The 208,057-nt window shown below is 35.6% G+C and overlaps 5 protein-coding genes across 18 annotated transcripts in view; 2 read left to right on the top strand and 3 right to left on the bottom strand.

Moving 5' to 3' along the window:
- Nucleotides 1-33,705: 33,705 nt before the first annotated feature.
- Nucleotides 33,706-57,747, bottom strand: LOC141557461 (uncharacterized). 7 transcript variants are annotated; one of them, XM_074293173.1, is made up of 6 exons: nt 57,659-57,747; nt 47,700-47,781; nt 46,925-47,013; nt 37,569-37,695; nt 37,129-37,227; nt 33,706-35,177 (listed from the first exon to the last, which is right to left on the bottom strand). In XM_074293173.1, the coding sequence occupies exons 2-6, from the start codon at nt 47,737-47,739 to the stop codon at nt 33,868-33,870; spliced, it is 1,665 nt and encodes a 554-aa protein (XP_074149274.1). In that variant the 5' UTR covers nt 47,740-47,781; nt 57,659-57,747; the 3' UTR covers nt 33,706-33,867. The 7 variants fall into 7 exon arrangements, with proteins under 7 accessions (XP_074149274.1, XP_074149277.1, XP_074149275.1 ...); XM_074293176.1 differs by having other exon boundaries at nt 33,706-35,054; XM_074293174.1 differs by having other exon boundaries at nt 37,129-37,224.
- A 7,899-nt stretch (nt 57,748-65,646) lies between these two features.
- On the bottom strand, nt 65,647-87,215 carry LOC141557457 (uncharacterized). Of its 5 annotated transcripts, none has more exons than XM_074293146.1 (6): nt 87,166-87,215; nt 86,390-86,699; nt 85,440-85,527; nt 80,844-80,970; nt 80,384-80,479; nt 65,647-71,923 (listed from the first exon to the last, which is right to left on the bottom strand). In XM_074293146.1, exons 2-6 carry the CDS (start codon nt 86,521-86,523, stop codon nt 70,029-70,031), a joined length of 2,340 nt encoding a protein of 779 aa, XP_074149247.1. In that variant the 5' UTR covers nt 86,524-86,699; nt 87,166-87,215; the 3' UTR covers nt 65,647-70,028. The 5 variants fall into 5 exon arrangements, with proteins under 5 accessions (XP_074149247.1, XP_074149245.1, XP_074149248.1 ...); XM_074293144.1 differs by having other exon boundaries at nt 87,149-87,206; XM_074293147.1 differs by lacking the exon at nt 87,166-87,215 and adding an exon at nt 86,927-87,138.
- Nucleotides 87,216-106,812: 19,597 nt separating this feature from the next.
- LOC141552915 (uncharacterized) lies at nt 106,813-170,957 on the top strand. The gene is made up of 12 exons (XM_074284830.1): nt 106,813-107,626; nt 109,651-109,739; nt 120,007-120,133; nt 120,463-120,558; nt 125,672-127,002; nt 145,406-146,053; nt 146,104-146,210; nt 146,355-146,423; nt 157,239-157,479; nt 160,835-160,961; nt 161,260-161,340; nt 169,537-170,957. Exons 1-12 carry the CDS (start codon nt 107,593-107,595, stop codon nt 170,745-170,747), a joined length of 4,161 nt encoding a protein of 1,386 aa, XP_074140931.1. The 5' UTR covers nt 106,813-107,592; the 3' UTR covers nt 170,748-170,957.
- Nucleotides 170,958-175,143: 4,186 nt separating this feature from the next.
- On the top strand, nt 175,144-182,830 carry LOC141557470 (EKC/KEOPS complex subunit LAGE3-like). Its single transcript, XM_074293196.1, has 3 exons — nt 175,144-175,406; nt 176,139-176,342; nt 181,403-182,830. Exon 3 carries the CDS (start codon nt 181,440-181,442, stop codon nt 181,773-181,775), a length of 336 nt encoding a protein of 111 aa, XP_074149297.1. The 5' UTR covers nt 175,144-175,406; nt 176,139-176,342; nt 181,403-181,439; the 3' UTR covers nt 181,776-182,830.
- A 15,354-nt stretch (nt 182,831-198,184) lies between these two features.
- The window catches only part of ZNF79 (zinc finger protein 79), a 66,199-nt gene continuing 56,326 nt past the window's right edge, over nt 198,185-208,057 (bottom strand). For 3 of the 4 annotated variants that reach the window (XM_074293162.1, XM_074293164.1, XM_074293163.1), the window contains one exon: nt 198,185-202,910. In XM_074293162.1, the coding sequence (XP_074149263.1) occupies nt 201,469-202,910 (1,442 nt within the window). In that variant the 3' untranslated portion in view covers nt 198,185-201,468. The remainder of the gene's footprint in view (nt 202,911-208,057) is intronic. The other variant, XM_074293171.1, reaches the window with a different exon arrangement.

The raw sequence follows: 208,057 nt of genomic DNA, 5'->3' as shown, positions 1-208,057 counted from the left end.
GTTCTTTTGCTGGGTGTAACTGGTTCAGTTCATCACTGCTTTATTGGAACTGATTTGGTTCATCTCATTGTTGAAGATGGCCACATCCATCAGAATTGATCATCATATAGTATTGTTGTTGAAATATATAATGATCTCCTGGTCCTGCTCACTTCACTCAGCATCAGTTCATGTAAGTCTCTCCAGGCCTTTCTGAAGCCATCCTGTTGGTCATTTCTTACAGAACAATAGTATTCCATAATATTCATATACCACAATTTATTCAGCCATTCTCTAATTGATGGTCATCCACTCAGTTTCCAGTTTCTGGCCGCTACAAAAAGGGCTGCCACAAACATTCTTGCACATACAGGTCCCTTTCCCTTCTTTAAGATCTCTCTGGGATATAAGCCCAGTAGTAACACTGCTGGATCAAAGGGTATGTACAGTTTGATAACTTTTTGAGTATAGTTCCAAATTGCTCCCCAGAATGGCTGGATGTATTCACAATTCCACCAACAATGTATCAGTGTCCCTGTTTTCCCACATCCCCTCCAACATTCTGCATTATCTTTCCCTGTCATTCTAGCCAATCTGACAGGTGTGTAGTGGTATCTCAGAGTTGTCTTAATTTGCATTTCTCTGATTAGTAATGACTTGGAGCATCTTTTCATATGGCTAGAAATAGTTTCAATTTCTTCATCTGAGAATTGTCTTCATATCCTTTGATCATTTATCAATTGGAGAATGGCTTGATTTCTTATAAATTAGAGTCAATTCTCTATATATTTTGGAAACGTAGCCTCAGACATTTAACACTTCCTAGCTCTGGGGCTCCAGGCAAGTTATTTAACCCCAAGTGCCCTGCCAAAAGAAATTTCTTAATATCTGAACATTAATTTATGAAGACAAACAGGCTTAAATGATAAAACTACTCATGATTGGGTCAATCTGATAACAAAAATGGCAATATTCCCCAAGTTGACTTAGATGTTTTATGCATTATCGAAAAACCAGAAAAATAATCAAATAGGAAAATCATTTTTAAAAGGGGTAATTCAAAAAGTAAACTAGTACCCAAGAGAGGTCCTAGATTTCAAATGGAATAAACCTATCTCCTTTAGAAAGGTGGAAAACCATGGGTTTGGAATAGTGCATGTACTATCAGAATTTGTTGATTAGTTTTGCTGATCTTTTTTTATTCTAACAAGTGATCCCTTGATGATGTATTGATAGAGGAAGGATGAATTCATAAATGAAAAACAATTTTTTCAGCAGTGAAAGTACATGAGCACTACCAATTATACATGTTACTACATAAATAATAGTTGTAAAAACTAGTTGATACTAGTGGGAGCAAAAATAATAGTGATAGAAAAAAGGGGGGCAGCAATTTGGTGCAGTATATAGAATGCCAAGCCTGGACTCAGGAAAACTTTCTGAGATCTAATCTGGCCTCAGACTCTTACTGATCTTAGGCAAATCACTTAACCCTGTTTGCTTCAGTTCCTTTATCTGTAAAATAAGCTAATCACTCTAGTGTCTTTGCCAAGAAAAGCTCAAATGGAGTTACAAAAAGTTGGATATGAACAAGAGTGACAGATCAACAGGACAAAAAACTTAGAAAGTTCAAAGACTAAAAACAATTAGTTTGGTTAAGTACACAGAGACAATGGTCGGAAATGAAATAACTTTAATAAAGTCTTGTGGGAAAAAATAGATGGCTACATGGTCCCTAAATAGCTTAGCTCCACATAACACTATATAGGAAAACATTTTCCTAATTGCAAAAAAATATTCATCAAATTATAAAAACATTGGAGATAATTCAGATTTGATAAAGGATTCTGCACAAGAAAATATCTAAAAATACAGAATGGATTGGGGATCATTTTAAAAATGAATGTAGCTATATATCCAGAATTTGTAAAGTACTGATAACTTATGGAGCAATAAAAAAAAAGTTCCCACTGAAGCAAAATTTGAAAATAACTTGTGAAGAAATGTAATTTATTAATTATAACAAAATGTTCAACCTTGCTATTAAAAATAGCCAAGGCAACTTTACAATATCAATTTATATTCCACTAGAATAGCAAAATACTAAAATTGGTAAACATCCAATATTGGATTGTAGGAAAACACTATTAGAATTGTAGAGTATTACATTTTTGAGGATATGTAAATAAGTCACAAAAACACCTTTCAATCCAGAAATTCCATCACTAGGATTCTTTCTGACGAGCTGCAGCAAGAGGAAAAAAAAAAAAAAAAAGGACTTAGAAAAACAACTGGAAACAAACCAAATGTCTAACAAATACAAAATGGCTTCATAAGTTAATACATTAACATGTAAAGAAATAGGGTGGTGCTGTAATAATCAAATGCATAGATGATGATCTAAGAGTTTCTTGCAGTGACATAGCTCACAATGCTTCCATGACCACCCATTCTCTGTGACTCATCCATGTATTTTCTTAGTTTGCCATCATGATTTTACCCAACATTCTGTAGACTTCTCCTTGCTTTGAAGAGCCCTCTTATTTAAAGTTGTAAGCTTCACCAGCAATGTAACCAATCCATCTTCATTTCCTGTCATTTTTCCTTGATGACATCTTTTACTAGTTCAAAGTTCTTAATTTCCTAAAAGCTGCAGCCTGTTCACACATACTGTGTGTTTCCCTGTTTTAATTCTTTGGAGACTTACTGTATTTCATCACTTGCTATCCTACTAGAACAGAAAGGAGGATGGAGTTTTTGAAGGCCTATTGTTTCCATGGTAAAGTGAGGGCCATTAGAAGAGCTCTACAAATTTCTGAAGGCAATCCAACCTATTTTGCTTGACTTTCCTGTCTTAGTAATGATAAATAAGGATTATGCAAGGAAATACCTATGTGAAATATGAAAATAGTCAATGGTTGTACAATGTCAAACATGTCAAAATAAGAAAGGATCACAAAAATGAAAGTATTTGTATGTTCTTTGTTAGTTTGGTTTTGCTGTGTAGTAGGCTGGAAGTTTCAGGTAAGCTTTTGTCCCTTTTTTTGTTGTTGTTCGTTTTGTTTTTTTGAGACAGTCCCTAATAAAAGTAAAAATTTTTAAATTGTTATTATTCACAGCTGTTTATGAAATGGTTGTGGCATATACTGTGTTCATTGTGGAAGAAAGGTCTTTTAAAATCTTAATATGCTATATTAATATAACAACCTTTGATATTTGATATTAATAAACAACCTTTGAGAATAAAGTAAGTAAAATACAAGTTGCACTCAGTTATCTCAGGTTATGGAGGATAGGGGAAGTGCTTTAAGTTCCGGTTCAATTTTCCTATGGGAACAATGATAGTAAGATTCACATTCTAGCCCAGGGGCCTAGTGCCTACTTTTTATACAAATAACAACAAACATTTAATCAACTTTCAATAATCCCTTCAATATCAAGCTTTTATATGTGTGTGTGTATGTGTGTGTATAATATGTATGTATGTACATATATACATACATATACATATACACAAGAGTAGGAAATTGTAAAAAAATATTTTTGATACCTTGTAATAATTTATGCTTAAGTTCATATATTTTTAGAATTCCTGATTTCCATTTTAAATTTTATAAAATGTGTATTAGAGATTTAATGAAAATCATTGCAAACAACTTGCTTAGCAACTATTTACATTTAAATTAGTTTTTAACACAAAGTATCAACATTATTTTAGTCACTACTAAATCCCCAGTCAGGAGTTTTTGGCCTTCTTTCTTATTTACTTTTTCATATTATTTTAGTGTGCACTCCTATTCTTATAACTATTTTTTCATTTGCATTATTTCATAAAGGACTTTCAAGTTACTGTCCATACTTGTTGGTCTTAATTCCATTATTATATTCTGTTGCATTAATATGTCATTTTTTCTAACAAATTCCATGTTGTTGGATATTGAGATTGCTTCCAAAATTGGATAATTAACATGCAGTGATGCCATGAAACTACTTGAATAGATATATTTTTGTGGTTTTTATAAGACTTTCAGAGTATATTGCTTTCAGTGAATTCATTAGATTAAAGTGTATGACTAATTTGTAACTTTACTGAATATATTCCAATTACAGTACAACAAAAGAGCCTACAGGTTTTTAATTCTCCCAGCAAAGTATCCATTTTCCCACAACCACACTAGTTCTGAGGTTCTCTGACTTATTAATTTTTTTTTTTTGGCAATTTGATGTGTACAAGGTGGATATCTCAAAGTTAAATGATTATCTTTTCTTTATGAAAGTGAAAACATGTGCTTTAATCTTTAGTGAGATCTCATCATTTCTTTTTCTGGAAGTGGATAGCATTTTTTCATCATGGGACCTTTGGAATATCTTGGATCATTGTCTTCATCAGAGTAGCTAAATCATCATTATAATATTGCGCTTATTATATACAATATTTTCCTTCACTTTGTTTCAGTTCATATAAGATTTCCCAGGCATTTTTAAAAATTTTTTTTGGGGGGAGGCTAAGAGACAATTGGGGTTAAAATGTTTTGCCCAGGATTACACAGCTAGTAAGTTTTAAGTATCTGAGGTCACATTTGAACTCAGGTTCTCAACTCTAGTGTTTTATCCATTGTACCATCTAGCTACCCCCAATTCCCAGGTTTTTCTGAAACCATTATTGTTGTTATCCTTTTATTCATGTCTGATCCTATTTGGGGTTTTCTTGGCAAAAATACTAGAATAATTTGCTATTTCCCTCTTCATTTTATTTTACAGATAAGGAACTGAGAACAGGTTTAAGTGATTTGCCCATAGTTACACAGTAAGTATCTGAGGTCAAATTTGAATTTCAGAAGATGAGAACTCCCTGACGCTAGGCTCAGCACTCTGTTTATAGGGCCACCTAACTGTACCTCTGACTTGCTTATCAGTTTTTATAACAGTATTCTATCACAATCATATACCACCACTTGTTCAGCCATTCCCCAATTGATAGGAATCACCTCAATTTCCAATTCTTTGCCACCACAAAAGTGGGATACTAATTAGAACTAAGTACTAATTTCTTTAGAAGTGATCTTTAGTGCAAGTACTTTTCTCTTTTATCTCTTTGAGATACAGACTCAAAGTTGTATAGTGGTATTGGTACTTCATAACCCATAGTTTCTAATTCTCCAGAATGGTTGGATTAGTTCACCACACCACCAAGCAATGCATTAGTATTCCTATTTTTACACATCTCCTCTATCAATACCTATTGTATTAACCTTATCTCATAAATTTCTCTCTGTTACCAACCATTATAATTAAGATTATTGTGTTGGATAAGATTGTGATTCTGCTTTATTGAACTATCTCATCATTAATAGTTTTACTTCTTGCTTTAATGGATCAGGTCTTCCTGCGAAAAATATAGTGACCAGTCTTTGCTGTTAAACCAAATTTTTCTTTTTTTGACCCATTGCCATGATGTGAAATCAAATATCAAAAAAAAAAAAATCTAAAAAATTTGGCTTTAATAGTAGTTAAACTAAAAAGATACAATCATGAGCTTGATTCTGAACCTACAAATTTAAAAGTTCTCCCTTATCCATGATATTTTGTTATCTTAGAATAATTATGATTGGAGCTTTTACCCCTCAGCTATTTTTAAGAATTCCATAGGAGGTGTGATAGATACTCAACTGCTTAGTTAAGAAAGGAAGAGTACATATTGAAATAATCACTTTTCTAAAGTGATTGCATATTTTGGTCTACAATCTTACCTGATTATTGGATATAAAAATATTGATATCATAATTCTTAAGTATTTTTGTAAGGAAAGATTTCCAGTGCCCACTGGTTTTATGCCTATTAATTTGGTTCCATCATGAATGTGGATATGTGGCAGTGCCACAAGGATTTGCAGGGTCAGGAAAAGATCCTGTAACCTATAAAGCTAAATATATGGCCAAAAAAAGTCTTTTGGCCAAGTCATTGGTACAATTCAGCCAGTAAAATGTATTTTAGAAGGCACATGGCCTAAAATCAGAGGAAATGTGACAACTTAGGGAATTCAAACAAAGAAAGCCTATTTGGGGACCAAAGAAGAAAAAGGAAGAGCTCTTACTGCTTTGTTCTAGATCATTGATTTAGGCTGAAATATCTTACAATTAACCCAACTGAAAAGTCTTTAGGAGAGAGATGTATATAGGAAATCCCTAATTAATCAAGATAGGTTGAACCATTATTCTTTCTACTATATGATGGCTGTCATTGCATCTTAAAGTTTCCTTGTTTTGGAAGGTTTTTTCTCTCTGAAAGGACAATTTCATACCTCCTCTCCTATTTAAAAAGGTATACCTAGTATAGCTAGATAAATCAAAATTGAAATTACAGATGATTTACAAAAAGACCTCCAATGAAGAGGAGCTTTATTTTTTTATGATTTAGTTTTCCCCAAATACATGTAAAAAAAAAATATTGCAATTGTTTTTAAAACTTGTTAAGTTCCAAATTTTAGATTCTTTCCCTCCCCACCTCTTTCCCCTCTGAGGCCTATGTGAAGTTAAGCAAAACATTTCCATAACAATTATGTTGCAAAAGAAAACATGGATCTCTCCCCTCAAAAAAAAAAAAAAAGCCCTCAAGGAAAATAATTTTTTAAAATACTTTTCAAATTGTATTCAAACATGATCAATTCTTTGGGTATGGATATCATTTTTCATCATAAGTCCTTCAGAGTAGTCTTGGATCATTGTATTGCTGAGAATAGCAAAGTCATCCATAACTGATCATCTGACAATAATTGATATTACTTTATACATAGTCTATTTCATTTTGCATGAGTTCATGGAAGACTTTCCAAGTTTTTCTGAGAGCATCCTGCCCATTATTTCTTATAGAATAAGGCCAATCCATTATAATCACATACTACAATTTATTCAGCCATTCCCCAATTGATGGGCATCCCCTCAATTTCTAGTTCTTTGCCCTGCACATAGAGAGGTCCTTTTCCATTTATTTAACATCTCCTTTAAAGCTCCTTCTTGAAACAAACCACTCCAAATTAGAATAAATATAATTGCTAGGAAGTTTTGCCTTGCATTACCCCAAATTAGATTTTCTTTATCTACCTAACAGTATTCGTAGTTCTGCTGTTTGGGATCTCTAATATTCTATCTATATTCTATATTTTATTCTATCTATATAGAATAAAGCTCTCAAATAATTTGAAAACTATGATGTCCCTTTCATCCTCCAAAACATGTCTTTTTCATGCTAGAAATACTAGTTTATTCAGTCCTTGTATCATTTCTAGTTCTCTCTATAACCAGCGCTCTCTTCCCTCTGAGTATACTCTAGCTCCTCAATATTGTAGAGAACAACAAAATGCTAAATCATTCAGTCAATAAGTGATTAAGTGCTTCCTATGTGGCAGGCACTATGTTCAATAAAATGGATAACTCAGCTCTTGCCTGAAATAATCATCTGAAATAATACAATACTGTGCCCATGAGTTGGGAATATTGAGACCCTGGAGTTGCTCCTGATTTTATGTATCCTTATAATAAACCATGCATGAAACTATAGTCTCTTGAGTACCTTGCATGATCACTTTCTGCAACTCTTACTAATAAGTACAAATGTATAAATAGGTTCATGAGCACAGAACTAATAATAAGAGTAAGACGCAGAAGCTGAACCCAGAAGTAAGGGCAAACAGGAATAAACACAAAAAGATGAAGTCTCCATTCTGGATTGGATGGATGGGCCCAGGTCAGATTTTTTCAGCTGAGCTTGACTGGTGACACCAAGGTTTTTCATAGGGAAATTAAGAAGGAAGCAGTAAGTGAAAGCTGAGGTCAGAAACATCTGGGGAAGAAGAGGACAGAGCAGCATGAGGCTATGGTTTTGAAAAGAAAAATGGAAAGAGAAATACCACTGCCCATGACTACTTAACTATGAACAGAGTGAAAAGTACTAAGGAAAAGGCATTTAAAGCCAGGGTAAGTTAGTAACGCATGATATAAATTCAGAGAGGTTGGTTGACTTTTTTCTTACCTTGTATGGTGCCTGATGACCATCTCTAGAAGGAAAACTGTGCTTTTGTTTTTTCAGTGTTAAATCTATATTTGTGTGCTGGATGACTATATGTGTGTACATGTGTTCTAGTAGTAAATATGATTGGGGAAGTACTATTTCTTTCCCTATTACTTTTAGGATAATATAATTTTCTATACTTATATATTTATACGTATTTACATAGATTGTATATTCATAAATATATTTTACGTATTTATATTTATAAATTATAATTTATAGTAATGTAAATTCCTCTGGCTTTTAAAATCTTTCAATTTTGGCCCCTAACTACTATCTCTCTAGCCTTATTGCTCATTATCCCCCTTCACACTCCCTAGAATTCTGTCAAATTGACTTTTTTATTCTTTGTCATAGAGAGCACTCTATTTTCCTTTGTCTCCCGCATCTGTAATGCATTCTCACTTTATCTTACCTTCCACTTCTATCTCCTTCAAGGCTCTGGTGTTGCTCTTCTTCCCCCACCCCACCTCCACCACCACTTTGTACATACCTTCCTATTAAGAGAATGCAGAGACAATTCCCTTGAAAGTCAGGGACGGTTTCGCTTCTTTCTGTGCTCGATAACACACACAACACTTGTCAAATTTCATGGTAAATGGTGACATTTACAAGGAAACCAGTTTCCTGTCCTAGGTGGGCAAGAAAAGGATTCTAGATGTTTTGTGGGAAGACGAACTAGGAAGAGAAAGGAGATCAACTGGCGATCTTTGATTGGTGGAGAGATCCTCGCCAACTGGCATCTTCCCTACTCCCATAAATATTACAAACCAGTTGAGTTTTGTTTTGTTTTGTTTTTTATCAAAATTCACTGGATTTTGTCCTTCACTGCCTCTCTACCTCACAGAACAATTTTTTAAATCCTTCCTAAATAAATGCGCTTAGTACAGCAGAACGTACTTTCAAATTGGCCACTTTAAACTTGCATGTTCATCTCCTTTGCGTGGCAAGAAGGACTTGCCAAGTTTCTTTTTCAACGTCGGTTGCTAAAATTCGAAACTTATAAAGTCCTCCAGGTCCGGGAAGTAAAGGAAAGCCGTGACGGGGGACAGGTAGGAGGAAAACATCCAATAACTAGTCTCTACAAGAAAGAAGCTCTGTGTGTGTTGTGGGATTCTGGGAATTGCAGATCTGACGATCCTTGGCGCAGGCGCAATCCTGAGCCTGGCCCAAGTATGAGCTAGTAGTTCCCCATAGCATCTATGGTTAAAACCCTCTGGAGATCATACCAGATCTAGTCTCCGGTAATTTAATGACTTGACCCCCCACTCACCGCACCTCCCTTGTTTTAAGACACCCTCATTGCAATCACATAGATCCAGAATGTTGGACATACAATTGGACAATTTCTTTTTCTTGTGTGTGCTCACACTCAGATATTTATATCTGCCCCAAATGAAAGACCTCATATTTTTGTATCTACACAGCTGATATTTCTGGGCTTTGGGTGCAGTAGATGCGTATTAACTCCTTTGAAATGCCTGTTAATATTCTCTTCATCTTCACTTCATCTTGTATTAATTCATCATATTGTATTTAATTATCACTCTATATGTATACTGCCCGCCCACTCACCCACCCCATCCCTAGCAATGTCAGCTCCTTGAGGGCAGGAAATTTTGATTTTTGCTTTTGTATCTCTAGGGACCAGCCTACTGCCTTGAACATTAATAGCTGCTTACTGTTTGTTGAATTGAACTATATATTTGTTGGATGAATGAAATTCATTTTTGCCCTTTTGTATATATGTCTATCTATCTCTGCCTTGCGCCTCGAGACCCAATCTAAGACTGGGGCTGCTAAATCCTGTCTGTATCGATTGCATCTTTTTTGTGCTTACATCATTCCCCTTAGAGTCCACAGGTGCACAGGTGGAACACTAAAAGGAGGATTCTACAAAGGCAGCAAACATCTCAGTTCTAGTCAAGTTTCCCCAAAAATTGGCCTTGCCTCAAACTTCCAGGAAAGTTGGAAAGCAGAAATCCATCCTAAAAGGAGAAACACTTGGTTTAAGGCCTTTAGCCAGAACTTACAGCAAGGTCTGTAAGAGACTGATACTGGAGCTTGTTGAGAGCTCCCAACAACTGGATCTTGCTAAAATTAGTGACATCACAACATTCAGATGCTAATGAGAGTGGGTGACTTTAAAGAATCTGACCTACATGCTCCAGTAGAAATTTGAAAATTCCAGAAATTAAGAACAAGGTTTAGCCATAAAGGAGATTACAACCTACACTTAATGTAAGAGCCTAATTCATACAAAAGAGAGCATTCTTTCACTTAGAATCAATTTTCTCCATAGAAAGCTTGCTTAGTAAGGGAAATATGTTTCCTGGTGGGGTTTAAGTATAACCTGCACTACACCTTACTCTATTCTCATTAAGGGATGGTTCTGGGAAGACATCAAAGGCAGGATATTCTAATATATTTTAATGAGTCCTAAATCAAGACTTGGAGTGGAGAGAAATCCAGAAAGACAGACATAGAGCAGAAAGTGCTTTGTAAACAGATAGGTAACACATTAAAAACTTTCTGAATTGTAGTTTGATGGCTTGATGATTTGGGACATAGGTTTTGCTTAGTACTATGTAGACTATGGTCTTATTTGGAATGCACTAAGACCATGATGATAGAATCTTTACTCTCTAGACCTTCCCTCTGATTCAGGATTGAGAGTGGGGCTATTCCTGGGTGCCCTTTGACTTTCAGTTTCCTTCTTAAGGTAAGGAGGGTGTATCTAATAACACCAAGTGATGAGAGCTTCTAGCTTGGTGGGTCTGGGAAGCATAAAGCCAAGAGATTTCCCTCATGGCTTCTTTCCCTTTCACAGCTCTGCCTTGTCAGGAATCTACCCTTCCACCAAGTAGAAAAAAAGGGTTCTTTATGATCTGATCACCAGTAAGTTGGAATTCTTTGGTCTCTTTCCCCTCAAATGTTTTCTCCTGCCAGAGTTAAAAACATTTTCTTCTCTCATTCTGGACCTTATAAATCACCTGCCTAAAAAAAGTCCTATCTAGGAAACTTGAGCAGTTATTTGACTTTAGAGGACTGGGATTGCTCTTGTGATCCCAGTTTATCTCCTGCTCTTTCACAGTATCTTCTGTTTTCTACCAAGATTCAGTCAATCAGGATTTGCAATTGTGAACTATGTTTAGGCATATTAGTGATGGTGTTCTAGTGGCAGAGAATTGTGGGAATCCCCTTTTGATCAGAGACGCAGGTCCTTTGTGAAAGAATTCATGAAACTGAAAAGTTTTAAGTGGCAAAAAGGGAAATTTATTGTTGGATGAGAAGTCAGCTTTGCTAGGAGGCTGACTTCCTCAGTGGCAAGGTCCTAGTGGGGAAATGGGATTTAGCACTGAGAAGAGAATGTCTTCACAGTGGGCAGGAGTCCTGACAGATAGCTATGCCAAGGAGAAGTCCCTTGGCAAGACATAGTCCTGCTTTGGACATTCTGCAAAGAAATGAGTTTAAAATTGCCCTTTAATAGGAAATCTGAGGCTCAGGTTTCAAATTGAAAAGAAAGCCAAAGTCCCCAGGCCTAGATGCTTATCAATATCAGGCCCAGATCTCCAATTGAATGGAAATCACTTTGAAGGCTTCCTGAATGAGGATCCAGCTACCAATGGCAAGGGGATGATTTGCCTTAGAAAAGCCCAGTGAATGATGCCACTTAACTTATCTGGGAAGATATGCTTCGCAAGAGGTCCTGAGACTTGAATCTCCCTTCTTTACAGATCAAAGGGTACTCAATTTCAGAGTATTAATTTTACAGATCAAAAGGGGACAGTTTTTAACAGAGTTCATCCATATCATTTGCAATGCATAAGAAATAGGAGACATAGTCCTTGTCCTCAAGAACCTTGGAGTTTCATTGGGGAGACAAAACACAACATTAAAATTACAATTTTAATTGTTTTTCATATGAAATTTCATGCAAGATGAGTCAAGATCAAAATGCATGGCATGGACAATAAATATGAGTTCAAGGCAGGTAAAGTGTGAGCTGTGAAGGTCTTTAAAAGAAATGATATGGAAGGAAGGATTCTGGCAAATGGTGGAGTAAATTGGTAAATTTCAAGCTCTCCTGATTTCCCCCATATACAGAACAAATTTGGCCTCAGGGCAAATATAGACTGGTGAAAAATTAAGAAGAGTTAGAGTAAAACAGGGGTCCTCCAGTTATAACTTGAGAAGATCTGAAGCTCCTTTGAAACAGATGGTGAGGATCCCTTGAACCAACTAGAGGTGGCTGGAGCCTCACCAGGAACCCCAGAGACTTTCACCTCCCCATTGTTTATAAAGCTGGGGTCTGAGTGAACTTCAGCTGATGAGAACTCTACACCCACCTATGCTGCTGAGATGGGGAGGGGGCACCCTGGACAAGAAGAAATTAACACTCAGTGAGTACAGAAGCAGGAGGCTTTGCTGGTTGGGGCACTTGCAAGAGAGTCAAGCTCTTAGTTTAGGGTTCCTGGTCAGAGGGGAGACCTGAAGGGAATCATGAGGCACTATGTCCCCAAACCATGATTATAACGAAGTAGTTACACTAATACCTCTTATTTAAAAAAATGAACGGATAAAGAAGGGAAGACCAGGGTTCATCTACAGAGGAGGATACTTTAGTTAAAAAGCTTCTACCCAAAGAGTAAAGGGAAATGGCTCACCCCCAAAAAAAGAATTAAAAAAGCCATCCAAGAAAACAAGAAGATTATGAAAAAAAGTTAGAAAAGGAAGTACTGAGTCTCAAAAATGAAAAATAATTCTTTGAATTAGAACTTGGCAAGGGAGAAGCCAGAGAAATGATGAGAGATGAAGAAATAACAAAACATTATAAAGAATGAGAAAACAGAACAGAATATGAAACATAAGAAAAACGACAGATCTGGAAAGCAGATCAAGAAGAGAAAATATAAGAATAATTGAACTTACCAGAAAATTGTAACCATAAAAAGAACCTTGTAGGAATGTAGGAAATAATCCAAAAATTTCTCCTGGAGTGGACATGAGGAAAAAGTAGAATCAGGAAAAACCCATCAATCACCACCTCAAAGAGATCCTTTGTGTAAACCACATTGGAATATTATTGCCAAATTTCAAAATCCCTAGGTCAAAGAGAAAATTGTGCAAGAAACAAGGGGAAAAAATTCACATATGCTGGAGCTACAATTAGAATTGTGCAAGACTTATCAGCTGCAGGTTTTAGAATCATATCCACCACCAACCAAAAGAAGTAGGCCTGCTGCCAAAAATACCATATCCAACAAAATTATAATTTTGAATAAGAAAAAATGGACATTCAATGAACATGAAGATTTTCAGGATTTTCTATCAACTAAACCTGAATTTAACAGAAAATTTAACATATAAGAGCCAATATCAAAGATCGATTTTTAAGAAACTCAACATGAACAAACTGTTTAAAGATGGACAAATTGTTTGTTTGTTTGTTTTTACATAGAAAATGTATACTATGTGTTTAGGATTCACATCAAATAGAATAGCTCAAAAGAAAAACTGGCAGAGTTAAGATAAAATTAGTAATCATGTTATACAAATGAGGTGCAGAGGAAGAATAGAAACAGAGGCATTAGAGCGGGGAGGAGGCTCATAGTTCTGAAAACCTAGTCATATTGAGAATGTCTTCTATAGGTAACACGATATATATGCCATGAAAGTATAGCATCCTTCAAAATCTAAAGAAATAACGGTGGAGGGATGAGCAGATGAAGAAGCAAGGGTAAGGGAAGAAGACAGGGATCCTTGAGTAGGAGAAGGTTAATTATGGAGTAGAATTTAATTAAAGAGTCGGCAGGGATAAGAAAGACGTGTGTGTATATATGTGGAGGGTGTGTATGAGTATATGTATGTATATATCTACATATGTATATATAAATATATCACTTCTTAACTGTAGCTTGCTTGTGGGGGGGGATGAAAGGAGGAAAAAAAGAGTAAAGTAAGTAAGATGCAAAGGTAGAGAAACGAACAATTTACAAGGAAGTAAAGAAAAAATGGACATTTACAAATATAATTTCTTCTAATATATATACTTTTTAATCTGGTAATTTGTTATATATTTTTAATCTTCTCTGTGATCTTCTGCACATATGACAATGTTCTCTTTTGTCTGGTTTTGTTTTGTAATCCTTTTCTGTTTTTCGTTTTTTTTACTATTTTTTCAAATAAAAAAAAAAGAAAAGGGATGGTATGTATAGAAAATAAAATACTATAATGATGAACTTTTCTGGGCAACCAAATTTCAACATAATTTTCTACAAGTCGTCACGACTGACAATATCAAAGACCTTGGTAAGATCTATAAATGTTGTATATAGACCTCTGTTCTGTTATTGGCAGTAAATACTATATGGACTGTTCTTCCACCCCTTCTCCTTTTTTTTTTTTTTTTTTTTTTTTTTTTGTTTTGCTGAGGCAATTAGGGTTAAGTGATTTGTCCAGGGTCACATGGTTAGGAAGTGTTAAGTGTCTGAGACCAGATTTGGAACTCAGTCCTTCTGACTTCAGGACTGGTGCTCTATACACTGCCCCACCTAGCTATCCCTCCTCTACCCCTTCTCAAGTCAAACTGGCTCTCACATAGATGACCTTTTTTCTAGGTGTAGGGTCAGCTTGCTTGCCTGGATTCTGGACAATAAACAACGCTCTCAAAATTTCTCAGTCAACAATGGAGTGAAACAAGGCTGTGTGCTTTCTCCCATGCTTTTGAGCTTGATGTTTTCAGTCAGATTGTCAAACAGCTTCAATGAAGACAAATATGGAATCAAAGTCAACTACCATCCTGAGGGTAAATTCTTCTTCAACTTGAAAAGGCTACAAGCCAAAGCTAAAGTGGAGGGAATGTTGGTGCATGATTTTTTGTTTGTTTGTTTGTTTGCAGATGATTGCAGCCTCCAAAGCTGAGGTACAACCACGTATGGATCAATTCTCTGCTGCTTCTGCTAATTTTGGCTTAACACCACCAAGAAAACACTGGTCCTCCAAAATCCAGCATCATATCCTCCATATGTGGAACCATCAGTCATAGTACATGGTGAAGTTTGGAATGTTGTAGAGAAGTTCTCTTGCAGGACATTTTCCAGGAATGCTCACATTGATAATGAGACTGACACACACATTACCAGAGATAACTCAGTGTTTGGGAGACTCCAAAGGAAAGTATGGGAGAGTAGGTCTACAGGGCTGTTGTGCTGATCTCATTGTTGTATGCCTGTGAAATCTGGACTGTCTACCATGCCAGGAAATTGAATTGCTTCCATTTGAATTGTCTTAGGAAGATTCTAACGATCACCTGGCAGGATAAGCTACCAGATACTGAGGTCCTTTCTTGAACTCAACTACCAAGCATTCCAATTCTAGTGCAGAGAGCACAACTTCATTGAGCTGACCACATTGTTCAAATGCCAAATGTGTCGTTGCCAAAAAATATATTTTATGAGAATCCACACAGGGCAAGTGCTCACAAGATGGTCAGAAAAAGTGATATAAAGACACTTTTAAGAACTTTAGAATCAATTGTGTGACATGAGAGACAGACACATGACCATCCAACATGGCATGTCCTCATCAGAGAAATTACTATGCTCTATGCGCAAATTAGAATTGAATTAGGCCAGAAGAAACGTGTGATGCTCAAAGTTAGAGAAACCACCCCAAATGTTCATATGGATTATGTCCAACCTGTAGCAAAGCATTCTGAGCTTGTATTGGTCTGATCCGCAGTCAAGATACACTGTAACAGGTTCTGACATAGTGATGTCATTTTGGTCTTCTTTGAGAATGAAGGACAACCGATCTGTAATGTTCTCTTCTCTAAAATATAATGTTCTCTGGGAGCAGGTTTCTTGGGGGCTTCTGGAGGCAGCCTTAGTTTCAGTTCTGTTCAATAATCACCTCAACTTCAGCCAGGAGTTAAAGTCCAAATCTTTTATTGTCACCTTTAAAATAGCCCAGTTAACTTTAATAGAGGCCTATCTCTCTCATTGGTTCCAAGAGCTCCCTCCCAATGTCTCCAAATCCAAAGGTTTGTCCTTCAGCCTCCAGCTAGCACAAAGGTGGAAAATGGAATGAATCTGACTCTGCTTCTGAGAGAGTGGGCTTGTGGGCTTCTGTCCTCTGACTTGTGAATCTCAACTAGTGAATCTCCTTGACTGAATCCTGACTCTGAATCTCCTGAAGTACTCGTGGGCTTGTAGGATTCTTCTTATATATGCTCTTTTAAAGCTATGAACTCTAAAGGTGTGAACTAAGTACATAAGCATTGTATTTATCAATTCCAGTGACTTAGCGCCTTGTTTCAAGTTCAGGCCCATAACACTAACCAACCAACAGCCAATAAACCATTCATAGAACTGGCCTTGAGGATAGATAGGATCCAAATAGCTATAAAATATGGCTGAGGGAAAGCCAAAGGACAAAGACAATCCTATCCTTGATGCTCTCTATATATTTGTATGATCTTGAGCAAATTATTCAACCACTTTGGGTCTAAATTTTGTAAACTGGAAAAACAAAGAAGTTGGATGAGGTGATTTCTAAGGCTCCTTCCAGCTCTAAAGCTGTCATCCTATGAACACCATGAGTAGACTTGAAGCTGGAATGGACATATCCTTTATAGGAATCAGAGAGAGGACTGACCTGGCTTGAGTTGAGGTTGCATTTTAGGAAGCAGTGGGGAAATAGGGCACAGCTTAGTAGGGTGAAGCTGTATTGTACATGGCCTGAATGTTAGATTAAGGAATTTTGAATAGGTCCTGTGGATAGTAAGGGAACACTTTCTGTTCTTGGAGTTTTCATGATACTGCTCTCCCTTGGTTATCATACTGGTCTGATCTCTTTTCTATTTCATTTATTATGCTCCTTATCTACATGTGTACTCCAAGGGTCCTGGATCTCTTCTCTTTCTACATGTGGTGACTTCATCAGCTTCCATAGATTTATCATATCCTTGTTATTTGTTCTTTGTTTTCAAAGAGGACCATGACATCAGGGAGATTATATCATACTATGCAAGTCAATTGATTTAAATGAGGAAGGGCTGTGCAAAGTCACCAGCCTTACTTTCTCCTCTGGAGGCATCTAGATCCAAGGGGCAAGATATAGATTAGGATGAGTGGAACATCATGTCTACACCGATAACTCCTCAATTCCTTCTTGTCTTCAATCTCTTCTGAGCTTCAGTCTTTTTTTAAAATTAATTTTATAATCATAATTTTTGACAGTACATATGCATGGGTAATTTTTTACAACATTATCCCTTGCACTCACATCTATTCCGAATTTTCTCTCCTTCCCTCCACCCCCTCCCCTAGATGGCAGGCAGTCCCATACATGTTAAATGTGTTATAGTATATCCTAGATACAATATATGTTGCACAGGAAGAATTGGATTCAGAAGGCAAAAATAACCTGGGAAGAAAAACAAAAATGCCAACAGTTTACACTCATCTCCTAGTGTTCCTTCTCTGGGTGTAGCTGATTCCGTCCATCAATTGGAACTGAATTAGATTCTCTCTATGTTGAAGATATCCATTTCCATCAGAATACATCCTCATACAGTATCATTGTTGAAGTGTACAACGAACTCCTGGTTCTGCTGAGCTTCAGTCTTGCACCACTAACTACTAATTAGACATTTGGAACAAAATATCCTATAGATAGCTCAAACTTGAGGTGTCTTGCATAGAACTCATTTCACTGTCACCTGCCACCCCTACCTTGGACCCACTCCAAGTGTGGGTCATGCTTTTTGTGGAATGAGAATGACAATGAATAAGTAGTATGGGAATGGATCATAAAATCCTTTGACTGTCAGGTTAAGGGTACTGATCCTTAAGTTGTAGACAATAGAGAGATTCCTTAGACTCTTCAATAAGAATAATTATTACTTGGAGCTATTATAGTAAGAAAATATAATAATAAGGAGGATCAGGGAAAACCTAGATAGAGGAGTCTAAGAGCAGGCAGCCAGGTTTTATGCCTCCAGAGATCTGAAGATGGAAATCAGGAAATCAATTTAGAACAGAGTTAGTCTGGCATTAAATGTCAGATAAAATGAGTTTCAATAATGAGGGCAGATGATTGCCCACAACTCAGTAACTTCAGGAGAATAAAACATGACAGCAATGATCAAAATGGGGCAGTGCTACTGTTAATGGGGAGCCGATGGTTTTTCCTCTGGTTCTTTATAATTCCTATAAAATGTCAGCCTGTAAGTGTGTGTGCAAAAAGTGATTGTGATTTAGGGAAGACAACAGTGACTCTAAAGCCCTTTTGACCTAAGAGTGATCTTGTCTGTCAATGATTGTAAAAGTCCTCTGGCCTAGGAATGTAAGTGCTCTTGTCTATCAATAATTGTAAAATGTAATAATATTTCTTCCCTTAGATTTTAGTGAAGCCATATTAGTGATCCTGAAGCCCTTGGATCTTGTTCTAACAATCTATCTGTCAATGATTTCAAAGCCTTCTGGCCTTAGAATAGTCTTACAAACTTTATTGACTATCAGATAATTTGTTAGTCTGTAATGATCAAGTTCCTGAGTCCACCCCTTAAACTTACCTGAAAGCCATAAAATTAGCAAACATAATGTGTTTGGCATTAACGACCAAGTTCCTGAGAGACCATCCCTAAAACTTGAAAACCATAAAATTAGCAAATAAATAACATGAAGCTCTGATCCAATTTTGTATAAATCTATCATCTCCTTCTCTGATCCCTTGCTAATTTCTTTTGTAATTTAGCCTGCTTGTAATGGCCTTACAATTACAAATAACCTTTGTTATTTGACTAGGAAATGAATTCAAGCCTGTAAATTCTTTTGAGACACCTATTGACACTGGTCTCCTTCCCAATCTCAACAATTGCATTTAGATAAAGATTATATCATTGTGATTACAGAAAGCTCCAACAATAGTTAGGGAAGATGTAGGAGAACTAGTACTACAGGGATCTTATAGACATGAGGATTTTCAAAGTGTTTTGGTATACTTATACAGGGTCATTTGATCCTACTACAATAATGGGAATGGTTAAGCCCTCTGTTCTGACCAGACCCTTCTTTCCACAATACTGACATTTGTGGACACATCCTCACCACTTATCTTATTCTACTCCTTTGCCTCTTCTAATCCTCTTTGAAGGATGACTTCATTCAGAATTTACTTCTAAATCCATCTGATTTTAGTATTTCCTTCTCTGAAAGTTCATTTATAATTTCTTCAATTATTATTTTCATATTGTATTGTTTAAACAATCTATTTTTGTTCTATTAATTTAGGTAGTTTATATCTTCATAAATATTCATTTCATCTTAGTTATAAGTTTTGTTGGTATATAATTTGGCAAAATAATTTTTGATAGTTTCTTTTACTTTATATTCAGTTGTCATGAATTCAGTTTTTTTCAGTTTTATATTATTCACTTTTTCTTTTTTCTTAAAACTACTTTTAATCTATTTTATTAGTTTTTCTCCTCCCCAAAAACTAGCTCTTAGCTTTCTTTATCAATTCAATTATGGCCTTTAATTTTGCTATTTTCTTTGGTTGCCAGAATTTCTATTTTGTTGTGTCATTGACATTTCTTAATTTGTTATGCTTTTAGTTTATTTCATTGAAGCTTAATTCACTGATTTATTCTACTTTTTTTTTTAATTTTTATTTTATTTTATAATTATAACTTTTTTTTGACAGTACATATGCATGGGTAATTTTTTACAACATTATCCCTTGCACTTAATTCTATTCAGATTTTTTCCCTTCCTCCCCCAACCCCCTCCCCCAGATGGCAGGCAGTCTTATACATGTTAAATATATTACAGTATATTCTAGATACAATATATGTGTGTAGAACCGAATTTCTTGTTGCACAGGAAGAATTGGATTCAGAAGGTAAAAATAACAGTTTACACTCATTTCCCAGTGTTCCTTTTCTGGATGTAGCTGATTCTGTCCATCATTAATCAATTGGAATTGGATTAGCTCTTCTCTATGTTGAAGATATCCACTTACATCAGAATACATCCTCGTACAGTATCATTGTTGAAGTGTATAATGATCTTCTGGTTCTGCTCGTTTCACTTAGCATCAGTTGATGTAAGTCTCTCCAAGCCTCTCTGTATTTCTCCTGTTAGTCATTTCTTACAGAACAATAATATTCCATAACCTTCATATACCATAATTTACCCAACCATTCTCCAATTTATGGACATCCATTCATCTTCCAGCTTCTAGCCACTATGAAAAGGGCTGCCACAAACATTTTGGCACATACAGTTCCCTTTCCCTTCTTTAGTATTTCCTTGGGATATAAGCCCAGTAGTAGTATGGCTGGGTCAAAGGGTATGCACATTTTGATAACTTTTGGGGCATAATTCCAGATTGCTCTCCAGAATGGTTGGATTCTTTCACAACTCCACCAACAATGCATCAGTGTCCCAGTTTTCCCACAGCCCCTCTAACATTCATCGTTATTTGTTCCTGTCATCTTAGCCAATCTGACAGGTGTGTAATGATATCTCAGAGTTGTCTTAATTTGCATTTCTCTGATCAATAGTGATTTGGAACACTCTTTCATATGAGTGGAAATAGTTTTAATTTCATCATCTGAAAATTGTCTGTTCATATCCTTTGACCATTTATCAATTGGAGAATGGCTTGATTTCTTATAAATTAAAGTCAATTCTCTGTATATTTTGGAGATGAGGCCCTTATCAGAACCTTTAACTGTAAAAATGTTTTCCCAATTTGTTACTTCCCTTCTAATCTTGTTTGCATTAGTTTTGTTTGTGCAGAAACCTTTTAATTTGGTGTAATCAAAATGTTCTATTTTGTGATCAATAATGGTCTCTAGTTCTCCCTTGGACACAAACTCCTTCCTCCTCCACAAGTCTGAGAGGTAAACCATCCCATGTTCCTCCAATTTATTTATGATTTCGTTCTTTATGCCTAAATCTTGGACCCATTTTGATCTAATCTTAGTATGTGGTGTTAAATGTGGGTCCATGCCTAGTTTCTACCATACTAATTTCCAGTTTTCCCAGCAGTTTTTGTCAAATAATGAATTCTTATCCCAAAATTTGGGATCTTTGGGTTTGTCAAACTCTAGATTGCTATTTTTATTCACTATCTTGCCCTGTGAACCTAACCTATGCCACTGATCAACTAGTCTATTTCTTAGCCAATACCAAATGGTTTTGGTGACTGTTGCTTTATAATATAGTTCTAGATCAGGTACAGCTAGACCACCTTCACTTAATTTTTTTTTCATTACTTCCCTTGAAATTCTCGACCTTTTGTTGTTCCATACGAATTCTGTTGTTATTTTTTCTAGGTTATTTAAATAGTTTTTTGGAAGTCTGATTGGTATAGCACTAAATAAATAGATTAGTTTAGGGAGTATTGTCATCTTAATTATATTCGCTCGGCCTATCCAAGAGCACTGAATGTCTTTCCAATTATTTAAATCTGACTTTATTTTTGTGGCAAGTGTTTTGTAATTTTGCTCACATAATTCCTGACTCTCCTTTGGTAGATATATTCCCAAATATTTTATGCTATCGACCGTTATTTTGAATGGAATTTCTCTTTGTATCTCTTGCTGTTGGATTGTGTTGTTAATGTATAAAAATGCTGAGGATTTATGTGGATTTATTTTGTATCCTGCGACTTTGCTAAAATTCTGAATTATTTCTAATAGCTTTTTAGCAGAGTCTTTGGGGTTCTCTAAGTATACCATCATGTCATCTGCAAAAAGTGATAATTTGACTTCCTCATTTCCTACTCTAATTCCTTGAATCTCTTTCTCGGCTCTTATTGCCGAGGCTAGAGTTTCTAGTACTATATTGAAAAGTAATGGTGATAGTGGGCAACCTTGTTTCACTCCTGATTTTATAGGGAAAGGTTCTAGTTTATCGCCATTACATATGTTGTTTACTGAAGGTTTTAAATATATGCTCCTTATTATTTTAAGGAATAGTCCATTTATTCCTATACTCTCAAGCGTTTTTAGTAGGAACGGATGTTGGATTTTATCAAATGCTTTTTCTGCATCTATTGAGATGATCATATGGTTTTTATTAATTTGATTATTAATATGGTCAATTATACTAATAGTTTTCCTAATATTAAACCAGCCCTGCATTCCTGGTATAAATCCCACTTGGTCATAGTGTATTATCCTGGGGATGATTTTCTGAAGTCTATTTGCTAATATCTTATTTAAGATTTTAGCATCAATATTCATTAAGGAAATTGGTCTATAGTTTTCTTTCTCAGTTTTCAATCTACCTGGTTTAGGTATCAGTACCATGTCTGTGTCATAGAAGGAATTTGGTAGGACTCCTTCAATCCCTATTTTTTCAAATAGTTTACATAGCATTGGAGTTAGTTGTTCTTTAAATGTTTGATAGAATTCACCTGTAAATCTATCTGGTCCTGGGGACTTTTTCTTAGGAAGTTGGTTAATAGCTTGGTCTATTTCTTTTTCTGAGATGGGACTATTTAGACTACTTACTTCTTCCTCTATTAATCTGGGCAAGCTATATTTTTGAAGGTATTCTTCCATTTCATTTAAATTATCGAATTTATCGGCATAAAGTTGGGCAAAGTAGCTCCTAACTATTGTTCTAATTTCCTCTTCATTAGTGGTGAGTTCACCCTTTTTATTTTCAAGACTAACAATTTGCTTTTTCTCTTTCCTTTTTTTAATCAGGTTTACTAAGGGTTTGTCTATTTTGTTGGTTTTTTCATAGAACCAACTCTTAGTTTTATTAATTAATTCAATAGCTTTTTATTTTCAATTTTATTCATCTCACCTTTTATTTTTTGAATTTCAAGTTTTGTGTTTGTCTGAGGGTTTTTAATTTGTTCCTTTTCTAGCAATTTTAGTTGTAAGCCCAATTCATTGGCCCTCTCTTTCTCTATTTTATGTAAGTAGGCCTGTAGAGATATAAAACTTCCCCTTATTACTGCTTTGGCTGTATCCCACACATTTTGGTATGATGTCTCATTATTGTCATTTTCTTGGGTGAAGTTATTAATTATGTCTATGATTTGCTATTTTACCCAATCATTCTTTAGTATAAGATTATTTAGTTTCCAATTATTTTTTGGTCTATTTTCCCCTGGCTTTTTATTAAATGTAATTTTGATTGCATTATGGTCTGAAAAGGATGCATTTACTATTTCTGCCTTACTGCATTTGATTTTGAGGTTTTTATGCCCTAGTATATGATCAATTTTTGTATAGGTTCCATGAACTGCTGAGAAGAAAGTATATTCCTTTCTGTCTCCATTTAGCTTTCGCCAAAGATCTATCATATCAAACTTTTCTAGTATTCTATTTACCTCTTTGACTTCTTTCTTATTTATTTTGTGGTTTGATTTATCTAATTCTGAGAGTGCAAGGTTGAGATCTCCCACTATTATAGTTTTGCTATCTATTTCCTCTTGCAGCTCTCTTAATTTCTCTTTTAAGAATTTAGATGCTGCACCACTTGGTGCGTATATGTTTAATATTGATACTGCTTCATTATTGATGCTGCCCTTTAGCAGGATATAATGCCCTTCCTTATCTCTTTTAATTAGATCAATTTTTGTTTTTGCTTGATCTGAGATGAGGATGGCTACTCCTGCTTTTTTGGTTTTGCCTGAAGCATAATAGATTCTGCTCCACCCTTTTACTTTTAGTTTGAATGTCTCACCCTGTTTCAGGTGTGTTTCCTGTAAACAACATATAGTAGGACTTTTAATCCAGTCTGCTAACTGCTTCCTCTTTATGAGGCAGTTTGCCCCATTCACATTTATGGTTAGAAGGACTAATTCTATATTGCTTGCCATCCTATTAACCCCTGCTTATGCTTTTCCCCTTTCCTTCCCTTTTACCCCCCTACCCAGTATTAAACTGGTGAACACCACTTGCTTTTCACAGCCCTCCCTTTTTAGGATCCCTCCCCCACCTTAAAGATCCTCCCCTTATTTTACCCCTTTTCCTTGAAATTTCTGTATTCCCTTCCCCTTAGCTTACTCCTTCCCTTTCACTTTTCAATGAAGTGGAAGAAGTTTCACCATAAATCGAATATGTCTATTGATACACACTATGTTCATCTCCCTCCTTTCTTTCTCTCAGATATAATAGGTTACCTTTGCCTCTTCATGAGATGTAGTACCACCACTTTACACATTTTTATGATATAATTTCCTTTCCACCTCTAGTTTCTAAGACAGATTATACATATGTTCTTTACATATTTTTTTGGCAGAAGTATAGTTCTCAAGATTTCTTTTTACCTTTTTAGAAATCTCTTTAGTTCTGTATTTGAAGATCAAACCTTTTATGTAGTCTGGTTTTTTCATCAAAAATAGATGGAATTCATTTATTTCGTTAAATGTCCATCTTCTTCCCTGGAAAACGATGCTCATTTTTGCTGGGTAAGTTATTCTTGGCTGCATACCAAGGTCCTTAGCCTTTTGGAATATCATGTTCCAGGCCCTTTGTTCTTTTAATGTGGACGCTGCTAGATCCTGGGTTATCCTTATTGTGGATCCTCCATATTTGAATTGCTTTTTTCTAGCAGCTTCCAATATCTTTTCCTTTGTCTGATGGTTCTTGAACTTGGCCACTATATTTCTTGGCGTTTTGATTTTAGGGTCCCTTTCAGTAGGTGATCGATGAATATTTTTAATGTCTATTTTACCCTCTGTTTCCAGAATGTCTGGGCAGTTCTCTTTGATAATTTCCTCTAAAATGGTGTCCAAGCTCTTTTTTTCCTCATATTTTTCAGGGAGTCCAATTATTCTCAAATTGTCTCTCCTGGATCTGTTTTCCAGGTCTGTTGTCTTTCTGGTAAGGTACTTGACATTCTTTTCAATTGTTTCATTTCTCTGGTTTTGCTTGACTACCTCTTGGTTTCTCCTTGAGTCATTCATTTCTATTTGTTCCAGTCTAATTTTCAATGATGTATTTTCTTCACTCACTTTTTTTATATCTCTTTGTAATTGTCCAATTGAGTTTTTATCTTCTATGGAATTTTTTTCCATTTTATCCATTTTATTTTTTAGAGAGCTGTTTTCTTTTTCCAGCTCACTAATCCTGTTTTCCTTGGAGTTGTTTACCTTTTCCAGCTCACTAATCTTGTTTCTCAATGATTTGATTTCTTTATCCACTCTGTCTTTGAATGCATGGGATGACTTCTCCAGGCTCTCTTGCCAAGCTTCCCTTTCCTTTTCCCATTTCTCTTCCAGCTCTCTTGTGAGAGCCTTTTTGATTTCCTCTATGAGATTCTTTTGTATTGAGGAGCAGCTCTTATCCCTCTTAGGGGATTCATCTGGGGACAGTCTGTTTTTAGTCTCCTCAGTGTTTGAAGTCTGCTCTCTCTCCATACAAAAGCTGTCAATGGTTAGAGCCCTTTTGAATTTTTTGTTCATTTTGTCAGAGTAGGAATCGAAGAAAACAAACTGACAAGAGAAACAATTGGTCTGTTTTGTGGGGGATGGGGCTGGATGGTATTAATGGGCTTCCTCCACAGACTGGGGTTAGGGCAGCAGAGAGCCACTAACAGAACAGCAATGACTGTACTGAGTCTGCACTCTGAGGCTCCGAGAACGCACCGAGTCACTCCTGGTGGGGGTTGGGGGTGGCCGGGTTCTGACAGACGCTGGCTTTCTGGGGTTTTAATCTTCACCTCCGGTGTTTACACTCTCTCCACTGCTCCTGGCTTGCTGACAAGACTGAGTATCCACACTGGGGAAAAAGTCTTTTCGCAGAAACGGCAGAGATCGTACCCCTCCCCCTCTGGTCTGAGCTGTGTTAGCTGCCTGTCTCGCTCTGGCTTGCCTGCCCTCAGTCTGCGCCCAGTCTGATTGACCCTCCCCCGAGCAAACACAGACCTTTTCTGGCGACTTTCAAGGATGTCTTCTCTTGGTGATTATTTGTGGATTTCTTTCTGGGTCAAGCATTAAGTCTGAGGCTTGTCATGAAGTAAGTTCTGAGAGAAAACGAGGAGCTCAAGCAGCTGTCTGCCTCTACTGCCGCCTGCCTCTACGCCGCCACCTTGGACGGAAGTCCTCACTGATTTATTCTTTATCTTTTTTGTTTATGAAAGTATTCAAAGATAAAAATTTCTTCTCAAAATTTTATAGGTATGTTGTTTCATCATTGGAAGTTTCATAAAATCATTTATTGTTTCCATAATTTATTCATTGATCTCCCCTCCAATTCTTTAAAATTCAATTATTTATCCTCCAGTTAATGTGAATTCTTTCTATAAAGATGCTTTATTGAATGATACTTTTATTGTATGGTCAGCAATAAAGGATTAGAGTTAATATTTTGTTTTTCTGTATTGATTTATGAAATTTTATGCTCCAATAGAGGGCCAGTTTTATAAAGGTGCTAGTTATTTCTGGGGATATGTAAACTCTTTTCTGTTCCCATTTAGTATTGTGAGATATCTATCATATCTAACTTTTACAAAGTACTAATCAATTCTTATTTTTATTTTTTTTTTTTGTTAGATTTATCTGAGTCTTAAAGGAATATACTGAGGATTCTCCCTGTTTATGTTTTATTTCTCACTGTAATTTAACAATTTTTCTTGTACTTAAACACTGTTATTCATTGCATATATCTGTGTATCTATTTATATGTACACATACATACATTATAATATTTGTGTTAACTTGTCATCAGTGGAATCTTTAAACATGTTGAGGTTTTTATGTCTATTTTTATTTTTGCCTTGTCTGGAATCATCATTGCTACTCCTGATTTTTAGGCAGCAGGGTGGCTTATTAGATAGAGTACTGAGCCTAGAATCAGAAAACCTGTGTTCAAATTCACTTTCAAACATTTACTATCTATGTGTCTAGGCAAATAATTTAACCTTTGCTTTTCTTAACCCATTGAAAACGAAGATTACAAACCACTCCAATGTCTTTAAGCAAGAAAATCCCATAGATATTATTCATGTGATATAATCCACAGAGCCACAAAAAGTTGGACATGAATGAATGACTGAATAATACCCCTGATTTTTTAGTTCATTTGAAGTAAAAGATATTTTTCTCTAACCTTTATTTCATTTGTTTTAATTTTATATTTCAAGGATATTTCTTGTTTCAACCTCTCAAAACCTGCATGGGTTCTTTCATATTAAAATATCAGCTTCTTCAAAACAGATTGTATTAGGTTCTCTATTTGTATTTCTAATCCTTACCACAGTACTTTGCCCCATAGAAAACATAAAATAAATGTCTTAATTTATATACTTTGGTATATTTGTAGATATCTTCCCCTATCCCCTCGTAGAATATAAACTCCTCCAGAGAAGGAACTGTTAAAATTTTTTTTTTCTCACTTTGAATGTCTAGTATATAACACTGTGGCTAGCCCATAATAAATGATTATCAATTGATTTTTTTTTTTTGTGGTATCACATGATCCTTATTATTGCCTCACAGCCTGTCTTCTTGGTTACTTTTATTCAGATTGTTTTACTGAAGTGATCAATGTTCATAGTTTCACCAGCATTGCCTTAACATGCCCATTCTATTACAGCTCTTTTAACAATTATTTTAATCTTTTGTTACTTTTGCTAATTTGATAGGTTGGGATATCAAGAATTGTGCTAATTTGCAATTCTATTCTTAGAAGTTTGGGGCACTCCTCCATATAGCTGCTAATTACTTTCATTTTTCCATTTGAAAATTAGTTGCATCCTTTACTTAACTATCGTGGAATATTCTTGTTCTTATATATGTGCATAAATCCTTATCTATCTTATGTAATAGACCCGTATCAAAGATATTTGCCAAACAGGTTTTTCTCTCTCTTGTCCCAGTTAACTGTTTCATTTGCAATTTAACTGCATTCATTTTTGTTTGTGAAAAACTTTTAAGATTTATAGGATTTAAACTGTCAATTTTATCATCTATCACGTCTATCCCCAATCTACTCTTTCTACCTTTTTTAATATTAGCTGCCCTCCCCCATCTTTTAAAAATAAACTAATTTTTAAAGTTTTCTCTTTAGAACAAATCTGGAGTTTTATGCTTTGTGTCTTGGAGGAATCTATAGGATTTTCTTTTTCGTAGGATAATTTTGTCCCATTTTTTTCTATGTTATATTGTGTTATATTTGAGGTTTAATATTTTTTGTGTTTTTAATCTTTCTGTTTATTTATCTGCTTATGAACTAAGTCTTATTTTTGCTTTCTCTCTTGAACTTTATATTGCCAGTATTTTCCTCTGGCTTCCTTTGTATCTTCTTCCTCTTCTACAGTTGCACAAATGTCCAAAGTTAGACATATCAATTGTACCAGATTAGGAGGAGTTTTTGCTTTGTTTTAGTTTGGATGAGCAGGGTTGGAGAGAAGGAGAAATTATCCCTTTTCACATTTGGCTGATTAGAATCATTGTATGCTACTTCATGTGAACTCACACTAAGTAATAACATAGAGTAAGTTGGTAGGATTGCCTATGGACAGAACCTGTCACAAATTTTTCAGTTTGCTTGTTCCTTCTGGGACATATATGTGGAATGGATTTGAGGGTGGGGCTACTGAGAATTCTAATTGATGTTATTTAATGGTTTTGTCCCTGTGAAGTATTTTTGTCCTCATTCATTGGATTTAGCATTAGTTACTGTGTGTTTGGTGCATAATTCCTTTTCTTGAAATTTTTCAGTTATGTTAACAGAATACAATTATTCCACCATCTTTGATGACATGAGTCACCATTTGTTTTATATTAGCCATTTCCCAGTATATATTCCCTTACCATTGAATCCTTTGTAAATAGTTAAGCAACAGTGACAAGGCTCTTGGAAATGAAAATGACGTGTAAACCAAATAAATCAATACAACTATTCTTAAAGGGGGATTTACTTTAAAAATAGAGAGGAAACATAAAAGCTGGAGCCATAATAACAGGTAAAAAGGGATAACATAACTAAAATGTGACAGCATGTTTAATATTTCTCTCTTTAATGAGAAGCAGTGAGTGATACACTAGCCTCAGAGACAGGAAGTCCTGGGTTTAATTTCTGCTTCTGTAATTTACTTGCTCTTTCCCTGGCAATTAAATTGATCTCTGCAAGTTGCAGAGAAAGTGATCTGCATTGGTACTAATGAGGGAAAGGAAAGGGGAAACCCCATTCTCGGTGGGCGCATAGATAGTAAAATAATCCCATGAGACGCAGTATCCCCTGTAAATGAATTTACAGGCCGGAAAACCTAGATTGATAAATAAAAGGTTTATTGTAGAAATTTGGAAGTAAAGCTCAATTAGAAAGACGCCAGGGCCAGAGGTGGCCACTGGGCGGGCAGGAACCCTTACATGGCTGGAAGGATTCCATGTGTTGTCTGGGAGAGCTTCTGCCAAGAGAGTGCTCCGGCTCATTTCTTTTATACCTAGAAGATGATGGGCAGTACCCCCCAAGTTCTTGGCGGGCTTTTTAGTTAGCTCAGATCAGGTAAGGGCTGGGGGAAGCTGAGCAGATAGGGGGCTGGGCCCAGATATTCAAAGGGGCCTTTGACCAGGATTTGTGAATCAAGGTCAGCCATGGGTTGGGCAATCAGAAAGGAATCTTAAAGGGACCTCAACCCCTATCAGTACAAGTTAGAAGACTTGTTCTGGTCCAGTTGAGATTAATTGGTGTGAGAAATGGAATTTGACATGGAACCAGACCAAATAGACCTTCCAGTATTAGTGGGGGTGAACTAGGTGCACTAGAAATTTATTTCTCTGATATCTAATCCCCCTCATCTATTGGGTCCATCATCCTTTCCTACTCAAATCCTCTGGCTCATCCTTGATTGAGCTTGACTCTCTTTGTGAGGAATGTTTCAGGATCTTTTTTCTTGACCAGATCACTTTGGTAAGGCTGGTGAACTTGTGACCTTTATGTATAAATACCTAAAATAGGAGAGATAATGGGACTGGGAAGAGGTCCTTTAATAGAGAAAAGGTGAGAAACCTCTAATCGTCAAGGGATATCAGTGATAGTCATTATATAACTCAATTCTCAATTCAACTGTTTTTGAATGATGTGATCTAGGAAGTCTACTATGAAATGGAAATGAAAATGGTTATCTTCTTCATAAAGTATGAAGATTGAATGTAATAGATATAAAATATTATGTATGTATATATGAGATTAATTGAAAGAGCATAGTATGCTTCAAGAACATGGAATTAGAGAACCTTATTATTTATAATGATTATGAGCAAATCACATCACTTTTGAAACCTATCATTAGACAAGGACTGACCAGTTCATGAGACCACCAGACCTGAAAATTGTTCCAACTGCTAAAAATTCCAGCCAATTAGTAATTTTAGGTACTATACAGAAATAAAAAAGACACACTGTATCCTTAACTTCCCATACAATTGGATGTTATAACATTCTAGCTGTAACTCCAGAAAGACCAGATTTAGAGATTACAAAGGGCTATCCATTTCTATCTCTGCCAATGGAACCCTCCCTTAAAATATAGGTACAGTTAAACACATCTAACTACATATGCCTCATTCTACATAACAGCATACCGTCTCTTTACTGAAATGAGTGGATTAACTAAGTTTTGATGTTTTTCACTGTTATTTTCCTTTACAGTATTGTTGAAATTGTGTATACTATCCTTTTTTTTGTGCTTTGCTCTTCATTAGGTCATCTAAGTAGTTCCATATTTCTTGATATCTCATATTCATCACTACTGCACAATAATACTCCATTACCTTAAGGTAGCACAATTTGTTCAGCCATTCTCTGATGAGTATCTACTTTGTTGCTAGTTTCTTGCTTCACAAATACATATACTAGTCACTCTCATCATGCCTAAGATATTTTGGGATCTTGGTCATCACTCCTGAAGGAAGTACATGACTTCTATACCTTCTTGCTTCCCCAAACATATTATTCCTTTGCTGTAAAGAATAATAATCCAAAACTGAACTCTGACAAAGTTTAGCCTGAAAATAAGAGAAAATGAAGCATTCTTCCTTCTTTGCAAAGGTAGGAGATTAGGTTTGGAACACTGAATATGCTGCAAACTTGTTTTAATTACTATTGCTGAAATGCTTATTTCCATTTCTTTTATTCTTTGTAACAAGAAAGGATGCAATTCATGGGGGAATGAAACTAAAAGTAATATATAAACCAAATATATCAAAATTATTTTAAAAGGGAATTGATTTTAAAAATAGGAAGGTAACATAAAAGGTAGGGCCATGATAATAGATAAAAAGTAAAGTAAAATATGTTGCAAGCTGTGAAGTTTAATCCTAAACTTATGTCCCAACTGTGGAGTGGTCTTAGGTAATTGCTTTTCAAATGCTCATTATTATTATATAGGAGATATCTAAATTCTTGTTCTTTCATAATTGCACCTAAGGGCAATAGTAAACCTTCCTAATTGTATTAGGTGTAACCTATATTGGGCATCAACACTGTTGTTTAATTAACAAAAATGATTTGGAAATAATTAACAGAAGCTAAAAATTATCCTGGTAAAATAGGTTATTTTTTTAAAAATCAAAACTAAAATGTTTATGATTTTTAGAAAATTGGTATGAGATGAATTAATCATTAAACAAAATTATCAGATGAATTTCTTTGGTGTAAACTGATTTAACCTCACTTTGTAAGTATTGGCTTTTATTGTAGTAGAGAAAGAAACAAAGAAGCATATTTCTTATTTTAAATACCCCAAGTAAGGTAATTGATAACTTATATGATATTGTGATCATAGAATATTTGGATATGACTTTTCCTGAACTTACCTCAATCTTGTTACAGGAATGAAAAATGAGAGTCTAAGAACAGTATTCCCCTTAGAGAGCCTCCAATTTGACTCTTCACAGAATATTTCAAACTAGATTATGAATCTAGCAACAACTTGACCTTGCTCTTCTGTTTACCAAGTAATACTATTCTCCTATTTGAACCTTAGGCTATAGCATCTCATCAGATTTAGGAGCTTGTCCTTCACCCTTTATCTGAAGAGAGAAACACTCAGGCTTCATGAACATTCATTCTATTGCTCAATTTATTTCTTCCAGTTAGATTGGTCCCCACCAGACATTATGGGGTTTGGGTTCTCATGTTCTTCAGGGTATGGAGTTGGCTTGGTATGGAGTTACTTCTTTTCCTGACTCTGTAGCCATTTGTATTTCTTCTGTCTTAGCTTCCTGTTCACTGGCAGTATTGAATTGACAGAAACATAGAATTAACTGGCATTGGAAACTATCTTATTAAAAATACATGAGTATTACAACTGCATCAAAGAATTATAAATTTTTACCTTTCCAGTAATCAGTCAAAAATTTTTATAATTATTACAGGCTTAAATATAAATACAAACACAATTACCTAAGACATTCATCAACTTTTTCAACATATATTCTGGAAACTGAGTATCAAACTCACAACTTTGGTTGGAGTTTGAGCACCATTAAAGACAAAACTTTGAGGTTTTTCATTCTTAAGAATCCATAACATAGTGATGAATCATAAAATGAACAGTGACAATAAAAGCTGATTCATGCATTTTCAAGGTAAGTCTGCTCTGCAAAATATCAGCCTATAGAGTGAAACTGTTAGTGCTTAGATGACAGTTCAAAAAGAATAAAGATATTCTGTCATAAAACATAAGAAAAACTAACAAATTTACATTTCTATGGTTAATATTACAAGAAAATTTGAAATGAGACAAGAGCAAAAGTTACAAAACATGACAGATAACAAAGAGCATTTTCTAATTTCATGATCATGATAAAGTTTTGCCTTTATTTTTGATTTCCCAAAGTACAAAATAAGGCAGTAATTATTATGAAGAAAATAAGAATTTGGTAGAGCACATTATGAATTTTTCTCTTTGCTATCTGTTACTGTGTTGTTCTGTTAAGTTAACTTTCATATACTTTAGAAAGTTTGATATCATATGATAAATCATTTAAAGTTAGTTTAGAAAAAAGTATTTGCTAATATTTTTTTAAAGTTGGGCAGGAATATGACCCCTATTATAAAACTGCTTCCACATAAAAATTAGTTGGGATTTATATTACTTCACTTTACCTTTTCCAGTAACATAAATAGCAATAACTGGGAGACTATCTGTAGTCCTTTCTTTTGTTCTAAAGCTTTTCTTAAGAATTTATTTATTGCAAAAAGTGTGTTTTTTAAGTAAATATTTCAATGATGTGAGTAGTCATAAAAGAATAAAGTGTATGTATTCTCTTTCCCAATGCCCCTTAAAACTTCACCATATTGCAGTAGATGCTTTCATGAACTACTATGACTTAAAAATTATTTTTATTATTAAAATTATTCTATTATTTTGAAGACACTGTGGAATTTAGTCATTATTACCTGATAATCCACACAAGTAAACTCTCCAATGACATTTCTTTGCACTTAAGGGCAATAATAAACTTTCCTGACCGTATTAGATATAACCTATACTGGCCATCACACTGTTGTTTCTTTAACAAAAATAATTTGGAAATAATGGAAGCTAAAAATAGGTAATTTTTAAAAAATCAAAATTAAAATGTTTATGATTTTTAGAAAATTGGTATGAGGTGAATTAATCATTAAACAAAATTTTTAGATGAATTGCTTTGGTGTGAATTTAACCTCACTTTTTAAATACCAGCTTTTATTGTAGTAGAGAAAGAAACAAGCATATTTCTTATTTTAAATATCTTAAGTAAGGTTATTGATAACTTATGTGATATTGTGACCATAAAATGTTTGGACAAGGGATGTTGAAAGGTCTTACATTATTCACTAAATACTCAGGTTTACTCTCCACTATGAAGTCTCTGATGTCTGACTAGGGCTGAACTATGCCTAAAGGCATTTCCACAATGAATACATTTATAGGGTTTCTCTCCAGTATGAATTCTCTGATGTCGAGTAAGGTGTACATGCAGGCTGAAGGCTTTCCCACATGCATTACATTCATAGGGCTTCTCTCCTGTATGAGTTCTGTGATGCTGAATAAGGTCTGAACTTCTAATGAAGGCTTTCCCACATTCAGTACATTCATAGGGTTTCTCTCCAGTGTGAATCCTCTGGTGTTTAGTAAAGGATGACCTATCACAAAATGCTTTCCCACATTCAGTACATTCATAGGGTTTTTCTCCAGTATGAATCCTCTGATGCTGAGTTAAATGTGTACTTTGAATGAATGTTTTTCCACATTCAGTACATTTATAGGGCTTCTCTCCAGTATGAATTCTCTCATGTTGAGTACGGTCTGTACTCTGGCTGAAGGTTTTCCCACATTCCTTACATTTATAGGGTTTCTCTCCAGTATGAATTCTCTGATGTTGAGTAAGATGCCCACGCAATCTAAATGTCTTTCCACATTCATTACATTCATAGGGCTTCTCTCCAGTGTGAATTCTCTTATGGCGAGTAAGGCAAATGCTCTGACTAAATGCCTTCCCACATTCATTACACAAATAGGGTTTTTCTCCAGTATGGACTCTTTGATGTTGCATGAGGAGTGCAGCCTTACTGAAAGCTTTTTCACAGTCATTACATTTATAGGGTTTTTCTCCAGTATGGATTCTCTGATGCTGAATAAGAAGTGCACCTTTACTGAAAGCTTTCTCACATTCATTGCACTTATAGGGTTTCTCTCCAGTATGTACTACTTGATGTTGCCGAAGAAGTGCACTTTTACTAAAAGATTTACCACATTCATTACACTCAAAGAGTTTCTTTGTTGCACAGATTTTCTGATGCTTAATTAAATGTGGATTACATTTGGAGTTTTTTTCAGATATGTTACATTCAGAATATCTCTCTTTTCTAGGGACATTTTCTTCTGTAACAAAGACTGAATTTAGACTATACATATTGTACTGATGGTCCCTCTTCACAAGCAGCATTTTCTTCTGGGGAATTGTCATTGGTCTCAAATGTCTCTCTTGAATTTTTTGCAGTCTCCCATACTGGACATCTGATTCCCAGACTTGTCCTAGATTAGAGTAACAGAAAAAATTTCTTGTGAATCTCTCCATTATCACCTCCTGGGATGATTGCTTTTCAGAAATAACTTCCTTTAGAGTTGATGCACTGATTTCAGGCATTGTCTCCCAATCTGAAAGATGGAAAAAAATGCAATTGTGCCATTGTGCTTACAAGAATGGAAATTATAAAGTGAAAAAAGGAGAGTACATAGGTGGGTTTTTTTTTTTTGACAATTTTCAAACTCCAGAGAGTAGAAGGGAAGTCAAGGTACAGTGAACAGATAACAAAGAACTGATTCAGTGTGAACAATAAGCATGGAATGGACACAAACCCACCAAGGAAGATTAAAAGGTAAGGAAAGCTAGAGTAAGCCAAATAGGAGGTATTTGTCTAAGATCAAATATCAGTATTATGAGAAGCAGTTTAGATTATTGTAATGTAATCCTGACTGGTTTCCTAGGTCCTCTTTTATTATCTATTCTAGTTGATACTACTGCTACTAAAAAATATCATTCACAAGCAACATTGCCATTGATTATAAGCAAGGACTTTTCTGGATTCCCAGCTTCCCTTCAACCTCCCTAACTCAATTAGAGCCCATCTGTAATCATAAACATCTAATGTCCATTTCTCTTTCTCCACAATCATTTCCTACACAGATCTAGAGAGATTTAGGATTGCCTGTACTCATTAGGAACCATAAAAAAGTCTGAAGCCAAACTGCTTCATTTTCTCCCTATCCACTGGTTCCTTCCCAACCACATCCACATCTACTAACCCTAGCTATTATCCTAAGGACATTTCATTTCCTTCTCAACTAAATTCTAGAATATGTTATGTTCAGTGCCTCTAATTTTTTCTCGCTTTCTTCTGAAATCTGGCTTATACCTCATCCAACCTGCTTTTTAAAAAATTATCAATGATTTTTTGATGGCCAAATCTTTCTCAGACTACATTATTATAGATCCCTAGCAGTATCTGACACTTTACTATTTTCTTCTCCTGGAGACTTTTCCTTCTTTTGATTCTTAAAACATTATTCTCTCTTGATTTTCTTTTTTACTTTTGTGGCTGCTCCTTCTTAGTCTCCTTTGCTGTTCTGTGTCCATGTCACCCTCACTAACTGTTGTTGTTACTCAAGCTCTATCCTAAGCCTTCTCTTTTCTATCTATGTTCTCTCATTTGGTAACTTCTAGAATTATTATGAATTCTTTTAACATAATCATGCAAATGATTCCCAGATCTATCTATCCACCTCATTTTATCTCCTTAGTTCTAATCCATCATTGCCAATTACCTGCTGGATATTTCCAATTGGATGTCAAATAAGGATATCAAATTCAACATGTTCAAAACAGAATTAAGTATCTTCTCTCAAAAGTCTAACTTGCTTTTCTCCCAAACTTTCCTATAACAAGGTTCTATCATTCTTCCAGTTCTTTGGGTTTAACTTTGGTGTCTTTCTCATCTTCTCACTTTCACTCATCCCACATATCTATTCAGTTCCCAAATCTTGTTTCTGTCTCTATAACACATCTTTAATTCTTTCCCTTTTCTGCACACACAGCCACCATCCTATTTCAGGACCTAATCAATTCTTTCCTAGACTATTTGCAATAGTCTACTATTCAGTCTCCCTGCCTTAAGTCTCTTCCCAATTCTAATCTATCCTTAACACTAGTACTAGAGTGTTTTGAATAAAGCATAGGTTTGACTGTGACATAGGACTGAATCCTGCTGGGGTTCCCTATTGCCTGTAAAATTATATAAAAATTCCTTTGTCTTGGTATTTAAAGTTCTACACAATCTTAAAATCACTATTTTTTCAAGATTCTTATATATTACTTCTTGACATAGTAAGAACTTAACAATGTCTGTTTATTCATTGACTGATTGATAAGTCTGAAATATTCATGTAATATATTCAAGATATTTGAGGGAGCTTATGCCAAGTGGCCCTAGTCTTCTCCACAGAACTGTAGGACTTTTAGGAGAATTATGAAACCAATAGTTCCAAGATAACAATCTTTCACGACTTTGTTATAATCACTGTCTTCTGTGCCTGGTTCTCTTTCATTTACCTTGGAAGGTATCTCTTGGAATTTCTCTCTTAATCAACCAAGGTTCTTCTCCTTGCTCCAATTGGGAGATCACATCAGGTTTGGAAATTTGATGCCCTGCTTATATGGAAAAACAAAAGATTTAGATATTTATGCTCAGAAAAAAGACATCCCATAAAATTCCAATTCATTATTTAGTATCTCTTAAGAATAAAAATAGTTGTAGCATCAAAGGCAGCACAAAGAAAGCATCTATTTAATCCTCTACAAAGTATGACCTTTCATTCAGGAAGGGAAAGTGGGAACATTCTGTTTCTGTGACCAAAAGGCTAGGGATCTCTAATAATTGAGCCAAAGCCTCAACCCAAAGCAATATAGTAGCACACCCACTCTTATCTTGAAATAATTAAGAAAATAAAGATATTACAATGGACAATATGACACAGGAAAAGTTTATTTACCTAATGAGACCAGGTTCCTATAGTTCTCCAGCATAACATCCCTATATAAGTATCTCTGACCAGGATCCAGTTGTCCCCACTCCTCCTGAGTAAAGTTCACAGCTATGTCCTTGAATGTTAATGATTCCTGAAAAGGCAAACAAATGCTGGCTCAAATTAAAAGTCATTGACCTCCCTTAAAGACCATGTTAATGGCCTTGAAACAGAAGCTAAAACATTAAAGTATATGTTCCAATAAGGATCAGAAAATCTGACTGTTTGAACTTAAATTATTTAATTTACTTCCTAACTCTATCTATAAAAAAGGATATGCAAAAAAGTACGAGACAGTCAGTATATAAGTTGGGGGGGTTGCATTTAATAGGATCTTTTTTCCCAATTACATGTAAAAATAGTTTTCAACATTAATTTTTGTAAGATTTTCATTTCCAAATTTTTCTCCCTCCTTTCTTCCTTCTTTCTCCACAAGATAGCATATAAATCCAATATAGGCTATACATGTACAATCATGCTAAACATTTTTTCCATATTAGTCATGTTGTGAAAGAAGAATCAGAACAAAAGAGAAAGAAAAAACAAATTTTAAAAAGTGAAAATAGTATGTTTCAATTTACATTCAAGACTCCATGTTTCTTTCTTTGGATGTGGATGGTAGTTTTCATCCCATGTATATTGGAATTGTTTTGGATTATTGTATTGCTGAGAAGAGCTAAATCTATCATAATTTATCATCACAAAATATTATTGTTAAGTGTACAATATTCTAGTTCTATTCACTTCATTCAGGCTCAGTTCATATAGAATGTTTCTGAAATCTGCCTGCTCATCATTTTTTAAGTAACACAATAGAATGCCATTACATTCATATATCATAGTTTGCTCAGTCATTCCTCTATTGATGGGCATCCCTTCAATTGCCAGTTCTTTGCCAATACAAAAAAGAGTAATATAAACACTGTTGTACACATGGCTCTTTTCTCCCTTTTTATGATCTTTTTAGTATTGCTATATCAAAGGATATGCATAGTAGAGCATACAGTTTTGACTGGAAGAAAAACATACACATAATCTAGTAAAGAACATCTAAGAAAACGCTAATCTGTATGGTACAGATAATAAGCAAACAATAGTTCAGAAAAAAGTACTATTCTTGAATTCTGAAAGCAAAGGAAAACTTCACAAAAAGTTACAGAACCTTAAAGTTGGAAGAAATCTTAAAAATTATGTAGTAAAACTGGGTCTTGTAAGTCACTCTCTAAATACATTCTTCTCCAGCTGACCATATTTAGTCATCCAAACAATACTTTAATCCTAAAGAAGACACTTTCTCATAAGGCAGCTCAATCCCAATTTTTTTCTCTTAAAAGATTATTGTGAGGTCATACAATTTCTCCCAGTAATGAAAGAGTTGAAATTGCCCAAGAGAAACTCAAGGTTTCCAGACAGACAAATGTCTGTTTCTTTCTTAGGTGGAGACAGTTCTTCCCTAATGTAAAACAGGACTTTGTGTGATATAAACTAACTTAGTAGTGTCTTTCCTAATAATATACACATTATGTAATCACTTTTTGCTTTTAATGCCTGCATTCTAAATGCTTTCTCTTTTGGCAATTTGCCACTTTTGTGTGATTTTAATAAAAAGATGTCAACAGCCTAAGGAAGGCAGAAGAAGAAAGAATGAACGCAGAGATGACAGATTGCAGAGATATCATACGACAGAAGATCATAATAAGTGGCAAACAGAAGTTCAGTTAGAGAAAAATGCCATTGAGTGTCTCAAGTTACAGACATTGAGTTATAGAGCAATAAACCTGTCAGCTCCTGCACAGAAGCTGTTAGCTGAGAGCTGAGAGCACTCAGCTGCTGATAAAGGGCAGAGTTAGGATTCCAGCTGCTCTTAGGTAGTTAGTTAGAGACCCACCTTCCCAGATCTTAATGCTGTTTGGTTATGAAAAAATCTAAGCTCTCTTCTCATTGTTATATGGTCTGGGCAATAAAAGGAACCAAAGGGAGGAAAAGGTAATATCTCCAGGGAAATACAAAGCCAATTAGAAAGTTTTTCCTTCTACTGAACTGCATCCTGCCTTCTGGGCAAAAATAGAAAGAATCCCCCAAACAATTCCTAAAAGAAACCCCAAAGTGAAAATTCCCAAGACTATTATAGCTCATATTGTATATAAATACGATGCAATACTGTTGTGCTGATTTTGTAGCTTAACAACCAATCAGGGTTCCAAAATAATTTTTTCACTAATTTTCAAAATATTTTCTCTTGTATTTATTTTGGGTTTGTTAATTTGATGGTTTTCTAGTTTTTAACACTTCATTCTCAATCTTCTCTTTTTCTATTTTGAAATATGTGCTTTCAGAAATATATTTTCTCAGAGGCCTGCTTTAGCTGCATCCCCTAAATTTGGGGGCTTCTAAAAATGATTTGCTTTTATATAGTTTATTGTTTGCATGATTTGTTATTTGATGCTTAACTGTTTTACCTCCACTGTCATCCTATATCTCTTCTGTCCTTTGTGGCTAAAATCCTTGAAATGGCTGTCTATAATAGGAAATCTCACAATATCCTTCATTTTTGTAGGACTAAATTGCAGGATGATAAAGTATATGAAAGGAAAAGAGAGGAAGAAAAAAGGGGATAACACTTGCTGTACCCTAATCAAGCCAATGATAGACCATGAAAAGAAAAAAAAACTCCTATAGTCTCTCAACTGGGGGCCATAAGAAAATAGCCAAGGCTGTAAAGGGAGAGATTGAAATAGGAAAAGAGGAAAATGTTAATTCAGTAATGTGAGGGAGTTCCTCCCGAAAAACTTTTCCATAGGGAGAGATATATTCTGTGAAGATCATAAATAGTCATAATTTAGAAGGATCCAATGCTTAGAAACAACCCTCCCACATCATAGAAAACATTCTGCCTCAGGAGGAGGAGAATCTGAGGTCCTGAAGACTACTGATATTAAAAAAGATAAGAGGGCATGGATTCTGAGAGGAGATTTTATGGCAATTGGAGAAAATTATTGTGGGAAGGGTGTGGTAGAGGTATAGTGATGAACTGCATAATCAGAAACAAAAGGTGATTTCTATCATGGAGCAATACTTGTAGCTTCTATATCCTGTCAAGAATTGATACTTTTAAGAGTGAGGCATAACAGAAAAAAAAAAACAAAACAGGGAAAAGATCTAAAAGTAACAACTTACTTAACTACTTGATATCAGGTATCTCAGAAGCTTTTATCCAGTGATGGATAGAAACTAAAGAAGGAATACTAAGTGTAAGGATCATGCATATTAATAATAAAATCTAGGATAGAAAGGGAAGAGAATTAATGGACAGAATGGACAGAATTGTAAAATATATAAAAACCTTACAAAACAAATTGGAGATAAAAGAAAAGGGGAAATTAGACAAAAAGAAAGAAGAGAGAATAGATCAAACAAAACTCCAAAACTAGGAAAAAGAATAATGTGGGGAAAAGAGCCCATGGGAATAAGGTTTGCTCAAACTTTTTCTTTAAAAAATAATGTTTGGGGGCAGCTACCTGGTGCAGTGGATAGAGCATTGGTCCTAAAGTCAGGGAAACTTGAGTTCAAATCCTGCCTCAGACACTTAACACTTCAAAAACCACTTAATCCCAATTGCCTCATCAAAAAAAAATTAATGTTTTATATAGTCATAGGCTGATTGCTTACCATCTTAGAGAGGAGGGAGGAAAAAAAGGGTAAGATGGAATTTGGAACTCAAAATTTTAAATAAAATGTTTTTTAAAATAATGTTTTTCATGATTTCTTATATATAATGGATTATCATATTCCTTGCCTCCTTAAATGGATGAAGAAGGGAATAGAGGGAAAGAAAAGATTTGAAACTAAATATTTGGGAATCTATCTACCAAAGGAAAGTCAGGAATTATATGAGCAAAATTACAAAACACTTTCTACACAAATAAAGTCAGATTTAAATAATTGGAAAAATATTAAGTGCTCTTAGGCTGAGCGAATATAATAAAGCAATATTCCCTAAACTAATCTATTTATTTAGTGCTATACCAATCAGACTCCCAAGAAACTATTTTAATGACCTAGAAAAAATAACAAAATTCATATGGAAGAACAAAAGGTCGAGAATTTCAAGGGAATTAATGAAAAAAAAAAATCAAATGAAGGTGGCCCAGCTGTACCTGATCTAAAACTATATTATAAAGCAATGGTCACCAAAACCATTTGGTATTGGCTAAGAAATAGATTAGTTGATCAGTGGAATAGGTTAGGTTCACAGAACAAAATAGTCAATAACTATAGCAATCTAGTGTTTGACAAACCCAAAAATCCCAACTTTTGTGATAAGAATTCACTATTTGACAAAAACAGCTGGGAAAATTAGAAATTACTATGGCAGAAATTAGGCATGGACCCATACTTAACACCATACACCAAGATAAGATCAAATTGGGTACAGGATTTAGGCATAAAGAACAAGATAAATTAATTATAGGAACATAATAAATTAGAGGAACGTAGGATAGTTTACCTCTTAGACTTGTGGAGGAGGAAGGAATTTGTGACCAATGAAGAACTAGAGATCATCATTGATCACAAAATAGAAAATTTTGATTATATCAAATTTAAAAACTTTTGTATAAACAGAACTAATGCAAATAAGATTAGAAGGAACAACAAACTGGGAAAATATTTTTACAGTTATAGGTTCTGATAAAGGCCTCATTTCCAAAATATATAGAGAATTGACTCTTAATTTATAAGAAATCAAGCCATTCTCCAATTACTAAATGATCAAAGGATATGAATAGAAAATTTTCAGATGATGAAATTGAAACTATTTCTACTCATATGAAAGGGTGTTCCAAATCACTATTGATCAGAGAAATGCAAATTAAGACAACTCTGAAATACCACTACACACCTGTCAGATTGGCTAAGATAATAGGAAAAAAATAATGATGAATGTTGGAGGGGATGTGGAAAAACTGGGATACAATGCATTATTGGTGGAGTTGTGAATGAATCCAACCATTCTGGAGAGCAATCTGGAATTATGCCCAAAAAGTTATCAAAGTGTGCATACTCTTTGATCCAGCAGTGCTACTACTGGGCTTATATCCCAAAGAGATACTAAAGAAGGAAAAGGGACCTGTATGTTCCAAAATGTGTGTGGCAACCCTTTTTGTAGTGGCTAGAAACTGGAAAATGAATGGATGTCCATCAATTGGAGAATGGTTAGGTAAATTGTGGTATATGAATGTTATGGAATATTATTGTTCTGTAAGAAATTACCAGAAGGATGAATACAGAGAGGCTTGGAGAGATTTACATGAACTGATGTTGAGTGAAGTGAGCAGAACCAGAAGATTGCTGTACACTTCAACAACAATACTGTATGAGGATCTATTCTGATGGAAGTGGATATCTTCGACAAAGAGAAGATCTAATTCAGTTCCATTTGATCAATGATAGACAGAATCAGTTACATCCAGAAAAAGAACACTGGGAAATGAGTGTAAACTGTCTGCATTTTCATTTTTCTTTCCAGGTTATTTTTTTATCTTCTGAATCCAATTCTCCCTGTGCAATAAGAGAACTATACAGTCCTACACACATATATTGTATCTAGCTAGGATATTCTATAACATATTTAACATGTATAACACTGCCTACCATCTAGGGGAAGGGATGAGGGAAGGGAAAAGTCGGAACAGAAGTGATGTTGTAAAAAATTACCCAGGCATATGTTTTGTCAATAAAAAGTTATAATAAAAAGTTTTGAAACTGAAAATAATATTTTAAAATTTAATGTAATGGGGAAATGTTTAAAAGTTAGATAAAAATACCATAAAACATTTAAAAATATTATTTGTTATATGACATAGACATTTATCTCTGAGAGGGGAAAGAGGAAGCAAATACTGGAACAAATCCTGGTAATGAAAGAAAAACTCAAAATAAAAAAAATGTAAATTTATTTTTAACATTTCTCTGCTGTTTCCATCCATCATTTGATTATTTGTAAGCACTTTGCAAACTTTAAAGCTCTAAGTGATGATGATGATGATGCCAGAGGTAGGACTTAAACCCAAGCATTCCTAGCCCCAACGCTAGATCTCTATCCACTCTGTCATCTTGCATCTCTTCACAGCAAAACTCATAGAATAAGATGCCTGCATTTACTGCCTCAACTCTTTTACCACATATTCATTTCTCATTATTTATTCAACTGCAATTCAATAAAAGTATTCTTTCCAATATCACCACCAATTTTTTCTAAAATTTTTTGTTGCTACATTTTGCTTTTTTACATCAAAATATTTTTCTCCTCCAAGAGAGTCATTCAGTAAAACAAAGAGTATTTTTAAGGACAAAAAAATAAATATAAGGAAAAAAATAGGCACAACTCTCAAATCAATGAAAGAAATCTGAAAATATATGTAATATGTGCAAGACCTTTAATCTTCACAAAGGGGTGAGTTGAAAGTGGCCTCTCATATTTCTTCTCTTGAGTCATACTTGGTCTTTATAATTTTGCTACATTCACTTCTGATATGTGTGTGATTATTCTTTCCATTTACAATGTTATAATCCTGGTGAATTTTGGTTTTTTGGCCCTGCTTACTTCACTCTGTATCTGATACAGACTGCTTCATGTAGATATTTCCACGCTTCACTCATTATATTCATCATGGTTAATTGTTTTGCAATTCTTTCAAGAATTGTTGGTCATTCTCTGACTATCTGTTGTGTAATACCAGTGATCATTTTATTGCTAAATCCAATAGCCTTCTCATAGTTTTTATTCCTCTTGAAATCTCTATAGAATATTACATTGTTGATCATTTCCTATTTTGGAGCCTCTCTTTTTTTCAGTCCATTTCTTGTAACGTTGTTCTCTCTTGGTTCTGCTATCAATTTATTCATTTATAATAGAAACAAAACTTTCAAATAAATTGAGTATTTTTGTCATCTATTTTGTACTTTATCCACTTAGTTAGTAAAATAATTTGAAAACTCAAAAGTTAGAATATATATATAGCTCAGTAAATAAGAATCAAAACAAAAAGAACCAGATAGATTAATGATACATTTTTATTATATGTTTTTAGACACTTAATTAGAAAAAAGAACTTTTTTAGCTAGTTATTGTATTTACTAGAATACTTTGATCACTTTGTTGTGTTCAAGGACAATACAGAAATGTTTTTTAATTCAATTATCTAAATTACAGGATTTAGTCTTTAAAGGCTTACTTAAGTCAGATGTCCACAAGGAATCTAAAATACTTTATTATACTTTTATTTATATATTTCTTTTTATCCCCCACTCCCTTAAAATGCAAGTTCTTTAAAGGCAGGAACTGTTACTTCTTTGTATTCCAAATGCCCAGTCATGTAGGAGGCAATTTTTAAAAGTTTATTGAATGGAATTAAATATGGGTATAAAACATACATATGAAAAACTCTAATAAAAGTCAGAAAATGTATACCTAGAAGATTTCAAGGAGGAAAGTCTCATAGGATCAATAAGAAAGGGATCAGAGGAAGGATAATGGAGGAAGTAGCACATGAATTGAACATAGAAAGAGAAATATATTAATGAATGGGGATGAGAAGAGCCTGTAAGAAATGACTATGGACAATCCTTGAGGAGGACACATATTAATTCCCACAGGCATCAGATAAATTAAGAATCAGCAGAAAGCCTAAGCTGATGTTTACAGACTGGCCCATCATAGCCTTGTTGTATAACTATTTATTGAGTAAAAAAGAAAAACTGTTTAACTGGATGAGACGTCTTCATGGAAAAGCAATGTAGCTCTAAGTGTTTCTTGGATATATTTGTTCATGTGTCTCTATGGTTCCTTTCTTCTCCCTTTACCTGCAGATGTTGGAGAGATCAGAAAGAGTAGACAACTCTTTCTAGAAATTTAGTAGTGAAAGGGAGCACTTTGGCTTAAGAATATAAAAAGTCAAAGGAGGGACAGCTAGATGGCTCAGTGGATAGAGCACCAGCCCTGAAGTCAGGAGGACCAGAATTCAAATGTGACCTCTGATACTTAACACTTCCTAGCTGTGTGACCTTGGGCAAGTCACTTAACCCCAATTGCCTCAGCGGAAAAAAAAAGTCAGAGGAAAAAATTTAGAATAAGAGACCTGAGACTGTGTGCAGACCAAAGATAACAAGAAAAAAGGAGGGGAGGTGAATCAATGAAGACAAGGGCACAAAGAGAAGAGTCTATCAAGGTCGAAAGCCTCCTCATCTTCCAAGGTTATATGGAAAAAATATGGGAATAGCCCCCGAGAAATTAAAAAAGAATTTTTATTAAATTATTGTTTTAATATTAATTGATTTTATTATTAAATTAGATTTAATTTATTTTATTAATTAATTATTTAAAAAGATATAAGGGAACTCAGGTTGAATAACTTCATTCTCAGTAAAGTAATAGTTGACATTACCTCCTGAGCTTAAGGTAGAGTTAGAGGCTTCCAAAGAAAGAAGGCAGCTTTTCATGGCCACTATGGGGAAGGTAATGGGAAATCAACACTGGTAGGGTACAGTAAGGACTAACTTGAGATTAGATAGTACTCTGTGTGTGTGTGTGTGTGTGTGTGTGTGTGTGATCTCCCAGCAGTACATAACACATTTCAAACTCTTTAGTCTAATAATTAAGACCCTAAATAACTTAGCAATGATTAAATCTTTCAAGGCAACACAGTGTAGTAGAAAAAGTGCTAAACTTAGAGTAAAAGAATATGAGTTAAAATTCTGCCTCTGAAATTTACTAGCTATATGACTATTTAAAATTTCTCTCTGTATCAGTTTCTTCATATACAAACTAAGGATAAGAATTCCCATAGAGCCTACTCAGAGTTGTGATGAACTTCAAATAAGAATGTGTGGAATGGCAGGGAATCATCCTAGACAATTATCCTACCTTACTTTAAGTGTTAGAGGAGCTATAGGAAGACAAACTAAGACAATGTTGAACTTACCACTAGTGCTGTATTTGTGTAAGGTTCTGTGTGAAGAACCTCCTAGGGGGTTTAAAGAACCCACAGAGCATATGTTTATGTACATATGCATAGGCAAAAAAAAATCTGAAATGTAAAATTATGTAAAGAGGCCCCCAGTGTCTCTGAGTGATCAAAGAGGTACCATGGGATGTTACTAGATGAAAGATGAAATTATCCTAGTCTTTTGGACGAACATTCAGGGATCAGGTTCCTTGATGAAACTTAATTGGATAGAGAAACTCCAGGACATAAGAACAGCATGTTTTCACCCTCTTTCTAGAAAAGGAATTTAAGGGCAAAGAAAAGAAACTCCCAACTCACCTGGGATCTGGCTGTCAGAAGCTCAGAAGTCATATTTAGCTCATCAGTGCTCACCAGTTGAGCAACAATAGATTCTTGAAAAGAAAGAGCTGTGGAAGAGAAAGGAGCTTCCTGAGGGTGAGATGCTTGCTTGTGGTTTCCAGACTCACCACTCTACAAATGTTCACAGGACAGGCAGGTCTTAATATCTCTACCCCTCCTGGGTCTCACAGAAGAAACTATGCCCATGAACAGCACCTCATTCATTCCAATAAAAGCAAGGGGGCAAAAATACTTCTGTCTGGAATTCAGGCTCTATGCCTATGGTCCTTGCAGGTCATAGGGTTTTTAAGCTAAGTATTTAGCCACTGCCTACAATCTCAACTAAAAATCATCTCCAAAGGCTACCATTTCTGAGTTTTCACTAATGTCACCCTCACACTCATTTTTAGCGCATCTATGAAAGTCAAAATATTGACTTATCCATGCTCCTTGCACAAAATCCAAAATTTTATAAAGCCCCATTTCTTCTTCCCAACCCAAACTCCAAGGAGAAGATCAATACATTGAAATATTCTGCTTTTGACTCAATCTATCCTCTGGTGAGAAAAAAAAAAAAAGTAGGGATAGTACCAGAGTGCATAGTAACTTCCTAATGAAACAATCATTTTAAAGGAAAGGCAATTTCAGGTCAAGTAATGGAAAGCAGAGTAAACTACTAATATTTTAGTTTACTCTGACAACTAGAAGGGAATGCAACTCCTCTCCCCAACCTCCTTCCCATTTTCTTTCTCACCTCTTTCCCCAAGCTTTTGAGTCAAATCCACCAAGGTCATCCACTCCTCAAGAATATCTGGATATCTGATATCACCCCAGTCCTATTTAGACACAAACATAATGATCAGGAAATATTCAGGCATCAGCACTTTCAGGACCTCCTCCTCCTCTTGCTTGTATCTACTTGTGGAACAGATTCCATAGGTATGGAGCCTTAGAAGGAAAATCACTTTATCTAGAAATTTCACTCTGAAGTGGAGATTTCTGAGTTCCTCAGTAGAGAATCTTCCTGCTGGTGTTCCAGGTCAGATTTGCAGGGCTACTGTGAGTGAGAAGATGCAGTCTTTGGACAGAATTCAGCAGTTGAAGTCAGTCTGAGAACTGAAGGGCACTGAAAATTTAGCCAGAGGACAAGACATGCAAATGATCATATGATGAACTGAATCCATTACACAAATATCCAATTATTCAGTAAGTATTTAAGAACATGTAAGACTTTATGCTGCTGATGAAAATACAAAAACAAAACAAAAAATATTCTTGTCCCTCAAGGAACCTCTATTCAATTGAGACAAATAAGTAAAAGGTATTATTTCAAGAGAGAAGGATGAACCTGGTATATTAGGGAATCTAATGGGTATCCACTGTATTCAAATAAACTTATGGCAGCAGCTGTGGAGGATACAAGAATAAAAAAAAAATAAAAAATAAAAAATAAAAAAAAAACAGATATCTAACCTCAAGAGGCATAAAATGTCAGGCAGCACATGACATTATAGTCACTTACTCTAAACAGAACTTATTCAATGGACCCTCACAGATGGACACATGCTACAGTCAGACACATATTAGGGGTTTCCACAGTCAGATACATATTAGGGGTTCCTCACATATAGTTACAGATACATGAGGAAGCTTTCTACACAAACACACTTTTAAGTTTCTTTACACACACAGAAATAAAGACACACTTCAGGTTCTTCAATTCTTAAACACAATATAGCTTCTTCATTCACACAAATCCTCTATGGGCTCATGTCATAGACATATACACCATGAGTTACACACATACACATATACACATACACACATAATAAATTGGGTTCTCCATATACTATGGATTCATTTCACAGACATACACTAAGTCCTTCACACGTACACACATATAATTCTGTAGGCTGTTCCCACACACAACACACAAAATGCAGATTCTCCATGTGCACCAAGAACACACATAGCTAAGTTTTGGAGTCCTTCAACATAGACTCACAAACTATGGGTTTTTCACACAAACATTCTAGATTTTTTCCTTTTTTTGTTTATTTTTAATATACATTGTTTTATGAATTATATTAGGAGAGATTTTTAAAAACAGAAAAAAGAAGTGAACATAGCATGTATGATTTATATTCAGTCTCCTTAATTCTTTTTCTGGAGCTGATGGCATTTTCTGTCCAAAGTATTGATATTCCTTTGGTATCACTGGTATTTGGTATTTCTTTGGATCACTGAACTATTGAGAAAGAGTCAAACCTTTCATAGTTGTTCATTGCATATTCTTGCTATTATTATGTACAATGTATTCTGCTTGTTTAACTCAGCACCTGTTCATGTAAATCTTTCCAGGCCTTTCTATAATCAGTTTGTTCATTATTTTTTATAGAACAATAATATTCTATTATCTAATTATATATCAGTCATTCCCCAATTGACGGGCATTCAATTCCTTTTTTAATTCTTTGTCACCACAAAAAGAGCTGCTAAAAACATTTTGGCATATATGGGTCCTTTTCCCTCATTTATGATTTCCTTGGGATATAGACCCAATAATGGCACTACTGGGTCAAAGGGGTATGCACAGTTTGATAGCTCTTTGAGTATAGTTCCAGATTGCTCTCTAGAATGGTTGGATCATTTTACAACTCCACCAACAATGTATCAGTGTCCCAGTTTTCCCACATCCTCTCCAGCATTTATCATTATCCTTTCCTATCATCTTAGGTAATCTGAGAAGTGTGAGGTGGTACTTCAGAGTTGTTTTAATTTGCATTTCTCTAATCAATAGTGATTTAGAGCATTTTTTTCATAGAACTATAAATGGTTTTAATTTTATCATCTGAAAATTGTCTGTTCAATTTGTCAATTTGTCAATTAGGGAATGGCATGTAATCTTATAAATTTGACAGTTTTTTATGTATTTTAGAAATGAGACCTTTATCAGAAATATTGGCTATAAAGATTTTCCCCCAGTTTTGAACTTCCCTTTAAATATTTTTTCAGTTGTTTTTGTTTGTGCGAAATTTTTTTAATTTAATGTAATCAAAGTTGTCCATTTTGCCAACAAAAAGTTATATTTTTTTCACAAAACCAACTCTTAGTTTTATTAGTTCAAGAGTTTTCTTATTTTCTATTTTATTAATCCTTCCTTTGAGTTTCAGAAATTTTAACTTAGTATTTAATTTTTAATTTGTTCTTTTTCTACCTTTTTTATTTGCATGCCCAATTCATAAATATCTTCTTTATTTTATCCATGTAGCTATTTAAGAGATATAAAATTTCCCCTAAGAACTGCTTTGGCTGCATCCCCTAAGTTTTGATATGTTGTTTCATTATTGTCACTCTTTTGAATGAAATTATGGATTGTTTTTGTGATTGTTTGACCCACTCATTCTTTAGAATTAGATAATTTAATTTTCAATTGGTTTTTAGTCTATCTTTTCATGGCTCTTTATTGAATATAATTTTTATTGCATTGTGGTCTGAAAAAGAAGCATTTCCTATTTCTGCTTTTCTGCAATTGATTGTGAAATTTTTATGCCTTAATACATAGTCAATTTTTGTGTAGGTGCCATTCCTTTTGCTCCCTATTCAATTTTCTCCAGCGTACTCTCATATCTACGTTTTCTAAAGATCCTATTAACCTTCATAATTAATTGTTTATTTTGTGGTTAGATTTGTCTGATTCTGAGAGGGCAAGATTGAAGTCCCCTACTAGTACAATTTTGCTGTCTATTTCTTCCTGTGTAACTGGCTTAAAATCTTCTCTAGGAATTTGCCTGCTCTACAAGTTGGTGTATACATGTTTAATATTGTTACCACTTCATTATTTACTATACCCTTTATTAAGACATATTTCCTCTCATCTCTTTCAATAAGATCTATTTTTACTTTCGCTTTATCTAAGATCAGAATTGCTACCCCTGCTTTTTTTTTTTTACATCAGCTAAAGCATAATAAATTCTGTTCCAGCCTTTTACCTTTACTTTGTATGTATCTTTGTCAAGTGTGTTTCTTGTAAACATATTGTAGGATTTTGTTTTTTAATCCACTCTATTTACTTCCGTTTTTGGGGAGAGTTCATCCACTTCACATTCACAATTATGATTACCAGCTCTATATTTCCCTCCATCCTATTTTCTTCCCTTTATATACTTTTGTTTTCTTTTTTCCACCCTGTCCTTAGTCCTGTGTGTTTTTCTTAACCCACTCCACCCAATACCTTATTTCCTATCACTCCCCACCCCTTCTTTACATTTTTTCTTAGTGTTTCTGCCCTCCCTTTTATCTTGCTCCTCTCTTTTCTTTCCTCTTTCTCCTCCTACTTCTTTATAGATTTAAATAAATTTCTGTATCTAAATGAATGATGATGAGATCAAGCTTCAGTCAATACTCATCCCCTCCCTTTTTTTCCTCCACTGTAATAGGTCTTTTACACCTCTTCATATATTAAATTGTCCCATTATACCTCCCCTTTCCTCTTTTTCCAGTATAGCCTTTTCCACCCCTTAATATGTTTTTTTTTTTTTTAATGTCATCATGTCAAGGATCATCAAAGAGGAAATAACACACACACTCAATATAGGCATAGAAATCTTAACCTCCAGGAAAATAGGAAGGGAAGGGGATATGAGAAGAAGGAGGCTGGGAGAAGAGAGAGAATATTGGGCAAAAAGATTGTCAGAAGCAAAACACTTGAGAAGGGAGAGGATGAAAGGAGAGAGAAAACAGAATAAATGGAGAAAACACAGTTAGCAATACTAATTGTGAAAAGAATTTTGAATCAAGTTTGTCTGACAAAGCCACATTTTTCAAATGTATAGGGAACTGAGTCAAATTTATTAAAAAAATAAGAGCCATTCCCCAATTGATAAATGATCAAAAGATATGAACTATGCCCAAAGGGCTATAAAATCATGCATACCCTTTGACCTAACAATACCATTATTAAGTATAAATCCCCAAAGAGATTTTTTTTAAATGAAAAGGATCTATATGTATAAAAATATTTATAGCAGCTCTTTTCTCAGGGCAAAGAACTGGAAATTGAAAGAATGCCCATCAATTGGGAATAGCTGAATAAATTGTGGTATGTGATTATGATAGAATACTGAGTGCTTCAGAATTCAAAGATATGGTAGGGTTCTTGACATGCACAGATACAAAACAATCAAAAAGCATTTATTAAGTCCTCATTCTGCAAACTGAGAATTCAAAGAAAGATTAAAAAATGGTCCCTGCCCTTAAGAAGCTCAAATTCTAATGAAAAAGACAACATGTAAATAGCAAGTCAACAGGAAATAAATATAAAGTATATGGGATATAATTTTAGAGCAAAAAGTACCATCATCTGGGGGAAGCAGGAAGACATCTTGTGGGGCAGAAGATGGGAGTTGAGTTTCGACTTACCAAAAGCCAGAGAAAACAAGGAAGAAGAGAAGACATTTGAAGAATGAAGAACTGTCTGTTCAAAGGTACTGAGGACATGGCAGAGACTGCAAGGAACACTGAACAGGCCAGGGTAGGTGGATCATATAGTCTAGGAAAACTATAAAGATGTGAAGGGACAAGATTAGGAAGAGTTACAAATACAAATTGATTTTACATTTGATGCCAGAGTTAACAGGAACTCACTGGAATTTGGTGAGAGATGACATAATCAGGCCTATATTTTAGAATAATCACTTTGATATTTGAGTAAAGGATAGAACTGGAGTGAGGAAAAGATATGAGGCAGAGAGATATGAAAAGTTACTTCAATAATCCAAGCCAGAGGTGATAAAATGCCTGGACTAAGGTAGTCGTAGCTGCGTAAGTGAAGAGATGTCGATACATATGAAAAATAGTGTGAAAGTAAAAATGACAAAATTTGATAATTAACTGGATGTATGAGGTAAACAAGAATGAGGGGTAAAGAAGGACCCCAAAGTTGTGAGCCTGGATAACTAGGAAGATGGTAGAGTCCTTTTCCTTGATAGTAACATGGGAAGTAGCAAGAGGGAAGTCATGTTCAGTTTGAGATGCCTATAGGATATCCCATTTGAAATGTCTAAAAGCAGCTGGTAATATGGGGGTTTAGCTCAGAGGGGAGATCAGGGTTAGACATACATATTTAGGAATCATCTAGGAGATATCGAACCCATGAAATTGATGAGACCAGCATGATAGATAATATATAGAGAAAAGAGAAGAGAGCCCAGGTCAGAAAAATGAGGAATATCCTCAAGACACAGATAAAGAATCATCAAGGAAATAGAGAAGATGCAACTTGCCTGAGAGGTAAGAGGAAAACCAGGAAAGGGCAATGTCACAAAAACCCTGAAAGAAAGCAGAACAGAGGAGGAGATGGTGATCAACAGTATCAAACACTACAAAGTTTTCAAAGGATAAGGACTGAAAAGAAAAACCATTAGATTTGGCAATTAGGAAATCAATGGTAACTTTGGAGAAAGCAATTTCAGTTGAATTAGATTAGGAAACAGACTATAAAGCATTTAGACAAGACTGAAAAAAGAGGAAGTGGAGGAATCTGGTATAAACAGCTTTCTTAAGAAATTTAGCCTAGCAGCCTTTTTGTAGTAAGAAGAAACAGGAAACTGAGTGAATGCCCATCAGATGAAGACTGGCTGAATAAATTGTGGTATATAAATGTTACGGAATATTATTGTTCCATAAGAAACATTCAGCAGGATGATTTCAGAGAGGCCTGGAGAGACTTAAATAAACTGATGCTAAGTGAAATGAGCAGAACTAGGAGATCATTGTACACAACAACTTAATATTATATGAAGATCAATTCTGATGGATGTGGCTCTTTTCAAAAATGAGATGATTCAGATCAGTTCCAATGATCTTGTGATGAAGAGAGCCATGTATACCCAGAAAGAGGGCTATGGGAACTGAGTGTGGATTACAACATAGCATTGTCATTCTTTTTGTTGTTGTTTGCTTGCACTTTGTTTTCTTTATCATTTTTTCCTTTTTGATCTATTTTTTCTTCTGCAGAACAATAATCATATAAATATATAATACATATGTTGGATATAATGTATTTTAACATGTTTATTATCTATTGGATTACTTGCCATGTACGGGAAATAGTGGGGGGAAGGAGGGAAAATTTTGAAACACAAGGTTTTGCAAGAGTCAATGTTGAAAAATTATCCTTGCATAATGCTTTGAAAATAAAAAGCCTTAATTTAAAAAAAAAAGTCTAGCCTAGGGAAAGAGAAAGATAAAAGCTAGAAGGGATGAAAGGATCAAGGGAAGCTTTTTATGTTTGAGAGATATGTACATCTGTAAACATCCAGAAAAGATTCAGTAGGTAGGGAGAAGTTGAAGCTAAAAGAAAGAATAGAGATGATAGTGGAGACAATTTGCTGAAAAAGATGGGAAGGGAAGGAATCAAGGTACATGTACATGTGTTGGTAAGAAGGTACACTTTTCATCAGAGATTTCATCAGAATGAAAGAGTAGATTCTAGTAAGGTAAGATTTCTGCATATTTTGAGATGAGGAAGAGAGGGAAAAAGGAATATTAGTAAATGGCCTCAGTTTTTTCAGTGAAGTATAAGAAGTGCTATGGGAAACTTCATGAGGAGCAGCATAAGGTTTGCAAAAACTGCACTGACACATGGTGTATTCTTAGAACACACACATGGTGGATTCTTAGAACACACACGTACACACTCACACACACATAACAAATTCTTCACAACACAGTATTCAGAGCACATTCCTTAATATTCTTCCCATACCAACACAGTATGAGTTTTTCAGAACACATTCATAACTACAGAATCCTCACAAATACACATAAATTCAGATGCATTGTAGGTGTTTTGTAAACAAAGATATAGAGTAGATGTTTCAGGACACATACAAATTAAGACAGACACATTGGTCACTTTTTACAAGCAAACACCCAGGTGGTTTCACAGAACACAAAAACACAGTGCAGATTCTTTAGAAAAGTATGTATTTTAGACATATTACAGATTTATAATATATATATATATGAAACCTATATTCATACATATTCTATGATTTATGTGTTTTTTCTTCAGAATACTCACAATGCATGTCCTTCACATACAGACACACAAAAGGTTCTTCAAAAAGCAATGACCTAAATTTTTCACAGCACACATTCACAATGCAAGTTCTTCAAAGATATGATATGAGTTCTTCATAACATAGCCTAATGTAGGTTCTTCACAAATGCAAGTATACAGTCGATTTTATAGAACACATAGTTTTAGATTCTACACATACACACAACACAAAAGTGCAGTGAAGATTCTTTGCAAACATTCACTGAAGTTCTTTAGAACACAAAGACTCAGTATGAGTTCTTAACACAGAGACATTCTTCTTGGACATCCTGAGGGCAGTTTCTTCACACACACACACACACACACACACACACACACACACACACACTGGATTCTTCAATACAGGTATACACTATATGTTCTTCACAGACACAGTCAATGTAAATATTCATAGGCAAGAACAAAAAGAGGCACATTGCAAATACCTCACATAAACACACAGATTGCAAATTCTTCAGCCACTCAGTGACAGCTGTATGGATTCTTCAAAGAGCTCACAGCAGGGACATTGCAGGTTATTCAACAATAAAGACATACTGTGGGTTTTGGGGTTCTTCACAAACAAAGCCACATTATGGGTTCTTGGGTTACTCACAATACAGGGGGCATAATCACACATATCTGGATCTTCTCAGACATACATACAGACAAAAAGAAGGTTCTTCATAAACTGAGAAAAAGTGCAGATTATTCATTTGTACACACACACACACACACACACACACACCAGTGAGTTCTTCATATACACCCATAGGCATATGGAAGGTTCTTGACTCAGACATGTTGAGAATTCTTTACCTCATATAGATTGTGAATGCACAGACATGTGAGTTCTTTACACATAGGCACACAATGGGTTCTTCACACAGATACTATGCACTATCTTCTTTACATCCTTACAGATACACTACAGCTCCTCACTTAGATGCATATGTATGCATATACACACCCAAGTGAATTTTTCACTCACATAAAGCAGATAGATACTTCTAGCTCTTCAAACAAACACACCTAAAGGATTCTACATGTGGATAAAAGTCACAATGGCTGCTTTAGAAGACAAGTTCTTCACACATGCACATATATAAGGTGAGTTCTTCAGAATAGAGGGACACAACAGATTTTTCACAACAGACATTCACTGCAAATTCTTCACAGACACAAAAAGAGACATGCATACAATCACACTCTGGGGTTTTTCACCTCATACATTGTGAACTTTCCATATATACATACACACAAACCCTTATAAAGTTCTTCACAGACACAATACACACACACACACACACACACACACACACACGCCCTTTGGGTGTTTTTTTCAGAGGCACACAATACACTGTGTATTCTTCATAACAAAAATACATACTGACACATACAGATACACAAAACATACTGTGGATTCTTCCACAACACATACACATCAATTGTGGAGATCTTCACAAATTGGTGGAAGTTTTTCAAATATACAGTTCTTCACTCATGGATAGGCACTTGTTTTGTACAGACACATACACTGTGGGTCTCACATACAAAGACACCTAGCCACGCAGGTTCTTCCCACATACACCCGTGCACATACACCCGTGCACACCAGGGGAAGACAGAGGAGATACACTGCCGACGCTTCACACACTCTCTGGATTCTCTGCACAGTTTCTTAAGATAATACAACCGCAGGCTGTCTCCCAACTACATAGGAGCACGCGCGCACACACACACACACACAAGTGAGAATTCTTCACTCACATATGCCAGATTCTTGGAGCTCCTCAAACACATACTCACAGAGTTCTTCACATGGAGAAAGACAGAGATGCCTGCTTTAGAAGACGGGTTCTGTATACATTCATCCATACAAAGTGGGCTTTTGGAACACAGGGACACAACAGATTTTAAAAACATTCAAGGCAGGTTCTTCACACAGACTCACAAGCACAGATACTCTCACCCTGTGAGGCTGTTCACCCTCTAGATATACAGACGTGTCAGTTCTTCTCACACACACACTCCTCTACAGCTTCTTCACAAACAGATGCACACGGCTTCAGAACGCAAGACTATTACAGTTCTTCACACAGAGGTACGCATACACACGCACACTAACGTACACAGACACAGCCACACATTCTCCTCTCTCTGTCTCTGTCTCTGTCTCTGTCTCTGTCTCTGTCTCTGTCTCTCTCTCACACACACACACACACACACACACACACACACACACACACACACACACGCCACGTTATGAGCAGGCTCTTCACACAGAAAAAACACGTTGCAGATGCTTTATACATCCCGCAGACGCCTCTCAGTCATCTTCGAGATTAGGCGCAACCATAGGGCGTCTAACTACACACCTTCCCACATCCCCTCCACAGACGCACACCGGCACGCTCACACACACTCGCCCGCCCACAGAAGGAACCTCCTCCCCCGAGTCCTCCACTGGCTTTGCTAAGAATAAGCCCGCCCCTCGTCCCGCCCCTGACAGGAGTGCTAATAGCCCTTCTCAAAGCCCGGCCCCCGACCCCTCCCGGATCCGCCCAGCTCGGGTTTGGCATCTGGGAATGGGCTTGATCATTAAATACCTGGAACCAGGTCCCGGGCTTGGCCTGACCTCCGATAGGTATCTGGTTCAGGGCCAAAAAATCAATGATGGCGATGATACTGCGCGCGCATCTTCAGGTCCGGCTCGGAAGTGCGCCTGCGCCCAGGCAGTCTCGTCACTACCACTCCCAGAAAGAGGCGGAGCGCGCCGCTTTTGTTTTCCTGGAGTTCAGTACCTGCAGGCGCTAGGGCGCGCTCGCCAGCTGCACCACGTCGGATTCCTCCCCAGCCCTAGGAAGTTTATCCTCTTTACCCAGAGCATGGTTTGACTAGAGCTAAGCTGTCAGCAATAAAAGGAGGGAGACTATTCTCCACTATCACCCGATCACATCCCCTCTCCTTCCCCCAGGGTTGACAACTCCTCAATTTGATTTGCGGAACTGCGCTTCTCATACTCACCGTATTAGGAATACAATACTGACTCCGGTACTCGCCAGTCTTTCCTTTGGAATGCAGACCCCTTGAAGGCAGGAGCTGGTTTCTTTGTATCTCAGTACTTTGCTTAAGTGCTTACTAAAAGTTTGCGGAATTGGATTAAATGATTGGTTTGCACTTTCAAAACACTGGCCAAAGTTTCTGGGTCAGAAATTAGTCTTTGAAAAGATTTGAGGTCATAGTTGGGGAGGAGGGGGAGAGAAATAGAATACATTAGGGTGGAGGGGAGCTAGTTTAAAGACCGAAGGGGAAAAGCTGAAATTCAGAGACCACTTTGAAAGGAAAAGTGTTCATGCAGCGATACCCAGGGCTAGGGTTTAATTTTTAACTTCGTTAGAAGTGACCGGAAAGAACAAAATTGTAAATACTGAAAAATTACCCATACACATACAAAAAAAAAAAAGAAAAAAAGAAAAAGAAAAAGTGACAGGAAAGGGGAAAGTGGAATACATAATAAAATGTCCAAACTGGCCGCATTCACTGAGCTCCTCTGGGCACCTAGATGCCAACTCCACTGGGGATAAACTGCAGGAGAATCTTTGGACGTTCTGTGAGTACACAAAAGAAGCGACAAATGAATTTCATTGTCGGTAAATACAGGGTAATTCAGCCAGAGGAAAATTACCACTCCACCATAGTGATGAGGAGTAAACTGAGGGTCTAAACCGAGATGGGTCAGTTCCTTTCAGGAGGTCTAATAATCTCTTTCTCCTTCCCAAAGTCCCAACAAGCTGGTCCGTTAGCGAATGAATTTCGCTACTCAAGGCTGTGTAGAAACAAAATCTTTATTGATTAGAATAGAAACACCGGAGAGTCGATGGGCAAAATGGCTGCAAGGTACAAGGCCAGTTTGCAAAGAATAGATTTTTGGGTTCCCTATTTTATACAAAGCATAATTATTCAAATGCATTGATCTAAGGAGGTTCGGGAGAGTGATGTCGATAAGGATTCTCTTGTAATCTTTCGAGTAGAGACAGAAGTCTCTTCCCCTGCTGTGACATTTGGTCTGTTTGAGCAGATTAGAATGGGGGTTGTAAAACTCCAACCAGCTCAGATAGCCCAAACTGGTTTGACCACATCAAAGTCCAAGTCCCAAATGGAGTTGGAGATCAAACAAGGAATATCAAGGGGCTACAGCCCCCATCAATAGGATGATGCGAACCTTGCTCTCCCACCAAAAGAACCAAAGTATTTGTAAATTGCTCTCTGAAGTCCTGTACCCAATGTTACCACAAATCCCCGGGCGTCTTTGAGTTTAAAAAAAAAAAAAAAAATGGAAGTAAAACAAAATATTTCTCTACCTTTGCAAAAATCCATGGTTCATCTGCACCCAGACAACCATATGTAGTTCTGGTCAAAATATATCATGATTTACATGTCAGAGCTGGAGAAGTCTCAGAAAATGGGAACTACAGTAATCAAGAGGATGAGGAAGCAGCTATACATAACAATAAAAACCTTCCCCTGGAAAGACACCGGGCAGAGAAGGGATCATACTAACACCTACAAAATCAAAGACAGGAAGAGATCTCTACTTTCAGCACCACACAAAGCTATTCATTTGAGAAACAAAGAGATTTTAAAATACTAAAAAAAAAAAAAAAAAAAAAAAAACAATTTTTGAAAGCTAACTTGATCACGAGGAAGAAAGCCAAATTTCACACGCACACACGCACACACACGATGAATCCAAGTAAAGATGGGGTACAGAGAGTAAAAAGGCGTGAATAGAAAGGATATAAAGAGAATAAGAAACAAATTATACAAAATTTGTGACAGCAAAATGATAATTTAAAAGACAATGATAAGTAACACAAAAATATAAATTACCTAAGTTAATTAAAAAGGAAATAGAAATCTTAACCTAGTCTTAGGAAGAGAAGTCAAGCAAGTCATAATTATCAAAGGAAAAAAAAAATAGTCCAATAGACATTGGATGCTTGTCACTGTATCCAGTTGCTGGTATCTTCCCTTTTCATTTACTTTGTATACAGTTTATATGTAATTAGTTATTTTCATTTTTTCTCCCATTAGAATGTATGTTTCTTTTTTATTTTTTTTTTAATTAATTATAGTTTTTATTTATCAGATATATGCATGGGTAATTTTACAGCATTGACAATTGCCAAGCCTTTTATTCCAATTTTTCCCCTCCTTTCCCCCACCCTCTCCCCCCATGGCAGGTTGACCAATACATGTTAAATATGTTAAAGTATAAATTAAATACAATATATGTATACATGTCCATTCAGTTATTTTGCTGTACAAAAAGAATCAGACCTTGAAATAGTGTACAATTAGCCTGTGAAGGAAATCCAAAATGCAGGAGGATAAAAATAAAGGGATTGGGAATTCTATGTAGTGGCTCCTAGTCATCTCCCAGAGTTGTTTCACTGGGTGTAGCTGGTTCTGTTCATTACTGCTCTATTGCAATTGATTTTGTTGGGGACGGTAGCTCCGTTTGATATTTCTTGTTTAATCTCCAACTTCATTTGGGCTAGTTTCGTGTTCAGCCCCCATTCTAATGATCTGAAATTCCTTTCTGGCGAGAGACTAAAGGAGATAACAATAGAGAATTTTTATCTTATTTACAATAATAAAAAAATTCCTGTCTTGTATTTACAACAACAGAGAATTCTTGTATTATTGACAAATATCTCCAGAACCTCTTGATAACATCTCTGTGCAAACATTGTTATGATGACTAGAGTCATCATGTATGTATATTAGGAAGGCTGTAAAATGAAATCTTTGCATTTGGTGTATACCAGCCAAATGCCCGTCAACTGACGTCCCCCTTTTCAGGCAGTTTGGATCTTCCTGAAGGCCAAATGCCTGTCTATCCCTTTACTATCAATACAGACTTTGTTTCCATACAGCAGTAAGTAGCAAATTTCTTTGCTGCTGAACCCCGCCCTTGGTTACTTTGAGGAAGGAAGGAGAGAGAAAAGGAACTAACCCATCTCGGTTTAGAACCTCAGTTTACTCCTCATCAATTTGGTTCATCTCATTGTTGAAGAAGGCCACATCCATCAGAATTGATCACCATATAGTATTGTAGTTGAAGTATACAACGATCTCCTGGTCCTGCTCATTTCACTCAGCATCAGTTCATGTAAGTCTCTCCAGGCCTTTCTGAAATCATCCTGTTTCTTACATTTCTTACAGAATAATAAAATGTATGTTTCTTAAGAGCAGAAACTGTTTTTATCTTTCTTTGTGTCCTTAGCACTTAGCACTATATCTGGCACATAGTAAGCTTCAATAAATGCAGTCAACAAGCATGACTGACTGAATACTCATTCTAGATATTTAGTTTTCTTTACTACACAAGACTTTGTGTGGAATGATCATGACATAACCTCTATCCAACTCGATCCCACCATACCAATGTGGTACAGGAAAGCCCAAATTTGGCCAATATTGCCATTGCCAAAGTTCACTATCATGAAAGTTTTCCCTTTGTAAGCCCGGGAATTAGTAAACCCAGGAATCAACTACTGGGTACTCTTCTCTGCTAGGTTCAAGTTGCTACCATCTTGCCTTCTATTCTTGAGTTTCTAGTTTCCAGGTAATCATGAGAAAGGGACTGGATGGATGCTTTTTGCAAACTCAACATATACCTCTCCTTCCTGTTACTTGCTTCCCCAAACAGCCCATTGTATCCTTGGGGGTTTAAAAAAAAAAGAGATTTACATCAAACTACTGGAGAGTATGTAAGAAGGCACAATAAAGCATAAAAAGGGGGAGAGGTGGCTTATAAATTGCAAGTTCTTAATGATTTAATCCTAGTTTGATGTCACAAGTATACAAATATGGTCTACTCTTAAGTCTCCTTTTCTCCCCTGCATAATCTCCTTCCATAAGGTTCTTTTTTTTTTTTTTAATTCTTTTTTAATAGTTTTTTATTTACAAGATATATGCATGGGTAATTTTTCAGCAATGACCCTTGTAAAACCTTCTGTTCCAACTTTTCCCCTTGTTACCCCCATTCCCTCCCCCAGATGACAGATAGACCAATACATGTTAAATATGTTAAAGCATATGTTAAATACAATATATGTATACATATCCAAACAGTTATTTTGCACACAAAAAAAGTCAGACTTAGAAATAAGGTAAAATTAACCTGAGAAGGAAATCAAAAATGCAAGCAGACAAAAACAAAGGGAGTGGAAATGCTATGTTGTGGTTCACACTCATTTCCCAGAGTTCTTTCACTGGGTGTAGCTAGTTCTCTTCATTATTGAACAAATGGAACTGATTTGGTTCATATCTTTGTTGAAGAGAGCCACGTCCATCAGAATTGATTATTATATAGTATTGTTATTGAAGTATCAGCATCAGTTCATGTAAGTCTCTCCAGGCCTTTCTGAAATCATCCTGCTGGTCCATTTCTTACAAAACAATAATATTCCATAATATTCATATACCACAAGCATCCACTTAGTTTGCAGTTTCTGGCCACTACAAAGAGGGCTGCCATAAACATTCTTGAACATACAAGTCCCTTTTCCTTCTTTAAGATCTCTTTGGGATATAAGCCCAGTAGTAACACTGCTGGATCAAAGGGTATGCACAGTTTGATCACTTTTTGAGCAAAGTTCCAAATCGTTCTCCAGAATGGCTGGATGTATTCACAATTCCATCAACAATGTATCAGTTTTCCCACATCCCTTCTAACATTCTGCATTATCTTTTCCCATTCTAGCCAACCTGACAGGTGTGTAGTGGTATCTCAGAGTTGTCTTAATTTGCATTTCTCGGATTAATAATGACTTGGAGCATCTTTTCATATGGCTAGAAATAGTTTCAATTTCTTCATCTCAGAATTGTCCACATCCTTTGACCATTTATCAATTGGAGAATGGCTTGATTTCTTATAGAGTCAATTCTCTAAATATTTTCTTCTATAAGGTTCTATGCTTGACCTTAGCTTATTTCTAGCTCCTTTGTTATCAAACTGGTTGACCAAGATCAGCATTAATCTTCCTAAATCTGCTCATCTCAACTGTTATGGAGATAGAAATCTTTTTTTTTTTTTTTTTCCCCTTTCCCCTGAGGCTGGGGTTAAGTGACTTGACCAAGGTCACACAGCTAGGAAGTGTTAAGTATCTGAGACCAGATTTGAACTCAGGTCCTCCTGAATTCAGGGCTGGTGCTCTATCCACTGCACCACCTAGCTGCCCTGGGAGATAAAAATCTAAGATCTGAAAAATTCAGCTTTCTTCAAGAAGCTCTCATTTCATCAATTACAAGGTACTTCACTCTAGACTATTAACTATGAACACAGAAAGCTCCTCCACTTGATCCCTCTGGTTCTCAAACAAGAAAGTATTTTTTAAGTCTTCAAGTCATTTTAGTCCCTCAGATTTCAGGCCTTGTCCTTTTCCCATAATCTGGAAGATTCCTGTGATTAATATGCTGAAAATTCACTCATTTACTTGTCTTCTCTCAGGTCAATTTTTGACTGAACCAGATTCTGTTACCTGAATTTTCCATGCTGAATTAATCACCAATGCTTGGTTCATGAGAAATCTTTGGGTTTATCTTCCCATGCTGCTTAAAGCATGAATTCAGCTTCCAGATAAAACTCCAGTTTCTTCAGATTTGTCCTAGCTCCATATTCATTAGCGGAACTAGCAAAGTAGATTGATATTACTTTAAGCCAAAGTGTAATAAAAATCTTTCTATAATCAGGAAAGATTTTTCAACAATATTTTTAATAGCAATAACAGCCACAAATATAAATACAAATACAAATACCTATACCTGGCATATACAGAGATAATGCCAACACATACTCTTCCCCCTTACTCCCAATTTAGTCTCATCACCCACCACCCTTCAAACAGTTGATAAAAAGGATTGAGGAAAAACTGTTCTAATCATAGTCCAGTGTTTTCAGATAAAATCCTGTAACATGATAATGAATCAAAAAGTGAAAAATAAATGTCAGCAAGGGTGGATCCATGTATTTTCAAAGCAGGTCTGTACTGACTAATATAAGAGTAAAAGATGAAGTTGTCTTTGGTGGTGTTGAAACAGAAATTCAAAAAAATAGAAAAATATTCTGTTTTCAAAAGCAACAGAATGGCCAACAAAAAGATCACTTAATTCCTGTGCTTGTTACTCCAAAGAAATCTGCAATGTGATTAGGGCAACAAAATTCATCCCCAAATCAGTTTTCTCCAAAAGCAATTAAATAAAGCTTTATTTTTTTGATTTACTGCAGTATAAAATAAGGAATTTAAAAGAGGGCAGATAGAAAACAGATATATAATTAGCACTGGATTATACTGAGTGAGATTTGAATGGTATTGTGTTGTCTGTTGAATTAAGTACTTTAAAATGTGCACTGATATCCCATTTAAACTAATTGTAGTTTCTACTCTCGTTTCTACAAAAAGTTAGTTATCAAGAACTTGGTCATAATGTGACTTATAGTTATTATGTGAAAATTAAATGGGACTAAAGAGTATTTCAATTTAAAGTGCTTCTCACCAATATGAAGCCTGGTTGTAGTTTCTTAGTTTAATTCCTTTCCTCCTAAATATAATTTTTTAAAATTACATTCTTTTATTACAAATGGCTTAGTTTGGCATTTTGCTTGTGTGATTTAAAAGTCTGGGTACTTCTTTCATTCAACACACATTTCTTAGATTATTTCAACTGGGACACTAATACATAGTGGAGTTGTGAACTGATCCAAGCATTCTGGAGAGCAATTTGGAATTATGCTCAAAGGGTTATTAAACTGTGCCTATCCTTGATCCAATAGTGTAAGTCAGTATCTCAAAGAGATCATAAAGAAAGGAAAAGGACTCACATGTGCAAAAATGTTTTTAGTAACCCTTTTTGTAGTGGTAAGAAACTGAGTGGTTGCCTATCAGTTGGGAAATGGCTGGATAAGTTATAGTATATGAATGTTATGGAATGTTATTGTTTTATAAGAAAGAATCTGCAGAATGATTTAAGAAAGGCCTGGAGAGACTTACGTGAACTGATGGTAAGTGAAATGAGCAGAATCAAGAGATCACTGTACAGAGCAAGAGGATTATGTGATCAACTTTGACTGATGTAGCTCTTTTCAACAATAAGGTGATTCAGTAAATCCCAATAGACTTGTGATGGAGAGAGCCATCTGTATCCAGAGAAAGAACTATGAGGACTGAATGTGGAGCACAACATAGTACTTTCACCTTTTTTTTTTTTTTGCTTGCTTTTTTTCTTATTTTTTTCCTTTTTGTTGAACCAATTTTTCTTGCGCAGCATGATAAATGTGGAAATATGTTTAGAAGAACTGCACATGTTTAACATTTATTATATTACCTATTGTCTAGAGAAAGAATTGAAGGGAAGGAAAGGAGAAAAATTTGAAACAGAAGATTTTGGAAGGGTAATCTTAAAAATTGTCTTTTCATATATTCTGAAAATAAAAAGCTATTTAAAAAGATTATTTCATCACTTAGTGTAACTGAAAAAGATTTGTTTTTTATTATAAACTTAATTAAAAAAAAAAAAACTTAAACATACAAGGTAGCAAAATATTGTCCTAAAAAGTTTAACAAGGCAGAAACAAATTAACAAACCACAGACCAGAAAAATACTTTTGTTCTGTTTCTTTCTAGGATTATTTAGAGTCTGCTATCTTTAACTTTATTTTATTTCTTTTTTTATTTAGTAGTTTTATTCACTGTGTTTACAATTCTACTTCTGATTTTACCTAATATTTTTCACATTTTTTTTTGTATGCTTCAGTTAAAGCACCACAATACTGCTTTATAGTAATAAGAATTTATCTAGCCATTCTCTAATTGTTGAACATTTAGGTTGTTTCAAATTTTTCTCATTGCACAGAGAACAGCTACTAATAATTTTATACCAATAAATTTATTTTCATTTCTATATTGTTTTTAGAGACACTGATGAAGTCACTAGTTAGGAACAAGTTTAGTAACTCTTACTGTATGCTGCCAAAATGTTCTCTAAATTATCCTAAGTCTGTGTTCTCGGCTTTTAAAATATAGATTCAACTATTTTTTTCTTAATCTATATTTTTAGAATATGAATCTTTTTGAGCACCATTTTTGCCTGCATAGCAAAAATATATATATATATATATATACATATATATATGTAATTATTTTTGTGTTAATATGTCTGGTTTCTATAATTTATTCTTTTCCTCGGTCTTTCTAGATTATTTTTAATTTCCATAGGGACTTAAATCCTTCATTTATAGAATCTATATTAATATTGCATTATGATAGATTAAACAATTACATAGTTTCTGCTTTCCTATATTTGCTTAGCCCATGATCCACTTTTAGAGTTCAGTGAACACTGAAAAAAAAAAAAACAGGAATTTTTTGAATTTGGAATTTTTAACCTATAGAATTATCTCCCTATATCTATCTATCTACTTAAATATGCTTTAGCTCCATGATTTATGATATATCATTAAAGAAGTTTTGAAATCTCTAAGTATAATCATTTAAATCTTATAAGACTACTGAGTTTTTCCTTATGAATTGTCCAGAATTAAATGAATATATGCACGTATACTTACAAATATTTGTTATATCCCAATTCATTTATAAGAATTTTTAGGAAAATATACATTATTACTTTCCAGTTTGAATTTAATCAGTCAATGTCATTATTGCCACTTGTACTTCTCCTGACTTGACAGCAATGTGATGAATTTTAGAGTAGCCTTCTATTTCAAATCTATTGATATTTCTGAATTAAATGTGTCCCATAAGCAACATGTTGTAGTTTAATGAAACTATAAGTCTTTTGCACTTTAATTGGAGAGTTTAGCCAATTTGTGTTCTGCTGTAGTCCTTAGTGGTTTTTTGTTTTATTTTGTTTTTTAGCAGAGAGGAAGTACAAAGTAATAGAGTTAGTCTTGGGAGTCAGGAAGTCCTGAATTTAAATCCTGTCTGACATATATTAATTCTACCTAAGTGACTATGAATAAAGTACTTAATTCAGAAAACATTTACTTCATAGTAAGCATTTAATATTTATTGAATTAAGTTCCTTGCAGTTTGCTGAATTATTAAATTTAATTATAGTAGGTACTTAAATTCTAAGACTATTTTCTAAGTTAAATATAAGTTATGGGGGTTGATGAACTCACAAATAGTTGATATGTTCTCTTGACCCATTCAGAATAAAGTATAAAGTATAAAACCTTTTAATTTCATTTCTATTAATCCAAACTAAATAGAGCAACTCCAAATGTTGTTGCTATTATTGTTGGATTTAATAAGAGCCTTACTCCCCTTCATTTTAATAATGAGGCCTTTTGTCTTTATCTGACATATTCTTCTAAAACCTTTAATGAATCAATATGTTCTAAGAGTCTTACCTTGTTTGTTTGTATGTACCTTAAGGGTGACCTGTTGGCTTTTTGAAGAACTGGTTAAAGATCCAGCTCTGTAAATTTTTTGAAGCATATTTGCCATTTCAAATACAGCACTACAATGATAGGGAAAAATAATACCCAATATTATGAATAGCGAAGAAATCACTTTCAGGGATTTATATTTTCTTCATATAAAACCTTTAATTTACCTGGATCAGTAACATTGGATCCATGGTTTATGTGCTTTAATTTTTTAAATACTGGGTTCCATTTTCTTAACTTTTCTTCCCTAAAAGATCTGCTCTGATGCCAATTAAGATTTCTGGGTCAGTGATTTCTTCACTATTCATAACATTGGGTAGTATTTTTCCCTAACATGTAATGCTGTAGGTTAAATATAATCTAAATTAAATTTTGTTTTTGGAGTGTCTTTAATTATATTTTAATTTAGTTAGTTGTGTTCACCAATTCTGAAAATAGTCTTTGACAATTTCAGTCAAATAACAAGCATTCATTCAATGACCACTATGTGCCAGGCAAAGTGGTATTGATGGAGATACAAAAAAAAAAAAAAAGTCCCTGCCTTCATAAGAGTTTACATTCTATTGAAGTCACATACACATAGAAATAAATATAAAATGCACACAAAATCAATACAAGGTAATTTTAAGGGGAGGCACTAATAGCTGAGAACATAAAGTCCTTACAGAAGTAGTACTCTTCAAGCTGAGCTTGGAAAGAGTTTAGGGATTCTGAGAGACATGAGAAGGGAAGTGCATTTTAAGCATAAGGGGCTGTGTATGAAAAGGCACAGAAATAGGAGGGGAGTTGTACATATACACACATATACCTTTATGCATACATATACACACACACATACATAAGGAACAGTGTGAAGGTCTATTTAATCATAGAGTATGTATAGGATAGTAATATATAAGAAAGATAATTTACAAAATGAATTGTGAAGGACTTTAAATGTCAAACAGGACTTTTATATGTGATCATACAAATAACAGAAACCTTTGTACTTTACTGAACAGGGGACTAATATTACACTTATGCTTCAAATATATCACTTTTTAGTAGCTGAGTAAAGGATGTACTAGAGGGAGACCAGTTAGTGTCTAACAGACACTAATAAGAGTATAGTGTACTCCTAAAATGGTGGCTCTGTGAGTGAAGAGGACATGGATGTGGGAGATGTTGTACAGGGAGAAACAAAAGTCATTTGACAACTGTTTAGATGTGAAAAATAAGGAGAATGAATCTAAAATGTTGAACCTGGCTGATCAGGAGGATAAAGGTGCTTTTTGGCAGAAATACGGATGTTAGAGATATTAATTTGGGATGGGGAGGGAATGGGGAATAATAAATTGTTTTGGATATGTTGTGTTTGATATGCCTACATTATTCAATTAATAGAAAACTTTCTGAAATGTAGTCTCCAGAGTCTTTTTTCCCCCCTAAGTTCTCTGGATTGTCATACTCAAATTACAGCATTGTGATATAACATTCAGGTCTGTTACTTGAAACTGTTTTCCAGTAGCCTAGATAATTGTATGAGACTGGGGTTTGAGCTGCTGTACTATAATTCCATTTTTCACTGAATTAAGTCTGGATTTAACTGCCACAGATTTCTGAATTTTTTTAAATTGTATTTTCCATTTACTTATTTTTTATATCTTAATTTCACATAATTTCTTCTTTCAAATTCTTTTATTGCCAGTTTTTACTCAATTTCTTTGAAATTTTATTTATTCACCTCAGGACATCTAATAAAACAACAATGAATAGATTTTTTTCTCCTATCTCCATTCCAGTTGATTCATAGCATCTTAAAATTGTATTAATAGTCTTCATTTTGCTCACTTTAAAGTTTAGTTACTTTCAAATTTTTTGTATGAACTTTTAGTCAATTTTCATGTCATTTTTGTACAACATTCTGGATCAACATCCCAAATTTCTATCTTTAAAATAAAAATCATTTTTGTCCCTTTAGAGAAAACTAGAAGTTCAATGGTCTTCATTAAACAATTTCCATAAGCATACTTCTCACTGACTCATATAATGTTAATTCTAAGAAAAATTGTCCAATTTATTTAAAGTAAAAAAAAAACCTAACTTCTTTTGTTATCAACTCTTGTATGGTATTCACATGTCACTAGTGTTTCATCATGAAAATGATGCAAAAATAATTAGTAAGAACTTTATGAAAAAAATTTGTAATTTAGCAAAACTCAAAATATAAAAATGATTAATAATTTTAAATTTTGTTTAATTATTGGCAAATTGTTCCTGAATTTTTTTAATATTATAAACTCCTTTATAGACAGCAGGGTGTGTGTGTGTATAGGGTGTGTGTGTGTGTATAGATATATGAATATGAGGAAAGAAAGTACACAGGGGAGAGAGAAATGTGAATAGAAGCATATCACTTTAACACACCAAAAACAATTACAATGATAAACTGTGATATCATGACCAGAGAGAATGAAAGCCCCATCTAAAAGGTGGCTACATTTACTAAATTCCCAAGATTACTTTCCACTGTGAACTTTTTGATGTCTAATCAGGGCTGAACTATGCCTAAATGCATTTCCACAATGAATACATTTATATGGTTTCTCTCCTGTATGAATTCTTTGATGTCGAGTAAGATTTGCATGCAGGCTGAAGGCTTTCCCACATTCATTACATTCAAAAGGCTTTTCTCCAGTATGAGTTATATGATGTTGAATAAGATATGAACTTCGAATAAAAGCTTTTCCACATTCATTACATTCATAAGGTTTTTCTCCAGTGTGAATCTTCTGATGTTTAGTCAAAGATGATCTGTCACAAAATGCTTTCCCACATTCACTACATGCATAAGGTCTCTCTCCAGTATGGATTCTCTGATGTTGAGTACAGTCTGTACTTTGACGGAAGGTTTTCCCACATTCACTACATTCATAAGGCTTCTCTCCTGTATGAATTCTCTTATGTTGAGTAAGATGTCCACGAAGTCTGAAGGCTTTTCCACATTCATTACACTTATATGGTTTTTCTCCAGTATGGACTCTCTGATGTTGTCTAAGTAGTGCACCCTTACTAAAGGCTTTCCCACAATCATTACATTTATAAGGTTTCTCACCAGTATGGACTCTCTGATGTTGAGTAAGGAGTGCTCCCCTACTAAAAGCTTTCCCACATTCATTACATTCATAAGGTTTCTCTCCAGTATGAATCCTCTGATGTTTGGTCAAGGATGATCTATCACAAAATGCCTTCCCACATTCATTACATTCATAGGGCTTCTCTCCAGTATGAATCCTCTGATGCTGTGTCAGGTGTTTACTCTGGCTGAAGGTTTTCCCACAATTATTACATTTATAGGGTTTCTCTCCAGTATGAATTCTTTTATGTTGTGTAAGATTTCCACGAAGTCTGAAAGCTTTTCCACACTCATGACATTTATAGGGTTTTTCTCCAGTATGGACTCTCTGATGCTGCATAAGTAGTGTACCCTTACTGAAAGCTTTTCCACAATTAGTACATTTATAAGGTTTTTCTCCAGTATGGATTCTTTTATGTTGAGTAAGATTTCCTCTAAGTCTGAAGGCTTTCCCACATTCATTACATTCATAGGGTTTTTCTCCAGTATGAATTCTCTGATGCTGCATGAGGAGGGCACTGTTACTAAAAACTTTTCCACATTCATTACATTTATAGGGCTTCTCTCCAGTATGGATTCTTTTATGTTGCAATAGAAGTGTAGTCCTATGGAAAGCTTTTCCACATTCATTACACTCATAAAATTTTTCTCCAGGATGAATTCTCTTATGTTGAGTAAGGTGACCATGCAATCTGAAGGCTTTTCCACACTCATTACACTTATAAGGTTTCTCTCCAGTATGAATCCTTCTGTGTTGAGTAAGGTTTCCACGAAGTCTGAAAGCTTTCCCACAATCATTACATTTATAAGGTTTCTCTCCTGTATGGATTCTCTGATGCTGTCTAAGTAGGGCACCTTTATTAAAAACTTTTCCACATTCATTACATTCATATGATTTCTTTCCTACACAGATTTTCTGATGTCCAATTAGATGTAAATTACACTTGAAAGTGTTTTCAAATACATCACATTCAAGGTCAATCTCTCTTGAAGGAACTTTTTGTTCAGTAACAAGGATTGAGTTCAGACTAAATTTATAACACTCAGGGTCTATGTTTCCAATGAAAGTTTTCTTTGGGGAAACTGTAACTTGTCTCAGATATTTTTCTTTGTTATTTGGCTGCTTTTCAAACTGATCATCAGACTTGCAGACTTCTATTTTAGAGTACCATACACCATCCTTTGTGAATCTTTCCACTGCCACCTCCTGAGGTATTTCTTCTTCAAAAATGCCTTGTATGGGAATTGGATCCTTGATGTCAGATCTAGTCTCCCAGTCTGAAAGAAAGAAAGAAAAAATGTGACTATGCCCTAATGCTTTATGCTGGAAGATATGAAACTACCATGCTTAAAGAAATGAATTTATTAACATAAGAATAGGAAAGGGAAATAATAAGTATAAAATGCTTTGAATACTTTCAAATAAGACCTTGCAGTTGGAGAGAGAATGAGAAGAGAACATTGGTGGTTAGATACATATTTAGTGTGCAAGGAAAGTAAAGTCAATTAAGTCAATAAAGTTGGAATAGCCTACATAGATGGATTATAGGCAAAAGTGAAGAGCAGGATACTAGCAGACAGGCAATCCGGAAGTACACAGCTTTATTGTTCCATGACGTTATTATAATAGCAACTTTCCAGCAAATCTTAAGAGACTGTCACCAAAAAAATTCTTTAAAACAACTATTTTCATGTCTGTGACAACACTCCTGCAGTACAAAACCCTCCAACTCTTCCTAATCATAACTGGGTATCATCTACAGCCACAGTGATACCATCTTTATGCAGTTCTACCTTTATTATCACTTTCTACACACTCATCTAGTTCTCATCTAGCAAGAAGTTAAAAAGTTTAGAGGCAAAATATTGATACTTCAATATGTGAATCACTTCTATAGTCTTGTCTCCAGTTTTATTCTCCTGAAATTAGTAGATTTTATGTATTTATCTATTCTGACTGCTAAGAACTATTTTAACCATTCATACTTGACTTCCTCTATGTTACTTCTAATTCCCAAATTCCCAGGCCTTTAGTCATTCTTGAATTTTTGACAAGTGAGGAACTACATAAGTGGTTTCCTTTTAAAGGATAATGAGGAAGTATGGATGGGATTCTATTGACAAATTCTACAGGGGAGGTCACTCCCATATAAATATAAGAAGCTCTGAAAAATGAAATTCTGACAGACATGAAGGAAGCAATGACAATATAGAATTCCAATAAAGAGAAAAAAACATTATTTGAAGAGATGTAGATACACAAAGAGTTTTTTTTAAAGCTATGAACAGAAGAACATGGAAAGAAGAACAGGTAAGTACAAAAGTGAAGCAAAGTATTGTAAAAGGTCATAAATTCTAAAGCCAAAAATTAATTCAAACTGGTGAAGAAAACTAAGGGCAATAAAAAAAAGATTTAATTTATTTTGTTTTAAGCTATATTGTGTCAAAGATAAGAGGATCTTGAAATAGAATGGATGATAATGTGCAATTCTTATTTTGCTTCTATTTTTTTTTTCCTGTCAAAGAGAATGACCTTGGAATTGGAAAAAAAAATGGAAATGGCTAATGCTAAATGATAAAGAATATAAATTAAGGATAAAGAGTATATAGTTTTCCTTGATAAATTCAAGTTACCTGGGCTAAGATGAACTACATCCTTAAGTACTGAAAGAACAGGAAAAAGTAATTGCTGAGCTACTGTCATGGAAAACAAGAAAGTATATCCAAACTAGAGACCTAATTTTCCAAAAAAAAGTTTAAAGAATGTAATCTGCAAAACACAGTGTCTCAAAAATCTTAGTGCAGTTTTAAAATATCAAAACTTAAAAGAAATTACTTTTGTGATTGAATTGGCCTTGATTTCTTGAAAAAAATTCTAGAATTGTTATTAAAGATCTGCCATATGAACATCTATAAATAAAAGTATTTTGGAACAAATAACTAGCATAACTTAATCAAGAATAAATCATACAATCCAATCTTATTTCCTTTCTTGACAGATTCACTGAACAACTAGGTTATGGAAATACTGTAGACAGGAGTTACAGAGAACATGACAAAGCATTTAATAAAATCTTTCATGTCTCTTGTGGAAAATAGGGAGAGATATAGGTGAAATAATACCATTAGGAATATTTGGAACTGGTGAACTGGCTGGAAGCCAAAAATGGTCATTAATGTCTGCAAGGCAATATCCATTGGAGCACCTCATAAATCTATGGTTGATTTTATGTTGGTTAAAATATGCTTATAATTCACATTTATTTAATAAAAATTTTTTAAAAGATAAAATCAAGCATAAACTCAAGGGACCCCTCTAATTAAATAACTGAGATTGATATGAAATTGTACTAAGAGTAAATCTAGCTTGAGCCACTTACATACTAGGAGTATGACTCCTAGCAAATCACATTACCTCAGTTTGCTTATCTGTAAAATGAAGATAACAGTACCTACCTTGCTGGGTTCTCGTGAGATCAGATAATTGTACAGCATCAAACACAATGCATGGATCATAGTAAGTGCTATATAAATGTTAGTTATTATTTCCTGTGAATAAAGATCAATGACCCAACACTATTATTATTATGATAAGTTCTCAGCACTAATATTTCTATTAATATTATGATGAATAATTCTGAAAGATGCCACAAAACCATATTTGAGAACTGCATATTCTGTCCAAATTTCTTGTACTTAGTAATAGCTTTTGTTTCTTATATTTAGTAATAACTTGTGTTCTAATCTAATTGCCTTTGATTTCACTTTTTTATTGTCTGCTATGTGTACCAATTGAAAAATGTAATCAGAATTCTTTGGCAAAAACATTAAACTCTGTCATTCTAATAGATCTCCCCCAAATTAAAGTATCTCTGGATAATAAAAATAAAGTATCTCTGGAAGATGTAAAAGTTAAAGGAGAGAATAAAGTTTGTTTCTTTCAAATGCCCAACAGACATACTAATTTTGTATTCATTATATTCAAATGTGTAAAACTCTTCAAAGACCAAATTATGTGTTATTCTCATCTTCAAAATAAAAGTTTTCTTTGACTTCTTGACTTATACTTCATGCTTCCGTGTTATAAGTATCTATTTATATTTTTGATTTCTCCATTTACTAGTTACTATCATCTCTACCCCAAACTAGAGTCCTTTCCCTTCTGTGATCTTCTTCTTTTCTCTCAATATAGTTAAATGTATATTTTATTATCCTGATTTCTTCACCTCTTCTCAGCTTATTTATGAGTTATAACACACCTGACAACATTCTTTCGGGATCATGCCATGCTTCTGTATTCATCCTTCCATTAATTCTTTGTTTCCATCTTCTACACAACTTTAAAATATCCAAGTTAATTGATGAGTGCCCTGTGTATCCACATTAGTTTCTATAAATGACTCCCATCTTTTTTCCTCATTGAATTGTCTATCTTTATGTCCTTCAGGTGGAGTTGGTCTTTCAATACACATTATCTTGGACAGAAACAGCACATGGACAATGAGCTGGATGCAGAATTGAACAGGAGGAAGACAGCATGCTGGATTGCATTTGGAAAAACTGCGCTTCAATAATTCCAAGTTGTTCTTAACACCAAAACATATAAATTAACATTAATATTCATCCAATGAGACTATATGGCTGAAAATAACAAAATACCACAATCTCTAAAGAATTTAAATTTTGATCGACAGTCAAGGCAACAGGTATGTGAAAACAGGTATGTGAAAGCATAATGCCAATGAGGAATTATATATAAGAAGCATATACAAGATTTCCAGAGATACAAGTTAGAAAATCAGGTAGGTCAGTCACATTTCAAAAATAATTGATAGGAAGAGTGCTGCACTGATATTCACATAATAGAAAAAAATCTGGAGACCTAGTTTGTTGAATAGTTCTTCTGTGAAGGAATCTGTAGGTTCAAAGTCATTGAAGTACTGAACTAAATAAATAAAAAGTAGGAGAATATTGGCATAAAATATAGGACCCAAGGGAGTGTGTTGTATTTGGTTATATTATGTTAGGTACATTTATTCATTCAATAAGCATATAGCAAGTATCATACTTTGTGTAGAACATTGTGGTGGGCGTTTGGGAAGAAAGATAGTTTAGGTAATAGCAAATCTCTACCCTCATGAAGCTTACACTATACTAAAGGAATAAGAATTAAAATCTATTTCAAAAAAAGGTACATCAGAATCATAAATCGTAAGTGCTACACAAGGTCAGAAGAAGAAAATTATCAACTAAGAAAATCTGTGAATTCTTCAAAGAGGTGACAAAAAAAAATAAAGATTCAAGTGATATTCTGAAATCTAAATTTGTAGTAGGTTATGTTGTGATGTTATGCAATATGATGCATCAGCAAAATCAGTTGGCTATGGAAAGAAAGTCCTAGAAAATTCTAAAACATATAGAATATAGACAGTCAGTGATGGAGATAAGAGAGAAAACTTGGTGTTCATGGAGTTTGAAGCTTATGTACACAAAAGCTTTTAAGGCTGAGATTATTCCTGAACACATTAGTCAGTCCCCTTTGCCCTATCTGTCAACAGGATGAAAAAGGCTGTTAACTTTTTAAAAATTTCCTTAGAGTCCAAATTATTCTACAACTTTGGTACAACTGGAGATAGAGAAATTGGTTATATCTTCTCCTTGAGTGAAGTTTGAAAGATGGTATAATGAAGGCAAGAGATGGGGAAAGGATTCTATAGGCAGGGCAAACCCTTTCCGATATTTTGAATTTTATGCCTTAATAAATTCCAAGAGGAGGAAAAAAGCCCATAAATATGAAATCACACCTTTAAAAATTAGAGAACTAAATGTTATATATTTATTAGTTATAGTTGAAGGGAATTTATAACAATACATGTTAGGTGGTATAACAGTAGTTAAAGAGCTAAACTTGGAATCGGGATGACTTAGGTTCAAAAACCTGTGAATCCTATTAGCTATGTAACTATAAGCATATCACTTACCCTCTCTCAACCTCAGAGGTAAAATGGGGATAAAATCTAGAGCACTTGTTTTACTGAGTTGTTGTGTAGTTCAAAGTTTGTGCACAAATAAAATCAATGCAGCCTGAATTAGAAAAATAAAAAGATATAGATTGGGAAATATTTTTATTAAGCAATTCATTCAAGTTGTACATATTTGTAGTTTCATGTATACATAATTAAATTTTAAAAGTAATTATGATAAAAATCTAATAATTAAAATCTATAGAGAACTAACACAAATATACAAAGTTAAGAATCACTGGACAAAAACATATCATGTCAAATGACATGAGTAAATATTTTGGTGGTAAGGAGAAAAGAAAAAAATACAAACTATCAGTCATAACCTGAAAATATCTTCTAAATTACTATTAAAAATAATCAAAGAAATGAAAATTAAAGCCTACCTGCTATGAAACATTACTTATATTAGCCTCAATCTGAAGTATAGGTTGGTTTTGCTGAATTGTTTTTCTCTTTTTTTATTCTTTGTTACAAGGGATGGCTCACTGCATAAGGGAGGAGGACATATCTATTTCAGAAATGAAGTTAATATAAAATAGATTTATCAGTAAAAGTTTTTAAGCAGTAGAAAAATGAAAACTACACTAAATTATCATTTCACATTTATCAAATTAACAAAAATATTAAAAACAGGAAAATCAATATTTGAAAAGACTGCAGAAAAACAACATTTCCAATTCCTGGGCTGTAGAATTATAAACTAGTTTGTTAATTCTAGAAATCAATTTTTAATTTTTTCAAAAAGAAAAACTATTCATAGACCAAAAATTACAGACTTAAAACTGGAGGGGACCTCACCAGTCATATTGCACCCATACTCCAACAAGCATGAAAATGTTCATAGCAGCATTATTTGTGACTAAAAGATATAAACAAAATTTGCATTCAATGAATAAATGACAAATGTGAAGGATTCAGAGAAACATGGAAAGAATTATATGAAGTGATGAGGAGTAAAGAAATCAAAGTAAAAAAAATATACACAATGATTACAACCATTGTAAATAAAGGCAACATGAAGAAGGGACAAAATTCTGGTCAATTATCACAATCAATGTTTAGTACCATACTATGAAATTTAAAGGACACATTCTCTTCCTTGTTTGCTCCCATTCCCTACCCTATTTGATAATTATCCACAAACTGTTTTTTTTTTTTGTTTGTTTGTTTTTTAGCAAATATACTTTGTAAAAGAAGTTGTTTAGGAGTACATTAATAAGCATATGCTGTGTCAAAACAGGATGTATCAATAATTTAATTTTTTTGAAAGATGAGTAGGAATTCAACAAGTAAATGGGGGAAGGTAGACATTCTAAACACAGGGAGTAGTCTGAGTAAAAGTATGGAGGGAGGAGAGTATTATAGCATATTTGGGAAGTAGAGAACAAACTAGTTTGCTTTGAACAGAGTACTAGTAATAATTTGAGTTTAGGCAAAACAATCAGGGTAGTATCTAAATGTGGAAGATCTTAAATACCAGACAAAGGAATTTAAATTTTTTTCAGAAGGCACAAATGAGTGCCACTAAATACTTTTGAGTAAAGGAGTGAAATGATCAAAAAGTTATTCTGAAAGGCATAGGAAGGATTAATTGGAGAGGTAAAGGGTGAAAGAAGACCTGGTGAAGATTACTGAAATAATTCAGGTGAAAATGAGGACCTTTATAAACGTGATACTATTGGGAATGGGGAGGGGGGAGTGAAAGCAAAAAATATTGTGAAGACTGTAATTATAGCATCTAATAATTAAATGAATATTAGAAGTGAGAAGAAAAATGCAATGGTACAACAAACAAGAGTGAAATCAGAAAGAAAAACAGATTTGGGAAAGAGCCAGTAAGCCTAGTTTTTTGAAATAATAATAGAATACCTACAAAATGCAAAAGATTCTAAGGGGTGTTAGTAGAGGAAGAAATGAATTCAGGCTCACTCAATATCAGATATTCAAGTAGAAAGGGCTGGTGGATAGGTGTAAAGTAAACTTGGCATGCTTGTAAAACAAAACCTAGAAATGAAAATGTTATTACTATACAAAGCAACACTGAAACCATCAGAAGGAATTAGTTTTTGGGAGGAGGGTTGTATTAAAAAACAAAAAAACAAAAAAAAAAAAAAAAAAAAAAAAAACTGACTATTCCAGGAAGAAGGCAATAAAGCAGAAAAACTGTGTAAAAGGTTAAAAAAAAAAAAAAAAAGCTTAGGATACTATACATCATCACCTAAGGAAGGGAAAGTTGAGGATCAAGAAGGGAAAGTTGAGGATCAAGAAAGGAAGATCAATATTCTCAAAGAATAAAGGAGGATGAAAAGGGGAAAAGTCATAAAATTCATTCAGAAAGAAATCAGAGGTCACATTCAAAGAACTATTTTTGAAAAGTTTTGAGGGGCAAGGTTAGGGGAGGGAGAAATAGCTGAAACTGAATTGCAGTGAAAAAAATTTTAGCAGAGAAGAATGTACAAGTTTGAGAAATTTGTGAATGAAAGGAAAAAAAAAGGAAGGGTTTATGAACATGTAAAGATAAAAACTACAGTCACTATTTATTGTTTAATAAATGTTTATTAAATTGAATTGAATGCTAGCAATGAAGAATAATCAAAAGATTCAGGCTCAGGAAAAGGATAATGGGAATTGGATCCAAAGAATGATTAAGTAAATAGCTTTCAGGAGCACAAAAATCAATAAATCTCAATGTATTCACTGATGTTTTTATAGACATGGCCTTTGAAGAAAAATATCCCCTCACACCAAACTATTGGTTGTAAAACCTTTACTTGATGACTTCCTGTAAAATGAAACCTACACCATCTGTTGAATCTATCCATTCTACTTTAGGACAATTATTAAGAAGTTTCCTCCTTACAATAAAGCATTACATTTACATTTTCCTGCACCCTCTAATCACTACTCTATTTTGCCCTCATGGTCTACCAAAACAAGTCTAATCCTCTTTCTACAGATAACCCCATTCACTGCTCAAAAATAGCTACCATGTACTGTCTAACTTCTCAAAAGTTCTGAGCTAAACACCCAGTTTTTTGTTTTTTAATTACTGGTACACTGGAAAGAGCACTGACTTTGGAGTTGCAGGACCCAAAGTTTCAAATCCCAAACCTGTTCATTCTATCTTTGTAGCTTTGAGCAAATCATTTAATCTACCTGAACCTCATTCCTCATTTATAAACTGGAGGGGAGGGTGATTAGATATCATTTATATCCCCCACTCCAGCTTTATGATCTAAATCTTTGATTTATAATTCTTTATGATCTATATTCCAGGTTACCTCAGAAAGGCAAGAAATTCCCGTCCTTGGAAATGTTCAAGTAGAGGTTTCATATTTATTAAGAAGATAATACATCATCACTTCTCCCCAAATACCAGAGCCTAAAATAACCAAAATTATAACTCAAACAGGAAATAGGTTTAGAAATTTGTTTGAATTTTTGCAGATTCAAGTAAGTACCATATTTTCTATTTGATTGGGATGTTTTTTGGTTTTTTAGGATTTCTGAGTTTGGTGAGAGTTTGGATTAAATTACATTTATGTCTAATTCAACTCTTAAGACTATAAAAATTTTTGACATATTGAGGTGAAATAATGATATTTAAAGGAGTTCAAGTCAAATGACCTCAGTTTTCTTTATAGGCCAGTTTGAAGATTACAAATCCTAAATTACTTACAGTGACTCCAATGTGGTTTGTTCCCTTACTCACCTTTGCAGTTACTTCTTGAGATTTTTCTCTCTACTATCCAAGGCTCTTGTCCTTGTTCCAACTGGGAAATCACAAATGGTTTTGAACCTTGATGCCCTGTTCACACGGAAATATGAAGCATTTGGATATTTATGCAAGGGACAAAAAACCGACCTATAAAAATCCAAATTATTCTTCAGGATCTCAGAAGGATGAGATCATGGCAACATAAAGGACAAGTATCCATTTCAGAATTTACAAAAAGCATAGACCTCTCAAATAGAAAGGAGAAGAAACACCCTGTTCCTGTACCCAAAAGGGATTTGGATTGTTTGATCACTTAATTCCAAAGTCAAATACAAATAAACACCTCAGAGTGCTTTCCCCCACTCCTACATAAACACGCATTTTAAAATCTGAGAAAACAAAGATAGTCTAATAGGAAGACTGACCCGGAGTCACAAAGGAAACCTACTCTTACCCAATGAGATCAGGTTCCTGTAGTTCTCTAGCATTACATCCTTGTATAGATATTTCTGACTAGAGTCCAGTTTCCCCCACTCCTCCTGGGTGAAGTCCACAGCTACATCTTTGAATGTCAATGATTCCTAAAATACCAAACACATTTCAGTTTAATGTAGGACCATCCATTAACAATATGAAGAAGAGTAAGAGTATAGAACTGACAGGATTATATGTTCTGATAAAATTAAAGAATCAGAGAGTTCTAAAGCAACCAAATTATTTTCTATTGTATCCTTATGCTGGTCAATACATGTACAAGACATTAAAACATGTACAAGACATGGTCAAAGTCCTTGAAAACATAAAGAATTTTGTTTAGTAGAAAAATATACAAAGGACAAAACTGGAGAAGACAATACTGTACACAGAGTAAACCACTAAATTGTGTGAAGTAGATGGTAAGTCATATAAGTCCAGAGAAGAAAGAGACTCACCTGGCTTCAGGGACAAAGGAAGACCTCACAGAACAAGAGAACCTTAAAGGTAAAAGAGATTTTGGAGGTATGTAGTACAACCTCTTAGCTAACAAATGACATTCTCTGGAATATTCCACAAATGACCATTTGTAATATCCAGGATATACCTGAATGCTTCCAATGAATTCCAATGCTTCCCTCTTAAGGCAAGCTGGTGCATTTTTGAATCTCTAAATGTTAGGAAATTTTTCAGTCGTATCAAGTTAGAAACTGCTTCCCTTTATCTTCACCTAGTTTTCCTGTTTTCCCCAATGTAACCACAAAGAGTAAGTCAAATCTGTATCTTATCTAAAAATCATTCAAAAATTTGGAGGAAACCATATGGCTATTAGATCTTCTTTTCTAAGGCTAAGCATTCAAGTTCCTTCAACCATTTCCAAACATCCCTTTCATGCTGCTGGCCATCCTCTTCTAGAGGAACACCAATTTCTCATCTCCATTAAAATATGACAGGAGGCACTCAACATAAGACTTCAAAATTAGCATGATGAACCACGATACAGTATATATTTCATCTACTTACTATGGTCATTACAGTTATGCTAATATTAAGCAAAGACAACATTAATGAAATTTTTGTCAGCCATATTATATTATTATATTATATTATATGATAAGCTCAAAGTCAAAGAATACAGCAAATATAATGAGTATTCAGGTCAACTAATCTTTGAAGCAGTCAACAACACTACTTGGAGTGCCATATTAAAGATTAAAATGCCACTTAAAGATTACCAATATCTCCCAAAATTCCTCAGTTTGAATTCATTTCATCTGAAACCAAATATGACTTTTCCAAACATTCTGACACCTATGCATTAAATGAGTAGGCATAACAAGTTTTAGAGAATTTGTAGAAGAGCTTTTTTCTGGACCTTGTGATCACTACTCCACATCCAATTTTTAATGTCAAGAAAGCTGGGGTAAGAAGATGCTTGTACTGATCACAGCCTGATTACCAGGCTGAAATCATTGCCTGAAACTGCTATTCACTCTGACAATACTAGCTTTCATCTCCCAAATTCATAAGGAACTAAACCTAATAGGATCTGGACCTTACAGATCATAAAACAAGTTTCATCTACTATTTATTGGATGACCAATTAAGGGACTATGTCATTCAAGGACTATTCTCAAGGGACTGGATTAGACCACCAAACAAACCATATCTCTTCTGTGTGTCCTAGCCCTGAAGGAAACCATCCACAGTGAAGAGATGTTCTAGGGGTGATGAGTATGCCTGTATGAGACACTGATTATATACTAAAAAGAGGCAAGAAAGATAAATTATTTTTCTTTGCTTAAGTTGTACAGAGTTGTTTAATTATGTTACAGTCATATCAAATATATATTCATAAGTTGTCAACTAGGTCAATATTTCTGGTAGATTTACTTGTCTTTATTAACTTTTTATTCCTTATCTAATATCCTTTCTTCACAGACAAATTCTATGCTACCTCCTCATGAAGTCATTTCCTGCCCCTCTTTCTCTTAGTTGTTTTATTCTCCTTTCTTTTTTTCTTTTTTTTTTTTTTTTTTGAGGCTGGGGTTAAGTGACTTGTCCAGGGTCACATAGCTAGGAAGTGTTAAGTATCTGAGATTAAATTTGAACTAGGGTCCTCCTGAATTCAGGGCTGGTGCTCTATCCACTGCGCCACCTAGCTGCCCCCTTATTCTCCTTTCTTATGCAATTTCTAATGTTAAGAGCTAGAGATTAGAATGCCTCAGGGTGGTCTAATGTGCAGAATAATCATCTTCCTAAATTCAAATTTGTTCATAATTTTTTGGTATACACATTACTACTTTTTCCAGGGGCAGCCTGCCCCTAAATGGTATGGCAGAACAGGTGCCCAGTTCAGCCTTTTGCTGCAGCCTCAAATATATAACCTTGAAAAATGTGACCAGTGACCAGTGACAGTTCAGTAGAATGCAATTATTTGTCTATAGCTATTAACTTAAGTGAAGAAACTGCTATGACTTTTCATTTAAGTTAATCCATACAAATTCCAATTATCTGTAAGACAAATGCCAACTCTTAATGTTTTTTAACCAGTAATGCTATACTGGAATCTAGTTACTTTAAAATAAATCAATTATCCATTATTGGTGTTAAAATTAGTGAGTCTGGTCAGCACTCTGAAAATGGCAAAGAAATTAGAATATATAAAAATCAAAGTGTTAAATGAATATATAAATGTAATCTATGATGGATAAAATAAAGCAAATAGATTTTAAATAATCAACTGAGTTGCATACTTTGAGAATATTCCTAAGTATTGGAATAATCATTCTGAAAAGCAATTTGGAATCCTGCTTAAAAGACTTACTTAACTATGCCTTTAACTAACAGACCTTACTAATTTTTTTGGCTTATATATGAAGATACTAACACATGTTGAGTTTACAATTCACTAAAATCCCAAAATCTTTTAAAAATGGATTGTTGTCCTCCTTTTTGTCTTTGTGAAGTCAATTTCTTAAACACAAGTATACTTTATATGTATCCCTCATAGAATTGATCTTAGATTCAGGATCCTTTTAAGTCCTATTATCTAATGTGTTAGTTATTCCTCCTAGCTTTGTATATCTGTAAATTGTATTAGGATAATATTTTTTTTATCCAAATTATTAATAAAAATGTTAAATAGCACAGAGCCAAGCACAGATTCCTGTGCCAGATCCCTGGCATATATCATTGAAAACATAAGTCACATAAAAAATGTGGAACCATTCATGTTTATTCTTTTTAGTATAGTCATTCAACCAGTTCATATTCATTTAAAAGTAGTATACTGTAAACCCTTCCACATCAAGAGGATTAGTTCCTCCCACTCTCTCCTCACCCCCCCACAATTTGGAAAATCCATGTAAAATTTTTTGACCCTCCCTTGGTATCAAGGAAAAAACTGAATATCTATGGCATTTAAAAAATACATATGTTCATATTATACAATATTATACCTGTATTTTATGCATTTCTGAGTTTCTAAACTTGTTCTGTATTGTCTGTTGGCCTTCATGTGCCATCTATGGCTTCCACAAAACTCACCCAAAATTCATATTTAATTTCTTATGCTAATCTGCAATACATAAAAACTGCAATGGGAGAAGTTGTGATGTAAAAGGGACAATTGTAGTCTAACTTATCTCTCTCCAGATTTTCCAAAATAACAACTTAATGAGACATTTCATGAATAGTTATATTCATCCTAACTACCTAGGTCATTCATTCTGCCTATGCAGAAACCCTGAAATCATCTCCAATTCTCTTGTCCTTTATACTGAAGCAATCATTGTTTTTTCAAACACTGCTTCCCTATCTCAACTCCTCACCCAAAACCACTCATTATCTCAGTCAATCCTAAAATAAATTTCATATGTCTTTAAATTGCCATTCAAAGTCCTCTACTATATGGCCATGCTATAGATTTGTTCTATACTTATAGAACAAATCTATTTCCCATTGCTTCCTAAAACACACCCTTTGTTTTGGTCAGATGTCTCTTCACTAGTTTTTTGTGAAGGAAATGTTCAACCCAGTTTCACACTCTGAATCATGTTCTCTCTGTCTGGAATGCCTTCCACCATTTCTAACAATATAAATTCTATCTATCTTCAAGTCCAATTGAAACCTCATCTCTTTCAGAAAGCTTTGTTTGCCCATTCTAGTTACACTGACCCTTCTCTTCTCTTCAACTTTTATGACATCATCTACACTATTTGCTTTGACCTGGCACTCATGTACTTTCTTAAATTAGTTAATTTTTATCTATGTTAAAATAATAGTCATCATTTTATGTGCATATTTTGTCTCTTTGAGGAAAATGTATGATTCTTGAAAACAAAGATGATGTTTCCTACTTTTTTTGTCTTGTTCACTACCCCAAACTCATTATATTAAAACATCCTGTGCTAAATGGAAAGGAAGGAGAAGACAGTCCCGATGAACACTCCTTGTCTTCTGGGTGAAAACATTTGGGGGCTCAGTCTTTGGACTGGACTTTTTGGACAAAGAATCTCTAAGAAGACGAAACTGGAGAGATGAACTTTTTCTTTGTCCTGAAATGTCAACCTACCTGGGATCTGGTTGTCAAGAGCCCTGAAGTCATTCCTTCCCTCTTAGAACTACCCTCTTGTGAAGTACAGATTCCTAAGAAGGCCAAGCTGCAAAAGAGAAAAGAATCATTTTTCTTACGTTCACTGGGTAGCAAACGACAGAGGGGTTTGTCCCCTACCCCAATGTTATGAAGCAGGAAGAAAGTCAAAAGGAACCTAGAAATAACCTTATCCCAATCATCCCAAATATTACTAATAATATCTAACATTTATATAGCACTTACTATATCTCAATAATTGTGTTAAGTCATTTATAATTACCTCATATGCTATTCATAACAACCTAAGTAGAAAGATACTATTTTTATCCCAATTTTACAGATAAGAAAACTGAGACAAACAAGTTATAACTTGTCCAGCATCACTAGCTAGTGTCTTAGGCAAGATTTGAACTGGTGTCTTCCTATTTCCAGGGCCAGACCTCTGTCCAAAAGAACACATGGCTGTTCCAGTTCAAAGTGAAGTATACAAGTACTCTTCTGGGTTTTCATGTTAACATTCCCAGTTTCTAGTCCCAACCAAAAAACCACCTCTCAAGAAAGCCAGACTAGCTGAGATGTCCCTTGGATGGGTTTTTCTTTTTTATGCTACTTGCAAAGCGCCAACTAAATCCAAGTATTTTACTGCATGCCTCGGTTTTCAAATCCACAATCTCAGGAATGTCGTAAGCACTGCTCAATGCTGTGCTTGAGAATACTCCCTGCTCCTCTTTCTCAAAAGCATCCTTTGTGTGGCTTGGAGAACGGGGATACAGTTAGCCTCATCGGGGGGCACAGTACCCACGTTACTAAGCAAATTTTCTAGGAGAAAGGTCATTCCGGATCAAAGAAGGCAGTTTTCTATAAGCAACTGGTCTAACTCAAACTCCTCTCTGGACAACAGATCTTTGCCCCACGGTCAGTGTTCTCACCTGTCTCCTGAAGCCCCTGGAGATTTTCCGAGGCTAGTGTCTGGATATTCTACTTTCACCCCAATCCTGTTTACCCCAGCAGATTGGTCAGGAGTCCGTTCAGCACCAGTCCCTTTCATGACCTTCCTCGGCATTTTCGGAAGCTTGGGTATGCATGCTCCTGCATGCACATTTATATCTGATTCCCAAAACCTGCGAACTCAGTAGCTCTCCCGGACCTTCATTGTGGGGCTGCCAGCTCTGCTGCTTCATTAGGAAACCTTTCCTCTGGTGCTCAGAGCTGGAAACCTGGAGACTCTATGCATCGCTACTGTGAACAGAGAGAAAATGACAGTCACACGGAGAACCTAGCAGCCTCAGCCACAGGGGGAATCCTGCAAAGCACTCGGGAGACAGCCGGAAAGTCGGGCATCGGAGGGGCACTGGATGAATTTCATTCATTCAACAAACACTTGGATTCAATTCAATAAATATTTAATAAGCATCTACTAAATGTAGAGCATTGAGCTAAGAGCTAGAGGGACAAAGAAACCTTACCCCGACGGTATTATTCTGCGGGACCAAACACAGAGTGCCTGGGAGAGTATCGTGGTGTCCGCACACGCACACACGCACACACACAGCCCTCTCGCCGGACACGCGCACATGATCTCTTTCTCTGGCGTACGGCACGGAAAGGACAACATAGCCTCTCTCTGCCCCATGAGCCCCGCTCCTCTCCAAAGCTAGGCGGGAATTGGTGGCCGGCTCGTTAAGTACCTGGGTATTGGACTGACCTCCAATGAGGGATGGTTCGGCCGAAAAACCAATTATGGCGTCAAGCCTGCGCGCGCATTACCAGACAAAGCTTGAAAGTGCGCTTGCGCCTAGAGAATCTCTTGGGACTACAACTCCCAGAATAACAAGGGCTGAGCTACTGCGGAGTCTCTTATTCCCCTCCCTTTGCTGCGCCCCAATCTCCACGGCAGTCACAAACTCGGTCTCCCGCATCTGAGCTCCGCCGCGCCAGGAGCGGTTACTCGGCCGGTCACAGGCGCAGATTAGGTTCGCGCTCCTGCCCCCACCCCAAACAATCCTGGGTTTGCTCCGTGACTACCCCGTCTCTTCGCGTCCTTTGGCGTTTCCTATTTTAGAGCCACATGCTTGTCGGGTTTCAAAGAGCGAAGGGAACCCACAGGGCTGACTGCGAGCGAGGCCGTCGTGGGAGAAACCTTCCGGGGACCGGGCCTGCGAGGGGAGAGAGGGGAGCTTTAATACTAGAACAAGTTCCTGTAGAGCCTTGTCTGTGAGGAGAAATTAACTAACCAATCAACCGGAGACCTTTAGGTTAAGAAGAACCGCCTAATGTAAAAACTCTAAATAGCAAACCGCCTTTCTAAGCACAAGTCTAACTGCCACTGTCCTCATAAAACATCCCTCAGCAATCCAGTCCGTCAAATGGCATGAAGCACCAGCCGGGGACCAGGCACCATGCCAGAGTGCTGAGGATACCAAGAAGACCAAAAGCATCCCTCTTTCCTGAGTTTTTGTTTTTTTCTTACATTATCTTTCAAATATTCTTCATTCCAACCACTTTTTTTTTCTGCTCAACCTCCCAGAATTCTCCATTTCCTCTGTGAAATCTTCCCTCATCGTTGCCCCCATTCCCGCAGAGCTCTCCCCTACTTAACTTATAGTATATTTGATTCTGTAATATGTTGAAATGTACAAAAAATATTGGCATCTGAGATGAAATTTTCAAGTCTAAAGTAGCCATAGCATAGAGCCATTCTCCATGCCAAGTTCATGGAGAATAAAATTCAGGAGAATAAATAGTCTATTAGTGGACAGAAAGTCGGAAATTGAGTTTTAAAGCGGATAATGGAAGGAACAAAATGCAAATGATATACAAAAAAAAAAAAAAAAAAGTATATGTATAATAAATTGGAGCTAATCCCAGAGGGAAGACACTAAAATTGAAAACTGGGAAATATTCTCAGGGAAAGCACTAAAACTGAAAACTTGGAAAGGCTTAGTTTTTTTAAGTTTTTTTTTTTAATTTTCAAAATATATCCATAAGTAATTTTCAACATTCACCTTTGCAAAACCTAGTGTTCCAAATTTTTTCCTCCCTTTTTTTCTCCCATTCCTTCCCTCTGATAACAAGTAATCCAATATATGTTAAACATGTGAAATTCTTCAATACATATTTCCACAATTATGCTGCACAAGAAAAATCATATCAAAAAGGGGGAAAAAAGGAGAAAGAAAACAAAAAGCAAGCAAACAACAAAAAAGGTGAAAATATCTTGTGATCCCCACTCAATCCCCACAGTCCTTTCTCTGGGTGCTTTTCATCACAAGTCCATAGGAACTGGCCTGAATCACCTTGCTGTTGAAAAGAGCCATGTCCATCAGAACTGATCATCTCATAATCTTCTTATTGCTGTGCACAATGTTCTCTTGGTTCTATTCACTTTACTTAGCATCAGTTCACATTAGTCTCTCCAGGCCTTTCTGAAATCAACCTGTTGATCATTTCTTATAGAACAATAATATTCCATAATATTCATATAATTTATTCTCCAAAACTGATGAACATCCACTCAATTTTTAATTCCTTGTCACTACAAAAAGGGCTGCCATTTTTGCACATGTAGGTCCTTTTCTCTTTTTTATAATCTCTTTGGGAAACAGGCCTAGTAGGGACATTACTAGATCAAAGGGTTGTACAGTTTGATAGTCCTTTGGGCATAGTTCCATATTGCTTTCCAGAATGGTTGGATCAGTTCATAACTCCACCAACAATGCATCAGTATACCAGTTTTCCCACATCCCTTCCAACATTCATCATTATCTTTTCCTGTCATCTTAGGCAACCTGAGAGGTGTGTAGTGGTACCTCAAGAGTTTTCTTAATTTACATTTCTCTTACCCAGCAAGAATGAGCATCGTTTTCCAGGGAAGAAGATGGACATTTAACGAAATAAATGAATTCCATCTATTTTTGATGAAAAAACCAGACCTACATAAGAGGTTTGATCTTCAAATACAGAACTCAAGAGACTTCTAAAAAAGGTAAAAAGAAATCTTGAGAACTATACTTCTGTCAAAAAAATATGTAAAGAACATATGTACAATTTGTCTTAGAAACTAGAGGTGGAAAGGAGATTATATCATAAAAAAGTATAAAGTGGTGGTACTACATCTCATGAAGAGGCAAAGGTAACCTATTATATCTGAGAGAAAGAAAGGAGGGAGATGAACATAGCGTGTATCAATAGACATATTCGATTTATGGTGAAACTTCTTCCACTTCATTGAAAAGTGAAAGGGAAGGAGTAAGCTAAGGGGAAGGGAATACAGTAATTTCGAGGAAAAGGGGTAAAATAAGGGGAGGATCTTTAAGGTGGGGGAGGGATCCTAAAAAGGGAGGGCTGTGAAAAGCAAGTGGTGTTTACCAGTTTAATACTGGATAGGAGGGTAAAAGGGAAGGAAAGGGGAAAAGCATAAGCAGGGGTTAATAGGATGGCAAGCAAAATAGAATTAGTCCTTCTAACCATAAATGTGAATGGGGCAAACTGCCTCATAAAGAGGAAGCAGTTAGCAGACTGGATTAAAAGTCAGAATCCTACTATATGTTGTTTACAGGAAACACACCTGAAACAGGATGAGACATTCAAACTAAAAGTAAAAGGGTGGAGCAGAATCTATTATGCTTCAGGCAAAACCAAAAAAGCAGGAGTAGCCATCCTCATCTCAGATCAAGCAAAAACAAAAATTGATCTAATTAAAAGAGATAAGGAAGGGCATTATATCCTGCTAAAGGGAAGCATCAATAGTGAAGCAGTATCAATATTAAACATGTATGCACCAAGTGGTGCAGCATCTAAATTCTTAAAAGAGAAATTAAGAGAGCTGCAAGAGGAAATAGATAGCAAAACTATAATAGCGGGAGATCTCAACCTTGCACTCTCAGAATTAGATAAATCAAACCACAAAATAAATAAGAAAGAAGTCAAAGAGGTAAATAGAATACTAGAAAAGTTTGATATGATAGATCTTTGGCGAAAGCTAAATGGAGACAGAAAGGAATATACTTTCTTCTCAGCAGTTCATGGAACCTATACAAAAATTGATCATATACTAGGGCATAAAAATCTCAAAATCAAATGCAGTAAGGCAGAAATAGTAAATGCATCCTTTTCAGACCATAATGCAATCAAAATAACATTTAATAAAAAGCCAGGGGAAAATAGACCAAAAAATAATTGGAAACTAAATAATCTTATACTAAAGAATGATTGGGTAAAACAGCAAATCATAGACATAATTAATAACTTCACCCAAGAAAATGACAATAATGAGACATCATACCAAAATGTGTGGGATACAGCCAAAGCAGTAATTAGGGGAAGTTTTATATCTCTACAGGCCTACCTGCATAAAATAGAGAAAGAGAGGGCCAACGAATTGGGTTTACAACTAAAATTGCTAGAAAAGGAACAAATTAAAAACCCCCAGACAAACACAAAACTTGAAATTCAAAAAATAAAAGGTGAGATTAATAAAATTGAAAGTAAAAAAACTATTGAATTAATTAATAAAACTAAGAGTTGGTTTTATGAAAAAACCAACAAAATAGACAAACCCTTAGTAAACCTGATTAAAAAAAGGAAAGAGAAAAAGCAAATTGATAGTCTTGAAAATGAAAAGGGTGAACTCACCACTAATGAAGAGGAAATTAGAACAATAGTTAGGAGCCACTTTGCTCAACTTTATGCCAATAAATTCGATAACTTAAATGAAATGGAAGAATACCTTCAAAAATATAGCTTGCCCAGATTAACAGAGGAAGAAGTAAGTAGTTTAAATAGTCCCATCTCAGAAAAAGAAATAGACCAAGCTATTAACCAACTTCCTAAGAAAAAATCCCCAGGACCAGATGGATTTACAGGTGAATTCTACCAAACATTTAAAGAACAACTAACTCCAATGCTATGTAAACTATTTGAAAAAATAGGGATTGAAGGAGTCCTACCAAATTCCTTCTATGACACAGACATGGTACTGATACCTAAACCAGGTAGACTGAAAACTGAGAAAGAAAACTATAGACCAATTTCCTTAATGAATATTGATGCTAAAATCTTAAATAAGATATTAGCAAATAGACTTCAGAAAATCATCCCCAGGATAATACACTATGACCAAGTGGGATTTATACCAGGAATGCAGGGCTGGTTTAATATTAGGAAAACTATTAGTATAATTGACCATATTAATAATCAAATTAATAAAAACCATATGATCATCTCAATAGATGCAGAAAAGGCATTTGATAAAATCCAACATCCATTCCTACTAAAAACGCTTGAGAGTATAGGAATAAATGGACTATTCCTTAAAATAATAATGAGCATATATTTAAAACCTTCAGTAAACATCATATGTAATGGTGATAAACTAGAACCTTTCCCTGTAAGATCAGGAGTGAAACAAGGTTGCCCACTATCACCATTACTATTCAATATAGTACTAGAAACTCTAGCCTTGGCAATAAGAGCCGAGAAAGAGATCCAAGGAATTAGAGTAGGAAATGAAGAAATCAAATTGTCACTTTTCGCAGATGACATGATGGTATACTTAGAGAACCCCAAAGACTCTGCTAAAAAGCTATTAGAAATAATTCAGAATTTTAGCAAAGTCGCAGGATACAAAATAAATCCACATAAATCCTCAGCATTTTTATACATTAACAACACAATCCAACAGCAAGAGATACAAAGAGAAATTCCATTCAAAATAACGGTCGATAGCATAAAATATTTGGGAATATATCTACCAAAGGAGAGTCAGGAATTATGTGAGCAAAATTACAAAACACTTGCCACAAAAATAAAGTCAGATTTAAATAATTGGAAAGACATTCAGTGCTCTTGGATAGGCCGAGCGAATATAATTAAGATGACAATACTCCCTAAACTAATCTATTTATTTAGTGCTATACCAATCAGACTTCCAAAAAACTATTTAAATAACCTAGAAAAAATAACAACAGAATTCGTATGGAACAACAAAAGGTCGAGAATTTCAAGGGAAGTAATGAAAAAAAAGTCAGAGGAAGGTGGTCTAAGTGTACCTGATTTAAAGCTATATTATAAAGCAACAGTCACCAAAACCATTTGGTATTGGCTAAGAAATAGACTAGTTGATCAGTGGCATAGGTTAGGTTCACAGGACAAGATAGTGAATAAAAATAGCAATCTAATCTTTGACAAACCCAAAGATCCCAAATTTTGGGATAAGAATTCATTATTTGACAAAAACTGCTGGGAAAACTGGAAATTAATATGGCAGAAACTAGGCATGGACCCACATTTAACACCACATACTAAGATTAGATCAAAATGGGTCCAAGATTTAGACATAAAGAACGAAATCATAAATAAATTGGAGGAACAGGGGATGGTTTACCTCTCAGACTTGTGGAGGAGGAAGGAGTTTGTGTCCAAGGGAGAACTAGAGACCATTATTGATCACAAAATAGAACATTTTGATTACACCAAATTAAAAAGTTTCTGCACAAACAAAACTAATGCAAACAAGATTAGAAGGGAAGTAACAAATTGGGAAAAAATTTTTACAGTTAAAGGTTCTGATAAAGGCCTCATCTCCAAAATATACAGAGAATTGACTTTAATTTATAAGAAATCAAGCCATTCTCCAATTGATAAATGGTCAAAGGATATGAACAGACAATTTTCAGATGATGAAATTAAAACTATTTCCGCTCATATGAAAGAGTGTTCCAAATCACTATTGATCAGAGAAATGCAAATTAAGACAACTCTGAGGTATCATTACACACCTGTCAGATTGGCTAAGATGACAGGAACAAATAACGATGAATGTTGGAGGGGCTGTGGGAAAACTGGGACACTGATGCATTGTTGGTGGAGTTGTGAAAGAATCCAACCATTCTGGAGAGCAATCTGGAATTATGCCCAAAAAGTTATCAAAATGTGCATACCCTTTGACCCAGCCATACTACTACTGGGCTTATACCCCAAGGAACTACTAGAGAAGGGAAAGGGTCCTGTATGTGCCAAAATGTTTGTGGCAGCCCTTTTCATAGTGGCTAGAAGCTGGAAGATGAATGGATGTCCATCAATTGGAGAATGGTTGGGTAAACTATGGTATATGAATGTTATGGAATATTATTGTTCTATAAGAAATGACCAACAGGAGAAATACAGAGAGGCTTGGAGAGACTTACATCAACTGATGCTGAGTGAAACGAGCAGAACCAGAAGATCATTATACACTTCAACAATGATACTGTACGAGGATGTATGCTGATGGAAGTGGATTTCTTCAACATAGAGAAGAGCTAATCCAATTCCAATTGATTAATGATGGACAGAATCAGCTACATCCAGAAAAGGAACACAGGGAAATGAGTGTAAACTGTTATTTTTACCTTCTGAATCCAATTCTTCCTGTGCAACAAAAAATTCGGTTCTACACACATATATTGTATCTAAATTATACTGTAATATATTCAACATATATAAGACTGCTTGCCATCAGGGGGAGGGGGTTGGGGGAGGAAGGGAAAAAATCTGAATAGAAGTAAGTGCAAGGGATAATGTTGTAAAAAATTACCCATGCATATGTACTGTCAAAAAATGTTATAATTATAAAATAAAATAAAAAATTTAAAAAAAAAAATAATAATTATAAAATAAAATTAAAAATTAAAAAAAAAAAGAAAGAAAAAAAAAAAGATATAGAGACAAAGAATAAAATATTCCTAACTCCCAAAAAAAAAAAAAAAAAAATTTACATTTCTCTGATCAATTGTGATTTAGAGCATTTTTTCATATAACTAGAAATGGTGTTAATGAGGAGTAAATTGTGTCTCTAAGCCAAGATGGATCAGCTCTTCTCCTCCAGAGTCTGATTAACCTCTCTCTCCTTCCCCAAAATAACCAAGGGCAGGTTCGGTAGTGAATGAATTCACTACTCAATGCTGATCAAAACAAAGTCTTTATTTTTTTTCCCCTGAGGCTAGGGTTAAGTGATTTGCCCAGGATCACACAGCTAAGAAGTGTTAAGTGTCAGAGACCAAATTTGAACTCGGGTCCTCCTGAATTCAAGGCTGGTGCTCTATCCACTGTGCCACCTAGCTGCCCCCAAAACAAAGTCTTTATTGATAATAAAGGGATAGACAGGTATTTGGCCTCCAGGACTGCCAAATTGCCTGGCAAGGGGACGCCAGTTGGCGGGCACAAGGCTGGTGTAGACGGAGTGTGAGGATTCCATTTTTTTTAGACCTTCCTTTTATACATAACTAGGGTCATAAAAACATTTGCACAGAGATGTTATCCAAGAGGTTCTGGAGATATTTGTAAATAAAACAGGAATTTCTCTTAATCATTTGTATCTCAAATTATCTCCTTTTACCCCTCCTCAGACAAGAATTTCCTGTTAATTATTTTTATCTTGAACTATCTCTTTTTTTGACTTTATTAAATTAAAGTGTTAATTTCTTTATCTGAAAATTACCTGTTCATAGCCTTTGACCATTTATCAATTGGAAAATGTCTTGTTTTCTTATAATTTGAGTCAATTCTATATTTTAGAAATAAGACTTTTATCAAAATCCTTGGATGTAAAATTCTTTCCCAGTTTTCTGTTTCCCTTCTATTCTTGTCTCCACGATCTTGTTTGCACAAAAACTTTTAAACTTAATATAATCAAAATTATCTATTTTGCATTTCACAATGTTCTCTAGTTAATGTTCTCTAGTTCTTCTTTGGCCATAAATTCCTTCCTTGTCCACGTGCTGACAATGAAGGATAACAGCAACAATGAGACAAGTTTGATTCATAGCAGGGCTTCATGACTGGAGCATAGACACTTGTCTATGCTTTTCTGATGCTTAGACATTGTTATAAATATTGAGATCTCCCCATACTGCGTTGGGTCCCCCCACTAAAAGCAGAGCCCTGGCACATGTATCTAATATGCCTTCTTGCTTGCAAGCTTTTTCCCTCACTCTGAAATTAAACTTCTGTTTGATTTGGGACTCTCCTGCATCTATCCTGCTCTGTTTGGCTCTGGCCATCCATAGATTAGAGGCCAGTTCAGGATCTGATTGATAACAAGAGTATAAAACCACGAACAACAAAAGTCCTTCATCTTGGAAAGATGTAAGTTGAGAAAGATATGTATATTAATATCTATAAATGTAGAGGGCTGAAACTCCAAAAGGTATGCTTGAATCTGACAACCAGAGCACTTAAGGCTAATTACCTATTTGATGTGAGACAATGACTCTATTAGCATATATTTGGATAAATGGCTCTTCTCACCATTGGTGCTAGATGAATGTTTGGTGTTAAGATAATCATAGGCAAGGATTGGAGGGTAGAGGGAGAGAGGCCAGAGGCACTTGACTGCAGGATGAGGAGAAACGCTGCTGACTCTGGACGCCAGAATCTAGAATTTTGCTTGTCTGCTACCTTCACTTCTCCCCCTAAAGACCAAGGACTTTATTTTATCCTGACTCTGGCTGACCCCAAGGCCCTCCAGAGAGCTAACCCATAATGTACATATAAATTCTTGTGATAGATTGTGAACACATTTAAGATGAACTTGTTCATATTATAAGATAACATTGTAAAGAAATATAATATTGAAAGATTTGAGGATTGTGATTGTTAACAGAATATTGCTGTCTTAGACTCTAAACTGTGACTAATTGGAAATGAACAAAACAGGCCTACAAATAGGTTTTAGGGATAAATCAGTTGTTTAATTAGTCATTTTCAGAGTGAGGAATACAGTTTGCAAGCTGGAAGTTCTCCTGGGTAGGAGACCTCCTCCTGTTGCACTAAATCATACACAAATCATATGTGGGAAGGCAGGGGAAAGGTGGATTATACTACAATCATTTTCAAGGTTTGAGTGGTTTCTCATGACAAGCTCAACAATGCACCAGGTGTTCTTTAAGCTCAAATAAGCATAATAAAATTTCCATATGATTAATGAAATGAATAGCCACAATTTCAGATAGTAATTATGACATACAAGTCATGGAAGTTCAGAATCATCTGAAAAAAAATTTACAAATTCAAACTGTCTTTAAATATCTTCTATTCAAGAGACAAAGCTTTATTATTATGCTTAACAAGCTGGCTAAGTTCCCTAAAGGAACTAGCAAATGACAAGAGGTGAGGTGTTACCTTTTTTGGGGAAGAACCCCGAGGAAGATTGCTACCTATGCCAATTGTGTGCATCAGTAAATCAACTGGTGGTCATGGGTGACCTGTTTATACAAGATAGTCTTGGGAGTTGACATCTGTAGCTTAACTTCCAGATTGTATAAGGTAACTGGGCATCAGTACAGGATAGCTCTGTCTGAACAAGATAATTCTGTCAGTACAAGATAATTCTCTACAGAATCACATTGTTCTTTCCTAGGACCCACTCAGATACTGGATTGCTGCCAAGGACATGATCTTTTGCTAGAGTCTATTTATCCTATAATTTCCCCCTTCAAATAAATGGGGCCCAAAATCTTTTGGGGGTATGAAGAAAAGGTCTCATCTACTTAAGCTGCTTCCAGCTGTGATTAGACGTAGAGGTATTCATGCTGTATAGATCCCACTTAAAGAAGTTACAAGCTCAAGGGTCTTGAAGCTGATTGAAGCAGCATCTAGTAGGTACTAAGTCTCAGGATCAGAAATAGGATAGTATTCAGTGTTGACCATCATTGGAAGGTGAATCAGCTGTAACCTAAAGGAAACAAATCTAGTAAGAAATGGGGTAATGGGGTGGCATTGTAAACAGTAAAGGGAGAGTTTAGGTGGCCAAGGGTACATGTGAAAAAGTGTTTAAAGAGGTTAGACACTGGGGTGGACACAATGACAAATTGAGAGGTTTTCAGTTGGCATAGAAACATGATGCAATCTTTCAGATAGAGACTTCCCACCCCTAGGTTCAATAGTGGCACAAATGAATCTGTCTTATAAGAGGCTGACTTACTCCAATTATAATAAAGAGGTTTGGTTTTCTTAAGTACTTAATTATAGAATAGTACATATCAAAATGTTGGTAGCACAGGACATGCAGTACAAACAAATGTTGTTTCCATATTAGTAATAAACTTGAATAAAATGGACTCTTTCATTGATGTAATAAAAATATATCCTCTTACAATGTATTGTAAATTACAATTACAATTGTATTACATCCTCTAAGAAAACTGAAATAAGATTCTCTTCTCCAACTGAAGATATTTCTGATTTAATTTCAATAATCAATAGAATAACAGGTCCCACAGACAGTTGTATCAATACCCAGTTATTTTTACATTTTGAAACAAGGATCTTATTTCACACACACACACACACACACACAGATACATAATATCAGTATTAGGCAGATAATTAGGCCAAATACTCATTTACCTCATCATTTAGGATATAATGACCATATATTTTCAGACTGAAAAATAGCAAGATCTAATACTGTGTTTGTGTTTATATCTCCTACTCACCACGTACTGAGATTATAATGATTTGCTTTAAGAGGAAAAAACGGGGATACAATTACAATATCATCAAATGGTCCTTCAGGCTCAAGCCTAAAAGTACATTTATGGCAGGATAAAGCATCTTTTATCTCTGTTTGCCTTCAGGTAAGAGTCACAACTGACAACCAAACAAGCACTAATAGTTCCACCTCTTAGTCAGATTCAGGAATAATCAGGTGGGAAACATAACTCAAAGGACCACAATAGGGAAACTGAGCCAGAATATTCAGTTTAAGCTTAAGCCAAAGGTTGTCCTCCCAACTTTTGTCCAGATATAGATCTCCAATGGGATCACATTCCTCTGAATAGCTTGTGCCATTTCTCTTCACTGGAAAATCACTGATTTAATAATCCATCAAACAATTATACCTGAATTCAAAATGTGTGAGCTGGTGCTAGACCTGTTTCCCAAATTAACTAATCAGAGACAACTTCAGGTACAAAGTGTAACGTGCTCTCCTGGCAGTTACAATTACTAGCTTAATAACCAGTAGCGCACTCAAGAACAACCACGTGTAATCTTAAAAGCCTTTATTATACCTACTCACATAATGCCCTAACTTGTTGGTTCCTGAGTGAACACCTGGTCAGAAGACCCATGTGTTCACTACCAAAACCCTTACCTTTTTTGGCTACCCATCTTGGCTTGGCCACCCAGGCTGGGAAGCCAAGGTGAAGAACGCCAGGTTAAAGAGGGCGATTGCTGCCTGCAGTGGGCTTACATAGGGCCTGTGAGGTCACACACACAGCCAATCAGCGAGAGAGTCACCCATTACGAAGCTATCTCATCATGGACAGGATCCCACCCAAGGGCAGTCCTAATATCCACAGAAATTACTTCCGGGTCTCAATGATGCGCTGTGGTGCAGCCCATTTAAAGGCTCCTTACAACAAAGAGAAAGTATTTATTTAATCCTTGCAGGGAGAGGTCCATTCACACCTGGGAGCCATCCCAACTCCCACCATGTAGAAGTAGGACCTGGCCAGTAGAAATAGAACAGGCACTTAAATAGGAAAAGACCCAAGCCTTTTCATTGAATAGACTAAGAGAGTGTAGCCAACCTTGACCAATGGTCACCAATGTTGAATGCTTCCTATGGGTCAAGTCATTTCCTGTAACTTCACTAACTTCCTCCATCCCAAGATTCAAGATTCATCCCTCTAGAGATCATGTGACTTCTCCCCCCTAGGATTCCTCCTGGACCCAGAGTCCAAAGCCCAATCTCCCAACTCTCAGAACAGGAATTATGTGACTGAATACTGAGAAAACTCATCCCATTGGTCCCACACAAACATAATATCCATTATAGTCCCAAGAGATTTTATCTCAAATAGCAAGTTTCACTGATCACAGTTTAGCAATAGATAGGTTTTTTTTTTTTATTACTCTCATGAAGTTGCAATAAACAATATGCCCTATGCAATATGCCCTAAAAGCAGATCTCAACCTTTTTTTTTTTTTTTATTAAGCAAAAAAACCCAAAATACAGGGGAGAAGGGAAAAGGAGAAAGGAAAGGGAAAAGCACAACTTAAGGAAACTAAGATGGCAGGAAATACAGAATTAGTCATTTTAATTTTGAATGTGAATGGAATGAACTCTCCCATAAAACAGAAGCGGATAGCAGACTGGATTAAAAGCCAGAATCCTACAATATGTTGTTTACAAGAAACACAGAATGATACATATAGAGTAAAGGTAAAAGGCTGGAGCGGAACCAATTATGCTTCAAGTGAAGTAAAAAAAGCAGGGGTAGTAATCCTGATCTAAGATCAAGCAAAAGCAAAAATAGATCTAATTAAAAGAGATAATGAAGAAAACTATATTTTAAACTAATAACTAATTTAAACTAATGGGTACCACAAATAAAGGAGTAATATCAGTACTAAACATATATGCACCAAGTGGTATAGCATCTAAATTCCTAAAGAAGTTAAGAGAGCTGCAAGAAGAAATACACAGCAAAACTATAGTAGTGAGGGATCTCAACCTTGCTCTGTCAGAATTAGATAAATCTAATCTTAAAATAAATAAAGAAGTTAAGGAGGTAGATTGAATTTTAGAAAAGTTAGGTATGATAGATCTTTGGAAAAAACTGAATGGAGACAGAAAGGAGTATACTTTTTTTCTCAGCAGTTCATGGAACCAACACAAAAATTGACCATATATTAGGGCACAAAAACCTCAAAGTCAAATGCAAAAAGACAGAAATAGTAAATGCATCTTTTTCAGATAGATCATGATGCAACAAAAATCACATGTAATAAAGTCAGGGAAAAATTGACCAAAAATTCATTGGAAACTAAATAATCTGATCCTAAAGAACAACAAATTATAGACACAATTGATAATTTTATTATCAATGACAAAAGAATGACAATAATGAGACAACATACTATGGGATGCAGCCAAAGTAGTTCTTAAGGGAATTTTTTTATTTCTAGATGCTTATTTGCATTAAATAGAGAAAGAGATCAATGAACTGAGCATGCAACTAAAAAAACTAGAAAAAGAACAAATTAAAAATCCCCAATTCAAAACCAAAATTGAAATTCTGAAAATAAAAAAGGAGATTAATAAAGTTGAAAGTTAAAAAAAACTATTGAACTATTAAACAAAACTAAGCTGGTTTTATGAAAAAAAATAGATAAATATTTAGTTGATTTGATCAGAAAAAGGAAAGAAGAAAATGAAATTGTTTGTATCAAAAATGAAAATGGTGAACTTTTCACCAATGACAAGGAAATTGGAGCAATAATTAAGAGCTATTTTGCCCAACTGTATGCCAATGAATATACTAATCTAAGTGAAATGGATAAATATTTACAAAAATATAGACTTCCCAGATTAACAGAGGGGAAAATAAATTGTTTAAATAGTCCCATTTTAGAAAAAGAAATTGAACAAGCTATTAATCAACTCCTTAAGAAAAAATCTCCAGAACCACATGGATTTACATGTGAATTCTACCAAATATTTAAAGAACAATTAATTCCAATATTATGCAAACTATTTGGAAAAATAGGGAAAGAAGGATTCCTACGAAATTCTTTTTTATGAACTAGACATGGTGATGATATTTAAACTAGGTAAGGTCAAAATAGAGAAAGAAAATTATAGACCAATTTCCCTAATAAATATTGATGCAAACATTTTAAATAAAACATTAGCAAAGAGACTACAGCAATTATCCCCAGGATGATACACCATGACAAAGTAAGATTTATACCAGGAATGTAGGACTGGTTCAATACTAGGAAAACTATTAGCATAATCGATATATCAATAACCAAACTAACAAAAATCATGTGATTATCTCAATAGATGCAGAAAAAAGCATTTGTCAAAATTCAACACCCATTCCTATTAAGGCACTAAAGAGTATAGGAATGAATGTAGTTTTCCTTAAAATGATCAAGAGCATCTATTTAAGGTTATAAGCAAGTATCAGATATAAAAGAGTTAAACTAGAACCATTCCCAATAAAATCAAGGGTGAAGCAATGTTGCTCATTTTCACCATTACTACTCAATATTGTATTAGAAATGTTAGATTTGGCAATAAGAGAAGAAAAAGAGATTAAAGGAATTAGAGTAGGTAATGAGGAAACCAAATTATCCTTGTTTGCAGATGATATGATGATATACTTGAAAATCAACTAAAAAGTTACTAGAAACAGTTCACAATTTTAGCAAATCCACATAAATCATCAGCATTTTTATATATTACCACAATGTTCAGCAGCAAGAAATACAAAGAGAAATTCCATTTAAAATAACTGTCCATAGTTTAAAATATTTGGGAATCTATCTGCCAAGAGAAAGTCAAGAACTATATGAGCAAAACTACAAAACACTTTTCATCACACAAATAAAGGCAGATCTAATTTTTTTTTTTTTTTGAGGCTGGGGTTACGGGACTTGCCCAGGGTCACACAGCTAGGAAGTGTTAAGTGTCAGAGATCAGATTTGAACTGGGGTCCTCCTGAATTCAGGGCTGGTGCTCTATCCACTGCGCCACCTAGCTGCCCTAGATTTAATTTCTTAGAAAAATATTACTGCTCATGGGCTAAAATGAGCTAAAATAATAAAAAATGACAATACTACCAAAATTAATCTACTTAATCAGTGTCATACTAATCAAACTCCCAAGAAATTACTTCACAGAGCTAGAAAGAAATAACAAAATTCTTCTGGAAGAACAAAAGATCAAGAATTTCAAGGAATTAATGAAAAAATGCAAATGAAAGTAGCCTAGCTGCACCATACCTTAAACTATATTATCTCAAAGCAGTGGTCATCAAAACCATTTAGTACTGGCTAAGAAACAGAATAGTTAATCAATGGAATAGATTAGGTTCACAGGACAAAATAATCAATGTAATCTAGTGTTTGACAAACCCACAAACCCCAGTTTTTGATATAAGAACTCACTATTTGACAAAAACTACTAGGAAAATTGGAAATTAGTAGAAATTAGGCATTGACCCACATCACCCTATACCAAGATAAGATTGAAATGGGTTAACAATTTAGACATAAAGAGTGATATTATAAGCAAATTAGAAGAACAAAGGATAATTAACTCTCAGATCTGTGGAGAAGGAAGGAATTTGTGGCCAAAGAAGAACTTGAGTACATTGTTGAATACAAAATGGATAATTTTGATTATGTTAAATTGAAAAGTTTTTGTACAAACAAAACTAATGCAGATAAGATTAGAATGGAAGAAGTAAACTGGGAAAACATTTTTATAGTTAAAGCTTCTGATAAAGGCCTCATTTCTAAAATACATAGAAAATGGACTCAAATTTTTAAGAATTCAAGCCATTCTCCAAATGATAAATGGTCAAAGGATATGAACAATTTTCACTTGAAGAAATTAAACCATTTCCATGCTTATGAAAAAGTGCTCTACATCACTATTGATCAAAGAAATGCAAATTAAGACAACTCTGAGGCACCACTACATACCTCTCAGATTGACTAAGATGATAGGAAATAATAATGATGAATGTAAGAGGGGATGTGGGAAAACTGGGACACTAATACATTGTTGGTAGAGTTGTGAATTGATTCAACCATTCTGGAGCGCACTTTGTAATTATGTCCAAATGTTGAGGGTGGTTGCCCCTTGATGTTCTTTGTTTGATCTCCAACTTACATGATACTTACATGAACGGATACTATCTGAAATGAGCAGAACCAGGAGAACATTCATGGAAACAGCAAGATTATATAATGATTAATTCTGATGGAAATGGCTCTTGTCAACAATGAGATGATTCAGGCCAGTTCCAATGGCCTTATGATGAAGAAAGCCATCTGCATCCTGAAAACTGAATGTGGACTACAACATAGTATTTTCACTCTTTTTTGGTTGTTGTTTGCTTGCATTTTGTTTTCTTTCTTATTTTTTCCCTTTTTGGTCTGAATTTTCTTGATATTTGTGGAAATACATATAGAAGAATTGCATGTTTAACATATATTAGATCATTTGCCATCTAGGGGAGGGTGTGGGGAAAGGGAGGAAAACAATCAGAAGACAAGGTTTTGTAAGGGTGTATGTTGAAAAATATCCATGTATAAATTTTGAAAATAAAAAGCTTTAATAAAAATAAAATAAACGGACAGAACCAATCCAGATAAGGCTATCACTTTATCTCCTCCTTTCCATAAGTAGTAATTACCAGTTTTGGTTTTTAACATTATGACAATAACTCCATATAACTAAATTAACAACCTTACAATTTTCATAAGTGATAATCACATTGTGTTAGCTGTAAGTTTCTCATAAGTTGAAAACTTAAGTGGAAACATTTGCAAAATATTATAAAAAAAGGATTAGCAAGGCTAATAAAATAAGTTTGGAACAAGCTTTCACCTTCTTTAGTTGTTCAGTTCATACTTTAAAAACATTCAAGGTACTGGATGACAAATCAAATCTAGGTTCTATAATCTCAGAAAGAACCCATTACTTGTGAAGTAGTATCAACTGGTAGGATTTTCTTTTCTCAAGCAGTAACACATACTACCACTCACTTCCTGAGAATGAGATGTAAATTTCTGGACAACGCCAATGTAGGAATTTTCATTGCTTTTACTATGCATATTTGTTATAAGAGTTTTGGTTTTTTCCCACTTTTTTTTTAGAATAGATAGAGGGAGAATATCAATAAATTGGGCCAAAAAAACAAAAGAACGAAAGAAAAAAGTGAATTATGTGTTTAATTTGTTACATACTTGAAAAGAAAAGCAAACTGTATATAAAAGAATTTGGCAGTTTTGTGCATGAACTTCTTGTTCTATTTTACTTTGCATTTTATTTATGGTTGGTTAAATTCTGAATAAAAAATAAAATTTAAGATATAATGGAGGGAAGAAATAGAACTTGTTCATTAAACCTCAGTGGGCTAAGGACTCTTTGAAAGAGAAAAAAAAATATTTGAGCAAATAAAAAGCCCTAATTCACAAAACATTTATTATTCTTAAAACATTGAAGACAGCTGTAGAGTCAAGACAGATTTGGATAAGAGCTACAATTTTACATGCCCACATATACCTAATTTTTGTATTCTTGTAATCTCAAATCCCTTAAAAATCATTAGGAAAAAAGAAAGCATACTCTTATCAGATTGTGTTTGTGGTCTTAATAAAGTTTGGCTAAATTCTGATAGCAGAAACAGGATTAATGCATGTTTTCTTTGTAGAAAAACATTTTTTAATGTTTTAAAGCCACCTCTTTGTGTTTATTGTTCCACAGTTTCAGAAGATTTCAAATTATATGGAGAAATGAAGATAGCTACTTCTACTTCATTTATTAAAAAAGCAATCAGCACCATGGCCAGGGGTAACAGCACCACAAAATAGCAACTGGCTAAGAGAAACCCTGTTAGAAAAGCAAAGAAACTATCACAACTGAGTTTAATTGAAAGGTCAGTTCTCCAATACAGAAGAGACATTATCACTGATATTTACAAGGTGTAAACTAGTAACTAGTTGTGAGTATATTAATCAGTTTCACTCAATATGATGATTTTAAGTCATTTTGGATTACTTGCAGAGTGAAATTCAAAATCAAATAAGACTATGGAACTCACAGGGGTCCTATCATTTGGGTTACTGAGAAGAAAATTCCCACATGCAGTCATTTTTCTTTTTGACTCTTCTGGTGTATTAATTGACAAGGAAGCAACAGGAAGAGGAGGAATATATATATAACGTATATATCTTCCCTAGTTGCCTGGTATTCTATGTTAATGTCACTTTCCTTTTCCTTGAATGGCAAGGGTTTGATTTTTATGTAAGATTTGATTCTGTGATGAAACAGTCTTTCAGAGACAGATTCAAGTACATTTTTGATATGCTATTTTCTGATTCATCATCTCAGATTCTGCTTCATCATCCTATAATTGTGTTTGTTAGCCAAGGTAAAATACAAGTGTAAGATATAATGATAGAGTGGATCAAGGGATGTCATGCCATAGCAAGCAACAGACTCAACCAAGAAAATGTCAACATAAACTCAGAATAGAAATCCAAAGATATCTAATTAATTGGAGAGGTAGGACCAGAACCCAAGGTTTTTGAATCATACACAGTCATTTAAAAAACACATACACAATAACAACATGTTAAGCATCCTAGTCTCCAAAATATCATACCATGTGTACACTTTGACTCCATTTAGTCCTAGTTCCATGTTCAATGATGCCATGTAATCTACTTTGTCCAACCCCTTCCATCTCAAAACCAACAAACACAATGTATAAGAATAGATATAGCGTCTAGGATTATGTATCCTGAACTTTACATTGTTCTGCTTTACCTCTGAGATTCTATCACAGAGTCTTTATGCTTGCTGAATACCTGTATTTTGCTAGTTATGGAATTTAATGTGTAGCTCATATAATCTCATCTTCCTAATCTACATTTGTCTTCACACAGAAGCACTTAATTTTCTTTTTCAGTCATCAAAAATACTGATGATTAGCCATAATATTAAATTATAATAGTTATGTAATGATTTAAGGAAGCAGTTCTCAAACTTTTTTTTTCTAAATCTCTTTACATCCTTTAAATTAAATTAAAATATCTAAAAACTTGTGTTTGTGTGGCTTATATCTACAAAATTATTTATTGTTTCTTTGACTCACCAAAGCTTCCTTAGCTTAAAAGTTAGCTTTTCACTGTTTCTGACTTCCTGAACTCTGTTGTACTCACATCCCCACTCCCATTGCCGCCCCCTCCCCCCCCATACCCCAGGACTACTTCGTGCGTGTTTCTTTCCTCCTCCCCCGCTTCCAGCCCTGCTTAGTATCCCAGGGGGCTGTGCAGGACCCAAAAAAATAAATAATAGTTAACAAGCCATGCTCCTCCAAAGTCCATGGCACTAGCCCCATCTTCACTGACTCCTCCCCCTTAAGTGTCTCTTTAGGATTAATCTAGGTGGAAGTTTCTCGGGTTGAAAGGGACTCCTCAGCTTTGAGGGAGCATGAAAAGAAAACGCTTTTCAGGTCCGTCGTGAGAAAAAAAAAATGGGGCAATTTCTATTGAAATAGACTGTGATAGTGGACTTTTGAACGATAGAGAAGTTGATACCCTCTTCTCTAACATAGCCAATGAAGAGACCGAGTCTACTTGCTGGGCAGGGATTAAATGTCAATTCAAGAACCATCAGGAACTTTAGTTGAGGAGACCCTCTATAGAGATAGAGAGCTGGAAGATGAGGAAATGTGGGAAGGAACGGGAAAGCACACAGTCCTAGCATTCTGGGAATTGTAGTCCACCTCTGGCAGTAGTGTCGTGGGCTTGCGCCTAGAGATGTATGCGCATGCTCGCCGCCATGGCCGGACGAGATGATTGTGAGTTGCAGCCGTGTCAGTTCAGGCCCCGCGTCCGGTGACCAGGTATTTAGTGACCGAGCGTCCGGCCCCGATGCCCACGCGCACTCTCGCCCTTATGGGGGCAGGTCCGGGAGGGGAAGAGTACCGGTTGCGCTCTCTGGGCGTGGTCACTGGGGCCTTCCCACCGCGCCCTGGATGTGCGGGGCGGGACCTGCCCGGGGGGTGCCGGGGACTGTGGCCGCTTCCTGCAGCTTTGCTTATCCTGCCTGACCGCCACACCACGTGCTGCCTACTGAGTGTAAGCTCCGTGAGGGCTGGGACTGTTTTCGGATTTTGCCGTAGGCACTTAATAAATGCTCTTTGATCTAATGAATGAGTGACTGAAACTCACCTGTGTCCATTTTGTACATCCAGGGTTTCTGGCCATCTCCGCAGGTCTCTGAGGGCCTACTCTGACGGAGGCTGCTGGGCCCCCCTGCTGACTCCTTCCCGACTCTGCCTAATCGGCCCCGGGTAGCTACAGGGGCAACAGAGGGAGGACTCATTCCTGGGGCGACAGATCAGAGCCCCGGAGTGAAGGAAGGCCCAGGCTCTGCAAGAAGGTGAATGTGGGGGAAGATACCACATCCGACTTGAGACCTTTGGCTAGAGCTTTGGGGCAGAAAGGAGCAGGCCCTGGAACTGCTGGTGCTTTAGCAATTTTCTGATCCACTGCCTGGTTAGATAGCAATTGGGTGACAGCAGAACATCCAGAAGCCATTGAGAAGTGGGTGACCATGGAAGATCTGACCCAGAGGCTTGGGGAGAGAGGTGAGATTTACAGAAGGGGAGGGAAGGTGACAAGGACCCCAGGAGGGGAAGAGGAGAATATATCTCAAAAGAAGGTGTGTGAGTGAAGGAAGTAAGCCTTACATTTAAGGAGTATGCCAACTTTGCTTCCCCTCCCCCCTCTTTTGACCCTTTCTCCCTTCCTACTACACACATGAAGATTCTTATCTTTCCAGGTCCAAAGATTCTGAACCTGTTTGGTCCCGCAGCTATCGATCACCTTGATCACCTTCCTTTTCTGTTCCAAATAGGGAATAATTCTGTTTCCTCTTAGATCAATTTGAATTTTTCCCTAAAAGACCTTTTACTGAGAACTTAAGAGGAAACACTAGATAGCAAGTTTCTAACATGCAGTTATCTGAATAATATTCAAGTCTTTCCTAGATTAGAGTCTTTGGCCAGCAGAAGCTTATGTTTAGCCATCTCTTGTGGGACATCTGATCCTGGTTCCTCTTTATGTTATACCCTCTATGGGGAACCTTTGCTGCATATCCCCTCTTTGTAAACCTTAAGTGTTCCTTCTCCGTTCCCTCTTGTGTTTCTTCCTTCACTCCAGTGAGAGACTGAATTTGGAGTTTGGATCCCAGGTGATGGGAATTATACATACATAAAACACATGTATACACACATATAAATTGTTTTTCCATCACCTACGTTTCCCAATATATTCTTTCCTCTTCCTATACCCAGCCATAAAAAAGAAGAAAAAAAAAGTTCAGGAAAACTGACTATCATATTGAAAAAGTTTGATGGACACAGTGTTCTATATCCTTAGGCCTCCACTTTTGCAAAGTAGAGAAAAGGTACGTTCTTTTACTTCTGGATCTAGGCTTGGTTATTAGGGATAATATAATTTTAATTAATAAATGGGTCAGGTTTCACTAGAGGAGAAACCTTTTATATATCAATAAGATATACATCATATTAAAGTCATGACCAATATTGTCAGGTTGATAGTACCATAATATTGTATATACTTTGTTTTTTAAAGACTACAGAGATCGTTTTCCTTCATTTTTTTTTCTTTATGAACTAACCAACAACCACCATGAATATTTCAGTACCTCCAAGATCAGTTTCCTATTGGGTATTATTCTTGGATTAAAGAGTAGGGGAGAGGTAGATCTCTCTGGCCTTGTAGTCTGGTGAGCTCAGTGAATGAAAATGTTTGGAATCTCAATGTTTCTCCTATGTTGTCTTCCAGCCTTATCTTTTTTCTGCTTTGTAACATATCCTCTCAAGCCAAGGTTCTTTCCAACATTCACTATTAACTGTTCTTGGTGGCATCTGGTGGGTTGATTAGAAGGGAGAGAGAAGAACTATCCAATTATACCTTCTTTTAAGCCATTTTCTCCAGAAGCTTCTCCCATTTTAGCCATGTATCAAATCGTCAGTACATTTAGCTCTACTTCTCAGAAATCCTTCTCATCAATTATCTCATTTGACCCTCCCAAAGACCCTATGAGTCAAGTAAGGAAGATATTATTTTTCCTGTTGTACAAGTATGGAAACTGAAATTTAGATAGGTCAGGTAAATTACAAACTATTTCATAGAGGGAGAACCAGGACTTGAATCCAGGTCTTCTGACTTTAGTCCTGTTTATATTTCATTGAGTGATATTTCTCCCTGCTTGAAAATCTCGTGTTTTATATCTAAGAAGCTGAAGATTGTGAATTGGGGGAAAGACACAGCAGAATGTTTTGATGAGCTTTACACTAATAAAAAGCTTTCAGAACTACACCTTTATTCGTCTGGATGTCTTTGAACTGGGGCTATAAGTATTAGATCATTACATCTTGTGCTTATTAGAAACATAAGGATAGACTCTAGGTTCTAAATGACCATATTTATCGTTCTCTCATTAGGAATGGGTTTCCCTTGGTCCTCCTTCCTTCATAAGGAATGTGGGGAATCACACCTAACTGGCAAGTCTAGCATGTGGTCTAATGAGTCTGGGAACCACAAAGTAGGAGGGTTTCCCTCATGGCTCCTTTCTCTTCCCCAGCTCTGCTTTCTCAGGATTCTACCCTTCCCCAAGAAGGGAGCATGAAAGAAGAGAAAATTAACTCTGGGCTCCTGACAGCCAAATCCCAGGTGAGTTGGGGTTGCTTCTCTCTTTTGAAATGCCATCTCAGGTATCAGAGGGTAAAAACATTTCCTTTCTCATCCATTTGCTTTTCTGCCCAATGACACGAGCTCTAGTTCTTTCTTAGAGGAGTTTTGGGTATTTGAATGACCAGTAAGTAATGTTTTCAACTTGCCTATCTTATTCTCAGTATTCTTATTCTCTTTGCCCAGCATCCACTCAACCATTAAATAAGTGATTCAGAGCTACCTGTATATTAAATACTATATTCAAGAATTTACAGATGGGACATAAATGACAACCTTCATTCTCAAGCAGTTTACTTTCTCTTAGACTCATAGTTTCCTTATTTGTAAAAATAAAGGAATTATACTAGATGATCTTTAAGGCCCCTACTACCTTTGAGAGATTAAAGGTTTACCCAATACTAGACTGAGAGATAATTATTGGACTTCATCTAGAACTTGGGACTTTGACTCCTTATTTAGTATTCTTTCAACTGATGGTAACTCTCTAGGGAAAAAAAGATACATATACAAAATGAATTCTTTTTATTATAAAGAAAAATACAAGTATATTAGTAAATATTAAAATAAATGGCACAGACAATAGATAAAGGAATTGAGATCAATATGGATCACAGTAGCAAAAGAAGGCTTTCTTTCAGAGTGGGATGTGAACTGGCCCTGAGATTGGATAGATGATTGGAAAGAATTGGAGAGGATATTTCATGAACAAAGTCTCAGAAGGAACCTTTTATACTGACCTGCCCAGAGTGAAAGAATCATGTTAGAAAGCAGTGGAAAATGGATTAAATATATAGGGTAGAGTTGGATTGTAGAGGGGCTTGAATTTTAGCAATCTGAGGAATTCATGGTTGACTGGAATAAAGAAAGGAGATAATATAAAGGTTTATATGATGGAAGACTGTTGATAGTAAATATGGATATGGCTTTCTAGCAGTTTTTAGTCATTTCCCTGAAAATTTCCCATGGGAAAACATTTTCACTCCAACAAGTTCAAATATCATAACTCTTACAGATTTTTCTCTGAGGAGTACTCCATTTGTTATGAGTGTGGCAGCAAAGCAGCCTTTCCTAGCCATTTTCTTAGAAGCTAGATATTTATATATTCTAAACAAGAAAACAAAAGAATTGGATTGACCACCAGAGGAAATAATATAATACCTAATATAAGCTTTGTTGTCCACAATAAAGTAGATAAGAATTTGCCCAGATTAAAATTCCATAGGTCAACATTTACATATATGTGATACTACTTTAATTAGTTTTTTTAGATATCCAGTTTATGGACAGTGGGAGAAAAAAGGTTATAAACCTCATATTTTTCTGAAGTAATATAGTGAATCTTAACTGTTGTGTTATGGTGATTAGTTTGTATTAAGCTCAAGAAATAGCTGTGTGATCTAGTGAAAAGCACTGGACTTCAAGAGTCAGAAGACCAGCAGTTTAGTCTCAACCTTGACCCAAACTGTGGGGCCATGGGCAAGTCATATAACTTCAAAATTTTAAATTTCTTCTCTTATTAAATGGTACATATACTTTTTACCTCAAGAGGAATTTTGAAAGGAAAGTATCATATAAGCCTTTGTAAAGCACAATGTAGATGTGAAACTATTAATATAGTTATTACATTCATCAACAATGAATTCAGTCCAACAGATACTAAGGTGTCTTCAAGACATTTTGTTAGATCTATAGACATATAAAATGACACTCAGACTTAAATAATTCCAGTGTTTTATCTGGGGAAAGTAAAGAATGATGTACATAGCTAATTATTAATACAAGATAAAGTGAAATGAGTGCCAAAGAGAGATCCAAAATAATCTAAGAAAATTTAAGGGGATAGAGAACACTTTTATTTGACTGGATCAAGAGGCTTGCCTCATGAAGGAGGAGGAAACTATAGACTAATGCCTTTGAATTAAGATCAGGATCTTGAAATACAATTGAGGAGAGAGTTCCTTCCAAGCTTGGGGAGCAGCCTAGACTGATGCATGGAAATCAAGTGAAGTCTTAGTAGTGAAAAAGTGAGATTGGGAAAGCTACAGTCTAGTATTGAATATAAAAAGGAAAATAAAGTATAATAAGGCTGGAAAAGTAAATCAGACCCAGATTGTGGAGGGCTTTAAATGGTAGATTAAGAACTTGATTTTTTTATCTAAAAGCCAATAGGGAACAACTGATAATTTTTGAGCAGGGGAATAACACCATTTCCACCACTATCACCATCACCATCATCACCATCATCATCATCATCATTAGAATAAGTGCCAAAAGTAAGAATATCATTGTCATTTATCTAGATTTCTTGTTTGGATCATATAACTCAAAAGCCAAGTTACCAAGTATTATAATATGACACATTATTATAAATCTATATCTGATTTACAATTAGAGTTCTTTGCAAGCATTAACATCAGTATAGCACTTTCATGTTTGCAAAGCATTTTATATAAATTATCCCATTTGAGCTTCAAAACCTTGTGAAATAGGTAAGAGTATTATTCTCCTCCCCCCACCTCTTTATAGATGAGGAAACAGAGACTCAATCAACTTATGATTTGTCCATGACTTCTAACACAACTGGAAAGTATTAGTGGTGAGATGTGAATCTTAAGTCTTCCTGACTACAGAAGCAGAACTTTTTTCTTTTTTTTTTTTCTGAGGCTGGGGTTAAGTGACTTGCCCAGGGTCACGCAGCTAGGAAGTGTTAAGTGTCTGAGACCAGATTTGAACTCGGGTCCTCCTGAATTCAGGGCTGGTGCTCTATCCCCTGTGCCACCTAGCTGCCCTGAAGCAGAACTTTTTTAAAGCATGTTGCCCATTCCACTATGTGAAGTTGACATGCTCATATGCCTTAGTATGACTCACTGCTTTGTAAAATGTGGTTTGGAGAAGGGAAAAACTTAAGCAGAGAGATCAGTTATGGTACTTTAAAAATCATTTGGGCAAGAGAAGCTGAAGATCTGAGCTAGAATATTGGCTGTGTGAGTGAAAGGAAATGGATATTGTAGCATTAAGATTCCCAGGATTTGGTAAAGAATTGGGTATAGGGGCTTAAACGTAGAGAAGAGGCAAAGATGGCATTTTTATATAAATGCACATATAGGTAGATACACACACACTCAACTGTGTCTAGACCTAGCTTATCATTTGAGGCAACAAAAGGAAAAGACAGTTTGTAAGACACATGTATGTTGTATGCATACAACACAAATATGTGTATGTAAAATAGTGTATATTGTACATACACAGGCATATGTATGATTATGTGTTTATGTGTATACACAGGCAATCTCTACTTCCCCTACTTTTCATTAAGTTGTTCTTTTGGACATGACTTTGTAAACTGATCACTATAAAATACAGTATAATATTCCTATTAGTGTAGTGTTATAATTAGGGATTCTGTTGCTAACCCATAACTCAGAATCATAGAACATTAGAATTGGAAAGGATGCCAGATATCTAGTCCAAAGCTTCTTAAATTGTGGGTCACAGTCCTATATGATGTTGTATAACTGAATGTAGGGGTCACAAATAATTTGACAATAGTAAAAGGCTGCTGAATACAATGACCAAAAATTAATTCAAAATTAAATGCATAATGAATTCGAGGTGTTTCTGGCAGCACTCGCCTGGGTTGCATTGGATGACTTCACTGAAGCCTTGGTTAAACACACAGAGCTCATACTTTGCACTCACTGTACATGCACGAATGCTGCCAGAAACACATCGGCTCCAATTCAAGACGATCGAATCAAAATTTCTTGGGTGAAAAGGGGTTGCAAAGGGAAAAAATTTAAGAAACCCTGATTTAGTCCATAACCTTTACTTTATAGATAAGGAAACTGAATCCATAAAGAAATGAAGTCATAAGACCATGTGTTAATGGCAGAGCTCAGAAAAGAACTCTAAAGTTTACAAAACATAATCTTTACAACCCTGTAAAATAGTGTAAGTATTATTATTCTCATTTTATAAATGAGGAAACAGGCTTAGAGAAGGAACTTGTTCTTAGGCAGAATATGTCAATTAGAATTTGAATCCAGGTCTTCTGACTCCAGGAGCTCTTTTTGTTGTTGGGTGAGATAAATTACTATATTAATAAAGTTAAGTTACAATCCCATTTGTGCTTTTCTTAATTGCCATGTCTTTTATATTCCACATACACTGAGTTATACTGATACTTAAGTGTCAACTTAGCAATCTTCATCCCTGTCTTTACAGCTTGCCCCTCTTTCCCCCTTTCCTATTCAAATAATTACCAAGTCTTCACTTCTTCCTGCACGTCTCTCATGTCCATCCCCATATCTCCCCTCATATACTTACTATCATAATTAAGACCTTTATCACCTCTTGCATGGACTATTGCAGTAGCCTCTTAATATTGTAGATCACAGAGTTGATTTCATCTTTCTCTTGGCTTCTTATTGACTGGAGAGTAGAACACAACCAGTACCATCCAGCTCCTCTCCAGGGGCCGGCATTGACCCTCCACAGTCTGTCTCTAGATCACCTCTCCACACTTAGGTAATTCTCTGCATTATTTTGTGTTCCTGACAAATTAGCCAAGAGCTGTTCCGAGAAGCATCCTATCTCCTTTCTTTACCTTTGCAAAGCTGTCTTTCATTTCAAATGTACTCCTTTCTCACCTCTGCCTTTTAACATTGTTAGCCTCAGTCCCCAGTTCAGGTACCACCTCTTCTGCATCCTATATCTCCTTTTTTACTAACTGCATCCCTTTCCCCTTTACCATGTACTCCTTTCCCCCGGTTAATGGTCTTCTCCTCATTACTTTGACCTATATTTACTTAATTGTGTAAAGTTGGATTCCATAGGTAGAATTTAAGCTGCTTGAGAGCAAAGATATATGTGTGTTTATATGTATGTATGTATGTGTATCCGTCCTCCATGGGACAGATAATGCTTTGCCCTAGTGAGTGCTTAATAAATATTAATTATGTGGTCAAACGATTTTAAAAACCCATGATGTCAATCCAAATCTTTTGACCATTTTCATAAATTGCATTGAATTTTAACTTTTTTTTTGTTACTTTGGCTTAGAATTTGGAACTAGAACAGATATTAGATCATTTAGTTCAAACCACTTATTTTTCAAAGAAAATGAAGGAAAAAATTTTCAAAATGGAGAAAAAGTGACTTGTTCTGTGTTACATGGCTAATTTATGATAGAATCAAAGTTAAAAACTAAGATCATCTGACTACTATTGTAACATTCTTATGCTACAGCCCCTGATTGTTAAAAAGAACTATCCTTTCTTTGCTTCAATTCAAATGATAAAATTAAGTGTGAATGATAATTAACCTTGAGTTGTAGTTGTCCATATCCATAAACCATGGGAACTTAATCACAAGTTTGTGAGCTAGAATAGTGTCTGGGATTTTTAAAAAATTAGTTCGGAAATTATGATACAATGTTAGGTTCTTACTAAGTGCTAATGAAATTATGAGATGGTAAGTTCTTACTAAGTGCTAAATCGGTACTTAACAATTCTCTAGTTCCGGCCTTTAGGGGAGTTTTACCCCTGTGAACTCCTGGGGAGGAGCTTGCATGCTTAGGAGGAACAAGTTCATTGGTTGAAGTCTTTCCTCCCTCCCCCCAAGCCCTTGCGTTATCCCACACCCATTCCCTGGGAGGATAAAAGAGGGCGGCACTCAAGAGATAGAGAAAGAATCTCTACTTGAGGTCAGAGTTGGTGGCAGTTGAGACAGCAGATCTCCTCCCAGAACTCTCTTTCTGCCGTAGTAAGAACCTAACAACACAACTTTCCTGAATTATAGGAAAATTCTCTTTTAAAAAATCATCTAGATTACAATAAGGAAGACTCATCTTCCTGACTTCAAATCCAGCTCTAGACACTTACAGTTTGTGATCTTAGGCATAACATTTAGTCTATTTGCCTCAGTTTCCTCATCTGAAAAATGAGCTGAAGAAGGAAATAGAAACCATTCTAGAATCTTTACCAAGAAAATTCCAAATAGGGTCACAAAAAGTCAGATGTTACTGACCATGACTGTATTAACAATAGAAACAACAATAGATTGTAAACTCTTGGAAGCCATGCTTTTTGTGTCACCCTTGTCAGCTAACATATTTTCCACTGACTAGATGATTAACAATAAGATTTTAAAGCTGTTAGAGACCTAAAAATCTAATATAGTACTTGTTGAATAAATGAAATCATGGGGTTCCAGTTAAAAACAAAACCAAAAACAAACTAAATGAAATTGTGTACCTCATAATGATGTTTCAAGCATGAATTTTCAAAAAGGTATATATTTCAGCCTACATATAATAAAAATCTGAATTTTCAACCTTCTTGATTTTATTCTTAAAGCAAGACTAAAAGTTTTGAGACAAAAGACAGAGACTCACATTTCATGCATTATAATAATAATATTTTTGCTTGAAAATTTTCCAACTTTTTTATCTTTTAAGTATTGGAGATTTCCCAAATATAATTATTAATGTTTAAGTCCATTTTTTTATTTTAGCTTTTAAAACTATTCTTCTCTTTCTTACAAGTTTATTGAAAGCATGACTTTATCTGAGTAGAGATGAACATCCATATATATGGATTTAGAATCATAATTCATTTTTTGTTGTATTTTTAAAACTTATAAAATGCATAACTGTTACAAGTAGATTGTTTGGTTAAGTACTCTTTTTTGTGGATAACATGCTTATTGTTGCAAGCTCTGAAGCACTTCAGGCTGTCTTCAGAGAAATACTTGTCTACTCATTAGATCTTAACTGATAATGATGAAGAATGCATATTTCTCAGATCATTACATGGATGGACAGCCCATTCATTTATTTATAAATGTTTTCACAAGTACTGTAAATAGACATGAAGTAGGCCCAGAATTGGACATGAATCAGAATTGGATAAGTTGCACTTAGCAAATTAAACATTGTTTTCAAAAACTTTAAGATGCTCTCCAGCATATCTTTTCAATGCCAGTATTTTTCCAATGATGTTACGTGACTATGAATCGTTAAATACCATTATTTCAAAGAGTCAAATTTGTGAGTGATTTAAAGGAAAATAGAAAAATGAAGGCTTACCTTCATTTCTTAAGTAACTTAAATGACTGTGGTACTTTGCTAATGACTTGCATGCAAGAGATTGCATAAAAGATAAAATATTTGTGACAGAAGGCTGGTCATGTAGCCAGAGCAAGGGAAAATAGATGGATGGCCCAAATGTACTGCAATCTGTGAAATGACAACTCAAAGGAAGTTCTCCAGCACCCACTTCTTAAACTGTCTGTTGGGTCCCATATGGAGTCTTGTAAGTGAATGTGGGGGGGGGTCACAAAATGATGACTTATTATCATTAAGTGTTTGATTTATTTATCTAATTTATATACTTATATACCTGGAGTCATGCAAACATTTCTCAGGCCAAAAATGATTGTGAATGAGAAAAGTTTAAGAAATCCTGCTCTGGCACATTGAGTAGATCTTTCATGGAAAACTTATGACAGGACATAGACTTATATGGTAAAGATGAGGGAGGTGTATTTAGGTTGCATATTGCACCAAAAGAAGGGGCATTTACATCAACACTTATGTAATTACAAATCCATCAAGTTTTAAACATTAGATTAAATATAACAAGTTATGTTCAGTAAAACATTTGGAATAGCTTTTAATGTTCTCTTTATAGACAAGATGGAGGGATGTAGGCTCTTAGATTTAGGCAAGATAGTAGCTCAGATAGATCTAAGTTTGGTGGAGTGATCCAAATTAGTTATTATCATCTTGGAAACAGGTGTTGAATTGAGTGTCCCAAGGATCTGTTCTTGACTCTATGCTGTTCAACGTTTTTATCAATTGCTTATCTAATGGCATAGAAGGTATATCTGTAATAAACAATTGAAAAGTTGAATAAAAACTGATTTCTCTCATGTCATGTGTGTGTTTACATTCTGAACAAAAAAACTGTATGATCCTTAAAGGCAAAGACCATGTTTTGGACTTTTTTTTAAATACTAGTTACATAGTAAAAAAAAAAAAAAATTGATTTGTTTTGGAATTCTTAGTGTCCTTTATGTTGATTGAGTCTCCGAGTTTGACATGTCATCTAAGACAAACTTCCCTGAAACATTAAACTTCTACTCAACATCTCCACCACATTGATGAGGGACCCAGTTCTCTTCATAAGCCTAATCTACTTTTCAACAGCTCCAATTTTTAGGAATATTTTCCTTATATTGAAAAGAAATCCATTCACTAATCCTACTTAGGACCTTCTAGGACAAGCAAAATCGAATACATCTTCCACATGAAAACCCTTCAGATATTTCCATGCTACCCATCAACAAGCATCTACTAAAAGCTTGCCATTCCAGGCACTATACTAGAGCTAGGAATATAGTTGCAAAAATGAGTCCCTGTTCTCAGGGAGCTCATACTCTAACAGGAGAATACAACATTCATAAATAAGTAAATACAGACTATATAGAAAACAAATATATAAAGATAAGAAGTACTAACAAGGGAATTAGGAAAGACCTCTTCTGTGATGACCGTGTTAGCACCCTGGATACCTTAGAATCAGCCGAAGTCAGGATAAGCAAAAGACGCTGATCTTTATTCTTGGTCTTTTGGGGTCACTGTCAGGGGAATAGATATAGAGGAATCTCCACACCTTCCTTCTCTCTCTCCACCACCAAAAAGTAACTCTGGCTTGTTTTACTCCACCCTCCAATGCCTCTTATAATTCTCTGTATACACCAACAGATCCAGCCAGCATAGAATAGTAGGCAGGGCCATTCTCCAAGCATATGCTAATAGAGTATTGTCCAATTGGTAATTAGCCTTAAGTGCTCAAACTACCTCAGTGCATCAACTCAGTTTCAGCTCTTTACACTCTTCAATGAGATGACACTTGAACTGATCCTTGAAATGAGCTGGAGTTTCCAAGGAGTTGAGTAGACAGCATCATAGGCATGTGGGGACTGCTTGTACACAGCCACAGAGGTGGGATATAGAGCATCATGTAAGAACAGAGCAAATAGGCCAGTGTGGCTGGAGTATAAAGTACTCAAAGAGGAGTAGTATATAATCAGCCTATAAAAATAGAATGGAGATAGATTTGTTTTATTCTGAAGTATACTAACAAAAGTTTGTATTTTATCCTAAAAGATAAATCAGTGATATTTCTGTAGTAGGCAAGTTGATATGGTGATACACCTGTGCTTTAGGAATGTCAATTTGACAATTCGGTGGAGGATGGATTGCAGAGAAACTGGATGTAGGGATTTCTGTTAGGATTCTAGTGCAACACATCAGGCAGCAGCCTGAACTAGAGTAGTTGTGGTGAAGAGAGACAGAGATGAATGTGAGAGATGTAAAAGAGATGAAATTGATACAACTTGGTAACTGATTGAAATTAAACATTCACATACACTTTTATAGATCCTGATTCTTTTCCCCTGAATGCATTCCACTAAGTTAATATCTTTCAAAATATGATCTGAATACAACACTCGAATTTTATATAACCAGAACAGAGCAGAATGAAAGTATTACCATTTTTGTTCTGTATACTACACTTCCATTAATGCAGCAAAAATCTACATTAGCTTTTTTGATTTTTCTATGTTACACTGTTGTCTCATGCTTGACTTGCAACCCAATAAAATCCTTCAGTGTTTTTAGGATAAATTTTATCAGGCTGTGTTCTCATCTTTATGCATACAGTTGATTTTTGAAAGAATATTAATTCATCCCTATTTGGCCCATTTGTTCAGCCTATCAAAATAGGTGCAAATATGATAAACATTCCATTTTTGTCTTCATTGAAGTTATTGGTTAAAATGTTGAACAAAACAGATCAAGAAAGGTTGCTGCAATACTCCCTGGAGATATCAACTCATTATTACTTTTAGGGTCCAAATTGAACTAGTTTTGAATCCAATCTTTCATCCAATCTACATCTTTCCATCTTGTCTTCAGTGATATAATGAAAGACTGGGAAAAGGCTTGCTGAAATTGAGGTATATATTGTGCCTGTGGCACTCAATCTACAAGTCTAATTTATTTTTTTTAAAAGAAATTAATTTTTTATAAAATGATTTGGATTTGATTGTTCATACATCCTTGTTAAGACCATTTATTTATAAAGCTTGTCCTCATCCTGTGATGCTCCCAGCTTTCCCCAAAGCCACATTGCTGATGGTTCTAGATTTAGCAGGAATGTCTTTGGAATTTCAGGAGTCATTGACGTTCAAGGATGTGGCTGTGGACTTCACCCCGGAAGAATGGGGGCAGCTGTACCCTGCTCAGAGGGACCTGTACAGGGAAGTAATGCTGGAAAACTATAGGAACCTGGCCTCATTGGGTAAGGGTGGCTTCCCTGAAAGATTCAGAATCTGCCTTTTAGATTATCTTTGTTTCCTTGATTGTTAAGTGCTATGGGTCCTCCGAAATATTAGAGTTTGAGCTTGGACTTCAGAGCTCGGAGAAACAGAATATCCTGGCTCCCTCTTTCTAAGTGAAAAGTCTATACTTACTAGTATTAGAAATGGGCAGCTTCAATGTGCTGCTCTTTATGCTGCTCTTTTCTTACCCTTCAAAGGTCTTGAAGAGCAAGTCACTGAGACTGAATTCTAGGTTTGTTCTTTGTCCCTAGCACAAACAACCAAGTCCTTTGTCTTTACTCATGAGCAGGGCATCAAGTTTCCAAACCACATTTGATCTCCCAGTTGGAGCAAAGAAAAGAACCTTGGATGATGGAGAGAAAAATTCCAAGAGGGAACTGCTCAGGTGAGTGATGAGAGCAAGGCAAATAGGATTCACTGTAAGTATCAATGGGGTGAAATTTGGGAAATAATTGTGTGGGTGGTCCTCTGGAAAAATCCCAATGCCTCTGAAGAAAACTAGGACCATTTGATAAGAGCTACTATAAGTACCCTGACTTCACTCTGCTGTGTCACAGCAGAATATTTTACCTTATACAGGAATTTTTTTCTTATTACATCCCTGAAAGATAGTTGACTAGCCAGTCTCTTCTTGAACATTTCCAGTGAGAACAAGATAGCTTGTTTCATTTTGGGACAACTCTAATTTTTAGAAAGATCTTCCTTATATTTAGTGAATTTCCTTCAACTCCCTTATCCCCTGTAATTTCTACTCCTTGATCCTAGTTCTGGCCATTGTGGTAAAGTAGAATAATCCTACTCATTGATCTGCATGTCAGCCTTTCAAATATTTGAAGTCAATTTCCATATGTGTCCTAAAATTTTCCATATGTGTCCCCAATTTTGGAAGAAGAGTTCTTTTTAAAAAGCTAAACTCTCCCTCATACTATGGATTTTGTCCCTTATAGAATCTTCTAGAACCTAGATCCTTTACTTATTTTTCTAATGTGATTAGTCTTTTCCTATTCATAGCTCCCTATTTTTTCCTTCTTCATATTTGTTACCCATATCTGCTGCCTCAATTTCTATTCTGATGAGGAGGAGGAGGATCATAATTTGCAAGTATAACACTTCCTAACACTTACAGAACACTTAATACCTATAATCTGGTATCTTTTCTTCCTCCATTGCTATCCTCATTTCTATTGACCTCCCCATACTCACATCTCACACTTTCCTAATGACCTTTTCTTCATCTGCATCTTCTTCACTTTCATTGAATTTTGTAGAGGGTGGAACTTTGGATTTATGTATACTCAAGATTCTAAACATGTCCTTGCTATAGATTTCCAATCATTAGGAGTTAAAATTTCAAAAACCAAATTCTGACCTCCACAGTATTTTATAGTGATGACACATTTGATATTGATTCTTGAATTTCCTCCAGTGGCTTATATGATACACTACTATGTTGCTCTTTTTCACGGGCTTTTTTCTTCCTCCTTTCTCCCTTTTATAATATATTATAGGGCTTGGTATCCTCAGTTCTCTATTCTTCCTTTTCTGTAGCAGGCTCCTTAGAGAACTTAATCATGATGGTTATTTCACTATTTATTTTATGCTTATGAATCTCAAATCTATATTTCCAACCCAGATGTTTCACATTCATATTAGTCACATTTTTACCTACCTCCATTATAATCTATTTGGATATCCCCCTGTTTATTTCAAACTCAACTTATTTCAAACAGAATTTATAATATTTTGTTCCAAATACTTTAACAGATCCTGAATTTTTTTTCCACTAGTCCTACAATTACTCTCCTAATCTGGAAATTGTAGCACCATATTAAATAATCTATTTCCTTCATGCTCAATCTATCACCAAGTCTTGTTCTTTTAAAATCTCTTGGGTCTCAGTTTTTACCATCCATCATTCCAGGCCAGGTCTACATTGCTTTACAACTGGATTTGTGGTGTGGTGGAAAAAGCACTGAATCTGAAGTTGAAAGATCCTAAGAGATCACTTCTCTTCCCATGGCTAATATTAATTATACCTGCTCATTTTTAATGGTCGGTTCTTTCTCTCCACCAATTTATCTTGTATGTGGATTATCAAAATTAATCTATATTGAAGATGCTTACTGTTTGACTTTATAAAGAAAAGACATTTCTGATAAGTGGCATGGTAGAATGGATAGGATACTGAATTTAGAGAGACCTAGATTCAAATCCCATTTTGAAACTGTGTAATCTGGGCAAGTCCTTTAACTTCTCTGTGCCCCAGTGTCCTCAATTGTAAAATTGGGTAGTTGTACTCAATAACTCATAAGGCCCATTTTAGCTTAAAATCTATGATTCTGTGAACTTCTAGAAAAGGGCAGGGAAAAGCGAAGGGAAACTACTTTGTCTCTGTGTTCTAAAGAAATCAGAAATATTGGACAAAAATCTTTCCTAAGATTCTCTGAGGTTCTGTGATTTTTTAATATTTAAGGAAAACAGATCTTCAAATGGACAAATTGCAAATAAGAGTCATTACCCTATGAGGATGCTGCTCAAAGTTTTATGTCTCTTACTTGCTTCCTAAATAATATCTAAATCTTACCTTCTCTATTTCTCAATCAATAAACTCTGCTTCATATTTTTAATAGGTGATGCTTTTTTCTCAAACTGTGGCTTGAATATCCTCCTAAATCCTAAGCACAAAGTTTTTAATGTCTCCTGAAGTTCTCCTCCAGAAAACCTTCCTTGATTACTGCATGTTATGTTGATCTTTCTTTTCTATGAAATACTAAAACACGTGTAATCAATGCCATACAGACCTTCTGTTTATAGGTCTTTTATTTTCAATTTTTCATGTGTTAGTCTTTTTTATCTAGCTACTAAAGTCTTTGGAGGTAATGCCTTTTCTCTCACTCCTTTCCTTGTATCTCCAGTACTGCTTAAATAGTAAATACTCAGTAAATAATTTACACAGTAAATTCTGTGGACCTATGTGATGGGATTCCAACATTGTTGCGTACTGGAGAGGAGTCCTGTGACCTCTGATACAAGTGGACCTGAAATAATTGAAAAAGGGTCACATAATATTTATTATAAGAAATATGGCCGTCGCTGCCCTCAGGATTCAAAAGGTCATTCCCACTCTGCCTTTTACTATGTTTTGGGCTTCATACTTAAGGTAGCTTTTAGTACTGTAGTCCAGTGAATAACGTTTTTCTAGGAAAATACAGATACAAGGAAAGATTCTCAAGTCACCATGAAGAAACCTCATCCAGCTTTTTTTGCTTACCTTCTTTCCAAAATAATAACTACAGTTTAAAAAAAGACCAATTTGGGAATATCAGACCAGAAGACTAGTTTTTTCCTTCTTGTGTATGCTTCCTTCTAACATTTTAAGAGAGAAATGGACTCATGATAGGCAGCTTAGTATGGTAGCTAACATGTTAGACTTGGAGTCAGGAGTGCCAGGGGTTGAAACTCACTCTTGTTGCTCAATAACTGTGTGACCAAGAATAGGTACTTTATTTTTATGAGCCTGAGTTTCCTCATGTGAAAAATGAGGATAACATTATCTACAATAGTTACCTCACAGGATTGTTAAGAGGCTGTGACAAGATAGTATGTAAAGTACATGGCAGATTTTAAAGTGCTTTATAAATGTCAGTTATGATGATGATAATGATGATGATGTGAGTGCTGTTGGCAGCTTCTGCTGCCTTCCTATTCCCACAATTCCAGTGCTCTGCTTCCCTGATTGTGATAAGGCCATAAGAGAAGGATTTTTCCATTTGTTTATTCACACAAAAGCATTTGTTGATTATGGAGTAAGATACAAAAGAAATAAGTGATGTATTTACCTACACACACAAGATCTTAGAATTCTTTGTTGAAAAGACAAAGTAAAATCTCACATGAAATATTATATATCTGAACATAAAACATATGGGTAACCATGGAAGATAATATGGATAAAATAGATAATAGCATAGACATACTTAGGAATAAAATACAGGAAATATTGATTGTGGCCCTACTGAGTGCAAAGCCCTGTATTATAATATCTAAGCCCTGTATAGGGGATATAAAAAGAATAAATATGCTATAAAGTGCATAGTTAATACTGGGGATAAGACTTTAAAAAAAAAAAGAAACACCTAAGTATAAATTCCATGAAAGGAGAACAGCCGTCAGTATGGCTAAATGGCTTTGGAGACTTTTTAAAAGTGGAACATATCCTGAAGCATGTTTAGAATTTTATCCCAAAAGGGCTTTTGAGGTATATTAAACATGATCAAGGCTTGAAATTTTGAATTAGTATAGCATATGTAAGAAACTGGAGTTTGGGTGGACTAAAATGAAGGGGACTTAGGGAAAAGTAAAGTATAAGTTTGAATACCTTGCCAAATGGTAATGGTAGTTGATCACATGGATAAAGACCATAGACTTCATCCTATAGGGAGAGGGGCAAGCCATTTCAACAAAAGACTAACATTGTTCTTTTAGGAGTGTGGTAGCAACTTTTGAGTGGTAGATAGCTTGATGCTCTTGTGAAGGAAATTGATAATAGCTATTAGAGTACTGATGGTCAGATAGGTCCCAGGATTAGGAGATATTTGGGCAGGAGATCAGAACTAGGAAAACCTCTTTCCTGAACTAGAGCATTCCAAAGATCTGAAAAGCAGAAAGTAAAAGTTGTGACTAGAACGTTTTATATCAGTAATCAAGCAAAATAAATTTTGATCATCAAACAAAATTAGAATTTGCAATCTAGGAAATAAAGGAGATTAAGACAACGAATAAACTCCAGGATTAGAATATAGAAATAATCCTAATTCTGAGGTAATTAATGATGGTTTTTCTTCTTGCTCTTTTTTTACTTCATGTTGAATATGGATTTTTGCAAGTGGGTTCAAGAAGTGATTATATCTAGATGTTAATAGGATATTGCAGAATTTCTCTGATCATGATATCCAAGAATGTAGAAGACCTGGACTTCAGGAATATTTTTAAAGACATGAAATTATTGTTAGTGAAACATTTCTTTGGTAGTAGTATACCAGATGATTAAAAAAGTAAAAGAAGATTATGAGAAGATAGATTAGTTAATAGTTCTGGTACTATTACAGTAATTCAGGCATGGGATAATAAGCATCAATGCTCTATTATCACACTACCTTATAGTCCTAATTTGCTCCTACATTTCCGTCACTTAGCCTTTTTCCTTGGTTACACTTCTTGCTATGTTTGTTAAATTGTATTTGTTCTCTGTGTTGAATTCTCATACTAGAATAGTTCTCCTAATGATCTGTGTTCCTTCCCCACTGTATATTCTTTCTGTAATTATTTGTTTTCCTTTCTCATTTACTCTTTCTACTTTCCATTCTTCCCAGATTGGAAGGTCATATTTCAGAATTTTCAAAGCCATACATGCCTTTAGTTCCTCAGTTCCATGCATAGCATACTATAGCAATTTTCTTACTCTCAGCATAAGAGATATTCATGTTTATTTCTTACAGATTGGGAAACTAGACCTGAAACCAAGGAATCTACTCCAAAAGAGAATATTGCTGAAGAAGAATTGCAGGAGGTGATAATGAAAAGATTCCCAAGGGATGATCTTTGGTGTTCCACATTTGAAGAAACCTTGGAATATGATGAACAGTTAGGGAGGCAGCAAAGAATCAAAGAGAGAATGTTAAAACAAATGTCAGTCACCCACAAGAAAAATTTTAGTGTTAAGAAACATTCTGAATATAATGAACTTGGAATAAGCCTTAGTCTAAGATCAATACTTGTTACTCAACAGAGAAGTTCTGTAGAAACAAGATGTAATAAATGTGCTACATGTGGAAAGGTCTTCAAACATAATTTAGATCTAGTTAAGCATCAGCAAATCTGTGTAGGGAAGAAACCCTATGAATGTGATGACTGTGGAAAAACCTTCAGTCAGATTTCATACCTTACCCAACATAGGAGAATTCATACTGGAGAGAAACCCTATGAATGTAGTGAATGTGAGAAAGCCTTCAGCCAAATTTCATATCTTACCCAACATCGGAGAATCCATACAGGAGAAAAACCCTATGAGTGTAGTGAATGTGGGAAAACTTTCAGCCAGCGTACACACCTTACTTGGCATCAGAGAATTCATACTGGTGAGAAACCCTATAAATGTAATGAATGTGGGAAGGCTTTCAGCATCACCTCATCACTTAATAAACATTGGAGAATTCATACTGGAGAAAAACCCTATGAATGTATTGAATGTGGAAAAGCCTTTAGTCGAAGTACAGCCCTTACCCAACATCAGAGAATTCATACTGGAGAAAAACCTTGTCATTGTGATGAATGTGGAAAAGCCTTTAGCAGAAGAACAGCCCTTACTCAACATCAGAGAGTTCATTCAGGAGAGAAACCCTATCATTGTAACGAATGTGGAAAAGCCTTCAGACAGCACAGAGCCCTTACTCAGCATCAGAGAATTCATACAGGAGAGAAACCTTATCAATGTAGTGAATGTGGGAAAGCCTTCAGCAACAGGTCATCCCTTATTCAGCATCAGAGAATTCACAGTGGAGAGAAACCCTATGAATGTAATGAATGTGGAAAAGCTTTTAGTTGGAGGACACACCTTACTCAGCATCTAAGAATTCATACAGGAGAGAAACCCTATCAGTGTAATGAATGTGGGAAAGCCTTCAGTGACAGGTCATCTCTTACACAACACCAGAGAATTCATACAGGAGAGAAACCCTATCAATGTAATGAATGTGGGAGAGCCTTCAGCCGCAACTCATCTCTTACTAAACATCAGAGAATTCATGTTGGAGAAGAACCCTATGAGTTAAATTAATTTAGGGAGTTATTAAGCTGAAATAGACATGTTATTAATTATTTCATAGTGGAAAGGAGCCCTATGACAAGGAAGCGCTTTTTTATACAAACTCAGACCACAGTGGAGATCAATGCAAAGTCTCTAAAGAATAACACTGGAAATGAAGTAAATTTATAGAAATTTCTTTCAGACTCATAAATGTCCTTGAATTATACAGTCATATAATTTGAGTTGAAAGGGACATCAGGGATAATTTAATACAACTTATTCCCAAGCACAAATTTCTCTAAAACATCTGTACCAAGTGATCACTCACTTGATTCCCAGTGTGGAAGAAATTCACTACTCCAACCTCCCAAGGCAGTCCATTCTACTTTTGAACAGCTTCAGTTGCTAAGAACTTTTCCTTTAAATCAAACTGAAATCTATTTTTTAACCATATTTCTCTTTTATATGCTGTCTTCTGCCATTAGAATGTAAGCTCCTTGAGGATAGAGATTGTCTTTTTTTTTTTTTTGCTTGTATTTTTACTCCCAGTCCTTAGCACAGTGCCTTGCACAAAGTAAGCACTTAATAAATACTTAATCCATCTTCTCTGTCACTTCATTTATTATTCTTAATTTTGTCTTCTAACTGAAGACAACTGTCATGTCTTTTCTAATCTTCTCCTGGCTAAACATTTACAATTTCTTTAACTGATTCTTTTATGAAAAGCTTTCTATTCCCTTCATCATTCTAATGATTCACCTCTGGTTGAATTCTGTCTTGCAAATATCCTTACTAAAATCCTAGAAGGGAACACCATCTTCCAATGTAGTCTAAGCAGACCAAGCATAAGTTTATGTGCAACAGTTTGTCACTATGAGTTTGTAGTGTTATTTTCTCATTTATTTCTTTCTCTCCTACTATATTTACTGGTTTCCTCTCACATTCCTGTCACATTTGAAGTCTAAATATAAAGTGTGCTGGTTTCAGTTTTCAAATGAAATTTAGTTATGTTCCAGGTTTTCTAAATATGTATTATGTATGGACACACATATATGTACATATGCATATACATATTTTAATAAATGTATACATATATATGTGTTTACATATGTAAGATTTTTTAAATAAAGAAAATAATGTAAAAATCTTTTAGAGCAATTGGACTAAACCAATGCAAATAGCACATTACATTGTTCGAGTTGAAGTTTAAATAATGAAAATTGGATCTAATTTTCTAATTGAAATGGTATAAGATCACACATTCCTTATCAGGAGACTGATATCTGATTTGCCTTTATTTTTTTTAATTAACATTTTTTATTTACAAAACATATACATGGGTAACTTTTCAACATTGAGCCTTGCAAAGCCTTCTGTTCCAAATTATCCCCTCTTCCTCCCCTCCTCTAGATGGCAAATAGTCCAATACATGTTAAATATGTTAAAATATACTTTAAATCCAATATATATATATATATATATATATATATATATATATATATATATACATATTTATACAATTATCTTTCTGCACAAGAAAAATTGGATCAAGAAGGAAGGAAAAAAACTGGGAAAGAAAACAAAATGCAAGCAAACAACAACAGGGGTGAGAATGCTATGTTGTGGGCCATACTCAGTTCCCACAGTTCTCTCTCTGGGTGTAGATGGCTCTCTTCATCACTGAACAATTGGAATTGTTTTGAATCATCTTATTGTTAAAGAGAACTATGTCCATCAGAATTGATCATTATATAATCTTATTGTTGCCATGTATAATGATCTCCTGATTCTGTTCATTTCCCTCAGTATCAATTCATGTAGGTCTCTCCAGACCTTTCTGAAGTCATCCTGTTGATCACTTTTTACAGAACAATAATATTCTATAACATTCATATACCGTAACTTATTCAGCCATTCTCCAGTTGATGGGCATCCACTCAGTTTCCAGTTTCTTGACACTACAAAAAAGAGCTGCCACTAACATGTTTGCACATGTGGGTCCCTTTCCCTCCTTTAAGATCTCTTTGGGATATAAGCCCAGTACAGTAGTAACACTGCTAGATCAAAGGGTATGCACAGTTTGATAACTTTTTGAGCATAGTTCCAAATTGCTCTCCAGAATGGTTGTAACTATTCACAACTCCACCAACAATGTATCAGTATCCCAGTTTTCTCACATTCCCTCCAACATTCGTTATTATCTTTTCCTGTCATCTTAGCCATTAATTTGCCTTTATATAAGAAAGATAATACATAACACTATATTTAATTTCCACTTTGAAGTTTTTTATAATTCATGTAAATCAGCCAGTTAAAGAAATAATAATAGGTCACATAAATTGCCTTTAAAGCCAAACAGAATTTTGTCTTTTATCCCAGAGGCAACTTCTTGAGCAGAGGAGTGACAATAACCTGTACTTTAGAAATATCAATTTAAAAGATAGTGGAGGTAAATTGTAGAGGGTGCACATTGGAGATTGGGCCAATAGTAAGTTACTAAAATAATCTAAGTGAAGGTGATTGATGAAGGCTTAAATTGGAGGGGTTTTGTGAATGGAGAAGAGGGAACCGATTTAAGACATTGTAGAATTGACAAAACATGGCAATTGACTTGATGTAAGGAATGAGCTTGAGAACAGAGTTAAGGATGATGGGTGCTCTCAATAGTATGAGGGAAGTTAGTGAAAAGGGAGGATTTGAGGAAAAAAAGATAAATGAGTTTTTATTTCTGATATGTTGAAATTGAGAAGTCCTTAGGGTGTCCATTTAGAAATGTCTGTTAAGGAGTTAGTGATGCAGGGCTGAGTTTCAGAGGAGAATAGAGTAAGATAAGTAGATCTGGGACTCATCTGTATGAAGCCAAATCCACAAACATTTATTTTATTAAGTGCCCTACTCTGTGGCAATCTGTAGTAAACACTAAGGCCATAAATACAAGCAAAGATCGTCTCTGACCTCATGGAGCTCACAGTCTAATGAGAGAGGCAACATGCAAGCAACATTGTAGAAACCAAAATTTTTACAGAATAAATTGGAGTTAATTTCAAGAGTGTAATTGGGAAAATTTTCTTTCAGAGAATAGACTTTTAGCTGAGACTTGAAGGAAGCAAGGAGGTAGAGAAAGAGAGAAAGGGAATTCCCAGACCTAGACAAGACCCAAATAAAATACCCAGTGTCAGGAGATGAAGTGTCTTCTGCCTGGAGTAGCCAGGAGGCTAGTGTCACTGGGTAGTAGAAGTGAAGGAGAATAAAGTGTGAGGAGACGAAGGTAGGAGGAGGCCGGGGCATGAAGATTTAAAAGCCTAATAGAGGGACTTTATATTTCATGTTGGAAGTAAGGGGTAGTGGGGCAGAGGGGATGACAGGCCTTTGCTTTGAGATCCCTTTGATAGCAGAATGGAGGGTGGGCTAAAATAGGGGTGAGCCTTGAGTCCAGAAGTCTAGCCAGAAGGCTATTGAAATAGTTTAGGATAGGATTTTCGGGGCCTGCAATAAAAGAGTAGAAGTGATAGAAAAAAGGAAGTGTATTCAAGAGATGCTGCAAAGTTGGATGAACAGGGCTTGTTAAGAAATAATTAAATGGAGATAAGCAGTAAGAGAAAGTGAGAAATAAAGAATGAAACCTAGATTACCATCCTGGTTATCTATAGGGCAGTTAAGAATAAGGTAAAGAGTTTGAGGTAAAAAATAATAAATTCACATTGAAACATGCTGAATTTAAGATGTCTATTTCTCAAGTCTGCAGTTATTATATCACTGATCAAATTTAGCCAACATCCAGTTTGTCTGTAACTGGAGGAGGGATGGTAATGAAAGATAGTGTGGTTTATTTATTTATTTTCTGCTGAGGCAATTGGGATTAAGTGACTTGCCCAGGGTCACACAGCTAGGAAGTGCTAAGTATCTGAGTTCAAATTTGAACTCAGGTCTTCCTGACTTCAGGGCTGGTACTCTATCCACTACGCCCCCTAGCTGCCAAGAATGGTTTATTCTTGAAAATTTTGTTATCATTGATCTTCCCCTAAGGTTCTGTTGTTCATTCAGGGTTGGGATATCCAACAAGTAGAGTTTATTTATTCTTCCCTGTCACACTGCTATGTTTGGTAGGGAGGTGGCTCAAAGGTTATGTGAATAAATTGTGTTAAGGACCTAATATTGCTTCCCCTCTTCATATCCTTTACTGATCCATCCCATAGGTGCAAGACATTTCAGAAATGCTAAACAAAGGTCCTGAATGAATGTTTACTCATTACTATGCCTGGCTGGATAGCATGCTTTAGTTCCTGAATGCTGGTTGAAAATAGTTGAGTTAAGTCAACAACTTCATGATAATTTGTTCTTCTTTTTGCCAAGTTTATATTTCCTGACTTTAAAATCCCTTATTTAAAGACTACTCCAGTCTTTCTGGAAGCCTTTGATTCTGAGGTAGTTTCTTGGATCCCATCCAGGACCAGAAGAACAATCCTAATAAATTTGCAAAGTTACCTATGGGGTAAATGAGACTCCATTCCCACTCTTCATGTTCTCCCTTCTTTGTCCCCTTCTTCATTTACAATGCTCAAAGATACCAGAATTAGAACTGGGAGTAGAGTGATATGCCTTACCTTCTCATTAATCACTGCCTTTGAACCCTAGGAAGTAAGGAAAACAGACATACAACTAAGATAGAATAAGAATGTGAGTAATAAGGAAGCTAGGAGGCCACATAAACTATCTGTCTTGCAGTTGCCCTCAAAATTCATGCCTCTGAACTAAAATGAAACTTCAGGGCCCTGCACTGCCCAAACAACTGATGGAGAACCAATTCAAAATGCATACTTGAAGAACCATAGCACCTCCATATCTAAACCTACCAAGACTTCTGGTGGTAAAGAATAATTAAAAACTTAAAATAAACCTCATTAAGATATGTAAATTCAATGTGTCTGTCCTTTTTTTTCTCTTTGGTAAAATGGCTATTTACTACATAAGTCATTAAAAAAAAAAAAAAGATCATTCTCTGCTGAATAACAAAGGAAAATTGATAGGATTACTTGAACAATTCTTTTCACCTATCCTTTATGTACCCAAAATAGAACTAATTTATATTGGTGCAGTGGATAGAGTGTCAGGAAGACCTGACTTCCAATCCAGTTCCAGAAATTTAACTATGTTCATGGGTGTCTGTTAACTTCTGTTTGTCAGTTTCCTCATATGTAAAATGAGAATAATAATACCTATCTCCTAGGATTGTTGTGAGGATCAAATGAAATAATAATTGCCAAGTACTTAGTCCAGTGTTTGGCAGATAGTATACTTCATAAAAAATACTTACTTTTATTATTATAATATGTGTAGCAATTATAAGCACTGATTGTAAGGATTATAGTTTAAGCTAAATACCCTGAGCAGGTTATGCTCAAAATCATTTCCATGTTTTCTATAGCAATTGCTGTTTGTCATATGAGTTTATGATTATGACACTGCTGTTTTCTAAGGATGGTGTAGTACAGTAGAAGGAGCACTAGGTTTATAGTCAGAGGATCAATCCTAGCCCAAATGCTTATTATCTGTATGAGATTGAGGTGTCATTTAACTTTTATGGCCCTTAGTTTCCTCATCTGTAAAATGGAGGGGGTTGAATCAGATATCTAAGACCCATTCAAGATCTAAATCCATGATCTTATGACAAAGGGAAGAAAGAACTTTCCTAAGCCATAGCAGTTTGTGTAATTTTGTCTCTCAGACTTGGCCCCATACTTTTCATCAGATCAGGTATGAATAGTATTTATCATCATCATCATTATTATCATTTATTATTATTATTATTATTTTGCTAAGACAATTGAGTAATTTGCCCAGGATCACACAGCTAGGAAGTGTTAAGTGTCTGAGGCTGGATTTGAACTCAGGTCCTCCTGACTTCAGGGTGGTGCTCTCTACTGCATCACCTAGCTGCCCTTCACAATAATATTTATCAATAGGAAATTAGGATGTTTCATGTGATTGAAAAATGAATTTGATGGCAGAGTGCTTTACTTGTTGTGGATTCTTTAAGAGTTTTGCAGATTAGGTGGTATTTATTATTACAAAATTGGGAGAGATTTCATGCAATTGGGTAGTAACCTTGATGGAAGAGTGCCTAGACCTGTTGTGAGGACTTCAAAAAGAGTTTTGCAGATTTCTTCCCAGATAACTTCCTGTTAGGGATACAAAGTGTCACCTTCCATATAATGACTTCAGCAAAGTCCTAAAGATCATCTCAGACAAAAGCATGATTAAAAAAATCCAATAAAATTATACTGACTTCTTCCACCCTAAAAATTCACAAAAAGTCACCCAGAAATCCATAGGGAAAGGGAACTTCTCCACCACAGCAATGCCAACATGATCTGAAAGAGACATATTTCTCAAGGATTTTTTCCTCCTTCCTTGCTCTCTCTGGACGCAGAACCTTGTAGATTATAGATTATTATGTGCTTAGATAGAGAAAAGGAATAGAAAGAGAATAGAATAGAAAAAGAAAAAATGTCCAAGGTGCTTATTAAATCCCAGATTAGAAGCTCCAGGGGCAACAACAGACATGGATCCAGTGACCAACCTGGTATCTCAGACTAGTACTATTTTGACCTACATGACTCAGGTCCAGAAGCTCTGCAATGTCTAAAACAATTTTGAGATATTAGAAAGGGCTGTTGAGATTCAGCGCTGTGAATCTCAGAGATCCAGAGGGAACTAATCCTAAAGATTGAAGTCAGCACAGATGTAGACTGAGACAAAGCAGGGTTGACCACCTCATCCAAAAGTGCAGCAGGGATTTGGATATGGCACAAAGCCACAATCCAGCAATTAAAGCTGGAAAGATGACAACTTACCAAAAATCATTGCAAATCTAGCCATTCCTAAAAAAGGAGAGAGCAATTCTGCAATTGTAAAAAGATAATAAAAAGTAAATCTAGACTTTCCAATACTACATTAATATCCAGAAGGAATAAAAAAAAGAATGAAATAAAATCTCAAGAATTGGGAGCAAAATAACCTAGAAGACAAAGTAGTAAACCATATACAAGAAATTGACTCCATGAAAATTAGATCAAATAGAAAACAAATGAGGCAACAAAAAATAGTCAGACAAAATCAAACTATATTTAAGAAATTGCAAGATAACTGATGTTAAAAAACAATTGTCCTAAGAAATATCAAAGAGAAGCAATTTAAGAATCATAGAATTCTGAAAACCATGATTAATAAAAGGCCTAGGGCACTATATTTCAAGAACTTATTAATGAAAACTGCCTGAATCTATTAGAACCTGAGAGTAAAGTAAAAATAGGAGAAAAATCCATTTATCATCCGTGGAAAGAAACCCCAAAAGGAAAAGAACCAAAGGCTTTTGATTTCCTCATTTGTCACAGCCAAAATCCAGAACTCCCACTTCTTAAGAAAAAACACCATAAGCATCCAGAAAAAGGAAGTTCAGTCAGGATCACACAAGAGCTAATCACTTCTATTTATAAATGAGAAGAGTTCTTGGCATACAATATTCCAAAAGGCAAGAGAGAAGAATGATACTGTGCAGTGCTGAATACAGTTCTTCTAGGGAAAAAATAATATTTAATGGAACAGTGGTCTTTCAAGCATTTCTGAAGGAAATGACCAGATTTGAGTAGGAATTTTGGAGCACAAGTGCAAGAATCCAAAGGGACCTAGAAAGGCAAATTTATTTGAGAAATTGTAAGGATATGTTTTTTTCATAATTGGATTGCCTAAGAAGAAAAGTATACAAAGATAAATTAAAGGGTAGAGTAACTGGGAATGAGATAAACCTTACTTGTCTGAAATAGACAAAAGAGGGTGGAAAATATGTTCATTTGATGAAGAAATATATCAAAGTCAATGGAAAAACAAGCAAGAATAAGGAGGGAGGAAAGTAATGGGAAGAGAATAGTCACAAGCAAAACAAACTTTCTGATCCTGAAAGGCAGATTAAAAGGAAGGGGAAAGGATCTAGAATCTAAGAGTGCATAAGATGGCCTCTTAGACCATTGGAAATGGCTAAAGAAATTGTGGTATTTAAATGCAATTATTATTGTGCTCTAAGAAATGAAGAGGTTCAAAGAACATGGGACATTTGAACTCAAACAGTAAAGTGGCAGTGAAACCAGGAGAATATACAAGGACAGCAACAGTCAAAAGAAAAACAGTTTTGAAAGACTTAAGAATTCTGATCAATTCCATGACCTGCCTTCTGATAGAAAGATTAGGAACACAAGAGAGACACATTTTTAGACATGAACACTGAATTTATTGCACTTGATTTTGCTTATTTGTTACTGAAGTGGATACTATGGATCATTTAGAGCTTGGTCAACATCAAAGATGCCAAGATCATCCACTGCATCCCAAACCATCACCAGTTATGTTGACTTTTGTCCTGTTACAGAACTTTAACGACTCTGGAAGAGAGAATGAAACTGACAACTTTATGTTTAAATCCACTTCATGGGTATCAAGATATCACTGGTGATGTCATTGGTCCTCTTCAAGAATGAAGTACAATGGCATATTTTCCCTTAATCTTCCACTTTTTAAATGAGAAAGATGCGTTTGAAAGAAGGAAGATTAACAACAGTAATGAAAGAGGAGGAGAAAGAGAGACAGAGAAAGACCCAGAGAGAAATAAGAGACAGGTAGACATATACACATACAAATATATATATATATACATATATATATATATATATATATATATATATGAGAGATTGTAATTTTAAAATTTTAAAATGCCTAAAGAAAATAAAAGGTAGTTAAGAAGGAAGCACAAGCAACAGCACACTTTTCTTCTTCTTCAAGGAGTTTGGTACTTAGCTCACAATTTTTCTCTCCCTAATTCCTGCCCTCATATTGAGAATATTTATTATTTTTGTACAGTCATTTCAGTCATATTGACTTTTTGTGATTCCATTTAGGGTTTTCTTGAAAAAGATATTGAAGTGGTTTGCCATTTCCTTCTCCAATTCATTTCGCTGGCAAGAAACTAAAGCAAACAGCTTTAAGTGAGTTGCTTAGGTTCATACAGCTAGTGTTTTAGGTCAAATTTGAACTCAAAAAGATGAGTTTTCCTAACTCCAGGCAGCTCTACTAGGGAACTATAATATACATATTGACTTCCTCAACCACCCTAATCAATCAATTCCTCAACCTATTTACTTCACATAACATCCTATTCCAACTCATCTTAACCACCCTTGATCTTCCCATCACTCACAAATGTACCACCTCCATGTTTAAGAATTCTGAAATCACTATTTCTAATTATAGTCTATTGGCTTTTCACCTCTCCTTCGGGTTTCTCTTACCAAATCTAACTCTTCACTCACACTGTGACCTCCAACGCCTTAACCCTTCAGTTCTCTACAAGACCTCTCTCCTGTATGAGACAAAACTGTCTTTGTTTTCCTATCTTGTCCCTTTATAGTCAAATTTATTCAAATTTATACTGCTCTCTTCTCTTGAGTCCTTAGTCCCCTTATCATTTTGTTACCTATTCCCACCCACACCTCAGCCTTGAATCACTTCCACCATCTGTTTCCTTCCTTCCTGCATACATATTGCTAAATGAAAGAAGAGAAAATCATGCAACTATTCTGATTGGGTCCACTACAAATTAGTGTTACGTACTTTTAACTATATCCTAAGTGATGCTAGGCAGTCCTACTGTATCTACCTCATCAACTCACTATCCTACTTTCCACATCAGGTCTTCCAAATTTTTAATAATTCCTCAAAATCTATGTCTCCATTTCCTTCCACTCTGTCAGTTGAGAACCTTGCCTCATATTTTCCAGAAATAATTAAAGCCTTTTGCTATGAGCTTTCTCTTCTCCCCTCTCCCTTATTTCCTCATTTATCCCTCATTTTCCCTGTTTTACTGCTTACAAAGACTACACTCCATGTGCTTAAGAGATCCCATTCCTTCCTGTTTCCTTCAACAGATTGCCTCCTGTCAAATCTACTCTATCATTGTCTATCATTTACAAACATTCCCATATCTCCCTCCTCTCAAAAAACTCGATTCTTTGATCTTTGCTAACTATGATCCTTTCTTGTCTTTTGAGAATAAATTCCTGGAGACTGTTTACAAGGGAGGCCTTCACTTCCTTCTTACCTTTTGACAGCACTGCTTCTGACCTCATCACTCCAGCAATACTGCTCTCCACAAGTGGCCGATGATCTCCAAATGCCGGGTCTGATGGCCTTTTCTCGGGCCCATCTTCTTGGCCTCTCTACTGCCTTTGGCACTGCCAATCACCCTCTTCTCCTGGACACTTCTCCTTACATTTGTGGACCACCCCTAAGATATACTATAAGATATTTAATATGTATGGGAATGTCTGCCATCTAGGGGAAGGGGTGGAGGGAAGGAGGGGAAAAACTCAGAACAGAAGGGAGTACAAGGGATAATGTTGTAAAAAAAACAAAAACAAAAACTACCTATACATATGTACTGTCAAAGAAAATGTTATAATTATAAAAATTAATTAAAAAAAATTTTGTGGACCACCACATTCTTCCCCCCCATTCCAGACCCACACATTTTATTAATGACACTGCCTTGGCCACTTCACAAACAGGGTATTTTCTCTGGCTGTTTGGTTTTTTGGTTTGTTTGTTTTGTTGTTTTGGGTTTTGGGGGGTTTTTGAGATAAGATATTTGTTTTTTTTTAAATAATGAGGTTTATAATAATCCACTTTCACGTTGCACTTTGATGTTTGCATAGACCCAACTTCAAAACAAGCATGTTGAGCTAGTACAAGGATTATTATCATCATTTTGCAGATAAGGACATAGAGGCTCTTACTTTTGATTTCCTATTTATCTCATATATTGTTTTCATTTTTATGTTGTTTCCACCTGTGAACTCCTTAAGGGCAGGAATTGTCTTTTGCCTTTCTCTGTATTCAGAGCACTTTGCCTAGTGCTGGCACATGTTCAGTTGTTTTTCAGTTATGTCTGACTCTTCATGTCTCCATTTGAAATTTTCCTGGCAAAGATACTAGAGTAGTTGGTTTGCCATTTTCTTTTCCAGTTTTTTGTATGGAAAAGGAAATGGAGGCAAACAGAGGTTAAGTGACTTGGCCAAAGTCACACAGCCAATTAGTTGAACTCATGTGGATGAGTCTTCCTGATTTCACAGTTCTATCCACTGCACCACCTACCTATTCCTGTAGAAAGCTTCTCTGATAGGGCTGATTTTTTTTTATAATTATAAAAAAATTTTTGACAGTATATATGCATGAGTAATTTTTTTATAACATTATCCCTTGTATTCATTTTTCCAAATTATCCCCTCCTTCCCTCTACTCCCTCCCCTAGATGACAGGCAATCCCATACATTTTACATGTGTTACAGTATAATCTAGATACAATATATGTGTGTAAATCCAATTTTCTTGGTGCACGTTAAGTATTAGATTCCGAAGGTATAAGTAACCTGGGTAGATAGACAGTAGTGCTAACAATTTACATTCACTTCCCAGTGTTCCTTCTCTGGATGTAGTTGTTTCTGTCCATCATTGATCAACTGGAAGTGAGTTGGATCTTCTTTATGTTGAAGATACCCACTTCCATCAGAATACATCTTCATACAGCATTGAAGTGTACAGCGATCTTCTGGTTCTATTCATTTCACTCAGCATCAGTTCATGTAAGTCTTTCTAAACCTTTCAAAATTTCAGTTTTTAAAAAAATGTATTTTTTTAAAAGTATTTTTTAATTTTGAAAATTATCACCATTTTATTGATGAGGAAATTGAGGACAAGAAGTTACATAATTTGCCCAGGGTTATACAGCAACTAATTGTCTCAGAAAGGATTTGAATTCAGATCTTTCTGATTCCAAGTGTAGTCTTCTTATCCACTGTACCACCTAGTTGCCACCAATAGTATTTCTACATTTCAGGGATCTGTGGTAAGTCTCAATCCCTCTACTTTAGTAGATGACCATAATGAATTGCTGTAGGCAAAGACTTTCATTCTCTGGAGGCCAACTCCCTGGTAATAAACTTCTCTGCACTCAGCTGGACTGGTTCTTTGACAAACATTCAACCAATTGTTAGACCTAAACTTGTAGCTTTTCCAACTTTGTGTTTTGCTGGTTTAATCCTTGAAAACTCGTGCCTCTTATCATAAGCAATAATAAAATGATTATTCAATTCAATGAATGAACCTTTATTAACATCCTTACAGTTTGTAGAGCAATGTGCCTGGCGCTGGGGGTATGTGTGGAAAAGAGAGACATGAGAGCCTCAAAGATGGATATGTACATAATAATGTCTTAAAGTATTACTGAATTTTTATTTTAAAATAAGGATCAAGGGAGTTAATTACGTTTAAGGTAAAATTCTAGGCACGGAGAGACAGAAGTATAAGAGTTATGGTAGTGACATTTTAATAACAATTCACAATTCTATTGTGTTTAAAGATTATGAAATACTTTTTTCCTAATATCCTCAGAAGGTTGGTAGTGCAAATATTATCCTCTCCATCGTACTGATGAGAAAAGTGAAACTCATAAAGCAAAGTAACTTGTCTTGGGTTATATGATTTAACAAATGTCAGATATAAGACTTGAACTCAGAGCTTCCCAATCAAAAATCCTAATTATCTACAAATCCTCGGGTTACTTTTCATCTTTCCTCAGTGATTCAATACCTGGCTCACAATATTTATCTCCTCCTCAATTCCTGCCCTCATACTAAGGAACTTCAACATATATAATAATTTTGCCTCAAAAACCCTAACCACTAAATTCATCAGTCTATTCACTTCTCATGAGCTTTTTGTCTTTTGTAAGACCCTACTCTTTGTACTATGATCTCCAATGCTTTGACCCCTCAATTATTTCCTCAGCCATCTCTCCTGTACTATCCATTCTTTTTTCTCCCCATCTTGACCCTGTGATGAACTAATTCAACTCTATGCTGCCCTCTTCTTTTGAATCTCCTGCCTCCCCCTTTTCATATTATTATGTCCAGCTAAGCCTAAGCTTTGGCTCATTTGTCACCTTTACTTTTACACAAATACTGTTAACTGAAAGTGGAGGAAATCACTTTTCTGATTGAGTCTATTACAAATAAATTTCTATTATACAATCTCAACTGGGCTCTCACTGCTGCTAGGTAATTGTCCAGACTCCACATGTAAGAGCCATCCATCCTGGATTTCTCACTATCTCTAGCCATAGTCAGTTTGTTGCCAAGGCATGTCAATTTTACCTTTATCAATCCTTCTCTCCTTTGGCAGTACCACCATTCTAGTGTAGGTTCTCATCACCACCTGCCCGAATTATTGCAATAACATGCAAGTTAGTCAGCCTGCTTCAAGCCTCTCCTCACTCCTGGAAGATCTTTATTCAGTCACAAGTGATTTTTCTAAAGCAAAGATTTAACACTTAATCCACATTTAATAAATTTCAAAGGTTCCCTATATAGTCTGCAGGATCAAATACAAAATATTCTGTTTGATATTCAAAGCCCTTCATAACCAAGCCTCTCCTGCCTCCCAATCTTCTCACACTTTTCTTCCCTAACATATGCTTTTCAGTCCAATGATCCTGACTGTTACACAAATAAGAAACTATCTCTCAGCTCCCAGATTTTTTTTCTGACTGTCCCCCATGCCTTCCTCTTCTGCTTCAATAATTAACTTCCCTGGCTTCCAACAAGTCCCAACTAAAATCTCACTTTGTACATTAAGTATTCCCCAGGTCCTCCTAATTTGACTGCCTTCACTGTCAAGTATTTTTCTTTTATGCTGTATTATATGTTGTTCTGAACATATTTGCTTGCATGTTATCTCACCCATTAGACTGTAAGCTCCTTGCGGACAGGGACTATATTTTGTCTTTTTTTGGATCTCTAGCACCTAATATGGTGCCTAGCACATGGTAGGTGCTTAATAAATGTTTATTGATTGATGATAAGACCATGACTTCTATCTTATATTACCTAATTTTTGCATGCCTCCCTCCCCCATTAAAATATAATTTCCTTGAGGTCATAGACTATGTTTTTTACTTTCTTTTTATTCTCAGAGTTTGGCACAGAACATAGCATATCATAAGTATTTAATAAATACGTGTTAACTAATTGACCCTCACCAATATACAACAATGTCTCATTAATAGAGAAAGAGCTTCTGGCTTCCCTCAAATTATAACATATAGGAAACCCACACATTTGTTTTATTGTCCTTATGGATACCAACTATGGGAGAAACCTCCCAGAGTTCTCTAAAACTCATGATTATCATAAAGTTGACCAAAATCTTAATAAAAATCCCATGTATATGTTCATACAGGTATGTCTTTATATGTATATTTCCACAAAACTTTAATCATTTAAAACTGCATTGACTTTTTGTGATATATAAAGATAACTATATATAAATACAAATGCACATATGTATATATATTATATACACACATATATAATATATATAGTATAATGATATATTGTATGTATATAATGATCTATGAGTACAAGCCAAGTATTTTCAATCTATATTACTCTATTAAATCCTCACAATAGCTTCTGAGGGAATGTGTGAAGTAACTGATAGCTCAGAAACCTAAAGTGATTTACTTTAAGTCATGCAGCTGCCAAGTGGCAGAGCTGGCACTTGAACACAGGTGTTCTAATTCAGAGTCCACTGCTAAGGAGTTACAGCACACTATTGTGGAAAGAGGACAGAACCTAGAGCTTGAATAGTGCCTCTGACACATGTCATGGATCTTCTTTATGTTGAAGATATGATAAGGCTAATTTCTAAGATATATAGGGAATTGACTCAAATTTAAAACAATAAGAACCATTCACAAGTTGATAAATGGTTAAAGAAAATAAAGTCAGTGTTCAGAGAAAGAAGTTCAGTCTATCAACAACCATATAAAAATGCTCTAAAATACTATCAGTATTTTTCTATCAATTTAATGTAGATTAAAATAACTCTGAGGTATCACCCATAAGATTAGCAAAGTTGACAAATAAAGGAAAGTGATAGACACTGGAGGGCTATGGGAAAACAGGTATATTGATGCACTGTTTGTACAACTGTGAACTGATATAGCCATTCTGAAAAGTAAATTGGTACTATGCCCAAAAAAACTCTCAAACTGCATATACCCTTTGACCTAGCAATACTGCCAGTGGTCTTTACTACTAGAGCGATCAGACAAAGACACACATGCAAAACTATTTGCAGTGGCTTTTTCTTTGTAGTGTCAAAGAACTGGAAACTGAGGGGCATTTCCATCAACCAGGAAATGGCTGAACAAGTTATAGTATATGAATACAATGGAATGTTATTGTTCTGTAAGAAATGATAAAAGGAATAATTTCAGAAAAGACTGGGCAAACTTGTATAAACTGATACTAGGATAATTAACACAATAACTACATTGTAAAGACAAGCAATTTTGAAAGCCTTGAGAACTAGGATTGAGAGTGATCAGCCAAAAATTCAGAAAAGAGATATTACCCATATCAAATGAGAGAAATAACGCAGATTGGGGAATATTTTGGGGGACAACATGGCTGATGGGGAAATTTATTTTGCTTGACTATAAGTGTTTCCCTTTACCAATAGAATGTACTTTTTGAAGGTAGGAACTATTTCATTTTTTGTCTCAACACCAAAGATAATGTCTTGCTGCTTAATAAATGTTTGCTAAATTAAATTAAATTGTGTTAGACTCTTCCATCTTGGACCTTTACAGACACTCACATGGTCTGTACCCTAAAAGATCATAAAAGAGGGAGAAAGAGTCACATGTACAAAAGTGTATATAGCAGTTGTTGTTGAAGTGGCAAGGAATTAGAAATTGAATGAATGCCCATAAATTGAGGAATGGCTGAATAAGTTATGGTATACGAATGTGATGTAATATTATTGTTCTATAAGAAATGATGAGTAGGTTGATTCAGAAAGACTAGAAAGATTATATGAATTGATGCTGAGTGAGGTGAGCAGAAGCAGGAGAACATTATACATAATAATAAGATTGTATGATGATCAATTATGATAGATTTAGCTCTTCTCAGAATTGTGGTGAAAACAATTCCAACAGACTTAGGATGGAAAATATAACCTGAATCCAGAGGAATAATTATGGAGACTGAATATGCATCAAAGAATACTATTTTCACCTTTTTTGTTTATTTTTCCTTCTTATTTTTTTTGTCCTGATTTTTCTTTTACAACATGAGAAATATAGAAATATTTAAAATGATTGTACATGTATAATGTATCAGATTGCTTGCTATCTTGGGTGGGGAGAGGTAAGGGAAAGAGGGAGAAAAAAATGGAACCCCAAATCTTTCAGTATTGAAAAGACATTAATGAAGTAACCTGGTTGGCTTTCAGTGTTCTTTTTGTCCAATTCAGACCCATGTTTTTTACCCCTAGTTGAGGAAGCAGTAATAAAACTGCTTTTGCTTTTCTAAAAACCTCCGGCAGGGGACTCCAGAGACCATATTTCAGGCATCTGAAAAACTAACGATAACTCAGACATCTTTTTACAGAGTGGACAAAGGCTCTTAGAATGTTCCAAGCCTATTGCAGATTGCTTTTGCATGGCTATCTCTAGGATCCATGAATGGAGCCAAAGGCAACTATCTGTTTGGCCTGACTGGATGCTTATGTAAGATAATAATCTCCTAATAGCAAAGGCTTTTTCTAAGAGATTAAGGGGACCTTCTTCAGTTGAAACTGATAATTAGTTGGTTTGTTAACTGTCACAAAGGAAAGAGACTATGATATAAAAATTTTTAAATCAGAGTTTAGCATGAAATACCTTTATTTGGGTCATTCAGTTTTGTCTATTTCCATTGGAATAAATTAGCCCAATAAGACAATGCTGCTGATCACCTTGCATTTATAGATGCATCTAACTGTATGCAATATATGTACCTAGAGTCACCAATTCACTTATGGCCAACCAAGTGACAGTCATTGTAGAACTAAGTATCTGCTAGGACCTGGTTGTACTTGGGGATGAGCTAGAATATCACAAGTCATAAACCACAACATATATTGTACAGCCCACCCATGATGTTAGGGCAAATATTTCCAATGAAAGGAATTACCCAAGAATTACTCTATGATTTGCATTTACTTCTTATCTCCAAACTGATCACCTTTCACCTTATACCAAATAGCCTACTTCTTTATGACACTTGAACTCAGACTTCCAGTTTTTATTTGTAATATTTGTAATCTCCTGTGAGCTTTATAAATTTAATGCTGGCTCAGAAAGAGCAAATATCCTAGAGATTTCATTCATATGTCCTTCTGGTATTTGAAGTGTAAAGGTTAGTGACCACATACAGTGACAGCTGCTTTACATTGGCAGAGAGGGAATAGTTTAGTAGATAATCTAAGTGCAGAATACACAAAGACCAACAGATGGTGTTCAAGCCTAATATGTGCTCGATACCACAAAGCAGGGTCAAACTACTCCCTGTTTTCTTAGCCTAAGTTTCTGTCTAATCTAAGAGTATGATTCTCAACATTGTTGAGAGATGATGATGATGATGATGATGATGATGATGATGATGATGATGATGATGATGAAGAGAGCTACTCATCTTCTGATAGAGCAAGTGAGGGACATGACCAATATGTACATTTGTTTTGGTTGACTATGAATATTTGTCATAATTGTTTTATTTTTATTCTAAATTGGAAAGAGAAAAAAAGTTTGATAATTTGACAAAAAAACCCAAAATTCTATTTTTAAAAAGTATTTAAAAACCTATATCAGAATGCTTGCTGTCTTGGGTAGGAGAGTGGTAAAGGAAGAGAAAAATTTGGAACACAAAGTTTTGCAAAAATGAGTGTTGAAAACTATCTAGATGTATTTGGAAAAAATGCTATTGCAAAAAGGAGTATTTAAAGCACACTTGTTCCAATTACAGGGTCTTTAAGAGCTTTTTTTTTTTTTTTTTTTTTTGATCATTTCTCACAGTTTATTTCCCAACTCCTGTCATCTGAGGTCCCATGTTACGTTACACCGATTCGAACATGCAGTCCAAGAACCAAGTAAAATAAAGGTATTAAAAAGTAAAGTTCACAGCCCATGTGGTATTCAAGCACTTGATGAGCATGTTGTACAAAGAATGCATTTTTCTTTCAGCCTGAATTTCCTCCTAATTTGGGATTCTTCGATTTTAAGAACGGAAGCTAATCTCTCTGGATTTGGGCTTCCTCGTCTGTTAAATGAGGGTAATAATGTTTCAGTATCTATCTCGCAGGATCATTGTGAGGAAAGCGCTTTGTATTCTAGGCGCATTACAGAGCGATAAGCCGTTATTAGTGATAACAATATTTTTATTGATAATATTACAGACATTATTTTCCAATGAGCAAAGTTTGATCGAGCCCCTAGGAGGAATTTCGCCGACAGCTTCTGAAGACGGGGCGGGGTGGTTGTCCTTCCGGAGGCCGCAGATCACTCCCGCCGGCTTCTCGAGCTTCTCGGGTCGGGTCTGGGAAAGCCTTCAGGGAGCAGAAGGGCCGGTTGAAGAGGGAGGAAACACCTCAGACAGAAAGACCTGAAGTTCGAGGCTCGGTCTGCGCAGGCGCGGTTATCAGTTGGCCAAGAACTTTATCCCCTTTTGTGCAACTGCTCCGCGTGGTGGTAAGTGCGGCCCGGGTCCGGGGGCCCGCAGCCTGCCCCCCACATTGCTTGGTGTCCCGCTGCCCCGCTTTCTGCACTCCCAAGCTCCACAAACCTCCTCCCCGCACCCCACCTCACTTCCCCGTCCCGCATCTTCTCTGCCATCCCTCAGTGATCCTCTCTCCAGAGGAGCCGGAGAACATCGCGCCCATCCCTCGTCTCCGCGCCCCGTCTCCGCACCTCTCCGGAGAAGCTCCAGGTTCTCTCTCCCTCCGTTCCGTACCTCCTCCTCCCATCCGCAGCCCAAAATCCTCACCCTTTCTCTGGGGACTCCTCCTCCCCACGGTCCCCACTTCCCGGTGGCTTCTCCGGAGCCCCCGCCCCGCACGCCCTTCCATCCCCGTCTCTTCTCGGGTTGTACCGCGTCCCGCATCCCCAAACTCTCCGCCTCTCTCTTTCTGCCCAAGTTCAAGCTCCGAGAGCTCCTCCGGCTCCCACCCTGCGCGAGCCCCGCCCGTGACACTTCCCCAGCTCTGATCCGGACGCCCTGTGGAGACTGGGAGCGGGTGAGCGGGTGGGAAGAAACGGATCCGAGGAATTCAAAGGAAATCTGGTTGAGAGGGTCAGGAAAATTGCGCGAGGGTGTGTGAGGAGCCCAGGCTTCCCGTTCCTACTGTCTTTAGCAACTAAACTGAGGTTTCCGGTTCTTGCGGGACAGGCAAGCGTGGGTGGAAAAGCCGACTCCGGAGCCCGGAGGCTGGATCAGCGCCTCCTCTTCTGCAGTTAGGTTGGGGAACGAGTTGTTTGTCTCTCTGGGCCTCCCAGTGCCAGTGAAACACCATTTTGATGGGGTGCACGGGGGGCTTTTTGTGAGAAGACCCTTGCATATTTGACTGTGTGTACCTGAAGATCCCCGGCATATGTCTATGGATGACTCAATGAGCCCTCTGAATAGATGATGTCAGAAAAATTATCTTGGATATCATATCTCCCCATCTTCTCTACATCAGTGTTATGAGATAGTATGAGATACTTTATCAAAAGATTTGCTAAAAGTTAAGAAAACTGTACCCATAGCATTCCTTTCGTCTACTAGTCTAAAAATCTTGTCAATGCATGAAGTTAGTCCAGCAGGCTCTTGATTAAACCATGCTGGCTTTTCAACGACTGCTTTCCCTTTAGGGATATTCAACTAAATATGTTTTTATTGAACCTTTACAGAATTTTCTGAGGAATTGAAGCCAAGCTCATTGGTCTATATTTTTCAGTTTTTGTTATCTTCCCTTTTTGAAAATTAGATTAACATTTACTTATTTCCAATCTTGTTCCCTCTTCCACATTTTCCAGGATCTCTCATAGCACTGACAGTGACTCTGCAATCACCTCCAGTTCTCTTAGGTCCCAGAAATGTCATGCACCTGAATCTGGTGACTTGAATTCATGAAGGTTAAGGGGTCATTCAATTTCTACTTACTTATCCTAGATATATACTGTTAGCCATTTTTCTTTTGTCATTTCTAATGTAAAAATTGTTCTCCTTTGTTGAGAAAATAGAAACAAAATAAAAATTGAGCAGCTTTACCTTCTTTCTTTTATTATTTATCATTGTTCTTTCTGTCCCAAGCAAAATTTTTATTGCTTTTTTCATCCTCCTTTTCTCCCCAATATAATTTTTTTAAAACACCTTTTTGTTGTTAGTTAACAAGCATTTATTTAGCACTAACTTTGTGCCAGGCATGGTGCCAAACACTAGGGTTAAAATAAAGGCAAAAAGTCCCTACCTTCAAGTTCATAATTTAATGGAGGTGGACAATATGCAAACAACATATATGTGCAATACACAGGGTGTAGTAGAGGTAAACTCAGAGGGAAGGAAGTAGCATTAAGGGATGCTGGGAAAGGCTTCTTACAGAAGGTAGGATTTTAGCTGTGACTTAAGGAATTGTTTAGGAGAGAAAGTATACCAGGCACGGGGCAGAGCCAGGAAAAATTCAGAGAGTTGGAAAATAGGGTAATTTGTGTAAGGAACAGCAAAGAGGAGACCAGTGACATTAGACCTTAGAGTATGTAAAGAGGAGTAAAGACATGAAAGGAAAAAAACACCTAGTTATAAAGGGTTTTAAAAGCCAGCAGAGTATCATATGTTTGATCTTGGAGACAACAGAAAGTCATTGAAGTTTATTGAATAAGCCTATTGTGATATGGTTAGATCTATGCTTTAAGAAGACCACTTTACTAGCTGTAATGGTGGAGACTCGAGGCAGGAAGACTAATCAGAAGGCTATTAAGATAATCTAAAAATATTAAATACATACAAATATAAAATAATAAGGACCCTGTACTTGAGTGGTGGCAGTGTTTGAAATATTGCCAAGATAAAATAAACAAGACTTAGCAAAAGACTGGAAAATTAGTTTGGGGGAGGGGGTGAGAAGGAAAGGAGCCTCAACTCATTCTGAGCTTTAGCAATCCTGATAATATTCATATAATATCCCATGCTACACTCATATTTTTCTTCTGTTGCCTCTCCCTGCTTCTATATTATTTACATTTTTTTAAAAATCTAAATTAGTTGGGGAGATCAGAGCTGAATGCATAGGTTTGAAAGAAATCTGCATGGTGATGTAATTTGAAACTATAGGAATAGAAGACTTTGCCTTGCGAAAGGTGTATAGAAAGAATAAAAGAGGACAAAGAGCTGAACACTGGAGAGCATTCATCGTAAGGGGTCAAAAAGAAGATGCAGAACCAATGAAGGAAATAGAGAAGTAGTAGAATTTGACTCCAGTGCTTATCCACTATGGCACCCAACTGTCTTCAAGAAATCATGTCAGGCTGTCCCCATGCATGAGATATTCTTCCTCCTCACCTCTATCTCTTCTACCCATGTAACATGTTTTGAATCAATTTCTTCCTCTCTATTCCCACCATCCTTAAATTCCTTCAAGCTCTCATTATTTTTGTAAACTATTGCAAATGTAATAGGTTGTCTTATCTCTATTCAATTCATCTTTTATACAATTATACAAAAAAAATATTTCTGAGACATGTTATTATTCTGTTTAAAAAAAAACAAGAAGCTCCATATTGCCTCTTATATAAAGGTCAGAATCCTTTGCTTAGCTTTCAAAGTTTTCTGCAATAAGATGGCAAACCTTTTCAGACTTATCTTGATGATTATTCTCCATGTAGTTCCGCCCCAGCAAAACTATACTGACTCCTCTCCATCCTTAAATATGCATTCTCCAGCTTCTGTATATTTGCTTATAGAGATCACTATTTCTACAATCTCTTCCCTCTGAAATTGTTGAAATCCAGTGCATCTTTAAAGGCATTTAAAAATGCCTCTTAAATGAGGCAATGAACCAATCTTCTTTGTTGGTAGATTCTTCTTCTCAACCTTAATATGGCATTTTATTTTATTACTTTCTTAAGTATCATCATGTAACATTGTATATTTCTCCTGATGTATTTTTCCACTAGAATTATCTCAATGAGAGAGAATTTTTGTTTTATCTCAAATTTGTATATCCTTCAGAATCTAGCTTGGTGTTCTATATACCATAGACACTTAGATGTCTATTGAATTAATTTATTTGATTAAGCTTCAGTATTGCAGATGGAACAGAAGTCAGACTGCAAGAGATTATAGAGAGACTAAATGTTGTTTAAGTACATATATGTACCTATATGTCCATTTGAGATTTCTGTTGATTTCTGAACAAATCTTTGGTTGAATTAAGGCTGGTAAAAGATTGCACCCGGAACTGTAACTAGGAACCTGTCTCTCTGCAGATCTTTTACTGGAATTGTGTAGTCCCCATTTCCTGGGTATCAGTGGTTTCCTAAACAAAGGACTACTCTAAAATACCACCTGACTCCTGAAGAATATAAGGGAAATAAGCACTTATTGCCCCCCCCACATTCATGCCATGAGGGTAGAAAACTAAGGAAAAGAGGAAGATCAAATAAGTACTTCTGCTAAAGATGGATGAGACAGTGATAAAAGACCTGCAGTATTGCTAGGTTCTTGTATTGCTTTTTGGTTTATATGTTTTTTCTGTTAAGGAGAATGATATTTGGATTGGAAAGGATAAACAAAACTATTAAGAACGAATATCAGAGATAAGTGGATGATAGTAAAATTCTCTGGTCCTGATCATCAGGCTTTAAGGGTTCTGAAAGAACAGATGTGGTTACTGAGCTACTGTTTGAATGTTGAAAGATTGTTTGAAAGATTGTAGCGAGTAGAATACATGCCATGAGGATTGGAGAAGAGCAAATGTAGGAATGCTTGGTACAAAGAAAAGGAAGAAATTACCACAGAAAGACAGAATGGCTACATTAATAACTAGTTATGTTTTTTTGGACAAGATAAATTGGTAAATCAAAGTATTGTTATAGATACAGTTTACTTAGATTTTAACAAAGCATTTAATGAACACTCTCATTCTATTCTAATGGGAAGGAAGGAGAGATCTGGGTTAAACAACAATATAATTGGGTAGATTTGGAAAAGTTGAATGAGCAGATCCAACAGTTAGTCATTAATAATTGTATGTCATCTTAAAAATTTTGACTGGTTAGAATGTTGGATAAATCAAAGAAGATGACATTTAATAGGGATGGATGTAAAGAGTATTAGTCAGGTTTAAAAGAATTAGCTTTAGTTACAAGGTGGAGCTATGTGGTTTTTAGTGGTTCGCAAGCACATCGGCTCAGTTGTACTGTGAGAGCCAAAAGAGCTTATAGGACTGTAGGTCATGTTAGAAGCAGTACAGAATGTCCAGAAATAATCCTACTGAGAATCTGGTTGAACTCTGGTTTGATCAGAACCCATGTAGCATGTGGTAGTAGATCCTAGGCATCACGTTTTAGGACTGACACTTATAAACCAAAGAATGCCCAGAGGAAGGTAACCATGATGGAAAAAAGTTCATGACCTGTGGGGATCAAAGAAAAAAGCTAGAGATGTTTAGCCTGGAGAAGATAAGTCTAAAGGGGGCCTAGGTAAATGTCTTTGCAAGAATTTGAAGGACTGTCACATTTAAAAAGCTGAAGAATTAAGTTTATTCTGCTCTGCCCCAGAAGGCAGAATTAAAATCATGAAGGAAAGTTTAAAAACACAAATATAGGCTTGATATAAAGAAAAACATCCAAAAATTATTGCTACATGCAGATAGACTTGGCTATCTTGGGAGGAAGTTATTGGTTGAGTTCTTTCAGAAAAATCTAGATGACCCATTTCAAGAATATTATAAAAGAGAGGATTATTGGGGAGAAGGGGAGATGCACTGGAGTAAATCACCTCTCTGAATTCTTTAGTAGTCTACAGCCATTCACATGGAAAAATGGAAAACAAAAATAAAATAAACAAAAACTCTAAAAGAACATGTCCAGAGCTGAGACATATGGTAAGAAGACATAAGCAATTCTTTCATTGATTTTATGCCATCTCTGCCATCTTTCACTATTTGGCCTTCCTCATCCTATTTTGATAAAATCGGTCCTTGTATCTGTCCCCTAAGACTGATCACTAGGTAAGTTGGTGGCTCTACCTCTTTCAACTATCTTATCCCTTTTAGCAATATCTTTGGGTGTTAAGTTTTGATTTTCCTCTTTATTACAATTTATCAAGATTTTTCCCATTCATATAGGACAAATGGGCAGCATGAACAGATCTAGGTGCTAGGAGCAAAGATTTGAAATCCATCTCCTCATGAATTCTTTTGTTTACTTTGTTCTGTTTCTGCCCACCATAGCAGAAATCTATACCCATATAGAGTCTGAGATACTAGAAGGAGGATTTTCTATAAGTTGCCTTAGAGCCTGAAGGCCCCAGTTTCTCAGTAAGACAAAGGTGATGAAGTTAAAGAAAGATTCCTCTGGGAACAGGTATCTATAAAAAGGGCAAAATAAATCTGACCTAAGGCCTTTTTACAAATTGTCATTTCAGATCTACCAAGATAACTCATTTTTTCTTGTGTAGCTATAATTTTTAGAATTTTTAAAAAATTCTAAGCCTATATCAGTCTTTAAAAACTTCCATTCATGGATGTAGTTCTGTTTCCTGGGGCTGAGCACAAGAAACTTTATTCTTCCTCTGTGTGACATATTTGAAATAGACATTTTTGAAATATTTGAAAAGATAGTTATCTAGCCCTCCTTTATATTTCAGATCTTAGTTTCTGATACAAAGGAGCAGGCTTTGGGATAATTGATGTTGGAAAAATTCTTGCCCATACTGGCTTTGTATATCTTTGCTTAACTTTCCAAATTTCTTTGTGATCCTCATTTTTTATGTTAAGGATATAATATTTCCAATACTCCAATATATTCACCATTTATTACAATATGTTCACTATTTTCTATTGTTAGACTTTACATTAATTTCAGGTCTTCACTATGACAATGAAAACAGTTATGACTATTGTTGTATGAAGTTTGTTTCCCTTTTTAAAATTATATTCTTAGGATATAGCCCTCACAGTAGATGTATTAGAACATGCAATACATAATAAGAGTTCTGTGTCATATTGCTTAGTAAAAAGATTGTATCAGTTTCCAGTTCCATGGGTTATGCACTGGAGAGTCTATTTCCTCAGGGCTCCATCAACATTGAGTTTTAACCTTTTTAGGAAATGTTTTATTCTAAATATGTATTTTGTTATTATTTTATTTGATTCTACAAGGCATTTTGATTAATATTACATTAAATTGTAAATTAATTTGGGAAAATATTAGCCATCTATTAACATTTTCCAAAACTCTGTCTTGGTGTGGAGATGACCATGTGTAGCGAGCTGTTGTATCCAGAAGCTGCCGGATCACTCTCTGGGAAGAAATCTGCTGTGTCTTCTACTCAAATCTCTCCGACAGATTCTTCTTCCTGTAACGAACCGTTGTCTCCAGGCAGTTGCTGTTAACTCTTGTCCTTAGAAGTGACTTCCCTTCCTGCAGAGAGCCCTGTCAAGCCTGATGCAATGCAGAGTCTTTTTTTTTTATCTCTGGGAGTCCTCTCTTTTATTCTCCCAGAGAATGGGCGTGGGATAATGCAAGGGCTTCTGGGAAGAACCACCTCAGCCAATGAGCCTACTCCTTCCATCAAGTCAACCTGAGTTCTCACCTTGTAATTGTCCAACCTGAATTCTCACCTTGTCACTATCCAGACAACCTCAGTTCTCACCTAGTAATCCTAACATCTCCCCCTTTCTTTTGATTTAGAACATAGGACAGTCATGATCTTGAAACATAAATCCATCAATATGGGAAGTATTACACATAATTACATAAATTACATAAGCACATAGTAACATAGTAACATAATACATGCTAGAAGTATATGACAAATAACATAATCAAATAATCATAACTGAATTATTCTACACTCTGATGCCCAATGGAGTCCTCTGTTGCATTTTGGACATGGGGTTTTAGGTCTTCTTTCACCCTGTCTTCTCACTGTATCTCCATACCTACACTGAGCTCTTAGATGTCCAATTTTTCCACATTGAAAACATCGCCGAGTTTCTCTAGAAGTCCCTTGCCAGGAGGGACCCTGCCTTTCCACATTCATCATTGTCCGGGTGTAAAAAGCATTTGTTCCCACTGTAGCACAGCGTCTTATGATCTCCTCTAAAGGAGCATCTTTGTCTAATCCCCATATAATTCTTTTGCAAATCTCATTGGCATTTTCCTTAGCCAGATGTCTGGTCATTATTTCTGTAGCTGAATTTTCTCCAATAGTTCTTTTGACAGCAGTTTGCAAACGTCCCACAAAATCTGCAAAAGGTTCATTGGGACCTTGCTGTATTTTAGTGAAAGCCTCTCCACGATCTTTCTGTCCAGGAAGGACACCCCAAGCTTTTATTGCAGCCTTAGCAATTTGTTCATATATTGTCATGGTATAATTAATCTGTTCCGAATTCTCTCCATACTGACCTTCACCAGCTAAGTGCTCAAAAGTGAATTGTGTGTTAACTCCTATTTCCAAATTGCATCTGACTTGAATTTTACATAATTCATGAAATTCCGCAAGCCATAATAAATTTTCTCCAGGTTCCAGACATGTCCTTGCTATGGATTTCCAATCATTCGGGGTTAGGACTTCATAAGACAAACCATCTAGTAACATTTTGACATAAGCTGATGTAGCCCCATAAAGGGTACAACCTTTTTTCAAATCCTTAATTTTATTCAAATCTAAAGGTGCATATCTTCTCCTTTTTTTACCTACAGAGTCAATCTCTTCAATCACAGGATATGCATGTATAAAATCACTTATATCCTGTCCTTCTCTCTTAGCTTTAACCAATGCTTTTTCTAATCTTGTCATAGGCTTAGGCTGCTTCACAGGCAATTCTGTTTGTGTTTCTGCCTCTTCCCCTCTTTCTTCCTCCATCTCTGAAGGTGGGGTTGATGTGGGCCTGTCAATAATCTGTTCTCTAGGCAGGGTTGAAGCTTCTTCAAGAGAATCATACCATAATTCCTCATTTAAATCCTCTTGCTCTAGGGAAAGATCTTGATCTTTCCTTTTTTCCTCACACTTCCTCCTCTGTTCATTTTTAGAACTTTTCCTTCTCCTACAACTTGCTTGATAGTTTAAGGCTAATTGAACTATATTGTAGATATAAAATACTTCTGCAGAAATTGAACGAGGCCCATTTTTTGCTTGAAATTCTTTCATTTCATATCCCACTAGCTTCCATTTATCTACATCTATCTTTTCTTCCTCTAAGAACCAAGGGGATGTGCGTCTTAATGCAGCCAAGAGTTTAGCAATCTGTACCCAGGTTACAAGTAAACTCTGCTCCTCAATTATCTTGATTATACTCTCTATAGTACCACTCCTGAATGGGGGTGGAGATGAGGTTGCTTCTGGGGCTGGGGTTGAGTCGGCTGAGGTCCAGGGACTGAATATAGCTAACATCTGCCCCATTTCAGCTATAAGAGATTCCTGGTTTAGCCCTTAACAAGTTAAGTTCCTTATTTATCTATTAGCATGCTCACTTAATCTTTAACAAAGTTTCCTCGTTACTCACGGTTCTGGGTCAGAGAGACTGAGATCTAGATCGGAAGCTTTTCCACTGGAATCAGGACCGTGTCTGTCCCTGTTCGGGCGCCAAATTGCAAAGGTCTGGTCTAGCTCCTCTTGTCAGGATAAGCAAAAGTCCTTGCCCCACGTTGGGCGCCAATTGTTGCGAGCTGTCGTCTCTAGAAGCTGCCGGATCACTCTCTGGGAAGAAATCTGCTGTGTCTTCTACTCAAATCTCTCCGACAGATTCTCCATCAAGTCAACCTGAGTTCTCACCTTGTAATTGTCCAACCTGAATTCTCACCTTGTTACTATCCAGACAACCTCAGTTCTCACCTAGTAATCCTAACAACCATGGATTCTTTTTTTCCCCCAGATAAAATTTAAGGAAAGTTTTATGTCTAACCCTCTTTATGTTAAAGATATAGAAATTATTTCATGAAATAATTAATGAACTAAAACATTGGATTGGGATAATGAACATTTTCAGTTGTAGCTGATTAGTGGACTAGATTATATTTTCCTTATTCCTTATGTTTACTAAAGGAGAAGTTGAGGTTGGTTGCCCAATGACAATGTTACATTGGTAGCAGAAATGCTATGCTGTAGTATATCATTAGGGAGAACAATATTTGGGAAATTAGATGAGTGCCTTCAAACTTATTCTAAAAAAATTTCTAGAACATATATTTACTATTATTCTCTGTCCTAGTATAGCATCAGGAAAGACAATGTAAGCAGAGAGCTAAAGTTGAAAGTTACCCAGTGACTCTATACTCTTATTAAGAGTAGATTTGAGAGAGTGTATAATGGGCGTAATGGACTTCTCCTTTCTGGTCAATTCAATACATCCTTCCAAGTGGGTGCATCAGTATTTAATGCCTAAGATTTAGTTGGCATAGTGGTCCAGAGACAGTCTCAAAGGCAAAAAGACCCAGCTTCAGTTTCTACTTCTAACACTTACTGGTATTGGGACCCTGAGCATTTAAAGTCACTTAAACTCTTAGTACTTTAGACCTGTAATGCCAAACTCAAATAGAAACAGTGGCCATTTACCTAAACATAAGAAATTCTAGGGGCTGCATATTAACTTAGAAATAGCACATGTTTATATACTTATTTTTTTAAATTAAAACATCAATATGTGAAAATCAAATAGAAACTACATTTTAATCTGTTTCTGGTCATATTTGGAAGTGTTGTGAGCTGCACAAAGCCTAATTGTTTGACACCTCAACTTTAGGCAATTCTCTAAGACTATAAATTACAAAAACATATCTCATTCCATTGGTATAGAAAATAAGAGTTCATTATACCAATGAATTGCAGGTCTACTACCTTTTCCTAGCCTATCTCTAGTGCTTTTCACTTAATAAAAATTAAGATATATTTGTTGTTGTTTGAGTCATGCCTGACTTTTCATGACACTATTTGGGTTTTTCTTGGCAATTCATGTTATTAATTGATCTGCTATCTCACTTCTCATAATGACTGTTCCAGACCTCCTCTTTTCTTTTTTTTTTCCACAAAAAAGCTTATTTTTAGAAAGCTTTTTATTTTTTAAATACATGCACAGATAATTTGACATTGACCATTGCATAACCTTGTGTTTCAGTTTTTCTCCTCCTTCCCCCAATCCCTCCCATAGATGGCAAGCAATTCAATATATGTTAAACATGTTAAAATATATGATAAGACATATATATGATATGTCCCAGAGAATGTCACCTTCTTGAAAACCAGGACTGTTTCAATTCTGGCTTTGTATTCCCAGCATGTAGCATAAGGCTTGGCCCATACAAGATAGTTAAGAAATGCTTATTGATAGAATAAATAGGTTTTGAACAGAATTGAATAAGGAGAGAACAGTGTTCAAAAAAAAAAAAAAAAAGGTCAGAGCAGAATAGAATGCCCAAGATAAGAGAGTGGTAGACAGTGTTAAATGCTTCTGTGATCAAGAAAATGGGGAATAGGTGGCACAGTGGATAGACCACCAGCCCTGAATTCAGGAGGACTCGAGTTCCAATCTGGTCTCACACACTTAACACTTCCTAGCTGTGTGACCCTGGGCAAGTCACTTAACCCCAGCCTCCAAAAAAAAAAAAAAAAAATGGGGAATGATAAAACATCATTGGATTTAGCAATTTAAGGACAATTGGAAACCTTGGGAATATCAGGGTAACTCAAATGGTGGAGTCAAAGCCAGATTGCAAGGATTTGAGAAGAGAATAAGGAAGTAGAGAAAATTAATGTAGAATGTAGAGGGTTTTGTATAAGAGTTTGGCTATAAATTGGATGGTTGCTAAATATTTTATAAAGCTGTTTTCTCCAGGGACCTCAGCAGCTTTTCTGGACAGGAAATAGAAAATAGAATTTTTTTTTCATTCAATAAGTACACCTCAGAAAGATTATATTTCTTATCCCATATTATACATGAGAATAGATATATGTCCTGAATTTCAGGGTGGATATAGTTCTATCTCCTGGGACTTGGTTGAACCACAGGTTCAGAGTATCAGATGCAGGAAACCTTATCCTTGTACCATTTTTTTCCTATTCTTGGAAAAGGGTTGGGACTGCTTCTAAACTGAAGATTGGACACCTGTTCTTAAGGAACATGGTGATGATATCTAACTGGTATGTGATGGGGTTCAGCCTGATGAGTCTGGAATCTACAAAACAGAATGGTTTTTCTTATGATTCCTTTCTCCCCAGTCCAGTTTTGCCTTTTCAAAATTCTGCCTTTCCTCAAGAGGAGAGCATCAAAGAAGAGGGAATGGCTTCTTGGAGCATGAAAGTCAAATCAAAGGTAAGTTGGAATTTCTTCTCTCTCTTGAAATATTATATCTCTGAGTGTAGAACATTTCCTTCTCTCCTGGAGACTTTCTTAGAGCTTCGTTGCCCAATAAAATACTATCCTTCACAGGGATTTTAGCCTCTATTATTCGCTTCCAGGAGCTGTGCTATTTTCATATAAGAAAGAATCATGACACAGTCTCCAACTCTTTGAAGGCAGCAACTATTTATTCAATTTTTTGTCTTTGAATCCCTAGTACACATTAGTTGTTGGTTGGTTGGTTGAATGAATAAATTAATTTGCCTAGTCTCCTTTCCTGTCTACCAGATGTTTACATGCTCATTTGACAAATCATTCAGACTTTTGAAGTACTCAGAAATGTATTAAGGTCTATGAACAAACCAAATTGGAAGTATGAAAGTGTGGCTCTTTACCTTGAATAGTTTCGAGTTTTCTTGGGGGGAGGCAGAGGAGGGACAAATTCATGAAATAATAACTCACTAGAACCATAACTAGTCATTTTTGTATTTGGGGCTAATAGTACAAACAAGCTTTCAAATCAACTATGTCATTCATAATGTGAAAATAATACAAGAATAAGAAACATTTAGTTAAGTAGAAGGGAAAATCACTTGCATTTGTAGTGAAGGGGACAGAATCTTGGAACAAATTTCCAAAGTCATCCAGCCTAACTCATAGGATATGGACCTGCTCTTTCCACCTAACAGGCCTTGACAAATCACATGGAAGGAAAGGTACCACTGGAATTATTAGTGTACAGGAGGGAAAAAAGCTGTTTCTCCTGGAAAGGATTGAGAGAAAGAAAACTCAGATAAGATTTGGGATGGAGTGAGACTGGTTGAGAATTATGTTATTAGAATGAGGGAAGGATGTAATAGGTTTAGTCTGTTGTTCCACATATACTCAAAATCTAAACCTCTTCTTCCTGGCTTTGTTATCATCATCCAAGGAGATGTAGTAGGATAGTCACCAAAGAAGAGAACCCTAACCAATACCCCAATTCCAAACTCACGGTCTTTTCAACTCCTTCCACTCTCCTGAAGAAACACATGCTAAGATTTGCATCCTTTACATTTTTCTCACTTTTTTGAAAAAAAAAATCTTGTTTCTTATTTATTTTAGCAACATCAACAAATATAAATATTTTAATATACTAAGAAACACAGAAAAGAGAATTGTATATGAAATCATGTACTTCTATTGTATAGTTTGGTTTTAAATATATATTAAATTTAACATGTCCTTCAGAACTTTTTTGCTCTTTTTTGTGTTTTTTAATATTTCATTAACATTTTCTTCTTCTTTTGTTTTCTTTTTCCTCATATTTCTACCCACCAATTCTCTTCTGCCATCAGATAGAGATCCTTCCTACTAAATATAGCCAAGCAAAACAAATCAGTATATGGGGTATGTCTGAAAGTATATATATATATATATATATATATATATATATATATATATATATATATATATATCATTGTGCAATCCCAGTCTATTACTATCTGCCAAGAGGTCATCCTCAGAATTTAAATATATTGTGTCAAAGAAGAAAATATAATTAACACAAAGCAACTTCATGAGAGTGAAACCCTGACTACTAGAGAAGTCAGGAAAGGCCTTATGGAAACCGAAGAACTTGAGGAGGATCCTAAAAGGAATGAGGGATTCCCAAAGAAAAGGTGGAGGGAGAACATTCCAGATCTGGAGACAGCCTGGATTACTCATGGAGATAAGGAGATGGAATGGTACAGACTGGAAACAAAAGATACTGACTGAACAGCATGTACATAATGGGAAGTAAAGTGAAGTGTCAGCAAAGAGAGACTGCATCCAGACTGAAGAGCTTATATGTCAAACAAAGAAGTTGTATCTTATCCTAGAGGGAGATTTTTAAAAAGTTTAGGAATATCAATTTAGCAGCTATGAAGAGGATGAACAAGGGGAGAGAGCCTAGAAGCCTGGAGTCTAATTTGGAGGCTACTACAATATCCCAGGTGAAAGTTTAAATTTGACTGGTGACTGTAAGAATGGAGAAAAGAGGGTTGATGTGTGAGATATGGTGTGGAAGTAGAATATGTCAAAAGAACAGGGATGGAAGTTAAATGAGAATGAAGAATCAAGGATGGGCCTGAGTTTGTGAACCTGAGTGACTGGAAGGATGCCAGTTTCTTGGCAGAAATAAGGTTAGGAGGAAGGGCAGTTGTAAAAGGGAAAACGAATTTTGTTTTGGATGTTTTGAGTCTGAGATGCACATGAGACATGCAGATTGGTGATGTGAGATTGGAGCTCAGGAGAAAAATAAGAACTGGATTTGGGAGTGACGAATATAGATAAATGAAACTTATGTATGAGGTTACCAAAAGATTGTAAAGAGAAAAGAAAAGACTCTAGGAATCTCCAGCTCTGGGGATACAGAAGTAGAGGCTACCAGTATAGATAGCTTTTTTGGAAGAATACAGGACAATAGCTGAAGAAGAGACTAACATCAAGAAAAGTGTTTTTGAGAATAAAGAGTTGAGCATGTTTGTAAAATCACAAAAGCCAGCAGATACAAGATGACAGAGAGAAATGAAGGGGTTATTAAAGGTTTAGAGTCTTTAGATCTTCAGAGGAGAGATGTGAAACAAAGGTATCAAAGTGAAGCGCAAAAAAAAAAAAAAAAAAAAAAAAAAAAAAAAAAAAAAGAGTTTCTACATTCCAGAGAGAATGGAACTGAAAAGGAGAGGAGAGAATAAGGGAAGATGCTGAAATGTAGAATTGAGGAAAAGGATAGTACTCACAATAGAGATCCTCTCTTTTATCAGTAAAAGGAAGAGATCGCTGAGCGGAGGAGAGCAAGGTGATTTGAGGAAAGAAAAGGATTGGAACAACTACTATAGGCAATGTGATAATCAAAAAAGAGCAAAGCAACTTCCAAGCAGCAGAAAGAACCCAGGTGAAATGAATTTAATTAAATTAAATAAGCATTTATTAAGTGCCCACTTGTGCTAGGCATTGTGATAAGTGCTAGAGGTGCTAAAAAAAAAAGTGAAATAGTCCCCACCCATTAGCATATATTACTGGGAAAAACAATATATTCAGAGATAAGTAAATACAAAAAAAATAAACACAGTATTTGGGGGGAGGGTTTGAGACCATGTCTCTTATTTCTTTGTTTTTCTGATAGATTTGAGCACCCTTTTATACATAATAGCAAATCAGTAAATACTTTATTTGATTTGGAACATTCAGAAGCTTTCATTTAATTAGCACATATAATTTCATCCACTTTCTCTGCTAACAGCTCTTCTCATTGCCATTTGCGAGGATGGTCCCAGGTTGAGCAGAAATATGTTTGCCATTTCAGGTGTCAGTGACATTTGAGGATGTGGCTGTGAACTTCACCAGAGAGGAGTGGAAGTGTTTAGGGCCTGCTCAGAGAGCCCTCTACAGGGATGTGATGCTGGAGAACTACAGGAACCTGGTCTCCCTGGGTAAGGATGGCTTCCTTTGTGACTAAAGAGTCTGTCCTTTGGGCTGTTTTTATTTCCATGGTTCTTAAAAACCTGTGGAGCCTATAAAGAGTTTTTCTGGGTTTAACTTTGAAGTTCTAGACTCCTTTGGGACCTAAAAAGAGGATATTCACAAATAGGTGGTTTTATTACGCTTCCTATAGTGCTGCACTTATCTCATCCTTCAGAGATTCTGAAGACCAAGGGGTTGGGACTCAATCCTAGGATGAATCTTTATACCCAGCACAGATACCGAGTTCTTGTTTTTACCTATGAGCAGGGCATCAAGTTTCCAAACCCAGTGTGATCTCCCAGTTGGAGCAAGGAAAAGAACCCTGGACAGCAAAGAGAAAAAGTCCAGGTGAGTAAAGAAAAACAGCATCACTGATCCAGAGTTGGAAGGACCATTAAGGTTATTGAGTCCAACCCTTCTCAGTTAGGGAGAATCCCACTATTTTTTCCTGAGATGCCCAGTCCACATATATGCAACTCTAATTGTTTGATTACTTTTCTTACATCAAACTTAGATAGCCTTCTTTGTCTTCAAGTATTCTCTAGGCCAAACAACCCTCAGTTTCTGATCCTTAAATGAAAACCCAAGAGACAGGAATCAATGTCAGTAACAGTTATTGAGGGGGTGGGATCTTGGAAATGTTGGTTGGATAAATCCTTAAACTTTCCCAAGCTTGTGGAGAAAATGATTCCATTTGGTATGGGTTTCCTCAGAAACCTTAGCATATCCTAGAATAGGAGGGAACATGCAAGGTCATCTAGTTTCCCATCCACTGTAGGAATCACTTCTTTGATCACTCTGCCTTAGTTTGAAATTTTTTAATAGTATTTTATTTTTTTCCAATTACATGTCATTCATTATCTTAGCATTCATTATTTTTTACTTTGTATCAATAGTATTTTATTTTTCCAACTACATATAAAGATAGTTTTCAGAATTTGTTTTTGTAAGATTTTGAGTTCCAATTTTTTTCTCCATCTCTCCCTTAATGTCTCCCTCCCCAAGAGAGCAAAAAACTCAATATAGGTTATAGATGTGCAATCATTTAAAACATATTTCCATATTAGTCATGTTGTGAAAAAAAATCAGAACAAAAGGGGAAAACACTGAGAAAAAAAAGCAAGTAAAAAAGGAAGGAGAAATAGTGTGCTTTGATCCACTTTTAGTCTCCATAGTTCTCCCTCCGAATGTGGATAGCATTTTCCATCTGAAGTCTATTGGAATTGTATTGGATCACTGCATTGCTGAGAAGAGCAAAGTCTATCATAGTTGATCATCAGATTGATATTGCCATTAGAATGTTCTTCTGGTTCTGCTCACTTCACTCAGCCTCATTTCATATAAGTTTTTCTTGTAAGCTTTTCTGAAATCAGCATGCTCATCATTTCTTATAGAACAATAATATTTCTTTACATTCATATACCATAACTTATTCAAGTGTTCTGCAACTGATGGGTTTCCAATTCCTTGTCACCACAGAAAAAGCTACTATAAATATTTTTGCACATGGGAGTCCTTTTCTTCTTTTATGAACTCTTTGAAATATAGCCCCAGTAGTGACAATGCTGGATCAAGTGGTATGCACAGTTTTATAGCCCTTTGGGCATAGTTCCAAATTGCTCTCCAGAATAGCTAGATCAGTTCATAACTCCATAAACAATGCATTAGTGTTCCAGTTTTCCCCACATCTCCTCCAATATTTAAGATTATCTTTTTTTGTCATCTTAGCTAATCTGATAGGTGTGAGGCAGTACCTTAGAGTTGTTTTAATTTACATTTCTCTGATCAATAGCAATTTGGAGCATTTTTCATATGACTAAAAAATGAATTTAACATCTTCATCTGAAAATTGTCTGTTCATATCCTTTGATCATTTATTAATTGGGAAATGACCTGTATTCTTATAAATTTGACTCAAATTTCTATATATTTTATAAATGGTCTTTATTAGAAACACTGGCTGTAAAAGTTGTTTCCTAATTTTCTGCTTTCCTTCTAATAGTACCTGCATTGGCTTTGGTTGTGCAAAAAATTTTAATTTAGTGTAATCAAAATTAGCCATTTTGCATTTTATGATATTCTCTAACTTCTTTGATCATAAATTTCTCTTTCTCCAAAGATCTGAGGGGTAAATTATCCCCTGTTAAACATTAATCTTTATAAGATTTTGAGTTCCAAAATTTTCTCTCTCCCTTCTTCCTAAAATGATCAATTTAATATAGGTCATATATATACTATCACCTAGAATATATTTCCATATTAATCACAGTTGTGAAAGAAAAAAAAGTTCAAAAAGAAAAAAATACCACGAAAAAGAACAAAGAAGTGAAAAAATAATGCTTCAATCTGCATTCAGAGTCCATAAGTTCTTTATCAGGATGTAAATAGCATTTTCCTTCCTCTCTTCTTTGTACTTGTCTGGGATTATTGTGTTGCTGAGAAGAGCTCAGTCATTTATCGTTGATCATCACACAGCATTACAGATACACACTGTTTTCCTGATTCTGCTTATTTCACTTTGCATCAGTTTATACAAGTCTTTCCAGATTTTTTTGAAATCTGCTTGTTCATCATTTTTTATTGAACAATAATATTCCATATATTCATATACCACAGAGTTTATTCAGCCATTCCCTCTTTATTAATAGGGCATCCCCTCTGTTTTCAGTATTTTACCATCATGAAAAGAGGTGCTATAAATATTTTTGCACATGTAGATCCATTCCTCCTTTTTATGATCTCTTTGGGATATAGAGCCAGTAGTAGTATAGTTATTATTTGTTATTAGTTCTCCTAAAGGTTGCTGGATCAAAGGTTATGCACAGTTTGGTTGCCTTTTAGGCATAGTTCCAAATTACTCTCCAGAAAGATTGGATCAGTTCACACTTTACTAACAGTGCATTAGTGTCCCAATTTTCCCACATCCTCTCTAATATTTATCACTTTCTCTTTTTTTGTCATATTAGCTAATCTGATAGCTATAAAGTAACTGTACCTCAGAGTTGTTTTAATTTGTATTTTTCTAAACAAAGTGATTTAGAGCACTTCCTCATATGTATACAGATAGCTTTGATTTCTTTACCTGAAAACTGCCTGTTCATATTCTTTGACCATTTATCAATTTGGGAATAACCTGTATTCTTATAAATTTGACTTAGTTTTCTACATATTTGAGAAATGAGGCCTTTTTTAGAGATATTTGCTGTATGAATCGTTTCCTGTTTTTTTTTTAACCAACCTTCTAATCTTGGTTGCATTATTTATATAAAAGCTATTAAATTTAATTTAATATAATCAAAATTATCTATTTTACATTTCATAATTCTCTCTTGTTTGGTCACGAATCTATAAATCAACTTCTCTGAGAATTTGGATGCTATACCACTTGGTGCATATGTTTAGTATTCATATTACTTCATTGTTTATGCAATGATGTAGTTACATTTTTTAACTCTTTTTATTTAGGCCTATTTTTGCTTTTCTTTGCCTCCGATCAGGATTGCTACTCCTACTTTTTTTACTTCAGCTGAAGCATAATAGATTTTGCTCTAACCCTTTACCACTATTCTGTGTCTTTCTGCTTCAGGTGTGTTTCTTGTAAACAACATATTATAGAATTCTGGTTTTTGGTCCATTCTGCTATCCATTTCTCTTTTATGGAAGAGTTCATCCCATTCACATTCACAGTTATTGTGTATTTCCCTCCATTCTATTCTTACCTCTCCTTTCATCCTTCCCTCCTTCTGTTTACCATACCCTTTTTCAGTCAGCCCTACCCCACACTCACACCCTTATCTTGATTTTTTTCCCACCTACTTCACTGTCTGGTAAGAGAGATTTCTAAATTCAACTTATGGTATATATTATCACATCTTTGAGCCAAGAGGTCTGAGAATAACTTCAAACTCCCACCCTCCCATCTTTCCCTCTACTGTAATAGGTTTTAAGTGCTTCTTCATGTAAATTAATCTATTGTATTATATATGTCTCCCTTCATTCTTTATACTCAATATACTCCTCCTTCTCATCCCTTAGTTATTTTTTATAAATGGGGCTTAAGAGCTCTCATTGGTTTGCTGAAGTAGGGCTTGCTGCTGGCTTGCTGGGATGCTTCTTGTCCTGAATGTGTTCTCTTTTTGCCCAAATGAGACAGACCTTTCATGTTGATTGATCTTCCACATTTCTTGGACTAAAACATTATTTTACCCTATCTTTTTATTGGTTTTTCTATCCCAGAATTTGTTTTGAGGTGCTATTTTATGGTTGTTTAGAGGTGAATATGGGAGATTTATGACAACTAACTGCTAACTCCACCATCTTGGCTCTGGCTTGAATGCTTTTCATGTCAAGCTCCTTGCTTTGTGCAATGACCTGTTCCATTTTGCTGGCTGTTCACAAGTTTTCCAATCATTTGAGATGGATTCTTTTCTTTGAAACTTTTATCCATGGAACCTAGCTGTCCTCTTTTGAACAATCTATTCTATTTCCCAGTCCATGGGGAAATCCATTAAATATTTGAGTAGAACCATAATGTGCATCTAAATATTTGTCTTTCATTCTTTCCTCCTTCCCTTTTGTTTCAGAAAAGGAAGCTCCCCTCAGTTTAGGTTCATAGGCTAACAAAATATTAGAACTAGAAATAAATTTAGAGAGCATTTAATCCCATTCCCCTCTTTTTCTAGATATGTATACCATAACCAGACTTCCACCTTGTGGATTACGTCCTTCCTAAAACTTTGATCTTCCGATTATTTCTTTCTTCTCTAGAATCTTCCTTCTTTTCTTTTTCATTTATAATTCCTTCTACTATATAATCAGTACTTACATCCATAGTTGCCATAGTTTATTAACTCTTATAATCTTGAATTTTTTACATTGTCTTCTTCACAGCCTTCTTATAACATACTCTTTCCTGCAATTGTGTCTTTGAATGTCTTCTATCCTCTGCTAGGAATACCCTGCCTTTCCTCAAAGTATATCTTTTTCTTGAAATTCATATTTAAATTCTTCACTTTGAAGCCTCTTCTGGTTCCTCTAGCCTATATTAATTTTTTCTTTCTCTGAAGTTCTAAATTGTACCATGTCCTATGGTTTTTGTTCTATAAAACATTTTATACAATTGTCACCAGTCTTTGAACTTTTTAAAAAATGTCTCAGGCTGGACTATTTACAATAACCCCCTAATTGTTCTCCATTTATCTTTAACTCCCTTTTGACAATCTTCCACCCAGGTCTCCAAAGCAGAGATCTGACTATATTACTCCTCTGCACAATAAACTTTAATGACTTCTCTTTTCCTTTGGGTTCAAATATAAATTCCTCTGTTTGCCCTTTAAAGTCTATCACAACTTGTTTCCAACTTACTCTTCCACCCTTAGACATTGCTCTTCTTCCTGATGCACCCAAAATGATTTTCTTACTATTCTTTTTATAAGGTCCCACATTTCTAATCTCAGAGACTTTGCGCTGGCTGTTCCATTTCTGTAATGCTTTCTGTCTTTCTCTTCACTTCTTAGAACCCCTGCTTTCCTTCAAGGCTTTAATCTCTTGCCATGAAGCTTTTCTTCATCCCCCAAATTCAAATTAATTTCCCCAAACTACTTTGTATTGTTTTGTACATAATTCTATATGTACATTTTATCTTCTCAAACTAAAATATAAGCTCTCTGAGAGCAACAGCTATTAAACTTTGATCTTTTTATTCCTAGTACTTAACATGGTATCTGATACTTTGTAAATATTTAATAAATGTGTGATGCTGTGCTCTGTCCTAAAATCCTGGCTTTAATTATGCTGTGCTCCCTTCTTAGGAGTCTTCCTCCTCCCTTTTTTTCAAATTTCGAAAGTCAGGGAAATCACCTTCATACACATGATCATTAAATCCAAGTAAGCTGATAAAGTCACCAAATGAAAGCACAGAAAAAGGTCCAAGACAGAGCCTTAGGTATAACCTCAATTAGAGGTAATGAAATGGATAATAATCTAGCATAGGGGACTGAAAAGGAGTTGCCAAACAGATGGGAAGAGAACCAAGAGAGTATGGTCACAAGCCTCTCGAAAGGAAAAGCTATCTAGCAGGAGAATCACACAAGCAGCAAATAATCTTGCAGAAATGAGAGATACCATTATAGGAAAGGAGTAAAGGCAGAAAAAACTATTAAGGGATTATAGTAATATTTCCCATAGATGAAAGCCTGTTCTAAGGTGGTAGCAGTAAAAATAGAGAGCTCACAAGTACAATGGTACAATCATGGTTGTAGAGGTAGAATTGGATGTAGAAGTTAAGGAATTAATTGCTTAATGAAAAGGCATTTAAGTGCTTTTTATGTACAAAGCATTTTACAAGGTCCGGTGCTGAGCATTGGCCATCAAAATACAAATAGGCAATCTCTAACTCAAGCTTAAATCCTAAAATAGAGAGCTAACATATAATATTGATGTCTGGGGAAGAAAATTTTGCTTTGGGGAGCCATAGGAATAGATGGTTAAATTTATAGGGTATTAAATTGGCATGACCTTTTCAGAAGCAAAGGTAATATTGATTTGATTACCATGACCAGGGCAAAAGGTGAAATGTGAGAGATAGCTAGAAAGGGATTCTGGAGGTCCAGGTATGATATGAAGATGATGGTCCCACTAAAGAACAGTAGCAGGCAGATGATGAGATGCTCTAAGTGAATAGCTAGGATGAGATGTGAAGGTGAAGAATATTCTGGGAGTCAAAGTCTAACAAGCAGAAATAGTAGCTAAATGGGCAGGTATATTCTCAATCAGTCACTAATCAAGTTAGCTTTTTCTAGGGAGAAAGAAGAGTCAAATAATACCAAGATTTTAACCTTGGGACACTGGATAAATAATAGTGCTGTTAATAGAAATAAGAAAATTCAAGAGAGGAACAGTTTAGAGGCAAAGAGATTAGATTCAGTTTTAGATATATTGAGTTTGAGGTTCTAGTAAAATACTTAGGTGGAGATATCTAGCATATGGTTAGAAATGTGATTCTAGCTCTTGATAGAAAGGCCAGGCCTAGATAGAAATTTGGGAGTTTTGAATATAGCATTATTATTCAGTCCTTACTTTACTTTGTACCCAATCTTAATCTAGTTGTCAGCTACTTCAACAAGATACCTTTACCTTCACTTCCTTCACCTTCTAAACTCTCCCACTTTGCTGACCTTTAATAGTAGATTACACCTACCATCTAGTTTCTCTCCTCTTTTTTGACAAAAGCTGTAGGAAAAAATCATGATTCGTTTCATCCAATTAACTCCCTGAGGTAAGGGATTTTTGTTTTCATTTTGCCTTTGTGTCCCCAACACATAGCACAATACCTTGTACATAGTAGGTACTTAATAAGTGCTTATGATATTAGATTGAATGAAACCATCCTGAGTCTACTACAAATTTGAGCTCTTTAACTTCAACTGGACTTGCACTTCTGGATGTCTATCTTTATCTTATTAATCCTCTCATATTACTCATAGGATTAAAGTCTCCACTGAATTGAATACAATATTTGTTTCATTAAATTCATCTGCTTTCTGAATTTTTACCATATTGTAGGACCCCTTACCTACTCCTCACAGGTCCACTTTATGAATAGGAAGGACCACTTGTGCCAGTTGGTTGTAGCCACTTCAGGTGCTCATGGAATTGAGAGTATATCAGTGACAAATATGTGACTCACCATTTGTTTTCCATGGAAGGCTTACCTTGGTAGGTAAGGTCAGTAGACCAATGAGTTCTGATTTTGATTTCTCAGTAAACTTGAAGATGTAAAGTAATTAGCAATTAATATAAAAGGACAAAGTAATTTCAACATATAAGAAAAATCATACTTTATCTACCACCTACTTGCACACTTGGTGGTATATAAATTTTCTAGGTTGTTTCATGGAGAAATGTAGTGTAATAAAAAAAGAACAGTGAATTTGGAATGACAAAAACATGCCTTCAGATCCCAGCTCTACTTCCTAGTGCCTGTATATCCTCAAGCTTGTGAATTAATTAATATGGCCTCAGTTTCATCATCTATAAAAGGAAAGGTTTAGATTTGATAACGTGAGATCCCTTCCTGTCTAAATCTTTGGTCCTCTGAACTGAAGTTCCAGAGGTCTTCTCTAGGCTCTGAATGCTTTAGGTAAAAGTAGTGAATTCAAACTCAGTGTCAGTCAATCAGGCAGGCATTTCAAAGCCACTTATATCTTGTACTCATTATTTGGTTTGTATGTTTGCCCTGATGATTGCACCTGTTTAGAAAACTCTTAGTGTGGAAAATCCCTTCATAACTGCAGTTTTTAGGACAGTGAATGGTTAAGTTCAGGGACACATAGCTAGTATGTTAGAAACAGAACCTGAACCCAAAGGTCTTTCTGATTCTAAGAACAACTTTTCATCTAATGGAGCCATACTGACCCTCCACTTTGTACTCAATGTTGTAAGTTTAATTCTCTTATAGTAATTTCCTTTAATACCCCATAGTAATTTTCTTATTCCTAGTTCAGAGAACAGAAAACATGTACTTTTTTTAAAAATTTCCTTTAGTGTTGGAGACTAAATCTGAAAATAAGAAGTCAACTCAAAACAACAGCATTTCTGAAGAGGTCTCATCCCAGAAAGTAATAAGGAAAAGACTCACAAGGGGTAAAAAATTTAAAAGTGATGGTTCATTAGGGAATCTTCAAAAGGTACTGAAGAGAAATTTGAGTCAGAAGACATTACCCAATAATCAAATCCTCACTGGAAATAGAGATCCTGAATGCAATGAATTAGGAATATATGTGAGTCAGAGTTCGGACCTTATTATACAACAAAAACTTCCTAAAGGAGAGAGTGATGATATAAGTGGAAAGAAGCTCAAATGTCATTCAGACACAATTAAATCAAAGAAAATCCTTTCAGAAAAGAAGCCGTATGAATGTAAGGAATGTGGGAAGGCGTTCAGGTGGTGTGCAGAATTCACTCAACATCAAAGAATTCATACTGGAGAGAAACCCTTTGAATGTAAAGTATGTGGAAAAGCCTTCAGATGGTGTACAGACCTCACTCAACATCAGAGAGTCCACACTGGAGAGAAACCCTATGAATGTACTGTATGTGGGAAAACTTTTAGATGGAGTACAGATCTCATTCAACATCAGAGAACTCATACTGGAGAAAAGCCCTACAAATGTAGTGAATGTGGAAAATCCTTTAGTCAAAGAACAAATCTTACTAGACATCAGAGAACTCATACTGGAGAGAAACCCTTTAAATGCAATAAATGTGAGAAAACTTTTAGCCGGAGTACACACCTTACTCAGCATCAGAGAATACATACTGGAGAGAAACCCTATGAATGTAATGAATGTGGGAAAGCCTTTAATCGAAATACACATCTTATTCGGCACCAGAGAATTCATACAGGAGAGAAACCATGTGAGTGTAATCAATGTGGAAAATCCTTCAGGTGGACTACAGACCTTTCCCAACATCAGAAAACTCACACTGGAGAAAAACCTTATGGATGTAGAAAATGTGGGAAAGCCTTCAGCCGAAGTACACATCTTACTCAACATCAAAGAATACATACTGGAGAGAAACCCTATGAATGTAATCAATGTGGGAAAGCCTTTAGGTGGCGTATAGACCTTACTCAACATCAAAAAATTCATACTGGCGAGAAACCCTATGAATGTAATGACTGTGGGAAAGCTTTCAGTCAGAGCACAAACCTTACTCGACATCAGAAAATCCATATTGGAAAGAAAATTTAGTATCTGAATGATTATTAAAAAGATGAAACAGAGATTTTACTCAGCATTTAAAAATTCATTACTACAGGGAAACCCTATGTGCATAATTTATAAGAAAAACTCATATATATGTGTTTCAATAGGTACAATGGAACCTTGAGAATGTAGTGAATGAAGGCAAGGATCATTTAAGGATAATTCTTTCCTTAATTAAATATTCTTAAATCAAAATATCTCAAATTCTTTCTAATCATAGTTTGTGATTTTGTTTGGAGTAGTTGAAACATAAAAGGGTATCCCTTCTTTTTTTTAATATACTGGCTTTTACAACATAGAAACAACGTTCTACAAAGGCCTACAAGTCTCAGTAAGAATTATGTTAAATTTGGTTTTCAAAAGACAGTAAACTTCAAATAAGCTTTAAAATGTTTATATTAAAAATCAAATTATTAGACTTTAAAATTTTTTAAATAAAGAAAGTAATGCACTTTAAAGAAAAATAACATTTTAAAAGCAATTGAAAAATTAGGTATTTTTGAAAATTGAATTAAAAATTGGTAGTCTTTACAATGAGATAATGTCATATTCTTAGAAAAGGTTCTGTTAAATTCTTGTCCAATATGAACTACATGTGATAGGATATCATTTTCAAATAACAAATTCATGTCCAATTTTTTAATGAAAATGAAAACAAGCCTTATAGCTTATCAACTATCATATGCATAATATGTAGTTTTCTATTATATATATAAATCAGTTGAACACAGCAAAATTGTACAACCACAAATTAATTTTTTATAATTATTATAACACTACATGATTTTATAATTCCTATCTTATTTTTATTATACCAAATTGAAAAAAGAAGTAACACCTTTCTTGAGTAAATTCGGATAATTTAAGATTGAAGAGAAACCTTTGAGAAGGCTTTGAGGAGACTTTAGGACCCTTAATAATAAATCTTTTGAAAAATTGATCCAATAGTGTTTATTTTGATGATTCATTTGTCTAACCATCATTTTTTTATTTTAATAATTGATTATGAAATGTATCTTTAAAGTAGAACAAATTTATTTAAATTAAACATATAAAATTTTGTATATCCAAATGAGTGTTATCCTTTTTCCAACAGAGCATGGACTAGATAGTCTCTGAGGTAGCTTCTAATTCTGAGATGCTAAAATCTTAGTTATCTTAGGATGAGTTCTATTTCTCCCTATGAAACTGTTAAGTTCCATAAATAAGAGAAGTATATGTTGTCTAAATTTTGTATGTGTTCCAGGAGGTGCCATGAGAAATGATTTGTGATGATGAAAAGAGACCTAAGCTCTAGTCTAGCTCTGACAGTTCCCAATTAGATGTCCTTTTTGAACTCCAGTATTATCATCTATCAAAATGAGAATAATAATGTCTGCAATGCCTACCTAATAGCTTTTGAGTATGGCATAGAGCTTTGTAAATCATGACAGTCTCTACTAATTCTAACAGTTATCATCATCAATAATAAGTATCTTACTAATGTAATTATGATAATTATTATCTTGTCATTTTTTGAGAGATAAAGATGATTTCTAACAGTAGGTATTATGGAAAGCTTCAGGGGAATAAGAGACTTTGAACTGAGCCTTAAAGGATAGATTTCAGTTAAGACCAAGGTCTCCCACTGCATCCAGGATCACTTCGTCATCCTTATCTATATCTTGCCACTGACCCTAAAAGGCTTTGGAGGAAAAAGTGAGGCTGGTGACTCTGTCCGGCCCTCCCTCACTTATATCTGACATCACCTCCTTGATGTTGTTGATGTCCTCTTCAAGAACCGGGACAAATAATAAAGGATGAAGAACTAGATATGGTAGCCCACGCCCAATCTTTGCTAGCAGATTGAGGGCAAATTGCTTGAATTAGGCAAAGGTTGTCATGATGATTCCCTAGAAGCAGGGAGCCACCAGACTACCTAAGGTAAGATGAACAGGTCCAGGTTGGAAATAAAAACAAAGTTTCTGTTTGGATCAACAGTAAGCACAGGTCTGTGAGTAGCTGTACTTCCAGGAAGAGTGAAATAAGGACACCTGGTTTCTGTCTCTGCCTTCTCCCTTGTCCCGCAAAAAGATGGAGAGAATCTCAGCAAGTCCAGGAAGCATCTTCCCAGAGTGTCCCATGAGATGTGACCTCCATGCCCTGTGGGACTTTGGGGAACCAGAATTAGGAAAGAAATGTAAAAGCTGAACCCCAAGACCAATTTCCTGTTTATATTTGGTGTCCTGTTTATATTTGGATTGCAAAGGGAAAGAATAAATTTTTGTCATTTTTTATGGTTTCATCTGTCATCTTTGTGGGACTATATGATAATTACCAGTATAGAGACGATAGATTTTATTCTCTTAATCACTGCCTTTGAAAAGCCTTTTTTTGTTCTTCTTCCTCCTGGTTAAAGAGGGATATGAACCATAAGAGCCTGTAGGTATCCATGGAATTTTATCTAGTATTAAAATCAGAACAGAATAAATGTTCTTGTGAACAACAGAGCCATGTTTTGTAAAAACCAAGCAAGAATACAGACAAATTCACGTAAGATTAGAAGAACTGGAAAATACAGAAAAAAAGGCGTGCTTACACACTCCTGCCATAGAAAAGCAGAAATGCCAACTTGTAATACTGATATATGCTAACAATCTTAAAAATATATGCCTGCTCTTTATAGTTTTTTACCTTTGCTCCATCCCTGAGTTAAGGAGTAGAGAAATTTGCTAATAAAAATCTTACAAATCTAATACAAATCACTCTTAGTGTCACAGGATTTAATCTATTGTACATCTCTTTATTCCTGAATTGAAAAGTGTTCTAAATGGATGACATTTGAACGTCATTATTATCTGAACTGGTCAAAGGAGGGAACAATACATATCCATACATACACGTAGAAATACATTTCACTCAACAGGGAACTAAGAGGAAAGGGGGAGAAGAAAAAGAAAGAGAATTAGCAAGAGGGAAGGTTAAGGAAGGAATTAGTCCTAAGCAAAACAAACTATTAACTAAAGATGTACAAAAATATTTACAGCTCTTTTTGAGTTGGCAAAGAATGGGAAGGGGTGCCCATAAATGGGAAATTAAAGTAGAGGAAGTAGTTATGATTTATAAATGTGATGGATGGCTATTGTGCTGTAAGAAATGATGAAGGGGATGGGTTCAGAGAATGCTGGGAAGACTTATATGACCTAATAAAGAGTGAAGAACAATTTATACAATTACAACAAGATCTTAAAGACAAACAAAACTGAAAGAATTAGGGATTCTGACGAGTATAATGACCAACCCTGATTCCAGAGGAACCCTGATTCCAGAGGACCAATGATAAAACATGCGATGGCATACTTCTGAGAGATGAAGAACACAAGAATACAGAATGAAACATTTTCTTTGAATGGACCCATAAAGAAATTTGTTTTGTTTGACTATACATATTTGTAACAATTGTTTTTTTCCTTCATTCTCAATTGAGGGAAGGCAGAGTTTGAATAGGAAGGAAAAAAGTTGAGTTTTTTCTGTTTGAAAAATATACATATGTATATATCTGTAAGCGCGCGCGCGCACACACACACACACACACACACACACACACAGTCTTTTCTCTCCCAGTCTGAATTCTGTGATGAGTCTAATAGTTCTCTTAAATATGACTACTATGTCCAAAAAAAGCTTTGGCTCTTCCTGGAGAGTTCTATCATTAGCTCCTCATATTAATTCCCCCCCTTTTTTTTTTTTTTTGGTACAAATAATGATCTATTGAAGCAAGATCTTCAACATTCATTAAATTATTGAAGTTTTGTGCAGTTTCTGATACAGGGAAAGCCTGGTTTTCTGACTACACGATTTTCCCAACTGCTGTTTTTTTAAGTTTTTATGTCCAGCATATATTAAGTAAGCAGTATAAAGCCTTCCCGGTGTTCACTTGTTAAACACTAGGCATGTTTTTTCAGTATACATTGTCTGGTATTAAATTTTCCTTCTAAATGCGGTCTGTGCCTGAAAACGTTTCCACATCCTCCTCCATCTCGGGGCCTTCCCGCTAGAATTTATTTCCTATTTGTTCACATACAGCTTGTGCATCCTTGCTTATTTCTCTCCCATTGGCTGTACGCTCCCCGAGGGAAGCGCTAGTGCGTTTTACTTCTTTCCGTATCCCCAGCACTTAGCACAGTGTCTGGCACGGGAGAGGCTTTTATGTTGTTTATTGACTGAAAATCGATGTCTAGGAGTCAAAATGTGTTAGACACTTTTTCTCATATGAGCTAATGGAGAAAAAAAGTTTTTCAACCTTTAAAAGGCCTATAAATACGATTTGTCATAATTATCATCGTAATCACAGACAGGGAAGTTCACGGATCTCCTACCTCTGAAAGGCTAACTAAGGGCAGAGGGGAAGGGCCCCTGGTCGTCACGGAAACTACACCTTGGGCAGGGAAACACGGAAAACTACGTTTCCCAGAATTCTGCGGGCTGTGACCGGGGCTGTGACTCACGTGCTCCAGAAGGCAGTCTCCCAGCGGCCTCCGCGGCTCCGCCGGGTCCTTGGGGGTCTTTGGCTGCCTTTGATCTCCGGGGTCACGGGGCACGTGGGGAGAGTGAGTTGGTTCCGGGAGGCTCTAGCAGTCCCGCGGGAGGATCCCCACCCGGACGGTACGCTAAGCGCGTGGCAGCTGTGTGGTAGGGGAGACAGTAAGCTTAGGAGAGCATGTGCCTTCGTCCGTGAGCGTGTCCCCGTGCGCGTGCGCCTAGTCGCGCTCTGTCAGTGCGGGTGCGAGTGCGTGAGCTAGTGCTGGCTAGCGTCCTTTCTTAATTGTGTATCGTCTTCTGTCACTGTCGGGGTTGGCGGCTTGTGGGCTAGTGGGCACACTGAGAACTGGGGGCGGCCCAGACAGGAGTCCCCCGCCCCCTGGAGGACTGGTTGAGGCCGAGACCGGCGCGAGCCTGGCTGTCTCAGCTGAGCCCTCCGCCGTGTTCCCCCATTGGCTACTTGGTGCTCCTAGCATGGCTTGTGCTTGTGTGTGTTTGTCTGTGTCTCTTGGCGTTTCTTTAGGGCCGTTGATCCAGATTGATAAAATCTCCCCGTTGTTATTGTTGATGTTGTTGTGGGTGATGTTCAGCCGTTCTTCCCCGGGGTTTTCTTGGCAGACATACCGGGGGGGTTCACCTCTTCCTTCTCCGGTGGGTGATGGCAAACTGAAAGTAAGTGGCTTGCCTAGGGCCACGCAGCACCTAAGTGGCGCTGGATTTGAACTCAGGTCTTCCAACTAGCAATATCCACCGAGCCACCCGCTGCCTCCTAGGTTACCCCAAGCCAAGACAAAAGAGGCGGAGTTCCTGCTCCCCAGGGAGAAAGATTAAAGTGACTCTGCCCCTTGGCCGCAGGTCTTGGCTTCCATGGGGCAGCAGATATGAAAGTGGCGGAAGCAGCTTGAATCCGGCCTAAGGAGAGACACAGCCTTGTCTCTAGTCAAGTGTTCCGGGCAGAGGCTTCGAGAATCACCACAAGTGACATCTTGATGCTGAAGTCTTTCCAGGGGTGTGGACAGTGAGCCCGGCGCACCAACCCCGACCTGCCGGCGCTGAGAGGTGAGAAGTTCCCGAAATATCTGGGGAGGGGAGAACGGCATCCGCTAGTGATGAAGTGCTTTCCGTACAGTGTTCTCCAATCACTCTGAAATTCGTACTATAGATAGGTACTGTCCCCACTTTATATACGTGGAGCTTAAAGCCCCGAATTTCCACAAGATCCAGAAAGTCCCTGAAGTCATGCTGCAGGGGAAGAGCCCCTGAGGAGATAAATTATAAGGAGTTTTCCTGGTCATTAGGGTGTCAATGGATAGACCAAATGAGTGAGTGTGCCCTTTGGCCGCCTGATTTATCACATCCTAGATCCCAATGCTCTCTATGCTATGACTTTTAGAGTAAAGAAGTTCGTGACTTGGGCTCTGTGAACTTTTTTAAAATTATATTTTGATAATTATATTTCAAATTGATTTTCTTTATATTCCAATTTTGTTTAATGCATTTAAAAACACTATTCTGAGGAGGGTGTGGAGAGGGTATTTTACACACACACCAAAAGTTATGAATTCCAGCTTTAGAGATGAGAGGCAACCTTTTCCTTTTCGTTGACAACCCAGTTGCCCCATCTCTGTTCTAAGCCCTTCTCCCTGAAGGGAGGCCCTTGACATTCTTGCTCTGAAATATCTAGGTATATGAACTTGTCTTTTAACTGCTCCAAGAATTTTTGCATCTTTAGTCTTACTGTGTTTTCACAGAAGTGTCTTGGACAGGTAGCCAATCATTTTTATCTTCATTTTTAAAAATTTTTGTTCCTAAGGAATTAAGTGACTTGCTTAGAGTCTCCCAGTAGTAAGACTAGAGGCAGATTTGAGTTTGGATACTTGGCTTTTCCACGTGATGAAGTTCCGTCTAGATACTGTAATCTTAGTCAGATTTCATAGGGTATTATCATCATGTACCTCATTACCTCCCTCTATGCCCTTTACTCACACTTATTCAGAATAAATGGTCCTAACAAAAGTCCTCTATGACCTCAGATGTGCAAGGTTAGAGACCACTGGGTTGTGAGGCAGGGCCTTACCCTGAGTAATTAGATAATTAGAGAAGAGGTTGTGGGGGCAAGCTGGAGAGTAGAAGGAAGAAGTGTGTTGGGTTTGAGGGAACCAGGGATGAGGTGAAGGCTTGGCTGGACCTAATTTAAAATTTCATTGGGGGATAGTGGAAGGTAAAGTTGGACCTCTGAGAATGAGGTCAGATTGTAGAATTTAACCCTGGAGCTAGGTTGTGGGGAAATTGAGGCGGGCCTTTGTGTTGGAGAGGAACCATTGCTGTGTAATCTTAGGCAAGAGACTTAACTCTGTTCACTTTGTTTCCTCTTCTGAAAAATGAGCAAACCACTCTAGTTAATCATTGCCAAGAAAACCCAAATGGGGTAACAAAGAATTGGAAAACTCTTCAGTCATGACTGAAAAACTACTGAACAAAAAAGCACAGAGGAACCATAGAAGAGACATCAAAATTGTTTTATGCAAGAGTAATAACTGTAAAAAGTGATAGAGTAGGGAAGATGATTGGGGGAAGCAGCTAGCACAGCAGTCCTGATTAGGACTGAAGGCATCAGATGGTGGGAGTTATTCAAGGTGGGGGCTGGGCAGTTCAAGATCTGTGATAGAATAAGATGCACATGACTCTCACATAGAGTTGATCAAGAGGGGAAAGGGAAAGGGGAGTAGGCAGTACAATAGAGAAGCAATGATGGCCTAGGGAAGAAGTGAAAGGTAGAAAGATTAGAGGCCACAGAGAAGGTTTCCCCTCCTGACATCCAATGAAGTTAGCAGATGTTTATCTAGTGCCTACAATGTTAGCTTACAAAAGGAATCCCTATACTTCTAATACTCTAACTGAAAAATGCATGCAAAAAAACTATATACTAACAAAATAGATGCAAATTAAGTTGGTGATAATCTCAGGAAAAAAAGTACTAGCATTAAGGAGAACCTGAAAGGGCTTCCTGTAGATGGTGAGATTTTAACTGATATTTGAAGGAAGGAGGAGTTAGAGAAGAGAGAGTATTCCATAAATAGTTACATGGTCAGATATGGGCTTTAGGAAGATCACTTTGACAAACTTGAGTGGAGGATAGACTAAAGAAAGAGAGACTCAAAGTGGCCAAATGTCTGGACTTCATGTCATTTTTAATACTCTCTGTAATTTAGGAATCCACAAAGAGGCTTTGTGCTACTGCTTTTTTGAATTATGTATGGAAAGATAGTAAAAAGTCCTCTCTGCAATTAAAATAATAGAAAAGAAAGAAAAAGAGAGACTTGAGGCAAGGAAATCAACCAGAAGCTGTTACAAAGTTAAGACACAAGGTATAGTGATCCAAAACAGTTCCCAAAGAACTAATGATGAAGCATACTATCTCCTTCCAGAAGATGAACTGAATCTGATTGAATGTAGACTGAAACATGGCTAGTTTTCACTTTTTTTTTTTTTTAATTTTTTCTTTTATTCTAATATTTTATAAAATGACTAATATGGAAATGTTTTGCATAATTGCACTGTGTAATCTATATCTGATTGCTTACCATCTGGTAAAGGGAAGGAAGAATAGAATTCAGAGCTCAAAACTTAAAAATGTTTAAAAATTGTCAGGGAAAAAGTTAAGGCATGAAGTGATGAGGATCTACTTGATGGCAGAAGAGGAAAAACCTAAACAATTTCTTTGGTTCAGCTATACCCAAATAGGAAGCAAATGGTGGAAGTGATCCATGCCTGGGACTTAACAGTTCAAGATCTGTAATAAGAGTAATGGTGCATGTGACTCTTATAACATGGTTACACCAGTTGGTCAAGACGGGAAAGGGAGAGAGGGGGTGGACAAGTTATAGCACTCAGAGATCAATTACGGTGGAGACCAGGCTTAAAGTTTATAGGATAGAGAAAGATGGAATCATAAAAGATCAAATGAAAAGATTTCAGAGAAAATGGAAATGGTGGAACATTTGTGGATGATGGCAAGTTCAACTACCTTTCTATGTATCTAAGGTGGAATGGAAGAGGAACAAGTAGGAAATGAGTAAGTTGAGGAACTGATTTGTATTTTGGCCTAGTTGCCTAGTAGTGAAGGCAGTAATCGGGGAAGACACTGGATTCATTGAGGAAAGAGTGACCTAGAGGTAATAACTACTAAAATCTTGATTGGGTAATAAATATGAATTCAAGAGGGATAAATTTGAAGTCATTTGTGAGCTCAAAAATCAATTTCATAAGCACTATATGGGAAGAGGACAATTAAATAGGTAGATAGTAGTTTGTTTGAAAAAGATCTTGAGTTTTTAGTAGACTTCAAGTTCTATATAATTCAATAGTATGATATCTCAGCTAGAAAAAGCTAATGTAAACCTTAGGCTTCATTTAGAGGGTCTTAGCATCCAGACTAAGAAGGTTCTGCTGGACTCATCCTCAGTCAGAGTCTTGCAAAACAATGCTCAATCAAAGGCTTTATATTTCAGGAAAGACATGGAAAATCCTAAGAGATCTAAATCCAAAAGATTAAAGGGATTAATAAATAGCCCTAGCTGTCATGCAGCATGAGGGTAGATTAAAGGAAGTGTTTATCATAGAGAACAAGAGTAAGGGAAGACATGAAAATTGGACCTGGGAAGACCATCTAGTCCAACATCTCACATTTTTTTTTTTTAAAGTTTTATTTTCATTCTGACAACATTGAATTTTATTTAACAGTGAATAAAATGGGTACTTCCATGTACAGAGTAGAACAGAATAAGATGATATAAATGAAATACAGATATTTATTATATATAGTTTGCTTTTCTTCTTAATTATATAATAAGTTCATACTGTAACTTTCAAAGTCGCTCTTGCTTGTCTATAACGTTTTTGGTCTTCCATTTACTTATTTGCATTTTTTTTAAAAAGATGCTTCAATGATCCTATTTCCCTTCCTCCCTCCCTCTCTTCCTTTCTTTCTCTCCCTTCATTTTTTTCTTTCCTTCCTCCCTCCCTTCCTTTTTTCCTGGCTTCCTTCTTGCCTTCACAAAAGTCATAGTGCAGTTTTAAGCCTTAATATCTTACCAGCCAAAATCAAAAGCAACAAATTTCTTCTGTAACTTTAATACTGTTTGTTTTTCAAATCAGCTCAACTTCTGTCATAGTTTCTACCAATTTTTTGTTGACTTTAAGGGGTCATTTTCTCTGATTTGATCAGCCAAGGAGATGATTTAAGAAGCTGTTTGGCAATAGGAAACCATGGATCAGAGTGCTTTGTTCCTGCATTCCCAGGCAGTAGATACACTCCTGGTCCTAAGAGGAATAGAGCCTAAATGAGGAAGCTCATAGAAGTGTACCCTGAAATAGCACAGTAGAATAGCTTAGCACCAGCAAGAGCTAAGCTTCAGTCCTGCTCCTGATTCTTTTGGGGGTGTGTTGTGATTAAGGCACTAAACTTCCCTGAATCTTAGTTTTTCTCATCTAATCTATAAAATGGGGGTGATAATGATAGCACTCCCCTCAAAAAGGTATTGTGAGGCTGAAATGAGATAGCATGTGTAAAGTACTTTTCCAAACCTTAAAGCATTTGATAACATGTCAGTTTTCATTCATTATTCCTTGATGTCCTCCTTTTCATTCCAGATTCATTATTACAATATTTCAAGTAACTGCCACAACCATATTTGCCTCTAAGGTAAATACAGGGTTTATTGAGAGCATACAAATCATTAGTGGACCCAAACAGTGAATCAGCCGTAGAGTCCCAGACTTGTCTTACTCTGGGAAATAGTCATATACCCAACTGCAACCATGTAGTCAGCTCCTAGTTTGATTGGGATAGTAGTTGGGGCCAGTTTTTTACTCCCGTGTTAACAAAGAAAGATAGAACCTTTTATAAATGCAGAAATGTAAGGTACTTTTAAATTCAAATTAGAATAAGCAGTGGGGTTGATAGAATTGATTGCTTTTATTGTAGATGCCACATTCCTGGATTCATCACTCGTTCTCTTTATAACTACATGTCCTCCTTTCTTTCTCAGATGGAAAAGGCCTGGTCTGACTAGTGGTCATTTTTCTTGATTAAAAAAGTGGCTTTTTGTCATTAATAGGTTTGGACCTTTTTGATGTAAGATTGACTTCTCAAGCATGGAAGCATCCATCCAAAGACCACACCATCCAGGCCCCGGAGGAGACAGCAATACCACAGTAGACAACCATGGCCGTGGCTTCTATGACTTCTCTCTGTCAATCCCCTTCCCATCCTCTATGGAGGCAGAGATCGCCTGCCGCTCTTTGGACCCAGATCCTGAGCCTCGCCGGAGCGGTGTCCAGCGGGAGTTAACTGTCATCGGGAACAAATTGATTCTTCACTGGAGAGCAGAAGAAGCACGATTCTTTCGAGCTTCTGTCACTACCTTCCTGGACTATCTGGCTCTGGTGCTGCAGACCATGGAGCGTTTTGGGCCCCCAGGGTCCCACTGAAACACCTTCTCCCTGACTCACTCTTGTCCCACAGGCCCTGGCCCAAATACCCCCACATAGCTTTCACCCCTATTCCTCTAATGAAGAGCTACCAAAAAGGCTGAGCTTAGAAAATGTGGGAAAACAGAAACCAAGATCTCTTCCCAACTTCCTTTCCTGCTTATTTCCCCTTCCCCATATTACCATCCAGTTTTGAATACCATATTCTCTTCCACCAAGAAGATGGAAGTTGGAATAGGAGGATCTTGATTCCACTTGCCCATTCCAATATGAACTTGTTACAGAAAAATAAATCTCATTATACAAACACACACAAACCCCAAACTAACTGGCCCCTTAATAAGGAGCAGTCAATTTTGCCTTCTCCCATCATAGACATCAAACTTGGCTTAGAACTTGAATTGCAGAAGGTGTGGGAGTTTTTTGTTATTTTGGGGGAAGTGGGATGAAGGTCACCTTTAACCCTCAGGAGACAATTGGCAAACAGGAATGAAGATTGTAGACACTTATATATATGTGCATGTCATCCTCATTAGATTGTAAGCTCCTTGGGGACAGGAATTGTTTGCATTTTGGTTTTTGTATTCCTAACTCTTAGCATGGTACCTGAAGTATAGTGAGCACTTAATAAATGCTTGTTGAATGGCTAATTGAGTAAGATGAGAGAGTATCTGGAAGGACTTTAGAATGCATAAGATTTCCCCTCAGCCTCTTTTGTCTCTTCCCTTCTTGGTCCTCAGAATGGACTCTCTAGCTCTTCTCTTGTGGATGGAACAGTGGCTGACAACAGTAAGGTCCTTTCTCTCTTCCCTTCTTTCCCTGTGCCTCTTTACCTCTTAACCCTTTCCAACCTCTGCCTCCCTCTCATTAGTTTAAGATTAGAAGGTTCAGCTAGGTCCAGGAGAAGGAAGGAGTGGTTAAGTGTCTTGAAGGTTATATTTAGAATTATCTATAGGATTTATAGAATTAATGGCTTTTCATGTTTGTATTGAACTGGGAAGTTTCAAATCCATATTGTTACAAATTCCTCATTAAATTTTTATTTTCCCTCAAAATTGTCTCTATTCATGGGGGTTCAGGGCAGGGTGTCTCAGTTCTTCCTTGTCTCAGGAACAGTTGACCAAGTGAAACACATCCATAGACAAGTCGCTTCTCAGAACCTCAGTATCTATGTGGAAAAAAAAAATGGGGATAAAACTATTTTCATTTTTTACTACTTCTGTAAGAAAAGCAAATGGCAAACTATGATTTAAAAAGCATTTATTTAGCACTTCTGTTGAGAAGCAGTGTACTCAATGCTGGAGGTTTTAGGACTCAGCTCTCAAGAAGCTCACATTCTAATAGACTACACAGTCTCCAGGTGATGAGAGTTAGGGAAGGGAAACCCCCTTTTTGGGTCAGCGCAAAGATAGTCACGTGATGGCGCAGAGTCCCCTGTAAATTAATTTACAGGCCCAAAAACCTAGATTGATAAAAAAGGTTTATTGTAGGGGTTTAGGAGTAAAGTTTAATTAGTGAAGTTGAGAGCAGAGATAAAAGGGCACTGGATTAGGTCTGGTGGACAGAAACCCTTGGCATGACTGACATAAGGATGCCATGCTTAGGACTTCTGCAACGTGGACTCCAAAAGTAGCCCCTTTTATAATGGGGGCTCTTGGTGATCTTGAAGGTGGGTGAAGTCCCAGGCTCCTGGCGGGCTTTCAGCCATGGTCAGCATTGAATAGAATTAAATGGGTTTAAACTGGGGGTTGGGAAAACCCAAGTTACCTCAGATCCAGTGGAGGATGGGGAAAGCCCATTGACCAGGATTTGTAAATCAAAGGTCAGCTATGGGGGGGGAGGGGGTTCTTAAAGGGACCTCAACTCCCATCACAGGGGCTTAAGAAGCAGCAGCAACGTGGGTGGCTGGTAATGCATCTTGATATTTCCATTGAAATAATATCTGATTCTGATGCTGAGCTATTCGATAACTGAAGACTTTGAGAAATTTCTAAACACTCAAAAACTGCAGTTGCTAAGAAGTGGAGGGGGAGAGTGTAGTACCTGCAGACACAGTATGTTACTGATGAGGTCTAGGTTTAGGGTGGTCAGGGAACCAAATAATATTAGGGTTCCTAGTGGTCAGGGAGTTAAATGATAAGGTTCAGGGTTCAAGGAACCAAATGGAGAGGTTTGGCTCCCTTACACCCCCTTGGGAGTCGGCGCAAGAGTAGGGAGTTTTGGGGAATCCCCTTCTGGTGACCCAGGGATTTTTTGTAAAGGAATTTACAAACCCGAAAACCTAGACTGAAAAAAGGTTTATTATTGGCATTGGGAAGTCAGCCTTTACTATGCATGAATAGAAAGGCTGAATTCCTTAGTGGCAAGGCCTAACAGAGAAGTAAAGTTTCTAGCAGAGAAATCCCAACAGAGATAAAGTCTTGTTAGGAAATAGGTGAGGATAAAGAAAGGGTAACGTTGAAAGAGAATATCCCAGCGGGCAGAGTTTGCTATGCCAAAGTTTCCTTGGCATTTTAGTTCTTCTGCAAGGAGCTAAAATGATGTTTTTACAATAGAAGTTTTGGCTACAAGCCAAAGGGGGCTGGTGAGAGCTAGTGGGTGGAATTCCAAGTTGGCTCTAATTATCTACAAGCTGGATTTCAGCTTGAGCTTGAATTGAATAGAAAATCTTCAATTGAATAGGGTTGGAATCTCCAGCTCCGAACTCAACCAGCCCCATCAAGACAACTGAATGAAGCTGCTTATGCTCGGACAGGGTCCCCACAGTAGCAGGATTCAAGGAGAATTTGTCCTGCAAGGGGTTTTAGAGGGTTTTGGGGCTCCCCTCGTCATTACCAAATTGCATCTCCATAAGGATTTGCAGGATGGCAGCTGAGAAGGCTAAACTGGTAGTCTGGAAGTGGTGGTGCTTTTTCTGTACTTTTTGGGCTCAGGACCCTAGGCTTTCTCCATCAGGGTCAGAGGAGAGCCAGTGAAGGTGGTTTGCCAGGGCCTGACTTTCAACCTTGTGTTTGTTCCCTCAGAGTGCCTGATTGCTTACAAAAAACCTAGCTAAAGCAACAAGGCACCCTGAGGGAATTCATATCTAAACTAAGAATGCCAGCCCTTAGCCACAGGGTTTTTTTACCTGCACTACCATGTGGCTTGATCTGTTGTTAGTTTTCTAGAGAATTATTACATAATGAGGGCAAGGATTGTTTGCCAATTTTTGTATACCTAGTTCTTACAGAAGACCTGGCAGAGTAGGTGCTTAATAAATGATGATTCATTGATTGATGTACATTCTAATGGAGGAAATTAACTCAGAAACGAATAAATTGCCTTTAAAGGAGGTACTTAAATGCTAATTAAGAGGTGGTAGAGAACAGGAAGGGATGACCACCTGCAACTTTTTTAGCTATAGCTCTACTTGTCTCAAGTCACAATTAAGGTTTACTTTAAAGCTATATTCCAATGTCTTCACTCAGTTAATTCCACACACATCTATAGAGAATCATCTTAAGTCACTTAGGCTATTACATAGTAGTGATGTAACTTGTGTCCCCTTTAAACTGGGGGGAAGGGTGCTCCTGACTCTCAAACCTTCCGGGCACCCTTCCCAGACAATTCCCAGACAAGTAATCTCATTCAGTTGGAAATTGGCCTGGGGCATAGTAAACATTGAGTTGCTCAAACTGCTCCCCAGTTCCAGGCCAAGACTAACCTAATATTGGTTTGTCAACCCTTCTTTGCTAAATGCCCATTGAGGAAGATAATTTCTTCTCAGTATAATCCCATCCCTGCTAAATTCCTAATCAGAAATTTGCCCACTAAGAAAACTGTCTTCTTAGTGTAGTATTCTCTAAACTCATTCTTTGCCACTTTTTTTTTTCTTTTGGCCAATTCTTTTGCAAAACCTGCCACCAGCCAAGGGGATCCCATTTCTATTAAGGGATCTCTTCTCACACCTCATCAGTACTTCAAGGATTATTACATGCAATGGTAATGCACTAGAACCTTTTCACAAATAAGAGAGTGAAGCAGGGATGTCCACTATCATTTGATATGATTCTGGAAATGATAGCAATAGCAATAAAATGAGAAAAAAATTAAAGGAATAAAGATGATAGGTAAAGAGGTGTAATGTGCTGTTGTCTCTAGAAATTGCCGATTGCTCTCTGGGAGGAGATCTGCTGTTAACTCAAATCTCATTAGCACTTAGTAAGAACCTAACAAATAGGTGATATCTTGTTTGTGATGTAATGGTTTATTTGGTATGCCACTGACAATCAATAAATGAGACAATAGCTTCAGCAAAGTTGCAGGGGTACAAAATAAATCCTTATAATCAATATATCTATTGCTAAATATTCAAAAGCTGCAGCTGCTAAGAAGGGGTGGGTGCTGCAGCACTTGCAGACACAGTTATGTTTACCAAATTGTATCTCCATAATGATTGATTTGCAGGATGGCAGCTGTGGAGGCTGGGATTAGAAGTGATGGTGCTGTTCTTTCTGCAGTTTTCAGCTCTCAGGAGGCTTTCTCCATCAATGTCAGAGGAGAAGTAGTGGAGGTGGTTTTCCATATAAGCAAAAGAAATAATAGGAAAAGAAAATTCATTCCAAATAACAAGACATAAAATTGCTTTTTAAAATTTTTATTATTTATTTTTTTTAATGTTTTAAAGCTTTTTATTTACAAAACATATGCATGGATAATTTTTCAATACTGATCCTTGCAAATCCTTGTGTTCCAAAGTATCTCCTCCTTCCCCCAGATGGCAGGTAATCCAATACATGTTAAATAAGTTAAAATATATGTTAAATCCAATATATGTATACTTATTTGTTATGGGCCAGAACTCTAAACTTGAAATAAAGGATGCTTACAAGGTACTAAGTGGAATTGAGGAGACAATGGTTAAATCTATTTAGCATTGATTTAATCCTACAACAAATAATGGTTTCCTAGTGATATAATGATTGTTTTGTACTCAGTGTAGAACATATAAACTAGGAGCCTCACCCAGGATTGATTCAAGGAGATACAGAAGCCAGAAAAGGCAGGCGGGAGCTCAAGCTCTCAGAACCAAGGAGAGAGATAGGCCTCTAGAAAACTAGCTCAGCCCCAAGTGAAGGAGATAGGACTTTTAAGAAGGCAATAAAGGGTTTGGACTTTTAACACCTGACTGCACTTGTGGGATTACTGAACTGAAAAGAAGTCTGCTCCCAAGACCCCCAGAGACCCCAAGAAAACCAAACAGGAGACCTTTATCCTGCTGCACAAGAAAAATCGGATCAAGAAGAAAAAAAAACTAACAAAATGCAAGCAAACAATAACAGAAAGTGAAAATATTATGTTGTGATCCACACTCGGTTCCCACAGTTCTTTCTCTGGGTGTAGATGGCTCTCTTCATCACAAGATCATTGGAACTGGTCTAAATCATCTCATTGTTGAAGAGAACCACGTCCATCATTGTTCTGCCTCAGTCTTCCGGGTGGCAACCCTCCTTCCTGACCATTAGAACTGAGATAATTAGGGCTGGAAGCCCTGGCTACTCTAGCATTACAAAGAGTCATAAACTGCAGAGGGTCAATCTTAAATAAGGGGGACTATCTCCTATCTCAGACTTAGTGGCTCCTAGCCTCCCAACTTATCATAATTTATGATCCTTCTTCACCCCCAACCTGTCAGAACTGAATTTATGGTCCATTCCTGGAAATTCCCACTCACCAGGGTTCTACCCCCTCTTCCTTTATTTCCCTGATCACTGGAGGCCTATAAGAATCCCTGGAATCTCTCTCTCCCTGCTGGATACTTTGAGACAATAGTCCTATTCAGCCAGGGCAGGGGTGGGGAGTGGGGGTGGGGAGTAACATGGATCCTGTTTTCCCCCCAGCCCAATCTCTCCCTCTAAATAAAATATTAAAAACTCTCTTATCTCTATCTTGCCTCAGTTTCTCTAGCACTATACTGCTCATTTCACTCAGCATCAGTTGATGTAAGTCTCTCCAAACCTCTCTGTATTCATCCTGCTGGTCATTTCTTACAGAACAATTATATTCCATAACATTCACATACCGTAATTTACTCAGCCATTCTCCAATTGAGGGACATCCACTCAGTTTCCAGTTTCTGGCCACCACAAAGAGGGCTGCCACAAACATTCTTGCACATAGAGGTCCTTTTCCCTTCTTTAAGATCTCTTTGGAATATAAGCCCAGTAGTAACACTGCTGGATCAAAGGGTATGCACAGTTTGATAACTTTTTGAGCATAGTTCCAAATTGCTCTCCAGAATGGTTGGATCTGTTCACAACTCCATCAACAATGTATTAGCGTCCCCTCCAACATTTATCCTTGTCTTTTGCTATCATTTTAGCCAATCTGAGAGGTGTGTAGTAAAGACATAAAATTCCTGAGAATAAATTGTCAATGCATACTATATATATATATATATATATATATATATATATATATATATATATATAGTCTCAATTACAAAGTGCTCCATAAAGAACAACATAAACATCTGCAGAAATAGTCAGTGTTCATAGTTAAATCATGCCAATAAAATTAAAATAACAGTTCCCCAAATTGATTTATATTGTAATACTTTATAATCAAGTTACAAGAGGATATTTTGCAAAGCTTGAGAAAATAATACAATTCATTTGGAAAAACAAAAGATCTAGAATATCGAGGGAAAATGCAAAGATAAGGATTTAAGCAGAATAGTTCTTCCAGACCTCAAAAACTAAGTTATGAAACATTAGTCATCAAAACCACCTGCTATTTGTTAAAGAACAACCTATTATATACTGGCTAAACATATTATGGAATATGAATATGTGGGATGGGGCTCTTACCCAAATTAAAATCAGAGACTCTTAAGGTAAAAAGCAGGAAGGACTTATTACAATCTTGGGAGAAAGGGTAACTCCCAACAGACAAGGTATCAGTAGAGTGCAAAGTGCAAACACAGGATTATATAGACCCTAACCAGAAGCCCCCACTCTGCTCTCTGACCTTTTCTCCCATTGGCTGGAGAGTTCTAATTTACCAAGGGATTAAATATGAACCCAGAATACACTTTACTATATTATGTACTTAAATGCTAAAGAAGGGGGAGAAACAGGAAGGAAATGTTGCTTAGCTGAGATGATCGAAACACCTGCAGCTTTTAGCTATAGGTCAACTGGTTATTGCAAAGTCTCAGGTCACAATTAGGGCAAAGGTCAAGGCCACATCCTTTAGAGAAGTCTTCTCTCAGTTTTTCCCATTCAGGAATATAATGGAATGTTACTCTACTAAGAAATGAAGAGTTGGTAGCTTGGTGGCAAAGTGGATACAGCACTGGGTCTGGGGTCAAAGACTTGAGTTCAAATCTAGCCACTTAAGAATTGCACAAGTCATTTAACCCTGTTTACCTCAATTTCTCCTCTGTAAACTGAGCTGGAGAAGGAAATGGCAAAACACTCCATTATATTTGCCAAGAAAATCCCAAATGACATCACAAAGTTTAGATACAACTGAAAATTAATGAAAGCAAAAAGGGAATGAGTATAGGAGCAGCTAGGTGGTGCAGTGGCTAGAGCTCCTGCCCTGGAGTCAGGAGGACCTGAGTTCAAAACCTACTTCAGACACCTAATACTGCCTGGCTGTGTGATCCTGGACAAGTCACTTAACCCCAATTGTTTCAGAGAAAAAAAAAAGTAATGAGTGATGATTAATATAATAGGAAGAAGGATAATACATAAAAAATCAGAAGCAAATGAAATAAAACTATAAAGATATATAAGAACCCAAATGTAGAGATATGAGATGAGCCTCCCCCCATCTACCTCTTTGTGGAGATGGGGGAGGTCCATAAGTGTTATACATCATATATGTTTTCAGATTTTTTCAATGTATCAATCAAATATGCCGAAATTTTCTTCCTCTAAAAAAAATACTATTTGTTTTATATGATGGCTTTCAAGGAAGAGGAGGGGGAAAGGAAAAGGGGCAGATACAAACCATGGTGATGTAAGAAACAGAAAATCTCAATAAGCACTTATTTAAAAAATGAATTTTATTAATATTTTTATATTTCCTAGATTTCGTCTTATACTCCTGCTTTTGCAGTATTGTTATTTCTTATAACAAAGATTTTTTTTTCATTTTAAATGTTTTTATTGATTTTTTTTACATCACTATAATTTCTCCCACTGTTCCTCCCATTCTTTCCTTTCGAGAACCAACCCATTTGACAAATAGTATTTTTAAATACAAAAAAGAAAACACTCAGAACTGTTCAACACATTAAAAAAAGTTCAATCAGAACTGTTCAACACATAAAAAAATTTCCATATGTAAATATGAACAGTTGTGGAGCTCCCACTCTACAAAGAGATAAAATGTATTGCTTTCTCATGCCCTTCTTTTTAGCCATACTTGTTTATAATTTTGCAACATTCATTATTTTTTGCGTGTGGTGCTTCTTTTCATTAACATTGGTATAGTCATTGTGTATATACTATTGTCTTGGGTCTGATGCTTCACTCTGCATTAGTTCATGTAGATTTTTATAGGCCTCTCTATAGTCATTCATCATTTCTTATAGCTTAGTAATATTCCATTACTTTCATGTACCAGTTTACTTAGACATTCCTCCAGTTATAGGCATCTATTTTGTTTACAATTCTCAGCTGTCATAAAAAGTACTGATAAATATACTCTAGTTATATGAAGAGTTTCTTCTTATCAATGGTCCACTAGAGGAATAAACACAGAAATGGAATCTTTGGATTAAAGTATATGGATATATGGTTACTCTATTTGCATAATTCTAATTGTTATAATGATTCCCAATTTCACCAATAATACCCTATTACAACTAATTTCTTACAAATTCCCCAACATAAAGTATTCCCATCTTTTTAAAAATCTTTATTTGCAGATGCTAATTATTCATATATTTTGGATATTAAACAGTCTTATCAGAGAAATTGGATACAATATTTCTCCCATTTGACCACTTTCTTACACTAGACACATTAATTTTGTTTGTGCAAGAGCTTTTGTTTATAAAGTTATCTATTTTCTCTTTTTTAATTATCTCTATCCCTTGCTTTGTTAATATTATATCTTCTATCCATACCTCTAAGAGGTGTAATGATCTGCCCCTCTTCTAATTTTTATGATATGTGTCCATTTAGTACATATTGTGTAATACAATATAAGGTTTTGATATAAGCCAAATTTCTTCCAGATGACTTTCCAGTCTTTCCAGCAGTCTTTAAAAAACAAAACTCAAATAGATATTTTTCCCTATGAATTTATTGTTTAGTTTGTAGAACACTAGACTATTTAGTTTTATTGTTTCTGATTGTCCCTTGTCTAATTTGTTGCATTGATCTAATTATTTTATAGAGCAATACATCCTTAGATTCAGGTAAGTAATCTCCCCCCTACTCATGTCTCAGGCTCCTGCTCTTGCATCATTAAGCATACAAAAGTATTAAGATATAAAGGAAACAAGGCAAAATTGTGCCTCAGAGTGGACGTAGGGTGGCAAGAATAAACAAGAGTTGGAGTAGAGCACTGGTTCTCCTGGGACTCATGGAGAAGACTTGAGGAAAAATCCCAAGACAGAGATCCAGTCTGAGGATCTCTCTGGTAAACCACTTCCAGGATTTCTCTGCTAAAAAACAAGCAAGGTTGGGAGGTAGCCTCAGCCTCAGCCACAGAAATTCTTGCCTCACAGTGTGTGGGGTCAGATATCCAAGCTAGAGAAAGGTGAAGGACTCTCTACTGCTGAGATGTAGCTGAAGAGAAGAAGAGAGTAGTAGTATTCAGTGGTGAATGCAGAAGCAGTAGGGTGAGATACTGCTGGCTATAGACTCTCATTCAAAAGCTGAGTTCTTGGTTTTTGTTTCAGGCCAAAGAAAAGAAGTAAGGTTGGAGCCACTGGAGAATTTTCAGGGAGCAAGGGAATTTCAGCATAATGTGGCTAGGGGCCCTAGTCGTGGGTTGGAGGAAAAAAAGGAATGCTGAGGTTGGGTCTTGGACAAAGCTCAAAAAGAGTAGGAAGGCCCTGAGATCAGAGGCACCATTCCCCATACCCTGGGATTAGAGGTGATTATAATAATAAGCTGCTAAAAATACATATAAAAAATGAGCAAGCAAAGGAGAAAAAACTAACCACAGACAGCTACTATGGAAATTGAGAAGAGTGGGATTCATTATTAGAGGAAGATACTTAAAAGGAAAAAAAGAACCCTCTCCTCTAAAGAGTAAAGTCAAATGGTCACCTGCCCAAAAATAATTCTTGGAAGAACTTAAAAAGAACTTTAAAAATCAATTTTAAAAAAGATTGAGGAAAAATTAGAAGGAAAAAAAAAACCCAAGCAAACCAAGAAAATTGTAAAAAGAGTCAACCAACTGGAAAAGGAGATCTAGAATTTTAAGGAAGAAAACAACTTAAAAATTAGAATTGGGCAAGGAGAAGTGAATGATGCTATAAGATACCATGAAATGATAAAACATAAGAATAATAAGACCACTTGAATGTTATGATCAAAAAAAGAAGTGATACAATAATATAAAAATGCAAAGGAAGAAAGTTTAGCAATATTAGATCTTAAACTATATTATAAGGCAATATTTTTCAAAACTCTCTGGTACTAAGAAATAGGAAGGCAAATCAGTGGAATAGAGTAAGCATACAACTTAGAACAGCAAATGAATATATTTACCCTGTGTTTGACAAGTGTAATGATGGGAGTTTTTTGGCACAAGAATTCATTATTTGGTGAAATTTGTTGGGAAACCTGGAAAGCAGTCTGGCAGAAATTAAGCATAGGTCAATATATTACACCATTTACCAAGTTAAAGTTAAATTGGATACATGGCTTAGATATAAAGCAAGATGCAAGAAAATTTGAAATTTAAAAAAATTTGTTATCTATTAAACATATGGAGAGGTGAACAATTTATGAACAAACTAGAGTGTCATGAGATATAAAATGGATAATTTTGATTGCATTAAATTAAAAAGAAGTTGTACAAATAAAATGAATGTAGTCAACATGAGAAGAAAAGAAGAAAACTGGAGGAAAATTGTTGTAGACATTTCTTCAATAAAGATATCATATATCAAATATATAAAGAACATTGTCAAATGTATAAGAACGCAAGTTATTCCTTAATTGATAAATGGTCAAACTATATGAACAGGCAGTTTTCCAATGAAGAAATCAAAACAATCTATAAAAATGCTTTAAATCATTATTAGAGAAATGCAAATTAAAATAATCTTGAGATATCATTTCATACCTATCAAATTTAGGAGGGAAAACTTATAAATGTTGGAGGGGATGTGAAAAACTTAGGACCTTAATTCATTGCTGGTGGATCTGTGAGCCGATTCAACCATTTTGAAAAGAAATTTGTAATTATGTGCAGAGTTATTCAACTATCTATACACTTTGACACAGAAATAGCCTTGTTAGGCCTGTTTCCCAAGATGAATAGGGGAAATGGAAAAGAATGTTCTAAAATATATATGTATGTATATATAAAAAATATAATATCAATATATATATAATTATACAAAAATATAATAAATATAGCAGCTCTCTTTGTAATGGCAAAGAAGTGGAAATTGCAGGGATGTCTGTAAATTGGGGAATGGCTAAACAAATTATGATATATGTTTATGATGGAATGTAACTTTGCTATAAGTAATAATGAGCTTAGTGATTTTAGAAAAGTATGGAAAGATCTCCATGAAACAATGATGAGAAAAATGAATAGAACCAAGAGAATAGAGATAGATACCTGTATCGAGGTAACAACAATATTGTTTTAAGAATGGCTTTGAGCAATCAAGTCATTCTGATTTTAAGTGGCCCAGATTAGCCTCAAAGATGCATGGAAGGAAGATGGTATTTGAATCTAGAAATGAATAATGCTATAGTATAGGAAATGACAAGTTGGTTGACTTAGGAAAACATGGAAAAGAGAAAAAATTGGTAGAGCCTTGAATGCAGATTAAAATACTTTTTTTTTTTTTACTTTATTTTTCTTGACCTCATGATAGAGTTAGTCAATCTCTATGGATTTACTAGGTTCCTATTATGTACCAGGACCTGTACTAAGTCCTGAGGGATACAAAAAGAAGCAAAAAATAGTTCATGCCCTCAAGGAACTTAAAATCTAATGGAGGAGACAACAAGCAAATATATAAAAAGAAGCAAGGCACAGGATAAAAAAGAAATAATTAATGGAGGGAAGGCACTAGAATCAAGTCAGTTTGGGAAAGACTTCCTGTAGCAGAAGAGATTTTAGTTGGAACTTAAAGGAAGCCAGGGAAGTCATGAGGTAGACATGAAGAGGGAGAACATTACAGACTTGGGCATAAGTGTCAAGTCAGCTAAATGTACTGGGGGGTTTTTGCCTGTGTTTTCTTTTACAGAATGACTTACATGGAAATGTGTTTTGCATGACCTCTCATGTATAACCTATATCAAATTACTTGCCTCTCTCAATGGAAGGAGGAAGAAAATTTAGAACTCAAAATTTGGGGAAAAAAAGTTAAAAAAATTTTACATGTAATTGGAAAAAATAAAACATTAAATAAAAAAAAAAAAAAGAAAAACATGTAAAGACTGGGACATATGAAAGACAATGCTATCCAATTTCAAAGAAACAGATGATAGGAGGAATTAAACATAATATAGTCTTATGTAAATGTGTATGAGTGTAAATATCTATGTATATGTGTGTGTGTATATATATATATATATATCTATATCTATAATAGATATATATCCACATTTAACTTGAAGCCTTCTTTGAAATGGGGGGTGAGGAGGGAACAGAAAACAAAAGAAACCAACAAGGAAGTAAAAGAAAAACTGTGCAGCTTTGAAAACAATGTATTATATTGTAATGCTGGAGAAACTGAGGCAATATAGAGATTAGAGAGTTTTTAATATTTTATTTGAATTTCTGAGAGGGAGAGACTGTACTCAGAGCATGTTGTCCCCAGAACTGATGTCCAAAGCATCCAGCATCCAGCAGCCAATGTAAGTTCTCAATGACATACATATATAGCTCTAAGCTCGGGTAGCTAAACAAAGGCAGGGGGGTTGGAGTCCAAACTCTGGTGAGCAAGAAGCTCTAGGCAGGGACCATCAATGCAGTTTTGACAGGTTGGGGGGTAGGACCATAAATTCTTGATGATTTAGGAGGAGTTAGGAGCCAGGAAGTCTGAACTCCCCCTTATCTTGAGTTTACACATTTATAATTTATAACCTTAGAGTAACTAGCCCTAAGTTATATTAGTCCTAATGATCAGGAGGGAGGGTTGTAAACCAGGGGGTTTAAGGCAGAATAATTCAGGGAAACTGAGGAAGAACAATTTAAGGAAACTGAGGCAGGACAATTAGGGAAACTGAGGCAGGCAATTAGGGAAATTGTGGCACAACAATATAGGCTTTCTTTCTTTCTTTTTTTTTCCCCCCTGAGGCTGGGGTTAAGTGACTTGCCCAGGGTCACACAGCTAGGAAGTGTTAAGTGTCTGAGACCAGATTTGAACTCAGGTCCTCCTGAATTCAAGGCTGGTGCTCTATCTACTGCACTACCTAGCTGCCCCTAATATAGGCTTTCTTGAAGTGGAAATTTATTATTTTATATTGAATCCTTTCTTATAGTATGCTGTGTATATGATGGTGTTTTTAATTTCTTTTTCTAATTTTGTATTTAAGTATAAAATTTAAAAAATTGCAAAAAAGAAAAACCAAGTGAAAAACCCCTCCCCAGTGGAAGGGGTTGGGAACAGCATATTCAGGAGTAACAGTACTGTACAACAAAAGATATCAACAAAACCTTAAAAGAAAAAAAAATAGCAGACTTGGTCAAATGGAACAAGAGGTCAATGAAGAAAATAATTGCTTAAAAATTAGGATCAGGCAAATGGAAGTAGTGACTTTATCAGACATCAAGAAACAATAAAATAAAATGAAAAGATAGTAAAACATGTGAAATATTAATTGGAAAAACAATTGACCTGGAAATTGACCTGTCCAAGAGAGATAATTTAAGAGTTATTGGACTACCTGAAAATTATGATTAAAAAAATCTTAGATATCTTGTTCCAAGAAATTATTAAGGAAAACGGCGCTGATATTCTGGAATTACCAGAGAATAAAATAGGAAATATTATATTGCATGAAACCAGAAGGAAATAATAGAACCACACAAGATTTAGTGGCTTCCATTTTAAAGGAATGGAGGACTTGAAATATGATATTCCATAAGGCAAAGGAGCTAGGATTAAAAACAAGAATAACTTACCTACCAAAACTGAGTATAATTCATCAGGGGGAAAAAATGAATATTCAATGAAATAAAGAACTTCCTAGTATTCCTGATCAAAAGACCAAAATTGAATAGAAAGTTTGATTTTTCAATACAAAACTCAAGAGAATCGTAAAAAGATAAACAGGAAAGAGAAATAATAGTTTAATAAAAGTTTAAGTTTAAACTGTTTATATTTCTGTATAGGAAGATAATTCATATAACTTCTGAGAATTATATCATTATTAAGGCAGTTAAAAGGAATTTACATAAAGGGTAGGAGTCTATTATCTTAGAATGATCTCAAAAAAAATGAATGAGTGAGGAAGAGGGATGCACTAGGAGAAGATGAAAAGGAGAGGCAGAAAAGGGTGGGCAGAAAGGAAGTGGCAAGCAATGACTGAAACTCAAGCTCATTGGATTGGTTCAAAGAGAGAAGAATATATATATATATATATATATATATATATATATATATATATATATATATATATATATATATATATGCAGTTGGGTTAGGTACAGAAATCTATCTTATTCAGTAGGGAAATAGGAGAGGAATGGGATAAGAGAAGGGGAAAGAGATGATAAAAGGGAAGACATTAAGGTAGGTCATGATTAGAAGCAAAATAAACTTTTGAGGAGGGACAGAATAGAGAGTGAAAAAAAAAAACAGAAGAAAATGGGATGGAAGGAAATACACAGTAAGTATAAAGGTGAATAGAATGAGCTCACTCATAAATGGAAGCAGGTAGCAGAATGAATTAGAAACCAGATCCTACAAGAGAGCCATTGACATACAGAAAGGAATTTGGGGACTGAATGTGGATCACAACATATTTTCCCCCTTTTTGTTGTTGTTTGCTTGATTTTTTATCTTTCTCATTTTAATCTGATTTTTCATGTGCAGCATGATAAATATGGAAATATGTATAGAATTATACAGGTTTAACATATATTGTTTTGCTGGCTGGGGAACAGTGAGGGGAAAAGAGGGAGAACAATTTGCAAGAATTTGCAAAAGTAAATGTTGAAAATTATTTTTGCATGTTTTAAAAATAAAAGTTATTATCAAAAATAAAAAGTAAAATAAAATATATCAATCAAAGCTATGCTTTTATTTATAATAAACTTAAAATTTTGAATTATTCCATCCAAAAAGTTTCAGATTGATAGTGGCCTCTAATGTTTGTATGATTACTTGTATAGGAGTGTGTGATTTCTCTTATGTAAAGATTATATTAGAGGCTGGAGACTAATTAAGACTTCCTTATAATCTAAGGAAGAATAGACCTTTGAAATTTCACTTTCAAGTCACCTATACTTTTATCTCTTCTATCTTACTACATTTAATCTGTTCTTCTTTTTGACCTCTGGCCCTTTACCCATCTTTATTTGCATAGCCCATTTCACCCACTCTGACTTCTCTTTCTTACTTTGTTAACAACCCAGCCTTGACTTCTTGATAATCTCATGCCTTTATAATGTAATACCTTTTCTCATTTGAGATGCCTAGTCAGTAAATTCTAGTGCATAATTTCTTGACTGCTGACCATTAAGGGGAAAAGTCATGAAATGGATTTTATTTTTGTTCTTGTGTTTCAGTCATTACTCTATTTGGTATTTTCTTGGCAAAGATATTGCAATGTTTTGCCTTTTTCTTCTCTAGATCATTTTACAGAGAATGAAACTATGGAAAATAGGGTTAAGTGACTTGTTCAGGATCACACAGCTAGTGTCTGAGATCATATTTGAGGTGAGGAAGATGACTGACGATCCACTGTGCCATTTAACTGTTTCAGATTTTATTTTATCCATTATTAATTTAAGTTAACTTCAATTGGATCACATGATATTATTTAACTCTTAGTAATTACTTTTTCTTATGGCCATCCTCTATGTAAAATTTGTGTGTGTGTGTGTGTGTGTGTGTGTGTGTGTGTGTGTGTGTGTGAACTCATTATTGAAATGGAAAGTCCATGAAACCCTATTATTTTATCTAAACTTTGTGTCTTCCCAGTGCTTGGCACATCATAGATGCTTTAAAAATGCTTGTTGAATGATGAGATCATGGGTCCACTGGAGTATCAAAATATAATTTTATACAGCATTTATTTAAAACCACATCAGCTGCAATAAAAAAACATTATAAACATTCCTACTCAAACAGATTTGTTCATTTTCAATATTAACATTCACCATTGTTTCAGAAATGCAAGCTATAGCAATAAGGCATAAAAGCAAATGAAAGAAATAATTTTGTAATGAATAAGCAATCTTTATTTCCAAATAATATAGTTATATATTTAGAAAATCCAAAAGATTGAAATGTACTGGATCTCAATGTGATCTTAAAAGCTAATCAGAATCAGGACTAATATTAGTCTCAGAAAGAATTAAGAAATACTTGTCTTTGTTAAGATAAACCAACAAAAATCATCTGCATTTTTATATATCACTAAGAAAAAGAAAGAAAAATTATAGAAAGAAAAATACTCTTTACCATAATAAAAATATCAACTACTGAGCATTAAACTACTAAGATACAAGACCTCTATAAACAGTTTTCAAATTGTATGACAGCAATAAAAAAAAAAAATAACTGGAGAGATGGCTTCTGAAATGGTTAGAATAATGTAATACAGCACAAAAATCATTATTTTTCATATTAATACATAGCTGTAATACAATATCAAAAAAGGATAGAGTATTGCACTTTGGAATTAGGAAGAACTATAATTAAAGCCCACCTGCCCTGTGAGCATGAGAAATTCATTTGTCTTCCCTCAATCCCAGGTAAGTTGCAAGTTGCTAGGCCTGCAAGTTATAAATGGTTGCCACAAATCTGCAGTTAAAGAAGGTATTCCCTCAGTAATACACTGAATGATGCTAATACTAAATATAAATTAGTCACTCTTTAGAAAGAGATAAAATAACAAAAGGACAAAAGAATTATGAATTACGAAAATTATGGAATTATAAAAAAGGTTAATGAAGCATATATTACCATATTGCACTTCAAAAACAGTAATCATCAAAACTATTTGATATTAGATTTAAGAAATAGAAAAATATATCAATGGAACAGAATTATAAAACAAATAGTTCTAACTATAAGCTTTCTGGACATTTCCTCTAATTTTGTCAGTTTGTATTTTATGAAACTGTCATGTTGATGTTTTCTCCCTCCTCAATATACCTTGTAGATACTTATTCAATTCAATAAGCATTTATTAAATGTCTCCTGCCATCTGCAACAGTCCCTGTCAGCAAGGAGCTCAGAAGGTGAGGAAAAAAAAGATTAATTAGGTGTCAGGAACAAAAGTCAGGCAATGGTTTCCTACATTATTTTAATAAGAGCTTAGCAGAGAATAGAAAATACATAGAAATTTAAAGAAAAAACAATTTAAACTGCTGAGATTCTAAAATTATGATTAATTCAGGGTAAATATAAAGAAAAAAATTCTTTCCTTATTACCAAAATTAAAGTTATGTAAAAGGTGAGGTAGCAAAGAGCAGATCTGTCCTTAAAATGAATTTTCTCAATTGGATTCACTAGTTCTAGTATATTTCTATTAAATGTCAATTTCATTATTTTAGTGCCACTGCATAATTAACTATGTTAAATGGCTAATAAAACAGAAAAGAATGTTATAAAGTCCTCCATTAAAAGGCAACATGTGGGATAAATCAACAACTATGGAATTGGTGTTAAAAGAAAACTTCTTTTAATTTGTTGTTCTTAAAATTACTTCTATACGTATTTGAAATAAAATAAAATCCCTTGAAAAATGTGAGATAAACTTCAATCAATCACCCTCTCAAAATTAATGTTAAATGAGACATAAAATTTATCATGTTATTACTTTTCTCCTCTTGAGTTGTAGTGTTATTTGTTATTATTTGTACTGAATTGAGAAGGGTAATGGGTGATGTGCGTGCAGAGATATGTACTTGCCCAAGTTATTTGTCACCATCATGGAGGATGTTTGGTAAAAAAAAAAAAAAAAAAAAAAAAAGAATCCAAACAGAAGGTTTATTATAAATGCAATAAGGTCCTTCAGATGGTCCCATTTAGGGTTAACATTGTGTGGCTTGTATAAAACTCTGGAGGTCTTGTAGAAAACTTATGGAAGATGTGGACAAGATTTTTTCAGAATGAGAGGACATGGATGATCTGTTATTTACTTTACTGATGGAAATACTCTTACCAATAAGATTACAGATCTATTATAGATTCAAAATATATTTTCTAATTTTCCGTGTAGACTGACCTTAATTAAAACTAATTACATGACACATTCTTATGATTACTCTCCAATATGAACTTCAATTAATATTAGTTTGCCTATCATAAAAAAAAATGTTTAATAATGCTTATTGATTCCAGATGATAATGCAGTTAGATGGACAGCCTATAAAGCTGATTTATCAGTAACATCAGTAACATTAACAAAGAGTTAGGTTAGGAGGGCAGCAATCTCAAGACTGAATTGAATTTGGAAAAGTGACTCAAAATTTCTTCCTGAAACAAAGGTCCATCTTTTTTTTTTTTTTTTTTTTTTTTGAACAACAATATTTTTTTTCAGGGATACTAAACAGCTACGAATCATGAAATACTATAGTTTTCAAAGAATTCAAGTGGTGGGAATTAAGTGGGCTGTAACACATTTCCCAACCAATAAATACATAAAGAAGTGGCACATAGGATGTCACTAAAGTGCTGTTTGATTAGAAAACAAGTTAGACTGTTCATGTGGTGAAAGTAAGTGATAACTGATTGACAGGCCACATGCTTCATCTGTAAGCATGCACAGGAGTCACAAGAATCAAAGAAAGACTTCCAGAATGCTGAAAGATTTAAAGGAAGACAAAAGTTGCTCACCTTAGAGAGAATAATTACATTAATGAGGTCACAGATCCATTAAAGTGTCTGATGTTTGAGGTGAACTGAAGAATATCTGAACTTTCTTACATGTTATATTCATATGGTTGGTCTCCACTATCAATTATGATGTTGAATAAGTGCTATACTTTGCATGAAAGTTTTCCTACATTTTTTGTGTTTATATTACTGCTCACCATGATTTCTATAATGGGTAAAGAATGAATTCTGCTTGAAATATCGTTTTGGAATTGGAATTGTTTTGCTCAACTTCCTTATTTTAGAGATGAGGAAATTGAGATCTAGAGAGGTTAAATGACTGCCCAAAGTCACAAGTGCTAAGTTGAAAGAGCTGGTATTTGAACTAGATCCTCTGATTATACATCCAACTCCTTTCACTGCGCCACACTACCTCAATGTACTTTAAGATGAATTCTCTAATGTTGACTATGAGTTAAACTTATAAGGAATTTCCCACATGAACTAAAATTTCTCTCCATTATGAATTCTCTGGTGTTTAGTAAGGGAGGATATGTGGCTAAAAGCTTTTCCACATTCATTACATTCATAGGGCTTCTCCCCAGTATGGACTCTCTGATGTTTAGAAAGAGATGACCTATCAATGAAGGCCTTCCCACATGCATTACATTCATAGGGTTTTAATCCAGTATGAATTCTTTTATGCTGAGCAAGGTTTGTGCTCCGGCCAAAGGCTTTCCCACATTCATTACACTGAAAGGGTTTTTCTCCTGTATGAATTCTCTGGTGTTGAGTAAGATATGTGTTACGGCTGAAAGCTTTTCCACATGTATCACATGCATAGGGTTTCTCTCTAGTATGAACTCTGTGATGCTCAGTTAGGGATGACCTGTGAGGAAAGGCTTTTCCACATATACTGCATGCATAGGGTTTTTCTCCAGTATGAATTCGCTGATGTTTCGTAACAGATGACCTATCATTGAAAGCCTTCCCACATACAACACATTCATAGGGTTTCTTTCCAGTATGAATGAGCTGATGTTGATTAAGGTGCGTGCTGCGGCTGAAGGCTTTCCCACATTCATTACATTCATAGGGTTTCTCTCCAGTATGGATCCTTTGATGGAGAATAAGTTGTGTATTCCATCTAAATGGTTTCCCACACTTATTACATTTATAGGGTTTCTCTCCAGTATGAATTCTCTGATGTCGAGTAAGGTGTATACTTTGAATGAAGGCTTTCCCACACTCATTACATTCATAGGGTTTTTCCCCAGTGTGAATTCTTTGATGTCTACTAAGGGATGATCTGCCAGTGAAGGCTTTCCCACATTCATTACATTTATAGGGTTTCTCTCCTGTATGGATTCTCTGGTGTTTATTTAAGCATGACCTCTCATTGAAATGTTTCCCACATTCATTACATTTGTAGGTTTTCTCTCCAATGTGAATTCTCCAGTGCCTGCTGAGGGATGACTCCTTATTGAAAGCTTTTGAACATTCATTGCATTTATAGGAATTTTTTATAAAGTCTAAGTGGTACCTGAATGAGTTTCCACATTCATTGTAATTATAAATTTTCTTTCCTGAGGAGATCCTATTACATTTAATCAGATTTGAATTCTGTTTGAAACTTTTCCCATGCTTATCAAATTTCCGGAGATTTTTTTCTATAGGAATTCTTTGTTGTAAAGCAAATACTGATCCAAGATTGAATTTTCTCACAAATTTATTACTTTCATTGTTAGTCACCTTGTTAGTTTTCATGTGACTTGTTACCATATGCCTGGAAGGTCTCTCCTGGTTGCTCTGTTGCTTCTCTAACATGACTTCATATTCCCAAGTTTTTCCCAACTTGAAGTCCCTTTTACATTTTTCCTGGGATAATTCTGGAGAAATGATCTGCTTTGTACTTGACTCCTCTATTTCAGGCCTTGTCTTCCAATCTGAAAGAAATTTTTAAAAAATGCAAATTTATTCCCTTTTCTGTGTTGGGAAAATAAAACACTAAGGAAAACAATCTTTGCCCTTGGAAGTCCTACTACAAATTCCTCATTGAGTCAGAGTGGATGGATAACCTTAGGTTCTTAAAGAAGATGCCAGTCATTAAGATAAAAATTATGGTAGGTCCTACTGAGCTAAAAAAAAAAAAAAATTCAGTTATGAAAATAGCCTTTAATGTGTCTGTTCCCCTATCATAGCTAAATTTGAAGATGTTCATCATTAAGAGATTGATCATCAGATGATGGATCTTCTGAAGTATTACAGTATAATGCCTTACATGGGCATTGCAAATGCGCAGTTTATAAAAAGCTTTCACATTCATCCATCATTAACAGAAACAGTCTAAGAGATACAAAGGGCAGATGATATAATCATTTTAATAATAAAACTGAGGCTTAAGAAGAGCAAATGACTTTGCTTGAATAAGTACTAGAACCTATGGCTTCTGATTCTTGGTCCAGCACTATTTTCTTTTGAATATTGCCTCTCAAAAGTCATTAAGTTGAAACTAAAGATAAAAGATAATAGAACACAAAACCAACTTAAATAAAATACATTTATAAATCCAAACAAATGATAAGTCAAAATATGAAAAAACCAAACCAAACCAAACAAAACTTTCTGAGTAACTAAGAACCCCCTACATATCTTTGGAGAAATCATGCAGAATGAAAAGGTGAAAACTTGAGACAGGAGTTTATTCTGCTATTCTAAATGGAGTTAAGGAGGATTCTTAAAGTTGTAGTCTGACAGTTTTTCACAGAACAATTCTAGAACACATTATTAAATAGATTATTTCCAAACACTTAGAAAATGAAGTGAATTCATGGAAGCTGTAAAAAACATACAGAATAATTCTTTCAGAATAATCTCACTTGCTTTATTAATAAGACTGTTAAATATGAGGAATATTAGATTCTGAATATCTAACATTCTGTTTTTTGGTATTTACACCACTGTCACATCCCAGAAACCTATTTTATCCACTAATTCCTCTCTGATAAAAAAGAAACAGTTGAATAAAACAAAACAATACAGCAAATTTAATTGACAAAATATCCAATACTCTATACCCATGGCTTAATACATTATTCACAAAAGGAGATTGTATTGTAATTCTCTACAACCTAGACTGGTCATTATGTTAAATCTTACTTATGTCTTCAATTATTATTTTCATTTATATTGCTATTTATATTGTTCAATTGGTTCTGATTTATTTGCTATGTATAAGTTTGTACACCTTATTTTTCTCTTATTTCTTCATGTGTATATTATATTATATTTTCTTTATTATATGTTATTAATATTACATTATATATATATATATATATATATATATATATATATACTGTAATTTCTTTAGTCATTTTTCAATTGAGGGGCACCCAATTTGTTTTCAGTTTTTTGCTACTACAAAAAATATTTCTGTGAATATTTGAATAAACATGGGATCTTTCCACTACTGACCTTGATGAAATAAAGGTAAATCAAAGGGTATGATCAGTTTATTAATTTTAACCATGTGATTCCAAATTTTTTTCCAAAATGGCAAGACCAACTTACAACTTTTCCAACAGTGTTTTTAGTATGTTTGAGTTTCCACAATCTTTTAGATATTAACTATTGCTTTATCAGATTTTCCAATTTGATTGGTATGAACTAAAGTCTTAAAGTTCAATTAATTTGCATTTATAAAATTTTTAAAAATTGAAAACCAAAAAATGAGCATTACCATATTTGTAATTTGTAGAGGATTTTGTATTCTCATACAAAGTAATCAAAGGAAATTATATGCTAAACTGTAAATCTCTATTCTATATTACTTGCCTTCAAAAAAAAACATAATAAATTTAACCTAATAAACTTTCAAAAATTGTTCTCTTTATCTCTACTTTCTTTTGAATTTCTTCTTTATTCTTCTGTGCACTTTGAAAAATGTTTGTGGCCCTCCTCTTTTTCCTTATTTTTAAGGAAACATCATCATTTATATTTCCTCTCTCCTTCTAACTATTAAAAACAAACAAAAAAAAGTATTACCAAGAAAAGCAAAATCCACAGTGAACATATGTCCAGAAAAAAAAAGTATGTGTTTTTGTTGTTGTTGTTGTTTTTCCTGAACCTTGAATCCATCACCTCTGTACCAGAAAAGGTGTATTATGCTTTCTAGGTCCCCTGGAAAAATGGTTGGTTGCTACTTTGAACAAATTTTTTAAGTCCTCTTACAGTTTTTGTTACTGTTTAAATTGTTCTACTCATTCTGCTCACTTCTTTACATATCAATTTATATACCCTAGGATTCCATGGAATTGTCTCATATTACTTACAGTGCAACTATCCCCTTATATTCATAAACCACAATTTATTCCACCATTTCCCAATGATGGGCACTTAGTTTCTAGTTCTTTGCTATTTTGTTTTTGTTGTAATCTCCATTTCGGGAAGTTTACTTTGCTTCAGACAATTTCTTTCCACTATTATCCTTCTTTTATCCCCCTATTTTGCCCTATCCCCTCCTGTGTCTGCATTACATTTGACCTACTGTTCCACCAAACTCTTTTCTTCTTTTTGTGAGCACAGACATCAAGTAATGTGGAGAAGTCAGGGGGATTTCAATGATCCTTCCTTCAGATAACAGTGAGGCTCATCAGATGCCTATTTTCCTAGCCCTTTCTCTATGTTTGTATATAAACATAAACACACCATATACCTCAATTATAAGAAATAGCTTCATTATTTTCTTCATTATTTTTTCTGCATGAATCTCCCCACTGCACTTCATTTTCTATTTAGTTACCACAGTGATATTCCTAAAGAGCAGATAAGACTATGTTATCTACCTACTCATTAAAGTCCAGAAGTTCCCTGATAACCTAGCATCAAATATAAAATATTATGTTTGACTTTTAAAGTCCTTCCAAATCTGGACCCTTCCTAACCTTTCTAGTATTATACTTTATTTCCCTCCACATACTGCTTAATACAGAGATATAACACTTTATCTCCTGACTATGCCTTTTAACAGGCTATCATCTATGCCTGGACTGTTTTTTCTCTCTCTCATTACTTTTATCTCCTGGTTTCCCTGGCTCCAATCCCACTTCTGTAAAAGCCCTTTCTCCTTAGTGCTAGTGCCTTCTTTTTGATATTAACTTCAGTATATGTCTTGCATATATTAGAACCCAGTATATGTCTTGTATATATTAGAATCAGGTTGTTGACTTGATTTGAATATATCTTGTCAGTAAATATCCTTCTCTAAAGGGTAATTGACTTTAAGTAGTAAATGATAGTGCAGTGCTAATCAATGGAGGTTAATGATGATAAAAGGGAGATACTAATTGTATTTGGCAACTGAAATTGAGGAACAACAAAAATGGGAGTCTTAGCTTATTACACTGGAAAAAACCCTCAATCCCATAAGAAGGGAAGATGTAGTTGGCCAACTTTGTTCTTAGAAACCTAATCTGCTAGTATATGATTAAAAGTTGGATTAAAGATTCCCAGAATATAAAAAAAAGAGTACAAATTTGCATCTGAATTGTTATAATAAATCTCTAACCCTCTGCCATAATAACATCCTGAATCTAACTATAGAGGTACCAAACCCTAAAAAGGTATACTTGAATCTAGGTCGGCATGGTGCTTATAGTTAAGTACCTACTCACCCATGAGATAATGGTTCTCTATAGTAATGTAATGATTGTCAGTACTCAGTGTGTTGCAGTGATCTAATCATATTGAGGTATTTAAGGGAGTCTCAGAAATAGCTCTCAGCCACAGACACGAGAGAAGATGCCAGCCTCATAGTAGCTCTCCTGCCTCCTTCATTCCTCCACTAAGACCAAGGACTCGGGCTGATCTCAAGGTCCTCCAGAGAGCTAGTCCGAACATTACAACTAACAACTTAATCTTCTTGCAATACTAAATTCATCATGTCATTTCTGATTTTAGAAACCTTAAATCCTTATCCTTTTCCCTCTACTTCCCCAAGGATAAAATCCCAAATCCTCAATTAGGCATTTTAAAGTTTCACATAATCTGAAATCCTAAAGCAGAGATGAGAGCAATGTCTATTTATATTAGAGCTTTGCAGGAATGTGCTATGTATCATTCAAGACAAGCTGAAAAACTTAGCCTTTAAAAGGTGAAAAAGGGGACAATTAGGTGGCACAGTGGATAGAGCACCAGTCCTTACTTAAGTCAAGAGGACCCAATTTCAAATCTGGTCTCAGACACTTAACACTTCCTAGCTGTGTGACCCTGGGAAGTCATTTAACCCCAATTGCCTGGGGGTGGGGAGGGAAGTGAAAAAGAACACAGCAAATAAAGTCCACTCAGGGTAGGCAGGAGGGTGGCAAGCATGCAGTTACTCTGTAGACTGCTCTTAAGATTTGGCCACAAGAGCCACTAATTTGGATAATAGAAGACTTGAATGCTTCCTCCAACTAGAATAAAGGAAAGGGAGTATATTATGCCAGGGATAAGTGAAACCTATGCATGTGTTTGCTCTTTTAAAAGAGGGGAAGGGCTATGGAAACATCTCGGTACTCTCCAGATTAACAGTAAAATAAAGGTTTTGTTTTGTTTTGTTTTAAAAGGAAAGGGATGGTACAAAGAAAACAAAGAAGGAAAAAAAATCAGAATAGGCTGAGGGGATAGAAGAATAGAGGATGGAAGTATAAGGCAAAGAGAAGAGGACAATTGAATACAAGAATTCATGATTGTATGTATGTAATAGTTATCAGGCTGTTTCCCTTAGAGGGAGAAGTCAAAACCGCCAAAGAAGCACCTTCTTATGCTCCAAGGATTGATGAGCTTACACTTCTTACAGAAGCTACCTGGAGAGAGGTAGGTCATCAAGTAATAGTAAAAGGAAGAAAGCAGAAGTGATCTAAAAAGGCAGCTATTATTTGTTGAATTGATGGAAATAATAGAGAGGTCTGCCAGTCTTCTCAAGTCACATATCAGGAACCTGACAAAAAAAAAAAAAAAAAAATCAAGAGATCTGCCAAATCTTAAGATTATTTCACCCTACACAAATTCATGTGGGGACAAAGGCCAAATGTGAGCTAGAAAGCATTCCAAT

Source organism: Sminthopsis crassicaudata, chromosome 2 (genome assembly GCF_048593235.1).
Source record: "Sminthopsis crassicaudata isolate SCR6 chromosome 2, ASM4859323v1, whole genome shotgun sequence".
Lineage (NCBI taxonomy): Eukaryota > Metazoa > Chordata > Mammalia > Dasyuromorphia > Dasyuridae > Sminthopsis > Sminthopsis crassicaudata.
The sequence above is the reverse complement of the archived record's forward strand: the minus strand, read 5'-3'. Positions and strand labels throughout refer to the sequence as shown.

Coding starts and splice junctions, on each gene's coding strand:
- LOC141557470 (XM_074293196.1), top strand. CDS start 181,440: ATGGAAGCATCCATCCAAAGACCACACCATCCAGGCCCCGGAGGAGAC.
- LOC141557461 (XM_074293173.1), bottom strand. CDS start 47,739: ATGACCTTGGTGGATTTGACTCAAAAGCTTGGGGAAAGAG. Junction 47,014..47,699: donor TCAAAAGCTTGGGGAAAGAG/GTGAGAAAGAAA, acceptor TCTCTTCCACAG/CTCTTTCTTTTCAAGAATCT. Junction 35,178..37,128: donor TCCAAGAGATACCTTCCAAG/GTAAATGAAAGA, acceptor TCCATCTTTCAG/ATTGGGAGACAATGCCTGAA.
- LOC141557457 (XM_074293143.1), bottom strand. CDS start 85,688: ATGTTAGATATTATTAGTAATATTTGGGATGATTGGGATAAGGTTATT. Junction 80,971..85,439: donor TCTTGACAACCAGATCCCAG/GTAGGTTGACAT, acceptor TTGGTATTTTAG/GAATCATTGACATTCAAAGA. Junction 71,924..80,383: donor CTCAAGAAGTAACTGCAAAG/GTGAGTAAGGGA, acceptor TCTTTCTTTCAG/ACTGGGAGACTAGATCTGAC.
- LOC141552915 (XM_074284830.1), top strand. CDS start 107,593: ATGGAAGATCTGACCCAGAGGCTTGGGGAGAGAG. Junction 120,134..120,462: donor TAGGAACCTGGCCTCATTGG/GTAAGGGTGGCT, acceptor ACTCATGAGCAG/GGCATCAAGTTTCCAAACCA. Junction 120,559..125,671: donor TCCAAGAGGGAACTGCTCAG/GTGAGTGATGAG, acceptor TATTTCTTACAG/ATTGGGAAACTAGACCTGAA.